The 288358-nt window shown below is 46.5% G+C and overlaps 2 protein-coding genes across 6 annotated transcripts; one reads left to right on the top strand and one right to left on the bottom strand.

Annotated features, from left to right (window-relative positions):
• Nucleotides 1-76673: 76673 nt before the first annotated feature.
• LOC142578563 (maternal embryonic leucine zipper kinase-like) lies at nucleotides 76674-241628 on the bottom strand. The gene is made up of 15 exons (XM_075687946.1): nucleotides 241284-241628; nucleotides 241095-241180; nucleotides 240905-241021; nucleotides 239107-239250; nucleotides 234640-234708; nucleotides 227857-227949; nucleotides 212548-212646; nucleotides 199505-199672; nucleotides 193432-193518; nucleotides 186650-186754; nucleotides 182542-182827; nucleotides 162138-162195; nucleotides 132394-132655; nucleotides 127208-127314; nucleotides 76674-78778 (listed from the first exon to the last, which is right to left on the bottom strand). Exons 1-15 carry the CDS (start codon nucleotides 241348-241350, stop codon nucleotides 78601-78603), a joined length of 1926 nt encoding a protein of 641 aa, XP_075544061.1. The 5' UTR covers nucleotides 241351-241628; the 3' UTR covers nucleotides 76674-78600.
• Nucleotides 241629-241836: 208 nt separating this feature from the next.
• LOC142578571 (uncharacterized) lies at nucleotides 241837-280771 on the top strand. Of its 5 annotated transcripts, none has more exons than XM_075687959.1 (7): nucleotides 241837-241920; nucleotides 242321-242452; nucleotides 242530-242625; nucleotides 243603-243816; nucleotides 266415-267476; nucleotides 276750-277051; nucleotides 277919-280771. In XM_075687959.1, the coding sequence occupies exons 1-6, from the start codon at nucleotides 241903-241905 to the stop codon at nucleotides 277022-277024; spliced, it is 1797 nt and encodes a 598-aa protein (XP_075544074.1). In that variant the 5' UTR covers nucleotides 241837-241902; the 3' UTR covers nucleotides 277025-277051; nucleotides 277919-280771. The 5 variants fall into 5 exon arrangements, with proteins under 5 accessions (XP_075544074.1, XP_075544073.1, XP_075544069.1 ...); XM_075687958.1 differs by having other exon boundaries at nucleotides 277916-280771; XM_075687954.1 differs by having other exon boundaries at nucleotides 276750-280771.
• The last annotated feature ends 7587 nt before the right edge of the window (nucleotides 280772-288358 follow it).

The raw sequence follows: 288358 nt of genomic DNA, 5'->3' as shown, positions 1-288358 counted from the left end.
CGTATCTGATAAGAACACATACTACACGTTTACCCGCGTCGGCCATGTCTACGTTCGCATCGCCTTCTCTTTGTCGGCGTTCCAAGCCACTTGCGTATCTCCTTTCCTTTCCTTCCGCTCTCCCGTGGTGGCGGTCCCGTAAGCGTGCTGCCCGCCAGGACCGCAAGGCGGAAAGAAATGCGAACCGTCCATGTGGCCCCCTATCCCGCAAACTTGGAACGTTTCACCTCACCGACAGCGAGGTTTCAGAGGGTAGTTTGTGGGGAACCAATTTTGTGTGGCCTGTGTTTGTGCGACTGCATGTCAATTACGGGTCACCTCACAACCATTACTGCACTGTGGGACGTCGACCAACGCACGATCGCCTTGGCTACGGTGAAGCAGTGTGTGCCCTCGGAGTGCGGTGAGGTTCGTGTCGGTTCTACGTGCCGGGATTCATTAGTAAAATGTTTCGTGCCACGTTTTGCAACAATATATGGGTATGTACACCCCCCGGTGGCTCATCATCTTCCGAGGCTCAACATCGTGGAGAAGCGATTAGTCGCGTCTCGCCTTCCATTTGTGCATACGGCGTTTGACGCCCATCAATAGACAGTTCGCCATTGAGGGGCCCACATACACAGCTTGGCTGGTCATCCGCCTTCACAGAGTGGAATGGCACTTTTTTCTTTTGTCATTGAAGCGCGGAACATACCGAGTGGCACAAACTCAGTGACTCAAGTTGGCGTGATAGTCACTAGTTGGTCCGACGGGATGTTTCGAACCCGGTTCACTCAGCACAGCAGCCCCATGCTCTACGCATTAGACCACGGAATAGGCCCTCTGACGAAATATAGCATCAGTCGGGTAAATTCCTTAGAGATAGATAGATAGATAGATAGATAGATAGATAGATAGATAGATAGATAGATAGATAGATAGATAGATAGATAGATAGATAGATAGATAGATATCGGAAAGTGTGTGAAGCATCCTAAGAATGCCAATCGGGTTATTTATTTATTTGTTCATTATTGCGATAGCAATCATTCGACACTCCAGGCAAACTTCCGCCGCCGTCGGCGTGGGCGTCGCGGTGAAGTCCAAGTGCGATAAGATCCCGGCCGCGCGCCACGTGCGAGGGAGAGCATGCGAGGGTGAGCCGAGAAGGATGGTGGCTGGGTGCGTCGGCGTCTTCTGGCGAGCACGAAGGTGGAAGGCGGGTAGGATGCGCGGCGTCTTTTGGCGCACGGAAAAGGGGTAGGGGTAGTGGCAGGGTAACGCGTCTTCGCTTGTACTTCGGCCACCGCCTGCGCGCGGCGTGGCCGCGCGCGTCCCATCTTGGAGGTAATCTGCGGTGGGTTCGAAGGCTAGCCGACCCGAGGTATCTGATGGCTTCGTGTGCGCTGTGTTCTCACGCGCCTGCTTCGCATTGGAAGCGAGAGGCAGCACTAAGGGGAATTCGCTCGCTACTGCTGCCGCTCTCCGTCACGCCAGCGTTCGGACAGCGAATTTGCGGGGTCATCGAGTAAGGTATGTCCAGTTTGCCTGTGCGCGCGTGACAACCGAGCTTGTTAATTTAATTAGTAAGCGAATGTTTACAGCAGTTTACACAGCTGACAAAATTACTAATCTTACTGCGTATAGCTGTCTAATAATGTTCTATTGCGATCAATGTTTCGCCTTTAGGGCGGAACTGCAACTTTTTTTTTATTTATTTATTTATTTATTACCATACCCTCGAGACCCATGCGGTATTACAGAGGGGGCGGTTACAAAACATTTGACATGACAAACAACATATCAAGTAAAAGAGAGAGAGAAAGAGAGAGAGACAGAGACAGACAACAATTGCAGCTACTTTGGGAAAGGGTCAGTGACTGTGGACTTCAATGAAGTTCCGTCTTCTGTGGCAGCAATGGCGGGGGGAAGGCGATTCCACTCTCTACATGCCTTCAGCAAAAAAGAATGCAAATATTATATGTTCGCTGAATGGTTCGCTATGTTCATGAAAGTTCGCTGGAGTACTGCCAGTAAGCGCACTCTGTTCTGCTTCATCAAACAATATTTCAGGACATATTGGCCTGCATTCATCCTCACATATAATGTAGGCTGATAGGTATCTCTAAAGCATACCGATCTCTTAATTAAATTGTGCTTTGTACTCAACAACTTCTGTGGTTTACTTCAATTTCTTTTATTTAGCCACTCGGTATGTGAAACTGGGTGTATACCTATTATAGACCACTCCTACTGAATGAAAGTTGAGACCTTTGTGGCGCATAAACTTAAACATTGCAGGAGCTTGTCGTTACCTCATTCTAATTACGCACATCTGGTATGGGGAACGACGAAGGAAAATGTAATGTAGGTTTTATTATTCCAAAAATATTCTTTTTAGAATTATTGCAGACGCCTCCTTCTCTCGCAGTGACGAACTGTTCAAACCATTTAACGTTATAAAAATGAATTACGTTTACGACTACCGACCATTCCGCTATTAAATGTAATAATTCGTTTTCCCAAGATCTATCCACCCTAAAATAAAATGTTGCTTCACATAAAGCACATTTTCCAGACACGCGATATTTCCCCACCACGCGTAAGAACTACTACAAATTAAAATCAAGTAGATACACTTTGCCCAGATTTCCTAGCAAACACGAAGCAAGATTAATTGACATTTCTGGAATGTCAGCGAAAAAACTTACCTTTTTGTTTACGCAAGATCTTATGCATTTTTTATTAGTATAAATAATTACTTACAGTAATCATGTATGAATTCTGTAATCGTGAAGGCTGTAATCTTCTTATACTTTTCTTTTTGTTTTTGTAGTGCCCCAAATTGTGATCAAATAGTTTGTTAGCTGCCTTGCTGTGAAGTGCATTTATGCTATCTTATGTCCATATTCAGCTTTTCTTTCTCCTTTTGTGCCAAAGCCTGTGTGTTTCATAAATTTCCTTGTACCCGTTTGAGCTGTCGTTGTTGGGTTGGCTACCCCGTCAGTGTGCCGGCCCAAGACAGCAGCTTTCTGTGTCCACCTCTGTCCTTGTATATCTTTCAATGAAATAAAGGTTGAATTGAATTAAACGGATTAAAAGTAATCTCAATTCTCTGTGGCATCGCGCATAGTACTTTACCGCTTGACTAAAGCTTCGCTTCACGTAGATTTCAGCATGTGCGCTGGATCTGCATAACTTTCTTTTTTTTTGATGACTTGTACCAGAAGGCGCTTGCGACACGAGCATAGAGGCTCCCATTATATATACGGACGTCGACAACTCAAAGCCAACAGCGTCACATTACGAGTTCTTTTTTTAAGAGCGCAGCTCTTAGGCGCCCGTTCTTAGAGCGAGCGTCGGCGTAACCGACTGAACGAGCAAAGAGTGAAAGAGCGAAAGCGTGAGCAGTGAGTGAGTGAGTGAATAAACTTTATTGCAGGTCCGGCGAGGACGCGAACTCGTCGCGCACCCGGCTAGTCCCACGTCGGGACCTGCAGGTCTAGCCCACCGGCCCGGTCGCGGGCACGCCGGACGGCCAAGATTTGCTTTTCTAGAGCGGGGCTACGCAGAAGCGAGTCCCACTCCTCCTTGATGAACTTCGGGTATGTCGACCCGCACTCCCAGAGCATGTGAGGTAGAGTGGAGGTCTGGCCGCAGGACGGGCAGGTGTCGTCGCGATACACGTCGGGGTAAGCCTCGTGGAGAGCGGACAGACACGGATATGTGCTGGTCTGTAGAAGCCTAAGCGAAACGGCTTGCGCCCTATTCAACTTGGGGTGAGGGGATGGAAAGACCCTTCTGGACATGTAGAAATATTTAATAATCTCGTGAGTTGTGGGAGCGTCCCTGTGACCGTAGAGAGGACGGGAGTCAGTGCTTCTTATAGAGGAAGCGCGGTCGGTGAGGTCACGCGCAGCCTCGTGAGCAGACTCATTGAGGTTCGGGGGAGCACCCTCGACCGACCCTACGTGAGCGGGAAACCAGTGAATTGAATGGTTCGTGAGAGCATATGGACTCGAGCCGCTAAGAAGACGAACAGCTTCCTTGGCGATGCAACCCTTCTGAAAAGCCCTAACTGCCGTTTTGGAATCACTACAGATTTCGGACCCACAACCGTCTAGCAGGGCGAGGGCGATGGCGACTTGCTCGGCGACTCTGGGGTCTGAAGTACGAATCGAGGCGCTATTGGAAATCTTGCCGCTCGAGTCGACCACAACGACGGCAAAGGTCTTCCCGTCACTGTACTCCGCGGCGTCGACGAAGCTTGCTCTAATGTCGTGTTGTTTGATCTGTTTGAGGATGGCTGCTGCTCTGGCCTTGCGTCTGCCCTCGGTGTGGACGGGATAAACGTTTCGGGGCACAGGGGCCACTACGAACTTGTCTCGAATGCACCTAGGGATCGGGGTACTGACCATCGGGAATTCCGCAGGGTGGTAACCCAGGTCTTCGAGGATGGGTTTACCTGCCGCTCTGGTGGGAAGGCGACTGAGTTGCGCGCGTTATTGGGCTTCGGCAATCTGCTCAGCGATGTTATGTACCCCCAGCTTCAAGAGATCCTCGGTGCGGGTCCTGGTGGATAACCCGGGAGCCCTCTTGACTACTTTGCGGATGAGAACGTTGAGCTTGTCTCGCTCCGCTCTGAGCCAGTTGTGCATAGAAATCGTGTACATGAGGTGGCAGAATACGAAGGCATTGATCAGCCTGAGAAGATTGTTTTGTTTCATGGCTCGATGCCGATTTGCGATTCTGCGTACGAGGCGGAAAGCTTTGTCCGTCTTTGCGATGAACTTGCGGAGAGCAGTTCCGTTCCCGCCGTTGAATTCGACAAACATGCACAGGACCCGAATAACGTCGACCCTGGGTATCACCCCCACGGCACAAGTGCGAAGTCAGATGCTGGTTTCGGAGACTGGCTTCCAATCTTTGGGTCTGCCTCCCTTCTATTTTCTGTAAAGAAGGAGCTCCGACTTGGCGGGGGAGCATCGAAGTCCGGTGGGGCGGAGATACTCCTCGATCACGTCGAGTGCCTCCTGCATGGCTTCTTCGACTCGGCCCTCGCAGCCACCGGAGCACCATATGGTGATGTCATCGGCGTAGATGGTGTGCTTTACGTCCTCGACGCGCGCCAACCTCTCGGAAAGACCAATCATACAGATGTTAAACAGTGTTGGGGAGATAACGGCGCCCTGAGGAGTGCCCCGCCCTCCGAGAAGCACATCTTCGGAGCGGGAGTCTCCAATGCGAAGCTTGGCCTTCCTGTCAGTTAGGAAAGAGCTGACGTAGCTGTGGATTCTGGAACCGAGACCCAGGTCTGAAATGGTCTTGACGATGAAGGTGTGGAGCACGCTGTCGAAAGCCTTCTCGAGGTCCAGACCGAGCAGAGCCTTGACTTATCTGGAACGGCCATCCACAATCTGATGCTTCATTAGTTTCATGGCATCCTGCGTTGAGAGTACGGCGCGGAAGCCGATCATGTTGTATGTGTAAACCTCGTTGTCTTCGAGGTAACCGTTAAGCCTGTTGAGGACGACGCGCTCCATTACCTTGCCGACGCAGGAGGTCAGAGAAATCGGCCTCAAGTTCTCGATGTTCGGGGCCTTGCCGGGCTTGGGAATGAGCACCATGCAGGCCGTCTTCCATTCTGCAGGTACAATGCCACTCTTCCAGCACTCGTTTATCTTGTCGGCCAGAAAGACAATCGACGTGTCGTCGAGCACAGACTTGCACAGACGGCACAGACTTGCGGTTGAGCACGAAGATGGGCTGTCTGACCTCGGCAATGGAGAAGTCTTCGTCCAGCTTGGGGCGTGGAGGGCCTCGGCAGTCCGGGAGTTGGGTCGACGGATCTCCGCCGCGACGGACAGGCAGGTACTTCTCTATGAGTTTTGCAACGAGTTCATCGACCGTGTGAGACCTGGTGGCTTCATGAAGGGCCCGGGCCAACGTATGCCTTTGATTTGACTTCGAGCCGCTTTCGTCGAGAAGGTGCTTCAGCATACCCCAGGATTTGCCGTTGCGTATCTGTCCATCGATAGATTCGCAGAGCTCGTCCCACTGCTGCTGGCATAGCGCCTTGCAGTGGTCATCGATGACCTTGTTGAGCTCCGAAATCTTCTTTCGGAGTCTACGATTGAACCTTTGACCCTTCCATCGGTGGAGGAGGGCGCTTTTGGCCTCGATCAGGTGGGCGAGTCTGCTGTCCATCCGCTCGACGTCGAGATCTGTTTCCACTTTCTTGGTGGCAGCGGAAGCGTCGTTCCGGATGCCTTCACACCATTCTTCGAGAGTGGCGGGTGCCCTGGCTCCCCCGGGTTCTTCACGAATGTTACGAAAATGGTCCCAATCAATGGACGTGAATTCCCTGACCCTATTCCGAGACACCTTGAAGTTGGTCTCGAGAATGTAGTGGTCGCTGCCGAACTCCATGGCGGTGTTCTCCCAACCCACGTCCTGGACGTTCCTCACGAAGGCGAGGTCGGGTGTCGAGTCCCGGGTGACGGAGGTGCCGATGCGCGCATGAAAATTCTTGTCAGTAACCAGAGTGAGGTCCATCTCGTTGGCGTCTTGCCACAGGTTGCGCCCCTTGGTAGTGTCGTAGACGTACCCCAGATGCCGTATGGTGCGTTGAATTCGCTGACGACGACCAAGAGTCGAGGGCCGGCCAAGTCGGTCGCCTTCTTGAGAATGGTCTTGAACTGCTGGAGCGAGTCTCTGGAGTTACTATATACATTGAGGACGAACACGCTGTTTCTGCGCTGATTCCGCTGCGGAACGTCGAGCAGGATCTCAACCATGACATATTCGATTCTACCACTTGCCAGCTTGAGGTCGTGGGTCATATGAGTTAGCCGTTTATCGATCAAGGTGCAAATCCCTCGCCCCTCGGGCCGGCCCAACACGGCCCTGTAGCCCTGGAGCGAGCCAGCGGAGATTAATGTTTCCTGGAGAGCAATGACCTGAGGTTTCGCAGCGAAAGACCTGAAAAACTGCTGCAGAGGGGCTTTTTTGTTAGAATACCCTCTGCAGTTCCATTGGTAAATACGAAAACTCTCTTTGGATCTATCCATTATGGCTGACCTGACGGATTACCACCTAACGGGACAGTTAGGCCTGCGCAAAGACTGGGACCTCCTGTCGCCGCGCTGGTGGGATAATGAAGTCTAGCTTCTTTTAGTATGGCGGGAACGGTTAGCGGTTGTACGACGGAGGCGGATGAAGCCATATCCTGAGGTTTCGCAGCGAAAGACCTGAAAAACTGCTGCAGAGGGGCTTTTTTGTTAGAATACCCTCTGCAGTTCCATTGGTAAATACGAAAACTCTCTTTGGATCTATCCATTATGGCTGACCTGACGGATTACCACCTAACGGGACAGTTAGGCCTGCGCAAAGACTGGGACCTCCTGTCGCCGCGCTGGTGGGATAATGAAGTCTAGCTTCTTTTAGTATGGCGGGAACGGTTAGCGGTTGTACGACGGAGGCGGATGAAGCCATTCGCGCCTCAATTGCATCGATGCGATCAGCGAGAGCTCCGAGGCCCCTGTTGGGGTCCCTGAGCCCAACCTGAATTTGGCGAACGTTATCACTGAGGCAAGCGACGCTAGCGGTGACTTGTTTGAGGCTGTCTGCATGCCGAATGAGACTTTGCTTAATCTCGCTGACTTCTGCAGACAACCTTCCCGATTCACATGTTTGTTTGAGTACTGCCCTGCGTTTGGAGGACGTCGCAGTACCGTCTACTGGAGCTGGGATTGGAGTCTCAGTGGCTGTGACTGACGCACCATTACCCGACACATTCGAAACGAGTTTCCTGATCTCTGCCATTCCGCTAACTAGCCTGTTGATCGTGTTCTTGAGGTCGTCGTTTTTTTTCCGTAAGCGAATGACTTCCGCGTCTCTAGCTTGCTCTGTGGGTGGTTGCTACGATATGCCGGAGCGGCCTCGGTATTGGCGCCGGGCTTGGGTCGTGCCAGATCGGCCCAAACAAGGGTCGGCTGTTTTCCGCAATGTGTGGAGGCGGGCTGAGGCCCGGATGCTGGCTGGGTTCTGGAACCCGGGCGGCCCCTGGCACCGGATCTCGACCTGGATCTAGATCGCACCCGGGATCTTGACCTCGACCTGGCCCTGGAGACGGAGCGGCTCCTGGTGCGACCCCTGGAGCGGCCACGAGACCTGGATCTCCCCCTGGAGCGGGAGCCGCTGCGACCATATTGGCGTTGAGGCGATGCTTGCAGGGCTTGATTCGCGCCCTCCATGAACGGGAAATGTTCGGCGTTGAGGGCGCGGGAGCGTTCCCCCCGTCTGCGCTTTACGATATACGGCGTCTGAAATCTCCGCTTGCACTCCTTGGCGGCGGTAAGGTGGTCGCCTCCGCACAGCTTGCATTTGGGAGCGCTCCTATGATGAGCGTCAGGGTTTGCTTCTCCACATTCTCTGCAAATGGCGTCGTTGGGCGAAAGGCAGACGTCGGAGCGGTGCCCGAGTCTGCCGCAGCTGTAACACACGTCCATTTCCTTGCGAAATAAAGTGCACCTGACAATAGTGCCGCCGTACGAGACAAAATTCGGCACCCGGTACCCCTCGAACAGGACCACCACAGTGCCGGTGTTGAAGATTCTTTTGGCGCCCAACGCCGTGGGATTTCGCGGGTTGACGAGTTTCTTGTCGATCGCCGCGGGCCCGTCGGTAAGGGAGATGCCTCGGATGACGCCCTTGCACGTGGAGTGGGGGTCGACTTCGTAAGCGCTCACCTCAAACTGTTGACCGGCCACGGAGATGCCCTCAATGCCGACGTAGCGTTCAGCGTTGTGCCTGTTTGGTGTGCTGATCACCATTATATTTTGCTGAAAGTTTGGACACATCGTGTCGGTGTCACGCGACGCCAAATCGAGCCCGGCAGCCTGCCATATGGCGTCGGCGACTGCGGTAGGTCCTAACTTGCCCATACACAGGCCTCCCCTGGGCCGCACGACAATCTTTGCCTCCTCCTTGGGCAGCGGAGGCATCCTGCCACCTCGAATAATCTTGCTTGTAATGCCCGCGCGGTTGGCGCGGCGCCGAGCGTTGGAACCGGTGTTGTGCTGAACGTCGATTGCGCTGGCATCGGGGGCGTTTCTCGTTCTCATTGAACGTCTGGAGGCAACGAGCTGCCACCCGGAGTCTTTAGTGAAGTCCTCGGGGGCTAAAAACTCTCCTTCCACCTCACACTCCATCACGAAGTCCGTGGAAGAGCTTCCGACGAGAAGAGACAGGCGAGCGATGCGTCGCCGCGCGAACCCTAATGCGGTTAGGCACAACGCACAGTCATGGCGTAGCCGAAAGGAAAACGGCAAGAAATGTCACAACGTCCACCCACCTATAAAAGCCGGGTATCGGCGTGTTCCTCTTGACTTATCGAATCCGGAAATGTAGAAAGTTCAGGGGCACGCAATCGAAAAACATCCGAAAGGTTGGCAAAAAGCAAGAGCCGAGCGAACCAAGTCACATGTGTCACAAGCGCAGTACGGCGACGATGGCTAGGAGATGGCGCCAGAGTAAGCGCGCGTCCGTCGGCGGCGGCTGCTGTGACTCGCGCCGGCGCGTCACCCACGCTCTGCCTCTCGCGATCTGCAGATTAGCGAGGCAGTCGCCCCACACTTCGCTCCGTTTGCAACGTGCCACACGAGACAGATTGTCCGCGCCAGCCAATATACCGCGGAATGACCTTGCTACGTTAAGTAGCCATGAGGTACTACCTGTGTATCCATCTAACATCACGGCTCGTTGTAACATCACCCTCGAAGCATAGGAAACAAGAATAAATTAAGATAAGAGTTCAAGAATTTACGTGGGTTCGAGCCAAGAACCTCACGACCATGAACTATGTTGCATTCGTAGTGCAAGAAAGTTCTGGCAGGACACATCATACGAGGACTGTCTTCAAGCAATGTGTCGACATACCGTATTGCTGAAGGCAACTCTATTTAGAATCTTTAGTGGTCATTTTGAGATTTCCATTGCTTTGGCTATATGAGACATACACTGTCTGCGCAGTCGGCCCACTTTGCTATGACACTTGCTCGTGAAGGTTGTCATGATAATGACGGCATGACGATGACGCAGTAAAGACGATGGATTAACGAATGAGGAATGATACTGAACACGACGAAGGCGGTATGAGGACGACGGCATGACGAAAATGGGATGACGGTTCTGAAATGATGACGATGGTATGACGACAACAGCGTGACGACGACGGCATGACGATAATGGGATGACAACTGTATGATTACGAAAGCCTGACGGCGTTTCTATGACGACGACATCACGACCACGGTATGACAACGAATGCATGACGACGTAAGGATGACGATGGCATGACAACGGTGGTATGATCCCGATTGAACGATGATAGCATCTATACAGCAATGTAAAGATAGATAGATAGATAGATAGATAGATAGATAGATAGATAGATAGATAGATAGATAGATAGATAGATAGATAGATAGATAGATAGATAGATAGATAGATAGATAGAAAGTGGCTAAGAATGCTAATCGCATTGATACTGCTACATGCATATTGCGTGCTTCTTTTGGACAATGCGCGCGGACGCCCCGACACAGAAGACGAACTGGCCAGCGCTGCAGTTGCTTTTACAAACAGAGAGAGCGAGAGACAGACAGAGAGAGAGAGAGAGAGAGAGAGAAAGAAGAGGGAAATGTGGGGAGGTTAACCAAGGTCGTGCATGGTTATCTACCCTACCCTCGGGGAGGGGGAAAGGGAAGTACAGATAAGGAGAGAAAAGAAAAATAATCGTCAGTCATTCTCAGTCAGTCGCAGAGGAATGTCCACTGTCACGAACGTTCATTCAATCCAGTGTCCCTAAAGAAAAGCAGAAGGACTTTTGTGGCCTTATGCATGCAAGAACGCATAGGCCATAAGTCCTAGGATATTTTCTTCTGAGAGCGCTCTATTGTCTAGCAGCTTGAGTTTCGCTTGTAAAGTACGTCGTCGAGTGTCAAAGGATGGGCAGTGACACAGAAGGTGCTCTAAAGTCTCATCGAACCGGCACCAATTGCCCACGCACCGCACTGTTGGCCGTTCCTATCAGGAATGAATAGGAATTTGTAAAGGCGACGCCCAACCACATGCGACACAGTAAAGTTGTTTCGTGACGGGAGAGTCCAGGTGACAGGAGAAGTCGCAAGTTAGAATCGAGAGAGTGCAAGCGTGAGTTGGTGAAACCCGGTTAATTCCATCGTAGAATCATGGCCTGTCTGGCGCATGACGCATGCATCTGTCGCGCCTGGCATGCCGTTAGCTTGTTGCTAGGTAACGCAATAAAAATAGGTCGCAAAGTATAATGAAGGGGAGTACGGTAGCACGATTAAAAGCCGGGACAAAAGAAGACACATAAGGACACACACAGCGCTAACTTCCAACAATGTTTATTATCGAACACCAGGTCGTACTTATACACTCAGCCAACATGAGTCACAGCCACGTGAACAGATTAACAATCAGAGCAATACATTTTGTGATATGTTAAGGCATGCGCAAAAATTTCAGTTCTTTTTCAGAGAGAGCCAACGATGGTTTGCTGATACATGAATCCCCTAGGGAATCAATCTGCTCGGCTTCTATTATAAGTCTAGTGAGTGAGTTCGCACTTCTTTCTACCGGTAATGATTGTTGATTCGAAGAGAGGGGAGCACTTATGTTGCTTACAATGTAGGGAGAGAAACCCATCTGATACAAGTTTGTCGACTTTATTTTTGTGTTCGCGCAGTCTATCATTAATGAATCTACCCGACTGTCCGACGTAATACTTCCCACGCGATAAGGGTATACGATATATAATTGATGTCTTGCATTCTCTAAACTTCTTCCTGTGTTTAACTTGGCAGCTAGGGGCACTTTCTTTCTTTTCTGGTTTTGTTTTCCTGCACAGGCTGATTAGTTTGTTGGGTGCTGAAAAAAACACATCAGTGTTACCTCGGCGGGCAATTTTCTTTGGGTTGTGCGACAACTGGTGGATATAAGGTATCACTGTTGGTCTTTTTTTCTCTCGGTTACTATTTCCTTCCGCTCGTTCAGCAGTCCCTGATTGCTGCACTTGCCTAAGTATTCCCTCTGCAACTGATGCCAGTACATCATAGGGATAACCTGCTTCATGTAGCCGCATGGCCTGTTGTGTGAATGCTCCGTCAGTGCAATGATGGCATGATTTAGTAAGTGCGTTATCATGTCATATTGCACTGACGAAGCATTCACACAACAGGCCATGCGGCTACATGAAGCAGGTTATCCCACTCATGTACTGGCATCAGTTGCAGAGGGAACACTTAGGCAAGTGCAGCAATCAGGGACTGCTGAACGAGCGGAAGGAAATAGTAACCGAGAGAAAAAAAGACCAACAGTGATACATTATATCCACCAGTTGTCGCACAACCTAAAGAAAATTGCCCGCCGAGGTAACACTGATGTGGTTTTTTCAGCACCCAACAAACTAATCAGCCTGTGCAGGAAAACAAAACCAGAAAAGAAAGAAAGTGCCCCTAGCTGCCAAGTTAAACACAGGAAGAAGTTTAGAGAATGCAAGACATCAATTATATATCGTATACCCTTATCGTGTGGGAAGTATTACGTCGGACAGTCGGGCAGATGCATTAATGATAGACTGCGCGAACACAAAAATAAAGTCGACAAACTTGTATCAGATGGGTTTCTCTCCCTACATTGTAAGCAACATAAGTGCTCCCCTCTCTTCGAATCAACAATCATTACCGGTAGAAAGAAGTGCGAACTCACTCACTAGACTTATAATAGAAGCCGAGCAGATTGATGCCCTAGGGGATTCATGTATCAGCAAACCATCGTTGACTCTCTCTGGAAAAGAACTGAAATTTTTGCACATGCCTTAACATATCACAAAATGTATTGCTCTGATTGTTAATCTGTTCACGTGGCTGTGACTCATGTTGGCTGAGTGTATAAGTACGACCTGGTGTTCGATAATAAACATTGTTGGAAGTTAGCGCTGTGTGTGTGCCTATGTGTCTTCTTTTGTGCCGGCTTTTAATCGCGCTACCGTACTCCCCTTGAAGATGCGTTACCAACAAGCCCACATTGCAACCCTAGCAAAGTATAAGTTAATTTATACGCAAAACTTTTTAGTTTTAGCGGGAAAGAATAAAAAACAAATAAAACGTTGTACGTTCATTTCACATTCTTTTTTTACGATGCTCGCGTCAACTAACGGACGGGATTAACACTAGCCGTGACGTGTTTCCTGTTGCCATTTTTTTGCCGAGTGTGCCCTCTTGTTGAATTTTTTTCTGTATGGTAGAAGTGTGATGGGGCGAGCCAGTGATTGAAGTTGTCGTGCAGCATCAGTTACTCAAAGCGGTATAGGAACCCGCTGATGTTTTTGGTGAGCCAAACGCACAGCTTTATCTGCACTGTCGTTGCCGAAAATTCCACAATGGCTTGGCAACCACTGAAATACTATGTCGTGGCCTTTCTTAAGCGCGTAATTATGAGCATGCCTTATTTCGTACACTAGCTGCTCGTGTAACCCATGAAGTAGGGCAAACTGCAGAGTTTGTAAGGCTGCTTTGGAATCGCAGAAAATGACCCAACGATTTGGCAGCGGCTGGAGCACGTACTTGAGTGCACCTTGAAGAGCCGCAAGTTCTGCTGCTGTCGACGTTGTAGTGTGCGAATATTTAAACTGCAAAGTGACGGCGTCTGATGGAACAACTACTGCTCTGGAATAGCTGTTTGAATTGCTGGAACCGTCCATGTAAATGTCATGATCATCATCATCAGCCTGTTTTATTTCCACTGCAGGGCGACGGCCTCTCCCTGCGATCTCCAATTACCCCTGTCCTGCGCCAACAGATTCCAACTAGCGCGCGCGAATCGCCTAATTTCATCGCTCCACCTAGTCTTCTGCCGTCCTCGACTGCGTTTGCCTTCTCTTGGTACCCATTCTGTAATTAACCCTAATGGTCCAAGAGTCCAATGGTCCAACTGGCACATTACATGACCTGCCCAGCTCAATTTCTCTATCTTGATATCAATTAGAATATCGTCTATACGCGTTTGCTCTCTGATCCAAACCACTCTCTTTCTGTCTCTTAACGTTACACCTAGCAATCTTCGTTCCATCTCTCATTGCGCGGTCCTTAACTTGTTCTCAAGCTTCTTTGTCAGTGTAGTCTATATGTTAGCACTGGTAAAATGCACTGATTGTACACCTTCCTTTTCAATGATAATGGTAAGCTTCCAGTCAGGAGCTGACGATGTCTACCGTATGCGATCCAACCCATTTTTATTCTTCTATGAATTTTCTTCTCATGATCAGAATTCCCTGTGATTAATTGACCTAGGTAAACGTACTCCTTATCAGACTCTAGAGGCTGACTGGCGATCCTGAACTCTTGTTCCTTTGCCCGGCTATACATCACTATCTTTGTCTTCTGCATATTAATCTTCAACCCCACTCTTACACTCTCTCTGTTAATAATAATATTTGGGGTTTTACGTGCCAAAACCACTTTCTGATTATGAGGCACGCCGTAGTGGAGGACTCCGAAAATTTTGGCCACCTGGGGTTCTTTAACGTGCACCTAAATCTAAGCACACGGGTGTTTTCGCATTTCGCCCCCATCGAAATGCGGCCGCCGTGGCCGGGATCCGATCCCGCGACCTCGTGCTCAGCAGCCCAACACCATAGCCACTGAGCAACCGCGGCGGGTCTCTCTCTGTTAAGGTCCTCAATCTTTTGTTGTAACTCGTCTGCATTGTTGTTGAATAGAATAATGTCATCGGAAAACCGAAGGTTGCTGAGGTATTCGCCATCAATTCTTACTCCCAAGCCTTCATGGTTAATTACTTGAATATTTCTTCCAAGCACGCAGTGAATAGCATTGGAGACAGGTTGTGTCTCCTTGTCTGACCCCTTTATATATAAGTATCTTCCTACTTTTCTTGTGGGGAGAATTAAGGTAGCTGTGTAACCTCTGTAGATATTTTCCAGGATATTTACGTAAGCGGTCTGTACTCCTTGATTACGTAATGCCTCTATGACTGCTGGCATCTCTACTGAATCAAATGCCTTTTCGTAATCTATGAAAGCCATATATAGAGGCTGATTGTACTCTGCGGATTTCTCGATTCCCTGATTGATGACATGGATGTGATCCATTGTAGAGTATCCCTTCCTGAAACTTGCCTGTTCCCTTTGTTGACTAAAGTCTAGTGTTGCCCTTATTATATTGGAGATTATTTTGCTAAACATATTATGTAATACTGGAAGTAAGCTAATGGGCCTATAATTTTTCTATTCTTTAACGTCTTCCTTTTTGTGGATTAGTATAACGTCTCCATTCTTCCTGTTTTATGGAACCCTTGCAGTCGATAGGTATTTCGTATAAAGAGCCGCCAGTTTTCCAAGCATTATGTCTCCTCTACCTTTAATTAAATCGACTGTTATTCCATCTTCTTCTGCCGCTCTTCTTCGTTTCATGTCTTGCAAGGCCCTTCTGACCTCATCGCCAGTTATAGGAGGAGTTTTTGCATCCGGTTCATTACTGTCTCTAATGCAGTTTTCCTGACTCCTCTGGGTACTGTATAGGTCAGTATAGAATTCTTCCGCTTCTTTTACTATATCTCCGATATTGCTGATGAAACTACCTTGTTTATCCTTCAGTGCATACATCTTGGTTTGTCCTATTTCAAGTGTCTTTCTCACTGATTTCAGGCTGCGCGCATTTTTTACGGCTTCTTTAGCCTTTCTCACGTTATAGTTTCGAATTTCACTTATTTTCGCCTTGTTGATCAGTTTTGACAGCTCCGCGAATTCTATCTTTATCTCTTGAGTTGGGCACTTTCATTCTTTGTCGTTTGTTTATTAGGCCCTTTGTTACTTGGGAGCGCTTGCCTACTGGTTGACTTGGTGCATTGCCTCCCACTTCAATTGCTGCTTTGAAGCCAGCCTAGTTAGGGTTTCATTCATTACCTCTATGTCATCATCATCTCTCTGTTCTAAGGCTGCATATTTGTTTGCAAGTAGCAGCCTGAGTTTGTCTGCTTTTACCCTTACTGCCTCTAGGCTGACCTGTTTCTTCTTGACCAATTTTACTCTTTCCCTCTTCAAATTGAAGTGAATCCTAGCCCTCACTAACCTATGATCACTGCAATACTTTACCCTACCTATCACTTCTACATCCTGCACTATGCATGGGTCGGCAGTAAGTATGAAGTCTATTTCATTTCTTGTTTCACCATTAGGGCTTTTCCAGGTTCACTTTGTATTGCTACGCTTCCTGAAAAAGGCGTTCATTATTCGAAGCTTATTCCTTACCGCGAATTCTACAAGCATCTCCCCTCTAGCGTTCCTAGAATCGACGCCGTAGTTGCCAATTGCTTGTTCACCAGCCTGCTTTTTCCCCACTTTTGCATTGAAGTGGGCCATTACTACAGTATACTGAGTTTGCACTTTTCTCATCGCTAATTCAACATCTTCATAAAACTGATCTACTTCATCATCATCGTGACTGGATGTTGGAGCGTAGGCTTGTACTCCTTTTAATCTATACCTCTTATTAAGCTTGGTTAGGACTACAGCTACCCTCTCATAAATGCTGTAGAATTTGTCAATGTTGCCCGCTATGTCCTTATGCATTAGGAACCCTACCCCGTACTGCTTCTTATCTAGGAGACCTCTATAGCAGAGGACATGGTCGTTATTCAGCAATGTATAAGCCTCACCAGTTCTTCTCATCTCACTAAGGCCGATGACATCCCAAACTATGTCTGATAGTTCCTCAAAGAGTCCCGCTAAGCTATCCTCACTCGACAGAGTTCGGGAAATAAAGGTTGCCAGGGTCAGTTTCCACTGGCGGCCTGTCCAGACCCTGAGATTCTTAGCAACCTGTACTGCGTTAAAGGTCTGACCGCCGCCTTGGTCAAGTGCTCCGCAGCTGCTGGGGACTGAGGGCCATGGGTTAATTATAGGAATCATTTGGGAGGTAGTGGCCGGATACTGCACCACGGAGGCCAATTCCTGTCCTGGTGAGCGAGTGTCCTTGTTGAAGCTTAGTGGGCCTTCCTAATTTGGTTGTACCTGAATTAGTATAGCCCCACTCCCTCTAGGCAGCTTTTGCCAGTGTCAGGCGTCACTCCAAGCCTGCAGATGTAGTGCACTGGAGGAGGTGAATTTCAAGCTCACCATCGTCAAATTAAAAAAAAAGAACCTTATAGAAGGATTCGAACTTCGGACTACGGCTACCAAGCATTCGACATTTAATAATTTTTTAATTATGGGGTTTTACGTGCCAAAACCACTTTCTGATTATGAGGCACGCCGTAGTGGGGGACTCCGGAAATTTCGACCACCTGGGGTTCTTTAACGTGCACCTAAATCTAAGTACACGGGTGTTTTCGCATTTCGCCCCCATCGAAATGCGGCCGCCGTGGCCGGGATTCGATCCCGCGGCCTCGTGCTCAGCAGCCTAACACCATAGCCACTGAGCAACCACGGCGGGTAGCATTCGACATTGCTCAGTCTGGTAATCCCGTAGGCGACGAGGCTTTCTTATCGCCGACAACTACAACCCAGAGGGCTCTACGTGCCTAAGCACTTTGATTTATCCGCGATAGATGTGTTTTCATGATCGTGATGGGTAACTCAATGTATATGCGGTCAAAACAAGACTCGTTGAGGAGAAGCAGGGCCAACTGCTTCAAGGCTAGCGGTGACAAGTCTACCTTTTTAGCAATCTCAGGAATTGCGTGGCACACGTGAATTTCCTGGAGACACCATAATGCCGATGTTGGTCGTTTCCCAGGCTTGAAGCCAGATGGTATCGAATCACGGTGCCTCGTCACAATACCCCAGAATGTAGCCTGTGGTCTTCGCACTGGCAAATTGGTTAAATGGTGGCATGTTATTCTAGAAAGGTGTTGACTTTGCGCTCTTAGCGTCTCATCGACGATGTGAGTTGTGATAGGGTGTTCCTGTGCAACGACAAAGGTTGCAGCTGTCAACGAACACCTCGGGAGGCCAAGGCGTGTCCGAAGTGCTTCGGCTTGTACGCTCCGTAGTGCAAGGAGATTAGTCTTGCATGTGTTGGACAAAACAGGAAGACTGTATCGCAAAAATCCGAGAAGTGCAGTGTATAGCTGCAACATGTAGCACACGGATGGTCTCCACGGTTTTCCAGCTTCAAATTTGAACGTATTCGCAATACAAATGAGTTTTTTCTTCACGTATGAGACATGAGGACTACAAGTGAGGTCACGATCCACAATAACGCCTAAGACCCTGTGAGCTTTTTTTGTACGCGATGGACTGGCCCTCGATACACACCGGGTGAAAGACATCGCTTTTCGTGTAAATGCCACCACTGCAGTTTTTTTTAAAAAGACGCTAAAGACAAAGACGAAGACGAAGGAACACATACGACGGGACTGGCGCCAGTCCCGTCACATGTGTTTCTTCGTCTTCGTCTTTAGCACATTTAATGAAAACTGTCAAGATGAACCAACTCGCCCAAATCATGGTATTGTTGCCACTAATGCACATTTTTCTGTAGATATCATCAGACCTGGTCGGCGAAGGTATGCCGCTATCAGAGTTGGTGCGTTCTGTATTCTGCCACGCACTTGTGGCCTTCCCACACCGGACGCCCGGATGCAAATATCGTCGGCGTAGAGCGAGACATTAGCAGTCTGTGGTAGCGTAGCGGCAAGCCCCACTTGAACGAGGTTGAAAAGAGCGGGGCTCAATACTCCGCCTTGTGGGACACCACGACTGGAGTTATATCTACTTGTCAGTCCACCCTCTGTACGAACAAACACAGATCTCCGTGAGAGATAGCTCCTAATCCACCTAAAGACGTTTTAAATAGTCTTAGGTGTGTAATCCCTAGTTCGCGTAGCATTTTGGTGGAGGTTGGCGCTCGCTCGCCGTCATCTCAGCGCTGTCGGTCCCTGTCGCCCCAGCCACGCCGCTATTTGTCGCCGACCAATTATGGACACCGGACGGAAAATGAGACCATGCAGCTCCTGGTGGTAGGGCTGCAATATTTTCATCATGCCAAAGGCCTCCATTGGCGTTCCCAACGAACCAGGATCTACGCGATGTTCCCGTCGATGGTGCCCCTTTGATGGCATTATTGATAATGGGGCCCAGGTGTCCACAAGTAGTGCTAACCGCCATCGTCGACTGAAGAAGGTTCTCACGCCTACAACTACACGAGCCGCGTGCGTCGCCAATGGCAGCACTGTTGCCGTCACTGGAATGCGTACAGCTTGTATAAGCATCGCCGGCCGCCACATTCCAGTTCTTTTTACAGTGCTTACCATTTGTACCCACGACTTTATCCGCGGGCTAAACTTTCTTAGGGCGCATTCCGCTCTGATCGGCTGTTCTGCCTATAGTACCCTTTGCCTCAAACTGCCTCTTTTCCCGGATATTCATGCTGAACTTCCGAACAACTTTAGCACTACCGCCTTCGTCCGTCTGCCGCCTAAAACCTTGACTTTCGTCTATTTGCTATCATCTTGGCTTGTGCCCGATGGTGATTACGTTGTCACGTTTGTTCCTGATGTCCTCTTGGTGCTCAACATCACTGTGCCCACTCCGTCGTAACCATTGCCAATAACCGGACATGTCTCCGCGTCGTCAATTTTCGCCTGACAAAGAAAGTTCTACTCCAAGGCCTATCGGTTGCCACGCTACGTGTTATAGCAGATGACCACGTCACGACTTTTTCAGTAGACGTTTGCCCCGATCCTTTAACATGCCCGCAGGATGCAATTTGCCTCTACGCCACGTTAGTCCCGTGATTGCTGCGGACCTATTTCCTGTACAACCAGCTGCTCTATGCCACCTTTTGGTTTCTTACCGCGACTTCTTCAACCTCAAAAATCATCTATTGGGTCAGAATTCACTTGTTAAGCATCACATAAACACTGGTGATGCTAGTCCAAATTATCGCCGGCCATATCGAATGTTTGCATCCCAGTGTAAGGTTATTCAATAAGAATTGAACAAGATGCTTGTCAATGGCATTGATAAACCCTCGTAGAGCCCTTGGGCATCGCCCGTTGTGCCTGTTAAAATAAAGATGGCATGTGGCGTTTTTGCGTAGATTATCGTCATCTAAACCGAATTACCAAAAAGCACGTTTACCCCTTGCCTCGCATTGACGACACCCTCGATTGTCTCCATGGTGCCAACTACTTTTCGTCAATAGACCTTCGATCTGGTAATTGGAATATTTTTGTGGATCAAAAGTACCAAAACCACGCTCGTTACCCCTAACGGTTTATATCAATTCAAAGTTATGCTATTCGGTCTATACATTAACCGTCTATACATATAACAGTAACGTTCGAACGTATGATGGACTCTTTGCTTCATGGTTTCACATGGTCAACGTGTCTTTGCTACCTAGACGACGTCTTCGTATTTTCCGCTACATTTGAGACACACCTTGGGTGCTTATCAGCTGCTTTTCAAGACTTCTGCAAAGCCCGGTTCCAACTGAATTCATCGAAGTGTCACTTCGGTTGTCGGCAGATTACAGTGCTGGGCCACCTCTTCGACGCTTCCAAAATTCAACAAGACCCGGAGAAAATTCATTCTGCCAAGTCTTTTCTTTTACCTCAGTCTACCAAAGAAGTCCGAAGTTTTGTAGGATATGCTCATACTTCCTACGATTCGTGAAAGATTTCGCAACGATATCCCGACCACTTACTGAACTTTTGAAGAAAGATGTGCTTTTTACTTGGGGTTCCACTGAAGCTGCCGCTTTTGCGCATCTCAGCACCATTCTCACCACGCCACCTAAACTGACCCATTTTGACCCGACCGCCTCTACAGGGATCTGTACCGATGCGAGTGGTCGCGGGATCGGAACCGTCTTAGAACAACACCAACGGGGACAAGATCGTGTTATCGCTTACGCTAGCTGCTTCCTCACAGAAGCTGAGCGCAACCGTTCAATTACAGGGCACGAATGCCTTGCTCTCGTCTGGCTGGTTTCGAAATTCCATCTGTATCTATACTCATATATAATTTCCAGGTTATTATACACAAGTAACAATCACTTTAAGACCTGTGGCCGAAGGCTACTTGAAGGTCTGATAAAAAAAATATAAAGTAAATCCTAGCATAGCAGGAATAAAAAAAGAGCAACAGTAACTGTATACACAAAGGTGTTGGTTGTTGATTCACAAGTCAACTAAAAGGAAGTGAATACAGCAGAGTACCAAATAACAGAGTAAGGGGCACAGTTGAAATACAGGAGAATACATATCGCAATGTAAAGATGTGTACTATGATGTCAATTTCTTTTACGTATCCCACAAAAAATTGCAGGCAACATCGATTAGTACTGAACCGGTTGATAAAGCATACAATTGATGAAATTCAATACGTACATAATAAGAAAAACGAGAGCAATAAGACATTTCAATGCATAACAAAACAACACAATCGCGTCATACTAAATACATGGAGTAATCGGAAAATAGTCTAAAAAATATAATTTTTCTTGTTTTGTACAGATCTATGAAGAAATAGATTATTTACTCTGTCTTTAACAAAGAAAGAAAATATTGTTTCAGGGCACTAGGGAAGTTCGAGGAATTAATGACTCCCGCAGGGAGTCCGTTCCAGGTTTTAATGCCTCTGAACTGTAGCATACGCTCTTCGTATATATTGCTACGCGGTGCGAGATTAAAGTAATCACGGACTATCACGCGCTCTGATGGATTTCGTCTCTCAAGGGTCCTACAGGCCGGCTTGGTTGCTGGGCTCTACAGCAACAAGAATATACTTATACAGTAATGTGCAAGTCTGTCCGCCTGCGTCAAAACGCAGACTGTTTATCATGTTATCCAGTGAATGAACTTCCCGCCGTCCCGGACACCAATACTGAGGCTTGCGTTTTCTCCGTTTCTCAACTGTTACACGTCGCTGACAAGCAACGCCGTGATGCCTCTTTTCTCGACATCATTGATCGCCTGGACTCTTCGCCTTACGATTCGTCCCTTCACTTGTTTGTCCTCCGAGATGGTATATTATACAGCCACAACGTTCTCCCGACGGTTCTGCCCTACTCTTCGTCATTCCCAATACCTTCGATTGGCTGTTCTATAAGAACTTCACGACTTACCAACCGCCAATCAACTCTGAGTCTTCCGCACTTACGAGTGAATTCACCTACGCTTCTTTTGACCAGGCCTTGCCCGCTCAGTCTGAAAATATGTTGCCACGTGTGAGAAAAGCAACCTCTGAAAAACACCATCGACGCTACTTGCCGGGTGCCTTCGACCGCTCGACGTCTCGTCGGAGCTGTTCTTTCGCGTTGGCTTGCAATTACTTGACCCTTTTTCTCTATCAACACCTGGCGAGAAGTGGGTCGCTGTGGCGATAGATTATGCCATGCGCTACGCAATCACCAGAGCACTTCCGTCAAGCTGCGCCACAGATGTCGCCGATTTTCTGCTACGTGACGTGATTTTACAACTGGAGATCCACGCCAACTCCTCACTGACCATGGCCGGAAATTCCTTTCGAAAGTCATCGCCGACATCCTTCAGTCCTGCACTAACAGGCACAAGCTGACTACGTCTCACCATCCACAAACTTACGGTCTGAATCGAACGCTGCCAGACATACTTCCAAAGTATATCTCGTCCAACCATACTGATTGGGACCTTGCTCTACCCTATGTCACATTTGCATATAATTCATCGCGCCATTGCACTGCTGGTTATCTCCCGTTCTTTCTGTTGTTCGGCCGAGAACCAACATTGCCACTGGACACATCCCTCCCATCCACCGCAGTAGAATCCAGCGAATATGCCCTTGACGCCATCACCATGACAGCCCGAGCACACTAAATTGTCCACGTTCGCCTCCTGACCTCCCAAGAAAACCAACGACGTTTGTACGATCGACAACACAGAGGCATGCACTTTTCGCCTGAATCTCTGGTATTTTTGTGGTCCCCGACCCGTCACGTTGGGATGTCAGGAAAACTACTGTCTCCGTACGTAGGCCATTATCGAGTGCTGCTTTCCGTGACTCCAGTTACATAGCCAATGCCAAGTGCCTCATCTGCCCCGCATTTCTACGGACGTTGTGTATGTCACATGCCTCAAACCTTATTAATCGCCTGTTAACGCCGATATTTAGACGCACCGGGGATAATGGTGAATGTATATTGCGTGTTTCTTTTGGACGATGCACGCGGACGCCCCGACGAAGAAGACGAACTGCTCCTTGGTCGCGAGCTCTCGGCTAAACTGGCCTGCGCTGCAGTTGTTTTTAGAAATATACCTTGCAAACAGTCTTCAGTGTTTAATACCTAGCTCACGTAGCAATATAAATGTCCTAATTTCGTGGTTGAAATTAGACGTCAAAGGTACCCACTATAAGGCCAAGCAAGCAAAGAACGCTGCTCCTCGTCCTCTTCTCCCATCTCGCAATGAAACTTTTGTTTTGTAACCTCACAGCGCTCTATAAAATGCTCTGGGGAGTCGCCTTAAAAGCAGCATAACGTACGACATTCATTTTTACCCATTTACATTATACCTTAAAGTAGACAACGGCAGATTAAACAATAAACAGCGCGCCTCTTGTCTTCTGCCGCCCAGTCATCACTGGCCCAACAACACTGGCGCATTTTAGGGGATCTCATGTAGCATGGTAAACCGTCTGAGCAATACAAAACGCCGGATAAGTGCATGCGATGGCACATGATGGGGACATTCAGTCTCAAAAGGACCCCATGACACCTTTTTACAGAGTTGCAAACATTGGTTAGCAATGAAAGAACACTAAAACCAAAACACTATACAAGCCTAGATCGGCATATTACAAACTTCCTCAGCAATTTTATATCTCTAACAGATTAATTATCAGCAAGTTGTAGTAGAGAGGGTTCGACTAAATTTTCCCCTCGTCCAAGCTATAAGGCGCTAGTGGAGTCATTGTCTGGCGTACCATATACCGCGATATCTGTTGTGCATAGGCCAGACGAATGCGCACGGTAAACATAAGCGCTGCCTACATTCACGTTCACGCTGTCTCTGAGTGCCTTGGATAAGTCTTGGAGATCAGTCTCATTCAGTTCGAAATAGTAAATGTCGAATGTCTCGAGCGGCGCGCACCGGACGACGACGCAGTGAACAGCGCCGCCATTGGCGCCGCGAATCAATTACGAGGTTCGTATGCGCCCAGAACCTAGCGACTCACGAGCTCTTCTATCACGACGCTGCGAAACACCAAGTCGCCCAGCACGTAGCTGGAGTTGACCGTAACAAACAGCTGGTCAGCTTTGCGCAGATAATGGTGTATGGCGCTGCAGCACTTGAGCGCCTAGGCTTCATACGCGTTATTCCAGTTCTCGAGAAATATTGGCGTGAAAAAGGTTTCGCACATACTGGGTAGCACATATAGCGTGTACGTTCACTCCGACGATCGAGAAACGCACGCTCACACTCCAATGGGTCTATAGCGTGGCCAGCGTGCAGCGGAACGCGTCGATTAAATCACTGGGCTGGTTATCGTACAGCAGGCAGTGGCACAGTTTAACGTGCTCCACGTTGCAGCCACGTCAGTGACCGTCGCGAAACGGTAATGGTTTTGCGAGATGCGCGGCTCGCACAGTTCCTCGAACTGAATGCAGCGGTGCTCCGTGAGCGGCCAGTGAACCACCACGAACGAGTGCCTGCCTACGCTGCGTGTTGGGGGCGCAGGGAACCACGCGCCCACGCTGACCGAGCGAGCCGTCCTGCACTGACTTCGCGTAGCTCGAAGTTGACCCACGGAAACTTGTTCCACAGGAAAAGATCCGCCATGACGAAGCAGCCGTTTGCCGCGCAGGCCATACACGACTTGTCGTGGTTCACCCAGCGATGGCTCGGGGTGCTGGGAAGGTGGCGCAGGTTCGAGAACAGCTGGTTGACCGACGGGCACGAGCTGGGACAGTTGCCGACCAGGCACATGGCGTACTCGTGCCGGCGGCCGCGGTCGGGGCCGGGGCGGCAGCAGTGCGCAGGGCTTCGCACCTGTCGAGCAGCTCGCACTGCATGTGCAGGCCGAGGCTCGAGAAGCTCGCGCTCCAGTGTATCGAGCGCGTTCAGCGTGGAGCAGAGCACGTCGATGAAATCCCTGGGCTGGTAGTCGTCCAGCAGGTAGTGGCCCTGCTTGTCATGTCCCAGGTTTCGGCTCCGCCGAAGGCCATCCCGGAACAGAAAATGGTTTTGCGAGATGCGCGGCTCACACAACTCCACGAACTGGATGCAGTGGTGCTCCATGAGCAGCCAGTGAACCAGCACGAACGAGTGCCTGCGCTGCATGTCGGGCGTGAAGGGGACTACGCGCCCACGCAGACCCGCCAGGATCGGTTGTCCTGGAATGACTTCGCGTTGCTCTAAGTTGGCCCAGAGCAAGTCGTTCCTTAGGGAGAGCTCTGCAAGGACGAAACAGCTGCTGGCAGCGCAGGTCGTGCACGACTGGCGGTTCACCCGGCGATGGCTCAGGGTGTTCGGAAGGTAGCACAGGTTCGAAGAGAGCTGGTTGACCAACGAACACGGGCTGGGACAGTTACCGACCAGGTATGCGGCGTACTCGTGCAGGCGGCTGCTCGATGGTCCCATCTCGCATACACTTTCTTTGGAACGTCGCCGTCGTCTCAGGTCTGTCCGCACGATCTGCCACGGAGCCCAACTGCTCCCACTTTGGACGCAGTGAAAGGCGAAATTCCTGCAATGGATCTGGGTCGGGCTGCAATTGACTGGAGGGTCCAGCGTTTGGACGTCAAATGAAATTTGGCTAAACGACGCCTGTCAGACAAGAATCAAAGCGTAGGAGCGGTACTTGTGGTGACAGCGACTGAGCGTGCCAGCGCCCGTGGCCATGGCCCGTGCACCACGCGCTTTCGTCTTCTTTATTTCTAACAGCCTCCTTGCACGTTTAGATGAGTTTTCCGCATGAGAACAACATAAACGTGCAGATTTCAAAAACAAAAAGGGACATTTGAAGAAGATCTCCACACAAGCGCACACCGCACCTATAAATGGGCTGCGGTGGATGTTTATTTCCCCGTAGTACCGTCGTATATATCAGAGAGCTTGCGTACCACCTGAGCGGAAATGGCGTATCCCACTGCAGCCGCCATCGCCTCTGAGGCCTTCTGGTGGCATCGGTATTTTGTAAGGCTCGTGACATTGGTCAGACCTGTTGTAAGCATTCTGGAGAGTATAAAGGCCCTATACTCTGAAAGCAGACGCGTGGGATGCACCTTTTTTGGCATGCATGGTGCGTCGCAGTAAAGAGACGCAATTAAAGGCTCACAGTGATGTTAAGCATGTGACAAACGTATATACAGCATGTCGCAGCTACCATGCACTAAGATTTAAAAATATGCGAATGCCACTTACCTGGACAGAACCAAGGTAATGTTGTTTGCCGTTGCTTGGAACAAGTGAGACTATTTTTGTACTTTGTCTATCTAGATAATTACATCATCATCATCATCATCATCATAATCATCATCAGCCTGTTTTATGTCCACTGCAGGACGAAGGCCTCTCCTTGCGATCTCCAATTAACCCTGTCCTGCGCCAACCAATTCCAACTAGCGCCCGCGAATTTCCTAATTTCATCGCTCCACCTAGTCTTCAGCAGTCCTCGACTGCGTTTCCCTACTCTTCGTACCCATACTGTAACCCTAATGGTCCAATGGTTATCTAACCGGCGCATTACATGACCTGCCCAGCGCCATTTTTTTTCTCTTCATGTCGATTAGAATATTGTCTATACCCGTTTCCTCTCTGATACAAACCGCTCTCTTTCGGTCTCTTAACGTTATGCCTAGCAATTTTCGTTCCATCGCTCTTTGCGCGGTCCTTAACTTGTTCTTAAGCTTCTTTGTCAGTCTCCAAGTCTCTGCCCCATATGTCAGCACTGGTAAAATGCACTTATTGTACACTTTCCTTTTCAATCATAAGTCTCTGCCCCATATGTCAGCACTGGTAAAAGGCACTGATTGTACACCTTCCTTTTCAATGATAATGGTAAGCTTCCAGTCAGGAGCTGACAATGTCTACCGTATGCGATGCAACCAATTTTTATTCTTCTATGGATTTTCTTCTCATGATCAGGGTTCCCTGTGATTAATTTACCTACGTAAACGTACTCTTTATCAGACTATAGAGGCTGACTGGCGATCCTGAAATCTTGTTCCTTTGCCCGGCTATTCATCATTGTCTTCTGCATATGAACCTTTAACCCCACTCTTACACCCTCTCTGTTAAGGTCCTCAATCATTTGTTGTAACTCATCCGCAGTGTTGCTGAATAGAACAATGTCATCGGCAAACCGAAGGTTGCAGAGGTATTCACCGTCGATCCTTACTCCTAAACCTTCCCAGTTTAATAGCTTGAATAGTTTTTCCAAGCACGCAGTGAATAGCATTGGAGAGATTGTGTCTCCTTGTTTGATCCCTTTCTTTATAAGTATCTTCCTACTTTTCCTGAGTAGAATTAAGGTGGCTGTGGAAACTCTGTAGATATTTTCCAGGGTATTTACGTAAGCGGTCTGTACTCCTTGATTACGCAATGCCTCTGTGACTGCTGGTATCACTACTGCATCAAATGCTTTTTCGTAATCTATGAAAGCCATATAGAGAGGCTTATTGTACTCTGCGGATTTCTCGATAACCGGATTAATGACATGGATGTGATCCATTGTAGAGTATCCTTTCCTGAAGCCAGCATGTTCCCTTGGTTGAATAAAGTCCAGTGTTGCCCTTATTCTATTCGAGATTATTTTGGTAAATATTTATATAATATAATATATTATTAATTATTTACTCCTCAAGTACTATAATCGGAGAAAATTGTCAATCATATAGTTGTAGGCCATCACAAAAAATTCCCGACCCACCTTTCTATTGCTCTATATGGGCTACATAAAAGTTTTTTCCAAGCCTTAAAGAAGCCCACGAAAGCACGCGAGAAGTGCCGCGCGAGTAGCCATCCGCCATGGATCGATGGATGCTATGAGCGTCCCTTTGAAACGGGGCGGTGGGTTGCCCCACCAGGCTCTTGTTATTATTTTACCTAATGTCCTACCTATATTTAAGAAAGGAAAATAAACAGACAAGGAATAAACACAGCATTCCCAGCATCATGCTTTCTTAACCACTAATGAGAACTTTGTTTTTGTACGCCTCTGTTGTCTGTGATCTCCCAACTTTTGTGCCACCAAATTTCCAATCGCCCCTTAGTACTTTTTATAACGGATATATTTTCTTTACCCCTACTATCGTTGAACCCAAGGGCTTCAAGGAGGCCAGAGGAACCTAAACCGACCACTCGGTGGATATCTTCAGATTCTAATAAAACATGTTCCACAGTCTCAGTAGCTTTGCCGCACCGTGCTCATGCATCTTCCTTGTTGTAGCTCGCTTTCTAAGTACGCGTTCTAAGGAATCCTGATCTTGCTTCAAAAAGCAAACAGCTTCCCTTTGAGCTATCATAAAATGTTTCTTTCTCGATTTCGTTTTTTTTTCTTAGGTAGTTATTGTGTTTATTTTCCATTGTTGCCATCCATGAGGTTGTCTCAGCCACTCTGACTTTGCGTGTGATGTTCTTTGTTGCCATGTTGCTTACTACACCGGTCGTATATTTGCTGGTAAGCCTCCTTGTTCTTTTCCTCAACTGTGAATCAATGTGTTTCCTGCACAAATATATGAACACTCTAGCAACCCATTTACTATCTTCCATATTCATAAGTCGTTGTGCAAAATCAATTTCACCCTGAGCTTCCCTCAATTCTTATCTTATCCAGCCCATACCACCCTGCACAGCTTCACTTGAAGTGTTCGCCTGAGCGCCCAATGCGAAGCGTCCCACTGACCTTTGGTTGCCATTGAGTCCAGATTTTACCACTGAATCAAGCAACAACCGCATTTCCAAATGTAAGTCCTGGAACCATTACACCTTTCCACATACACCGGAGCACCTCGTACATATTGTACCCCCACAAAATTCTGTGTTTCATTATGGCCGCATTTCTCTTCCCTTTTGCTATTATTGTTTATTTCCTGTGAGTGAGTGAGTGAGTGAGTGAGTGAGTGAGTGAGTGAGTGAGTGAGTGAGTGAGTGAGTGAGTGAGTGAGTGAGTGAGTGAGTGAGTGAGTGAGTGAGTGAGTGAATTTTATTTCGGTCTAGAGAAGACGCAGGGTAGACCCCGCGCCACCCGGAATGTCCCACGTAGGGACCGCCAAGCTCGATCGCGGGCACTCTAGACGGCCTAGGTTTGGTCGTTGAATTCGGGGCTGCCCAAGAGCGCAGCCCACCTATCCTAGCTGAAGGTGGAGCCGATGGCTTCACACTCCCACAGCACAGGATCCAATATTGTCGTTAGTCCACAGAAAAGACAGTCCGCACAGGTATATAGCATGATATATAGCATGAGGTATATAGGATGAAGAACAGCAAAGTTAGCATACACACGGGCTTGTAAAAGTCGAAGGGTCACCACCTGCGCCCTGCATAAGGCAGGGTGCGGGAGGGGGAATACCTGTCTCGACAGATAGTACTGTTTGGTGACCTCATTGAACGTGAGCAAGGGTTCCCCGCCGGGCAGGGAGACTGCATTGTATGAAACTTTTTTGCTATATTAACCAATACCAGTGCTGGAATATCGCACGAGGGCTCGTTAGTTGACGGTGGTAACAGGTGACAAAAGGAGAAGTACTGAAAAGCTAGCTTAGCGAAGAAGAGTCCGTCAAATTCACGCGACGGAGGCGGCGCGGTCAGCGTGTCCTCGTGCGCGCCTTCCTTAGGGTGGCTGTGCGCTCAGCAATTTTCTCTTCAGCATTCTTCCACGCATCGAGGAGAGTCGCCGTCTCGGGGGCACTGACTGAGCCCCGGATAGTGTGGATTGCGCCTCGCGTCGTCTGCTATGCCCTACGTGTTTACGTGTGCGTGTGCAGTGCACACTATCTTTAAATGCCTTTCTTCCGTGGTTGTAGCACAGTCGTAAACGCTGGTTTTAGACGTCCGCTGTCGTCTTTGCACTGTACGTAAGATCAGTGTACGCCCATGCGCGATGTGTGACGTTCGCCATCAATCATACGAATTTTATTGTCGCTTCGTGTTTAAGGTACACCACAAAAATCATTATACCTTGTTTTAAACAAATTAAGTGGTCGCAGCGATACGTGAATGCCGCATTTTAGCGACCTTTCGCGATGCGTGGATCACTCTGAAATCTCTGTTACACCACGCAACAAGAACAAGCCGTCGTATCAAGCAAGAGTTAGAGAGAGAGAGAAAGAGAGAGAGAGAGAGAGAGAGAGAGAGAGAGAGAGAGAATTGTTAGCATGCACTTATGTCCAATTGCGTCATACACTTTATATGGCGATAACTGCGTTATGATAACTGCAATAACTGCATAGCTCTCGGTTAGAGGTTACGCAACAGCCTGAGGTGTTCTTTTAATAGGCTTTTGATTCTCCGAAGGTGAACTTAATTTATATCGCAAAAAAATCGTAGGCTTTTGTGTTCTGACTCATTTCTACAAAAGGAAAGCTAAAATAGGGTATTATAAGACGATCATATGCAACAGGAAGTTTCAAGAAGCAGGACGTCAAAACAGATGAGTTGAAACGTGATTACTATAATTTTCTTTCGCTCTTCGGTGTCGAGTTCGTTGCTTGACGGAAAACTATGGTCCATTGTCGGCTTACTTAAAACAACCTAATGAATTTCCCGCCTCAAGTAAATGCAACTTGACGCTTCACCTAGGAAGGACAGCTTCGTACTTTAATCACGCGTATTTATTTTTACAGCGATAAAAACACTGTTAATGCCAAAGAGAAGCTCCCCTCTTCCTCGGCAGCTCAACTGTCGCATTGCGACACACAATCGACATGTGCTGGAGGTGATTTTATTATCAGTAGTTCCTTGTGCGGGACAATTCTGATGATCTTATTTTTCGATTAGTCAGTTAAGCGCGATTAATCGGTTGACGTGGGATGAGCGAAAAACTGGAAAGCAAGTATTGTCGTACTGCTGCATGCATTGCCCCGAGGCACTGCGGATGACGGTAAGCACCCTTGTTCGAGTTAGATTCTTGGCACAGGATACTGTTTTATGAGCGACCTGAGCGTGAAGCCACCTGCTCGTGATTTAGTGAAGGTTCACCTTGGTTTCTTTAAGTTACCAGTTCATTTTAATTCATTTAGTAGTGCACTATGAGTACAGTGTTATACCAAAGATGCATGCATTTTTGTCACTTTTGTAGGTAAGTAGGTGTGAAACCATAAAATACCGGGTGTTTCAGCGAACACTTTCAAAACTTTTCAAAAATTGCCAGGGGTAGATAGCGCAATCCTAGTCCATGAGCTGGTCTACTCGAAGAGACGAACATGCCCGAAAAGTTGGAATGCATAATAGACTAATTAAGAAAATACTATAATTAAGTTATTTACTAATTACATTGTTTAAATAATTACACTCACTGCCTTGGTGGCGGATAAGGCAGTGAGTGGTGGCGCTGGCTGACACTACCAAGGTTAGTTCTAGCAGATGTATACGTAAATACACCAGAAAGTGGTTGGGAAAACGGCGCCGCGGTAGCTCAATTGGTAAGAGCTTCGCACGCGTAATGCGAAGACGTGGTTTCGTATCCAACCCGCAGCCAGTTGTTTTTTAATCCACTTTCATTTTCTTTTATATATTATTTCTTTAATTCAATTAGGTACTAAGGAATTTCCCTCATGCTGTCCTTCCTGTCATTGCTTGTTGGGTTCTTAAGATATGACTAATAAAAATCGCACCCCTCCGTTTTCTTTCTTCTCGTTCAGACACACGCACACGCATATATATATATATATATATATATATATATATATATATATATATATATATATATATATATATATATATATATATATATATATACGCGCTATACTGGTCGCCATCCTACGATTCCCCGCCCCCTCCAATGAAGCAAGACCTTAAGCCCTGGGCGTATAATGACGAAGGTATGACAACAACGACAAGTCTATTCCTAAATTATTACGATGGCATAACGACGAGACAACATGGCGATGACCACATGAGGACAATGAGATGATGACAACATTGGCTTGACGACGACGGTATGACGGTAACCGGATTAAGAAGCGGAAATGGCGACGAAGACGGCATGACGACGGCGGTACGAGAACGTATGCATTATAGCGTCTGTGTGACGACGACGCACTGACGACAGTGGCATGACAACAGCAGCACAATCACTATTGAATGACGCCATAAATACGATAGAAAGACCTAGAAGGAATGACGGCGATAGATCGACGAAGGTGGCATGGCGACGGCGGCGTGGCGACAGTGAGACGACGACGACGCCATGACGAGAGTCAGATGTCGAAGTTACAGTGATGATGATGGAACGACCCATCACACACCGGCACAGAGAGATTGGGATGACTACGAGTGCATGATGACACTGGCGTAACGATGTCTGTATCATGAAACCTATATGACGACGACGGCGTAAAGAAGATGGCATGATGAGAGTCGGATGACGAAGCTGGAGTGATGATGATGGCACAACTACGACGGCATTACAGATACGGTGTGACCAGTGGCGTGGGCAGAAATTTCGTTTGGGGGTTGGGGGGAGGGGGCTCAATTTGCAGCTCGGCCTCCTCCTTATAGAATTTGTCGAGGGATCAAATACATGAATAATAACTGCATTGCCATTGCCAACGATTCTGCAAACAACTTCTTAGACGCTACGCACTGTCAAGACAAGTAAAATATGTTTTTCATGAAAGAATATACTCGTATGTCACAAAAATTGTGTCCGAAATGACTGATATCAATGTTTCCATGTTTTTTGTCTGTATAATAAATAAACAAAATATCACACGAACTTTAGAACTATATCAGTTCGAACCCAGCAAAGCAGTGCATGCCGCTGATATGAAAAATCTAAAGGCCGTGAAATGAATGAGTTCAGCACAAATATTTTAATGAACCTTTGTCATTCAAGAATCTTGTTTACATATTGCACATATATAACGGCCAGGGAGAAATCTCAATGAAGGTGTCCTTTGTTCCAATGTATTGCGCAGGAGCAGCTGTCACCGGTCGTGTATTGTGAGTAATTGCACCGAAATTTTAGTGTAAACGGAGAACACATATAAAAAGCGTCAGTTCTGCAAAATATACGAGGGCGAGGCCAATGAAAGTGAGCCAATGCGAATATATGACAAACGGGGTACTTTATTTAAAAGTAGTCTCACGAGCATTTAGACATTTGTCCCACTGACTAACCAGTCGCTTGATTCCCGTCTCATAAAACGTCTAGGAATGCTGCTTCAAACAGTCTATAACCGACTCGGTGGCGGTGGCGGCATCATCATCCTCATCATCATCATCATCATCCTGGCTACGCCCACTGCAGGGCAAAGACCTCTCCCACACTTCTCCAACTACCCCGGTCATGTGCTAATTGTGGCCATGTTGTCCCTGCAAACTCCTTAGTCTCATCCGTCCACCTAACTTTCTGCCGCCCCCTGCTACGCTTCCATTCTCTTGGAATCCAGTCCGTAACCCTTAATGACTACCGGTTATCTTCCCTCCTCATTATATGCCCTGCCCATGCCCATTTCCTTTTCTTGATTTCAACAAAGATGTCATTAACTTGCGTTTGTTCCCTCACCCACTCTGCTCTCTTCTTATCCCTTAACGTTAAACCCATCATTCTTCTTTCCATAGCTCGTTGCGTCGTCCTCAATTTAAGTAGAATCCTTTTCGTAAGCCTCCAGGTTTCTGCTCTGTAGGTGAGTACTGGTAAGACACAGCTCTTATACACTTTTCTCTTGAGGGACAATGGTCACCTGCTGTTCATGATCTGAGAATGCCTGCCAAAGGCACCCCAGCCCTTTCTTATTCTTCTGGTTATTTCAGTCTCATGATCCGCATCCGCGGTTACTACCTGCCCTAAGTAGATGTATTCCCATACTACTTCCAGTGCCTCGCTACCTATCATAAACTGCTGTTCTCTTCCGAGACTATTAAACAATACTTTAGTTTTCTGCAGATTAATTTTTAGACCCACCCTGCTGCTTTGCCTCTCCAGGTCAGTGAGCATGCGTTACAATTGGTCCCCTGAGTTACTAAGCAAGGCAATATCATCAGCGAATCGCAAGTTACTAAGGTATTCTCCATTAATTCTTATCCCCAATTCTTCCCAATCCAGGTCTCTGAATACTTCCTGTAAACACGCTGTGAATAGCATTGGAGAGATCGTATCTCCCTACCTGACGCCCTTCTTTATTGGGATTTTGTTGCTTTCTTTATGGAGGACTACGGTGGCTGTGGAGCCGCTATAGATATCTTTCAGTATTTTTTACATACGGCTCGTCTGCACACTGATTCCGTAATGCCTGCAAAACTGCTGAGATTTCGACCGAATCAAACGCATTCTCGTAATCAATGAAAGCTATATATAAGGGTTGGTTATATTTGCCACATTTCTCTATCACCTGATCGGTAGTGTGAATATGGTCTATTGTTGAGTAGCCTTTACGAAATCCTGCCTGGTCCTTTGGTTGAGAGAAGTCTAAGGTGTTGCCGATTCTATTTGCGATTACCTTAGTAAATACTTTGTAAACAATGGACAGTAAGCTGATCAGTCTATAATTTTTCAAGTCTTTAGCGTCCCCTTCTTTATGGATTAAGATTATGTTGGCGTTCTTCCAAGATTCCGGTACGCTCGAGGACATGAGGCATTGCGTCTACAGGGTGGTCAGTTTTTTAGAACAATCTGCCCACCATCCTTCAACAAATCTGCTGTAACCTTATCCTCCCCAGCTGCCTTCCCCCTTTGCATAGCTCCAAGGGCTTTGCAGAAGGGTTGAAATCCGGACCAGTTGGTACATAGTTAAAGGAAAACACCAAGACTTTCTTTACTTCTTCCGGCGTTACTTGTGGGATGTCAAATTCCTTTAGACTGTTCCCTCTTCTAATAACTTCGTGGGTGCCACTGGTAGTGTATAAATCTCTGTAGAACTCCTCAGCCATTTCAACTATCTTATCCATATTAGTAATGATATTGCCGGCTTTGTCTCTTAACGCATACATCTGATTCTTGCCCATTCCTAGTTTCTTCTTCACTGCTTTGAGGCTTCCTCCGTTACTGAGAGCATGCTCAATCCTATTCACATAATACTTCCTTATGCCAGCTATCTTACTCTTGTTGATTAACTTTAAAAATACTGTCAGTTCTATTCTAGCTGTAGGGTTAGAGGCTTTCATACATTGGCGTTTCTCAATCAGATGTTTCGTCTCCTGCGATGGCTTACCGGCATCCTGTCTAACAAAGTTACCACCGTCTTCTATTGCACACTCCATAATGATACCCATAAGATTGTCGTTCATTGCTTCAACACTAAAGTCCTCTTCGTGAGGTAAAGCCGAATACCTGTTCTGCAGCTTTTTCCGGAATTGCTATATTTTCCCTCTTGCCACTAACTCATTGTTCGGCTTCTTATGTGCCAGTTTCTTCCGTTCTCTCCTCAAATCTAGGCTAATTCGAGATCTTATCCAATGGTCACTGCAGCGCATCTTGCTGAGCCCGTCCACATCTTGTATGATGCCAGGGTTACCGCAGAGTATGAGGTGTATTTCATTTCTAGTCTCGCCATTCGAGCTCCTCCACGTCCACTTTCGGTTATCCCACTTGCGGAAGAAGATATTCATTATCCGCAAATTATTCCGTTCTGCAAACTCTACTAATAAATCTCCCCTGCTATTCCCATAACCTATGGCATATTCCCGCCCTGATTTGTCTCCAGCCCGCTTCTTGCCTACACTGGTATTGAAGTCGCCCATCAGTAAAGTGTATTTGGTTTCGACTATACCCATCGCCAATTCCACGACTTCATAGAAGCTTTCGACTTCCTTGTCATCATGACTGGATGTAGGGGCGTAGATCTGTACGACCTTCAATTTGTACCTTTTATTAAGTTTCACAACAAGACCTGCCACCCTCTCATTAATGTTACAGAATACCTGTATGTTACAAGCTATATCCTTATCAAGAATGCGACTCCTAGTTCTCGTCTGTCCGCTAAGCCCCGGTAGCACAAGATGTGCGCGCTTTTTAGCACTGTATATGCTTCTTCAGTCCTCTGTCTTCACTGAGCCCTATTATATCCTGTTTACTGCCCTCTAATAACACTGCTAGACTCGCCTCACTAGATAACGTTCTAGCGTTAATCGCTGCCAGGTTCAGATTCCAATGGCGGCCTGTCCGGAACCAGGGATTCTTAGCACTCTCTGCTGCATCGCAGGTCTGACCGCCGCCGTGGTCAGTTCCTTCACAGCTGCTGGGGACTGAGGGCCGGGTTTTGATTGTTGTATTCATATAAGAGCTTGTGGCCAAGCACTGTACCAGGGTGGCCAATCCTGCTCTGGTGAGGGAGTGCGTTACCTGTTCTGGTCACCGGGATCAGGCCGCACACCAGGCCTGTTTATGCAATTTTATCAACACGCGGATTATTATTTAATCCGGTGGAAAATTGCGCGGCACCGGTATTCGAATCACGGTCCTCTTGCATGCGAGGCGCATGTTCTACCTCTACACCACCGCTGCAGCTGGTTAAGCTGTATCTTCAATTGCCCCAAAATGTGGAAGTCGCGAGGCGACAGGTCTGGGCTGTATGGCGGATGTTGCAGAGTTTCCCACTTGAACTTTGCCAGTTTTGTGTTAACCACATCAGCGACGTGGGGACGGGCATTGTCGTGGAGCAAGATGACCCCATTCACCAATTTTCCATGTTGTTTGTTCTTGGTTTCGACGGGCAGCCGATCCGGTGTTTCAGAATACCGGAAACGATTGATAGTATCTCTAGGTTTAGCAAATTCGATCAGTAATGGCCCCTGACGATCTAATAAAAGAAAGTCAACTTCCTGGCGAAAATCACGGCCTTAACTTTCTTTGGGGGTCGTGAATTCGTAAGTTACCACTGTAAGCTTTGCCGTTGTGTTTCAGGTTCGTATTAGTGGCCCCATGACTCGTCCCCGGTCACAATTGCAGACAGGAAATCGTCCCTCTCATTGTGATACCGGATTAGATGAGTCAAGGCAGCGCCGAACCTCTGTGTCTTCTGGTGGTGCTTCAAAATCTTGGGCATCCATTGCGCACACTAGATCTGATAGCCGAGACGTTCACGAATTATGACGTGAACCGAACCGTGACAGATACTCACACGCTCTGACAGTTCATCGATGCTTATCCTCCGTTATTGTCTAATCCGCTCACCAACCTTTGCAATTGTGGTGGGGTTGATTGCACGGTGGCTTTGGCCCGACCTTGAATCGTCTTTGCAACTTTCACGTCCTTCTTTGAACCACTTGCTCCAATGCTTCACAATGGTCAATAAAATGCGATGTTCGACGTAAAAGGCAGCCACACGGAGACTCATTTCTTTTTGGGAAACACCTTCAGCTATCAAAAACCTCACGACACCACGCTGTCCAACTTCTGGAGCGTCCATTATATGACGCAACCATGTTCAACACATTGTATGAGAGCATTAAAGAACATTTATCCTCAGACCTGCGTGTCACTTTTGTAAATGAGAGAGGCCTGTGTGCTACGCGCATGCATCGCAGATAATGAACCGGACCATTATTGCGCGGGTATGGGTTGGCTCACTTCCATTTGAATCACCGTCGTACATTAGAAATTTGAAGATACAATGGAATATACAAATGCGAAGATACAGCTTGATAAAGGGCAAAAGAGTGTCACTGGAAACAAAGCTCACTGCACGTATACACAAAATCTCGCAACAAGATATTTAAATGTACGTATAAGTCTTTAATAAATCTACACATCTAAGAAAAAGTCACTGCATATAATGCATTAAACAAAGTAAATAAACATGCTGCGCAATCACAGATTTACAGATCACAGAATCCTAAGTTCCGCCCCTCTGGGCCCTCCGCTCCCCTTGATAATCGCTCGCGACGGAAGGCGGTGCGCTTCCTCCCCGCTTCTATCCCTTGCGCACACAAAACTGAACCGCCATCGTCAGCTCACCCATGCCACCCCCCCCCCCCCCCTACGCTTTCACTCGCACATACAGCATGCGGTGCGCGGTCACGATGTTATCACCCTTCGACTTTATACAAAACATGAGGGCGACGGCAACGGCAGGAATGAGCCTTTAGTATCCACATAATTGAACAATATAGTAAGAGTATTCGGCAACTGAAGCGTCCTGTGGCCCATTACTTTCCGTGAAAGAAGTAGTAAGAAAATCGAACTTTCACTATGCGACAATTCGCTAGGGCGCAACAATGTCTTTTTTTTTTCTTTTGTGAGGTGGGGGCATGGAAATGAAAAAACGCGAAGGAAAGCATGTTTTCTACAATCTAATGCCTACTTTGGGCACCTACCGAAGGAATGTCGAAGAAAATGTGAGACGCTTGGTCCACAGAGAACCATATGCATACTGCTCGGTATCCTACACCGGCGAGACAAGACTTTCCGGAGAGGTTGCGCTCAAGCGAACACGTTGCAATCCGTCTAGTCCCCATAGTGATGGCGGCGAGTGACCATTGTTTCTTTTTCGCGTCTGCTAGCCAGAAGGCGTCCAAAACGAACGTGCACCGCAGTGCGCCGCGCGGTGGTCGGGGCAACGCGAGAAAAACGCATGCCCTCTGGCTGGCTCTGGCAGCAGGCTGGTAGCCAGAACAAGAAAAATGAAGAGGCTCAATGTGTCCTCGCGAATAAAATTCAAAGTCGAAAATTAAATAAGAACGTAGTTATCTTTGCTGGCTTTAGTGCCTTCACATGGATGCTTTGGCGCAGGAGAAAAAGAAATGTTATTATTTTCTGTCACATGACGGCACAAATGAACCACCATAATGTTTCGTCTCATCAGACCTCGCTGCATGCTTTGTGTGATAGTGTGTTGATTTGGCTTGTCTTGTTGTATGGTCCGATGTACGACTTTAGAAAAGTCCGTGCACCTTTGGCGTCAAATCTTTATAACAGCATCAAACCCGCAAATTTCCGGAATCGCAAATCTAAAGCATGACCTTGGAAATGTCAATGCACCTTTCGCATCAAAAGTTTAATGAGAACTTTTTACCCATAAAGATTCAGAATTGAAATCCTTGCGCTAAGTAGATTCGCGGCCTCCGAGAGATGCCGCTACGAGCCCGCTCGCCATCGAAACGCCCTTGAAACTTTGTGCTTGGATGGGGCTCCTTGCGTTATGTGACTCCCGGTTCATGAGCGTTGCCACGAAATCCAGCCGGAGTTCGCAATCATCGCGCCGAAATGCCTTTTCGAGCATGAAAAGGACATTCTAGACAAAATCCAGAATGATTTCCGGCGCCGGGGGTTGTCTTGGTCGCCGGTGTATGACAGTACCAAAAGATTTCGAGGGAGAGGCTGAAGCCCCATAAGCTCCCTCCCGCCCCCTGGCTACGGCCCTGGGTCTGACAATGTAGACGTGTTGGCGACTTTCTGACGATGACGGCATGGCAAGTGCGGCATAATCACGATTGAACGACGATAGTATGTGCAGCAAAGCCTGTAGTTGGGCGAACAACGAGTTTATTGTGGTTGCGCAAGTTACATATATAGAGAAGCCAACGTGGCATAACAGATCACTGGATTACGGGTGCTCGATGATGACTGCAGCGTGCTACATCTCCCCTTTAATGGGACACAAATTAATTATGCCTTTCAGGTTGCGGCCGACCGACTCCTGCAGTTGGGTATTCATAATACCCTGGAAGAAATTGCAGAAGCACAAGAAAGGACACAGATTCTCAGGCTCTCCGGCACCAGGGCGGGCAGACGACTCCTAACTGAGATGGGCGTCCCCCCGGCCACTGTCGAAGACGCCTACCAGAGCCTTCCGAAAGAGCAGGAAGATAACATCATCCTATCGCCCGCCCCGCGCAATATGCATCCCCAGCGCAACGTAGAAAGAAGGAAGGCCAGAGCAGTGGCGCTCCTACGACGCGCAGCAGAACTCCCTGGCGGCAGCTGCTTCGTTGACGCGGCCCAGTATGGCAACAGCAACAATTTCACGGTAGCGTCAATCAACCACAGGGGTTCGACCGTTAACGCCGCTCGGTACGAAGCACCTCGTCGCGTGCGGCCGAGCAAGTGGCCATTGCCTCGGCCCTGCTGGACGACGAACATGCCAATATCTTTAGCGACTCCAGGACAGCCATCCACGCCTTCAGCGTTGGCGCCGTGTGTAAGCAAGTCTGTTGCATCCTCGACGGCAAAAGCATCGCCACCCACACTCTCACGTGGTTCCCCGCTCACATGGGATCCATCATAGGAGGCCCCACAAACCTCAACGAGCTGGCCTACTTCAAGGCGCGGGGTCTCGCTTTCCGCGACCATGGAGAACTCCAACGCCGGCCCGCAGTGGTAGAGAACAGAGATCAACCGACCACATAAACGAAATTGCGCAGTACTTTTATCTCGGCAGGAGAGACTTTCCCCTTCCACACAAGAAGTTAAATATAGCGCAGGCATTGACCCTCAGATTATTGCAAACAGGCTCGTATCCCAGCCCCGGCTTTATTCCACAAAGTTTATCCCGACACCTATGCACTAGTTCTTGCAGGCACTGCAATGACATCGCTAGCCTAGACCATATGCTCTGGCGTTGCCCCTCGTTACGAGGCACAGAACAAATCAATGAGGACAAGTGGCTCTCCGCTATCAAAAGCCCCGATGCCGGGGCGCAACTATGGGCTGTCCAGAGGGCCCACGATGCGGCGGTCGGGTATGGCCTGACTGTCCCAACGTGTGAGCGGCCCGCAGCGCGCTGAGTCGCGTGCCTCAGGACCTTATTAAAGTTTTGCATCCATCCATTTCAGGTTTCGGGTATCGACAGGGCTTGCGGCGAGTCCTCGTGCTTCTGCGTAGCTCTTGAGACGAGTGGTCTTCTGTGGAGCCTTCTTCGGGAGCCTTTGCTGGTCTATCTTCGCGATGGATCGGAAAGTCCCGCAGGTGTTCTTTTCTGCGTCTGATTTCTCGACCATCTTCCGTTCTCAGGATCGCTGAATGGGGCGTGTTGGCTGGCCTCAAAAGAATAGCAGGCGACCACGTTCGCTGGAGGGTGTCGTGACTGACTGACCTGGTGAGAGGGGTGGTAAGTGCCTCGTTCCGCGGTCATAGTAGACCTTCTGGCGTTCACGGATCTCCTGAAGCCGGCTGTGAACGGCTTTGCTTGATACTGCCTCTAGTACTAGGTGGCTGGTGGGCACAGGCAGCAAGGTCCTGGTTTGCCGTCCCATGAGTCTCTGCACAGGTGACTTTAGAATATTATCTCTGGGGTGTTGCGCCATTCGAGCAACGCCATATGAAAATCAACTCGGTTACGTGAACATTTCTTTAAAAGCTTTTTGGCCTCTTGTACTGCTCTTTCCGTCATACCATTAGAGCGGCGATGATACGGACTTTACGTAACATGGGCAACGCCTAGCTGCTGCAGGAAATCTTTGAAAAGCCGGCTTGCTGAACGGTGGGCCGTTATCACTGCAGAGCTTAAGCGATAGGCCATGTGTGGAGAACAGCTCTGCGCACCATGACGTCAGAGCGCTAGCAGTGCTCTGACGGAGTTCGCGGATCTCAAAAAAGAAAGAATAAAAGTCCACAATTACGGCAAATTCACGACCCTCACGGAAGAACAGGTCCATGCCAACGAATTCCCAGGGCATCTTTGGGATGTCGTGGCAGTAAAGAGGCATTTTCGCGTTTCGCGGCTGGTATTTCTGGCAGACAACGCAATTTTTGCAAAACTGCTCTATCTCATGTGACATATTTGGCCAGTACATGACGTCTCTTGCCCGTGCCTTCATCTTCTCCGCTCCCAGGTGCACAGCGTGAAGCAGCAGCATGATTTCTCGCTTTTTTTGAAGATGGTACGACTACCTTGTTGCTGCGAAAAACAAGGCCGTCTTGCGTGTGCAGCTCCTTGTAGGACCAGTACGGACGCACATTTTCGGGTACCTCGATTTTTTCTGGCCAGCTTGTTTCGGCGTAACCTCGAAGCTTGACGAGAGCAGGATCTTCATTGGTGGCCGCAAGAAGATACCTCAGGCGCTGTTGCGAAGCTGAAATGTGTTCAAGCACATTTACTTGAAATTGCTCAGTTTCTTCTTGCACGAGTTGCTTGCTAGGGAATCTAGATAAGGCGTCAGCCAAAAACAGCTCTTTCCCTGGCTTGTAGATCAGTTTAAAATGATATCGCTGCAAAGTCAAACGCATGCGCTGCAGGCGAAGTGCACACTGATATAGTGGTTTGCTAAATATCGGCACCAAGGGGCGGTGATCAGTTTCGACAGTTACACTTTCCTGGCCGAAGATGTAATCGTGGAACTTGATGCAGCCATGCACAATTGACAATGTTTCTTTCTCAATTTGTGCGTAGCGTTGCTGCGCCTCTGTTAGTGAGCGTGACGAGAAAGCGACGGGGCGGCTGTCTTGAATAAGCACTGTACCAACTCCCATTTGGCTCGGGTCGACCGAAAGGGCGACCGGCTTAGTTGCATCGAAAAAGGAAAGGATTGGTGCGTTCACTAAGCTCTGACGCAAAATTTCATAACTTTGTTGCTGAGCCTCGGTCCAAACCCATGCAATGCCCTTGCGCAGCAAGAGAGAGAGAGTAATATAGGAAGGCAGGGATGTTAACCAGTCAATAGTCTGGTTGGCTACCCTACGCTGGGGAAAGGGAGAAGGGGAAGCGAGAGAAGGGAGAGAGAAGGTGTAGATACGTGTACGGACAGCACTTGAGTTAAAGACGCTCGCACAAACCAGAAGTTCTGAGAAAGAATAAAAGTGCCTTCACTGCCTTCTGAGCCGATGATCTCAAAGTTCTCCGTGGGGCAGTCACGACGGACATGTTAGGAATGAAACATTGCACATAATCCATCATGCCTAGAAAGACTTGAAGTTCCTTACTGTTCTTTGGCTCTTTCGTTTCCAGTATGTCGTTCACTCGACCAGGGTCCAGGCGGAGGCCTTCTGTGCTAAGGATGTGCCCTAGGTAGCGGACTTCAGGCTGCAAAAAGGTGTATTTCTTGAGGATAAGCTTGAGGTTGTTTTCGAGACAGCATGCCAACAAAAGCTACAGGTGGTGGTCATGCTCCTACTTCGTATGTCATCAAAGCAGTATGTCATTCATTACCACGGCTACACACGGTAAGCCTTCCAGCAAGCTATGCATAGCTGCTTGGAAGATTTCTGGAGCTGACGCAATGCCGAAAGGGCATTCGAAGAAACCGATATCGCCCATACGGCGTGCTCATCATACATAGTTTAGAGCTTGATTTAGAGAGTTTAATTTGCCAAAATCCTGACGCCGCGTCGAGCGTCGAGAAGTATTTAGCACCGGACAGCTGCGAGGCTGCGTCTCCTAGGGTTGGCATTGGGTAATGTCCGCGCAGCAGCACTTTATTAAGCGGTGTAGGGTCCAGGCAAATTCCAACCTTGTCCTTCTTAACAACTGTAACCATATGGCTAGAGCACTCCGTAGGCTCGGTTACCTTTATTACGACGCCTTGTGCTTCCGCTGTAGCTCAGCATGACTTTGTCCTGAAGAGCCACAGGAACTCTTCTAGCTGGAACGACGACGCCCACCGAGTCTGGCTTGAGCTTCATGTCGTACTCGAAGTCTTTTAGCTGCCCGAGTCCCTCGAAGCGGTCTGCAAAAGGCTGCGCTGGCGGGTACAGTTCATGCTGTATGTTTTGCATACGGTATATGAAGCCGAGACTTTCAGCTGCTGCACCACTCAAAGTGGCAGGAACGTCTTGTTCGACAAAAAAAAATACGTCTGTTCCTTGGTTCTGTCATTTGCTGAAAGCATCAATTGGACTTTCACATGTGCGGCTGTTGTGTGGCCAAAAAATGCTGCGAGCTTGACATTGCAGCCTTGTTGAGGCTTTCTGGCAGCTTCGCAACGTCGCTTCTTCAAATGAGACAACAATTGGCGCCTGTGTCTAGCTTGCACATGATGGGATGGCCCTCAATGTAGACCGTTGCGCTCCAGTGATCGGTGGTTATCGCACCGATAGTCAACGCTTGCAAAAAAAAAAAAAATTCGTCGTCTTCGGCTCGTAACTCGCATTTGTTCGTTGGCACTGCGCGGAAACTTGGACGACTTGCATGCTCGAGCGAAATGGTTTAGCCTTCCACACTTCCGGCATGTTTTTCCTTTTGCTGGGCACGTGTCACTGCGGTGCATTTGACCCCCACACTTGTAGCAAACGTTTTTCTTGTGTCTGCGGCATGTATTATGGTGCCTTCGCTGGCGCCCGTAGCTTCACTTATCTCACAAAAGTGCTCTTGCCTTGTTCTTGCGCGCGGCAAATGTCGACCCGTCTTTTGGTACGTCGGGCTTTCCGCGATCAGTCTTTGCTGTGGGCTCTTGTCCTGAGTGCCCAAAATAGACAGTTTTAGTTGCACGTACGTAGAGACTTCACGTACGCAAACATGAAAAGCCTACGAACCTTATGTGCACGCTATCTGAAACGCTTTTAGCTAAACGTACGCGACGCGCGCCAGGAGGGACCACGTACCTCCATCTATCGGGAAATGTGAACACGGCGGTAGCCAATTCAATCCTGTCGCCGTGTTTCGATGCAAGCGGTCTGCGCGCGCACGGCCCACTATCGCTTGTTCGTGATCCCGCGAAACTCCCGCTCGAAGCTGTAGAAACGCACGCAAGGAATTGAATCTCACGTACGGTCCGTGAGACCCGCGCGCGGCCGCTACGTTCTACGCATGCGCATCGCTTACACGTAGAAGCTCTACGTACGCAAAGCCTCTCCGTACGTGCAACTAGAACTGTCTATAATGATTCGGCTAGGCAACATGCGGTCTTCAAAGTCCCCAAATTCACAGTTCTTCGCTAACACACGCAGTTCTGTTAGCCACTCGTTAAACGTCTCGCCTTCTTTTTTGGTTCCTTGAACCGAAACGAAATTCTCGGAATGTTAAGTTCGTTGCGGGCTTGTAATGCTCCTCAAATTTCTTAATCAAAACTTCAACGTCATTTCTGTCTTCCGCTTCCTCGAACTTGAAGGTACTGTACGACTTCCGAGCCTCTTCATCTATGGTAACTAGCAACGTGGCTGCTTGAACGTCTTTTGGCTGCTTGTTCAATTGCGTAGCAGTGGAAAACAGCAGAAACTCACTTTTCCAAGTTTTCCAGGCAATCCAAGGGTCGTGCGATGAATCCACAGGCTTCGGGGGCGGTAGTAGCGCGGACGCCACGACATATCGGCTGGGTTCCGCTGCCCCCATGTAGCCAAGCCTGCAGTTGGGCGAACAACGAGTTTATTGCGGTTGCCCAAGTTACATATATAGAGAGGCCAACGTGGCGTAACAGATCACTGGATTACGGGTGCGCCGTGATGACTGCAGATTCAGCCGTGCTACAGCATGATTAGAATGCAATGACGAAGAAAGGTTGACGTCGACGGAACGGCGAAGGCGGGATCACGACGACGGCATGATGGCAATGGGATGACGCTACTGAAGTTATGACAATGATAAAACGACGTAGGGACGACGGCAGCATGGTGACGACTGTGGGACGACGAGGGCGTGATGATGACGCCATAACGAGAGTAGGATGACAAATCTGGAATGACGACGGTGGCATCACAACCCCGAACACACACTTAGTGTCCCAAGCTATATTAGGCAACTTGGACCACTAGGTCGGGGTAGAAGGTGCGACGACGACAGCATGACGAGTGTCAGATCACCAAGCTGGAATGACGACGATTGAACGCACTCAATGGCATCACGATGGCGGTGTGACAATAAATACATAACGACTCTATGACGACGATAGCGTGACGACGACGGCATACCGAGTGTTGGGTGAAGACGTGTGGTGGCAAAGCTGGAATGACAACGATGGAACGACCACGAGCCTAGTGGCGCAAGCTTGGGTTGGTCGGGGTAGAAGGCGGGACGACGACGGCGTGACGAGAGTAAGATATCACAAAGCTGGAATGACGACAGTCGAACGACCATGATGGCATCACGACCAGGAGCACATACCTAGTGGCCAAAGCAAGCAACAACGTGAGCTACTAGGCCGGCGTAAGAGGCTAGATAGACAGACTCAAAACAGCTCAAGTATATATCAGCAAGGAATGCCATTCGCATTAAAAGAGAAGGTCTGCGCATTTCATGCAGGAATGTTGCGTTGGAGGACGATATATGATCAGCTCACTGCAGCTGGCACTTTTTTTCCTTAAAATCGAGGAAATCGTTCACAGTGACGCGCAGCCGTGCACATTTCCATGCGTGCCGCCGACCACCAATCCCCACGAATGCTGCGACGGTGCTGCCACCAGTAGCTCTTTCCCGCGGCGACATTTCACGCTCGCCTAAATTCGGAGTCATGACATAGCGTATCATAAACATTTGGTGTTTCTGTGGTTTTATAGCGCAGCAGAGATAAAGACATTAACGTTATACGCCTACAAAACCACAGAAATATATTCCAACTCGCATGCAAGCCCTGAAGTTGTGGTGCGCCGTAATTGCTTTGCCAATAAATTAAATATCGTCCACCTTCGGTTGCCGCGCTCGTTTAGGTCACGGGAACTAATGTTGCACCTATAACGCACCACATACCGTAATTTTACGGCATTGAATAAACAGTGCTTATGCCCTCCTCCCCCCTCCCCGCTCGGAAGGTCAGCTGTATAGCACTGCAGCACAAATTCGACATGCCCTGGAGGTGATTTTATTACCAGTAGTGCCTTCAGCGGGGCAATTCCAACTTTTCAAGTTTTCCATTAATGATTTCATCGCGATTAATCGGTTGATCTGGCATGAGCAAAAACAGGAAAGCCGGCATTGTCGCACTGATGTGTCCATTTCCCCGAGGGGAGACGCTGCAATGACGGTCACCACTTTTCTTGGCACAGCGCAGTTTCATGAGCCACTTGCGCGTGAAGCTACCTGCTCGTGAATTAGTGAATCTTGACCTTCATTTCTTTAGGTTAACAGGTAATTTTAATTCGTTCACTTGTGCATTATGAGTACTGTGCTGTAGCAACGATGCATACATTTTGTCCACTTTTGTAGGCAAGTTGGTGTGAAACCATAAAATATATTGTTGTAGTGGCTGAGGTTGTGAATCAAGCAATTGCAACTAAACTTCTGTGTTACAGCTAGACTTGCTTGCTTTGAGTTCCCATATTTTTAACACTTTATCTCCCGAGTAATTTTTGAAACAACGTTTCCAAACTTCAATTTCCGCCAAAGTGCCACATCCGCTCAACATGGCTCTGAGTGGCGCTGGCTAACACTTCGAGGGTAACGTACACCTTCCAGAAGCACTCGGATTTAAAGTGGACGGAAGCATCAACTAGTCGGCAGTCAAGGTAAGCAAGATACGTTTAGAGTATAGATGAAAAAAATGCAGGGAAGAGAGTGATACGACCGGATCCGTTACTGGCATAGGTAGCAGTACAAAGTAAATAGAGAAGTTTTGACGAACAGAAAAAAGATGAAAGAGATGTATACAGAAATATTAGAATGACAAGCATGTATAGCATACCTGAATAACTCAAGCAGGCTAGGTGACTAGGCTAGGTCACCGCCAAGGGGATGCCAATAAATCATCATCAGGGCTAGGTCTAGTAAACACGAATACCCAAGTTGAAGAAGTTTCTGAAAAGGGGGCCAATTGGCACCTATCATACTTGGGCAGCGCACAAACAAACGAAACACGAGGAAGAAGACAGGGCTAGCACTGGCCTAACAACATGTATCTGAGTACAACAGCTTGTATCTTAATTCCAGAGTGAATTATCCTTGCATGCGACATTCACAGCATGCAGATTAGACCAGTTAACTACGTTCTTGATTTAATTTGTCATAGCTCACGCACATATATAATATGATACTTTCTACTGGTGTTGTTTCAAAGAACATGCAAATCCCAAAGTTGTTACTGTCCATAACGGTGGGGGCAAAAATAATTTAGCAAATTATCGTCCCCTTTCAATACTGCCTGTTTTCTCTAAAGGTAGCGAAGTAGTAATTCACATCCGCATGACAAAGCTCGCAAATAAGTATAATTTGATCACTCCGGCACAGCTCGGATACCGCAAAGGAAGATCCATAGAACACGCCCTTCCTAAACAAAAGGAATCTATTCTTAAAACTTTTGAACATAAAATACGTACTAAAGGTACTAATAGCAGGTATATATATTGACCTTTCAACATTCTATAGCCGAAGTCATTTGACACTAGCAAAGAAACATGAAATATATGATATTTGAGGCATACAGCTAACACTAATAACATCTCATCTCCAACACAGAATACACTGCATCTATGTGCAGCGCAATATATCCACGTATCAACCGGGTACTGCAGGTGTTCCCCGAGGAAACATACTTGAACCCCTCCTTTTTAACTTTACGTTAACGATATTACAAACATCAATACCAATCCTGAATACGTAACCTACGCAGACCTTATTCCTCGCAGCAACCTTATTCTTTCGCAGCTACATGTATAACGCTCGTGAAATAAACATCAATCAAACTCTTGGGAATTGATACCGCTGGAGCTCAAACAACTAACTTGTCATTAATACGCATTTCCAAAAGCCACTATTTACACATCTAGGCAGACAGCTCCCGATCCTACTCTAAATCTTGTTCTCGGAAATTCTAGGACACAGCTTGTTGAGTATTTTGAGCTCGGTGTGCATTTGCACGAACATATGTCTGGGAAACTCATGCGAAACATTAAGCTAGTCCAGCAGCCATTACTGGAGGAATTTATAACCAACTATAAGTCTTACTTACCCCCATTGTTTAATTTATAATGTCATTTTTCTTTCACAGTTAACCATGTACACAAATTATTAAAGAAACCAGTCCATTCATTGTATTGCCGACGTCGAACGATGATCGTCACACGCGAAATTTTTCTTTAGCATAAGCTGGTGCCTATACACAAATTGTATTCACTAAACGTGGCAAAGAGGTATAAGAAAGACCTTGAGGGGATTTTAACTAAACTTTCACAGTTAACACCATTAGAAAAACACGTACAACTCCTGAAGGCAGTATTGACATATGGAAAATTTCGTTTTCTCGTCGTAATCATGGCAAGCTAATGTTAAAACACACCATTCCGGTCTTGCTAAATGAACCTCAAGCCAATGGAATTAACCTAAAGAACATAAGTAACAGAATGCTCGTCCTTTTTTTTTACATAAGGTTGATACTGTTATTTCGCATAATCCTATTATGTACTGTTTTTTCGCACTTATCTATTGTTGCTGGTATTGTAACACTGCAAACTATATCATAACACCGTTATATAATATCTAACATCGCAAAGCTATGTCATGTAGCTCTGTATAAATATTGCCTGTTATTTCATGCACCGTACATTCAAACTACAAGGTGATCACTTTTTAAGGTTTATAGAATCTTTAAAAATAGCCTGTTGCAGATAAGGTAATTTTAGTCCTTGATCTGGATTATTCAGAGAGGGGGACATTACTTGCACAAGAAATCTAAACAAATATTCTAAGAATGAACAAAGATCCACTAATTATGTTTGAAATAATTGATTTTACTAATTAACAAAATGCACTAATTAACTTCATAATTCATAAATTACATTACGGCACATATTACAATTAACGAATTGTAGACGGTAAGTTTGCAAGACATAGCTACTTGGAGTGAATTTCCAGAATGAGGCCAGTTTGGATATGTGCAATATCAAACTTGGCGTAAAAATGCACTGTTGTTCCACTTACTTTTTTACCAGAACGCTCTATTATAAATTGAAGCACAAAAGTAACTGGAACGCTCATGTACTTCGTTCCACATTTTGGGAAATAATGTCTCCAAACTGGTATCATCCCGGAAATTCATTTCCAGTGGATACATATTGCAAGCTCGCCGGCAACAATTCGTAAATTGTAATATGTGCCTTAAAGTAATTAACGAAGAAGTTATTAGTGATTTTTGCTAATTAGCTGAATATGTGTTTCAATTTCTCGTGCTATAATATCCGCCTCTTCGAATAATCCGGCACAAGGACAAGAAATATGTCATCTGCCACAGGCGATTTTTTTTTAATTCTATAAAACCTAAATATGACTACGCGTATTTACATAACGGCATATAGCGCTATTTACTCTTCTCTGTCCTTTTTACTACGACCAACTCGCCCCAAGCTTCTGCCCTGATAGGTCAGTATTACGCTGACTGTCAAGTAAACGGGGCTCTCGAGACTCTGCAAGTCGCTGCTCCTTTTTTAGAGCCCACGACTTACTCGATGTATTGTGGAAGGAAAAAAGTACTATTTTATTTGATTCGAACTATAGTTTTACGGGCTGTCTTTGTCTCCCGGCGCATCCAAAGTAGATGGCGGGCATCCGTTGCAGTCGCAGGAGCGGAGCGTGCACTTGGGACACTGGCCATTGTTTTCACACTGAAAACGCAGAGCCCTTCTACGCTTCAGTGTGTTTAATGCCTTGTACGCGCGAACTAGTGCTCGTTAACACGTTATTTGGGTATTCTAAATAATTAACGCAAGAACACCCAACTAATCGGGTATTCTTGCGCCACTGGTTTACGTTATTTGTATACCATGTATAAAATCTTATATTGCTATGCTTGCCTCCTTGTCTATTTACCTCCTTTTTCTTTTTAATTACCGTGATTACTAGATTTATTGCGCTTTTGTCCCCTCTATATTGCCATCACGTACTTATTTTCAACGATTTACAACGTATTGTCGTTTCTCCCATATGTAATCCCCCCACCAGGCTAATAACGAGTTAACGAGAATAACGAGTTAATAACGAGAATAACAGCTGAATAAATAAATAAATAAATAAATAAATAAATAAATAAATAAATAAATAAATAAATAAACACGGTTGATTGTAGATACACGGGATGGCTGGTGTAAGGGCGGCCCTGGACCGAAGTCTTCGGAGAAAGACTGTCTCTAGCCGAGAAAGATTGTGGGTAAGGAGCTTTACATGCGGAAGGGGTGGGGGGGGGGAGGGGGGCGCGGGTGCCCCTCCGGAGAATAGATTTTCGGGCGATGAGAAACAAGCAGGGATCGGAGGGAAGACAAAGATTAGGAGTTACAGTTGGCGAGAAAGAGTGAGCATTGCAGTTTGCGAGGTTATTGTTGTGGTCATGGCAATGTACCTGCATCCACTGGACAGTGATGTGTTCACATGGGAATACTTGTGAAGTTTGTGAATGTGCTCACAATATCAGTATTTTTAACACTTGTTTGAGCTGCCTAACTGCGCTGACGAAAACCGAGCTTTGGGGCCTGAGCTTGGGACTCGGCCTTCTTCTGGAGGAAACGCCAACCGCACCCAGAGGAAAGGCCGCAGCCCTCCTCTAGCGCGAGACACGCAGCATACTCGCCTCACTTGCGCAGACGGTGGTCAGTGTCCGGTAACCAAAGAGTGCCGGTGTGCGGGGCCAGATAACAAACTGTGCCGGGTAAGTCGCTCCACAACTTACCAGCGAACTATGGATAACTCTTGCAAATCAATGTCCACCTGGTGGACATGTCCATTTCATGTGCTGCTGAAGTTCTGATTGGATGGGCTGGGGTACGCGCCAGAAGGAGACAGGCGCCCCCAGCCCATCAGCACTTGAGCAGCAGCAGAAATGGACATGCACACTCGGTGGACACTAGCACACGAATGTACGCAGCTGAAGGTATATCGTGACGGTCCACATAGTGAGTGACTAGCGATAACACATCTTTGCTACAAGCTAATACAAAGTGCGAAACGTCCATGTTTGAAGCGTTGCGCGCAACAAGAACAAATACACCTCAACTGAGCACACCCACGAGCGATTAGGCAGAAAATAAATAATCACATAGTAACCGCACTGGGGAATGTTACTGAGTCAGAAAGGTGACAAGCGGCTGCTGCAAAGTAATTGCCAGATAAAGAATGAAAAGCAAGATACACTGATGCTGATTTAATTCATAAGTGGAATGTTTGGACAGTTCGGTATACATATCTAGCACCGCATCTAGTACAAACACCGTATACTCTGCTCTTACCATTTCGACAAGGCGTTACAAACTCCAAAACCACTTACATCTCTGCAGATTTGGCCAACGTTTCGTCTCTTCCATCCAGTCATCGTCTACAATATCCACCGAAACAGCGGCTTGTTGAGAAACATCGGCATTAAGCCCATTTATTGTTAACACGGAGGCAACGTTGTTAACACATTTATTGTTAACACGTGACCAAACATGGTGGTGCCCACGGTATCACCATGAAAGGGTCTATAGTCGCTCCGCTATGGTGGCTAGCCACCATAGCTCCGCTGCATAGACTTTCTACAGCGAGCAGTCTCCGCACCCCTCACCAAGGGTTGCCACAGGCCTGTCGCCATTAAACGGCCTCACAATCGAGAGCAAGCAGGCATTTGCCGCCGTCCACACTCCAGCAACCTCCCGCCGAGGCCACATAGTACTATTTATTTAAAATGTGGAAGAGAAGAGGGAAGACGTGCTCTGCCGTGAGCTGCAGCAGTTGCCAAGGAGACTTCAATATGTGTGATGAGTCTGTGTGCGAGCTTCATCCGTCTCCGCGGCACAAGGAGGGCCCATGTTTACGACCATTCGCCATGCACGCCTTTCCGCAAGGCGAGCACAAGCTCAACCGCCACAGCTGGATAGCCAAGTGCCGGCGATGACCGGCAACCAATCGCCGGCTATGACAGCCAGACAAGCATTACTTGCAGCGGCACAGCGTTATTACCACCGCTCGCACCAAATGTCACGGAATGTTAGCCTTCCATATGCATGCAAGTCAGCTTTCCGCCATCTCCACACAAGCGTGACTGGCGTACTCGAGCAACTTCACTTTCCATAACAACGAAGTCAAACTCGAAATAATATGCGGGTACCGCCAATTTTATTTGTGCGCCGGGAATGAAAAAAATCATGCGAGCGATCACTCGGCCACTTGCAACATTTTTGCCCACGCATATGCGAACACAGTTCAATCTGCGCTGAAAGTAATCAGAAAACTCTCCCAAATTATCTGATCAGCGCTGGCGGCAAGAATTACGCAGTCGAAACCAATCAGCGTGGTCGGAGCAGGTCGAAAACATGCATTTACTGCGTGCGCATAGAAGCCTATTTCCGAACGAAGTTGTTGCACATGCCGTAAACGAGACTAGAATATACAAGGTGAAACCAAGCATAAAGCTGCTGCCTTCAGCAGGTAAGCTTGCACACTATAAAGACAGCAGTGCAGATAAAGCGGATAAATGAAAAGCAAGCTTACGCTTCCTCTGCAGCGTTAACCGAAGTTTTGCGTCGTTTACCGACTCGCTGATGATCGTGGTGGCCGAAATTGCGGCTGTCTGAGTCATTGCAAATGTCTCGGACAGCCGAAACAAGCCAGCAAACGCCAATCAAAACGCGATCAATGGCGGCCGTTGTCACGTGAGCACATACGGCGGCGCCCCTAGGTATGGCGCTATAAAAGGCCTATATATGCAAATACTTATCTTCTCTCCTATCCTCGCTCCCTGTCATTTTACTGCTACTATCCCCTGCTGCCACCCGAACGGCACTTGGGTGTCAGCAGATTGAGCTGGATAGCTACTGTGCGATCAGCAGTAATTTCCTTTATTTTTAAGAAGAACTAATTACATACATACGAGTTAACTTATCCAGTTCTTACATCGCAGTGGCCGCAGCAAGGACCCACTCCAGGGGGTCACCCACCCATTCTGCGAACCCCACCCTCTCCCCGCTTATCGTTTTCATCTAAGTGGCAGGCAAAACGAATGCAAATAAAAAAAATAAGGAGATTGCTTAGGTGGCAGGCTGACGCGTGGCCTTGACCTTGCCCGGCTCCTCGCATCGACGTGCACTTAAATTGGCAGCTACGCTCCGATCACTGCATTAACTCTTGTTGCGTACTCCAGGGTAGCGTATCGTACTGCTGCCGAGAAGTAGCGACGCCTGCCTATCGAAGCTCGACCGACGTTACTTATTGGGTAGCGTGGCATTGTCGGCGGGCTGCAGGCATCCGGTAGACCATGGCGACCAAGCAAGGGCGAGACGATTTCTAGTGCGAAACTTGCACGGTTTATTCAAACGTAGATGAAAGAAAATGAGAAGAGCATGAATTGATCAAAAGTACATTTCGGAGCCCCTTAAGTAGGCTCTCTACAATCGTGGGCGGGATCGTGCTTCCGTCGACGTCACGTGACCGGCACAGAAAGAGGGCCCCTCCTCCTCTGGTTATACCGAGCCTGCTGCAAGGAGGAGGTCGTCCCGCCTCCTGGAACTGTAGAAGCCTGTCCGTCTCTTCTGCGCGTTGCGGGTTCGTGGAAGTTCTCCTGTAGTTTGTTCGAGGAAAGGGTCTCCCTAAACTCTCTCTCTCTCTCTCTCACACACACACACACACAAAAGAGGCCTGTACACTGCGGGGCATCCGCCAGACCTGCAGACACTCGAAATGGTCATGGCGAATTAGGAAGTCACGCTTCATTTCGACGAGGCCTGGTGGAAGAAGGTCGGGTGAGAGAAAGTTCTTTCTGCACGTGGTGCGGGACGCCAACCACCACAGGAGAAGTCACGCCTCATTTCGACGAAGATAGTCGGATGAAATTCCACTCTGCACGTGGTGCCAGACGTCAACCCTAACACTCTCTGGTAAAAATGGTTGCCTTGATCCTTCTAGGCTAAAGCCGAATTCGAAAAAAAAGAGAAAAAGAAAACAATCAGCGTGTCTTCATCAGTTTAAATCAAAATCTCTGAACACTGGCTATATACAGTTTATCTTGGCTGTTCGACGTTCGCATGTAGGAATATATAAGTAGAAATCACGGTTGCTTTGTTCGTTAATTTGAAAAGGCTGGATGTTTTGGGGCATAAAGTCGTTCCAGTTGCAGAATGACGATGAGCCCGCAATAGTCGGCAAGCGAGTGAGCCTATACACAGCAACTGCGAGATGGACAAAGTCGGAACGAATAATTTAGGGGGAAAAAGGAATAAAACGGGGACTAAGGCAAGAACATACAAGGTCGCATCGCTGCGCCCTTGTCTGTTCTTCCGTATAGTGTCACACACAGGGACACTATTCTTGCTTTAGTGTCCCTGTCTCTCTTTTTCTTCTCAGTAGTCTGTTAAATACGTCCGTGAAAAACGTCTTTTAAAAACTGGCTGTCAGTTTCGAAATTTCCGAGCAGGTCTCTGCATTGCACTGGGAACAGGAAAACAAAGTTAACGTAAGAACTAAACACTAGCAATAACTTTCTTCAGGTCGTCGGCTGCATACGATCAAATGCCAAAACGCACCGTAAATTTTGCAGTTTCCTCTGCAAGAACAGCAATTTCATGGTGAGTTCAGCGACCTGTCTTCATCCCGCGCAGTGTGTTGGCTGTAAGGCGTATAACGTGCTAAACGGGGTTAGTGAAACTGCTCGTGCCATTAAAACCTTCTTAGGGAGGGAAAATATCCCATGTTTGGAATTTCATTATGGCTGGTTAGTGGATTTCGGTTACCTAGGCCGATATATCCTCGGTTACCTTACCGCCAGGCGAAATGGTAAATGGGTCGGGTCCGGTATGTAAAACCAGTCGAGAATGTCCTACAATGGTAAGCAAACGAAGACCGTCATCCGCTTTGCGTGACTGAAATGCACATGTAAAAGGAAAAATAAAAGAGCGAGCAAATGATCACTTTGGACTGGTCAAACGTTCTTGCAACTTCACTTTTATTATTTGATGGAACCAGGTTGTTTGTTAGTAGATGAAATGAAGAACAATGTTTTCCTTCCTGAATTTCGCGCCCATACTTCAGTGTCGGTACAGCCCTGTCACGGCTGCCTAAAGCGCAGAAGAAGCATTACAGCCTCCGAGACTCTTGCGCAGGGATGGCCGATTAATTTATTTATTCGATTAAAGATTATCATTCATCATTTTAGCTTTTAATCGATTAATAACTTTCGATGCAGGGTTTTTGATCGATTAATTGATTAATCAAAATTTTTGCCGGGCACATTCAAAAAGCTTGAAACATGGTGATCAACTTTTAGAGGCCCCTATTTCAATGTTTGTAAGGTGGAACTGAGCCTGAAACAAAAGGATATAAACGTTTGATAAAGGATAATCTTTAACTTGTTAAAGTCTAAATATAAGTGGCACTAGTCGCTTTTGAAAAGGTAAACAATTGTAAACGAAAAGGGGTTCTCTACCACGGACTCAGCTAGCTAACCGCGCACTTGGTTACAAAACTAGCTCTGGCCGACAGCGGCCCGCGAATGTGCCACTGTGGGCCAGAAAACGCGACGCAAAGTAAGGCTCATGCGTACACTCGCCCCAAGCGGCTCCCACGCAACAAGGGCGCCTCGCGAACTTGGGGGAGCAAGCAGACACACAACTTTTCTCTTTGAAATGCAACTTTACTCTAGGCTCCCGCGACACAGGCTACTGTACACCGCCAGGGTCGTAAAACGCGGGACTCGGGGCGGAGAGAGATGCCTGCGGTCAACGAAGGGGGGTCGAACCGGGGGTGGCGGCGGGGCTGCAGGCATGCAGCCCGCCGCTTGCTGGATTGTCTCCTGAATGTGTTCGAGGCACCTCGGTTTCCGAGAAAAACAGGACCTGGTAGTGATGGCGCCGTGTTCGTTGCTTACACTCGACCATCCTGCACTATCTCGTCCCGAGAGAGTCTCATCATTCTCACTTGCTGTCCTACGCCAATTTAAACTGTTTCATCTGGCTTACATGGGCGCTCGTGACGTGGTCTGGCCGCGTCGACACCTTCGATATTGGTAGGTTCGAGATGCGATATGTGTCTGCAGGCAGCACCTCTGTAACAATGCACGGGCCTCTGTGTTTAGGTTGCGTCTTCGTGGGCTGTCCTGTGTCCTTAACTGTTTGTGGCCACGGAGGCGGCGGTAGTCGATCACCCTCTTGTATGCGCAATCCTTTCTTCTGTGCGATAAGAACAGTGCTGCTGTACTGGAAACTACTGTCACGGATTAATCCACATGATTTCAGCTCATCAGTAATGTCCTTCAGTACCCGCCTTTCATAGTAAGAGTTGCGGTATGGTGGCTGGAAAACCGGCTTGCTTCCAGGGAGCTCCACGATTTTCATTTCAGCGGTGCCGGTGCACCCCAGTTCTTCCATTTGCACTGCACAACAATTATTATGCTTGTTAAGCAACACGCAGTGCTGTGTTTTCTCCTCTCCATAGACGATCGAGCCAACATAACTATCACTTCGGCTTATTAATTGCAGCACATAGGCCTCCTCATTGGCGGTCAGTAAAACTTGCTCTGGCATGTTGAAAGGAGCGGGTGTACACTTGAGTATTTGACCTTGCTTCATGGGCAACTTGACGTCGCTGTAGTTTGCAACCGGCTCACTGAAAACATCAGGTTCATCAAGGGAAGGCGTTCCCGACACAGACAGAACCGTCCGAGCGGCAGCCTCAACGCTTTCACGACACTTGACGACCTCTCTCGGTCTTTCCAATTCTGCAACAAGACCTGCCAGCCCTTGTGCTTCCCTTTGGTTTAGCAAATGGGCACACCCACCACTACGGACCAGAAGCAAATCGGGCAAGTCAATCACGTCCGTACCAATGATGACGTCCGGTCCAACAAAGGCGTCGTCGCTGACTATGTAAAAGTGGACGGCGGGAAGATCAACATCATTGACGCGCACCCTTAAGTCTAGTTCGCCGAGGGATGACCGCTGTCCACCCACATCGCGTATGGCCGCTCCGGGAGGTGCCGTAAGCTCCTTGTTCAGCTGCGCGGCAGGCGTCAGCTTGATCAAGCTCACATCGGCACCCGTATCGAGAAGAGCGGGCATGCATTCGCCGTCAATGCAAACGCTTTTGTACACCCTCTTTGAAGGCATGGTGCGTACAATATTGGTCCCGTTCTCTGAGCGGCCCTGATTCGGACAAAAATTTCGCGCTGTGCCTATCGTAATTGCACTTCGCGCAGTGAAGTGGGCGCCGTGGCTCAGAACACTGACGCGACAGGTGGCCCGTCTTTTGGCAGTTGTAACAACGTACTCCGTCCGCGTGTCGCACTCCTTCTCGCACGGTACTGCTGCGTACATCATCGTCTACTTCTGTTGACGAAGGAAATGGCTGGTGGCCACTGCTCGGTCGGCTTCGGCTGCCGAATCTTTGTGCCGATGGGAATTGCTTTTCGCGGCTTTCTGTAAAATTTTCATACGCTTCGATAGCTTGAAGCAACTCGTCCACACTCCTGTACCTTCTGTCCCGCAGCGCGAAACTCATTTCAGTCGACCAGAGGCATCTGACAATCTCGGTAATTGTGTCCGGCAGACTTAGCTTGACCCTGGTGCACATTCGTTCCTTTTCTCTGACGTACTTCGTCACCTCCTCGTCACGACTCTGAACTCGTTCGGCCATTCTCCTCCATAAGTCCGGCAAGCTTTCTTCAGTCACCAAGGCTGATTTAAATGCAGTTTCGAACTCTTGCCATGACTGATGCCTTGTTGCTGACGAGATTAGCCAATCCTTAGCGGGGCCCGGCAGCTTGAGGTGAATTGCAGTTAGGCGTTGTTGTTCAGACCAGTTGGCTAAGTCTGCAACGCGCGAAAATGTTTCCAGCCAATCTTCAGCACTGATTTGGGCGCTGTCTCCGTTAAAGCTTGGGATTGCGGTAGAGGGGTCCGGACTCACATGAACAGTTGTCGCTTTCGAGAACGTATTCATCCTCTCCAACATGCGGGCCATTGCAGTGAAGGCCTCGGTGAGCTGTCCCAAGATGGCGTTGCTCGGGCCTGAATCCGGCTGGAACGACGGTGTTGAGGAAGCAGGAGTAGAGCCGCCGAGCTCCCGAATCTCCCCCTGCAGTCGCGAAAGCTGGGCGACTTTTCTTGCAGCTGGTCTGGTGTGCCGCGATCATTGCGTTGCCTGCTGTCTCGTTGGAGCTCGGCGGCGCTTGTCACCTCCTCAGCAGCGCGTGACTGGGCAGCAAGACGTGTGTTGTACGGATGTTCGCCTTCCTGGCTCATCTTGACAGGCTTGTTGGGATTATCCCACTTCTGAATGTAAACAAAAAGGGGTTCTCTACCGCGGACTCAGCTAGCTAACCGCGCACTTGGTTACAAAACTAGCTCTGGCCGACAGCGGCCCGCGAATGTGCCACTGTGGGCCAGAAAACGCGACGCAAAGTAAGGCTCATGAGTACACTCGCCCCAAGCGGCTCCCACGCAACAAGGGCGCCTCGCGAACTTGGGGGAGCAAGCAGACACACAACCTTTCTCTTTGTAATGCAACTTTACTCTCTCCGCGACACAGGCTACTGTACACCGCCAGGGTCGCCCGCCGCTTGCGGGATTGTCTCCTCAATGTGTTCGAGACACCTCGGTTTCCGAGAAAAACAGGACCTGGTAGTGATGGCGCCGTGTTCGTTGCTTACACAATATATGCTATAAAATGGCATTTAGTGACGAATTAAACAAGGTACATTACGTTAGAAAGTCCCTGTACAGTACAGTCAAACAAGAAATAAGAAAAATGGCAAAAGTGAAAGGTGAAGTGAAACTGAGATATGCATGAAATTGCAATATGCACAGGGGAAAAGAAAATTACTGGTTTAGGAGTTTAAGCCACATGCTCTTTTCTACATAGCGAAGGAATGTCAATTGGCTGGGATGTTTGGGTGAAACCAACACCCTCCTTGAATGGCCACACAACCAACATGTGAAAGTTAGACGCTCGGACGCTATATAGCTTTGCTGGAATCGACATGAACTCCATCGCTATGTCAACGACATGCTCCAAACCGGCGCGCATGCTCTGCCACGTCTTTAGTGGACTGCGAGTGGCACGACGATCAACGGCTGGGTTTGCTATAGTATGCCTTGAATTGCGAGGATATTTCAAGCCTCCGGCTTCGGGCGGCGTCTGGGGGAAGAGGGGGGAAGCTCTCAGCTCGGCATCACTAGAAAAAACCAGCCGCACAGTGACTGCTCGTGTGCCGCCATTCCAGCACAACTTCAAAATTTTCGCGCCACTCCTATCAAACTCTCGAAAACGATTAATCGAACAGGCCTAATCGTTTAAGTCGATTAAATGAAAGATGGACATCGCTGAAGATTAATCGTGTTGCGGGATACATTTAATCCATTAATCATTCACCGATATTACCAACCCTATGGCGGCGCAAGCTCAAATGATGCAGTTAGTTCTGGGAATGCGCTACCAGGCGGACAGGGGATTCCACATAGGGTTTCATACAATTATATACTATAGAGGGAACTGTGGCACTAGTGCGTACGGGAGCTGTATACGTTCAGCCGCCGTGGGAGTAACGGGCAGTACGTGGATTTGCCTAAACTTCGTCCTTCTGGCTTAAAATGGCTTCGTGACATTGCAAAGTGAACAATTTTTAGTAAAGTACAACGTTATAAATAATGGAATAAACATTAAAATTGTCCGACGGCAGTATTCGAGCACAGGACCTGTAGCACCGAGGCCCGATATCGAAACCATAACGTCACGGACGCATGGACAAGCAGAACCACTGCAATTAGCAGCAATTATGCGTGCTTGCAAAGTCTTATTATCCCTTTGCTACGTCTAAACACCACAAAGGCGTTAATTAGACGTTTGCCACGAGGCAAACACCCACCCATCCATCAGCGCCTATCCAGACGTCAACGCAGCGCGGACACCGACTGTTCATGGGTCCATAAAAGGCTACACCCCCACCATTATCTGACAGCCTGAACTAATGATAAGGGGGGGGGGGGGAGGAGGGATAACATCAAATGCTACCGAACAACGACGGCGACCTTAAATTCGCAGGTTGCTATCCTGCCGCATATTCCATGCCATCGGGCTTCGAAGGCGGGGTTATTGAGGAACGTTGCGATAACATGGCCGTGGTATCGCAACGGATTCAATGATTGTGATTTGCTGCTAGACGGTCTTCAGATTCCATAGTCGGCTCGCCTAGGGAAGACGACGGTATTAAAAGCGGAGACTTTCCGTGCAGAGGACAGAGGGTCCTGATGTGAACTCGGACGTTTAACTTGCTCCTGCATGGAGTGGGCTTCCGTAGCTGGAGCCGTGTAACTATAAAGCCAATAAACCCCTTTTCCTTCATTCCTACTACCTGATGTACTCGTTGATGGGCTTGGTGGATTCCTTGCCCTAACGCCACCCTGAGCCACAACACACTGAATTAAAAGAAGTAGAAAATTCTTTGAAATTAAGGCCAACTTAGCGCCAGATAAAGCGTAATAAACGAAGCCACAATAACGTCTGAGGCCCAAAGCACGAAGATCAGACAAATTCATACCCATCGTTCCCATGGTGGCTAAACGATCTCAGGGCCACAGTTCCCTTTAGTACACTCAATGCTATTCGCCACCAACGGTCACATCCGTACTCCTTGAGCAGCTTCCCATTTCTGACGATTTTGCCCGAAGACAAGATTCACATGAAGCATGAGCGCGCGAATTGGGTCGCGTGATTAGCTGTTACTTTAGCGTGGCACTACGGGCGCTAATAAAGAAACGTTCCTACCTCTTGGCGAACCTCTCGGCTCCCCCTCTGATCAGGCGGAATCATTAGAAAGGGGGAGCTGCACAAGGTACATCTATACATAGCGTTTCCTACAATTACCAGGAGGGACTCTGACGCTGCGATTGCTCAGCCACCATGGAAATAATGGGTAGTACCTGGACTTGTTTAATCTTCGTGCTTGTAGTTTCAGATGTTCTTGTAGCTTCGTTTATTACGCTTTATCTGGTATTAAATTGGCCTAGATTTCAAAGCAATCTATGCGCTTTTTTTAAATGCAGAAGGTGAAAAGTACCTGCAAACACGAATAATCGCTGCTGATTGGAGTGGTTCCGCTTGGACCATGTGTCCCTGGCGTACAATAAAAGATGAAAAAAAAATTGTTGGCTCTCCCGTAATCGAGAGTAGATGTAAGCATCAAATGGCTACCGGCAAAGCAGATTGATTGGAGATTATACGACCTTAATATCGGTAAGTATGGACAGCTGGGCTAGTTGGTTATGATTAGCATTATGAAACATAGTTCCAGCGCACATTTGGACACGGACGAGGAGAGAAAGACAACACGAACGCCAGTGGACAGCTGGGCTAGTTGGTTATGATTAGCATTATGAAACATAGTTCCAGCGCACATTTGGACACGGACGAGGAGAGAAAGACAACACGAACGCCAGGTGTTGTTTCTCTTTCTCTCCTCGTCCGTGTCCAAATGTGCGCTGGAACTATGTTTCATAATGCTAATCGTAACCAACTAGCCCAGCTGTCCACTGGCGTTCGTGGTGTCTTTCCCTCCTCGTCTGTGTCCAAATGTGCGCTGGAACTATGTTTCATAATGTTAATATCGGTGTAGTGCACGTTCGCAACAACACACCCCACCACATCACACCGCACCACGCCATACTGTGCAGTGGTCCATATGGACGCAATAGTTTCCTGTCAAAGACAGAACCTCATTGCAATATTTTCTCGGTGAAACGGCCATTCGCGGCGCGCCACGGAGCTCACGGACCGCTGGCGTTGAAAAGAGCACTCAGCGCCAAAAGATGACACTCAAGGGCACAGTGCCCTGTATCTGCCTTCTGAACGTCGCCTATTGGCAATGACAAATAAAACTTCAGCGTGCTAGAAGTTACAGCTTGAGTGATATTGTGAACAAACATTAAGAAGGACTCTGAAGCAATATTTTTTTAAAGTTATTTGGGAAGTAACTAGCGTTTGTAATGCGCTCTTGGCTGGTTGCCCAGATCTCGCTTCGTTCTCGCAACTTGCCCGGATGTTCTCGTTAGCGTGCCCGGATAACGGCTCTGGCTTTTGCTTCAAGGTCACTTGAAGGTCGCCGACAACGGGTGCTGAAAGCAGTTCATGCTTAGAAACGATGACAACAACAAACAACAACAACAACAAAAACGTATCCGTGGGGCGTATGGGTTTCGATATCAGGCTTCTATGCTAGAGTTCCTGTGTTCGAATCCTGCAGGCGCACAATCTTAATCTTTATTTATTTATAACGCAGTACCCTCTTAAAAATGATCGCTTTGCAATGTCACCAAGCCGTTCAAAGCCACAAGAACAAAGTTTAAGCAAATCCACGCACTACCCATCATTCCCATGCTGGCTGAGCCACACTGCTTGTAGCTCCCGCCGACAGTAAGCACCCCGGTTCCCTCTAGTAATTGCATGAAACTCAGTGCATGGATATGACAGTGCGCGGCAAAGCCCTGTCCGCCTGGCAGCGCATGCTCAGAAGCAACTATCTCTTTGTAGTTTCATCCGGTAGACGGCACTGAGGGTCGCCGAAGTTTACGGAAACTTAAGGCACCCAAGTGCACCACTCTCGCGCTCTGGACAGCCGTGAAGGGGGATGTACGTCACTGTGACGCCAGAAATCTTAAGAACGTTTTTGCTTGTTTTGGCTAAATTTGTGCAGAAAAAGTTCTGAAAATTCACAGGGCAGATTATTTGGTTCCCTGAGAATGCGATGTAGCCCTCGTTCATTTATAACCCGCTATCGCCTGGAGCAGTCAATCTATGACGTCACGCGGAGCCCTTACGGGAACTTAAAGGACGCGCCACCACATATATATATATATATATATATATATATATATATATATATATATATATATATATATATATATATATATATATATATTGACACGCGTACTTAGCTTTATCGGGCGACCACGTTTCGCCGCCTAACAAATGTTATCGCACAGCGCAGGACGCGCCTGCATGTAAAAGAAGTTTCTGGAATGTTATTGATGGTTTCGTCCACTGTCTTTCGCCGCAGCTTGTGTAATCTGATTGCATATATGCGCGACGCGAATAGTGTAGAACTTTGTGGAAAACACGCGGGTCCCAGTGGTTGATCTGCAACATTCGACGACTGCTCTATAAAAGCCGACGCGCTTGACCCGCTGATGAGATTTTGGACGATCGCCGACCGTGTTCGCCGCTATCGTGGTGCTATAAGTGTAGCCTGTTTTTGTGGGCACAGGTTCGCCCAATAAAAGTTAGTTTTGTCTTTCACAGTATTGCTACTGTGTTCTTCAACGCCACCACCACGTGACATCTGGTGGAGGTGCTTGTGCGTTCATGTACCGAACGCCCCCGCAAAGCCGCGATCCAAGCCCGAAGCCCGAGGACAAAACCAACATCGCCCAAGACTAGCGCGCTAGCCGCCGACTGCAAGGACTGCCCCCAGAGCACGGACTTCTACCTGAGACGAGCAGGAAGATTGCCACGAAGTCCACCCCAATGGAAGCCCCAGCGTCCCCCGTCGTGCTGCAGGAGCCCAGGGAGCCCCGACGTTCCGCGGTTCAACATTCGAGGACTCGGAAACCTGGCTCGAGACGTATGAGAGGGTCGCTGCATTTAACATCTGGAACAGCGACGACAAACTGCGACATGTCTTCTTCGCATTGGAAGACGCTGCCAGGACGTGGTTCGAAAACAGAGAAGCCACCTTAACGGCCTGGGACCTTTTCCGAAGCGGCTTCCTGCAGACATTCACAAGCGTCATACGCCGAGAACGAGCCTAAGCACTACTAGAAACCCGAGTGCAGCTGCCTAATGAGACCACCGCGATTTTTACAGAAGAAATGAGTCGCCTATTCCGCCACGCCGACCCGGAAATGTCCGAGGAAAAGAAAGTCCGGCTACTGATGCGTGGCGTAAAGGAGGAACATTTAGCCGTTATGGTACGAAGCCCACTGAAGACCGTCGACGAGATTCTTCGCGAGGCCACTAGCTTCGAGGAGACACTGGAAATGCGGAACCGGCCATTCAACCGCCGCACGAATTCAACAAGCTACGCCGGAGTTCAGTCACTGGCCACTGACGACCTGCGCGAGACTATCCGAGCGGTCGTGCGGGAGGAGCTACAGAGGCTGTTCCCGTCATCACAGCCTCAAGTGGCCCCGATTGCCAACGTCATACGTCAGGAGCTCCAACAACTCGGTGTGGCCCCTGAATTGCCTCAGCCTCAGCCGCAAGCGATGACATACGCCGCTGTAGCCCGCCGTCACGTTCCCCCTCCGCGCCCACGGCAGGGCCCAGTGACCACACAGTTCCGTCGTCCACCACCACCCCCCCCCCCCCCCCCGCCAGCACGCCAACGCGTCACCCCACGCGGCATTCCAAGGAAGACCGACGTTTGGCGCGCCCCCGACCACCGCCCGCTTTGCTATCACTGCGGAGAAGCCGGGCACATCTACCGCCGATGCCCATACCGGGAGATGGGACTCCGAGGGTTCGCCGTTAACGCGCCGCGACCACAGATTGGCAAACGACCTCGCGATATCGCCAACTACCTCGCCGCCACTCAGTGGAGCCCTCAACGACCGTTCCGTTCGCCGTCACCAGGCCGCTACCTGTCGCCGCAGCGCCGACCATACACTGGCCCAGCACGGGGCCGCTCTGCGAGCCCATATCCGGAAAATTAAAAGCAGCAACAGATGGAGGTGCGGCTGCTGTTCGTCGAACTAACGAAGATCCTCCGCCGCCGACGAAGACGACGAAGAGAGCATCTAGACGACATAATAACGACACGCCGCCGCCCCGACGAAATCAGGAACCAAAGACTACACCGACGAAAGACGGCCTGACGACGCGACGTTCCAACTTCATTCAGTCCAAGATGACGCAGCCGTGATCCGACGCCAAGACCTAACTGCAACGCCAGACAAAGAACCACCGACCTCGAGGTGCTTCTGGACGGCCACGCAGTTACCGCCTTAGTGGACACAGGGGCTGATTACTCCGTAATGAGTGGACACATCGCCGCCCAGTTGAAGAAAGTTAAGACCGCATGGGAAGGCCCTCAAATTCGGACCGCTGGAGGACACCTCATCACGCCGACTGGAATCTGCGCGGCAAGAATGACCATGACCGGACTTACCCTGCCACCTTCGTTATCCTCCAACAATGTTCACGAGACGTCATTCTCGGTATGGACTTCTTGGACCAACACGGGGCAATCATCGACCTGAAGTCGAAGTCGATAACGCTATCGGAAGATAAAGCGATGCCACCGGAGAGCCCTCGTAGTCATCACGCCTTGAGTGTGCTCGAAGATCAAGTGAGCATCCCGCCTCGCTCCAGCATTGTTATTTCGGTCGTCACCGAAACACCCGCTGACGTAGAAGGCGTCATCGAAGGCGACCAACGTCTATTGCTAGACCGTGAAATTTGCGTCGCAAGAGGGATCGCTCGACTGCATGGAGGGAAAACTGAAGTGTTGCTGACAAACTTCAGCCGGGAGTTCAAGCACATCAACAAGGGCACGACGATCGCGTACATCGAGGAAATTCTGGAAAGCAGTAATGCGTTTGTCCTCTCGGATTCTGCCGCATCTACCCCGCCGACCATAGTCCCCAAACCAGACTTAGACGTAAATCCAAGTCTCCCCATGAGCAAGCAGCAATAGCTCAGAAGTCTTCTCCGTCGATAGAAAGACTGCTTTTCGACGTCGTCGAGGATTCCACAAACACCAGTTGCAAAGCATCGCATCATAACCTAAGAGTGCGCTCGACCACTCCGCCAGAGCCCTTACCGAGTTTCGACGCGAGAACGTGAAGCTATTAGGCAACAAGTCGACGAAATGCTGAGCGACGACATCATCCAGCCGTCGAAAAGCCCGTGGGCATCTCCTGTTGTCCTGGTGAAGAAAAGGACGGAACCCTACGTTTCTGCGTCGATTATCGTCGACTGAACAAGATCACGAAGGACGTATACCCCCTTCCGCGGATAGACGACGCATTGGATCGGCTCTGCAACGCTAAATACTTCTCGTCGATGGACCTCAAGTCTGGCTACTGGCAAATAGAAGTCGACGAGAGAGATCGCGAAAAGACCGCCTTCATCACACCAGACGGGCTCTACGAGTTCAAGGTGATGCCATTCGGCCTGTGCTCGGCGCCTGCGACGTTTCAGCGCGTCATGGACACGGTGTTAGCAGGATTTAAGTGGCACACGTGTCTTGTTTAATTGGATGACGTCGTTGTCTTCGCCGAAAATGTCGACGACCACCTTAGGAGGCTTGCGACAGTATTAGAGGCCATCAAGTCATCAGGGTTCACTCTGAAGCCAGAAAAAAGCCACTTCGCTTACGATGAGCTTCTGTTCCTAGGCCACGTCATCAGCAAGTCTGGAGTCCGCCGCGACCCGCAGAAGACAGCTGCCATTTCAAAGTTCCCGCAGCCCATCGACAAGAAGGCAGTGCGTAGGTTTCTTGGCATGTGTGCCTACTACATGCGATTTGTCAAGGACTTTTCACGCATCGCTGAGCCGCTGAGAAAGCTAACTAAAAGTGACGTCGAGTTCAAGTGGGAAACGCCGCAGGCCGACGCATTTCAAGAACTCAAACGACGCATGCAGTCGCTGCCCGTACTTGCGCACTTCACCGAGCTCGCCGATACCGAAATACACACTGACGCCAGTAGCCTAGGCCTCGGTGCCGTCCTAGTCCAGAGAAAAGATGGACATGAACACGTGATAGCTTACGCTAGCCGGTCGTTGCCAAAAGCGGAAGGCAATTATTCTACAACCGAAAAGGAATGCCTCGCCATCGTTTGGGCTACAGCGAAATTTCGCCCTTACCTCTATGGCAGGCCATTCAAAGTGGTCAGCGACCATCACGCGTTGTGTTGGCTAGCTAACTTAAAGGACCCTTCAGGACGGCTGGCACGGTGGAGCCTCAGACTACAAGAATACGACATCACTGTAACATATAAGCCCGGACGAAAACACTCAGATGCCGATTGCCTATCACGCGCCCCCATTGACCCGCCGTCGCAAGATGACAAGGATGAAGACGCCTTCCTTGGAATAATAAGTGCGGAAGACTTCGCCCAACAACAACTAGGGGAACCGTAGCTAAAAGCCCTAGTCGAGTATTTGGAAGGGCACACCGACGTTGTCCCTAGGGCATTTAAGCGTGGATTATCTTCGTTCACGCTTCAAAGCAACCCACTCGTGAAGAACTTCTCACCATGCAGTCCGCGCCAACTACCTTCTTGTTGTTCCGTCGGCGCTGCGTCCAGAAGTATTGCACGCCCTACATGACGATACGACCGCTGGGCACCTCGGTTTCTCCCGGACGCTATCGAGGATACAAGAAAGGTATTACTGGCCACACCTAACCGCCGATGTCGCCCGTTACATCAAGACATGCTGAGACTGTCAGCGACGCAAGACACCACCGACAAGGCCACCGGTATTACTACAGCCGATCAAGCCTCCTTACCGACCTTTTCAGCAGATCGGGATGGACTTGTTAGGACCGTTTCCGACATCAACTTCCGGAAATAAGTGGATCGTCGTGGCGACGGACTATCTCGCCGCTTCGCTGAAACTAAAGCTCTACCGAAAGGCAGCGCAGCCGAAGTGGCGAAATTTTTCGTCGAGAACATCCTGCTGCGACATGGTGCTCCAGAAGTCCTCATCACCGACAGAGGAACGGCTTTTACAGCAGAGATCACGCAAGCCATTCTGCAATACAGCCAGACAAGTCACAGGAGGACAACTGCCTACCATCCGTAGACGAATGGTCTCACGGAGCGCCTGAACAAGACCCTCGCCGACATGCTAGCAATGTACGTCGACGTCGAGCACAAGACGTGGGATGCGGTCCTGCCGTACGTAACATTCGCTTACAACACGGCGGTGCAAGAAACAACACAGATCACGCCATTTAAGCTGGTTTACGGCAGGAACCCGACGACGACGCTCGACGCCATGCTGCCGCACGTCACTGACGAGGAAAATCTTGACGTCGCTACCTATCTCCAGCGCGCCGAAGATGCCCGACAGCTCGCCCGCCTGCGTATCAAGAACCAGCAAAGGACCGACAGCCGACACTACAACCTCCGACGAAGCGTCGTCGAGTACCAACCCGGCGACCGCGTTTGGGTATGGACCCCGATACGCCGACGACGACTCAGTGAGAAACTTCTCCGACGCTATTTCGGACCCTACAAGGTCATCCGACGTATTGGCACTCTGGACTATGAGGTCGTGCCAGACGGCATTTCGCATTCACAGCGGCGCCGCGCACGATCTGAAGTGGTCCACGTGGTGCGCCTTAAACCTTTTTACGGACGCTGACGAACTTCCTTATTTTTGTTGTTTTCTTTGCTACGAGTGCTTTTGTTTATTACTTTCGTTTGTTTGCAGCATCGGGTCGATGCTCTTTAAGAGGGGGGTAATGACACGTGCACTTAGCTTTATCGGGCGACCACTTTTCGCCGCCTAACAAATGTTATCGCACAGCGCAGGACGCGCCTGCATTTAAAAGAAGTTTCTGGAATGTTATTGATGGTTCCGTCTGGTCTTTCGCCGCAACTTGTGTAATCTGATTGCATATATGCGCGACGCGAATAGTGTAGAACTTTGTAGAAAACACGCGGGTCCCAGTGGTTAATCTGGAACATTCGACGACTGCTCTATAAAAGCCGACGCGCTTGACCCACTGATGAGATTTTCGACGATCGCCGACCGTGTTCGCCGCTATCGTGGTGCTATAAGTGTGGCCTGTTTTTGTTGGCACAGGTTCGCCCAATAAAAGCTAGTTTTGTCTTTCGTAGTATTGCTACTGTGTTCTTCAACGTCACCACCACGTGACAATATATATGAGAATTATTCACTGATGTCACGGCCTTATGTGACAATTTACAAGACCTCATAGCAGGAGACAGTTCCATTTCACAGCCTGAGTCCTCTCCCACCACCAAGAATCTAGCGTCTCTCGGTGGTGTTATTTTCCTTCGTATAAATGTCGTATACTTCGCTACCACTAATACTGTTTCGCTTTTCCGGCGAAACTGCAGCCTTTCTCTGCCTTTTCTTGAGTCACTGGCTGTCTTTTTTAGTGACTTTTTCTGTGAGTCCGAGTAAAAGCACTCCTGCGTATGACTGCTGTTGATTCTGATTTCGAGTGAATCCGGCTTGATCTCATTTCGGTTACTGAGTGAATTATACAGGGTGCCCCAAGTATCATGCACGAAGACTTAAAGCGCCAGTTACTGCAGGGGAGTAGCCGCCAGTAATTGTTTCGCTCCTGAAATTTAATTCCACAATTGCAATTAATTATCTAATTCGAGAAGTACTGTCCTAATTATCAAATTGTCAATTAGTCATTTTAAGCACCCCCAGGCACCCCCAAATGACATCTAACTGCTCTGTTTCAGCGACGTACTAATTACGCGCGATCTTTTGAGACTGGCAAACACACATCACGAAATATCAAAAATACCACGTGACTGCGCTCCCACCCGCATCCATAAAGCGACGCCCTTAAATAAGCTGATTGAAAGCAACTGCATTGCCTGTCGCAAACCCGAAGAGACAGCGCATCACCTTGATAATGGAACGGTAGGAGCACCAACAGCAGGTTTCGCGGCTTTGCAGCTATTCCTTCCTCTTTACGCCACACTTATTATCCGTCTCTCAAGGCCGACTGATCCCATTGATAACAAAAGCCCCTCGATAACGCGGCCCAAGCGCCGCTCTGACCACGCACGAAACGCGAAAAGCAATGTAATAGGCATAGCATGTTTCAAAATCCGGGCTTTGCTCGCACTGCATCGACAGAGTGCGCACGCAGCTATTTTTCGTGCCAGAAACTTGCTGCGATCCAAAGCCAAATAAAAGTGACGGTTTTAGTTTTCATTAGTGTGTATACGTGCTGCAATAACAGGTTAATGGCACAAAATAAAAGCGAAATAAATCGATCGGAAAGCGACCAACGCGTAGAGAAAAGGGAAAACCGATGCATTCAATAATGTAACTAACCACTTCTAAATGAGCCGAATTGGCAGTCGGGCGCCTGCAAAAAAAAAAAAAAAAAAACCACCATCACATTTCAGCGTGCCATTCTCTATGAATTCGTAAGCGCCAATGAACAGCAGCTGCTACCTAGAGGACGTGTTTGAAAAGGTCTCCTTCTGCAGCTACGCGGTACTGAGTCCGCTTTATCACTTCTTCAGTGGCTTTCTTGATGACCGGCGCTCGAGTTCTACGGCAGGCATTCGTTATCCTTGTCTTGAGCTAGTCAGACATCCGTCTCGATCATGTAAGCACGATCTTTCACATAACCCCAAAGAAAGAAATCGAGTGGCCAGCTAGGTCACCTGACCTAGCTGGCCAATTTACAGGCCCGTGCCTTCCAATCTCTTGTGCACGAAAAGTCGCATCCAGCTAGTTTGATGGTTAGAACATCCGTGCGTAGGCTAGGACTCACAAAGGTGGAGTCCCACGCCACTTTCTTGAAGCTACCGGTTTTTCTCTGGTTTTCATCATTTCTGATGATAGTCAACGCGTTTGGTCTACCGCCACACTTCCATGACTGATATATATTTGCGGCCTTCCTCTTGTCATTTGCAGCTCTCAAGGCAAGGATCATTTTTACCTTCTGCCCATTAGAGAAAGATACGGCGACTAGGACGAAACAAAACGCACCTTTAAACATTTGCAACCCGCCGTGGTTGCTCAGTGGCTATGGTGTTGGGCTGCTGAGCACGAGGTCGCAGGATCGAATCCCGGCCACGGCGGCCGCATTTCGATGGGGGCGAAACGCGAAAACACCCGTGTGCTTAGATTTAGGTGCACGTTAAAGAACCCTAGGTGGTCAAAATTTCCGGAGTCCTCCACTACGGCGTGCCTCATAATCAGAAAGTGGTTTTGGCACGTAAAACCCCAATTATTATTATTAAACATTTGCACTGTCATCGCCAATTCGCTTTTCTGGTGGTAGGTGTTTTGACAAAAAAAAAAAAAGAACCATCCGTGCTTTTTATCTACGCTTAGCGTACAGCTATCACAGCTTATTTCCAACTAACACCAAACGCGACGTGTTACTTCAGCCGAGGCGCGGCAGATAAGGCACTAGCCTTTTAACGGAGCTGTATGTGGCTAGCCGATTCGTCCGTCCATCCGTCCGTCTGTCGCCTGGACACCGAAAACTCCTCCGGCGCAACCTGATGCGAATGCACGAAAAAAAAAACGAAAGAGGCGCGCGATTGACTGCGCCAGTAGTGACGTCGTCGCTCTCTGTCGCAGCCGAGCGGTCACGCAGCAGTTTGACTCCGGCTCCGAAATGGGTAGGTCACGCGTCATACGAACTCCTGAGGAGCAGGCAGCCTTCGATTAGCAACACCGCGGGCAGAACCGGGAACGAGCTCGTCTACGCCGTCCCGATGCTGCAGCTCGGGCACAAGAACGGGCTCGTGCAGCCGAGCGCAAGCAGCAACTATCCGGCAGCCTACCAAGCCGTCGTTTAATGAACCGTCGGGATAAACTCGGCGATAAACGACGGGGCCGCACGTTTGAGCTTCGCTAGTTAACTATCAGTACGGAGTGCTTGGACGGTGATTTTTTTCTTAATTTCTTTCATTTCCTTTTGGCTAACTTAGAAGGAGCCTCTTCGAGGGCGCTGCCTTATGATGCGGGTGGGAGCGCAGTCACGTGGTATTCGCCATATTTCGCAGGGTTTATTTATCAATCAGGAAAAAAATTGAGTACGCAATTAATACGTCGCTGAAAATACCGCATTTAGATGTTCCTTGGCTGTGCCTACAAATGCCTCACTAACACTTCGATAATTATGATAGTACGTCTCGAGTCAGATAATTAATTACAGTTAGGTAATTAAATATAAGTAACAAAACGTTACTGACAGCTACTCCACTGTACTGGAAACAACATGCACTAGGCTTTCTTCGAGTAACGCATTGCTTTTTTTTAATATTGGTGCATGATAGTTAATTGGTATACCCTTATATATTATGACCTTTGCATGCAAGTGACGATGTTTCCATCCCTAATAAATCTTGTAAATTCTCAGAAGTGTTTCCTTTTTAGTGAGTCGTTAGCTTTGCTTACTGGAAAGAGAAGCGACACTGAGACATATCATTCATGTTCATTTCACACGCCGTTGATAAAATACTCTGCCGAAGGGGTCACTAAAGTCTACATGTATTTTTCAGGGTCTAAAAATCACGATAAGCATTTTGAATCAAGGTGAACATACAGCAACATATTCATTCTCTAGGCACAAGCTATCCATACCTTTAGAAGTAATTATCAATTGGCTACCTCCTCCTCTTTAAATATTAATAAACTCTGTCCTGTGTACATATTTGGATAGTATATGTGCATGGTGTTAACAGGGGGAATTTAAAACAATGTTGAAGTGAGAAAATACGGATGAGGCAGCCACCGCTGGCACTTCTAATGCGCTTGTTCTCCTATTGTCAGGATTTGCAGAAATAAAGCAAAGTACGAATAAAAATTCGTGCACGTCTGCGCCAACAATGATGCAGTAAGCTAGGTAGCCACAACAAAAATTTTAAGTGAAAAGGTCGAGGCAAGTCAAAAAGAACCTCAAATAATGTGGGTAACAAAATTCTGGCAATGACACGTTAGGCGGGGGGGGGGGGGGAGAGGCTGAGCCACACTCCCCTCCGGAAAACTACAGAGGGAGCTCGGGCCCCGGAGCCCCTCGCGTAGTCGGCGCCTATGGACTGTAGCGTTGTTTTGCATTTCGAAACCTTTAATGCCGACATGGTTTTGGCACGTAAAACCCCACTATTTCTTTTTTGTGGTTGAAGTTTTTCGCTGGTTAACTCCCCTTGGGTTAGATCTTGTATACATACATAAATGCTCAAGAGTGCATGGACTGCCGTCGTCGCCGTAGCACAATTTGTAGTGCAACGCGCGTGTAAATGCAGAGGTTATGGATACGGCTCTCAACGTCGCCCCCCCCCCCCCCAAGTTGCGTTTTCCTGTATTTCCCATTACCTTCTCATTTTTGCACTCCAATTACAAACTACAAATAATTTATCCTATGCTTTCCGCTTGTTCATTATCAGTTTTCATATGGTTCTGATTAACAAATACGCGCGAGCGTTTACAAAACCAGGCTCTTCGGTTCCCCTTCTTTTCGTTCAATACTTGACAATCGGCTATATTGTGCTTATAGCCTACCAGTTAGTCTTTCTTGCAGCCCAGTCATGTAGGAGTTCTATCTCTTACGTTACAACTAGCGATGTTTTTTTTTTTTTTGTAAAAGGCTCTGTATTCTTTCTAGTGCACACAAATACCGCTTTAGCGTTTTGTTTTCCTTTTCTATAACTTCTGATATTTTCTCAACAAATATTTATTACGCGTTTTTGAAAAGCTGGTCAGTTTCAAATGCCTGTCATTCTTGGAAGGCTTGTATGCCACCAGGCTTAAACGTGTCAAGCGGCTATTCGTGTAGTTCTTTTCATGACTGTTGTGATCTTGTGTTTAAAACGGTCTTAATTGTGCGTGATAGTTGACTGCCCATTCGGCGCAAGCGTGTTCCTAATTCTTAGCATGAAAATGCATTTAGTCTGCATATTATCCCTATTTTTTTTTTTTTTTTTGCGCTTGTCGACATTTGTGGTAGCAAAACTGGATTCTGTGGAACACGCTTGGCCACATGCTGTTAACATGGCAACGACAATTATCCGAGCTTTGTACAGGTTACATACCATATTTTTGCCCTTGATCTAGCTGAAAGCCGCCGTGAAGTACTGATTCGTCCGAAAGGCGTGATAAACGGAAGCTATTTGCTCAGTCGCGCGTGAAGGAGCTAAGCCGTTCCGATATTTACGTTTTCACGCAGTCGATATGTCTTATTCATCTTCTGTGTTCTAAATCTGAACAGAAAATGTATTCCACTTGGTCTTGGTAAATTAGCTCTCCGACACGCTTGCCAAGCGTCTACCAATCGAACGGATTTAGTGACGTCGCTGAATCCGCAGCGTTTAAACGCTGCGGGTTCACATAGGTATTGTAATATTCAATTATATGTACGATCGTAATAAAAAATACGCAGCCCACGGCTCCGGGCGCAGGAGCGTCTGCGCGGCCACACCGCGGCGCGCTGCTATCTCCATCGGGCGCCTGCTGTGAGGGTGCCACCAAGTGACGCCAATCTTCGCCCTCACTCTCGTGCGGCCAAGTCACGCGCTTGGTAAATGTCAAGTGCCACGTTTCGGCCACTTGCATGTGGCTTTTGAATATAAAACCGCATTCTTGAAGGCCATTTTCCGAGCAATCTTTGACTTATAAGTCGATAATATATCGCGAACTGTTCGTTCAAGTCACTAGAGAAGTCACCGATTGCTATGGGTAGCAAACTTTGCAGTAAACAGATAAAAGAAATCACAAAATCTAGCGCCCATATCGCTAAAGTGGAAACACTGATAAAATACCAGCAAATTATAAACGCAAGTTTGATTTTGCGTTTTCACGGATGGTTAGTTTAACGGCCCAAACAAACAAGGGATGGTGGACTAAACTTGCTTTGGGCAGCCTAGCGATAGCTTTCTCAGCAATGACGGCTTGCAAGTAACGTCCCGCGGGCGTCTCGCACCGCAAAGTACGGAGTAACGCGTCATCTGCTACAGCACGTGGAGGCGAGGCCCGAAAGCATGGGATACGTTATAAGTAAATCGTACCTATGTGAACACACATTTGAGAGAAAACACGGCCTCAGCTGTTGTTTTGTTCTATGTGTGCAGCCGACAGTGCCCACCTTCACTTAAGTGTGTGCGCGTAGGGCGCGGATAAATGGTCTACTTTTCCTTTTCAATTCTGACTGCGGGGGGAAGGGGAGCACATCCCCCCGAACCGGTAGGTACACCTATGACAAGCACGGTGTCCCGCACGTACGGGCAAATGTAAACACATCTCACTCGATGACCAGGAGCACTCGCTGTCACAACGCTGACGTGAAGCCCGCTGGCAGCGAGAAGCGAACGCTTCGTGCTGCCCTAGTTTCACCGCGAGAACACCTTTCACGACCAAATAAGTAAAAGCAGTCTTGAAAGTTCTGGAAACCTCAATTGCACTATTGAGGTTCAATTGCCCTATTGACAGACCAAGTAGCCCGAAACAATGTCTAGATCAAGACTTTAAAGGCTACTGCAGACTTGCAAAGGTGGGGAAATTTACGAAGTATTACCGAGTAGATGTGTGCTATATAAATGCCAGTGATGAGTGCGCTGAAGAACCAGTGTGGCCGTGACTCCACGTGCAGCTGGTGGCGAGGCCAGATCTCTATTATCAGTGCTTCAAGCCGCTTTCTGTAGACCCGAGTGATCTTAGTTGAGACTCTGGGCGCACATGTTCCCGGATTTCAAAAGTGCCGGGTAAATGACCTACTTTTCCCCCCAAGCCCCAAGAGTGAAGGGGCAAGCCCCCCCCCCCCCCCCCCCGGTATATACGCCTATGCTGTCGCTGTCTGTGCGCGCTGTTAACCCTGTAAGACCGTCCAACAAGCCTGAGACACTGATGAAAGAGCACGCCTAAGAGCTGCTAAAGACTGCAACATCACCAGTCGTCGAAAATTTCAAGGCGTTTGCTTCACGGCTACCCATAAAGAATACAAGACTGAGTACGCACTTGGGAAATCACGAAAATTGATTTCTCCCAAGTCGGACTTGATATCTTTCATGAAGACGCATGAAACCGACGAGATTACACAAAACGTTTATTCACATAAAAGGTAAAACATAAGGTTCGTACGACAGGATTTTGGGGATTGAAGAAAGTGATAATGTGGCTGTAATCTTTTAAGACTAGGACTATTACTCGCTCAGTGGCGACAAGGTTAAACCTTCAAAAAATAGATTGGAGTTTAGTGGTTCAAGGCGGCAGGAGGGGAGGCCCCCGAAAACCAGCTTCAATGCACACCGCGACATTTCTCAATGCCGTGGCACAGAAGTAGATGGCAGTAGAGTTAACGATTAGGCAACGAGCGACATCGTTCGCCCTCATGAGCAACTATCTCGCCCTGTTCGCATACGCTGTAACGTAACCGCGGAACAAGGCACCATCACGACGCAAAGGGACAAAGCAACCGTTTATATATTACACCGACGCGCCTCTTGCTTAGTAAACGTGCGCACATGTACGCAAGCGCAGACATACGTACACACACTAACACAAAACATAAATGATATAAAAGCCCGTGAAACGCCCGTCATCTGCAACTGCAGGCAGGCAGCGCGGATTCACGTAAAAAGCATGAACACACTGGCGGGAGATTAATACTAGAAAAATCGACACACACTCAGCTTCTACGAAAATACAAATGCCGTTCTTTAATTACAGGTAAAAGTGCGAACGGCTCTAAAAAAAAATAGTATAGATGAGAATTAATAAGGTACTCCCAAACATGTTTTTTTTTCACGCGAAATACAAATAATAAGAAAGAACAAAACTTGCGTCATGTTAAGGGATATGACATGTCGGAGGCACATTGTTAAAGCAATAGAAAAGCCCCAAAAAGTAAATTTCAGCTTGAAAGGACACAAGGAAAGCAACGTGCGAATAAAAATATGAGCTCTAATGCAGAGTGCTTAACGAACGCTTGAAATACCCAACACTACAGTGTGATGTGTCGGATTTGCGCAAAAGTGTATGACGCTAAATAGGAAACTAGGTAGTTTTACAGTCAGCCGCACTCGCTGAATTATATATGTTGTAGCCCATTCGTTACGTGGCACCATTTCTCCACCTTGAACTGCAGGAGAAACTCGGTCCCAACTTTAACCTCACACCTGGCCGCCGATGAACGTAATCGTGCGTGCACCAAAAGTGGCAACCTGCATGTGCAGGGGGGCAATCATTGAGCAGATGTTTCATAATATTACCTTTGCGGCTAAAACCTGCCACTTAACAATGACATGGCATCGAAAAGAAACAGGCTGGACGCATATTACGCGTGAAAACCAGACAATCACAGATCAACGTTAGACAATTAGCCGCCACGAAAGAGTAAGTAAACTTTAACGAATTCGCAAGAAAGTTGCCATAGTAGCCAACCCAAATGCAAGCTGAAAACGTCAGATGCGACCAATAGAGCAGGAATATTCTCATTATAGCGGGTTAAATAATGGGGCGGTAGCTCTTTTTTACTAACTAGGAGCGCTCATTGCACGCCAGAGTTCAAAGCAACAACGCACGTAATGTACATCCGTAGAGACTTTTCTTTTTCTTTTCAAGTTGTGTGATCACGTTTGAACCACCTCGTTCGTGTCTCGTTTGCCTACAATATAGAGCACTGGTCCCTTCGTGGAAGGAAGGTAACAATGGCGGCGAGTTTGTGTCCTGCCTGCACGACAAAGTTGCGGCCCGCCACGCCAGCTGTTGTACTATACAGAAAGCTCCCGCTGCGCAGAAACAGCGACGATGACGTGGATCGGCACGCCCGTTTTCAGCTTTATTTACTCAGAGGCCGCGCAGGTATGCCAGTTCGCCATCTGCCCTGACATCGAGTACGGACAACGTGCGAGCGGCAAAGCGCAACACGAGTTTGACTAATGAAACGAGTCGACGACGCTGCGGCATGGATCACCCGACGGTGGCCGGCAACGCAGCAGACGGGTTTCGCTCAAGCCGCCCTGATCTTCAGCACTTCCTCGCAGACCCGCTTGTAGTGCCAAGCGTCACCGGTGAGGCGCTTTCGGCGAATTCCCAGCAGCTCGGGCTGCTGCACTTGGACCACCTCCAGCTCGAACGTCAGCTTCACCTTGCCCCACTCGTCGCGAACCTTGCCACGGAGGGTGTACCTGTAACGGCACGAAACAAAACACTGGCCAGCGTCAGCATTATAACTATAGTGCACATTAGCCAAAACATGCTGCAACAGAGAAGCATTAATGCTACACTTTGAACGGTTTAATAGCAGGAGACCCGCCCGGCGACACACAAGCTGTTTCGGAAAATGCGTTGGAAATTCCTTAATGATAAATAGTGAAGATACGATAACTGAGCGATTTCAAAGATTCTACAAAGGGGGTATACATATTAAGATGACTCGAGTTAGTAATTATATAATTCTGCAAATAACACTAATTAGCACTTTAATTGAGTGCACCAAACAACTGATCATAACGCACGACTTGAAGCCTGTGATCTGAGGAGTTCGTATACGTTCCCAGACATGCAAAATGGCAAAGCTGCCAATTCTTGCAGTGAGAAAAATTCCAGCCAATTTTACTAGGGAAAACAAAACTGGGGCCGTATTCACAAAGCTTCTTGTTCGTAAGTGCTCTCTGTCATCGGTTGTCCGCCTTCGCTAATATGTCTACATTCAAGATTGGCTAGAATTCGCTCTTACGAACAAGTCTAGCGTAAGAGCTTTTATTTATTTATTTTGTAAACGCGTTTATTAGTCACCGCGGCATTTGGGACCGACCGTTAGAGCAGGGCACGCGGACTCCCAGCACGAGCAGCGTTCCCCGTGCAAGAGCGTTGGAGAGAACCACCCACTATACCGTTTCAATCCTCCTCTACAATTTATTTATATTGTGAATAAGGGCCCTAAACTGCCGAAGGGCGCAGCTGTCACTTTAGCAGAAGCTCATGAGTGATGTGCCTGACCGTTGGGCGATCATGAAGCGAAAGAAGTCATAAATGAGGGCGCTCGCTTTTTCATGCTCACCCGACGGTGACGCGTAAATGGTTCCCTCACTCACGACCGCCTGCTAAAAACGTGACGGTTGCACATCCAAGGCAGGTAGCTAACGTCCACTCGGCATAAAACTCAGTAATATTGTTTTACGAACTACCTTATGAATTTCAGTTTTATCTCTTTGCATAAGGGTATGACTTAGTGGATGCTTCTCATGTGTTAAAATGCGGTAAGAGCATCGACAGGTCTCAATGAGTGGGAAAGAGGGATGACGTGCCTGGGTAACGGCCGGAGGACTCGCGGATTGCTCATGACGCGAAAACAAACATCAAGCTGTCTAAATGACAATAGCCGGAGTAGTTCCTTAAAAGTTTACGAATGGCTGTGCGGAAGGAATGTCGAACAAGCTTTTTTCTTCTTCATTTTTTGCTTTATGAGTATTTTAAGTTTGTTGTAGTGATGCGACTAATTCCCTGGGATAACGTTACACTCTAAAGAAGAAGCGTTAGCGTTACGAATGAAATAAAAACGAATGTCGAATAATAATTATGGGGTTTTACGTGCCAAAATCACTTTACGAGGCACGCCGTAGTGGAGGACTCCGGAAATTTCGACCACCTGGGAGAGAGAGGAGTACTTTAATGGGTTCTTTAACGTGCACCTAAATCTAAGTACACGAGTGTTCTCGCATTTCGCCCCCATCGAAATGCGGCCGCCGTAACGAATGTCGAATGAATCCGTTCAGCAATCATGAGCAGTACACGAGGTATGTAAGAAACAGCCTTACACCGCACATGGAATTGACAGGGAAGAAAAATATAGAAACACTAAAATTATATTTCACGAAAACTAAAAAAAAAAAAATGCTCCGTTTCAGATCTTGCACTGTAACGTTTAGCTTATGCCCGGCAAGTTGTTACCCTTCAGGGTGTCTAACAAGTTGACATTTCCAAATTCCCTGAGTTTTCCAGGTTTTCCCTGAGTGCCTTTGCAAATTTCCCTGAGTGATGCAGAACAACGTTTTATGTCAAGACGGGCTCAAACCATATCGCTTGATGCTGTCACTCTCTAGTAAGCTCATGAAAAACAAACAAGCGACTTAATCCAATTTGAATGCTAAGAAACAGTGTTTGTTATTCAAAATGAGAGCAGAAGGCAGGGGTTAGTAAAATGCACAGCAAATAAAGTGTCTTCGAAAAAAAAATTGCAAATGGAGTCGGGCATTCTCAAATAAAAATAAAAAGGAGATGCACGTAGAAGCAAATATTTTCGAATATGAGCTATTTCTATCAACTGATACCAAGCTCAGTGGTATGAGGCCCGAACTCTGTCACCAATTGAGATTCTCTCTCAACTGCTCGTAAGCCGACCTCAACTGCCCTGACATACTCTCCGCCTGTGCACGACGCCTGAGTTGTGTTTCACTGCTTTAAAGAGTTTATTTTGATGTGGATGAGGGACACCTGCATCTCGGCATCAGCCAAAACTTTGTTTTTTGAGCTCAAGCTCCTTCAAAACGGCGGCAGCAAGCTTCCTTTCCCGTCTGTTCCTGAATGCGTAGATCATTTCTGTTCTTGTCCTCCTTCCGCCACTCGTTCGCCCCAAGGACCGTTTGAAGCATCTTGGTCAGTTGCACAGTTCACGACCGATTTTTCGAACTCCCTAGGGGCCGCGAAAACGTCCGAAAAATCGGCCACTTAGAAAAAGATAAATGCATGTCATTTACTGCCCTTAGGGGCTGAAACCGCCACAGGCGCGTTCGAAAACGCTCTGAAGGCTTGTCGGTACACATATTAGGCATATCGGTTCTCGTACTGCGACAGGAAATACCGGGTGCACGTGAGTATAATTAAGGGATACATACTGTGTTCCGTGGCAATAGCCCACGCTTGTTATGCTTCACTGCAACACTTTTGCGTATGTTTCACCAAGTAACATACAGAGGCGAAGTAACAAGAGGCGAAGCTGACTTTCGGGAACCGGCATTATGCAACGCACCGTGTTTTCCAAGTTTCTAAGCCAATCGCGAGGACCACAAAGGCGGAGTCGGTGCCATTGCTGACAACGGCGAATTCTTTCAATGAAAAACACGACACCGAACGATAAAAAGCTTAATAGTGAACGTCGAAGCAGCTAAGCCTAGCGTTGCCGCAGTGGTGGCAACGGCTGCCAGCGGATCTGCGTGCGAGAGTGCCGGTACGAGGTGGCGAAGTAATCAAAACGGCAGCGGTGGTGCCTTTGATTATTGCCATTTCGGACCTGCGGTCACGACAAAACGTCCGGAAATTAGGACGGCGAAGAGTTCTTGCGTCCGAAATTTCACACGTTCTGATACCTTGACTCTATGGGGTACGTGGCGGTGCCGCGAAGCCGTCCAAATTATCGGGAATCCGGAAAGTCGGTCGTTGACTGCTTACTGGCAACTCCTCCAGCCGATGACAGGGCGTGAAAGACGATTCATTACGATTCCTGTATGTTGCTCGAGCCAGCATTACCACGACTTTCGACCCTTTCAATAAAATTGCCGCTAATTTTCCCTGATAGAGGCCCAAATTCCCTGCGTTCTCCCCGACTTTTTCCAGACTACTCAAAATCCCTGAGATTTCCAGGTTTTTCCGGTTGGTAGACACCCTGCCCTTAACAGTGCAAGTAGCGCTAAAGTATGCTCAAAAAGCAGGCTGATGACCAGCGACGTTTAGAAATTTATGGCTCCCGGTGTTTGAAAAGAGCGTAACCGGAAGCCAGCAAGCAGTAGACTCAAAACACATCTTTATGCAGTGCCCCCCCCCCCCACACACACACACACACAAAAAAAAAAAAGAAACGGTGTGGGGGCAACATGAGAACGCGAGCGTAACGGCAAAACAAAACAACAAATGACGCAAAGGAGGAACTGCTGCTCACGCGAAGGAAAACAGGGGACCAAACCGCAAGCAAGTGCGCGCGGGCGCCAATCCCATTTTCCCGCTGGCCAGCCCCTAATCACAGCGACAGGCGGCAAGCCTCGGCAGCTCGCGCGAAATCGGGCAAGACAGGTTCGCTCACTTCTACGAACAGGTAAAAAGAGAACCGGGGTCCGCATTTAACAAAAGGCCCGCGTAACAGGAGAATGTGTGGCCAGAAAAGCAGGTTCCGTTGAGAGAGAGAGAGAGAGAGAGAGAGGAAGAAGAAACGCGCTTCATCAAATTCCTCTCAAATTCAAGCACCAAGGGATGAAGGGGGCGCGCGGAGGAGGGTTGGGGAACGCGCATTAGCGAATCGACTTCATCCCGTGCGGCGGCAGATGGAGTCGCACGCAGAAGCCACGCGGCGGCCGTGCGCGTGCCATTATCAAGGCGACACGCTCCAAGAAATACGCCCGCGCCGAGCGCCCAAACCCCCCAGCATCCTTGCATCGCAGGAGGCCGCCAGCCACACGGCGGCGAAGATTTGCTCCAAGAGGGAAACAAGGGCTCCACGTTATCAGCCGCTGCCGCGGGAGGTTTGTTTGGAGCCGCCGTATCTCGGCGCACTGCTGCTGGGCGGGCGTATATACGCGCGCTCTAAAGCGGGCCGGCCCAGTTCGTGCGCAGATTGGCCTTCGCACGGCTCCGTGGTTTCTGCCTCTCTGATGTTTGCCCTTCGGTTAGGGCCTCCCGAGCAGCGATGGTTCGTGTGTGTGCCGGAACAATCGGGCCACAATCGGGAGCCCAGCCATTCCTTCGCTGCTCCGCAGCGCGAAATTAGCTCCTCGGGATCTGGTGAATCGAGCAACTCTACAAGGCTTACTCCCCGCCATTGTGTCCTCGTTCGCGCATTCCCTTCTCTCTCCCTCGCTAGCCCCCCAGGTCACAACTATATGACTAAGGTGCTGCCACGTTTTGCCGTACACCAATCGATTTTATGCGATTCAAACGCCGGGAGCTTGCTTCAGTTCTTCGAACAAGCAGCAAACCGTGGATTTCCGAGGGCATGACGCAAGCTTCGCTTACGATCGAACTGAAGGTCCCATATGCAGGGTATCCAGCTCCCCCCCTCGACCGCGCCATTTTTCAAAGGGCCACTCCGCAGTTCACGCAATAATAGGGGGGGGGAGAGAAGAGCCACAACGTGCTGCAGGCAAAAGCCCGCGCGGCGATTGTCAACAGGCCACCAACTGGAGGTGGATGAAGTAGCCCCGACCATCGGGTGGTCGTCCCTACATGGGGACGCCAAACAGCACGGCGCTACCGCAGAAAGATCCCGGGGTGTCCGACCCATAGACGCCATTTGCATTTGGACGCGCTCCGCTAGACAAGGCTGCGTACTGCCACTACCTCCCCCTTCCCCCTCCGCGCGCACCAGTCACATCAGTCGCGCATCACGTGACGCCCCTGCCCACCGTTAGGTCTCAAAGAGCGCTCGTTCATCACTGGCACAAGGGCCCAGCGACAATTATGACCCCTAAGGCAAGCATTTTGCAAACACTTCCTCGCCGCTGTTTGATGACATCACTAGACGCGAATGCGAAAGTGTTGCGCATTTCGCAACATGTGGGCAAAGGTGAACGCTGTGAATGCACCTTTATGGCGTAACCACGGCTCGCAGACATTTTTATTTCCAGTTCATTTACGAGACTGAAAACGGCCCCGTAATCTAGCTGCGTTGAGGCTGCGAGGGTAATACGTACGAAAATGACTGTCTATCCCATCTAGCCTGAAAAATACGTGTTAAGGGGGAAGTGCACCACACAAACAAAACGGCGGAAAAGAATAAGGCTAAAGCGTTTAAGGGCCCCTTGCCAGGCCCTATAGAAAATTTCGGTTATACACTGGAAGTTATGTGTCCTCTAGGGTGCGTTCTGCCACAATTTTTTCAAATCGGCTCATTAATAGCCGAGATAGAAATATTTCAGTGTCGCGAACCCATGATTTCATGCGGCGAGCTCCACTGCAAAGCGAGACACTCTCTCCACTTCACCCGTCTAGCCTCCGCAAGCGAAATTCCTTCCCTGCGTTCTCCCATACAGGACCTCGAAGATCGCGTGACGCATATGTCACGGGCCCCGCCTTCATTTTTTTTTTTCTCCTCGCTTTTTTTCGTTTCTTTGAGGCGCTGCGCACTTTCGCTGAAATGGGTTGGGAAACCAAATTTTGAGGCTATAAAATGTATGTTGTAGGCTGCTTCCGTATGCGAGGACACCCACAACGAGGTATTGGACGCTGCAAACATTTCAAAATAATTTTAATTCAGTTCCAAAAAGTCATTACAAGCTCCTTCTCGTGGTCGAAACCCATCGCTAGCGCGGCAGTTACTACGTCACAGAGGAGGAACGAAAATATTGACGTCATAGCACACTAGCACAAAAACGTGACGTATGATGAGTAGCGATGAAATGCCGATTACGGAGCCTGCTGAGCCCAGCGACCGAGCATAGCCTCCACTATGACCGAGCTACAGGCATATAGAAATCCTTTATAATGCAAAGAAGGGGTAAGGCGTGCAGACACGGACACAGGAGGAGAGAAGTGGACAACACGAACGCCGCACGGCGGCCCGCGAACGCCAAACTGCGTGCGGCGAGTTGCCGTGCCGGTAACGTGGACGGGCCTTTACACGTTGAGCGTAACACTAGCCGGCCGACTCCGAAAGGGACCAGGATATACGGCGTTCGTGTTGACCGCTTCTCTCCTCTTGTGTCCGTGTCTGAATGCAACTGCCCCTTCTTAGCATTATGAATCCTAACCAACTAGCTCAGCTTCCTGTCATTTTAAAAATCCTTTCTATATGCTACAGGCTTCTAGAACACTGTAACCGAGCTAACCCTGGCCCCGGGCTAACCGAGACATGCACAGTGCTGTCGCGGAGAGCAGTTGACGTAGCATGTGCCAGTCGCATAGTTCGGCAGCTCGGAGCGGTCTTTCGTTCGCTTGGCGTTTCTCAATGTGTAAAGGCCCGTCCACGTTATCGGCACGAAAACTCGCCGCACGCCGTTTGCCGTTCGCGGGCGGACCCGGGACCCATTTGTGCGGCAGCCGTACGGCGAAGCGGCCCATCACCGACCGTGGAGTGGTCACTCTGGCACCGACGGCAGCCTCAGTGCCGCTGATCGTTCGACGCCACCGATATCGTCGCTAGGCCTTTTCCGGTTCACTTCAAAGCTAAAGCTTACGGCGCTTCGGAATGAATCACCGACTCTCACAAGCCGCAATATTTTCTTAGCGTTGTTGTCGCTCTTCGCAATAATTATAATAATCCCGACATGCACTTCGAATCACCAGTTGTTCACCTCTGCTGGCAGAGCACGCATATGCGCGAGCAGACGACACAGCATAGTTTTACGTCACTATTTTTTGTGAACCACGTGACCAAGCCCTGTTGAGTTTCCTCTCCTACGACGTCATAGCATCACCTGGAGTCCAGAAACCGAAACCGAAATCGCTCGGTATAATAATGCTATTATTAAATTATTTATCGGGTATATATGAATCGCGCAGTGTGTATCGTGCTTCCTGAAGCAGTACGCAACGCTTGAATTGAAGAACGCATGAACAAAAATTTTCATGTCTCCACCCCTTGAAGGCGTTGCGCGCGAGCTGTCGTGATTATCTCGTTTCGCAAAGCGCACGATTTTGCGCTCTGTGCACAAGGACACATGACTAGCGGTATAATTCAGTGCGACACGAATACTGAGGCAGAACAAATGGATCGCAGAGCATGATCACGCGCTGGAACACGGTACAAAATGGCATAGTTTCGGCAGCTGCACACGTGACTGCACGACCGTGGGAACAAGCAGACGAAGCGGTAGTACATCTCTCTTGCTTCGGTGCGAGGTAAAACAAAACAAAAAAAAAAAACAAAAATAAACAGGTAGACATTCCGTTTGTGTGTTTTATTATTTCTCTAAACTTCAATTCGTCAATTCAAGCAACAGATGTTGCCTTGAATTATTCTTGAAGTCACGTGTCACCACGGACGACGTCACACTGCGGACACGAGTACGTAGGCGCAGGGACACGAGTACGTCACGGTCCGGCTTGGAACGCGGATGCCGCGAGGGAAACGGGAAACGACGTTCGGATTGATATTTCAGACCTTTCCGCGGCGCGTAGCGATGTATTCTTTGCAAGCACGATCGTTAGCGCGCATTGTAAGCCCTGCGCTTGTCAGCTCAATATAGCCAGACCTGGTGAGGGGCTCTTTAAGTGGCTCATACCTGCAATGGCCTTGAAAAAAAGCGCCGTCCGGTCCAATGGCACAATAACTATCATCATCAGTAATAACTCGTATCCCCTTAACCAAGCCTAAAATGCAATGATTCATCCCTCTCGTAATCCAGAGGCTACCAGCACTCAGAAAAGTGAAGCGTAAAGTGCATACATTCATTGGAATCACGCATACAGCGTACATAAACGCTGCATCTAGTCGAGTGGTGCAAAAAAAAAAAAAAGAAGAAAAAGCGACCTTCTGCATGGCTCATACCCCCGTAAGGCGGAGGCTACAAGCGCTAATCAAAGTCAAGCGAACAGTGCATACATTCATTGAAGTCACCCATACAACACACAGAATAGCATACGTTTCAAGCCCCTGCTGAAAGGATGCATCGTTAAGTCGAAGAGAAACGTCGTTGGCGCGAGTCTGACTCCGCTATACGAGCGCAGGCAGCCGCAGTTAAGCGTCGAAAATGAGCCAAGGAAGACGAGCTGCGAAAGCAGCAACGCGACGATGCGAGACGGCGCATCATGAAGTGTGCAGCAGACTTTCGCCTTCACGTGTTACAGGAGTGTAACAAGCGGTCGAACTTTTTCTGTGACAATAGCAGCGTTTCAAGGTGTGCTTGCGTTTTTGGGTACGCTGGTTGCCTCAGTGCAAGTTCATATTCGCGTTCACGGCACTAGTTTTAGCTGATAACCACATTCGCCGTCAGCACAATGGTGCCGTCTATCACTTTTCCTTGGCGTCTGCATGGCCAGGTCCAAAATGAATGTTATCCCTATCCCAGGGATGTATACGAAATGATAACGCCGACTAAGGTCAAACCACATACAAGCAATGACCATCTTCATCGATACTTTTTGGGCGCGAGCTGGTTCATCATGAAACATATGGGTAACAGCGCGAACAGACGACCACAAGAAGGGAGACACGTACACACAAGCGCTGTGTGTGTATGTGCTTGTGTGTACGAGTCTCCCTTCTTGTGGTCATCTGCGCTGTTACCCATATGTTTCAATGGCCACCTTGGCGGCGATATAGTATTCCGTCAGTCACGGAATAAGCCGCACGAAGAAGGTTTCCGGAAAAACGGCGCGCTGACGTCCCAAACAAGCCGTAAGACTTCTGGTTAAAAGAGAAAAGGGGACCTACGTTACAGCACTCGACTAGCCTACAAATGATACAAACTGGAATGACAACACGGAAATCAAGCAATATAATAGAAGACACCAGCCTCGACTATCTTCCAGACTAACGTAAAGAAAGCACTGCTCAGCTCCTTTCGCCTATCGGTAGCAGCGACTCGTGCCGCTGAAAGTGACAGCGCAGCGTGTCACGGGTGAGTCGCCACCGAGAGCGAGCGACAGCCGAAGAGTGCGTGCTCCTCAAGGCGGCCAGAGTGAATGTTGGTCGCGTGCCTATATACCCGAACACAACAAACTCCCGTAGAAAAGCGGTACATGCAGGCACGAGAACTTATCGCACACGTCCCGAGCACGCGCACGAAACACCATAGGAGCGGCGCGGGCGCGCGCGCACACACATAGCTTGGCCTCTCGACATAAGGCCGCGCCGCGATTGCTGAGACAATGGGCGCGCGCAAGCGCGCCGGCGCTTTTTTTCTCACGCACGGCGCGGTCGGCGGCGCTCCCGAAAAGGCAGGGGGCGGAAATCATTTGCCTCGGAGCCCGGGTGTCGGGATCCAGGTAACGCTACATCCGTCAGGCGCGACTCTGATCGATGCAGCGTCGCGCTCAGAGACAGCTTCTCCGAAGCGGGACGCGGGCACCGCCGTCGTTACGGGGGAAGGGGGGGTCGGCAGCTACTTTCCCCACCGTCTCCCTTCTTCTTTGACTCCCATTTGCGGAAGAAAAAAAGTTTCATTTAAAGCACCTGCGGCAACGGTTCCTATACTTTTGTTCCTTCGCTCCGGCATCGTCGTCGTCAAAGGCTGCGCTCCCATCTTATGCAGCCACCGCTGCCGGGGGAACTCGTATAGCGGGTGGGTGTCGCGCGACCTGTGGAAATCATTCCAGAGAAGAGGACTCGAGGAACGCAGGTAAACAGCAGGGGGGCGACGCTTCGGAGGCGACACGGGGCCAGAAACGGCGGATACTCCGAACTCCGCAGCTGTCCGGGGCCTTTGTTTCGCCTTTTAGACTCGACTGAAGCATTCCTCGTCGTACCCATCTACTTACAGCGATGCGCGAGACTTTTCGAAAACACTGGAATAGTGTCATCCGTTGTGACGGAGGCAAATAAAACAAATGTGAAAAAATATACATGAGGAAATTCAAATCCAGAGTGTAACGTTACACTGAAGTGCGGGCAAAAAATGCAACATAGACGCAGAATAAGAGGTAATAAAAGTACATATAACAAACATAAATGGTATTCGTCCCGAAGTCGTACTATGAAAAAAAAATAATCTGGTATAGGCTGTTCCTGATACATACATATCAGGGACGCAGCCGCAGCGGGGTACGCGAGTCGTCTTGTGCGTGTTGCAGAGGTTGTATATGCACTACAGGCGATATGGGGTACATAAATGACGTAACCAAACACACAAGTTCGCGCATTCACGCATTAGAAAGCTTACATGCTTAACTTATGTTAATGCTAGTGGAGGTCTTACGGTATAATTTTACAATCGAACTCATGCCCTATTCATATAGTGGGCTCGTTTGCTTTGCAGAGGGTTGTTTGGGCGCTAAGGTACAGAAATGACCCCCCTATATACTGGTGGCACCCGAGACCACGCCGCATCCGTAGATGGTTGGGGTTCCTGCATGCACTGGCCTCAATCTACTGCGCTTGCGCTCCCTGTGGAAACGGACATGTTCCGCCGTGGTATCCCCCTGTCTTGCTGCCCGAGTCTCTTCACGCCATTTCTGGATCGTATACGTGTCGAACGCGGAGGCGCCCTAGCCTAGCAAGCGTGAAATTTCTGCAACGTATTGCACACTTACAGGCCTTATAATTCCTGATGAGCACAGGTTTGAGTTTCATGGAGTATGCCTATACTAGTGCCGAATGAGCTCTCTCAAACGCAGCCACTCCCGCTCGGATCAACAAACGTATACGGCCGAGCTATGCCTCTCTCCGAACGCCGAGCGAAATTCTAAGTTTAGCTCCGATCGCGTCATGCGTGCACGCGACCCATGTATGATCGAGTAATGTCTTATTTTCTCTCTACAACGATACCAAGGTACACCGCGCGTGGGTAGTACGGTTGCAAAGGCATAGGCGACAATAGTACTAAATGTTTTCGTTACATGCGGTTTTAGCAAGCGACCCCATATGCCAACCGAACTGAAAGACATTTCATGTCAGAAAAAAGGGCAAAGACAACGTTGCGCCGACATATGGCGATGCGCCATCGCAGCACCTGACATAAATGTACCAGAGGAAATTTCGACGAGTTACATAATAAGGGTGTCGCGAATTTCAACGCCTTGATCTGCATATACATGCGATGTGTGCACTTGCGCGTATTTGTGCATTTTCCTTTTGATCGAATTGTGATCGCAGATACTTCGTGCAATCACCTTCAGTGCATGCAATGCCACCCGATCCGTAATCTCTCGATAATTTTTTTTAGAACCGTAACCACGTTACTTTTCTTTTGGGAGCTAACCGAAATACGAACGCGACGTAATCCGCAGGACTGCGCCTCCTGGCTAAGAGGACAGTTCCGCAATATTCTCAGCGATCGGCAACCTTTCTTTCTTTTGTTGTAATACTAAGATCGATTTTCTTGCCGAGGCAGTCTGTCCAAAAAACAAAATTTTCTCATTAAGATTAAAAACGACCAGGACATACGCTCGGTCTATCTTCTTAACACACCCGGAAAAATAGACGAAGAAACAACAGCAAAAAATAGTCAGCAGCAATAGGAGGAAAAAAAAAAAAGGAACGAGAAACTAGGCCAGAACATAGCCCCGGCAATTCTCTAAATAAGCGATAGCATACTTTTAATGTGGTGATGGTGACGCCTCGACAGCTGCGCGCGCGTGCATCACGGGCGACCTTGCATACACATTTACTAATGCGACGGTTATTTACGAAGTATACCTCACAAACTTAGGATTTCGTTAACACTGCGACGCGCACCAAAGTGGGTGAACTGTCAAGATAATACGAACGCATAAAAAAAATGGTGAGAGAGAGAGAGAGAGAGAGAGAGAGAGAGAGAGAGAGAGAGAGAGAGAGAGAGAGAGAGAGAGATAATCAGGAGAATAGAAGAAGAAATTAATTTATAGCAGAAGAACCGAGCTGGAGGTCGCGGGTTCGATCCTGGCCGCGGCAGTCGCATTTCGATGAGGGCGAAATAAAAAAGAAATCATAGCATTATTCTCCAATCCACGTTTTGCGACGCCGACCTGCGCATGCGCAGCATCCTAGCGGCTGAGGACCGAATCGATTTGGCAGGCGTACGGCCGGACTCTACTCTCTCCTACGAGTGAGCCGGGGCCGGCCGTGGCGGGCGCTGTACTTGTCAGTTGAATAGAGCGCAAGCCGCTTCTCTTTAACTCTTACAGACGGGCACATATCCGTATCTGGCCGTTCTACACGAAGTTTCATCATCATCATCATCATCATCATCATCATCATCATCAGCCTAGTTATGCCCACTGCAGGGCAAAGGCCTCTCCCATACTTCTCCAACTACCCCGGTCATGTACTAATTGCGGCCATGTTGTGCCTGCAAACGTCTTAATGTCATCCGCCCACCTAACTTTCTGCCGCCCCCTGCTACGCAGCCCTTCCCTTGGAATCCAGTCCGTAACCCTTAGTGACCATCGGTTATCTTCCCTCCTCATTACATGTCCGGCCCATGCCCATTTCTTTTTCTTGATTTCAACTAAGATGTCGTTTACCCGCGTTTGTTGCCTCACCCAATCTGCTCTTTTCTTATCCCTTAACGTCACACCCATCATTCTTCTTTCCATAGCTCGTTGCGTCGTCCTCGATTTCAGCAGAACCCTTTTCGTAAGCCTCCAGGTTTCTGCCCCATATGTGAGTACTGGTAACACACAGCTGTTATACACTTTCCTTTTGAGGGATAGTGGCAACCTGCTGTTCATGATTTGAGAATGCCTGCCAAACGCACCCCAGCCCATTCTTATTCTGGTTATTTCAGTCTCATGATCCGGATCCGTGGTCACTACCTGCCCTAAGTAGATGTATTCCCTTACCCCTTCCAGTGCTTCGCTACCTATCGTAAACTGCTGTTCTCTTCCGAGCCTGTTAAACAATACTTTAGTTTTCTGCAGATTAATTTTCAGACCCACCCTTCTGCTTTGCCTCTCCAGGTCAGTGAGCATGCATTGCAATTGGTCTCCTGAGTTACTAAGCAAGGCAATATCATCAGCGAATCGCAAGTTGCTAAGGTATTCTCCATCAACTTTTATCCCCAATTCTTCCCACTCCAGGCCGCTGAATACCTCCTGTAAACATGCTGTGAATAGCATTGGAGATATCGTATCTCCCTGTCTGACGCCTTTCTTTATAGGGATTTTGTTGCTTTCTTTGTGGAGGACTACGGTGGCTGTGGAGCCGCTATAGATATCTTCCAGTATCTTTACATATGGCTCATCTACACCCTGATTCCGTAATGCCTCCATGATTGCTGAGGTTTCGACTGAATCAAACGCTTTCTCGTAATCAATGAAAGCTATATATATAAGGGTTGGTTATATTCTGCACATTTCTCTATCACTTGATTGATAGTGTGAATATGGTGTATTGTTGAGTAGCCTTTACGGAATCCTGCCTGGTCCTTTGTTTGACAGAAGTCTAAGGTGTTCCTGATTCTATTTGTGATTACCTTAGTAAATACTTTGTAGGCAACGGACAGTAAGCTGATCGGTCTATAATTTTTCAAGTCTTTGGCGTCCCCTTTCTTATGGATTAGGATTATGTTAGCGTTCTTCCAAGATTCCGGTACGCTCGAGGTTATGAGGCATTGCGTATACAGGGTGGCCAGTTTACCCCGACGTAAATCGCGACGACGCCTGCCAGTCCTGCGGGCAGCCCTCCACTATAGCACACATGCTCTGGAAGTGCGGGTCGAGGTACCCCAAGTTCACCAAGGAGGAGTGAGACTCGCTTCTGCGTTGTCCCGCTCCTACAAGCAAATCCTGACTGTCCGGCGTACCAGCGACCGGGCCGGTGGGCTAGACCTGCCGGTTCCGACGTGAGACTAGCCGGGTGCGCGACGAGTTCACGTCGTCGCCGGACCTCCAATAAAGTTATTTCACTCACTTGTCAGCCTCGTCATTCTCGCTGCCGCGCGCACGCAACACCTCTCGAACATTATTGCCATCGAAATTTGGCACGATACCAATGTCGTGTGCCGCTTACGGCTGCACCTCCCGTGACCATCCCAGCAGGACAGTGCGGTTTTTCAGATTTCCGTCGGTAAAACGAGATCGACAGCACCGTGAAGCCTGGATTAGGGCTGTGAAGCGGCAGGATGCGCAAGGGCGTCCATGTGGCAGCCGTCAGCAGCATCTCGACTGTGCGGGAAGCACTTTGTGACAGGTATGTATTGGCATATGTAGTTTATGGCATATGTCGTTACTGACTCATACCAATAACCTCGACAAAGATGAAAATGTATGTTTGAGATAGCGAAACAAACGATCTCTGAGCTCGCGCGAGCCGGCTGAGCGAAACGCGAAGTGTGTGTGTGTGTGTGTGTGTGTGTGTGTGTGTGTGTGTGTGTGTGTGTGTGTGTGTGTGTGTGTGTGTGTGTGTGTGTGTGTGTGTGTGTGTGTGTGTGTGTGTGTGTGTGTGTGTGTGTGTGTGTGTGTGTGTGTGTGTGTGTGTGTGTGTGTGTGTGTGTGTGTGTGTGTGTGTGTGTGTGTGTGTGTGTGTGTGTGTGTGTGTGTGTGTGTGTGTGTGTGTGTGTGTGTGTGTGTGTGTGTGTGTGTGTGTGTGTGTGTGTGTGTGTGTGTGTGTGTGTGTGTGTGTGTGTGTGTGTGTGTGTGTGTGTGTGTGTGTGTGTGTGTGTGTGTGTGTGTGTGTGTGTGTGTGTGTGTGTGTGTGTGTGTGTGTGTGTGTGTGTGTGTGTGTGTGTGTGTGTGTGTGTGTGTGTGTGTGTGTGTGTGTGTGTGTGTGTGTGTGTGTGTGTGTGTGTGTGTGTGTGTGTGTGTGTGTGTGTGTGTGTGTGTGTGTGTGTGTGTGTGTGTGTGTGTGTGTGTGTGTGTGTGTGTGTGTGTGTGTGTGTGTGTGTGTGTGTGTGTGTGTGTGTGTGTGTGTGTGTGTGTGTGTGTGTGTGTGTGTGTGTGTGTGTGTGTGTGTGTGTGTGTGTGTGTGTGTGTGTGTGTGTGTGTGTGTGTGTGTGTGTGTGTGTGTGTGTGTGTGTGTGTGTGTGTGTGTGTGTGTGTGTGTGTGTGTTTGGGGGGGGGGTTGCTATCATCTCAGTGCGGCCGCCGCTAGAACGCAGTCATTTCGCAATTTTACACCGTGCATACTTAGAGCTTTATAAACGCTCAGCGAACGCTCGTGATGCCGGCCAAGTCGGAGCCAAGCGCGCCTGCACTGCCGGGCTGACGTGTGAAACAGTGTGCACTGTGGAAGTAGCTGATGGTGCTAGTTTGCGATCATTTCTAGTTGTCGTTTCGTCAATCTTGTCGGCACTAATATTTACTTGCAGAAGTGTTATGTTCGTTTAGCGAATCGTGATGCAGTACGGTATGTACAAGGCTCATTTTCCCGTGCGGCGTCTTCTGGAGTCGAGTGGCGCGTCTTATTGTGTAACTAACACATGTCGGTGCGCCTTCGCTGTCGCCCAGACATTAGGATTTCACACCGACGCTATTTGTGCACACCATAGAGTTTCATATTAGTATACCTAGAGGGAAATCTGGCGCTGCGATCATTCAACCATCATGGAAATGATGGGAAGTAGAGGCTTCGGATTGGCATTCTTTTGACTGGCAAACTAGTCTACAAGTATTTTTTGGCAGTTTTGGTTTCGCGTCAAGCGCAGTTGCTATAACCTGCAGTGGGACAGTGCAACGCAAAGCTCTCTGCCTTTGTTATGTTGCTCGAAGTGGCGATAGCGTGCTGGACCAGCGACTGGGACGATGTTTGTGTCGCGGTGTGGTGTCGAAGCCCTGACGAGAAAGCGACGGCATCGTAAACGTTGAAAGAACACGTTTTGAGCGTTTGGACCTTGGTTTGTTAAGTGTGTTAGGTTGGCCCTGTAGCGTTACGTGCTTTTATGAAACTTCAGAATAGGAAAAAGAAGACACTACTGATACAAAAAAATATAAATTATGGGGTTTTACGTGCCAAAACCACTTTCTGATTATGAGGCACGCCGTAGTGGAGGACTCCGGAAATTTCGACCACCTGGGGTTCTTTAACGTGTACCTAAATTTAAGTACACGGGTGTTTTCGCATTTCGCCCCCATCGAAATGCGGCCGCCGTGGCCGGGTTTCGATCCCGCGACCTTGTGCTCAGCAGCCTAACACCATAGCCACTGAACAACCACGGCGGGTACTACTGATACAAGACATCTACAGTTGTACTTCTAGTGGCTTCACAATCAAATTTTATTGAGGGCTTCATTATGCATTGCTCGTTTATGTGCTCATGGAAATGCGTGTTTTAGGACTTTGAGAACACAAACTTACTTGTGGTAGGAAAGGTTGCTGCTTCCTGGCTGTAGTCTAGTGTCGCAAAATGGGTAAGTGCAAAGCCACGCCATAACGCTTCGGAAGCGGTACGTCAATATAATATATAATGAAGCATACTCGTAGGAGGCCGCAAGCGTCCTAGCTAGCACTGCAGCAGATGTGCTTAAAAGTACTTGAAGACGTTCAGCAATCGTGACAGCCGACGCAGCCTTTCGAAAGAGCGAGAGAGTTCGCAAGTGTCTGTCGTCTGCGAGAAAAGTCTTGCGTTTGCTGCGAGCAGGCGTCGTAGAAGACGACACTTGTAGCATTCCGCTCAAGGGCGCAACACTTTCTCACAATACAACATGTTTATTTCCATAAATACTTGATGAGTAAATTTGTATAAGTACATGCACGGTTGTTATTGCTGTTGCAAAAATAAATAGATAATTATTCTCTGGCGTTAAATCCGGAACAGAATGGCACAAGAATGCATACCCTGGTGTGTCCTGGTGATAAACCATAGTAAACCATGCTTCCATCTCAAAGTGATACAAAGTTTATGTAGCGTGTTGTACATTATATAACATACTGCAGAAAGAAAATTAGGTTTTACGCGATAATATTTGAGTATAGCTTTGTTTGCTGCGCCGCAAGCAAACGCCACTAGTCTAAAGATCGAAGTCAATCCGAAGCCTGTACTTCCCATCATTTCCATGTAGGTTGAGGCAACGCTCATGAGGGCCCGCATAGACAATAGCGCCACATTTACCTCTATGGTATTTATTTAGAAACTCTATGGTGCACACGGACCAGTAAAAGAAAAGGGGGCGGGGGGGAGACGCGGTCGACCGCTTTGTTCGTATCGCGGCGCGTTCTAAGAGGAAGACAGGTGCTTGTGGGACACCTGTCTTCCACAGGAGGTATCACCGATTCTGGGCATTCTGATCATTTTTTGGCATTTTTGTAGATGTACACACGCTTTATGCGGGTACATAACGTATGCCAATTGGCACTCTGTTGGCCTCCCCACTGCCTGTGTATGTATGTACGCCTAGTACTATGGCACACCATAAAGCAAGACATGCAGTGGTGAAACGTGATATTTGCCCTAAGAAATCAAAAATTAAATTATGGGTTTTTACACGCCAAAACCACTTTCTGACTATGAGGCATGCCGTAGTGGAGAACTACGGAAATTTCGACCACCTGGGTTTTTTTTTACGTGCACCTAAATCTAAGTACACGGGTGTTTTCGCATTTCGCCCCCATCGAAATGCGGCCGCAGTGGCCGGGATTCGATGCCACGACCTCGTGCTTAGCAACCCAACACAATATCAACTGAGCAACCTCGGCAGGTCCTTACGGACTACACCTCATGCCCTATCGAGTCATGAGTTTTTATGCGTACTCATACTGTTTTATTACTTATTCACTTTAGGCCCCATGTGCAACGGTTTCAGGTCAAGAAGGAGCTTGTAAAGCGTTGCCGAAGCTCTTCTTCCAACCGTTCGTCACGCTGAATAAACCTCCGGGTACAAGGCATTCACCAGCGGGCTCGACGGCTAGCTGACGATGACAAAATATGACGGCGCGTGCACGTTGTTTCGGTCTTGAGTCTCACAGGCTGCCTGTTAGGTCACGAGTCTCGAGTGGGGCGGCCGTCGCGGCGCGCAGCAGCGCCTGCTAAATTGTTTCTCGTGGCCACCGCAAAATGGCGCCACAATGCGGATTGAACGCCGCTGAGCGGCCCTTCGAGTTATGGACTCGCGGGCAAGTGAGCGCGTTGAGACGCTTGGCGCGTTTTGATTTGGCCTTACCGAGGCGCAGTTAGAACGCAGGGTTGCCCGGGCAAGGAGCGCGCCGATAACATAGGGCGAGGCTGACGTGCCGTCATGGCGATGCCCTCTCCCCTCACGCAACACCTGGAGCGCTAATGCAGCAGCAGGTGCACCCTTTCGCTCGCTCTCTCTGCTCCGGCGAGGCGCGCTCGTGAGGTGGCGTCGCAGCCGATGGGAATTTAGGTGCCGTTTCGCTGCTACAGACGCCGGCTTTTTTTCTTTCGCTCAATGAGGCATTTGACGATTTCGAATCAAAATAAGAGATAGATAGATAGATAGATAGATAGATAGATAGATAGATAGATAGATAGATAGACAGACAGACAGACAGACAGACAGACAGACAGAAAGACAGACAGACAGACAGATAGAGAAAGCACGTGTACTAGTATATTGGGGCACGTTAAAAGAACCCCAAGGTCCCCACTACGGCGTGCCTCATAATCCGATCGTGGTTTTGGCACCTGAAATCCCAGAATTTAATTTTAAATTTAACAGCAGAAGCAATACGAATGGCAGGTGAAAATGAAATAGGAGCCTAAAAAGTAGTGTAGCAGAAGGAAAAGAAGTAAAAGTATAGTAGCGACAGTGGTGCTAGTAATTGTATAACAGCAGCAGCGGTATAGGGATAGTAGTAGAAGACGTAATAGTGATAGAAGAAAAGGGGGGACATAAAAATAAAAGCGAGAACGCTGAGTCGCCAAAGCTTGGGTTGCTTCTTCCTTGTTCTCCCTATCATGGCCTAATAGAATGACCAAGGCGCACACAACGTTTTTATTGCCGCCGCAATCGCGCAGGAGAAATAGGACAGACAGCGAACTGCAATACTGTCGCAACACTAAACTGAGTTGTAAGAACTCAGCGGTTCACGCAATCAATACGAGTAAAAGAATACTGCTGATTCCCGACATAAACCATCCTGTCTATAAACGTGGCACCGAGCGTAAATTCCGATTGGAAGCGTTATCAAGCCGAAATGAGAAGAAGAAAGAGACTGCAAGAAAATGAAACTCTAGACTTATATATATATACCTGCGATTTCAGGAGACTCGGCGGTGGAGAAACTTCAGCGCGTTGCCAAGTGGTTCCTTGCACACGGCCAGTGTGCGGCGTTTACGACCCAGTAGGCACGACGGCGTCAACGAAAACTTCGCGAGACCCCGCGCGAGAGGCGCAAAAAGGAAACGAGAAAAAAATAAATAGATTGACCGGAAACTCGATTCCCAATTGTTGCCATGTTCGACGCTTTTACGACCGAGCGAAGATAACGGCGCAGGGGCAACCGTACAAACGAGCCCTCGAAGTATTAAAAAAAAAATGAGGAAAAATAAATAAAACAAAGGAAAGAAAGAAAAAAGAAAGGGGGGATATGGGGGTGCTGCGGCCACAATCCCATTGTCGCACATCCATGCACCGCTACACGTACACCGTCCGTGATTCCTCGCTCCGGTAACAGCCACAAGAGTGGCGCTCCTTAAGCTCCCGTGACAGAAGGCACTCCGCAAGCCCGGCTCAATGTAACCTAGTACAAGCGTCCTGTATTGCGCGCCTGGTATTTCACCGAACAAGTGCAAAGCAAGCCCCCAGAAAGATTAGCGCTACAAAAATGGTAACCGAGACGCGCGCAGTAATAGTGAAGTTTCGCCGCACGCACGTAATTATATCGCCGCCGGATTACCGGAGACGTATACAAGGGAACAGCGGCGCTGGTGGGGGCAGCAATGTTCCCGCTGGCTTAAACCACGAAGAAAAAGAAAAGATGCATGGCCATGCCACGTGCGTATGTTTTATGCCAGGCAGATAAGTAAAATATAGTCGTTCGTTCCGGAGAATTTAGTGTATGTTTTTTTAACACGAGGTCACAAGATGTCGCCCTCAAGACTGGCGCTTCAATATACAAAGGTGCATAGACCTTTTCATCGGGCGAGAAGGACAACGCGCGCGGAGAGCCTTTCCTCCTCTCTGGCTTGGGCAATCTGGCGCGGCGCTGCTTGAAAGTATTGCTGCCGCGTGCTGCGGAACGATTTCGAGACGTTTTAAATCACACTTAGTGAAATTTACGCCATGTCCGTTCATATGAGGTCGTCAGGGAAGCCTTTCGGTGTATAGGTAACTACAGTAGCCGGAAATATGTCTTGGGGGCGCAAAAATGTGACGCGCTTTATTAGCCGCGGTGTACGTACATTACCAGTCGCAGTGTGTGTACGTGTTGTGAACTATTTTGCTTATATCAGTTCTAATTCAACAAAGAAAACCGGTGTTTCTGTATTACTAGCATTAAATGATAATTCAGCTCACTGTCTCGTCGCTTGGCGTAGGTAGTAAAACAAATCATAAGAGCGCATGCTCGTGCACGGCCAACCTAAGGCAACCACGAAACATCTAAGCGGCAAGCGCTATGAAATATTTGTGATGCACCCGCATCGTTCTCGGGCATTTTAAGTGTAGTAAGCTTGAAATTACTATATGTCTACGCTAGCCTTCCTGCATGAGGCGGATGGCGCTGCTCAACACAGCTATCACTGCGGTTGGTGAACCAGCCCGATACAAATGTAAGCTGTGCGCTTCCGCATTGCCTTTTTGGCCTGTATACAGCCATAATTATAAGAGGGATCGCATAAAAAGAATGCGGTAGCTATTTTTGAGGACAAAATTTCCGTAATACGTGCGAGTGCGTCGTAGAGAACGGACCAAACACAACCGAAAAAAAAAAAATCAGTTATCATCCTCTTTCTCGAAAAAGCAAGAGAAAACGGGCTAGCGCGCCGTAATACGTCCTCGCATAGCCACGCCGCACAACGTTTATAGATATATAACCGCTGATAGTATATGCTTGGACCATGCGGTATATAGAACAAAATATCTGTAATCCAGCACCTACCACTGCTTAGAACGTTCGCGCAGTTCGTAAACAGTCCCTTTGCTGGACAAGCTTAATTCAGACTGTAAGGTATGCTGCTATTACTTGCCAAAACTATTTTATTCAGGGGCGAAAACCTCATTCATGAAGCCAAGTAGTCATGCAATGTAACCTACAGCGAACAGTTTGAACGCTTGTCAAAGTATAACATCACAGCTCCTATCGTAGCAGAACGGTACCCACGCTGTTACGATCGTCGCGTATGTTTCATGGCTCCTAAACCGCAGCTTAGAAATAGAGGATAATACTGCAATAAGGTCACATTGGTGAATGGAACATGCAGAAATACACAGTTGACCTCCGAGGCTGATTGTAGGCTCAAATATGCGCGCACACATCGCGCTGCGTGTTCCGTCCACTTCAACGCCAGCAGAAACTCCAGCCATGACGCCTTAAACCACTACAGCACGTCTCACAGAACCGTTTACCACGTAGAAGACGCACATCATACTAAACAGACCGCACGACCGCGAAAACAAACGCCAGAACCTACCGCCGAGCGTATACCTGCCATGCAAAACACCGCTTTCACCCAAGCCAGTATGGCGCTGCTCATAGGCGGCGCCACTGCGTTCACAATATGGCGGCGCCTACGAAAAAAACGGTGTATAGAATCGACCGCGCACATTAACAAAAGATGGGACGCAACGTTTACTTAAGCGACCAAGCATGCGTAAAAGCCGGTCTAAGAAAAGTTCACGCCGACATTGTGGCCACTTCATTTCATCGAATGATGCGGCCAGCTTCGGACATTCTCTACGTTTAGAGCTTTTAATGGGAAATTTTGGATATGCCTTTTTCTTGGGGGAGGGGGGAGTTGTTACTGATTTGTAAGACAGCTACAGAACGAGAGAAAAAAATAACTACAATGTAAGTGGTGTTCAACTAGAACTAGCAGCACATACGTTGATACTGCAAATTCGAACCGGAAGGAATTCCCATACGTATAAAGCGATATTATGCAATAAGTGATTTCGTAATGACTACGGTCTGCTGCTTTTGCTCCCTAGCCGTCTGTAAAGCCTGTCCGAGTCCCTCGACATCCGTGTGACATTCAATACAGCTGATCTGATGGGCATTACCTCATGCAAGTCTGTCAAAAGAGCTCAATAAGAATTAAGCTGTTTCGATATACACATTCCGTGGCACGACCGATTTACAGTTTTCAGACAATGCTTTCAATGCCACGCTACGTTATAGTGCTAAAATTCCGCGCTAGACGGGGATTTATAAATAACACAATGAGCTATTCCAAGTTAGAGAGATGTTGAATCGGAACTTGTTCTTCAACTGAACGATGACGACCCGCGGCCGGAATCGAATCTGCGACGCTATTCTTTTCAGCCACACACACACACACACACATTATATATATATATATATATATATATATATATATATATATATATATATATATATATAGGTCCTCGAGCGGCCAGTCGAGCGGCGATTTCGCGTGCATTTGCGGGCTTCGTTCACGCTCGGTAAAGCACATTTATGTAGCACGTATCGAGCTTATGTAGCACATATCGATACAGCAAGCTGTATCGGGAGTTTTTCCTGTTGCTCTACAATTTTCTCATTGTCACTTTTCAGCGGATTATAATATTTGAGTTGATTAATTATTTAAGACTAATTACGTAATTAGGTGGGATGCAAAAAATAATATCGCCTCTCCGAGCGACGGCAAACAATATTATCTTATTTCTGTCCAGCTACGTGGCATTTGCCCTATTTTTTAAACTCTGGCTAATGTTAGCTGGGACACCCTGTAAATGTCTGATTAGTTGCAGGAACAACAGCAGTGTTTTACTTCTGACGCTGTGTCAGTATAGTCGCTCTCTCAACTATACGTAAAGAAGTCCCTCCCAGAGAGCAATATAGACCGTAGACACAAACACCCTTCAGTCTGTTATAAAATGGGGATGCTTGTCGCCTGGTTCCAATATGGAGGTAACGTCGAAACTTGGTGCCTCAGACTTTCAACGTGCACATTGGCTTATTGATGTTGATTGCGCGTCCAGACTGCATCATGTGCTCCAACTAAAGAGAATGTACGTACACAGAAAATCTTTAAAAAAATAACGAGAAAGAAAATAAATTGCTGATGCAGGGGGTTGCAAACACGAAGCTTTTCACCGAGTGAAAATAAAAGAATTGCTTTACCGAAGCGAATAGGACTACGCATTGCTTTACGAAGCCATTTAAGTTATAAAATATTAGTCTCCAGGACTTGCACATCCCGACTTTGCAATGTACCGCTAATCAGGAATTTTTTCGGAAAGCGACACGCCACCGCACACATCGCGAAAATAAGCTGCGCGTGCATTTTACATTCGCAAGCGTAAGGCACGATACCGCGCGTCGTTCTTTATTGTTTTTTTTTTTGTTTTTGTTCGTTCAGCGTCGCCCTTTGCAGCAACAACCGCGGGCATGAAATAGCTTTCCTCACAAAATCGAAAGATGCACAGCTACGGAACACCGGCGCTTGCACGTGGAATGTCGAATGGCGTGTCAATATATGACGAGCGCGCGTACGTCTACTGCAGGCTCGCATAGCGGGAACACCGCCGTTCTTTCTATACAGCTGCTTTCGCGCAACAGAAATAAAGACGTGTGGAGACATAAAAAGGAAAAAAGAAAGGAAAAGCGCCCCCCTCAGCTCGTCAGATGAGCGCGCATATCTACCAATGGCGCGCGTCGGGACGAGAGCAGTGGAGGAGGAGGCTAGGCCGCCGATTGGCTGCGCGCGCACAGTTTCCTCGGGGCAGCTGCAACAAAGACTCGCAGAAGCTGCACGCGCCCCCGAAAAAGAAGGGGGGGGGGGGGGGGACAACGGGCTGATATTGATTGCGATCCGCCACCAACGTGCGTATACCCCACGTTGCTTCCACACTCTTCACCCCTTTGCCCGCATTCGCGCCGGCCGCGCGCGAAGCCAGAATCCATAAATCACAACGTTTGCGGAGATGAGCGCCACCACGCCGGTCCAGTGACGAGGGAGAAAGAAGGCGATTGCTGAAATTAAAGAGAGAGGTGGGGTTGGGCTAGATGAACAACAAGAGCGCAGAAACTACAAAGAAAGAAAGACACGCCCGGTCAGGTCAATCTACCTTACACACGCACACACCTCTCACTTGTGTCCGTGTACGTATACGGCTTCCTGGCGGGGACACAGCCTTACAAGCACGTGTTTAATGACGGGATGAATCGGAGGAGTTGCTGCCACATATGGACGCGACACGATACTTGCGTACACACGCTTAACGACCGCACACGTATGATCAGCTATAATGATAACTAAGTAGCAAAGTTAATCGAGAGCCACTGCGTCGAGGCTACTAGTGGAGGCTGCTGCTTTTTGTATACATTTTTTTCCCACAGAGACTGACGAAATGAAGGCCACAAAATTACTCTGCGGTGGTTACACGGACACTGCGAAGTTACAGGAAGCATCAAGTCAGACGCCATTGCCAAGAACGCCCATTCTTTCCCAATATATAATGCCTCCTTTTCTCGCTGAACGCCTAACCACCCGAGTCATGCAGAAAGCTCAGTCATTAGAGAGTTTTAGAATTGGGGGCCCAAGCGGCTTGGGGACCCAAGAAAATTGCGCGCCACAAGTGCGCATGCGCAGAACCCAAGCCAGTCTTGGGTTCTTGCGTTCGCGTTAACCCAAGACCCAAGAATCGAAAACTAGCGTGGGCCCCCAAGCCGTCTTGGGCCGCCCTCGCGGGTGACAGTGATGACGTACAGCAGATGGTCGCAGAGCAAACTTTATTTACTTCAACTGATTTTCGCCATTTCACGCGAGTGAACTCAGTTTTTTCGCAGCGCGACACAAGAAAACACCAACTAAGAGCACTTCGCTTCGATTGGCTTTGCTTGGCTTAGAATCGCACACTTAATTTGTAATACTAACCGGTAATAACACAGTGATTACGTTTCTTACATTGTTCGCTCTTTTTGCTCAAAAATGCATTCTGTTCGTTTTCACTTGTAAGAAAAAAGGTTCCTTCTCTTTTTTTTTTTTTTTTTTGCTTTCAAGCACCTGTCTATTTTCCACACTGCGGCGCCCCGAGCGCTCAACCCAACGCTGTCTGCGTTCGACCCAATCCTCAAACTCTGCTGCTCATCTAAACCCAAGAGCAACCGACGCAACGCGGCTTGGGGGCCCAGTGCCTTGCGCCCCCAATTCTAAAACTCTCTATTAAGGCTTCCGCCATTACGCCCTCAGACAAGAGTTCAATCCAGTCTTGAATGAATGAATGTGTGATGTTTAGTGGCGCAAGGGCCAAAGACCAAAGACCGCCATGCCAGTGTTAGAGTTTGCAGTGGAGTTATGATTTCTATGAAGTTGATGTGGCGTGGCTGTAAAGGAGCCTTAAAAATAGCCGCTATAAAGTTCGTAAAATCTATGTGTATTAAGATTATGGCGATAACAAATGACGGGAACTATGAGCATCAAGATGCATTGCGAGGGAATGATACGATATATAAGATATGTCTGATGCTAAAATTGGCTAGAGCACTACTGTCTCATTAGAGCCCTTGATACACAAAGGCCTGGAGGCATCTGTTATACAAAACTATCACAGCAGCATCCTCTGGGAAGAGGATTCGCTACGAATTTAATGGGCTTATAACATGCAGGACACCATTATTCAAGAAATCGAGGACTGCTTTGGTGTTAAAGAAGCGGTTCCTTACCAAGAAACATAGCCGGGTGAAGAGAGATGAAACAACGGTATGCAAGAGGAAAATGTTTTTCAGGTTCGGCTTCTCGACACTCCAGGAGGCCATGGAGGACGGTGAGCCTCTCAGCACATCTACCACAGGTTGGAGGTTCATGTCCAGAAAGCAGAAAATTATGGGTCCCAAATGTGTGTCCTATTCTGAGACGACAGAATAGGACATCTGTTCGCCGTGATTTCGTTGCGGAGGGCCAAAAACCCAACTGTGGCTTTATCACGTGCAGCTTATTATTTATTTCTGTTTATTATCCGTTGCCAGTGGTTTCGGAGTTTCTTGCGTAAGAAAGGTTTCAGATCTGTGACAGGGACAGCAGCGGTAGGATTAGCAGCAAGCGATGCAATTGACGTGGCCATCTCGTGCGCCAGAACGTTACCCTCAATGCCACTATATGGCCAGGCACCCAGCATATAATGATGTGCCGATTAGATAGATACGCTTTACACAGGTAGGAATAGAGTTCATTAAGTACTGAATTTTCGTGCTCACAGAGTGACATCACGGCTTTCAGGACGCTTAGGCAGTCTCTATATATAACTGCCTTTTGCGGTTGATTTCCTATTATGCTTCATAGCCGACAATAGAGCATGAGCCTCAGCCGTAAGGATACTTGTTTCCGGATGCATTGCATCTGATTCCGAAAAAGATGGACCGACGGCTGCATAGGACACCCCGGCATTTTACTTCGAAGCGTCTGCGTAGAACTCTGTGCGGGAGTCCTTGTGCTGGAGTTCTAGGACATGCATTCGGATTTCGACCTCTGGAGCGTGCTTTGTAACTTCTAGAAAGGATATGTCACATTCTACCACCTGCCGCTCCCATGGAGGTAACAGCTTGGTTTGATGCATTAAGCGATGCTCGAGGAGTGGGACATGCATCCAGTCTTGCGCGCTGTTTGGACCTGGACTCTTGTACGATCTGTTGGGAACTCGGCGCTGACGCCCGTGGTTGTACCTGGGTCGCAAGCCCCAAGGGTAGCGTTGGCCTGGCGGCCTGGGGTACAACTGCAAGCATCTGAAGGTCCCGGCAAAGCATGAGTCGACTGGTAACAACGAAACAACTTGTTTATTTTAACATCGCAAAGAGTTGGCGGTCAGGTTTGACCGAAGTAGAGAGACGGGAGAGCACTTCACTCAGCAGAAGAAATCGGAGCCCTCCCTGGCGTCCGGGGGCAGCTGTTTTTATACTCTCGCAGTTGAGGGCAAGAAGGAACCCCTCAAAAGACGAGCACGTGAATGTACAATGGGCTAATGGTGACGCACACTGTCGTAGCGATGCCGTAGCACCATGTCGTGGCGCTGCGCACGATCTCGTAGCACCTGGTCGTGGCGCTGCGCAGCACACTGTCGTGGCGCTGCGCAGCATACTGTCGTGGCGCTGCGCAGCACACTGTCGTGGCGCTGCCGGTCGGACACAATGACTGTAACGAGAAGATGGTCCCTGCTTTGGCATCGCCTGTTTCGGGCACAATGACTGGAACGAGATCCCTGCTTTGGCCTCGCCTGTTTCGGGCCCAATAACTGGAAGGAGATCCCTGCTTTGGCCTCGCCTGTTTCGGGCACAATGACTGGAACGAGATCCCTGCTTTGGCATCGCCTGTTTCGGGCCCAATAACTGGAAGGAGATCCCTGCTTTGGCCTCGCCTGTTTCGGGCACAATGACTGGAACGAAATCCCTAGGCGGTCGCATCGCCGCAGACGCGCCTGGAAACACCTGGCGAAGAGTGTTGCGGTGACGACGATCGGGCCAAAATGTCCGCCGCCCCGCCGCCGTCGCGCCGGCAAAACCACGTGTCGCAGGCGAAACGCAACAGACCGCCCCGCCGGGGAAAGGAGATCCCGATGGACAGGGGACTGCATCCGCTGTCCGGAGGGATGTCGCTCGATGATGCTCATAACCGAAGTCGGGCGTCCCTTGACGTTTCTTGAGCGCAGCGCACAGAGAAGGCCTCGTTCTCTCGTTCAGGTTCGCACGGGACACTGCAAAGTGACTTCGGGAGAGTTCACATTTTTGTTCTCGTTCCCGGCAAGCGTTAGAACTACGCTGAAAACTCAACCGCTCAGTCAGCAAGCACGGCACAACCCTCACTAAGCCCTGCCAGGCTCTTTCCCCTTTTTATACCACTGCCTAGTTCCTTACAGTAGTCTAGCATCACTCAGAACGCGTCCACACATTGAAAAATTGCACTAGAAAGCATATCATCACTTTGAAACACTAAACAAAAGCAATATGTTAAAAAAAATCCTGCCTCAGGAAGAAAAACATCAGTAACAAACAATTTTGAGGCTGATTCCTACGTTAGGGGCTTCGACTTAAGCCATCGGCGTTACCGTTGAGACTCCCCTTTTTGTAACGCACCTCAAAGGAATATTGTTGTAAAGCGAGGCTCCAGCGCAGGAGGCGGCCATTTTTGGGAGAGATGGTCTGCAGCCATTGGAGAGGGCAGTGATCTGTCTCAATGATAAACCTCGAGCCGGCTAGATAGCATGACAATTTCTGAACGGCCCACACGAGACATGCACACTCTTTCTCAGTGGCGCTATACGCCTGCTCACGACTGGTCAGCTTACGACTAGCATACAGGACGGGGTGTTCTACTTCTCCATTTTCCCGTTGGCACAGTACAACGCCCATGCCTCGCTCACTAGCATCGCACTGAACAATGAACCCTTTTGTATAGTCTGGCGATCGTAGCACAGGCTGGCTTGTTAGGGCACTCTTTAGGGCGCTAAAAGCTCTTTCCTTTGTCTCGTCCCAGACGACTGTTTGAGGCTCTGTCTTTCTTAGAGCATCCGTCAGGGGAGCCGCGATATCAGAGTACCTAGGGATGTACCTCTGATAGTAGCCGGCGACACCTAAGAACGACCGAATATCGGTCTTTGTGCGCGGTTGCGGAAAGTCTCGCACAGCGGCCACTTTTATTTCAGAGGGGCGGCGACGACCCTGACCAATCACGTGACCGAGGTAGACAACCTCGGCCTGTGCTAACTGGCACTTAGGAGCCTTTACTGTCAAGCCTGCTTCGCGCAGGCGGGTTAGCACTGCCCGCAAGTGTGTCATATGCTCAGACCAGGATGCGGAGAATATCGCTACGTCGTCTAGATACGGTAAAGCGAATTCTTGCTGTCCCCGCAACACTTTATCCATGAGACTTGAAAAACAGTATGGCGCGTTCTTCAAACCAAAACTCAACACTTTAGGACGGAATGTTCCCATTGGTGAAATGAACGCCGCATACCTACTAGCCTCTTCTGTAAGTGGAACCTGCCAATAACCCCTGACAAGATCTAGGGTGGAAATAAACTGAGCGCTACTAACTTTCTCAAGGCGCTCCTCGATGTTAGGGATCGGATAAATTTGATCCTTAGTGATGGAATTAAGCCTGCGGTAGTCGACGCAAGGACGAGGTTCCTTGCCCGGTACCTCAACTAAAATCAAAGGGGAGGTATAATCACTCTCACCTGCCTCAATAACACCGAGCTGTAGCATTTTCTTTACCTCAGCCTCCATAATATCGCTCTGGCGGGGTGACACCCGATACGCCTTGGATCGTACTGGCTCTGTGGAGGTAAGTTCTATATCATGAGTAAGTACCGAAGTCCTACCAGGCCTCTCAGAGAACAGACCTTGAAACTCTTGTAATAGCTGGTGTAGTTCGCTTTTCTGCTCAGGCGACAGCGGTGCTTTACTGATAAGGTCACTAATGACTTGACCGGTGTCTTCCCTGTTCGTCACTGAGCCTAGTCCCGGAAGCTCGACCGGAAGCTCTTCAGGAACGTTTACCATCATGCACACCACTGCTTCCCTTTGTCTATAAGGTTTGAGCAGATTACAGTGGTAAACTTGCTGTGCTTTCCGCTTTCCTGGCAGACTTACCACGTAGTTAACGTCCGACAGTTTCTGAACAATTCGTGCTGGGCCCTCCCACTGCACGTCTAGTTTGTTGTTTAGCGATGTGCGCAATATCATGACCTCATCGCCAACCTCAAAACGACGGGCCCTGGCTGTCCGATCATAATAAACCTTGGCCCTCTGCTGGGCCTTTGTCATTGCTTCACCTGACAACTCCTGTGCTCTTCTTAAGCGTTCGAGGAGCTTAAGCACGTACTCCACCACGACTGGGTCGTCGCCCCTACCTTCCCATGATTCTCGAAGCATGCGAAGCGGAGATCGAAGCGAGCGACCGTACACCAGTTCAGCTGGCGAAAACCCCGTAGCCGCATGCGGCGCGGTCCTTAACGCAAACATCACCCCAGGCAGACACAGCTCCCAGTCAGTTTGATGTTCAAAACACAAGGCTCTCAACACGCGCTTCATGACGGAGTGGAGCTTCTCAACGGAATTCGACTGTGGGTGGTACACTGAGCTGTGTAACAGCTTTACCCCACACCTTTCGAGAAAAGTTGTCGTCAAAGCGCTAGTAAACACTGTGCCCTGATCTGATTGAATTTCTGCAGGAAAACCAACTCGCGCAAATATGGACAGTAGTGCATTAACTATCTCAACTGAGCTGAGTTCTTTAAGCGGCACTGCTTCAGGGAACTTTGTCGCTGGGCAGATCACAGTCAAAATGTGTCTGTACCCCGTGGCTGTTACCGGCAGAGGTCCCACTGTATCAATAACGAGCCGTCTAAAAGGCTCCGTAATGATAGGTACCAATTTCAACGGCGCCCTCGATTTGTCCCCTGGTTTGCCCACCCGCTGACAAGTGTCACATGTCCTCACGAAATGGTCTGCGTCCCGAAAACACCCTGGCCAATAGTACTCTTGCAAGAGACGGTCCTTAGTTTTCTTAACTCCTAGGTGTCCGTACCACGAACCCCCATGTGACAAGCGCAACAGATCCTGACGATAGCATTGAGGCACGACCAGCTGGTCGAACTCCACTCCTCGACGGTCTAGATACTTCCGGTACAGGACTCCACCTCTTTCCACAAAACGCGCAGTTTTCCTGGCGATACCTTCTTTGACATTGCAGCGCACGTTTTCCAGGCTGCCATCCTTTTTTTGCTCGGCTATCAAAGCCGTCCGGCTGACTTTTAGCAACCTATCAAGTCCGTCTGACGTAGGCGCGATGAGCAAATCAGTAGATAGCTCTTCTAACTTTCCCGCGTCGGGATTTTCCTCTCCAGTATCTGGCGCCTTTAACGTTACAGACTCAAGTCTATTCAGTTCGGGCGTGCTCTGAATATCAGCTTGCTGCGCCTCTGACCCTTTTTCGTTGTTTGATAACGTCGGCCCCGCAACTACCGCCTTTGCAGCGAGCTCCCGAACCTTCGATCTGGTTAAGGCCTGAACACTAGCTTCACCAAACAAAAGCCCCTTCTCGCGCAGGAGGTGATCGGACCTGTTTGAAAATAGGTACGGGTACTGGGGTGGCAGCATAGATGACACTGCCGCCTCTGTCTCAAGCGCTCCGAAAGGTCCTTCAATAAGCACCTTTGCTACTGGCAGACACACGCTATTAGCTTCCACGGCTTGCTTGATCCATGCGCACTCGCCCGTGAACATATGGGGTTCTACGTAAGACGGGTGAACTACATCCATCGTAGCTGCGGAATCGCGAAGCACTCGGCACTCTTTCCCGTTTACGAGGAGGTCTCGCATGTAAGGCTCGAGAAGCTTCATGTTCTCGTCAGTGCTGCCTATTGAAAAAAACACAACTTTTGGTGTTGTTTCCGGACACTGCGCCGAAAAGTGACCCGGCTTCTGGCACGTATAACACAAGCGCGCTCGCCTCATCTCGAACCGCTTTCTGCGTTTGGCTGCCGCCGTCTCTTTACGTTTGGTCGGACTGCTTTCGCTCGCATCCGCACTACGCGTGTCCCCCTTAAATCTCATGGGCGTGAACCTTGGCCTCTCAGACTTGGAGCCAAATTCACCCTTTTGACCGTCCTTAGCTCCGCGAGCTCGACGCGTCACAAACTCCTCGGCTAGCTCGGCGGCTCTAGCCACCGTACTCACGTCTGGCCTATCCAAGACCCAGTATCGCACGTTCTCCGGTAACCGACTATAAAACTGTTCTAGCCCGAAACACTGCAGAACTTTATCGTGGTCACCAAACGCTTTCTCTTCTTTGAGCCACTCCTGCATGTTCGACATAAGCCTATACGCAAACTCTGTATATGACTCACTTTTGCCTTTCTCATTTTCCCGAAACTTCCGACGGAACGCTTCCGCAGACAGCCGGTACTTTTTTAGCAGACTCGATTTTACTTTGTCGAAATCCTCTGCTTCCTCTCTATCCAAGCGAGCGACTACGTCGGCCGCCTCGCCGGGTAACAAAGTGAGCAAGCGCTGTGGCCACGTTTCCCGAGAGAACCCCTGCTTCTCGCACGTTCGCTCAAAGTTAACCAGGAACAAACCAATGTCCTCTCCAAGCTTAAACGGCCGCATCAGGTCAGTCATTTTGAACAATACGCGTTCTCCTGCACCGTGTGCCTGACTTCCATTACGAGCGCGTTCCATCTCTACCTCGAGACGCTTCATTTCCAAAGCGTGTTCGCGCTCTTCTTTTTCTTTCTGCTCTTTAAGTTCGCGCTCCTGTCTTTTTGACCTCTCCTCAATAGTCTCAAGGCATTCCGACAGCTCGTCATCCTCAGCCTCTAACTCAAGAATAGCCGTTATCAGTTCCGGTTTTCTTAGTTTGTCTGAGACATCCAGACCCAACTCTCTTGCAAGCTCCAACAATTTCGGTTTGCGCAACGACTTCAAATCCATGGCTGCTCTGAATGCTGCTTTCTCTACTGCTTACTATTGTCTTGCCGCAAACTAACCCGGCAGCAACGACAACCACAATTACCAGCTCTGTTTCTGACACTAACAAAAGCCTGGCAAAGCTCAGAAGAAGAAAGTCCCGCACTCACCAAACCTCGCAGGCAGGAATTCCGCGCAGTCGTTCCGCTGCAGGCAACCAGTCGTCACACAGGGCTCGTTGCACTGCTCCCGGATCGTCGTTGAGCTGCTCAGCATACAGTCAACTGCCTCTCTTCGCTGCTGGCCTCCGTTGTCGCGATCTCGCCGCTGGCAGACCGTTGTTTGAAGTCGTAGGCGATCTCACCGCTGGCAACCAGATGTTTGGGATCGGACTGCTGGTTCGATCTGGTGGGGAACTCGGCGCTGACGGCCGTGGTTGTACCTGGGTCGCAAGCCCCAAGGGTAGCGTTGGCCTGGCGGCCTGGGGTACAACTGCAAGCATCTGAAGGTCCCGGCAAAGCATGAGTCGACTGGTAACAACGAAACAACTTGTTTATTTTAACATCGCAAAGAGTTGGCGGTCAGGTTTGACCGAAGTAGAGAGACGGGAGAGCACTTCACTCAGCAGAAGAAATCGGAGCCCTCCCTGGCGTCCGGGGGCAGCTGTTTTTATACTCTCGCAGTTGAGGGCAAGAAGGAACCCCTCAAAAGACGAGCACGTGAATGTACAATGGGCTAATGGTGACGCACACTGTCGTAGCGATGCCGTAGCACCATGTCGTGGCGCTGCGCACGATCTCGTAGCACCTGGTCGTGGCGCTGCGCAGCACACTGTCGTGGCGCTGCGCAGCATACTGTCGTGGCGCTGCGCAGCACACTGTCGTGGCGCTGCCGGTCGGACACAATGACTGTAACGAGAAGATGGTCCCTGCTTTGGCATCGCCTGTTTCGGGCACAATGACTGGAACGAGATCCCTGCTTTGGCCTCGCCTGTTTCGGGCCCAATAACTGGAAGGAGATCCCTGCTTTGGCCTCGCCTGTTTCGGGCACAATGACTGGAACGAGATCCCTGCTTTGGCATCGCCTGTTTCGGGCCCAATAACTGGAAGGAGATCCCTGCTTTGGCCTCGCCTGTTTCGGGCACAATGACTGGAACGAAATCCCTAGGCGGTCGCATCGCCGCAGACGCGCCTGGAAACACCTGGCGAAGAGTGTTGCGGTGACGACGATCGGGCCAAAATGTCCGCCGCCCCGCCGCCGTCGCGCCGGCAAAACCACGTGTCGCAGGCGAAACGCAACAGCGCATACAAATGTACGCATCTCTACTCTGTTGTCACATTCAAACGAAAAGGCAGGCTGCGGTACTTTCTGGGAGCTTGAGAAGCGCAGTAATGCCCGGGTGCGTTTCACGTGGGAGAGATAATGGAAACGCTATGTGGTCTAGAATCGCACTACTCCGTACACGAATACCGACAGTACCTGCAGCCACATGATGTAACTCCGTCATTTTTACGCATGCTATGAGCGCTGCAATAAGCCACAGCCACACGGTCGTGCAAGCTCGTGCGATTTAAATAACATCACTAAAAAATATAAACGCCGCTGCACGTTTCCTCAACCCCCAACTTGCACTTCTTCGCGTCAGTAAAGCCAGCGCAGACATATATAGAACAATGAGAAAAGCGACGCACACCCAGTAGAGTTTATTTTTTACAAATGTACACCCCTGCCCAAGCACGAGCTCGCGTTCACTGCGCGGCACAGCGCACGGCGGAAAACGACGAGGCACAAGAGGGCAGCAGGCGCGAAGGCGAACCGCGTCTCTGAACATATGTCCAAATATTTCGATCCGGGCTGCTGGTCACTAGATTCCTTGATGCCACATTACCGCCTCCTTCATTCTACGAGGAAAGGGAGGAGGACAGAAAGTTCCGAGGAAGGATATGGAGCGCGCTGCATTCCGATATGAACGAATTTGAGAAGTAATTTTGGAGAAACGCGAACAGAGCGCAAGACGAGAATACCGAAGCAAACACCGAGGTACCGAAAAGAATAGGTAGAAGGCACCGAAAAATATATTTTTTTTAAACAAGCAGAGAAGAGCATACGTGACAGGCGAACAGGAAGCGCCGAGGAATCTCGGCGACAACGACCAAACCGACAATTGTCTAGCTGGGAGTCCGCGGATCAAAAGCTTCCGACACGCGCATTCCGAAGCAGCTGGCACACGCTCCACGCGGGGACAAGCCTTAGTAAGGAGGAGGTGGGGAAGCAGCAGTGATGGGGGGGGGGGGGGGTCGGAAAATGTCGCGCGCAGGCCCCCCGAAAGCTCGTCAACGAGACGGACGAAGCGAATACGCACAGAATGGGCCCTCCAAAGCTCGTCGCCACCGCCTCTGGCGAGGCTATGCATTGCCGCTAAGACAACGGCACGCCATTGGCCGACGAACGAGGTGCCCAATAAAAACGGCGAACGAAAGGAAGCGACAGCCCAAGGGTGGTGGTATATAGCAGCGGCACAGTAGGCCCCGGCTCCCGAATAATAGGCATTCGCGCGGTCCAGACCGCCGAGTAGCGCCTGCCGCACCCCACACGCACGCACGCGGCAGGACTGGTAAGTACCTGGCTGAACGCAATGTCATGTGGGCCGCCGCCGTGCGCGCACGCGCTGGAGGAGCCGTGTTCGTGGGGCCGTGTTTCCGGTGGCTTCGTGGCTCGAGGCTTGCCGTCGGTGCAAAAACAAAAACAAAGCGGCGGGCAAAAGGAAGAGATGGGCCTTGTTTGCGTTGTCGGGGCGCCGCTCCTCAGTCCTCATTCTCGTTTTCCTCCCAGAGCGGTGCGAAGAGAGAACTCCGCCAAGAGAAGTCGGCGTTCTCGACGAAAAAGAAAAAAAGAAGAAAAAATGAAAGAAAAAGAAAGAGAAAGAAAAGGCGGGCGGCCCCGGGGTTTTCTACTTCCAGGAGTGGGGGTGGCAAAAGAAGCCGAGGACGCGGGAAGGAAATATAAAGAAACGCGCGCCCACCCGCGAGCGCGCGCGTGCGAGCGAGCGCGAGTTTGCGATCATTCGCCGTCGGCGCGCACGAGAAACGACGCGCCGCCGAGAGAAATGACAGTGGCGCGCCGACGGACGAGCGCTCGTTGTGGAGCAGGTCTCTTCCACACCCCCCTCCCCTCCCTCGCCAAACACCGGTGATGCTCTGCCCCCTCGACGCTTTATTGGGTTGCCCGTGCCCAGCAACGACAGAGAAAGTGTGGTAAAAAAAAAAAAAGTGCTCGCGGTTTTCGTCTCTTAATGTCAGCCCCACTCCGAAATAGTGGCAAGTATCCCTTGTACGAAAACAACGTAATCGGCAAAGGGGGAAAACGTGGAGTCATTGTCAGGGCATTGATACATGTGAATGACTCCGGATTAATTTCCATCAGTAGGGTCCTTTACGTGCACGTACCAGTGCATGAGTGCTCCAGCCGTCCGCCGCCACCAGAGCGCAACCAGGTCAAATGAAGCGGCGACCTTGCGCTGAGGTCGCCACAGCCGCGGAACTGGCTGGTTAAGCCGGAAGTATTCTTTTGATAGTGCAGTCAAATCCAAATATAACAAACCCGTGGAAAGCGAATTATGTTATAGATCGAGCACGTGCGCAAAACTTACTTGGCGATATTCGTGCAAAATTAATCTCTTAAAACAAACTGGGCATTGCATATATCTAGCGTCGAGCGCGTATACAACGTGCGATAGAAAAACGCCTACTGCGTATGTTTTCTCCAGGATTTGTGTGCTTTTCTTTCAATTTATGTATTATAACCCGACAGAGAGCTAGGTCATGTCCGGTTGCTGCGTTACTTAGACGTGCATGCTGCTGCAAGAGTCAGGTCACCATGAGGTGTTTCAGCACTGCCACACAGCTTCGTTCTACCAGCGCACAAAGGACTCAGCATAAACGTTCGTTATACCCGAGTTCGGATACATATGGAAATGCTTCATATGGCAACCTATATTTAACGCACGACCCAATTCGTTATAGCCGAGTTTGACTGCATACATTGGCAGCTGCCTAAACAGGTCTTTTTTCGATTAAGAGTGATGTTCGAGTAAGGAGTTAAACATTCCTGGCTTTATGGGCCATCGTTACGCTGTGCGGCATATGAAACGGTGCAGGTTACCCTCGTCCTCCAAATGTGCCCCGGCACACGACGCTGTATTACACGCAACAGCGTCTGCGAACGAACGCATTCCGATTCAGCGACGCCTGCCAAACGTTCCCGAGCCAGCTTAGCGGCTGCACCTGTAGACAGGTATCGTTCTGCGAGACGTCGATGCCACAGGTTTTCGATCCCCGACATACTTTTACCACTAATAACGTGAGCTTCGGAATACTCATTAGCAAAACATTCATTAACTTTTTTATTAGTGTCTTGGAGACAGTTGTTTAAATTGCGCATTCGAATGCCGTCACATTTTAATGCACCATCATGTTTTTTCTTTTATTCCTGAAAGTCGCCCCTAATTTGAGATACTTATAATCCAATTTCAACGGTGAATTCAGGCAATGTCGAAACCTAGCGCGCCGGAAGCGCATACAAGGCGGTCCCGCTATCATATCAGACCGAAACCTCCCGTGACGACAAGCGCGAGGAAGTTTGAAACTGAAGGTCTCGGCCAGTCAAGGCAGCTAGCTACTGATATGACACGCTTTGCCTGGCAAGCATGTGTGGCTGTCTGCCGGGTCAAGATTTGCCGAACTGTCCCCGAGGAACTAATAAAAGTTGTTGAAAAGATTTCTGTTAATTTGTCTTCTGAAGCTCGTGATATTAGCTGAAAAGTATGTCCACCTGGCCTAATAACTCTCCTGCAAGAACGCCACGTTTGTGCTGTGCTCATTACTTTTTTTATATAAAATAATCTGTAGGCTTTGCATAACGGTTCCGAAGGAGTGCAGAGAAAAAAAAAAGCGGGAGCACGACTACCAGAAGCCACGTAGAGCCCACAAAAATAAATGCTTTCCTGCGCCATCTGTGCAGCGTACAGGTCATATTCTCCTTCACAAAATGACTGATTCTCCACATGACAGAGGCTAAATTCCTACAGCCAGCAAAAACACCACCAGAAACCAGAGGTGGGACTGCTGAACAGCTTTTGGAGTGCTTCTGGAACAAGAAAAAAAAAAAATCTTCGGTTTAGAGAAGAATTTTATGTGGAGCAGGTTAAGCCAATTTAGGAACTCCTATATTTGAAGCAGCTTAGCATGAGGGGAAAAAAAACTTGCCTTTGGAGCTGAGCACTAAAATCTAGAGCAGCCGGTAGACATCTAGAATCTAGAACGGCCGGTAGACAAAACCGCAGCGTGTATGTGGTACAGTTGGTTGCAGCGACCGCCACCGTAATCGACGAGCTCGACTAAAGCAGCAGGGCGTCTGATAGCCCATGTTCCGTCACAGCAGGCTGTGATTGTCGGCTTTTGCTGGAGGTGGTTTACGGAGCTGCCTCGGGTACTCGAGTATGTCGGATCAGAGAACAATTCACGCTGTCAGATTATAGATTTCAAAAAGAAACAACAAAGACGAGCACATTATACGGTGACATGTGCTACTTAGAGGAATCGTGATTAAAAATCTAAGAAACAGTTAACCAAAACCATGCTTGTTTCATTTTCTTAAGGGAGGCGCAGGTTTACAAAAAAGCTCGAACGTGCTACAATTGAACGAGAGAGACGGGAGAGAAAGGCGGCAACGTGAACCGCGTAGACATTGGTTCACGGTGGTCAGATTCGTGCACATCCCGTTTATAATGACAGGGCATGACTACGTCAAACAATACCGCTCAAGACAAGGCGGCCAAGCCCGCTACAGAACGCCCCGTGCGGCTAAGAGACGGCACTAGGTGATCCAGAATAACTCGTGCTTCCTAGCAATTGCTTCCTCCCAACGTGCACCGCGCGATGATCGGCAATTTGAGCGCACGACTGCTGTTTCCATGTCGTTTCCCACCAAACCAGGGTCTCGCCCTCTCCTGCCGGGGAGTCGACGACAGAGGAGGAAAACGCCCGTCATCATCCGCACAAAGGGTCGCGCACGCTGCCAATCACAGCAGAAGCGGCTGCACTCGTCGCAGCGCGAACGATACTCAACACAAACGGGGGCGGGCGGTCAGACGAGCAAGGTCGGTTGAGTGCAGTCCAGGGGATCGCTGGGGGACCCCGCAAGAGGCCCTGATTAGAGGCAGAAACAGCCCCCGCGGGGAGGCAGGACTAACGGCGACCCCTTTCCGGCTGGGAACGGTGCGAGCGCGCGCACACACACAACGGCGCCCATCTGGCCCAGCCGGATAACGCTTACAACACTTCATCTCTCGGCCAGCAGTGGCGGCACAGTAGACAAGACTCGCCATCGCTCCACGCTCCCGCGGGGGCACTTGCGAGGGCCACCGCACGATGCGCGCGGAAGCCAATATCGGCAACAACCGAGGAAGAGCCCCGCGGCCGCCTTGGGATCTCGGCGCACCCGGCGAGAAACTCGCGGGAGGCCGCGGCAGCTGACAGGGTTGCGACCGGAGGCCACGGGTCGGCGCCAGCACAGTGGATTCAGTGACAAAACGAAAGGGCGCGCTTCGTAACGCGGCTCCTCAAGCTCCGCTCAAGCGGCTGGCCAAAGGCGTTGTATACCACAGAAAACAGGGACAAAACTGTGTGACCCGGCTAGCGTGCTGAACCAAACTCTGCAGTGGTGTTACTCTTTCAGATATAGACGCACGCATATGCTAGCACTTCTGGCCCATTTTCTCTTGCATTACTACCGTGATACGTCTCTTCCCAAGCTCAATGATTCCTGAGGAGGTTTACATACAACTTGGTCCATCTGAAGTAAAATAACTTTTAGGACAGCAGGAGCAATGAAAAGGCCTTTTCGCTAACTTTCTACCAGAAGCGGCGGATTTCGAGAAGTATGTGTTTCGCAAAATTGGCGGGATATTTGGCAACACCTTACTTATTAACATTTAAATCAAGAACACTAAGGCACGTAACTTCAATTGAGAAACTTAGGTTGGGTAATGCTCAAGCCATGTCCGCTTAGTACAAATCCTGATGTTTCCACTATAGTTTCCAGATACTAATCTTCACATGGCACAAGTTACAGTGGTGCACTACGCAATTTTATCCCGCAGTGCGTAACGAACATGCCGACTTCAGCGAAAATTATGCACCGAACTTCGATGCATTTCGCAGTACATTATAGGGGGGGGGGGGGGGGGGGTACACATGTCTCGAACCAAGATCTTAGTCTCCAGATTTACGGTAAGTGGAAGTAGCTTCAGCACTGTAATATATATACCGGCCTCAACTCAGCTATTTTCAATATGATTCGCAAACGGATTAATTGAACAGGTAATTAGCAAATTAACTAATTTGCGCGTAATGCTAGCCACGAGTGATGGTTTCGAATACCTAATTAGATGATATTCTGAGAGATTTTACGAGATAAATTACACCACAATCTGATTATGAGGCACGCCGTATAGGGTGGGGGGGGGGGGGGGACTCCGGATTAATTTTGACTACGTGGGGTTGCTTAACGTGCTCCCATTGCACGGGCGTTTTTCGTATTCTGCCCCTACCGGAATGCGTCCAACACGACCGGGAATCCCACCCAGAACCTCGAGCTTATAGCAGCACAACTCCATAACCGCTAAGCCACCGCGGCGAATGAAACAGACAACTGAAGGCAGTTAAAAAAAGAAAAAAAAAAAAACGTGCCGTAAATTAACTGTCACGTACAATTGAAATATAGAATAACGAAAAATGAAAGTGGACGAAAAGAATTCGTCGCGATGTCCTACCAATGAGATCTACAGCAGCCGGCTATATACATACCACTTTCTTGAGTATTCGTGTGTGCGTAGAAAAAAAATCTGGCCCCACGAGAAAGCCAGCGTCGCAGCTGCGGCGGCGGCGGCGGATGCGCAGCATCCTTTCCCCCGCAGGTGTCTAGGAGTAAGTGAACTTCGGAGCAGGCAACTGGCCAATAAGTCCTCGTATGTTACCTCGTGGCACCAAAGCTGCCAAATTCGAGGCCCTCGCTTATGGAACACGAGCGGCAGAAATGCTCTATACTCCTTTAGCTCACGAAGAAGCAAGCCGCAGGGCAGTGCGGCGATGCAGGAGCAAATCAGGACGAGATACCCGGCACATCCGCCCTGCAGTCAGGTATAGCTGTGCTACAGAGGATGCGTCGCGTACACATTCCTTGCTTGAGCAGCGGGGGGCTTGCAATACTGCCGGGCCGACGATTTCGTGGTGTGGGGCAGGATTCATCGCGCTCCTACACGACCAAGCTGCCGATTGCCCGTTCGCTTTCATAACGCGAGAACGGTTTTCGCACGGAGCGCTGATGAGCAGGCGCTTAATGGCGTGCACACGGTTGCGTGCTGTCCGTATACGACGACTATTCGACTTTGGCTCTTGCCAGCATGCGCACAGGTACTATAGGAAAGCAACAGAAACAAATGTAAGCGCGGAAACGTGACAACAAGACCGGAGAGACACACATGTGCGTTATCTTAATCAATTGTCCAGTTTTTCCTCCAAACTCCAAATTTTATCGTATCATCACCGATAAGCCTGCGCCTTGCTGTTGTAAACACGTGTGCTCGGAGCTGGTTATGTACAATTTTTTTTTAATACGATTTTTTTAAAAACATCTGTGCCGTATAGCACGAATCGGCGTCTTCGGATGGATCACCCATGGAAGCAAAAATTACTTCGCAACGAAACGCAATGTTCTGATAGCTAATAAACAACCTTACACTCATTATTATTTTCAATTGTTTGCTTAAGAGCACACTCTAGCTGCAATCGCCGAAATGAAGCCCGGTAATAATGAAGTCGTATCCGATTGGCAGAAATGTCGTGACCAGCACCAATTTCGAGATACCAATCCTCCGAGTATGCTAAGAACGTGCATTGGTGCTCCAGTTAGTTTCGTCACGAAGTGCACGGGTAGGGTTTTTGCACTAACATGAATAAGAACAATGGATCGCGTAGCACGTTCTTGGGGACTCATATCTCGCAGCTGGCGCTGGTTTCAGGATTCCTGCTCAGCAGTTCCGCATTAACTACTTGACCTGCTTCAATTTTGCAATTACATCACATTCCCTAAAGTTCATAAATTATAGAGTTAATTAGTGAAGCGTTCTTAATCAGCCACCTGACCATTTTTATTCGTCATGCAAATAATGCTCGTCTCTCTCTCTTTCACACAAAGAGTCCGAATTCCACGATACGCCCCAATTTTTGAAAAAAAATTTAAAAAATAAATTTATATACATAGATATGCAAGTCACTTAAACACACGGTAATCGTTGCTAGAAGTTGCCAGAAACTTAAGAAATTAAGAAAATCCACTCTAGCGTTAGTTTCTGGCCACTGAGGATCTCATGCTAGCACGAGGTCACTAATAAGGGTGCAACGAAAGAGGAGACATTTCGCAGTCAAATATGAGCAAAACTCAGCAGATGTTTTCAGGGAGAATACGTCGAGCTAAAAAGGCAATGCCCGTCGTCCTTGACGCCACCTTATAATCCCTGAGGCATTTCGATCGATAACCGGAAGCGCGACGTACGTTCTGTATCCCACGCTGCATGCACACCACACGCTACAATATACAACATAACTGTGTTTAAATCGTGCAGCCTATCTATATCTGCAATGATGTACGAGGAAAGGAGAAGAAAGCACACGCTGTAAACATGCGCATGGGCGGTCCGGTCCAGTTCCCCTCATTGTCCTCAAGATACTTTTCATCATGGCTGGAGGGATGTGAGTGTTCGCGCCACGAATGCTACCCCGAACCGCTTCCCACAGTCATGCACGATTAGAGGCGACAGATCTGAGCTTAATAACGTGTAATTGATAACTGGGTGAATGCATCGCTGTAACTCCACTCGCTTAGCACACGCGGAGGAAAAAATCGAGGGAGACAATAAAAGACCAGAAATAACGTACAGTTTTGTTTCTTACTCTCTCTGTATTCCCCGCAACCAAGTAACACCCTAACATAAGCGACAACTGGACCGCAAGTGCCGGACATCAGATAGCGGCAAGATTAAAAAAAAAAAATACCGAAGCACGAGGCATGTCCAACACCGGCTCAATATCCATGCACAGGCAACAAAGCGCGCGCCAAACCGACTGGCATCTGACACGCGGCCAAACCAGGCGATAGACTGCTCGAACGCGAATGAAATCGGCAGGCAGCATAGGGCGAGGAGCGCCACGAGCGACAAACAAACGTTCGGCCCGACACACCGGGTGACACGCAGGCGGAACAAAACAACAGGCAAGCGGAGGCCGGACGCGCGCGTCATAATAAAGAAACGAAAGGAGATGAGAAGACACGTCGGGCGCCCAGCAAAACGGAAAGGACTTGACCCATCGCGAGCGGCGAGCCGTACACGGGCGACCGCAACTGTTCTTTCACAGACGCCACACTCCCTCGACTCGGGCCAAACCGGCCCACAATGGGCGGCCGGGAGGCGCCAGTCGACAGCCCCATAAAGGCGCGCAATCAAACAAACATTCGGCAATGGTGTCGGCGGCGGCCAGTAAACAAGCGGGCCGGTCACTGCAGCCACGAGTTGAGAAAACCGAGGAGAAAAAAAGTACAGTACACACTAGCGCGCGTAGTGAGGACTTCCACCCACCCCACGAGCCGCGCCAGCGTGCGTCCAGAAAGAGACCGGGATGAATCCGTCTTCCGACGACCAAGAGGCGAACAGCGCGCGAACACGGCACACAAGAGCGGGGCCCCGCCACCACGAGCGACCAACCGACCGACAGCGGCGATGAAGTCGTCACCCCCGCACCAGCGGCGGCCGCTGCTCGGCGCAGCCTTTTGTGGGCCCGCGCGGTCACAATGGAGACTTCGGAAGTGTCCCTCCCCCTCTTTGCGTCGCCCCGGAGTCGTTCTCGCGCGCGCGCATGTATGAGCGGCAAGCAGCCCGCCGTCTCGCATGCGGAAACACGCGGCCGGATGCATGCGCGCGGGCGCTAGAGACTCGCCCGAAAACAGGCAGCCACGTGTCGCAGCAGAGAAAAGTCGGGCGAGTCACTGCGCAGTCGTCCCCCTTCGAGCACATGGAGTGCCAACTGTGGCGGCCTGCCATCGTGTCCTCGCGGCGTTAATAAGTATACGTGCGAACGTGGCACTGCTGATGCCCGCCAACGTGTGCTCGCTTATGAGACGGTGAGGGGTGAGGCTGAGTCCATGATATACAGCGGCCACGAAAGAAAAATTCTCTCTCAGTGTAGGACTGCTGCACCTTTCCCATGAGACCATTGCAACGTGCTCAAGACTTTTCACGGCTGTGGTGATCCACAAGCTAAAAAAAAAGAAAAGAATTCTGGCTACGCCCCCGAGCAAAACGTCGCGCTAACTACTCGGGGTCGTCAACCACTGCCAAGCTGTGGGGTATCAGCTCGGGACTTGGCTTTTTCTCGGAGGTAGCAGTGCGCAGTCCTTTGCGAGTCACACGCGGCATCCCGCCACCTCTGCGGAGGATACCATGCCCCTCCGCTGAGCGGAATCTGCCGCCAAGCTGGCTACGCTCGTGCAGGAGGAGGCCTCCACCCGCCCGTAGTGGGTCCCAAGCCACATGCGATGACCGGTCAGTGGCAACGAACACGCCTGTGGGCTCGCGGCCGGCGCTCATCGGTTCCCACCTAACGGAACAACACTGGAGCGCGAAGACCCGTCATACACGGACTCATTGTTCGCCGTCAACTAGCTGCCCAAACACCCCCATACTCGTACAGCGCGCGGGGTACCGCTGCCGCCCATCGGTGCGTGCTTTCTGACGCGACGGCAGAGCGCGGCGCTGCTACGAGTGCACGTTGGTTGTGCGTGTGGCCGAAAGAGCAGATGGCACCTCGCACGCTTAAGAACGATAACTACTGTGGAGACTGTGCAGAGACAGACTCCAGGGCACTAGCGCTTAAGGTGCACGACCTCGGCCTCGCAACGCGTCAGTGCGCCGAGTTGCTAAAGCGCGAGCATGGGCTGTCCGCTGACGGAGTTGAAGCGCTACACTGGCCCCGCGCTTACGTGAGGCTCACCGGAACCTATGCACCTCTCTGGAGCAGTCAGGGATTCATGCCCGCCTGCACAGGCAACAAACGAGGCGCGGACAGCGCGCAAGCTTCCGTCGATTTTGTAAATATTGTAAACAACCTTTCCTCTATTCTCTTCGCTATTCTCTCTCTCTCTCTCTCTCTCTCTCTCTCTCTCTCTACTTTCTCCTATGCTGTCTACTTTATACCCCATGACCTCTACTCCTTTTTTTTGCCGATGTACAGATGTCAGTCGCTACTTAGTCACGCGTTGCGACCAGAATTCCCGTTCCTTTCAGTCTCCTGACACCCACAAATAAAGATATACCACGGAGCTCCTTGACGAGTTAATGTTTAGAAAGGGCCACATGAACTGATCACTTTGCAAGCTTACTCCGTTGTGGGACTAAAGGGACTAATGGACTAATAAAAATATGACGCACGAGCATTATCTCTAATTTGAATTCGCTTTGTATTACAAGCGGCCGAACCCAATTTTATAGGACACGAGGTAATTCCGACCACAACGCATATTTCGAACAACACCAGCAGCATTTGGCAGCTCAACAATGTTTTCCTTTTCAAATGCGGGACACGTACGCAAAGCTTTCTTATTATCTCATGACTGACATTCACCTCGCCGGAGTGCAACTTTGAAGCACGCACCCGCAAAACGACGTTACTTCTAGAAATAAAGCGGTACATACGAAACAGGCTCCTTAATTCCCGGCACTGTTTTTTCAAGTAAATCGAAAAAAAGAAAGCCGAGCATTGAAATTAGTGTGTCGTATACGGTTCTCTTGACATCCTGACAGCACTAGCACACGTAATGCCACAATCGCAAAAGTACAGCGGCCGAGTGGACATTCACGCAAAAACCTACTTCGTCAAAAAACCCACGGAGGCTTAATGTAACGGATTCAGCTGCGTTCTCCTGTCCGCACAGTTATTACTCCCGATATCTTGGAAGAAATTCGACTGCGGCCGCCAACGGGAGAAGGTGATGCGGGAGCGGCGTCCCGGCGCGGCTCGGGTCGATGTGGAACCATTAGGCCGGGGTCCGGTCCGCCGTCCGGCCGCTGTCCCTCCGTTTCCGATGCGTCCATATCCGGACAGCCGTGCTATTTCCGCTTCCGCTTCGGGAGTCCTCCCGCGCAGGAACACTGCACGCCCGCCCCCCCTCCCCCGCATTTCTTCTTCGGGATCTCTCCTCTTGGCCTGGAAGACGGGGGGCCACACCCGCTCCCACTCGCGCAGTCGACGTGGGTGCCGTTCGTCGATCGGACTACACTACAGCTAACACGGCGAGCAGCGCCGTGTCTCATGCACCAGCCAAAGAGAATGTCTACAGCATGTATCGGCTTGGCCTTGCCGGGAGATATCATTTATTATTACGCCTTCGTCTTCTGTTGTTAGATCGAGACTTGCAATAATAAACAAGAAAATGCCCACTAGAACATACTGGAGCGAACGGTTCAATCCATACTCAAAAGAACAGTATAATCCCAAGAAGAGTGTAAAGAGCAGGAGAGCAATATCCGATGGTGTACAGTTAAACTCCATGCAATAAATAAATAAATACACACACACACACACAAAAAAAAAGACGGATCGAGCGCACACACACCTCTGCTTTTTTTTTTTTCTATTTGCACAAGAACAAAATCGCGCACTAACGCAAGCCATTATTAAACAGTGCAGCAGCCACAGTTCTGCACAAGGTCGTTAACTGAGTACACGTTATACAGGGTGTTCCATTTGAATTGAGCAAAACATTAAAAACATTCAAACGATACGCAGCCTAACAGAACTGCGGTAATGCTGTTTGCAATCACTTGGAGATACCTAGATTCATTTTTGCATTCCACCTACTTATATAATTAGTCTTAATTACTTAATAAACTTCTCAATTACTATAATTAGATTAAAAGCGTCAATTTGAAAATTGTAGAGCAGCATGAGAAACTCCCAATGCAGCTTTCGGTTGCTCAATACGTGCTACAGAAAAGTTTTTCCAAGCGTGAAAGAAGCCCGCAAATACACGCAAAATGCCTCGAACGGCCAGTCGCACGGCAATGTTGAGTGCATTTGCGGGCTTCATTCACGCTCCGAAAAACACATTTATTGGGCCCGTATTGGGCAAAAGTAAGCTGTATCGGGAGTTTTCCATGTTGCTCTATAATTTTCTAATAATATTTGGGGTTTTACGTGCCAAAACCACTTTCTGATTATGAGGCACGCCGTAGTGGAGGACTCCGGAAATTTTGATCACCTGGGGCCCCCATCGAAATGCGGCCGCCGTGGCCGGGATTCGATCCCGCGACCTCGTGCTCAGCAGACCAACACCATAGTCTATAATTTTCTCATTGACACTTTTCGGCTAATTACAATATTCGAGAAGTAGATTGATGTATTAAGACTAATTATGTAATTAGGCAGAATGCAAAAATAATCTGAGTATCTCCAATCGACGGCAAACAAAATTACCTCTGTTCTGCCCGGCTACGTAGTACTTGAACATCTTTAAAGTGTGGCTCAAGTTGCGTGAAACACCCTGTATACTGAAAGCTTTCATCACACCGACATGGCTATAATGTCGACGTGCAGCAAGTGCATGGGACGCACGACAGCTTCAGTGTTACTTTTATTGCACGACCTTCAGGCGTCCCGACGACGGTCGATACGCGTGTAGCCTTTTTTTTTTCTTTTTCAAAATTTATTAATGATCAAAGGAAAGCAGACTCCCGCGAACAAAAAATAAAAACTAGCCTTTACAGTTCCAAAACGAGAGGTTCGAAAGAATAAGAGTCAGTTATTCTTGATACAGGTAAAGCACGATGCGATGGCTCTATACCCAAGCGTCCATTTGCAACCAAACAAGCTTCTGAGCGACATTCCCTGGCTGCTGAATGCTAAGTTGAGCATCTTGTCCGACACTTACGAAGGAAAAGTAGCGGGAGATAATATTAAGATGACGTTGAAGTAAAGCCTCCCCAAACTACTAACCGCATTGTCAGTATTTTGAACTTCGTATCAAATTATTTGACAATGCTTATATTTCTTTCCTTTCCTAATTGGCATGCTGCAAGACACCGCCGTAAACAGGAAACCATGCGCGTACAACGTAATGCGTACAGTGCGAGTGGAAAACATTTCTCATATCGAAACAGCATAACGTTCGCCTGAAAATCGAGCCGCGGAATGTTAGGCGTCATCAAGATTTTTCCGATCTGTTTCGGGACCCATTGCATATATATATATATATATATATATAGTAGACGGCCAAAGCTCAAGGTAAGCCCAAGGCCAAAAGTACAAGTGTCAAAAGCGTCACGTTGCGACGGGCAGCATGGAAGCGAGAGTCTTCACTCGGTCTTGCGCCAAAACTAAAGACCGCTTTTATAGTGCATTGCGCAATAGCCGAAGTGCGTCTTCAGAGAGCCGAAAAACCCAGAGAAATGTGCGCGTACCTGTTCTGCTTGCAGATGATGCCTTTGCAGAGCAGAGCTGTGCGCAGGGAATCCAGTACCTGTTCCGGGGTCAGCACCGCCGGCATGGTAGAGACGTTTTGCATCACCTAAAGAGAGAGAGAGAGAAAAAAAATAGGTCCAGACAGTACAAGTGTTGGGGGATATCGATGAATAAAACGGTGGTTGAAGCGGCAAGCTTGGTGCCGTACGCAACTAAATGATGGAACATTAAAATAACAAAGGAGTACCGAAGAAAACCGTATAGCCGTGTGGTATAGTAGTTCTCCGACAGGATTTTGCTGTGCCAAAGCATTGCAGGAGCTCAGCATCACAGCAATGTTACAGTTCAGTCAATCCAACAGTCAAGAAAAACAGGAAAGAATATAATGATAAGGAGTGCTCGCGGATATGTACGAAAGCCGGTTTACATAAACGGGCCGGTGACCGAGTGGTCTACCTAGTCGACGAGGCAATTATTTGAAAGAAGTCATCTAGCTACGAACTCTGCCAAATACGCGCCCATAAAGTTGCTCTGAAGCTACTGACGGTAAGAGAGATTTAACAGAAATGCTGCAGCGGCGGGCACTCTGAAGGTTTTACAAAAAGCTGGAGGACGCTTAAGCTTCGCCTTTAAAAAATTATGCGGTTTTACGTGTCAACACTACGACCTGATTATGTGGCACGCCGTAGTGGGGGAATTCGTAATAAATTGGAGCACCTGGGGTTCTTTAACGTGCACCTAAATCTAAGTATATGGGTGTTTTCGCACTTCGCCCCCAACGAAATGCGGCCGCCGCGGCCGGGATTTGATCCCGCGATCTCGTGCTTAGCAGCCCAACACCATAGCCACTAAGCAACTACGGCGGGTAAGCTTCGCCTTTAAGAGTTAAGAGATAACCCCTGTGCCGATTTTAATGAAATCTGTTGCATTTGAGAGCGAAAGTTAAATTTTAATGACTGGTGGCAGCGGAATTTCGATTTAGATGTTGAATTTTGTTAAAAGAATTTTCAAAAATTCGGAAGTTCGAAAAAAATACAAGCACGAAGTTTACAAATTAACAGCTCAGCATCAAAAACAGATATCGCGGTTCTGTAAACAACACCCATTAGATCATTCAAAGCGGACAAATTCGATATGTCAATTTATATCTTACGTGAATTCGTTACGTTTTATACAAGGGTTCTGCAAAAGCTGTATTTTCTTATTACGAAATTTCTTCATTCATGTGTAACAGATCAACTTTGTCCGCTTTAGATGTACTATTAAATGCAGTTCACAGAATTGTGATATCAATTTTCATTGCCGAGTTAGAGTTGTAAACTTTATGCCTTCGTTTTCTGAAAATTTGCGTTTTTTTTTGCGAATTTTTATTAAAAGATTGACGACGTAAATAAAAAATTCGAAACCAACAGTCACTAGATTTTAATTTTTTTCTTTTAAATGCAACCGAGCTCGTCAAATTTGGTCCAGTGTCTGCCGAGGAAAACGAATTCTGCCTTTACATGTATTTAGATAGGAGCACCCGAGCCAAAGCTTCCTCTTTAAGCTATCCCGTTAATGGTCGATACGTTTATTCAGTCCCTTTAGTTTTCTTTCATTAAACTCTCGACGCGCGCATCCCTGCTTAACTCAGCGAACGCGGCAGGTGACGCACGGCCGAACATATCCTCCGTCGTTCGCTAAAAAAGAATGCTGGGCGTTGTACCTTCACCAGCAGAGAGAACTATTCATTACGTGCTTAACTCGCACGCGCAACTACACCACATATGAATAAGATAACCCGTCTTGGCGCCAGGCCATACTCAGTTACGCCGATTCCGCCCTTATGCCACTTGGCGAACACGTAAACAGGGTCGATATATATGTTTTCAACCTTGTCCTAATGGGCGTTCATCAGACCGCCCAGCGAAATACTAATATCCGTACCGCTTGAGATGCTACTCCCTTCGATCTTTTCTGGACAGCAAATTTGTTAGGCGCACGCGAGAAAGTCGTATTTCTGGCTGTTAAGCGCTGCCCGACTGACATATTCCGCCTCGGTTCTCACTTTGTTACAAATGGAAAGATCGGACGCCTCCGGCACACGTTCGCAGGGACGCGCGCCGGGAAAGCTTGCTTCGCCGCAGCGCGACGAAGCTCGACGGGGATGCCGGCTCGGGAAGAAACAGCGTTTCGCCGCCGTGGCTTGCCCCGGACACGGAGATTGGAGGGGAGGCTCGCGCGGAACACAAAGGCCTTCGGCAGGGGGACACGGGGGGAGAGGGGGTCGCACCGTCCATTGTCACACACACACACACACACCGCACGAAGGCGTCACTTAGTTTTCATTACACGGCGCAAAAGCGGCGCAAGGAGGCGGAGATGGCCCCGACGATGAGAGAATTCCGGCGGCTCGCAGTCGCGCTCTTTTACAAAAAGGCGGGCGCTCCCTGACGCAATTAGGGAACAATTACACCGGCACATGCGCAATGCGACCCGCGCCGGGCGCTCAATCGGCGCACAGCATAATCGGGTTAGCGTTTAACTAGCTGCCTCGCCGCGAGACGAGCTCTTTATTTACCCCGGGGAAGGGATAGTGCGGCGCGCACTGTTTTGTTCGCGCATTTTGTCGAACAACCCACCACCCACTTGTCCCTCCACTCGAGTAAAGAAGGAAGAAAGCGCTGCCACAGGGAATCGCGGGGGGGGGGGGGGGGGAGAAAAAAAAGTCGTCGACGTCTTTGAATCGCTAATCGGATTTGGGACGCCGACGCGGGAGCGCGCACACGCGCGAGAGAAGAGCTTCCAGCGCGAACAATGGCTCTTGGTGTGGTGGACGAACCGCGCTTGTGGACAGGCGAGAGGTTGGGCCTTGCTCCGCCGGAATGGTCATTTCATTATTATTATGGTTATCTTGTCGTTCTTCCTTTTTACAGTCGATGATGACCCTGGAAGACCACCGAAGTCCGTACGACATCACGAGTTGCCGCGTCGACGCACGCGCCGGTCGTTCGCCGGTGAACACCACTCGCCGGCTGCTTCGCAGAAATACGTAGGATGCCTGCAATGCACTTGTCGGCACGCAAAGGGATTCGCTCCGCTCCAACACGTCAGACAAACTGGCGTACAACACATCACGCATTGAGTTTTCAACTGACAAGTCGGATCGCTTTGCGTGCAGATTGTGTCAGGCCGCAGGAGATTAAAAAAAAAAAAGTAAGGAAAAACAATATTCTGGTCACAACTGCACTTTCAATGGACATTCTAAATCAGCAAGCCTTATTGGCTCACTTTTGAGAGCGCACGCAACAGTCAATAGGGCTCGCAGATTTCAATGAAACTTTGTTCCGACGGTCATTGAAAGTGCGCGTGTGAAACCAGCAGATAAGTAGCTTCCCGCTGAAGCCCTTTCTATTATCAAGCCCATTCGCAATTATTAGGTCTATTCGCAAGTTTTCCGACAAAGCGGACTGATCTCGCTGTTCTTAAGATACTTATGTAGGGCTCAGCACTGGGGCAGGCCCATCCCAATGGAGAACACAGCTGCACGAATAAAGGCTTTCTTCATTGTATACATCCTCACTGTCATCTTAAGCAGCTCCACGTATTTATTTTTTATTGAGAGCTTACGTCAACAGTAATTAATTAACCACCTTTTAACATATTTCCTTGCAAACGAAATCTTCAACGGAGAAGTTGTAGAGCCCCCCCCCCCCCCCCCCTACTGATAAACATCCAAATAATTTCGTTCTGTGATGATAGCGGCAGTGGTTTTAATTTTTGCATGCAAAAAAAAAAAAAGTGCAAGAGAATTGAAAGCGTACCAGGTGACTGGACTCTTACGCGCAGCGATATTAGTGCGCTCAAACCTGCTAAAAACGATCAGTCAATGCTGCACGTAGACCGAAGGCACCAACAAGCCTTGAGCAACGGAGATGGATCGAATACAAGGGTTTTGGCTTCCACTTTTGCCGAGATATCGCGCCTGTTGAGACAACGAAGGAAATGGAGTCAAAGGACGTGCGATAAGTTACACGCGATAATGCTGGAAGCTCTGTAAGCGTTTTGGCTGTAAACAGACAGCGTAAAGGGCGATAAAGTTCTGGCGGCGAATGGCGATGTACCGGAAACGACGGACGTCGCCATCGCGTATAAATTTTGCGTTGCGGCCTAGTCATGCCTTCGGTCCACGTGCAGCATCGATAATTCATAGCTGGTAGCATGTTTGAGGGCCCTAAGGAGGAGGAAAAAACTGTATTCGAAAAAAGAAAAAGAAAAACACAGCCACGCGTCTCTCTGCTTGAGCTATCGGATTGGGGGCAGGGGCGCGGGTGCTAAGTACTGGACTCCTGCGGCCTGGGCGGTCTGCCGGGCCCGCCACACCAGTCTGTCCTGGTCATGAGAGTCCGAGCTGAACGGCACGGCGTGTGTGGAGTTGGTAACGAGAGGTGTGTTCGGTGTGTGGACGCATTCCCAAGTGGTGCGGTATATGAGGCATATTCACCTTACATGGCGTGGAAAACACTGAGGTTGGGGAACGAGTTTGTTGTATTGTAGTAGTATGAATTCCGCCTTGGTTGTAATGTCGCCTTCTTAATGTGGTGCCAAGGAGGCATGCGCTCGGGCTACAGCGTGGGCACGCTGGTTTCTGCGAAGGGACTCGTTTCTAAGGATCACACTATGCGGACGTCTGGAAGGGGCATGTCGATACGGTGGACATGGGGGACACGGTAAGCTGTGGCAGATATATGCCCGTGAGCGTAGCTTTTGCAGTCGGCCTGAGAGCCTGTTATGAGTGTGACTAATGTCGCTGCGCGCAAGTGCCTAGTCACGTGGTACTAATTCAAAACTCGCGCGCTTTATGTGCAGACGGGAAAATACAGCATGATACAGCAGATATCATGACGGAAAGAAATTATTTGGATATTTATCAATACGGCTCTAGAACTTCACTGAAACTATGGTTAATTCATTACCCAAGCGCCCATAGCTAAAAATATACTCCGAGTTGCTCAAGCGAACAATGAACAATACAAGTTTATTGCATTCTCGTAACGCGCACGTGGATTTTTAATTAAGACTTGAAAAGAGTTAGCTAAAGCACCCTGTATAGGCTTCAGCTTATTTCCCCTTGACCACCCTTCTAAATGCATCTTGAAATATGCGACAAGCCTCAAAGTACCCATCAGCGAAGAATCCCTCTCACCTTGGCCTTCCTGGGTGCATCCTGCACGACGGCGGCTGCGCCCAGCCTCCGGCGAGGCGTCAGCATCAGGCGCATTCTGTCCAGGCCTTTCTCGATGGAGCCGAACACGCGCTTGGCCGAGCTGCTACGGCACGAGAAGGAGGGCCCTTCGGCTAGCTTGTACACTTCCGGCGTTCGGACCACCGACGCCGTCGCCAACCGGCTGCCGTCGGGAGTTCGCAGAGGACTTTGCCGGAATTCCGCGTCAGCCGAGGGAGGACGACTGAAAACGGTAACACGTCATGGCTACAGAGGACCGCTCACCGTCTGCAGACATTGCCATAACGTTAGCGCGTCACACAACCGAGACAACGCGCATGGTAGAAGCCATGCTGGCGGCAACATCTCGAGAGGATGTGTGTAACCGGACTGTGCCAAAAACTTAGAAGCAGAAAAGCACGCGCGCACGCACGCACGCACGCAAAAATTTTGTGCGTGAGGTTTAATGTATTAGATGTGCACCTGTGTTGCACTATTCTTCTCTTTGAAAAGGAAAAGCTATAAAAACATTTTCGTCGTGATTATGCCACCGTGGACATATTTACGCTAGCTAGCAAGGACAGAGGTTATTGTAATATAAAAGAGTTCTGAGACCTTTGGTTGTACACAGCTTCAAATAAATGTAGTTTCAACGATGTTGCTTTCATTTATTTCCTTAGGCATTTCTCATTATGCTTACGTTAGTACGACGAAACCATAAAAACATAAAGGGGGGAGGGGGGAATGAAACGAAAAGACTGCGCTACGAAACTTAAGTTCATGCGCAAACTTTGCGCCGGCAGATAAGTTGAACAGAGTCGCTCGTGGCAGTAAAATACGGCACACTTTGTTCAGACAACTTCGCAAGATGTCTACACTACCGCGCCTACATCATGAAGTAGTGTGGCAAGCACAGGTCCTTCTCTTCGAGGGCACGGATAGGCATATATAGCGTGCACACATTGACCAAAATAACTATATACAACGCTCCGTCGCGTCGTTTGACGCACGGGCAAACAGCGCCCTACATAACGTACATATTTCGTTGAGACCTCTAAACCTCTGAAACGCCGGCACTGCCCTATATAAGCCGATGCGGCTGGTGAAAACGAAGAAAACTAGCCCAATAGCTTCAACAATGGGCACGCAAAAATTAGACACCGTCAAAAAAAAAAAACATTATTTTTTTTTTGCTCAGGCGACTTGCATAAGGAGTGAAAAAAAGAATGGTTGGTGCCTCTTTCAGAGCAATAGGTCATAACACATAAACGAAACGTTTATTCCAAGAAGCAGTGGATATTTCGTTGCACATTCACAAATATAAGCCCATAAATGCGCGCAGTCTTTTATTCATCACACTTTCGCTCCAAGGGCGAAGCAGTGACGGCAACATCGAGCACGTGGGCGTATTCCGACGCGACAGTGAGTCCTTTTGATGCGAAAACTGCGTCGTTGCGGTATGGCGCGTCTTTTGAGAGCGAAAATGCAATGCGCGCCAAAAGCACGCGCCAAAAGCGCGTGCCAACGCGAATGCACCCGCTCGGAGCAAATGCAAACGCACCGCGGGCTATAGCCGTGCATATCCATGCCAGATCGCGCTCATCCTACGGGTAACAGTGCTGCTCAAGTTTACACTCGCGGACAACTTTCTGTGGCAATGAAGGGAAAGCTACGCGGGCGCAGCTTTTACAAATGTATATATTACCGCGTCAAGTAGTCCGCCAGCGTTTGACAGATTTTGGCAGCTCGGAGCAGACGCTGGATCTCCGCAGCTTCCACGTGCGGCAGTTTCGCGTTTGCCCAGACGCGGAAGGGAAAAGCCGCAAAATAAGTAAACCTTTACATTCAGTGGTGTTTTGTCCTATGCTAATAAGGTGCCCAGTACTCACATACGTGGCAGAAACCTGGAGGCTTACGAAAAGGGTTCGACTTAAATTGAGGACGACACAACAAGCTATGGAAAGAAGAATGATAGGTGTAACGTTAAGGGATAAGAAAAGAGCAGATTGGGTGAGGGAACAAACGCGAGTTAATGACATCTTAGTTGAAATCAAGAAAAGGAAATGGGGCATAGGCAGGACATGTAATGAGGAGGGAAGATAATCGATGGTCATTAAGGGTTACGGACTGGATTCCAAAGGAAGGGAAGCGTAGCGGGGGGCGGCAGTAAGTTAGGTGGGCGGATGAGATTGAGAAGTTTGCAGGGACAACTTGGCCACAATTAGTACAGGACCGGCGTAGTTGGAGAAGTATGGGAGAGGCCTTTGCCCTGCAGTGAGCGTAGCCAGGCTGATGGTGATGATGAATAAGGTGTATGTTTTCTCTTCCCGAGCTTAAACTAACGTGGATGAAAACGCGGGACTCTTTTCAAAAGTCCTCTTTCTTGTGCGCGCTTTGCCTGAATAGCATTCCCTTCACTGCCAGAGAGAGTTGTTCGCGAGTATAGTGATGAGGGTCTCGTGAAATGCGACTCTCTACAATAAAAGTTGGGTCGCGACAGTGGAAAACAAAACGTTCGCACGATGCGCGTGCGTCCCGACCAGAAAATACGCACCGGCCAATGTCCCGACCGCCCGCTGAGGTATTCGGCAGGGCGTGCGCGGACGGTAACACCATCTGGTGGCGTTCTCCGACAATCCCTTATTCAGCTCTCACCGCCTCACATTACTAAACACCTCTCTCTCTCTCTCTCACACACACACACACATAATATATATATATATATATATATATATATATATATATATATATATATATATATATATATATGGGTTTTCTTCTAAGTTTAGCACGCAGGACCCGATGTAACATACGCAGGAAAGAGACGACGAACTTTTCGGAAGACTTCTTTACTCAACGTTTACGGCTGGTGGACCAGCCTTCGTCAGAGTACAGTAACGCATGTACAACACATACACAGCTTTAAAGGCACCGTATCACGGGCAGAGGGCGCGCTATCTGCACTGACTGCGTCCTCTGGTCGTGATACGGTGCCTTTAAAGCTGTGTATGTGTTGTACATGCGTTACTGTACTCTGACGAAGGCTGGTCCACCAGCCGAAAACGTTAAGTAAAGAAGTCTTCCAAAAAGTTCGTCGTCTCTTTCCTGTGTGTACAAATATATATATATATATATATATATATATATATATATATATATGTGTGTGTGTGTGTGTGTGTGTGATTTGCTCGTATATACAGTGGCTCTACACGATGACGACGATGATTTATTGGCATGCCCTTTGAAACGGAGCAATAACGAACAGTCACCTAGACTTCTTGAGTTACTCAGGTATGCTATACATGTTTCTCATTCTAGCATTTCTGCATATTTCTCTTTAATCCTTTTTTTCTCTTCCTCAAAGCTTGTACCGCTACGTATGCCTGTAACGGATCCGGTCGTATCCGTTATCCGTATGCATGTATGACAAATCAAACCCTAATTCACTGTTTTCCAGTGGTCTATTGATACTTTAGAAGAGTGAACTGCTGGGCTAGTTGGTTATACGACATAATAAACGAGTTTTGCGCCAACAAGACCACATACACAAGAAAGGAGACAACACGGGCGCTTACTTCAACGGTTTAGTGAGCGTAAAAGCATCCTACAGGGTTTCACACTGCCTGAAAAAAAGTGGCTAAACGGTACAACGTACCGGTAGTGTTTTCAGCTCCCAAAAAGCTAGCCCAGCTTAGCCGACGCGTAACTTGCGAAGACCAAAAGGTTGGCTGTCAGAAAAGGCATGCCCAGCGTTTCATAACGTGTGCCGCAAACGTCGTTTATGAAATTCCCCTGCCCTGCGGAAAAACCTATATTGTACAGTGAATGACCGACTTAGGGAACATGCAAAAAATTTATGTATTTTTATACACTTCACATAAATCATGAACAACAATGAAGACAGAGAACATTCTTGCTTCAGTCCTTGGTGAATTCCCACCACTTCATTACATTTTCGGCATTCCTATACAATTTGTACTCGGTTTTCCCCATATATATCTCTCAGCAGCTCCACGAAAACGTCACCTATGCCATCTTGCTTAATAATATCCCATAACAATTCCCTGTATACGTTGTCGTAGGCTCCATTAATATGTGGAAATGCTATCCATAAAGGTCTATACTGAGCTGCTGAAACATGTATGCAGCGAGTTACTACAAACATATTCTCTAAGCCTCTGCCTGGTCTGAACCTCATCATTTTTCTCCACCCACTTCGACATTTCTTATTTTATGGCTTGCATTGCTTTTCTATATATCACCGACGTTACTGGAGCTGGCCTGTACAAGATCGCCTTGTCCTTATCTTTGCCTTTGTAGATGAAGTTCTTCTTGCTTTAAGCCAAGCAACCAGAATCTTCTTGGTTTTAATCCCTTACTCAATGGCATTAGTCAGCAGTGACTTGCTCTTTGGACCGATTTTTTTTTTTTCATTAGCCATATTGGAATTTCATTGGGTGATGCGTCCGAGTTATTGGGCACACTTCTGCTTTTTTTTTTTTTCAGTAAACGTCTTCTATGCTAAATTTTGATGTCAGGGTTCTCTATTGTTGCTAAATCTGTTTGAGTCCGAACTACGTTTTCCTTTGTGCCGAAGTTATCCCTAATAACGTGTTTGATGCACCGCAGCGCATCGTCTGCTTCGAAGACGTTACCGTCTTCATCACATATAGCCGTTTGCGAATTTTTAGTTGGAGCTCCGAGTGCTCTTGCATGTTCCAGAATCTTTTTGGCGAGCCTTCGTTTCTTTTACGAATGTTATGCATCCAACGTTCACTTGTGCGTTTAATCTTGTCTTGCACGAGCTCACTAGCCACCCTATCCTTTTCTCGGTATTTGTTCCATCTAAGGTGCACCTCTTGTGTAATCCCAACTTTCTGGATTCTCGACGATTCCTAGACGCCTGCTTACGCTTTTCTATAGCATGCTTTGTTTCCTCGTTCCCCCACTTACGTGGTTTCCTATTTCCAATCAAACGATTACTTTTGTCGTGCCTGTCTTATCCAGTTGCATTACCTTTTCACAAAACGGCAAAGCAACGCCATCTCGAGGGGATACCAGGAAATTAGCGCGATTATTATTGCGTGACGCGCGTACATGGAACAAATTTTCGGTGCAGCCCGGCATAAAACTTTCGCTTTAAAAACATGAAGGCGAACATGAAAGCAGAAGCCAGACACACATCGAAAGTCGTAGATGTTCGCTCGGTATCCATAATTTCAGAAGGTCAGAGGAAGATGGAGGTTTGAAGTGGCCGACAATGGTGGAACAAGTAATGACTCTGGTAGAAGTTTCGGAAGGAGGAATTATCTAAACTGTAGCCAATGTTTCGACAAGGGGATTACTATGAAGACAAGTCCCCTTGCCGAAACGTTGGCTACAGCGACGTTCCTCGTTCAACCACTGTTGATCATAACATATCAGTGACACCGACCGGGTGCAGAGGGCGAAGCGCACGAACAATCAAGAACAGCGCGCTTTGACTGAACACAGTAGCAAAATGCACGGGACATGAGCAGCAGTGAGTCATTTGCCTCAGGCAAGAAAATTTTCGCGCCGTTTCTGTCATATAAGCACGCTACGTTTCTTGGATGTGTGTAAATATTGAGGCGAACACTCGCAAGGCATGCCCTGAAAAAAAAGGGACACAGTGCCGACATCATGCACTGCCGGAAAAGTTCCGCTGGTGGAAACTATTTGCGACGCCACCTATTACTAATGGTAGATCAGTTCTGCGGAAGCCCGCAAGGTGGAGGAAGCCCGTATATTGATTTCCTTCGTAGCTTCGTGCCACAGTAGGGTTGATGGTAGTTTCTCTTTCATTAATGCATCCCGCCTGACAACGTCCGCACTCGAGAATCGCAGACGTATATATACCAAGCCAACGGGCCCGTGCTCGGACCCGTTTCTTTCTATACCGGGGAGGCACCGAGCGGGCTTTCCTGCGGCCGCGACTTCTCCGCGCCCGATCGGCGCGGCCCTGTTGTTTCAAGGCGCGGCGGCAGCGAGGGAAGTGGCCACAACAATGGCGACCCGTGGGTGCACGGCCACCAGCGCAGTGCCGATCAGTTCTTTCCAGGGAGCCGGCGGACCGTGAAATGAGATCGCGAGCCACCTCTTGACCCCCGCCGGGGCGACAGGAGTAAGTGATCCTGGGCACGCGGGAGTGCGAGTGGGGGGGGGGGGGGGGGAGAGGTCTTCTTTCCGCATAGTCGTCGACGTCGCCACCGCCGACACCACCGAGGTAGCTTGTCTTCGAGGGCGATATGAAAGCCGGCGCATATTGCGGCCCTGATGCAAGCCACCGCGCAAGGCACGGCGACTCCTCTCTCTATCTGGCCGCGCCCAAAGAAACGAGGTGCTTACGCGGTCTTCCCAGTCGCTGGCAAATGGAGATAGATCACCGCGAGGATAGGCCGGATTAATTGCCAACAGGCGTACGCGTGCCGTACGCGCTCGCACCTGCGAACTGGGCGCATGCATCAGGGCTTCGGTTGTGTCACCGACCACCGGACGAATCAAAGTTCAGGAAACCGACCACTGGACGCCGCGGAGTTACCCGAAAACCCATGCGTACAATGTATAATATCGACTAGCGAGACTCGCTTTCCTCCAGAACTTGATTCTGCTCGAGTTGAGGCGCACAGTTACGCTAAACCCCACACGCCCAACCCCGTTATCCAGCGTACTTCGGCACACGACCGGACGTGCGTCCACACGTTACTACGCGGAGATATGGGTACGCAAAATCGCCATGGGAAATGACTATAGCGTTAGTTCTCGGGGCTTCACATAAGCCTCATTCATTAGAGGCGTAGGACCAAACAAACGAGCTACACAAATCACTTGCAAAAAAATGTCTGCACGATACTCCGCGTAGAAGTGTGCTAACGCCAACACGATCACCAGCTCAACCGTGGCCTACTGAATTTTCACCAGAGCTTGAGAGCGCCTACAACTACGAGGGCGAATCAAAGATTTTGCCCTCATATTTTATTAGCCAAAATAAGGTACGTACAGGTAACTACAAATATATACGTACTATTCTACGTATACCTTACAGTGTTTTTTCCACATAGTCCCCACACCGGTTCAGGCTTGGTTGCGATTTAGTGCTGCGATGGAACATTTGCTTCATCGCAGCACTAATCAGAAATGGCTTTGTGGTAGAATTCGCCTCCCCGAACGCTCGTTGTCGTGCAGGTCTTCAGGGCCTTTTGAACCAAATTACACCAATTTTACCCAATTGACATTGTGTTGTGGCCGGAAGTCCACAGACGTGGTCGCACTGTTAATATTACAAAAATAGCATCTGCTTTTAAAATTCCCTTTTTATTACCTGCCAAACCAACAGTGCAACGACAGCGACACTTATAACGTCTGAGTGGTATGAGGGAAAAGCTGTCCCAAGTTGCTTCTTTCACGCGGTGTGCGTTTGCCAATCCATCCCCTACTTACTGACGATAACAGTAAAGGCTCATTCACACTAGGCCATCACGACACCGATTTTGGTCTGCCGACTGTCGGCGACAGCGTTTTTTCCTTTGTGTCGGCGCCTGTCACACTGTACCGACGCCGAGCTCTTCGCCGACCGTCGGCAGATTGTCGGCGTCGGTACAATGCGACAGAGGCGCCGACACGAAGGAAAAGACGCTGTGGCCGACAGTCGGCAGATCGAAATCGGTGTCGTGATGACCTAGTGTGAATGAGCCTTCAAAGCACGCACAATGCACGTAAACGCAAGTATATTCGGTTTTCGCTGAAATAAAAGCTTTCAATACTCTTCGCCCCTCCAAACATCGTCCACGGGTGCTTTTGCCAAGGCAGCTCAATAGTCCAGCCACGATGGTTCATGCCGGAAAGTGTGTATACTGCATTCCGTTCAGTGTTTTATATGCCAAGCATACAATGCAACAAAAGAGGTTACGCGAATTGACGCTGCGTTTTTCTGTTTCTTCTTTCTTGTTTTTCAGTGTCACACAAAAGCGGGGTAAAGTTGGAATAAATAAAAGTGACACCTTAACATATCTGACGTTCTCGATCCTTGGTTTTACTTAAGAGCATCGCGACGCTGAATGACAAGCATACTACACATTTGGAGACTTACACCAGAACCCACGCATGCACACACAAACAAACACAGAAAAAAACAGACAGAATGCTAAAAACCGCTGTAATTCTTTAGACGCTGCTTCGATGGAAACCAAGCTGCGCGGCCCCATCAATATAAACCAGCGGCGTCCTACACTGCCTACACTCGTGCTGCACGAGTCAGGATTTCAAGTTATACTCGGGCGCATAACTACGGCGAACCGGACGTGAGGGGGGCCCCGCCGGTCGATCGTACATGCATCATACACGCGTCCGTCGCGAGAAGAGCGGTTAGGGCCCGCTCTGAGAGAGTGCGCGCACCACGGAGCGCGACGACGGGGCTGCGCACAGTCGCGCAGGCGACTTCCTCGTGTAGCTTGCGGGACGCGTGTCACAGCGGCCCTCGAGGGCGACAGTCAGGCCGCCGGCGTCCGCGCAACTGTAGGCGCCGCATTAGCATGCCAAAGCGCGCTTTGCCGGCCGGCCATGCAAATGGACGCTCGAGAGGAGCGCTGCAGCGTCAGCGCGCGCGCCTACATGCACGCGGCACGCGCCGGCGCGCGGACGTGCGCTCGATTTGCATCGCGAGGTCGACGCACAACGAAACCGACCCCCCCCCCCTCCCCCCGCCGCCGCCGACATGCGACATTCTTTTCCACATGCAGTGCGGAGACACGCGTTCTTCCTGAAACACAATATCACGAAAAGAGAGAAGATTAAGAAGAAGAAGAAGAAGCCCGAATCATGTCGAACTACGTGCGATGCGCGTGAACCATGTAGGTATAGAATACATTACAGTAACGCTCTTGATCACTTCGCTCGTTATCGAATATACAAGGCGGAGAGCTATATCTCGTGCATTTCAATTGCGTCATAAGTGTGGCTTTTAGTGTTGCGCACGGTAATTTTAATTACTTATGCAAGCGTTTCTTCGTTTTTCCCCGCAATGTGTATACGCAAACGAAAGATAAGAAGAATTGATATAGCAGTGAATTGCTGCCGCATGCCAACGGTTGCCAAGTGGAAGCGTGCTTGAAATATAGTATTTAAGCTATTAAACTGCGAAGGCTTAGAAGTAAGGATCGACGGCGAATATCTCAGTAACTTTCGGTTTGCAGATGACATTGTTTTGTTCAGCAACACTGGAGACGAGTTAGAACAAATTATTGAGGACCTTAACAGAGAAACTTAATAGTGGGCTTGAAGATTATATGCAGAAGACAAATACAATGCTCAATAGCCTGGCAAGGGAACAGGAGTTCAGGGCCGCCAGTCAGCCTCTAGAGTCTGTGAAGGAGTACGTTTACCTAGGTCAATTACACACAGGGGACCCTGATCATGAGAAGGAAATTTACAGAAGAATAAAAATGGGTTGGAGCGCATTCGGCACACATGTGAGATCCTGGCTGAAAGCTTACCATTATCATTGAAAAGAAAGGTGTACAATCAATGCATTTTACCAGTGCTAACATATAGGGCAGAAATTTGGAGACTTAGAAATAAGCTCGAAAACAAGTTAAGGACCGCGCAAAGAGAGATGGAACGAAGAATGTTAGGCGCAAAGTTAAGAGTCAGGAAGATAGCGGTGTTGATCAGAGAGAAAACGGGTATAGACGATATCCTAATTGACATTAAGAGAAAGAAAATGGAGCTGGGGAGGTCATGTAATGCGCAGGTTAGACAGCCGCGCTGGACGATTAGGGTTACAAAATGTGTGCTAAAAGAAGGGAAGCGCAGTCGAGGACGGCAGAAGACTACGTGGGGCGATGAAATTAGGGAATTCTCGGGAGCCAGTTGGAATCGGTTCGCGCAGGACAGGGGTAATTGGAGATCGCCGGGAGAGGCCTTCGTCCTTGCAGTGGACATAAGATAGGCTGATGACGATGATGAGCCCACAGATACACTATAAGGTTCTTTGTGTTCGTGATCTCTAGATCTGGCAAAAATGAACGCGGCGTTTCTAATTAGAGCCCTTGAAAAATGGTTTTTTTATACTTGACGTCCTTCTCGGAGAAGATCAAACCGCTTGATTGCCCCCCCCCCCCTCCTTATCCTCCCCTCTATTCATCTCTTTTTTTCGTCAAGACGGTATTAAACTAGATCTCAAGATTTGTTGACGACGCTTTCAGCGCGAACTGCATAGGCTAAAGTGCATAAACTTTATATCGCAGACATGTCAAGCGCATACTGAGCGTGCTCATTTCTTCGCAACTTAATTATGAGGGCGCAATGATTGACTTGAAAACTGAATGAAGATTTGTAAATTGTGCCTCGTGAAAAAAAATGCATCACAAGAAAAAAGAAACTGTCAACTAGACGAGCAACCTGGCATTCACATGCGCACTGATGGAGTCCAATCCATAACGGTAAGTGTCAGCAGCATGGAAAACATATGTAGGCTGAGAGGAAATTCTGATAGAATAAGGCAGCGCACCTCGAAACGACGTACTACAGAATGAGCAAACACGAGCGCTGTTGGTGTTCGTTCAGTGCTTGTGCTTGTTCATACTGTGTTACGTCGTTGTTTCGAAGTGCGCTGCCTCATTCCATGAAGACTAACCAAATAGCCCACAAGTATGTCTTAAGGAAATTCTGCGCTTCTGCGATTGGCACTATAGCCATGATAACACCAAAAATCGTTGTTTTGCTAACCAGAAGCCTTCCTACAACATTACTCACCTACAAACCACTATCTGCGTGTGTCTGTCAGTGCACGTGAACGTATGTGTGAGCATACCGCGCGCTACTGCCAAAGCCATCGCCACGAAAAGCAAATTGACTTCCAAGTGAAAACATACGTACACGCGTATGCCGCAAGCAGAAGAAACGCGCGCATAGTACACGCCTGAGCAGATGGATGAGTCATGCTCGGCATATCGCACTTCACGTACTATAGCTGTTCGCTACAACAGATGCATATGGCTCTGCTTTTCTTTTTACTTCTTTGGCCGCGCTCGCCGAACACTATGACCTAGCTATATACAAGCCGACACCACGACGATTCAAATATCCTATCCGCGCCTTCCTTCCTCCTGTGCCACCCCCCCACCCCCCCTTGCCCATCCAGCAAAACAAACTGACGCACCTAAGTTCACAAACCAGAACGGCAATGCAGGGTGGCGCGTTTCATCGGCTATGTACAACTCCAGCGCGAAACCAAGACTCAACCGCGTAGAAGTGCGTAGACGCTGACGGTCATCGAACGAGAAACTGCGTGGGCCACGTACCTCGAAAAAAAGAAAGAAAGAAAGAAACGACGCAAAGAAACGGGACGGAAAAGATAAAATACAAAAACTGGGTAAAGGGGCTGACGCATAGCCATATCTTGGCGAACCGCAGACACCGTGACACGGACGATCACCACTCCGCTTTGCCATTTCATTCGGCGGTATATGGCATCTTCGCCGAACCACGGTATATACACACACACAAATGCGAGTAGTGCGCGTACGAAGAGGACACGGCAGCGAAGTTGCGAAAGCGGCGTGCAGGCGCCGCCACGCACTGTCGGATGCGGCTCGCTATAAGCATCCACCGAATACCCCCCTCCCCCCCCGCCCCCTCGGCACCTCATCGCCACATCTATATATTTCTTTTCCCCCATTCTCGCATTCTTTCTGTCGTTCTTTACTCTTGCATTTTCTTATGGATTCCGCGTAATAATGCATGGGTCGAAGCCACGTAAACGCGTGTGCTACGAGCCCGACGCGACGGTCTTCGAACGGCAGTCGCAAGCTCGCGCACGCTGCCCGACACGCTTGCGGTCGGTGCGCGCTTCACTAAACATGCCCAAGAGGAACGACCGTGCCTACTAGTGCAGAGAGAAAAACTAATGGAACAAAAAACAGCATACCGCAGCGGGCACGGGCCTCGGATGTGTTCGGACTTCCCGAGTCTTATATATACCCCGTTCGTTGAAAACTACGCAACCACGCCACGCGCACCTCACGGCAACACGCTTGCCGCGAAAACTTCGTACTTGGGCGTTTCTGTTTTGCACTGGATACGCCATAACGCACAAGAAAAAAAAAAAAAGAAAGGGAACTAAAATAGGGTTTGAGAAGACGCATAAGACCGACACCAAAGACCAACACAGGCAAGAACTAGCGACCATCGTCTCTACACCAGAAATCGACAACGCACCACACGGCGCCACAGCCAGTGCGTTAGGCGGGTGTCTTCGCGATATCAAGAAGCAAACCACCGGCGTTCTTACGTGTGCACGGCTGATTTGCACTGTATATGTATAGAGAGCGAACGAAATCTCGTACTAGGGGATCACAAACAAACAAATAAAAACAAGGTTATATCGAAAGCATATTTAGCGCCAGCAAACTACGACGGAAGGGAGAAGACACCACAATGCGCATTGTGGTGTCTTCTCCCTTCCGTCCTTGTTTGCTGGCGCTAAATATGCTTTCAGTTTACCAACACGCCCAACAAATGGCAATGCTGAAAGGTTATATCGCAAGAAAGGAATCCAAAATCAAGCAGCTCAGTGAAAGTGACAAGTGGAAAAATGAAAATGGGTTCTGCAAGCGCACACAGGGGTTATGAGGGATGCCATGGTGAAGGGCTCCGAATTAATTTTCAGCGCCTCGTCTTCCAAACCGAAATGCGGCGCTGCTCCAGCTGGGTATCGAACCCGTGGCCTCGCACTCAGAAGCAGAATGTCATTAGCCACTGAGTCATCGGTGCTGTTAACTGACGGCAAGTATACGAGCACGAAAAGTTACGATGCGCGTGCGTCGACATTTGAGAGCTCTGGCACAACGCTTACTCATTAGAACGTTTTCAACATGGAGTTACCAACTTCCTGTTAGAGTTACTCCGTCGTTTGAAATACAACTTAGCAGGGCGGTAACGGTTAGCGACAAGCGTATGCTAGAGCCTTAGGCTGCTGGTACCACCGGGGTTCGGACAGAACATCTGACTCAAAATTCGAGGGAGAAACAAACCTTATTTGTACACGCACACTTTTCCCACTTTTTGGCAGGATAGTAGTTTCCAAGTTCAGCCCAAAATACTTGCGTTAATGCCAAATGGCTGAAACTTACTTTCCGCCAAGTACGTACTTCTGAACATAGAGCTCGAAAATGGAGTCATAAGGGCAGCGGTAAGCAAATAGCAAAACAACGAAATGGTGGCACTGCCTGGGCACTTGATCTAATTTTTCCTAGCTCCACGATGGCAACGGCGATTTGGAGGGCCCCTGAAACGATTTTGCACAAAGTGCTGAATCGTCAGGGTAGGTCCTTCTGATCATTTAGTGACATTCAAGCATTCCGCGTAAAGCGCGTAATTTATTATAAGGTTTTAAAAATGTGCATCGCTACCAATCACAGCGACGCCACCCCGAGTTTTCAACCGTCCCGTCACCATCTACGTAGCAGGCGCACATGACGTCAGTCGAGCGAGCTATGCGATTGGTTGCCTACGTTGCGTTATCGATGATTTTTCCAACTTTATGGCAAACAAGTGTTCATAACAGTTGTAAACTTTATTGATTTGTTTATATATACAAAAAATCCACTGACGATTACGATACTCCCTAATGCGAAATTAGAGCGCAGCTATATACCTGTTTTCATTTCGCGACATATTGAGGTAAAGAATTTGAGAGAGACATGTAGAAGAGTCGCCAATCGTCGAAAATCCGATCTGCAGGTCAAGCACGTCGGCCTCTTTACATGACTCGTCGAAGGATCCAGTGTAATCGCTGGTGCCGCGTGGCTTCCAGAAAGTACGAGACAATTCGCGTCGCGCATACAATCAAATTACAAAACAATCGCAAACCATGACAATCGAAATAAGCGCGAACGAGACCAACCGAAGCAAACCAAACAAGCACGAGCAGAGGATAGTACGAAACGAACGGTCCGGCCGAGACCAGATACGAGTATGCATCGAGCGGTCGGGCGGGTCCGCATGACACCAGTTTCCCGCGTGCACGCCACTGAAGGGCTGCTCTCATTGGTCTCCGCCGTTGGCGGCTCGCGTCTTTCATCTCCCGCTCCACGTTCGCTTTGTCATCTTTCGCTGTGCTCGTTCGCTCGGTGACGCTGCCGACGCCACTGCCGCTCGCCGCAGGAACGGGCGCGTAAGAGCTGCGCTTTAAAAGTAACAGACAGACCAATACACAACAATTTATCACTACACTCGAGCACTTCCGGTACAGAGCAAGTGTCGTCAGCTTGTGTTACAACGTGCTCCATGTTGACGCGAGCTACACAGGCAGTGTTGGTCTCGAGGTTCTTTTTCGCGAAGACCATGAATCGCCCTTGCTGAGTTGTGGGCTGCAAATCTAGCGATTGGCGACATGTCAAGCTGCGACGTCGCGTCCTTCTGCGAGGCAACTGCGAGCAGAGTGGCTGCAGCGCATGGGACTGTCGCTATCTGATCGGCGCCAGGATCTATCTATATGTTTGCGGCTGTCCACTTCACGCCGGAGGATTAATACCACAATAGGAAGTTTTAGCGTGTCTGGTAGTCCAGTAAATGCTGGCGGACTGGGCATTTTGCCGGATGGGCGGGGGCGCCAACGTGAGCGTCCTGCACGGCGCAGCAACCTCGTGGCGCAGAGATCAAAGAGATAAACCCAAAATTAATATAGCAGTAAGCAAGTGTATTCTACTTTGCTGCCGATGTAAATTTTAGGTAGCAGAGTAATCGTGAACACGTTGGCTTTAAAAATAAGGTTTCGAATGTTTTACACTTGGTTACAGAAATATTAGCCCTGAGTTTTGCTGTTTGAGCTGTGCCACCAGGTGGCTGCAACGCGCACGCCGCTCATGTTTACGCCTTCATCCATCCGTCAAAACGTCCAGCTCGCCTGCGTTTACAGGAATACCGGACATGCTCGTCGCTGCAACAGAACGCTAGCAACATAGGCTGCTTGGATAGCGCTCGCTGGGGGGTCGTCGGCCAGGCGGCTGGCGGAGAGGTTAATGAGGCTTCGCGCGCTGGCTCCAAGACACCGGAAGTAGACGACACGACGTCACATATCGTGACGCAGAGCCAGTGAAGGCGGAGCTCAGCCCCGATCGCTCGGCGAACGAGTAGGTGAAATGCATGGATAGGAAGGAGGGTAAGTTGTAATCGTACACAGCTCTCTAATCTTACACGCTTCACTTAAATTGCGGCGCGAATGTTTACTATAGCTGTACTCTACGCGTCTGCAAAATTTGTCCCAATCGTTTCATGGACTCTTTAAACAAACCTATCGCTGGTGTATGTGGACACGCCATATTGCAATCGTACAGTGACACTCACAAAAAAAAAAAAATGCAGTCGACTTCCGTTAATTCGACCCTGTCGGGACCAACGAAAGTGGTCGAATTATCCAGCAGGTGAAATTACACAAGAGGCAAAAAAAAAAAAAAAACACCGCTCATTCATTTGGCAATATTTACCCCTTTCTAACAGGTCCGTGAATCAAACGCGCACCCATTTTATATCAATTCAAAGTAGAACGTAAAAATGACAACACAGCTCCTAAACAAAGCAAAAATCGGACGGACACCCGATCGTTTTAGCAAGGAGCACGCAGCACGCCTCCGAAAGTCGCAGTAATGATAAAAAACGAAACCAGCAATCTTTACCTTCACATCATAATGACCAGCCAAGTTCGAATGATTCGGCGATGGCTACTTTCACGATCGAAATAAATAAAGTTCGCTCGCACAGAAATGTATGGCCGCCGGCCGGAACCTTCAGTTCAAATCAAATTAGCCGGAGTCTAATTAACAGAAGTCTACTTATCTAGGGTCGTTTTTCAATAGATAGTGTCCATACCATAGCCCCGTTGCGGAGTATGCATATTGTGCAACGGGGCTCTTGACCATTCAAAGCAACATGTTGCTTTGAATGGTCAAAAGTCGCCCTCGACCCCAGTTTTCATGGAATTTAAGGAGGACATTTATTTTAAAGGAGCTTTCAGGGTCCTTCAATCTTTTTTTTTTTTCAAATTAAAAGGATTTCAAGGAGGTGTACGAACCCTGGACACCACGCTACTGTGCCGCCAAAACGTAAAGCCTAAACGTGCAACGAAAGTGACGGCATCGTGTAGGTAAATGCTGTGCTTAACTAAAGCGTATTGCAAGCTCACTAACTTGTACGATGTTTCTTGGCGGAGGCATTCCAAAGGAGCTTTCATTAGCATTATGTCGCAGTGGGAGCCTTTACACAAGCAGATAAGCGGAACATAAATGCGCCCACTAGAATAAAAGCCTTACCTACTAATACAAAAAAATAATCAGTCTGCTGGCGCCTCTAGACATTACATAAATAACGTACACGGATAGCTGGGCCCTCCTTAGGCACAGTGCATATGTCTTCAAACCCTTCATACCTGACTGCATATATTGTATGTCTCGACCGAGCTTAAAAAAATAAAACACCTTCCCCGGGTGTCGCACTGTGAACTTACGCTCTTACTTGGCTTGACCATGAGACGGCAGGAGAGACAGAAGAAAGCGGAAAGGCAGGGAGATTAACCAGAAAGGAAAGTCCTGGTTAACCTCCCTGCCTTTCCCCTTTCTTCTGTCCCTACCACCGTCTCATCGTCATGAGACGGTAAAGGCCCAACACCTTAACGACACGCTAAAGTGCTCGCTAGATGACGTACGTACAGCACATACCACGATCGATTAAGGAGCAGTCGGCGCACGGTGCGACTCGACGAGCGGATTCCGCAAATATGCGTACACGTACTGGCTGCATGAGCGATATAGAGGAGCAGTGGCTGTGGGCGCTTTCGATGCCATCTTACCTCGAAACAAGCCAGACAAGCCAAGACAGAAATTGGCACTCAGCATTCGATCGGACAGGAGCATACAGACATCGCCACCGTTCTTCGATTCCCCCTTTTGCCGAGGCGCACGTTTGAGGACGCAATGGAGTAGCGGTGGGTAGGTGGAGCCTCCGCCCGCAAACTGGGCTGGCCCAGCATGCGAGCATACAAAAGTGCTCTGAGATGACTCGAAGAAAGAATGTATAGCTGACCTTAATCTTACGTATAGCGAGTGAAGCGGCTGGGCACCGCTCACAGACGCCGCTTACAACGCGCACGCGAGCTCTCAGAGGACTTGGGGCTCATATTTAAAGGGACACTGAAGTCGAGCTAGACCGACACATCATTCGTATACAAGTCTATCATCGTTTTCTGCATGACTATATATGAATTTTTCAACTAGGACATTGCCGTCGAAGGTACCGCTGCTGCTTCTCAATTTTAACCGCCCGCGCCAAAGCGGAGGACCTGACGTCATCTCCACGTGACCGCCCTCTATGTCGTTATGTCTTTTATAGGCTTTATTTAGCTCTATATACGAAGCGTATTGCTTGGCGGGTGTAGGTGGTCAGCTCGTGTGAGCCACTCTGTGGCTCTACTTGGGTTCAAGTTGCCAGTTACGGTCACTTGAGCCTCCGCTGCCGGAGGCGGCAGGGTGGTGAAGTGCCTCACGTTGCCGCCTCGGCCGTTGTAAGCAGAGCAAAGCGATACCATTCCCACTGACCGGTGGCTGCCACTCTGTGAATCAGAGGTGCTGACGCCATGCATAAGAGGTACCACAGTCGACAAAAAATAGCGCCACTCCGATTTTTATTTTCGTCATTTTCTCGCTTACAAAAATTGTTTTAATTACGAATAAAGAATTCGTTACTACGGAAGCATATTCTTTCAATCTAGCTCGACTTGAAGGAATCCTGAAACGATTTTGACGATTTTGTACAAACGTACTGAGTCGTTAGGGTAGATCCTTCTGGTAATTAATTGACGCATCTAAGTTTTCCACGCGAAGCGCGTAATTTATTACAAGGTTTCAAAACTGTGCATTGCTACCGATTCGGAGCATGCATTGGCTGAGTTTTCAGGCGCCCCAGACCAGGTGACGCGAGGTGGCCATATGACTCCAGTAGGGCGAGCTATCCAATTGGCTGTCCAGGCCTCGTAATAGATAATTTTTCTAGCTTTATGGCGAACAAATATACTTCGTAATAGTTCTAATGTTATTTAATTTCTTTCTATAAAGAAGTAACAGAAAGAAAATGCACAAGGACAATTTATCACTACACTCAAGACTTCCGGCACATAGCGAGTGTAGTCTGCTTGTGTTACAACGTGCTCCGTGTTGACGAGAGCTCCGCGCAGTGTTGGTCTCGATCTTTCTTTTCGCCAGCGCCATTCTTCGCCCTTGTTACGTTGTGGGCTGCAAACGTAGCGACTAGGAATATGTAAAACTGCGACATCGCGTCCCTCTGCAAGGCAAGCAGACGAGCGGCGTGGCTGCCGCGCATCGGACTGTCGGTATCCGATCGACGCCAAGATTTGCGCGTTTGCGGCCGTCGCTTTACGCCGGAGGATTACTAAAACAATAGTGCCTCATGTGTCCGGTAATCGGGTAAGCGCAAGCGGACTGGGCCTGTGCGTTTAACGGCATGAGTGGAGGCGCAAACGTGAACTGTCTGCACGTTGCAGCCACCTTGTGGCACAGAGCTCAACCAAACACAGAACTAATATAGGAGTAACCAAGTGTATTCTGCTTTGCTGCTCGTGTAAATTTTTGGCAGGAGCGTAATCTTGAACGCGTTGTTTTTCTAGATAGAGTATTCTAGCGTGTCCGCTATTCCGGCAAACGGGGGTGATTCGGGCGGATTGCCGGATGGTCAGTGGCGTAAACGTGAGCGGTGCAGCCGCCTGATGGCGTAGAGCTTTGCCAGATAAACAGAGCTAAAATTGCAGTAACCTAACATATTCTGCTTCGCTGCTGGTGCAAATTTTCGACAGCGGCGTAATTGTGAACACGATTACGCCGCTGTCGAAAATTTACACCAGCAGCTAAGAAGAATATAGTAATTGGCTCTGTGCTTATGTGGTTGAGCTTTGCACCATCAGCTGGCACCACCAGTCTGGCCGCTCCCGTTTACGCCCCCGCTCATCCCGAAAACCTCCGGCGCTTGCCGGAATACCGGACGCACTAAAATTCTCTAATGTTTAAAATGTTTTACACTTGGTTAGAGAAATATTAGCTCTTTGTTTGAATGTTTAAGATCTGTCTGCGCCACCAGGTGGCTGGACTGTGCAGACTGGCCAGCCCGCTCATGTACGTCCAAGCCAAAGCTCCATCACAGCAATAGGGTTATAGTTTACGCCTCCACCCAACCGTCAAAACGCCCAGCTCGCCGCGGTTACCGAAATACTGGACTCGCTCGACGCTGCGACAGAATGCTCGCAACGCACGCTGCTTCGATAGCTCTCGCATGGGATCGACGGCCAGGCGGCTGGCGGAGAGGTTTCGCGCACTGGCTCAATGACAACCGGAAGTAATCGACACGACATCCCATCTTTTCGCAGAGCGAGTGAAGACGAAGCTTAGCCCCGATCACTCGGCGAACGAATTGAGGAGAAAATGCATGGCTATGGAGGAGGGTAACTTGTAATCGTCCGTAACTATCTCAACATGAGACGCTTCACACAAATTGTGGTGCGAATGATTTACTGCAGCTGTATAGCGTATGCGTCTGCAAAATTTGTCCGAACCGTTTCAGGACCCTTTAGTATTTGCCTTTAGCGTCCCTTTAAATGGACACTAAAGGTTACTATGAAGTCAAGTTAAAGTGATAAAGCAATGCTCTAGAACGTCTCTAGATCAAATCTCTAGATCGCGAACAGAGATTTAGTAACCACAAAATTGAGGTAAATGCATGACACAATTTGAGACCCCCCAGCGACATTCCGGTACTAGCCCGATGACGAAGGCACTCCTCATTATAATTTATGTCACTAGTACTCAACTACTCGTATTAAAAAATCATTTCACTAGGTTATAAGACGGAAGAAAATGCTACTTGTCTACTTCTGTTCGATACTGAGAAAAAATAACATTTTGACGTTACCCTTCAGTAGTATGGATGGTCGAAAGGTTTCGTTTTCGCTCAACTATGTGCCGCGCGCGCTTTGGAGTTTCAGTTGTTTCGTTATCGTGTCGTGCTATGCTGGTTCTGCTGGCTCGCGAAACTTGCATTTGGAACAAGCAGCGAGAATGCCACGTCCATGTGATGTCGTGGGATGCGCAAACGGTCCGCGGAACTTGGCCACGGGCAGTTGCAGCGGCGAATCCAACGTTACTTATCACTGTGCCAACGAGTGAACCTCTCCGTTCGAAGTGGATTAGTGCCGTACCTCTGCCACAGCACATTGGCAAAGAGTCGAAAATCGCATAGTGTGCTCGCTGAACTTTCGTCCGGAGGATTACGAGTTCAACGCCGACTTACTGAAGTCGTGTCGAGTGCCGTTCAAAGCAATGCTTTCCCGTAGCGCTGTTCCGTCAGTCTTGCCTGCATTCTCCGAAGCGCAAGAACAACTTCAGGTCGAAGACGGGGCGGTGAGTGCGGCATTTGGTTTTCACGAAGGAAAAGCTACAAATGTGCGAATATGTACAGCCATGACATACGGTTGCCGTCGTAGTAGTACGCAACGACGCCGGCAGCGCGAGCCCTCAGCAGCAGGTCACGTTCATCAGTGCTTAAATCGCTCAAGTCGAGCCCAGTATCGCGAGCCAACGTGTCGTTGTCAGGGTCGTCCATTGCAACGAGCGTCAAAGCTGGAGTCATAAAATAAAGAACCAGTTTATCGTCGCGCGCTTTCCCTTCCGCTAGCCACCATAGTTCCGCTTTCGCGTTGCTGTCGGCTCTGTCTTGGCTCCCTTTCTGGCCGCGCGTTTGAGTTTTGCGCAGAAAAGCCGTAGCGCCGTCCGCGGGAGCCGTTTTACTCACCAACGGCGCAACGTCACTGTGAGACCATGACGTCACCATTCCTCGATCGGAGGGCGGGCAATTTGAACTGCGCTAGAGGTACGCGAACGCTTCAGAGCGCATTTTCTTTTAAAATAACTCTTCTTCGCATGAAACAAGCGTTTCGAGGTTTCTGGGATGGTATTTCAACAGTCCACGCTGACTTAATATTAACCTTTAGTGTCCCTTTAAGAACAAAATGAAGCTTGCGCGAAGATTCGCGAAGGCAGAACCATTGTATCGGGTTTAAACGCTACCAATGCCGCTGAAACACCCTTTCACATCATTTCAGCTATGTTTAGCATCTGCGTGGGAAACGCAATGTTTAGATACTAAACTTCAGCTGCACGTGACTGAGAAAAGGTCAAATTAAGTAACTTTCGGATAGGACAGTACATACTCAGTTACGTGGCATCCCCTCGCCCACCCCCCATACCTCAACTAATACACAGAAATTCTAACGCTTATCTGCCCTTTATGTGAAACTACTTACCTTGATTTATGAAAGATACAAGTACAAAAGCTGAGGAGGCTGATGAATCTTCGAGAACATTTGTTCTATTTTTTTTTTCAGCGGCACACATTACTTTCCTAGGAGTTGCACGACTTTCGCACACAAGAGATACGCGGTAAAATAAAAAAAAAGAAACTAAATACGCATTATTCAGCAGATTGGCAATGCCGCAACAATAGCAAGCGCACGCCACGATTTCCACACGCAAAATCCGACAAATGCAGAAAGAACAGCGGCGTGGAAAAGCCGCGCAACATATACACAGCACGCGAAATAACACGCACTCTTTCACCACCCAGCGGGTTGTCTTTTCGGGGGGGGGGGGGGGGGGTAGAACCCTCCCCAGCTTATTACGCCCCATGAAAAAACGCCACAGCACCCAACCGTTTGGAGCCGGCTTTAAACAAGGTGCATCGCGCGCATTTGGCTCAGGATCGCGCGGAGCCTTACAGTGAAGGCGAAAAGTTGCGACCCAGGCATGAGCATACGTAGCAAAAGCACACTCACGCAAAGAATTAAAAGAGCGAAAAAAAAAAAACAGTGGGTGAAAGAGCGTATAGGAGCGCCGCGGATTCCCGAAACTCTCCCGATGTGAGCGCATTTATTCAGGCGGGTCAGGAAACAAAATTTGAAGCAGAGCCCTAACCGCGACCAGAGAGGCGTTAAAGCTGCACACCGCCGAGCCTCCGAGACACACCGCGAGAGGTTTTTTGCGGCGGCGACTCCCGAATGCGCATACACCCTGCACGAGAGCGGTAAGGCGACGACGTTGACCAATCGGAAAAAACCGGAGCCGACGAAGCGGCAGCCTCAATCTGCGCGACCACCGGCCTGAGAAATTAAACGCACCCGAGGGGAAGAAATTTCCTCCAAGCTCGGCACACGGAGGGCGGTCGGCGAAAAGCCGCCCGGGATAAGAAAGGAGGGAGAAAAAAAAAAGGCTCAGCCTGCAAAGCGCGTGAGCTCCCACAAACGAAGGCGGGAGGAGAAGAACGGTGGCGGCTATAGGAGGTTAGCAACCGCGCTAGAGCCTGCGGCTAGCACGCCCGAAAAAGCCCGAGCGGATGTGACACCAGAGCGGTGTGATCCGCTTCCAGAACGCCCCAGAGACGAATTCCGTGCAGCAGAGACGGAAAGTATATGACGCAGACACTGGAGGTGGGAAGTCTCTCGCCGCCAATCCTCTTATCGTCGCGGTCGGAAGGGACTGTTTGTGGTCGTTTTTAAACAGCGATGATAGAGAATTGTCAGCCCCCCGCCACGGCATGTATGCTTTGTTTGTTGCACTCACTGCGTTGGTATACCGGCCACCGCACCTTATTGCTTTCGGGTCACCCCATTCTATAGGCTCGTGAAACTACCGCCTCCAATATGTAAAATACCTGAGTGCATGTTCAGCAAGATCTCAGCACGAAACAAAAAAAAAAAAAAAAAAACAAGGAAGAGAAAAGGAAATAAAGAACATTTTAGTTCCAGCAGCGACAGATCTCGACAGCCATCGGTGAAAAAACAGCGCGAAATAAAAACGGGCAAGGGAGGAACACAGGTCGAGCACTGCTGTGTTCTTTCCTTGGCTGCTATCCGGTTTTTCAAGAGACACGGGCTCTGCGAGGGTATAGCGCGCCAGGTTTTTTAAGCATTTCTGTCCACTACATGCAACAGTGACGCATGCGTCAGCTTTCTTCCTATCGCTCTAACTGACAAAGAGCTTAGATATCTCCGCCACTATTCTGATAGCGCATTTTAGTTTCATTATTACGAGTTCACATTTAATCACTTGACGCATGCGCGGTTGGAAGAGCATGATAATTTCCCCTTCCCACAAACCCCTTTTCAAACGTATATTTGTGTATAAGCACAATAAACCCAAGTAGTTGGTCAGCGCTTGTCCTGCGTTCCTCCCTCGTCCGTGTTTATTTCGCGCTCTTTTTTCACCTGTGGATTCGTACCAACTAGCTCGCATTTATACCATTTGAAGTTTTCCTGGCAGGATCAGAGCCGTGCAAATTACTTCGTGCTCCGTGACATTGTGCATGTAAGTTGGAACATAAAGATCCAGGTGACGCACGATAACAGCCCTACGTGGGAAGGCTCCCACAAAAAAAGAAAAAAAAAACGGACTGGCTGTTCGTAATTGTATTGCTGCGTTCTTCTGCAAGGTGGGAGGGAGTAGCTGGATACTTTGAGAGTCAGTAGCCAGACGGACACCACTACAGAATGTTTTACGGGCTTGTCGTGACACTTGTCCCAACTCTTGTCACGCTACTCTTGCGGAATCGTGTCGTCTGTTCGCAACGGACAGCTAATCTCCTAGAGATTTTGATTATTCCTTGGAAAAACGACAAAAGCACGCGAAATGCTCCAAACGACGTTTAGCGAGGGCGTACTTAGCCGTACACGAGTCCTTGAGTAGATTCGGCGGTTACAAGAGTAGAAATCATCGTTAAATACGTGTTCATTTCGGTCGACCTTCAATCAATCACACTTACGAGATTGTCGAAAAGGTTCGACAAAAAGTTAACGAGTCGTCGCTACACAATTGGCAAGGCTTCATAAGCTGCTGGCGTGAGCTGGGAGCTCTTGTGAGTGGATTTTGAGTGTGTGCTTGGGCATAAGACGCGTTGCCGCGAAGTCTGTTCCCTGCCGGCTCCCAGAGGACAAAAAACAAAACAAAGAACATTTGTTTGATTTTGTGCCAGGGTCTGAAAAATCGCATTGAAATTGACACCAACCTTCTTTCTAAGATTAGTCCGGGCGACTAAAGTTAGTGCTGTGGGGTATGACCCTGAAACTGAACATGTTTCTAGCCATTTGAAGACGCCTTCAAATGGCCCGAAACGTTCTGGCTACGAAAACGCCTTCAAAAAGAAAGAAAGAACGCGACAAGTGCGCGCACGTGAAGATGATGATTATAGCCCCTTTTTCTATTCTTCTTCGGCGTTTGTGGAATTGAGCAGCGGGAATTCGTTCCTCCAGGGCAGAATGTAAATCAGCGATTTTACTTGGTATTGAGGCGATTAAGAGAGAATGTACGATGAAAACGCGCCAAATTGTGGAATGCTGGCGATTCCTTTATCCTTCACGTCAGCGCCCTGGCTCACACTGCTTTGTCTCTGACGTGGTATATAGCCTTGCAGACATGGGCCGGCGTTTCCAAGCCACCCTATTCATCGTGTCGAGCTCCCTGCGATTTTTTCCCTTCATTTCTAAAGAGAAAATTAAACGAAGATAGACTTTCCACTGTGCACAAAGTAAAGACAGCTTCACGGGGGCCACTCAATGGCATTAAGCTTGAGGAGCTCCAGAGTTAAGGATGATAAAATCGATAAACGATTAATCAATTATTCCATTAAGAGTATCCAGCAAAACGATCAATCTTCATCGATGTCAACCTTTCATATAATCGGCCATTTGATTAATCGTTTTCGAGAGTTTGACAGGAGTGGCGCGAAAATTTTGAAATCGCATTAAAATGGCGGTGCACGAGCAGTGGCCGTGCGGCTGTGGTAGAGCGACTGTCGACTGTTTTTCCGAGCGATAGGCCGCGCCTCGCGCGTCCCCCCTCTTCCCCAACACCGCGCACGCCACCACGGCGCCCGAAGCCGGGCTCTTGAAATGCCCTCGCAATTCAAGGCATAAAATACTGACAACTCAGTCGTTGATCGTCGTGTCACTCCCAGTCCACCAAACACGTGGCACAACCGGCTGGAAGCATGTATGCTGACGTAGCAATGGAGTTCACGCCAATTCCAGCAATTCTATAGCTTCCGAGCGTCCATTCTCGCATGCTGCAGTTTTGTGGCCATTCAAAGAAGGCGTCGGTTTCACCCGAACATCCCAGCCAGTTGACATGCCTTGGTTCTGTAGAAAAGAGCATGGGGCTTAAAATCCTAAACCAGTAATTTTCTTTTCCCCTGTGCATACTGCAATTTCTTGCATAGTTTAGTTGGACTTCACCCTTTACTTTTTCTATTTTTCTTATTTCTCATTTAAGCGAATTCTATAAGGATTCACTGGTGCCATGTATCTTGTTTAAGTCTGCTCTAAGTGCCATTCTATAAGATCTACCGTTGATCTTTTCGAAGGCCACTAGTGCCAACTCTATTTAGTTTTTAACAAATTCTTGATCAAACTTTACACGCTCGTATTTCTAACTTGCTTCCACCTCTTAAATATTAAAATGAGGTCCTACAAAAGTAGAGTGTGTTTCAACCTTTTTGAAGGACCCGGCTTCCTATGGTGGTCATCGGAATAAACGCGCAAATACTGTCAAGTTTGCATAAGCAACGGCTACACCAAAAAATATTGTAGCTTTCAGTATAGCCCTTGCACAGCGTGGTCCAACGTTCGCATGTGCAGAACGCAATTAAGAGCTCTGCCGGTTACACGCAGTCTGCACCAATATGAAAGGGCACCCTTAATCTATACGTTCAAACAGCGATTCTTGCAAGTGTGTCATTCTCTCACTCACTGCTACTTGATGCACAGTAGGCACCATCGCTTACTAACCACCACACAGTACAGTAAGCACAGTAAGCACCATCGCTTACTAACCACCACAGTAACCACTACCACCACCACCAAAAGGAAGCACCATCGGAGGGACTTCTTCATTTCAACGCAGAAACAAACAAAGAAGCGATAACATCCGACTTTAAAACGAAAACCTGGTGTTCGCTTTCACGTGCACCACGTGTACGTACGCTAACTTTTTGGATTCGGCGTTGCGGACCTTGCGTGGCTTTCCGAGCCCGGGCCGCTCGCTTCAATTCGAGTTCGCCTTCACAATTACTACTTGCCCTCGCGACAGCAAGAGATAAATGCTAAAATCAGCTTTAATTTGGCTCGCCTTTCACTTTGATGACGAGGTCCTAGGAAAATTTTCGCCGTTGTTATTAAGATTAGCTGTCCCTTTCGATGTTCCTACGCCTAACAAAATACGCCATCATTGCTGCGAAAGTGCTTTGATTTCTGTCGACCAGTTAGCGCCCCAGTATTTAGCGTTGGCCGTGCGTTGGCCATGTGGAGCACTCTGAAAAAATCTTACGTGTGCGTAGCGGGGCCGTGAAGCTGTTGCGCGTGCGTCGTAGTCTGCCTACGCTGCACCGTCAGGGAGGGGGGGGGGGTGACGTGCAGAGCAACGAGACTCGGTCCTCTTTGAGCGAAGAGCTCTTACGTTGGTGCAGAACAGAATCCCGCCGCTAGAGCTAAAACTAAATTGTACACAGGCAAGGTCAGCATGGAGGCTTCTTTCTGAATTTTCTAAAGTTGAAAATTAGGCGAGAGGATATGGTATACTTGCTAGTGGTAAGCGTAATAATCACGTAACAAAATAAGATGAACACACACACAGAGCGCATGTTCATATGTTCTTTCAGAATATTTGACTGAGAACTTAAGGACCCCAATGGTTACGTGAAGGTTAAGACAAAATGTAAGGAGGGTAAATAAGACTATTTACGCGTTTATTACTATTAAATACGTAAGCACTTTATGCCTACCCTACGAAGAAAACCATCCGCCCGTCACGTAAGACGATAGCTTTCGAGATACGGCCCGCAGCAGCGAGCGAATGCGCCTACGTGCTGCCTCTCGATCCAACGCGAACTAAGCGACAAGAACACAGCGCACACGAAGCTATCAGGACTCTACAACATCGCAGATCGCGTTCAAGATGGGGCCCGCGCGGCTGCACTATACGCAGCCGCGCCGAAGTACTGTTGATCACGGTTGATAATGGTACGACGCAGATGTATAAGGCGCTCAAGAGCGATAACGGCTTATAATGATCGGAACGACATCAGCGCACCTGGCACCGCCACCTGCAGTAGTTTGCTCGCGTCAAGGCACCTTGCGCCGCCGTCCGCAGTAGTTCGTGTCGCCGCAGCGCTGTCGTTTATACTAATCGGACCAAGTTTCATGAAATTGACGACACCGGGCTGCGCGGAGATGAGCAAGTGGCACAACGTTTACGCATACTTAGACAACTCCCAGAGGAGTTTCTTCGTTATTACTTTATTACTTACTTTATTTAGCCGCAATTAACAGTGACTACCTCTGCTGTTCGCCAGAAGCTACCTGGTTTGGTTATTATAGCTTCAAGGCTTTACTGCAAAAGCTATCCGCATAATTCGATACGGCGCCCGTGGAGTGATACGCCCGAAACATTTTTGAACGGGCAACTGCTGCAGGGTCAGAATACCGCATAGCGCAAAGTAGTTTTCGGTCCTAACAAAACACGCAAACGCGGCCGCATGTAGTACATAAAAAATAATAAAACGAAAAACATATTACACAGGCAAAAAAGAAAAATGCTCGCGGACACTGTGTGTCCGGCACATATAACACAGGTCGTCACAGCTTCCAAATCCAGACTTTCGAACAGCTTTTGAAAAGTAACTCGGTAGCGCGCACGCGAAAATAACGCATGCGGCAGCACAGCACAAAACCAAAGCATTGACTGCAATATACTGCACCACCGTCGACAGTGTCGTGCGCACTAAAAGTAAACACAAGTGGTCGCGCAGGAGACCAGGCGCCGCAACCACGGTGCGAGGTGCTGACTGCATCGCACGGCCATGCAAAAGCAGAATGCTTAAAGAGTCACTAATGGGGCGACGCTGAATCAGTTCGCACATGGTAAAGCATTCGTTCAAAACTATTCTCATTCACTTGGCAGAAAATGGTTGATTACTATACTTTATTTATATATTTATAAGATTACTAATTTAATACCCACATGGCTCAAAATGTCGACGTACTATGCTCTTTTGTTTATTCAAAAATATATTTTATTGCGTGGGCAACCACTTCATATAGAAACTTAAGTAGGTTGCTTGCTCTGCAAAAAAAGCCCTTAGAGCCATTGACGGTTATTATGGCAGATCACGGGATTTGCCTAGAAACCTTATTCAGGAAATATACTATTCTATCTGCACATCAAATTTATTATTATCGTCTACTGCAATATATTCGCCAAAGCAAACTTTATGCCCGACGGGCCTGCCGTAATGTGTCATCTGAGAACACGTGGATAATTAATACCCATCACACGAACTAACTACAGGAAACAAATTAATCTTTCAGGTACCATTTGTCATCAACCAAACTACACTGGATGTGGAATTCTCGACTTCAGCAAAGGTGTTTAAAAAGAATGTCAAGCACTATACTTGAATGAATATCTTATATAGTTGTACTCGCTGTAGGACAAGTTATTGTCTTGTGATCCTTCCTATGTATAAATATTCAGTTATTGTTTTGATGCATCGTGACAGTTGTTTTCTATGTACATAACCAATGCATCTTCTGTTATTTTATATGAAGTTGTGTATTTGATTTTCCCACGTATTTTGTTATACGTGCGCTGGATGTGGTGTGCTGCTGCCTGTAACAGGGAGCCAAGGCCCAGTCAGGCCTACTGCCTTGTCTTACCATTTCGTTTGAAAGAAATAAACACCAAGACAAATGAAATCAAATAGTGAAGGAAAAAAACGCCAAATTTTCGTTTCTTGGACCCCACGGCGAAGCCTCTGTGCCACACAGTGTGACGTCGCGAATTTCAAGTTTCCCTAGTTGGGTCACTTTGTCGCCGGCAACGTTCCCGAAATTCGGTAGCTTGAGCTCTTTGTTCATTTGAAATCCAGCATAGTTTTCCGTCTTTACCAACATTCAAATAACCACAACCGAGCCGACGCCGTCAAAATCCATGAAGCCACACTGAGCCGGTGCGGTAACCTCAGAACTCCACCAATTTTACGTTTTGGCGTCTTTTCTGGCTTAATCCTCTAACGGTAACAACGGACGCTTTGCTGTATCAGACGCGCAATTTACTAATACAACGTAACTTGATTATCTTCAGCGTATCCAAGTTCTGCAAGACTGCGTCGAAGTACATGCTTCGACGTCACAGTCATGTTCTATTTGCTGTTACGAACACACTAGGTTGATTCGATTCGTCCTGCATTTTGTTAAGTAGTTTACTGATGTTCAGTGCCAGTTCCGTGCTCGTGCAGAACAGGCCCGGCACTTCCTGCCCAGCATGCATGAAATGCTGCGAGCTCGTTCTGCCCCGAAGCCTGCACCAAGTGAAACGAATGGCGACGTGCAGACGACGCCATGTTACACTGGTGAAACGAATAGTGAGGTGCAGCACCCTTTGAACTAGTTCACGAAGTGCAGGCGAATCGAATAGACCTAATACTACTTCTACGTGCTGCGATCGGCAGCCTATGCTGTAACGCACGACTTCAACAGTGCAGGAGATGGCGTACGCGGAGGGAGCGGCGCGCAGCGCCGAACGTTCTCGAGTGAAGGGTGCGTGACTTACCTTTTGACGACCGGCGTGCTCGGTCCGGTAACGTTGGCACCATTGTGCGGTACCAGCACTGCAAGGACAAGAAAGGCACCCCGGTCAGTTTCATGAGAGCTGTGAACACCTTGTTACGTTTTTTTCCCCTCCTCGTTCCAATGTAAAACGCAGCAGAGATACTGTCAAAAAGACTTCTAGGAACACTTTGCGAACCCATAATCGTCATCACCATCACCAGCCTATATTTATGCGCACTGCAGGATGAAGGACTCTCAGCGATATCCAGTTTTGCCGGTCTTGCATCAGCCATTCTCACACGAATATTTCCCACGCATGTTTATCGCAATATTTCATTGAAACTCTCGCAAAATCAAATTTGCTCAAGAACCGAAGTAGCAATTCGTGCGTGAGGAAATCGCTTTTGTCTTATTTTTTTTTCAGCGGAAAGCTTGCGTAACAGTCAAGTATTTTCTTTCCTCGTACGTGCTGGGTTCGCATCCATAAATATCTCACAAACACGACCCCCCCCTCCTCCCTCCCCGCCATTTCCCTTCATCTTCATCGTAACATACCAAACACAAGCTCTTCGCTGGCGTAGCGCGGCGAGGCTGCATATTCAGTTCATACAACTGAATCTGGCACTAGCAGAGAACGCCTCGAATACCGCTCGCGTTACAGCGAAGCAAAGCGAACACCGTAACATCTCTGCACAGCTAGTGACGGACTTGTTTGTGTGGCCGCACAATGACAGCACAGATGAGAATCCACAAAGCGAGCCACTTTGGGCGAAAACTGACGGTTGAGAAAGTTGGAGAAAGCGAGCCCGCCCTCCCCCTTCACCCCTCTGCGCCAGATGCCCAACGGGCTTATTCAAGACGAGCGTTCCAAACCAATGACTTCCGAGATGCACACACGCGCACGCACCGAAAGACAACTTATCAGGCTGCCCGAAGTGAACTGCATTCACGGCTAAACAATGACTGGAGACCGATGATAAAAATTTGCAGGGTAAAGACAACAACAGCAATGGGAAAAAAGAAAACGCGATTCCCCCCCCCCCTCAAGAAGTAGAAGAAAAAGTATTGTTTCATCGGTATACAAAAAAACAAACAAAGGAAGACGTCTTAAAATCCCACCGTACCTTTTTTGGCTTGCATTTTCTTCTAGGACAAAATAACAATCCTGATCGCTTCAATCACTCGCGAGACAATGAAGGGAGAAAAACAAGAACCTCGCGGCGGGAGAGGAAGGTCCTGGCGCCGCGAGGTTCCAGCGGCTGCGCCGAGAGAAAAACCAGGAGGAAAAAAAAAAAAAAATCCTCGAAAGGCAGTAAACTGAAGGGGAAGAAGAAACGAGACGAGACGGGGGCATCCGTACACGGGCAGCCGCGCGTATACACAGGTTATTAATAGCGCCCGAATTACGCGTGACTCCAAGGAACCATTTCTCAACGAGTTCAGGCGCGCGCAATCCACAGCGTCAGGCCAACAACCCACGACCAGCGCAAACAAGCCCTTCGTTTCGCTGGAGGCCTGTGATTTTTTTTTTTCTTTTCCACTCTCGTTTTCCTCTTCTCTCAGCGGTTGTGTCGCTGTTTTTCGCCCAAGAAGTTGGACGCGCGTCGCGGAATCCGCAGCTAACGGTCATCAAAGGAGGCCCGCCGTGAGCCAAGCTGCGCGCGGAGAACGACGTTGCCACCGCGTGCAGTGCACAAGAACAGCACGACGCGCGCTGTTCGCACATTATGCGAAGGCAAGGACGAGTATCGGCGCCTATGCGTGAATGTCGTATCACCCGGCAGCCACCTTAAGCGATGACCGCGCGCGCGTTTGGACTATCTAGTATGGCCCGAAAAGTGTAGAGACATGTCGTGACGTGCACACGCGGCTGTTACTACCGCCGGACGGTCTTCGCTGTTGATCCTTACTGCACGGCATGCGCTATCTGCGCAAAGAACTACAGGACGACTAACTATTGCTATAGGTGGCAGCTGCGACATTCAGTAAGCCCTGGCTCTTCTCGAAAATTGTTCCGACGACTGCACCGCGTCGTGCGGGCACTCGAAAGTGATGTAAGCGCGAGACGCCACATGCTAATGCGAGAGAAGGACGTCGCAGAAAAATGAAGCGCAGCGCGTCTATGTGTACAACCCACCGACAGTGACAAAACGCAGCAGATGCAACTTGGCTAAGCACCAGAAACCAAAGCGGGGACTCGGGAAAGGACGTCTTCAAACAAAAACATTCGTTTACACGACACACACTAAATTTATACGAATGCAGTGAGTCCTAAAGTTATACATCTAAGCTATGAAGGACTCTGCCGCGCGAGGTGAAATGTCAAGTGTGCAGTCAGTCCCGTATAGAAATTAGTTTTCACGGGCCAAGCACCTAGTTTATAGTACAACATATACATTCCAGCTACTGCGCTAAAAAACCACGTGGCACGCAAATTAGTTAAAAAGAAAGAAAGTTACACCCCCCCCCCCCCCGCCTCTACCCACCACAGCTCAGTTCGCTGATCAGCGAGGCACACTAGCCACATGTGACAACGTATAATTTCAATATTCAAAAGCTACACCAACTGGAATGCAGGAGCCCTTTGTCTACACGAGACGCCATGCTTTTATTTTAGCTTTCATTTCTCTCTCTCTCTCTCTCTTTGCGACAGCGCGTTAGGTGAAGAAACCGTCGGTGACAAAAGCAAGCTCAGCTTAAACCTGCGCCAGTGATTGTGATTTCCAAGATAAAGAGTAAGCTAATCGTGAGATCGACCATGCAGTGCCGGGCTTTCGTATCACGGGTGCCATTTGCCTTCTCCGTTTAGTCGAATGTACAGATTTACCAGCGCATGTCATCACTAAAACTAACATATCTGTCGGTGTATGCTGCATTAAGTGTCAAATTGAGACACTCAATTTAAACACAGCGTGTTTAACTGACGGAAACGACTGAGAAACGACCAAATCAGCGACCGAACATTGCTCCACACTGCGTCAGGCACCGAACTGCAGCCAGCGGCTGGCTCGCGAAATAACGAGGCGGCTTCTATGGTTCAACGTAAAGAGAAGTAATGTCAAGCGATACTGGCAGACGACCAGTGAACGGGTGTAATGAAGACGGCACCTTGAAGGAAATTTATGTCGGACCAACAGGAGGAGTGGTATTATTCAGTAACGCAAGAAAAACAATGACCGCTGTAGTGTCCCTATACATTTAAGGAGCATTTCGTAGAAGCTGCGCTCGGGACCCTAAGTAAATAAAAAGATAATTACAAATTAAAGAAAAAAGAATCCCAAGACCGCTCCTTAACATTATCTGGTTCACCCTCGCGTGTGCTGAGCCTGAGACCGCAGGGCATGGAACGTAATCATTAGGTGCGCACGGCGTTAGTATAAAAATCGCGGCCAGTGCTGCGTACAAGAATAGACACAGCCTGCCCCATCGACAGCTTGTTTCTTGCACAATGCACGAACTAAAAATACTACAAAAAACGACGGTGTGATGAGAGAAGAAGCAAGCAAAGGAGGCATTACACAACGCTGTTCTCCAAACCAAATGGATGGCGTGGGCGCGATATGCTCGCCTGGCCGTTCGTCTTCGCAAGAGCACCGAGGAGAAGAAGAGGGGCGGCCGCAGCGAGTCTCTCTCTGCTCGGAACCTCGCGAAGCAAACAATGCGTCGGAACCCGGCCACAACTCGTGTTTGTTGCGGCGCGTCCAGCACGGGTCCTTGAAGGAGAGAGACCCATGGCTCGTTAGCTCGGCAGCCACTTAGCCAAACAACGGAGGCAGCCCCTCTTCTCCGCGGGATAGGGAAATCACTCGCGGCGTGTACGCCCTGCATTGCTGGATGCTCGTCCTTTTCCGCTATTGCACTGTGCTGTTCGTGCGTCGGCCTCCGAAGCGCGCTTTGCCCTTTAACGCCGGGCCGCTTTCTCTCGAGAGTTTGTTCAATTAGCATCGGCTGTGGTCCCTCGACTGCACACTAACGACCGCGGTTGGGAAAAAGAGAGCATTAAAAGCGACAGAGAGAAAGGAAATCAAGAGCAGCAGCTGGACAGAAGATTCGGAACAAGAAGGGAGGGAAGAAGCGGGAGACTACAAGCGCGCAGTCAAGCGGAAAGTGAACTGACGAGTGCTACGTGCGGTGGCGCATCTCTGCTCGCTGCAAAACACGGCAGCGAGCAACAAAGCGGCGCACACCAAAAGGTGACAGGCGTCGGAGCACAACTTCGGTGCCTCAACTTTAAAGGGCCCCTGAAACGGTTCGGACAAATTTTGTAGAGGCGTAGGGTACAGCTAAAGTTAATCATTCGCACCACAATTTGTGTGAAAATTCTCATATTAAGAGAGCTATGGACGATTACAAGTTACCCTCCTCCATCGTCACGCATTTTCTCAATTTGTTTGCCAAGTGATCGGGGCTAAGCTCCGCCTTCAATGGCTCTGCGTCATGATGGCACGTCGTGCCGTGGACTTCCGGTTATCTAAGAGCGAGCGCGCGAACCCTCTCCAAACTCTCCACCAGCTGCTCGGCAGTCGAGCCCAAGCGAGAGCTATCGAAGCAGCGTGATTCTGTCGCCGCGCCGAACGTGTCTGGTATTCCGGTAATCACAGGCGTGCTGGGCGTTTCGACGGATGGCTGGAGGCATAAACTGAAGTTGATGAAGGAACTTTAGCGAAGACGTACGTCATCCGTTATACCCGGCCATCAGCCATCGGCTGATGGCCGGTTATAAATTTCGCAATCCAAGCTTCACGCAGCTTCTTGTCCTGCGGGTACGTGTGAAGACTGACACCGGGCTCCATTGCGTACGTCTGGCACTGCGGCACCGAGCAGTAGCCTACCATGGTGGACGCCTTCAAAGGCAGCCACTACCTTTCATGGCGCTTTCAAGTGTTGTCGAGCATACACCCGAAGCGGGAAAACCTACCCATTTAATCAGAACCGCAGCGCAGGTGGGACTTTAACCATTCGTTTTCAGCTCGCTTCGGCGATTCCGAAGCAGTCGACGCGGCCGCTTTGTCCACGTGATCCCTCATGCCACGTCACGCCGACGGCGGCGCCAGGTTTTCCAGTGGTGGAACTCGCCCCCAGGAACGAAGAGATATCGCGATAAGATGGTGCGATTGAGCTATCTCGTATATGCTAAAAGCCGCACTTCCTGCGAAACGCAGTATAAACGACGTGTCTTCGGATCAGTTTTGACAGTCATGGGCCCTTTATAAAGTGCATCGAGGTCTCGAAACGTGCCTTCTTTTGCATTTCACCCTATCGGAACGGCCGACCGTCGAAACCAGGAATATAACTCGCGCTCTTGTGTTCAGCAGAAAAAAAAAAAAACGTTGTCGTTGAGCCGCCACAGCGGGATTGCAATGGAGTACAATGAGCGATCTACTTATAACGACAGTCTCAAAACCACAGAACATGACCGTTGTTACCGCGGTTATGTTTGTACCAATACCACAGGTCGGTAAAGTAATTAGATCTCACTCAAATATATTTTTAGCTTAGGGCTCGCTCAGGCTCACCACGATGAGACAAGCCTCACTCACTAGGGATGCAAACGCACCAGAAGTCAGGCCCAGGATCATAAATTCGGCTAGTTGGTAGCGATTTATCATTGACTTGAGCAGCGCATTAAAGACGATGAACAGAAAGAGCAGGGACGGCACTGGTGTGTCGTTCGCTCTGTTTATCTCTCTGCGAGACACTGATGTCGCATATAAACGAGACCCGGCCTGGCTGACTCGTACTCATACTCGACAAGGTCACACACACTTGGGCAGGCTTTCATATCTCACGGAATCATGGCTAGTCTCAAAATTTTCGACTCAAGTCAGCCTCGCAGGCTCAGAAGGAATGTGAATCACAAGCTCAAGGTAAGGTGCTTTGCTCGAACAAGAGTCCGATCTCTCTGTAATGACGTCACAAACGGCAGGATGCGCGAACTTGGTGCAAGTGCAGCAGATTATTCAGTACACTTTTGAATGCATGGGAACGAAGGTGGGGATGTCGCACACGATGTTAAGCTCAGCAAAAGTCACGCATAGCTTCAATAACGTTTCCTAAAATGCACGGTGAACGGCCGTATAACACCGAAGTCCTTTATTCATGTCCTCGGTTTGGCTTAGTGGTTCCAGTGGAACACGCTCGTGCGAGCGTAATTAAGATAACGTGGATTCAACCTCGCATATACCTTTAAGATCAAATCTAATACGGGGAAATTTTTTTCTACATCTAAATATATGAAGACTCATAGCTAAATCGCTAAGAAACTGACTCGTGCTCTTCCGCACAGGCCATGCAAAGTCTTTGCAAACTCGTTAATGGTCAACATGCCTTATGTGGTCACGGCAGCAATAGTAGAAAAGAGCACCCCAATAATCACACGACTTGATATACGAAAACGCTGGGCTGGTTAAGCGCTAATTAACGGTAAAATTGACTGCATCGTGCAGGAGAGGAACTGTATGTGCTACATACAAGACCGTTTTAAGAATCATTCAAACTCCCCAAACACAAGGAAGATGAAATAATTACGCGATGTCGTCGGGATTGCTTTTGCCACAGCGGAATATAAAATGACCCAAGGTGGCAATTAGACAAGAAGTTATAAAAATTGGACTAATTAAATTTTAACCGGTGGAGTCAGACGATCGAACCTAATGCGGAGACTCGCGGCTCCGTGTGGCCCGTCGTTCATAACCGCTTCCAGACCTGCCACATGCTGACGCAGCTAATTTCTGAGGAGTAATGAATTCCGGCCAGTTTCACCCAGAAAAGCGACAATGAACTGCCGAAGAGCGCAACTGCCACGCCCCTAGCAGACGCCCACGAGTGGCGTGACTGTTCCCGCCTCAGCGCCGGACGAGCAGGAAGCGCGAGCCAGATCGCGGCTTGATGAAGACGCTCGCTCCACGAACAATCCGTCATCCCGCCGGCGCAGAAAGCATACTTAAAGCGATTATTAGGGCTGGAACGCTCGGCTTCTTTAGTTACACTCGCTCAAGGTGGGAGGAGATAACGTGCGCGTTATTTTCAGAACGACTGGTCACGTTTTTTCGGTCAGCGCGTAGACGGGTAGCAGTGCAAGGATTTTATAAACGTGAGGGGGCAATAAACAACAAATTCGCGCAACGTTTAGAAAGTCACGTGCATATCTAGCAAAAGATATCACTTCATCTCCATGTCACTTTTGAAGCTCCATCGGTTATTTAGTAAAGACAGAAGTCATTTAAATGGGCGGCCTGTTTTGAAACACAAGACGTAAAATAGGCACAAAACGCAAAATAAACAACTCTAAATAGGCACAAGAACAGTTCGGTCGCATGTTGGTGGCCATAGCAGTTCGTAGCACAATTATAAAGGTTAGTAGTAGTCACCTTAGCACAACATCTTGAACAGTCAGTCATACTGTGGAAGACCTAGGAAACGCCATTTAAGCCTTTAAGGACAACACATAAAATCCATCTAAATGTCCTAAATACACCAAGAATAAGCACATTCAACGAAAAGAAAAAATATTTTGCAGAAACTTTTTTGCAGCAATAGGGGGTAACGTCATGTAGAACACTGAAGCTCGCTCGCTCCCAAGTCACCTATGGTTTTGTTTGGAACTTGTACAGACAGTTCTCATCATATGCGAATCACAGGTGTACATTGCATTTGCTTTGTATTACCTGCATGATGCCGCTGCAGCAAGGGAGCTTGCATCGGTCTGTCTGCTCTGACCATGCTTTCGAAGGAGCGCATGCCAAACTTCTTCCTTACCCTATGTTCCTCCTCCAATCCAACAAATGACACTTGCTACCTGTCATTCAGCGTTGGCCAAAGACATTTAGCCAGAAACTTCACACGAAATAACATAACTAGGCAAAAAAAAAACCTTTTTTTGAGTGCGTTGCCTGTAGGCAAGAGTCATCCATGAAATGGTTAAAATACCAATGCCTGCAGCATATGATTGTCTTTCCCTTTTCGTAGACTACACAGCGCTTGAAGTCAGGATGTCTCAAGATGTGCATACTTATGGCCACAGGAGAACTTGCACAGCAAGATGCTGCTGTAAATGCAAGCTGGCACTTTAGAAATGAAGCAGAGTCTGTTGTTAGCTTGTCAAGATCATGCTGAGTGTTATGCAACAGCATAATTCCATGCCTCAGCAAAAGTCGCAGGAATGTGCATGAACAAATGTTGAAAAGTGCGACTGTGCCTATGTGCCTTTTCCTGCTTAAACTTTGATCGTTTCTCCACAGTGGAATCACTGCAAGCACCTAAAGGGCTGTATCGTACAAGAGTCTATCCCTAGAAGGAACAAGTGCTGCGACCGTTCAGCTAGCATGGGAATCATGGTTACTACATAGATTTGTTTAATCTTCAATGAAATGAAATGAATGTGATGTTTAGTGGTGCAAGAGCCAGGTATGGCCAAAGAGCACCATGCTAGTGCAGGGTGTCTACCAAGTTGACATTTCCAAATTCCCTGAGTGATGAAGAACTATGTTTTATGTCAAGATGGGCTGAAACCATATCGCCTCATGCTGTCACTCTCAAGTAAGCATATGAAAAAAAAAACAATGTAATTGGAATACTAAGGAGTTATGCTTATGTTATTCAAAAAAGAGAATAGAAGGGAGGGGTTAGTAAAATGCACAGCAAATAAAATATCTTTAAAAAATGCAAATCGAGTAGGACATTCTGAAATACAAATAAAAAGGAGATGCATACAGAAGCAAATATTTTCGAATATGAGCTATTTCTATCAACTGATACCAAGCTCAGTGGTATGAGGCCCAAACTTTATCACAATTGAGATTCTCTTTCAACAGCTCGTAAGTCAACCTCAACTGGCCTGACATACTCTCAGCCCGTGCACGACGCCTCAGTGTTGTGTTTCACTGCTTTAAAGAGATTATTATGGTTTGGATGAAGGACACCTGCATCTCGGCATCAGCCAACACTTTGTTTTTTGAGCTCAAGCTCCTTCAAAATTGTGGCAGCACGTTGCCTTTCCCGTTCATTCCTCAATGCATAGGTCCTTTCTGTTCTTGTCCTCCTTCCGCCACTCGTTCGCCCCACGGACAATTTGAAGCATCTTCTTGGTCCATTGCACAGTCCACGTCCGATTTTGTGAACTCCCTAGGGGCCGCGAAAGCGTCAGAAAAATCAGCCAGTTGGAAAAAATAAATGCATGTCATTTACTGCCCTTAAGGGTTCAAACCGCCACAGGCACATTCGGAAACGCTCTGAAGGCCTGCCGGTACACGTATTAGGCATATCGGTGCTCGTACTGCGACAGGCAATACCGGGTGCACGCGTGTATAATTAAGGAATACATACTGTGTCCCATGGCAATAGACCCTTCCCACGCTTGTTATGCTTTACTGCAATACTTTTGCATATGCTTCATCAAGTAACATTTGTGTACGGAGGCGAAGCTGACTTTCCGGAACCGGCATTATTCAACGCACTGTGCTTTCCAAGCTTCTAAAGCAACCGCGAGGACCACAAAGGCGGAGTCCGTGCCATTGCTGACCAGCAGCGAATTCTTTCAATAAAAAACACGGCATCCAACGGCAAGAAGCTTCATAGCAAACGCCGAAGCAGCTAGGCCTAGCTTGTCGCATTGGTGGCTACTGCTGCCAGCGAAACTGCGTGCGAGAGCGCCGGTTCGAGGCAGCAAGGTAATCAAAATGGCAGCGGTGGTGGCTTTGATTAATACCGTTTCGAACCTGCGGTCACGGCAAAACTTCCGGAATATCCGGAATATCGTGCGGCGAAGAGTTCTTACGTCCGAAATTTCAGACGTTCTGATACATTGACTCTATTGGGTACGTGGTGGTGCCACGAAGTCGCCCAATTTATCGGGAATGCGGAAAGTCGGTCATTGACTGTGCACTGGCAACTCCTCCAGCCGACGACAGGGCGTCAAAGACGATTCATTACGATTCCTGTCTGTTACTCAAGTCAGCATTACCGCGGCTTTCGATCCTTTCAATAAAATTACAGCTAATTTTCCCTGATAGAGGCACAAATTCTCCACGTTTTCCCAAAGTTTTTCCCCAGACTACTCAAAATCCCTAAGAATTCCCGGTTTTCCCGGTTGGTAGACACCCTGCTAGTGTTAATGAGTTCGCAGTGGACTGATGAGATCTGTGAAGTTGATGTGACGTGGCTGTAAAGGGGCCTATAATAGTTACTGTAAATTGCATAAAATCTACATGTAATAAAGTTATGGCAACAACTAATGATGTGTACTATGAGTATTAAAATGCATTGCAAAAGAATGATGCAATATACCAAACGTATCAGATGATAAAATTTGCTAGAGCACTACTGCCTCACCAGAGCCCTTGAAACAAGAGCTTAGAGGCATATTACACAAAACAACTATAATAACGGTATGCTCTGGAAAAAGGATGCACTATGAATTTATTGGTCTATAAGATGTAGGACAACACCATTCAAGAAAGCTAGGACTGCTTTGGTCTTAAAAAGCAGTTTTTCCCCAAGAAACATAGCCGGATGAAGAGGAACACAATAGCGGTATGCAAGAGGAAAATGCTTCTTCCTCTCTCTTTTTGCTTCCTGACACTCCATGAAGACATGGAGGACGGTCAAGTGTCACCACATTTACGACAGGTTGGAGGCTTGTTACCAATCAGGAGAAAATTATGAATGCCAAATGTGCGTCCAATTCTGATTCTAGTGAATGGGACATCTGTGCTTAGTATTTTCGTAGTTGGGGGCCAGAAACCTAACTTTGGCTTAATCACGTGAAGCTTATTGCTCGTTGCAGCATCCCACAAGCGTTGCCATTGGCTTCGCAGTTTGGTTCGTAGGAAAGGCTTCACGTCTGTGACAGGGACAGCAGCAGAATGAATACTTTGTAATTCTATTGATTTGGCGATTTCATCGACAAGCACACTGCCTTCGATTCCTCTATGGCCAGGAACCCAGCATATCACTACATGTCTACGACATAAATAAATGTTGCACAAAATTGAGTAAGGTTCAATAGAAACAGGGTTTGCATGCTTTTGTAAAGACATTAATGCTTTTACAAGACTTAAAGGGACACTAAAGTGAAAAATGATTTCTTCTGCATCAGTAAATTACCGTTCTACAACACCAAAAACACCACTCTTACAGCGATAAGATGTTTGGTAAGCCAAAAAAGCGCAAGAACGAAATACGGGTGGCGACGCCTACTTAATTTCCCGCACCTGGGGGCTGTGACATCTTGGATTTTGATGGCATCTTCGAGGGCCTACTAATTATATATAGCGGTACAGATTGACTACACTGTGTTCTAAAGGAACCAAATATTAAACATGGCAAGTTTCGGGAACCTTTATTCAGCCAACGCGGCCCAAATGCGAAAACATACTTTGGAATCCCTGACGTCACGCTGACGTACCAGCGCTGGGGTTTCGGCGCGAAATTCAAATACTGATACTTGGACCTTCATTTTCTCACCTAATAATCAAACTATTCTTTTTGAATGACTGCCTGCAGGGTTCTCAAACAATGCTTCATTAGTCTAAACTGATTTATTGTTTCGCTTTAGTGTCCCTTTAATGAGTCTGTGAATATTATTGCTCAGTCAAGTTTTAATTTCTTTACATATTTTACTGCAGACTACACTACTGTACTACACAGGCTTCTGAAGTGAAGATACTTGTCAGGGGGTTCAATATGGCAGATTTAGAAAAAAAGGGACCAACAGCAGCATAAGATACACCAGCATGCGACTTTGATGTGTCTGTGTAGAATTCGGAGCAGGAGTACTCCGATTGAAGTTCGTGGAAATGCATAGCGATTTCGAGCTCAGGAGCGTGCTTTGTGACCTCTCCAAAGGATACATCACATTCTATCACCTGCCACTCCTAGGGCGGTAATAGCTTAGCTGGAAGCATTAGGCGATGTTTGAGAATTGGGACATCCATTTCTTGGCTAAGTTCTCTCACACACAGTGAGAAAGGTAGTCTCACAGAGGGTCTACTACGAAAAAGTGTTGCACACGTCAAGTCGTTAACAGTTGTGGAACACGGACATTCCTGATTAGAGTGCACTTTGAGAAAATAGGTGAAGCTGATGAAATGGAGTGACCACTTATTTGACTCTACGTATAGACTTTTGACGTGGCTTGTTCTAAATGCACCAGTGGACAGACGGATACCCAGATAATGGACGGGAGCTAGCATCTCGAGCTCTCGGAGCGGCAGAGTAATATAGCACTGAGCCAGTCCAATCGGGACTGAATTAGGCTCTTGTAAAGATTCAATAAACACTTCCTGTCATTACCCCATGTTTTATAGGGTAGGATTTTAAGTAAGTTCATTGTTTTTAGACATTTTGCTTTAAGATGTTTTACGTGTGGAATGAAAGTAAGCCTGGAATAAAGTATAACACCTAGAAATTTGTGCTCTTTGTTCACAGGTATTTGGCGCCCACACATTTCAACAGTGGGATCTGCAGCAAGCCCTTTGTTCCCGATGAATAGAACACAAGAACTTTTGTTCGGGTTGACTTTGAACCCGTTTTCGTCTGCGCACTTAGAAATTTTGTTCAAGCACTGTTTTACTTGTCTCTCACAGACTGTTAGGTTGAAGGATTTGAAACATATTTGTATGTTGTCTACATAGACGGAATAAAAAATAGCTGGTGGTAATGATGTACGAACAGTGTTAATCTTAATGACAAAGAGTGTGCAACTGAGTACACCTCCCTGGGGTACCCATTTCCGGCATGAATGTAAGCGACAGTGTATTACCTATTTTTACACGGAATGTACGGTTGTGTAGGCAGCTTTCTATAAAGTTTAACATTGCTGCGGATGCCCAGTGCCAGCAGGTCACGCAGGATTCCATAATACCAAGTTGTACTGTACGCCTTTTCCATATCAAGAAGCACGGATAATAAGAATTGTTTATGTACGAAGGCATCATGAATGTTTGCTTCGATGTGCACGAGATGGTCGATTGTGGATCGTCCTACTCTAAAACCACACTGATATGGATCAAGAATTTTGTTTGACTCAAGGAAGTGTAAAAGGCGACAGTTTCAGTTTATCATTTTGTCAAAAAGTTTACAAATTCAACTTGTGAGGGCACTTGGGCAGTAACTTGTTACTAATGTGGGGTCCTTGCCTTGTTTCAGAATCGGAACAATGAGGATTTCTTTCCATGCAGAAGGGAAGTACCCCACAGCCCATATAGCATTGAAAAGTGCAAGTAGCGTTATTTGAGTATTTTTGGGGAGGTGTTTAATCATGTCGTACATGATCCTGTCAGGTCCAGGTGTAGAGCTCTAACATGCAGTCAAGGAGACTCTCAATGTGGCAATATTAAAAGGCAGGTTATAGAGTTCGTTCTGTCTGCATTTGCGGTCAATGGCTTTGCGTTCTGCTACTTGCTTGTGCTTTAGGAATGCCTCGGAAGAATGGTTAGAACTGGAAGCGTGCTGGAAGTGTTCGCCAGGAGCGTCAGCTTGGTCTTCCAAGCTGTTCGCTTCATCATTTACTAGGGGCAATGGATGGATTTCCTGTCCCTTTAGCCTTCTCAGCCTGTCCCATCCTTTACCTTCTTGAGTATACGAATTTATGCCTGAGAGAAACCTCTGCCAGCTTGCCCTCTTTGCCTGTCGTTGCGTCCTTCTTCCCTGGGATTTAACCTGTTTAATTTCTATTAGATTTCCGGCCATAGGACACTCGCATAGTTTGCCCGAAGCTTTATTTTGTCTCCTCCGTGCCTCTCTAGAATCATCATTCCACCAGGGGACCCGTCTTTTAAATGAAGTGCCATTTGTTTGAGGAATGAACTTTTCAGCGGTGTCAATGATAAAAGCGGTAAAGAATAATGCAGCATGATCTATAGTAAAATTATAAAATCTTGTGACAAGTAGGTGGATTCCTTAAAAGCTTCCCAGTCAGCTGAGGCCAGTTTCCAGCGTGGGACACGTGGAGGTGAACCTTGTTGGGTTACTAAGTTCAGCATTACTGGGAAGTGATCACTTCCGAATGGATTTTTAATTACACGCCAATGTAAATCAGGGAGGATTGAAAGGGAGCCGATCAACAGGTCTATTGATGAGTATGAATTATGGTGAGGATTATAATACATTGGTTCCTTTTTAATGAAGAGGCACACACCGGAGTTTAAAGGAAGTTTTTAATGAGTCGTCCTCTTGTATCGCATCGCGAGTCTCCCCACATCGTGTTATGAGCATTAATATTTCCCACGAGTATGTAAGGCTCGGGAAGCTGATCAATGAGGCTACAGAATACTGTTTTTTCGAGATGATGGTTCGGGGGTATATAAATGGTATATACAGTGACCAACTTAATAAAAAGAATGGCCCAAACTGACACTGCCTCAAGGGGCATCTGAAGGTCGACGTGTCGGCAAACTGCAGACTTGTCAGCTACTATTGCTACAACGCTGGAGACGTTAGCCATTTTCATCGCCACGGTCTTTTCAGAAGATGGTGTAATTTTGAAGAAAATTTGTGTTTGTAGATTTCAGATGTGTGTCTTGAACATACAGCAGCTCTGTATTATGTTTGCGTAAGAGTTCTCTAAAATCATCAAGGTTATGAATGAATCCTCTAACATTACATTGTAGTATTTGTGTCTCCATTATGATAAAAGGGTTTTGTGCTGGGTGTTTAAGAGACGAAGATTAGTTCACGGGCTTGGATTAGCTCACCAGGCGTCGTGACGTGAGCTTTGTCTTTTTTGGAGTGATCGCGAGAATCTCGCCGCTCCTTAGGCGCTGGTGGCGCCGTCTGGCTGGTTGTGTCCATCATCTCTTGCGAAGCGCTGGACACACGCTCTTCCGAACGCTGTGCTTGAGCTGAAGGCCTCAACACTTTGGAAGTGACCTTTGCGGCCACCAGCCTGTAGGTTGATGGCCCCTTCTGCTGGGGTGGCGGAGCAGCGCTAGCTCCAGCCACCAAGGGGGCAGATGGCGTCACCACCGCTTCACTGTATGTGGGCTGGACAGCCGCCGGGAGCCATTGTGGCACTGCCCCCTGACGCACCACTTCGGCAAAGCTGTTTGCTGGTAGGTATGACACCTGCCTGCGAGCCTCCTTAAATGTTATATTTTACTTTCCTTTAATTCTGACAATTTCTTTTTTCTTTTTTCCAAGACGGGCAGGACCGCGAGTATGGGGCATGCCCGCCATCACATTTGACACAGTGTGGAGTGGAGTGTTCATTGTCGCTACACTTGGCACAAGTCAACAGGCCTCGACAGTTCTATGAACCGTAGCCAAACATTTGACACTTGAAGCATCTGAGGGGATTTGGCACATATGGCCTAACACGAATCTTGAGGTACCCAGCCTTGATAATCTCGGTCAAAACACTTCAACTGAAAGTAAGTATTAGGTCTTTGGTCTGAATTTCTTTTCCATCCCGCCTCACCTTAATTCGTCTGACACCGATAACGTTCTGATCACTCCAGCCCTCCAGGAGTTCAGCTTCAGATAGCTCCAACAAATCAGCATCGGAGGCAACGATGCGGGTGGTATGCATAGTACGGTGTGGGGTAACTGTCACTGGAACATTTCCAAAGGACACTATATTAGCTAGTTTTTCATGCTGTTTCTGATCGCAGAGCTCCAGTAACAGATCTCCGTTTGTCATTTTCGATGCTTTGAAACCTGGTCCAAAGACTTCAGTCAGAGCTTTTGAGACGAGAAAGGGTGAGATCATTCTCACTGTCTCTTCAGCTTGATCAGAGTGGACGACGTGAAAGCGGGGAAAGTTTGTGTTCGGTCGCCCCAAAATTGAAAGACTTCTATGCGCCCTTGCTTAAGAGGGCGATCAGGAAGAGGGGGAAAAGGAGTTTCCATGAATACACATAAAAAATTCGACAACAACGCCGACAGCCCACCATGGAACCCAATGGAGGGATGTAGCAGAGCTTGCATACACGTCTGCACGAGGCCAATAGTACGCCGTCACTGTTACCAAATATGATGTACCCAAGGTTGGATAGCCACACAGGGTTAACCCTTGCCGCCAAGGAGAAAGGAAGTAAATGGAAGAGAGAATACAAGAAAGGGCAAAAAGTGAGTGAGTGAGAGAGAGAGAGAGAGAGACGAAGATTTGAGAAGAGAGAGACAGGAAAAGGTGACTGCCGGTTTCCTCCAGGTGGGTCAGTCTGGAGGTGTCGTCTATGTGAAGCAGAGGCCAAAGAGGTGTGTTGCCTCTGCCGGGGAGGGGGGGGGGAGGGGCTTAAAGGTCTAAATACCCAGCATCGGATCAACCCCCAGGATCCCCCTTTCCCCACACACGTATACACGCGGCAAGGTCCAACCCTCGTGTGCTCGGGTACGTGGTGTCACAACACACCAAACGCCTGCTGATGCAGGTACCCCTGCGGGGATTTGTCTGATGTTCGTGTTTGTGGCTTCATCCATTCATGTGATTATTTACTATGCTTCACCTGCCTCTAATGATGTAAATTTTGAAGCCATCATGTTTTTCTAAATGCAGAAGGTGAGCACATATAGTGCACATGCATAGGTAAAAATTAGCATTTTTAAAGCACTATCTTGTTAAAAATTATTCATTTGCCATGACAAAGCTGTCTGAAGCCACAAGGACAAAAGTTTAAGCAAATTCATGTACTAACCATGCTTCCCATGCTGGCTGAACTGCCATGCTTGCAGCTCCCATCGACAATTGCATCAGAGTTCTTGCTATTAATTTTTGTAAGAAACTACGACATGCTACAGTTATTGAAATTTGGCTCTAATACTCTAAATAATACTCTAAATGAGAGTGGAAGATAGCTATTGTCAGAAATGCTGACAAAGATACCGCGGTGCTATTTGATATGCAGGCTTTCCCTTACACATGCCATTAAATAAGTTCTGTAGTGCTTCTATTGACTTTTCATCGAGCCTCAAATGAATGTCTGCCGAGACGTAACTGAATATCACACACAATTTTTGCAAGGTTTCATGTGCTGAACAACCACAAAAAGTTGTTTACTGCTCTGTACGATTTGTAAACCTCTCAGTGCTGTCGTCTACTGCTTTACCTCCCATTCCGAAAATAATGTGCATGTTATCCTCTCCCACATTCTGCTAGTGGTAAGAATTTAAAAAAGCTGCTCATTCTAGCCAAAAGAATTGCTCTCTGCGCCACAAGGAACAAAGCTGCCCAGTACAGTCTCCCCCACCTAATCCTTGTCACACTGAAATGGCTTTTCTTGCGTGTTCAAGTAGTTTCTGGAGCCTAAATATTGGTCGAAAGGAAAACAAACAAATTCTTGGAAGATTTCCACAGCTGTGATAATACTTCAGCAGCTTCAACCAATAAAACCCAGATATACGATCAGTCAGGCATCCTTGATGCTTTATGTTCATTGGTGGCTTGAATTAACAGGTACTGTTCTTCTCGATTTCATCCAGCTACACTCTGTTTCATCTCAAATTTGCTTTCACTGTTGCTGCCTCATGGTTTTTCAGAATGCATAGAGTGGCAGCCAACCGCAGCAGCGCACTTGTTTGTTTATGGGCTCGAGAGCATGCCACTAAGGGTGTTAGAAGAATGGTCGGACATCTCCCAGCTGCAAACGTAATCGTAGCAGCTGGAATTGTAATTGGAGCCCTCAGTAAATCATCGAATGACAAGTGAGCTTTCCTTTCAAAAGTGTACACAGGCCAGCTGTGCCGACAAAGAGAACACAAGAGTTTTCAACTAGGCACCATGGTTCCGGTGTTGCAATGCCAGCACTGATCTTAATGCATGCCCAGCAATGCATAATTCCTCACAATTAAAATATGATGATGGTGCAGTAACATAAACATTGCTCATCCATGATTACGTTGCCACCTGGTGCATGCCGGCAAAAAACAGTTCTGTGAAGCTTAGCACAGTTGCACTCTTTGGTGAAGCAGCAAAGTCGTAAACTTTTGCCATTTCACTGAGTATACTCTCACAACCCTCAACATACTTTGTGAAGGCCTCCTCAGCCACGTATTAGAATACAAAGCATTTTCCACCCTGGTGACTGAGGAGTTGTTTTCTCTTTAATATGAATTGAAATTACATTGTGGGGATTAATATCATGAAACTGCGCACTGACTTATGAGAAACAACATAATGAAGGGCTCCAGATTATTTACCACCTGGAGTTTGTTAAACATGCACTCAAAACACTGTATGAGCATTTTTGCATTCTACTCTAATCAAAATGCATTTACTGTGTTTAGAACGAATAAGGAACATATTCATCCTAAAACAGCAACCCTCTGATGAATATGAAACATATTCCTCAGATCCTACAGGAAACCAATATTGACCTCCTCCTTTACAGGCATGAATGTATGCTATGCTACTTCACAGCATGAAATGTTGCTCCAACAGCGATTTGCATTACTAACTGCAGCTGCAGTGTTGAGAGAAAATTTTTTTTAGTTAAAGTGTGTGTTTTTGAGAGTATTTTAACTTAAACACCGAAGGGACACTAAAATATTACAAATGTGCATGGTGAACTATAAGGTGCAAGAAATTAAATGGAAAACATTTCCTTGGTGCATGCTATACTTTATGTCCTTTTCCGAAAATAAGCCACTGTACATTCAAAAATTCGCAAGACTACACTTTTTATGAGACGCTCGTTCAAGTTTCCTTTGTAGCTTCATGCTACTCTTAGGTGGATGACAACTTTTGTTTTCATGGAACTTATTCCACTTTGCAGATTTAAGCAGAACTGCTTTGCCATATTCAGTACTAGCTGGGCCTAGCAGCAGTCTACCAGCATGGTGGCAGGCAGCAAGCCGTCATGGAAAGCTTGCCATTAATATATTTATACCAGTAGTCCCTCAACAGCGATCAAGCCATGATATACTGCATGTGGGCTAGACTGACAAGTAGCAGCAGCCTGGTCTGTGGGTAACCGACCATCAACTGCCACCACCACATTCCTCCCTGCGCTCACTGTATGGAACAGGGAAAGCTCACGTGAAGGCAAAAAGCATGCGAAAACCCCGACCTGACTATGAGGCACACCGTTCCACCTGGGGTTCATTAAAGTGCACCCAATGCATGGTACACAGGCATGGAGCAAGGTCAAGGTCGCATGCGATACCTGCATGTTACGATGACGCACAACACCAATTGGGCTGCGCAACAGGCGGAAGCTAAACACACCTGTAACCTCATCTGTCATAAAATTTGAAGTGCCAATTTCACTGAAATACAACGCTCAGCAAACGTCTCTTAAAGTTTGTGTACTGCTGACAAAGTAAAGATTTTTTTTATTTTTTGACTGCCTGCTTATTCAGACACTTATGAAGCCCCCTACGAAGGGGGCTTCCCAAGTGTCTAAGAGATCGGTGTGTGACTGTAAATGCCATTAAGTACTGAGGCCTTGAACACTGAAAATTGAGTTGGTCCTGATTAGTGAAACTGCCGAGGGCTGCAAGTTAATCTAGGTAACAGTGTGCTACGTTCAGGTCACTCTTTAGGTATAAATTTAACTTAGTGACAGTGGTTGACACTATGATGAATAGTGACAGTGGTTGACACTATGATGAATACAGTATAAACTGGCATGTACTGCAGTGGTTTTATGCAGCTTGTTGTGCAATCTTCCATCCTGCCTCTGGAAGTAAACTTAATTTTGTTACAAGTCTTACGTAACAATATACACCGCAAGCCAGCTAAAGAGGCTAGATCAAGCCCCATTATCAGCCCATACTCACTACACTCAAACCTAGATATCATGAAACAGGACATAACGAAATAATGAGTATAGCAAAGTAAATGGAATCCCCTAGTAATCAACATAGAGATCCATGTATTTAAAACTTCGTTTTAACGACGTAAAACTGTCCTGCCAATGAAATAGATAATGAAATAGATTAGTTTCCGAAACCAAAAAATACCCGAACACTGCATGCCAAAAACTCCTGCGTTGAATATGCTATCGAGGAGCACTGGTCTTTTCCACTGCCACATGTAGACGGTTTCACAGCATATGGAGGAGTCAAGCGGAAAGCAGGAGCGAAAGACCATCATATTGGAACAGAAGGAAGCTATCGTAACGGCTGTTGCGTCAGGTGATATGAAGTCACATGGTGCACACATTTTCTTTTAGTGTTTTTTCATTAAAATTTCATCGCATACATGGCCGCATAGATGTTCAGTGGGCCACAAGGTTGTCTTCTTCGTATCTCTAAAGTTGTGCACTATATTGGGCATATAGCAGTGCAGTAAAGGGTATTAAATAGATATAACAAAGTGATAGATATTATTATTAACAAAGTAATTTCGGCTCTCCCTTCAATTTCATTATAACGAGGTTTGAGTGCACTATAACAAGTGAAACTTGGAACAAACCCTAACCTGGAATAGCTCAAACTTTTACAAAGAGTAAAAAGAGGGCATCTCATACCTGATGCCTCTTGTACAGCCTTGCAAGTCCTTCGCTTCGGGGTGGGGACACGCGGCTGGACAAAGTTCTCCTTGTCACTGCTGTCCACATCCATTGGCTCGTCAGACTGTGCGAGATTCTCTTTCTTGGCTGATAATGCTAAGTCCTGAGTGCAGGTCAGTGGAGGGCTGCCCAGTGTCAACAGTTGAGCATTGTCCAAGCCATTCTCCAGAGAGTTGCGGAGAGGCGACACGGGAGGTGTGGTTTTGATGGGCTCATCCAGGGCCAGCTTGCGCGAGCATGACATCTGTGGCATGAAGATGCATGTTCGTCTACAGCCAAGACATGCTTTTCTCTGGTTTCATTCCCAGCAAACAATCAAAAACCCAGTTTTTCAATGTATGAAATCATGCCCCACAAAGCACTTGAATACATAATAAAAGCTATGCCACAACATGAATCAAACCTGGATATTGGAGACAACCTCACATGCCTTCAAATTTCAAGTGGCAAGCAATTTATACAACACTCAGTCCCCAATACATTTTCAATGCTGAGAAATTGGCACCACGAGATCACAGTCACTAATTTGCCAAGGCAGGTATACATCAGCCTGGTGTAGGACATGGATGGATGACAGATGCGCCACCTATGATAGCTACATAAGAAAATTTTAGCATATCTCTGAAGCATTGGCCAACAAGAAGTGAAAATGTCAGGCTGTCATGCCAAAGGGAATCTTGGCACTGTGCCCTCCATAGATTAGTGTATTTCATACTTATGACACAAGCTGCTGACACTATCTCTGCTCTGTACAAGGGCAGATCACTCTAGTTAATGTGTTTATTGTAACATTTCTAAATTTTTAAAACTGTTTTCAATGCCACGCCAGTTCGTAAAGAGACTCAACTATACCTGTGCAATGTTTCAGAGCTACTTTCCAGAGCAACTTTCGGTACACTTTCTGCAATTGTTTTAAGCTTACCAGTGATTGCTACTGTAGGCTCCCATTAAGACGAACTTGGTAGCCAAACTTTCGAATATGAGGAACAACATGTGAACTTTGTATCTGTGCAGACACTGCCTTTGGAAACTCAATTTTTTTTGTTCATGCTCTTCCAGACATGAAAAGTAATTTTAACACAATCAACAGCTTTCCTCTAAATTATTATTAACACTCGTGAACTATGACTGTATTGAGCGACCAAATGCAGCTTGGGTAGCTAGACAAACATGGCGGTACACAATTAGAAATGTGTTAGCATCTCAGAGAGTTGTCGCTTTGCTTCAGAGTACAGTCGAACCTTGTTAGAACAAAGGTGCATCTTACATAAAAAAAACTTCCTTATACCCTATATTCATTGCAAGCATATATTCATCACACACAAAGAAACATTTTACATTTACAGCAGACTCCAGTCTAATGTAAAGTTTAGATTTTCAGGAAAAGACGAGGAACTTTATTGGCAAACAGGTGAAGGGAATTTTGAGGGAGCCTTTTGGTTGAGGTCCTTCAGTCCAGGGCCCCATTGGCCTTAGCTGCCCAGTGGACCTGGTACAGGAGTTTCTGTTGCTCCTCCAGGTCCGAGTTGGACAGTTGTGCCTCTCAAAGCATGTGTTGTTACCCATAAGTGTTATATCTTGCATTTCCTGTGGTTTTTTGGTGCATCCCCACGATATATGATATAGAGTGGGGCTGTCCCCACACCAAGGACAAGTATCCTGCTTATACTGGTTGGGAAACATGGCGTTAAATCTTTTGACATGTGGATATACACCTGTCTGTATCTTTCTCCAACTCGCTACCTCAGTTGCACTAAGTTTGTGGTGGTGCGGTGGGGGATATCTTTGTCTTTCGAGACGCTGATGAGACACTGTTGCAAGCTCTATCTGTGTAAATTTCTGATCGAGGGTGAGGGGCAAAGCTAAAAGGCAGTTATCGTTCTCCCCTGCTTGGTTTGCCAATTCTTGAGATAGGGAGTCCGCCTGTTCGTTCCCTCCGATTCCCTCAAGACTCACGACTCAATCCCTCATGACTGGGGCACCAAATAATTTTGTGGTTGTTTGTTATCTCCATTTTCCCCATAATGTTAAGGTAGATTTTGAGGAGATTTACAGACCCTGCATCGAAGAACTATTTTTAAAATTTCTGGGTAGATTTTGATTTAACATGCGGGGTTTATGTATTTCCATGCGCTAATTTAATATATACACTCAGTTTTATCGCATAGTGATTATCTTTCTAGAAATTGAAAAAATTCGTAACTTGCTTGGAGGTGGGCTACTTACTAAATGATATATGGTGTACTGACTAGTGACATACAAAAATTATCACGAGTAACTGGAGTATGCAGTGGTACAAGAATGAATGCTCTAGACTGATTTGAACCAAAGTTACATCATGTCAAACTTTTTAATGTATGCACCCATAGTAACATCCAGGACAAATTATTTTGAAAGTTTCTGTCATAATATTTACCTACATTATATGCCTACTGCAATCTCTATTTGTCTACCTTTCTGACAAAAAATAATTATTGCAATAGCATAAGTAGAACCAGAGATATTATCACTCTAAAACAGTGACACCGCCAGAAATGCTGTTTTGAGAAAAGGAAAAATATTTCACAACATGTTTATGGCGATTATGGCAAAAGCTAAATCAATCAAAGGTGACAGGGATACAATCAAGCAAGAATAAATGCTCTATACCAATCTAGAGCAATGGGACGTGAGAAGATTTTGGGGCCCATTTTTAGCTACTCTTAAACGAGTATCGAAGGGACGAAAACATGTGTTATGTTTATCCGAAGTTTTGTTTAGGCATAACACACAAAAATCATCAACAATCTTTTTAACGGTAAAGCACAGCTGGCTTTAATTTTATTGTGGAGAAAAAAATATGTGCTCTACTTCAAATATCACAGCTTCATTGGCACGAAGTGTGCGAAAGCTTTAACAATTATTTTGTGCAGCCCCTTGCATTTAATACAGTGATGCAGACTTTCAGCTTTCTTTTCATATGGACCGAAACTGTAAAACACACTAGAACAGTGACACCTGTCATCATCACTAGAATCATGGTCTCCGCCAATAATTCCTACAATTATATTTTTAATGGTCTCCCCACAGCAGGCGGCAAGCAGTGCTCTTGTTCTTCACATTCGAGCAAGGGTACCATACTTATTCATGTGGCGTGAAGGAAGCAGTAGTGGCACTCTGACTGCAAAGTCCTTCCATTTCAGCAATGCTGTCTGCCCTTTCAGGAATCACATCTTGCCTAGGCCCAAAGAAATGCGAGCACTAGACAATGCAAATGCCGCAGGGCAACTGCTGATGTCCTAGCAGCACAAATGGCCTACGGATTCGATTTACCTGACTGCTTAGCATCATCATTAAACATGGTTGTTAGACTGCTTCTGTTTCACACACGGTATATCAGCTGACAACGTTGGTAGTTTTGGTTCCAGTTTCATGGAACTGGAATTTTCAAGAAGTTTTATGTTTTACTAAAGTTTGTTAAGATTGTGCCTGTGGGCAGCCAGTCAAAGTTGGCACGCTCATTTTATTTTTACGTAGTAGCGACGGTGAAGAAAGCAGCAAAACTGTAAATGATGAAACTAGCATTTTATTGGGCAAACCTGTGCCCTCAAAAACAGGCTACGCTCAAAGAACAACGATGGCGGCAAACACAGTTGGCGATCGTCGAAAATCTGATCAGTGGATCAAGTGCGTCAGCTTTTATACAGGTCATTGAAGGCTCCAGTGTAATCGCTGGTGCCCGCATACCTTTCAGAAAGTACTACATAATTCGCGTCGCTCATACGTTCATTCAGATTACACAAGGTTCGGTGACAACAGACAGTGGATAGAACCATCGATAACATTCGAGAAATTTCCGCTACATGCAGGCGCGCCCTGCGCTGAGCAATAGCATCTGTTAGTGAAAACACAGTTGCCCGATAAACAAGTGCATGTGTCACCACTTATCTGGCATTGCCATTTAAGCAAGTTTCATTTGTGAAGAGTCCATTGCACTTCATTATATCAAGGTTTGACTGTATACTACCCGGATTTCATAGTACAGGCTAGTATGCTCAGCAGAGCAATGGTAGTAGCACTATCATACCCTTTGCTTGGGGTAGGCATCTGGAAACGCAAGCCTCAAAACCTTGCCCTGACTTTTCTTCAGGACGAGCAGCAGGTAAGTGGCAGTCATGAAGTCGTACCTCCACTGAAAAAAAATCAAGAAGCTTTTCATTGGAACATGCAAACAGGCTCGGCAACACTGCATGCAATGTAACTTGAGGTAGAATTTCTAGGCTCAACAATGCATTCATATCACTACAGTAGAAAGTACACAGTATATTCAGCAACTAAATTTAGTTTTGACACTTCTGACAAAGGTAAATTTACTTTTTGAAAATTTGCTCCTGTTTAATAGTCTGTACATTAACATATGAAACAAAACAGTTGCTAACAGCACCTTGAATTGTAAAATGTTAATTTAAACAAGTGAGAGTTCAAGGCTAGTAGCTTATACTAATTATATTGGCTGTGTCAAACAGTCAAGCTTTCTTGGAGCCTATGAAGTGAGAATTTATGAACAAGGATGCAAAACAGAACCCGAACAAGAATTTTGGCTGGAAATGAATGTTAATCCGAACTGATATTCCTGAAACACGTCTGAACACGAACCAAAGTTGAAGTAGGGGAGAAAGAAATTAATGGCTACCAGTTCTGAAAACAGTGATTCTAGCATATAAGCCAGCACAGGATGTGTGGCTATTCTCATATATAATAACCTACACAAAATAAATATTTTCTAAGTTGTAACAAGCTGCTAGTAGGGTGAACCAACTGAGTATGTGTGCAAGGGAAGGGTCAATGATACAGTATGTACTGCTAACTATGGGCACCTCAGCTGAGGTGCTTGCAGTTTTCATACAGAGTTTTGCTTATGCTTGTACAGAGTTTTGCTCATAAGCAAAACCTAGTTTTGCTTATGAGGCAGCCTCCATGTGCATGTTGTAGAGTGTCAGCAAGGAATGGTATTTGGTGGATGGAATTCAAATTCAAATTCAAATTTTATTTTGCCACCATGGTACAGATGATGGCGGGGACCCGTAGTAAAAGCTGCCGTTGGACAGCTTGACAAGGCCACGGGCCCCCACTTTGACAGCAATACAGTGGTTGTTTTTCTTTCCCTTTTTTTTTTCCCCTTTTCCTTTTTTTCACACACACGAAAAAGAAAAGAAAATACAGGAAATACAGATAACAAAGGATAAAAAAAAAAAAAAAAAAAAAACATATAGCAGAGTTGTTATCCGGTTACAGTAGTCAGCACAAAATCAACAGCATTGTCCTGGCTGGAAAGAAAACTTACAATGATGGTGAAAGAAAGAAGAATTGGGTAGACAAATCACAGAAAAAAAAAAAAAAAAAAAAAAAAGGTTAGGTGTAGTGTAAAAAATACTCGAACAGTTTGTGGCGTGTTGTGTTTTGGAGATCAATATCGTTTTGTGCGAGTTTGTTAAGAAGTCGTGGTAGTTTATTTTCTAATGTTTGATTACCATAGAAAGTTCTGTATGTTTTTACGTTCCATTGTGCTATGTTTCTTGTGCTGTACATTGCATCTCGTTTTTCTAAACCAGCTAATTTTGATAGAAAAGATATGTTCTTCAACACCTCGTTTTTCACACACTTGCTCAGACGATAGTCATAAAGTTTAGTAATTGGTAGTAAGTTATACTTTAAGAAAAGTGCGGCCGTATGGTAGGTATGCGGAACATTTTCAACAATTCTTAGAAATTTTTTCTGTAACAAGTGTAGTTTCTGAAGATTGCCTGCTGTTGTTGCACCCCAGGTTAAATGGCAATAGCTGAAATGCGATTGTATCAATGAATTATATAGCATTAGCATTACATTTCGCGGTAGTATCTCACGGTTCTTGTAAAGAAGACCAATAATACGTGAACATTTATTTGTTACAAAGCTAACAAATAAATGCATGCAGCAGGTAAAGGCTAAAATTTGGCATGGAGTTATTTTTTTCACATCCTTCTATGTAAATTTTTTCTTAAAGCAATATACTTTTGTACTATGCCCAGAGTGAGTGTGTTGTATGCTTATTCATTGGTTTCTTGACATTGTAATGCACTGGTTTTAGATTACACTCCACCTCAGTAATTGTCCACAGCACTATGGATGCTAGGAGATGATCCAAGGCTGCATTGTTGCGCGCCACCTCCGAAGCTCGTAACAAACGCTTATTGCTCATATACATGGCAACAATACATGCATTGGCATACATAGTGATACAGGAATAAGAAGTAGTGAGCTATGGAAATAATGCTTTGATCTATTCGCGTTCAAGATTTCTTTCATTTGCGTGCTAAGACGCAAGAATGCTGACAAAATAGTTCCGTTTTTCTATCTATAATAGACAAATCACTGGGGAAACCGTCCACTACTCAACATATTTTATTATAAAACTTGAGGAACAGTTGAATGTGTGACTGGGACAACAAATAGTCAATATAGTGCCTAGTACACAGAACATAACCACAGCTGCATAAAACATGTTGAGAGGAGAGGCTGCTGACTGAAAAAAGGGTAACATTTATATTATTGATTGATTGATTGATTGATTGAATATTTGACGACAAACTGCTTAGTGCCTTTAATGTTGTGCATTACAGTACAAATTGAAAGACAATGACAGCATTTTAATGGCACTGGCCTATACACATAAACAATACACATAAACAATACACACACACACACACACACACACACACACACACACACACACACACACACACACACACACACACACACACACACACACACACACACACACACACACACACACACACACACACACACACACACACACACACACACACACACACACACACACACACACACACACACACACACACACACACACACACACACACACACACACACACACACACACACACACACACACACACACACACACACACACACACACACACACACACACACACACACACACACACACACACACACACACACACACACACACACACACACACACACACACACACACACACACACACACACACACACACACACACACACACACACACACACACACACACACACACACACACACACACACACACACACACACACACACACACACACACACACACACACACACACACACACACACACACACACACACACACACACACACACACACACACACACACACACACACACACACACACACACACACACACACACACACACACACACACACACACACACACACACACACACACACACACACACACACACACATAAACTGATGTAAATGAAAAGATGGATAAAAGAATGGTAGAAAAAATATAAAGGTCACATGTGGCTCAACACAGCTCAACTGTATATCTCAGCACAGGGATAAGCCACGCTGTTCATAATGTTCTCAGCGAATTTTTTAAATGGCATGAATATATCTACATTGCTCATGTCAAGGAGGTTGTGCATGGTTTGCTCACTACACCTCTTTTGATATAGCACGTTGAAATAAAATTTTCTCATAAATATTTATTTCAAAGAACCCCTCCATGTCTAAGATATTCTGTAAGGCTTGATTAAAATTGTTTGACAGACTTTTAAAGATTCATTATGCAAAAAAGGTGAGGCGCGCAGACAGGACACAAGAGAAGACAAGTGGCAAACACGAACACCGTGTTGCGTTCGTGTTGTCCACTTCTCTTGTGTCCTGTCTGCACGTCTCACCTTTTTCGCATAAAGAATCCTTACCAACTAGCTCAGCTTTCTGTTGTTCTAAGACAGTTAAAGATAATTATTCTTTAAAACTTGAAACTATAATTTGTTACCAGGACAGCTGCAGTGCAGCTTCTACACGAAATTTGTACAGACCGTGTCTTTTGTACCATGAAGGCAATCACTGATCATCATCATCAGCCCGGTTACACCCACTGCAGGGCAAAGGCCTCTCCCATACTTCTCCAACTGATACCACTGATCACTGATACCACAAACTAATCAGCATGTTTGAAACATAGGATGAGATTCTACATAAGCATACATTAGCATTTAATGGAATGCTCCTACATGCAATGAAGAGCATAACAGTGTTTGACGCAGTCATAAAATAAATATTGGTTTTGAGTATTGGGGGCGAGGACTTACGGAGTCGCCATCTGTCGGAAGCGCCTCCCTTGCATAGTATGAGGGATCACACGACGCGCTGCTCATAGGTTTGGCTTACGGTGCTTAATAAAAACACCACGCGGCAGCCTTCCTGTACATTTCTGTAAGTACTCTCAAAACGAGGGAATTTTATTACTCTCAAAATAATAATCTTGGGCACACTGAAAGCACAGAATCGTTTACAGACGCTATCTCTTTACCGAATACGTACAGTGAAAGCCACTGCACGCGGTCGCCGCAATGGAGTCTCCCGAACCGGCTTCTTGCGTGAAAGGTCGGCAATCGCTGAGCGCAAACCATGTAAAATATTTTCTTATAGTGGGCGGTCTGTATAACAAAATGGCGTATAACAGAATGAAGCCTCAATGCATGCAGTGATCGCACAGGTTCGCGACGACCGACTGCACGTCTGCATGCATGTCCGTGCACAATGTTTCGCTTTCACTGAGAGCATTTTCGCACCGTGCTGTGAGCTTTAGGCTGCAGCATATCAGCATTTGACAGTCCACAAGCAACCATTGTTGCGTGGATGTTATCAGAGCTGTTCAAAGACAATTTCATTTTAACAAGGGACTTCGACGCCTATGGCGACTGTGATGTGCCGTCACGACGATTCAATATTTTTTTCTCTTCTAAATTCTTGGACATTTCATTATTATTTATAAAGTTGCGTTGCATTGTATGTAGTCAGCGGGCGATTTCGCGCTGCTTCTTTTTCGTAATCCAGTGCATTAATTCATAACACAAACATGACCATATGCCATGCCTTTATTTAATGTGCTTCTTACCACTCCGTTTCCATTCCAGTGAACTTGCCAGTGTCTAGCATTAACAAGTTCATAGACCAAACCGTCGTGACATTAGCCAGGCAGGGAGCGCGGCCGAACGTCTCAGTGCGTGTTTTCTGCTACTCACCGAACATCGCAGTCCCGGCGTCATAGCAAAAATATTCCTCGCGTCTGTGCTTGCTGCATACCTGAGTTGTAGCCGATAGCTGCTTGCCGGTTCTAAGTTTCGCGAGCCAAGCTTCAGGCAGCTCCTTGTCCTGCGGCTACGTGTGAATAAGGCTCACACCGGGCTTCGTTGTGTACATCCGGCACTGCGGCACCAAGCAGTAGCCTACAATGCTGCACGCCTCCAAAGGCAGCCCCTGCCTATTTATAGTGATTTCAAATGTTGTCAAGCAGACACCCAAGGCGGGAAAGCCTCACCCCTTAATAAGAACCATAGGCAGGTGGGACTTTAAACTTTCGTTTTAAGCTCGCTTCGGCACTTTTGAAGCAGCCGACGCGGCTGCTGTGTCCACGTGATCCCTCATGCCACGTCACGCCGACGGTGGCGCCAGTTTTTTTAGTGGTGGAGCTCGCTCCGAATACCATAGTTCACAGGCCACTATTAAGGGACAGTAAAGAAAAATATTAAGTTGAGTTAAACTGATAATTTACCTGTCTAGAAGTCTGTCATCGTTTTCTGCATACCAATATAGATAGGACTTTGGTGCGTTGAAAATTGCCACCAGAAGTCATGATGTCACTCCTCAATTTGAATCACCTGCACCAAAACTGAGGATATGACATAATCTCCATGTGACCTTCTTGCTTTCTGTGAATCAGCCATTGCTCTCTCAGCTCGCATCAGTGGCATTCCTCAAACTGCCCATCCTGGCTGGCTCTAGACAAACATTTTACCTCCCGCTTGCCTCCCTCATTCTGTCGCTCTCGCTGTGCACAGTGCGGGCATTTTTGTTTTCTGCTGCTCGCTCTCTGCTTGTACACATCTCGTCTCAGTATCCTGGCTTGCCAGTGGCACGAGCCACCCAGATTCCTGACATCATTAAGACGTCAAGTGAGAAAGGTACCATAGCACACAACACCTGGCACCATTTAGATTTTCCATTTTTATCATTTTCTCACTTATGAGGGCTGTTCTTGCTAGCATATGACGAATTTGTTATTAAAAAAAATGACAACCATTCCACTCTGTTAAGATGGAATGGCAGCGGAAGCTGACGACAGTCAAAGCTCTCAAACAAAAAGAAAAGTGCTTTTGCTCGTGTCTGGCGTCGTTGCTCGTTCGGAGGTGCCCAGGCTTGTGATTGTCATTTTCATTCAGCATCGCAGGAACGTTCTTCGTCGGTGGTCGTTTCACGCCGGCGCCGTTTACATTCTCGTTGCTGTTCCCTCCGGCGCTCCTCGTACGCATGTTGTTCTTCGGGTGAACGAACTATATGTGTCCACCCCATCGATAATGCAGCTGTTTTTAGCGCCGATGCCTCTCCTGCGTATGTACTACGATAACCTTGACGTCACTCTATTGTTCACAGCGAGCGCTCTAATCTGTTCCGCATTTTGACATCTGCATCAACACACTGCACCCGCATGGGTTTGTTGGAAATCGCTAAGTCCGTTTCTGTTGCCAGACGTCGAAAAAACTACATAAGTCTAGTCCCTGTAGTTACTGTTAGTTTCACTGTAAAAGCCTAACTTTTCAGTCTAGGTCAACTTAATATATTTCTTTAGTGTCCCTTTAAGACGAAGGCTGGCTATGTGTCAGAACTGCAGCACCATCAAGAGCACTTGCAACCAATATATGTAATGCATTAAAATATTTCATTTTCCTTGGTTGCATGTTCAGCAACATTGCATACTCCTCCAACATGTGAAGTGAAGGACGACAAACCTGAGAAAGCTCCATAGCAACAGAACTCTTGGAGCGACCACAGCTGACAGCCAGCTCTGTAACCACCTCTTCATCAAGAACAGACAGCTGGAAACAAGAAAGAAAACAATAGAAAACATCGGCACTGACATTGGCACCCTTAAGAATGAGAAAGGGTAAATTGGGACGAAGTTTTGTGACTACTTGTGTAATTTACATGTGTGAAATGGTTGCACCTTCGTCTACTATAGTCAGTTTTTGCATTCCACAGCATAATATACATATAAGCTAATAAATTAAGATTAAGTACCCATCTTTCTAGGAACCCATTTTAAGGCCTATGCTAAACCTTGTGACAAATCCTGTCACAGTTGCAGCGTGGCATAAAAAAATCTCAAATGGTCACTGCTACCCTTGCATGATGGGCTCTGTGTTTGAAAACTTACAGTGCCTGACAACCAGGTGCTATGTGGGAGTTCCAGTCCCAAAAGCTTTTCATTTTGCACTTCCATTTCCTGGCACATGAACTGATTTGCATCTTCTTTTGTGCTCGGCACTTTTCCTACTGTAAGTGTGGCCACATGCACATCATTGCTTCGATGCAATAGGTCAAAGTCAACTGGAGCCCTTTACAACAGCATTTCTCATAGCAGTGAAGTAGACTTGTGGCATTAAATCTTATCGATCAATAAAGTCACAGCACAGAATTCTTTGATCTTGATCAAAGTGGCAGACTAGCCAAAGTCAAGCTCGCTTTGAAGGGCCTCTACACCGCTCTGAAGTAGAAAATATTTTTATATAAGTCGAACCCATTTACAACGATACCGGTTTTCACAATATATTTGTTATAACAATGAGAAGCTGCTGCACCCATCGACGAGAAAAAAAGAAAATGAGAAATTCGAGCTGCTGCACGATGGGCCGCTGCTCCAACAGCAGCCGCGCGCTCATTTTCCAGCCATCTTCACGCGCCTCTCTCCCATCGCCCTTCCACCCCTCCAAACACGAATGGACCGTGCCAACTGCGCCACAAGTAGATTGCTCGCATGTTGCTCGCTGGCTCCTCATTCAGCACAGTTATGCGAGACGCTTGTGGCGATCTCTCCTCAGCGTCTGTTCTGGATTACTCAAGCTGACAGGCTGCCGTAACAGTCTTCGCACAATTTTTAAAAGGGCCCTTCTGGGGCCACCAAAGTGATGTCTCGGCGGTGCTCGCATATCGCTTGCCATCCGTGACACCTCTTTGCAGTTGTTATAGCAGTGCCATTCTTTAAAGCTGACAGCCAAGGCTTGTTACACGCGATCGGAACGTCCAGGAAGCATTTAAATGAGTAAACACAATCGGCAGGACGACGGAGGAAGGTGGTGGGGAGGGACACTGGCCTCCCTGCCTATGTAGTTTTCTCAGATCAGCTCTGCCATCGCCCTATTTTGATTTTTTCATGCAACCTAGTCATAACAATGGAATTTTCATGGCACCTGAATATTGTTACAAGTGGGTTTGACTGTTGTAGCAGTTGTGTAAAGTCTACAAAGGACATGCAGCCACAAGAATTTTTGAAGATTATGGTGCAATAACTATACGGGTCACTTCAGGGTATCCCTACTGTAAGGGAAAACAATCATTTGGCCCCTGGTATTATTTATTTGCACACATGCATGCCCACACTGAGACCTCCCTTTTCCGCTGCCCTCTTCTAATTCAGGCCTCCCTGTCCCCCAAAGGAAGTCTTGTTTATGCCATTGATGTAGAACAAATGTTCCTTTTCATAGTGGCGTGGAGGGTACCTAAAAGACAGTTCCCTATGTCAATGTTATTCGATTGACTGGTTTTAAAACAAGGGCTAAGAGGGATGATGCAGTTGCTGGATGATTTCTGGCCACCTTGGTTAATTGATTCAAATGTAGAGAACTCTGTACCCAGGCATTTTCACATTTAACTGCACAGAAGTGCAGCCACCACAGCCAGTAGAGACCACTTTTTATGGTTGTTATGCAAGCTTCCTTGAAAGACATAGCATAACAGCTGACAGAGGTCTGTCAGTTTAATTTTTTTACCACAAAGTAACAGTGTCATCTAACTTTGCATAACACTATTGCCACTTTAACCCTGACAAAGAAAGGCCAGTCACCATGCCAAAGCGTTGGGTCTAGCCCGAGACATTTCTTGTTCGACCACTGTTGATCTTGCCACTTTAGGTACACTAGGCATTTTGCTTATGGCAACAGCCTTTCTCAAATATTGGGAATTGATTGATTCCACCTGTTAGATACACTTCCTAAATTCTGTTCACTTTTGATGAGCTTCCATCTGCTTCTAACTGCAGATCACCTCAGACAAGAAGCAAACAAATTGCAACAGCCTCTTTTAGAGGGGCCCTGAACCACCCGTCAGGCTTGGTGAAAAAACACAGTCAGTAGATAGACACTGTTGTGAACATCTCAGTCAAATTTTGCACTTGTGCACGGCACATGGATCTCGCAAGTGCAGTGTGAAGCCTTTTCAACAGAAGCCTGCTCCTCACTCTTTTCTGAGCGCTTTAGTTCGTAATATAGCAAATTCCCATGTGCGGCTGCTACTGGACTATGGCCGACATCAATCAAGAAGGGTGTTTGGATCAGTGTGCTTCTTCCTACTGCTACTGTGTATATTTATTCGCGAAGTTTAATAAACAGGCTGAAGTAAGCAAAGATCTGCTTTTCAATTTCAATAATAATTACATACTTCCGGAAGAAGCTGACTATTGTCTGCTCACGCTTGGCCATGGCTGTCCGTGTAACAACTTTGGTTACCCTGCTTATCGATGTTATAGCTGTCGGGTCTCGCTAATTTCGACTACTTTTGAACATTCAACTAGCCTTGATCCACACGAAAATTAAGGTTAGACCACACACACGCTTGCCAGCGCGTGCTTACTCCTGGCCGCTCCTGGTTAGATGCGTTGGCAGACTTCGCTTCGTTACTGTTACTGTGTATATTTGGGGACACAGTTTAATAAACAGGCTGAATTAAGCAAGAATCTGTTCTGAATTTCGATAATTACATACTTCCAGAAGAAGCCTACTATCGTCTGCTCAAGCTTAGCTGTGGCCACTCGCACAGGAATTAAACTTTGGCCACCCTGCATATCAGTGTCGTAGTCATCGGTTTCCAATAATTTCGACTAGTTTTGAACATTCAACTAGCCTCGAACCATGCGAAACTTTATATCAGACCACACATACACATTTGCGAGTGTGCACTCACTCCTGGGCACTCCTGGTAGAGGTCTCGCCAGACTTTGCTTCGTAATGAGCTTCAAAATGTGCAAGTTGGAAGTGGCTACTATTCATCGGTCAAGCTGGTGTAGGACAAAGCCGGTTCACACCACACGGCGCAGCCAGACAGGACCATATGAGTGCGAGCGCACACTCTAGCCCTGTTGTGCACAAAGCAAATGCTGCAGTTGCACGTAGCTGCAGTTGCACGTAGCTGCAGTTGCACGTAGCTGCAGTTTGCTATGTAGCATAGATACCGTGGCCAGCACAATGAGTCCACTGGCTCAGCACACTGTGGCTTGCTGAGGACAACTGTGTTTGGCTATGTTTCGTGCGTCGTAGGTGCCAAAATCAGAAATAGTGGTGTATATATGAACATCCAAAATTAAATTTTAACTGCACGTCAGTGACATTCAGTAAACGGAGCATTGTGGGTGCACCCCACTCTGCCCTAGCTTTCATAGTGCAAATCATAGGAGCGGAAGCACCGCAAGCGGTGTGTTTGATTGCCCTAAACGAAACTCGAGAGAGCTCGGGAGGATCTGAGGGGAGAACTCTACAGATGTGCCAATGAAAAGTATCTGTTAATGGAGCAAGCAAGATATCTAGCTACCGTACCCACACCAAAAATTCAAAAAATGTAATAGTAAAGTCGGAGTGTAAGTTATATGCAAATTTCACCTTCAGGTGTGGCTTCACGGCAGTGTGGCGCACGCCCTGAAGTGCACTGCATGTTGAAGCTCCCTTCCTGCATTGCTGCCCATTCAACTCTTCTTTACGAGTCACCACTTTGCATTTAATAGTTAGGGAATAGCGCACTTGGCATTGGCAAACTAGAACTCGAGTCACGATGAGCTGCTCCCACCATTTGCTCCGCCGCCGTTGCCCATGCGAAGGCTGCTCTGTCCACGCTGTCATCCTCTATCATGTAAATGCTAGCTGCGAAGTGGTACAATTCAGGTCACATGGCACGTGACTGAATCGTCCGCTATCACGTCCATCACGTGAATCCAGTGGGCAGCATCACCGAAAAGGGGGGAGGTAGGTCAGAGAAGCTGCCCAAAAATGCAATGTGGTTGAGTCGTGCATCTATGAATGGAGACTGTTTTGCAAATAACCGAGCGTTATTGTATGCAGTTATTTCTGCAAGTTATATGCGGATTTTTTTTTTCTTTCTGGCATGTTCTAATTTGGTCTGCAGGTTATACACAGAAAAAATATGGTACGTAACTATGCCATGACGAAACTGTACGGCCCTAATGGGAGAAGTCCTTTCCCTGTCCATGCTTGCACAATGCAAGTGAAAGCATGTAGTCCAAAGAAATGCAGCCCATACTGCTTCAATAACAAGTGCTTTCACAAATGCTAATCCCTGATTCCTGGGCGAGGATAAAAAAAATTATGGGGTTTTACATGCCAAAACCATGATCTGATTATGAGGCACGCCGTAGTGGGGAACTCGGGAAATTCGGATCAACTTGGGTTCTTTAACGTGCACGTAAATCTAAGTAGTACACAGGTGTTTTCGCATTTAGCTCCCATCAAAATGCTGCCGCCATAGCTGAAATTCGATCCTGTGACCTCGTGCTTAGCAGCCCAACACCATAGCCACTAAGCAACCATGGCAGGTTTGGCGAGGATTTGTTCGGAGCAAGCTACACTGTATGAAAGAGCACTCCAACTCCTGTCCCCACACTGACCGAGACCATATCAAAAACCAGATATTGTGCTGACATTGAACAAAGTTTGTATCTTGGCTGCCGCTAACTAAGACTGATGAGAGCATTCTTGTTTTTGACATTCAACACCTTTCTAATTTATAATAGACTGAAAATGATGTACAGTCGAATGCCTCTACAGCAAAATTACCTGTATAACGAAGGAATTATTTGAGTGCTGGCCGAATTTCCATCTTCCATACGTACTGTGAACACCTCCATAACGAAGGCCACTACAACGAATTTACCTGCAGAATAAAGAAATTTAGGTGCCCAAAATGGCTAATTTATTGCTTAAAGCGAGCGCCACATAGTGGTGTCACCACTGCCCTCCACAGATGTCCCCAAGGTGTGCTCTTTGCTAGAGCTAATGGCAGCACTAGTGCCACAATTGAAAAGCGTGCTGATTTTAGAAGTAGTCCTGCTGTACTGTTGAAGGAATTGCTGAGCACATACACTTCTTTCAGCGCATCAGCGGGTGTGATGGCTGATGAATACATCACAGCTGATGACAATGTGACGATGTGATTGTAACTGACCATCACTATTGTCTTCAAAGCCAGCTAGTGTGAAAAGGATGCGAATGTCAATGAAGGCAACAGTGATGGAGATACAGTAAACAAACCAGAGATTTTGATGGCAAGGAATGTGATAGCGGGATTCAATGCTCTGCAGCTTCACTTTCCATAGCTCCTCCATTTTGCCACAGGACATGCTCTGAACCTCGGTGAGTAAGGTCAGCTGCCGTTGCACATTCCGTCAAAGTTCGCACAAAAAATTCAAGATGTATCTCACTAAGTCTCCCTTGAATTCATGCTAAAAAAAGGTTTTCTTTTGTTGAACGCACTTAGCCTGCTCATATGTGAGCATTACAGTGCACAACCTTTACCACGCAGTGACCTGCATAACTAAGGATGTTTAGAGGTCCCAAACACTTCTTTATAAAAGCGTTCGACTGCATAAAAAGCACCAAAACCTGAACTAGTCAATTGATACTATATAGGATGTTTGAAAAACCACTTGTTTGGACTACTGTTTGCTTCCAGTGAATATCAGCGCTCTCACTTCAATGGAAAACACACAACAAAAGTGGAGGAGAAAGCAAATTTAATCCTTACCAGGTACGTGCTCTTGGAACTAACTGGGCATCCATACCCTTTGACCAGCCATGGATGATTGAGCAGCTGAGTGATGGAAATGCGCTTCTCAGGGACCACGGTCATCATTTCAGACAGTAGCTCTACACTGCTACTAGACAGCCACAAGGGACACTCATATTCGCCCAGCTGAAAATACACAGTGTAACTCATTGCAACAGCAAAAAAACAGCAATAAAATGTGACTTTGCAAAATTTACATACAAAAATGCACTTTTGCTTAGAACTGTTAGCATTCCATCTGAGCAACTATCTTTTTTAACAGACACACCTTCAAAAGTTTAAATACGCGTCTCAAGCTTCAAAATACAGTCGACTCTCGATCATTCGAGCTCGAAGGGGTCCAAAAATTTGTTTGAATTAAAAGAAGTTTGAATTAAAGGAAGCTAATTGAATGGAAGACCTACTTGCAGTTGCACATGTGCCCTGAGCTAACACATGAGTGGGAAGTCCGAGAAAATTTATTCACATGTATTTAAAAATTACAGTCAGTGTCTTGATTTTTTGGACTCCCTAGGGGCCGCGTAAACATACGAAAAATCGGATGGCCTGAAAAAAATGAATGCATGCCTTTTACTGCTTCCAAGGGCTCAAATCGTCACATGCACGTCCAAAATAGCTCTAAAGGCCTGCCAGTGCACTTATTAGGTGTACCGGTGCTCGTGCTATGATAGGAGATGGTGGGTGCACGCATGTATAATTAAAGGGCCCCTGAAACGGTTTGAACAAATTTTGAATTGATGTGTGGTGTTTAGTGGCGCAAGGGCCAGGTATGGCCAAAGAGCGCCATGCCAGTGTTAATGAGTTTAGAGTGGAGTTATGATTTCTATGAAGTTGATGTGACGTGGCTGTACAGGGGCCTTAAAAATAGTCGCTATAAATTAAGTAAAATCTATGTGTAATAAGATTAAGGCGATGAAAAATGACGGGAACTATGAGCATAAAGATGCATTGCGAGAGAATGATAACTATATACAAAATACGTCTGATGCTAAAATTGGCTAGAGCACTACTGCCTCATAACACCCCTTGAAACAAGGGTCTAGAGGCATGTGCTATACAACACAATTATCACAGCGGCATCCTCAGGAAAGAGGATGCACTATGAATTTAATGACCTGTAGGACAACATCATTCATGAAATCGACGACTGCTTTGGTGTTAAAAAGCGGTTCCTTATCAAGAAACATAGCCGGGTGAAGAGGGATGCAATAACGGTATGCAAGAGGAAAATCTTCCTTTCTTTCAGCTTCGGCTTCCCGACACTCCAGGAGGTCATGGAGGACGGTCAGCCTCACACCACATCTACCACAGGTTGGAGGTTCATGTCCAGAAAGTATAAAATTATGGGTCCCAAATGTGTGTGCTTTTCTGAGACGACAGAATAGGACATCTGTTCGCCGCGATCTTGTTGCAGAGGGGCAAAAACCTATTTGTGGCTTTATCACGTGCAGTTTATTATTTGTTTCTGCGTCCCACATGCGGTGCCGGTGGTCTCGGAGTTTCTTGCATAAGAAAGGCCCGAGATCTATGGCAGGAATAGTAGCGGTAGGATTAATAGCTTGCTATGCAATTGACGTGGCCATCTTGTCCGCCAGGGCATTACCCTTGATGCCACTATAGCCAGGCACCCAGCATATGATGACATGCTACTTAGATATGCGCTTTACACAGGACGGAGTAGAGTTAATTAGGTACGGGATTTTTGTGCTTGCAGAGTGACATCAAGGCCTCCAAAATGCTTAGGGAGCCTGTAATATAAGTACTTTCTGGAGTTTTGATTTCCTAATATGCTTCATAGCCGACAATAGAGCATGGGCCTCAGCCATAAGGATACTTGTTTCCGAATGAAGTACATCGGATTCCGAGAAGGATGGAACGACGGCTGCATAGGACACCCCAGCATGCGACTTCGATGCATCTCCGTAGAACTCCGTGCAGAAACGCTTCTACTGCAGTTCTAGGAAATGCATTTGGATTCCGACCTCTGGTGACTTCTGGAAAGGATATGTCACATTTTACCACCTGCCACTCCCAAGGAGGTAACAGCTTGGTTGGGTGCATTAAGTGATGCTTGAGGAGTGGGACATGCATTTCATCGCTAAGCTCCCTTACACGCAGCAAGAAAGGCTGTCTTACAAAGGGGCGATTACGGAAAAGTGTAGCACACGCGTGATGAAACATAAAGACGACGACAGTGACTACCTGTGCGACGCGTTGCAGACAAAAGAGAGCACACGGTGGTGGCGGCAGGAAAAGAAAAGAAAAGAAAAAGAGCAGGTGGCAGTCTGGAGTGCAGCGGATGCAGGGAAGAGAAAAAGACTGGTTCGACATGGCGTTTGAGCAGCCAGGGTTCAAGAGGGCTACCCGGGTGAGCCGCTGGGCAGCCTCCCCACTGTTCACGCTCCTGCGGATGTCGGTGTCCAGTGCAACTACCACCTGCCCGCGACTGTTTCCGGCCAGTACTGTTCTTGGTTGACTTGATCTATTGCCGTTCCTGAACGTTCGGGCCGCCGCCACCGCTCACCCAGCACTTCGGCAAGTCGACGTGCTACATCCTGCTCAGCGACCAAATCGTCTCGCCACGGGCACGACCTGCTGAAGACAACGAGGACGTGAGCGCGAGCAAGGACTTGTAGTGTAGGGACAGCCTGAATGTGTAACATGTATTTCAATTAATTTCTGACGTGTGCATCGTTTTGTTTGTATAGTGTATATTATAGTCCTTAGTCATAGTATATGCTATTTATCAACCTAAACGTTCACTGCTCCATCCTTCATCGCACCGCACGTCAACAAACATGACGGACTGCTATCTCTATACTACAACACGTCATATCATTAACGGTATTAAAACATGGATGTTCATGATTTTAGTCTATTTTGAAAAAAATATGTGAGGCTTATTCAAGTTCTCTGCAGATGGAGTGACCATGCATTTGATTCTGCGTATAAGCTTTCAATAGGGTTTGCTATGAAAGCGCCAGTGGCTAAGCAGATACCTAGACAGTGGACAGGATCTAGCATCTTTAGCGCGCTCGGAGAGGCAGAGTTTATATGACGGCACCATAGTCCAATTCTGATTGAATCAGGCTCTTATAAAGATTAATCAAAATCTTCCTGTCGCTACCCCATGTTGTGTGGGACAGAATTTTTAGCAAATTCATTGTTTTTAGACATTTTTCTTTAAGATATTTAATGTGTGGAATGAAAGTAAGCCTGGAGTCAAGTATAATATCTGGAAATTTATGCTCTTTGTTGACAGGTATTTGTTGTCCACACAGTTCTACACAAGGATCTGGAACCAGGCCTCTCTTTGTTGTGAAAAGAACTCAAGAACTTTTGTGGAGGTTGATTTTAAATCCGTTTTTGTCTGCCCACTTGGATATCTTGTTCAAGCCCTGCTGTACCTGTCTTTTCCATACTGCGAGGTTACAAGATTTGAAGCCTATTTGAATGACATCCACTAAGACAGAATAAAAAATGGCCAGTGGAAATGAAGCACGAAGCGCATTCATCTTCACAATAAAGAGAGTGCAGCTAAGCACACCTCCTCGAGGCACACCAGTTTCTTGTATAAAAGGTTATGACAATATGTTGCCAATTTTCACACAGAAGGCACAATTTGACAAAAAGCTTTTTATTATGTTTAGCATGTTGCTACGGATGCCCATTCCTGACAAGTCTCGCAATATCTTGTAGCAGCACATTGTGTCATATGCCTTCTCCATATCGAGGAATACATCTACAAGAAAAATTGTTTATGTACAAATGCATCGCAAATATATTCTTCAATGCATACAAGATGATCAGTTGTGGACCGCCCTTCTCTGAAGCCACACTAACAGGGATCAAGTATATATTGTCGAGTTCAAGTAAGTATATGAGTCTACGATGAATAATTTTTCAAAAGGCTTACACAGGCAACTTGTAGGAGCTATCGGGCAATAACTTGCTGCCAAGGAAGGGTCTTTACCCTGCTTCAATACAGGGACCAGAATCGCTTCTTTCCATGGGAATGGAAGGTATCCGGCAGCCCAAATAGTGTCGAAAAGTGCAAGTAGAGTAACTTGTGTATCAATGAGTAAGTTTTTGATCATGTCATACATGACTCTGTCAGGTCCTGGTGCAGAGCTCTCGCATGCGATCAACGCAGCTCTCAACTCGGCAATACTGAAAGGCCGGTTATATGGTTCGTTCTGCCTGAATTTACGTAAGACTGGCTTAAGTTCTTCTATTTGTTTGTATTTAAGGAAGAATTGAGATAATGGATTCAGCTCGACACACAGTGCTCCCCAAGAGAGTCTGCCTGGTCTTGCAAGGTATTCCCTTGGTCGTTCACCAGAGGCAATGAATGGATTTGTGGCCCTTTTAGCTTTCTTAAGCCATTCCACACTTTCGCCTCCTGGGTGTACGAATTACTACCCGAAAGGAACCTCACCCAACTTTCTCTCATTGCTTGACGCCGTGTCTGCCTTCCATGTGATTTAATTTGTTTAAATTGAATTAGATTTTCGGCATTTGGCGATCTGCACAATACGCCTCATGCCTTGTTCTGCCTCTTTCGCACCTCTCTACAGTCTTCGTTCCACTAGGGAACACGTCTTGTAAGTGAACCACCATTCGTATGTGGGATAAACTTTTCGGCTGCATCGATTAATAAAAGCGGTAAAATATGCAACAGCATCATCTATAGTAAGATCATTTATAAAATCTCATGGTAGATAAGATAATTCTTTAAAATGCTCCCAGTCGGCCGATGCTAATATTCAAATAGGAACACGGGGAGTCTTGACGTATTGCGTTATTAAGTTTAAAGTTACTGGTAAGTGGTCACTTCAAGAGGATTATAGGTGACATTCCATTCCAGATGAGGCAGAAGAGAAGCAGAGCCCATTGCTAAATCTATGGATGAAAATGAGTTGTGTTGGATGCTATAATAGGTTGCTTCCTTCTTATTAAACAGGCAGGCACAAAACTTAAGAACAAGATTTTCAATGAGTCTGCTTCTTGCGTCGCACCACACATTTCCCCATAACGAGTTGTGGGCGGTAAAATCACCCACAAGTATGTAGGGTTCCGGATGTTGATTTATGAGATTATAGAAATCTGTTTTTTGGAGATGATAGTATGGGGGTATATATGGAACAAACAGTTACCAACTTACTTAAAAGAATTCCTCTAACACTGCCTCGAGGGGTGTCTGTAAGGCTATGTGGCTACAAGCTACACACTTGTCTGCATGGATTGCTACACCGCCGCACGAGGCGTTGGCCTATCATGGTCCTTTCGGAAGATGGCGTACTGACAAAGAAAGCTCGTTTGCGTCTCATGAACACACAGTAACTTTGGATTATGTTTATGTAGGAGCTCTCTAATATCGTGAAGGTTATGAATGAGTCCTAACATTCCACTGTAGTATTTGTGTCTCCATTATGATAAATGTGTTCCGTGCGGTGTGTTTAACAGACGAAGACTAGTTCACGGGCCCTTTCCATGCGCTGTGACGCGAGCTTTGTCTTTTTTGGAGCGATCGCCAGAGTCTCGCTGCTCCTTAGGCGCTGGTGGCGCTGTCTGGCTGGTGGTTGTGTCCATCACCTGTTGCGAGGCGCTGGACAAGTGCTCTTCCGAGTGCGGAGCTTGACCTGAAGGCCTCGACACTTTGGAAGAGACCTTTGGGGCCACCAGCCCGGAGGTCGATGGCCCCTTCTGCTGGAGTGGCAAAGCAGCGCTTGCTGCAGCCGCCAAGGGGGCAGATGGCGTCACCGCCAGCTCATTGCGTGTGGGCCGGCAAGCCGCCGAAAGCCATAGTGGCACCGCCCCCTGACGCACCACTTCGGCAAAGATGTTTGCTGGCAGGTATGACACCCACCTTGCAAACCTCCTTAAATGTTATATTTTCCTTTACTTTGATTTATCATCATCATCATCATCATCATCATCATCATCATCAGCCTGGTTACGTCCACTGCAGGGCAAAGGCCTCTCCCATACTTCTCCAACTACCCCGGTCATGTACTAAATGTGGCCATGTTGTCCCTGCAAACTTCTTAATCTCATCCGCCCCCCTAACTTTCTGCCGCCCTCTGCTACGCTTTCCTTCCCTTGGAATCCATTCCGTAACTCTTAATGACCATCGGTTATCTTCCCTCCTCATTACGTGTCCTGCCCATGCCCCCCCCCTCCCCATTTCTTTTTCTTGAATTCAACTAAGATATCATTAACTCGCGTTTGTTCCCTCACCCCAATCTGCTCTTTTCTTATCCCTTAACGTTACACCTATCATTCTTCTTTCCATAGCTCGTTGCGTCGTCCTCAATTTAAGTAGAACCCTTTTCGTAAGCCTCCAGGTTTCTGCCCCGTACGTGAGTACTGGTAAGACACAGCTGTTGTAAACTTTTCTCTTGAGGGATAATGGCAATCTGCTGTTCATGATCTGAGAATGCCTGCCAAACCCAACCCAGCCCATTCTTATTCTTCCAGCGCCTCACTACCTATCGCAAACTGCTGTTCTCTTCCGAGACTGTTAAACATTACTTTAGTTTTCTGCAGATTAATTTTTAGACCCACCCTTCGGCTTTGCCTCTCCAGGTCAGTGAGCATGCATTGCAGTTGGTCCCCTGAGTTACTAAGCAAGGCAATATCATCAGGGAATCGCAAGTTACTAAGGTATTCTCCATTAACTCTTATCCCCAATTCTTCCCAATCCAGGTCTCTGAATACCTCCTGTAAACATGCTGTGAATAGCATTGGGGAAATCGCATCTCCCTGCCTGACGCCTTTCTTTATTGGGATTTTGTTGCTTTCTTTATGGACGACTACGGTGGCTGTGGAGCCGCCATAGATATCTTTCAGTATTTTTACATACGGCTAGTCTACACCCTGATTCCGCAATGCCTCCATGACTGCTGAGGTTTCTCGTAATCAGTGAAAGCTATATACAAAGGTTGGTTATATTCCGCACATTTTTCTATCATCTGATTGATAGTGTGAATATGGTCTATTGTTGAGTAGCCTTTACGGAATCCTGCCTGGTCCTTTGGTTGACGGAAGTCTAAGGTGTTCCTGATTCTATTTGCAATTACCTTAGTAAATACTTTGTAGGCAACGGACAGTAAGCTGATCGGTCTGTAATTTTTCAAGTCTTTGGCGTCCCCTTTCTTATGGATTAGGATTATGTTAGCGTTTTTCCAAGATTCCGGTACGCTCGAAGTCATGAGGCATTGCGTATACAGGGTGGCCAGTTTTTCTAGAACAATCTGCCCACCATCCTTCAACAAATCTGCTGTTACCTGATCCTCCCCAGCTGCCTTCCCCCTTTGCATAGCTCCCAAGACTTTCTTTACTTGTTCCGGCGTTACCTATGGGATTTCGAATTCCTCTAGACTATTCTCTCTTCCATAATCGTCGTGGGTACCACTGGTACTGTATAAATCTCTATAAAACTCCTCAGCCACTTGAACTATCTCATCCATATTAGTAACGATATTGCCGGCTTTGTCTCTTAACGTATGCATCTGATTCTTGCCAATTCCTAGTTTCTTCTTCACTGCTTTTAGGCTTCCTCCGTTCCTTAGAGCATGTTCAATTCTATCCACATTATACTTGCTTATGTCAGTTGTCTTACGCTCGTTGATTACCTTGGAAAGTTCTGCCAGTTCTATTCTAGCTGTAGGTTTAGAGGCTTTCATACATTGGCGTTTCTTGATCAGATCTTTCTTCTCCTGCGATAGCTTACTGGCATCCTGTCTAACGGAGTTACCACCGACTTCTATTGCACACTCCTTAATGATGCCCACAACATTGTCATTCATTGCTTCAACACTAAGGTCCTCTTCCTGAGTTAAAGCCAAATACCTGTTCTGTAGCTTGATCTGGAATTCCTCTATTTTCCCTCTTACCGCTAACTCATTTATCGGCTTCTTATGTACCAGTTTCTTCCGTTCCCTCCTCAGGTCTAGGCTAATTCGAGTTCTTACCATCCTATGGTCACTGCAGCGCACCTTGCTGAGCACATCCACATCTTGTATGATACCAGGGTTAGTGCAGAGTATGGTCTATTCCATTTCTAGTCTCGCCGTTCGGGCTCCTCCACGTCCACTTTCGGCTATCCCGCTTGCGGAAGAAGTTATTCATTATCCGCATATTATTCTGTTCCACAAACTCTACTAATAGCTCTCCCCTGCTATTCCTAGTGCCCATGCCATATTCCCCCACTGCCTTGTCTCCAGCCTGCTTCTTGCCTACCTTGGCATTGAAGTCGCCCATCAGTATAGTGTATTCTGTCTTGACTTTACCTATCGCCGATTCCACATCTTCATAGAAGCTTTCGACTTCCTGGTCACCATGACTGGATGTAGGGGCGTAGACTTGTACAACCTTCATTTTGTACCTCTTATTAAGTTTCACAACAAGACCTGCCACCCTCTCGTTAATGCTATAGAATTGCTGTATGTTACCAGCTATATTCTTATTAATCAGGAATCCGACTCCTAGTTTTCGTCTCTCCGCTAAACCCCGGTAGCACAGGACGTGCCCGCTTTTTAGCACTGTATATGCTTCTTTTGGCCTCCTAACTTTGATTGTGACGGTTTAATTAATTTTTTTCCAGGACAGGCAGGACCGCGAGTAAGCAGCATGCTCGCCATCACAGTTGACACAGTGGGCTTCTTCGATTTTGCACTTCTGGCTACCCGCGGGCTGCCAGAGACAGCCAGAGCGTCTTTGTTTTTCTCAGGTTGCTCTGCCCACCGCACTACGCACTTGTGCCGGGCATTCGTTTTGCTCGGGCTGGACGGTTCTGGCTGCCCGCGGGCTGGGAGAGCCTGCCAGGACGATTTTGGTCTGGCTGCTCTCTGGAAGTCCTCTGGCTAGCAGACGACTAAAAGAGGTGATGGGCACTCGCCGTCATCTTTGCGGGGGACTTCACGGATTGCAACACAGGCACTTGAGCACTTAAATTTACCTCGCTCAGCCAACTGTCTACGGTGATCTTCGGATTTCCTTACTTCTAGCATTATCTATTTCGGTGCTAATGCTCCGTTCAGCATTGTGAAGCAGTGCGATACGAGCAGTAGTGAACCATTTGAAGCTTTTGTGTGTGTGTCCCCTGAAGGCTTCTTCGCGGCGGTGATCAGCGCACCACGCTCTCATGTGTGCATGTTATCTGCATCGTGTTCCACGCAAGTTGTAGACACTCTTTCACACATTCTGGTACATTTCGGGTTCATCTTTCTCTGGTGGCGTTCCTTTTCACATATCTCGCGTATGTATGCGGAGATATCTTCTTTTCCGGCAGTTAACGAAGGCTTTGCAGCTAGCCAATGTTCACTTCGTCTCTCCGTTGTAGGCTTGGGTGGCAGCTCGAAACCGATATGTGTCCGAACCGCAGGCCGTTGATCTAAGAATGCACTGACTGAGTAATAGGCACACGTACATTACACACAGATACATTGGCTTATTGCTCTCATGATCGCGACCAATGTTGTTTTTCGTGTGAAATGTTTCGCTGGTCACAGGCGGCATGCATTTTCATGCGCCAGCTGCATCCTCAGTTCCTTAGGGTCAAAATGAGAAGCACCATCAGCCACAACAAACTTTTTGAAATCGAAGCCCAAGCAGATCAGCACGAAATTTTATGTGTATGAGGTGTACCCGATATCCTGCTTTTTCATGTCTTGTGAAGTGATGACACAATGCCAACTCATCAATGTCGCCGGTGGGCAACGTGATCACTGCGATCCTCGAGCCATCGCTTTCGAGTATACAATCATGCGCGATTTCGCATCTTGTCATTGGAGGTGTTGGAGGCCATCTGTAGCGCTGCGAAAGGTGAGGTTGGCCCAGTGCGTGTCCTGCGCACTGCGAGATCATTCTCACCGTCTTTCCAGCTTGATCAGAGTGGATGACGTAAAAGCGGGGAAACTTGTTCGTTCGGTTGCCCGAAAATAAAAAAACTTCGGTGCACCCTCGTTTACGAGGGCGATCAGGAAGCGGGGGAAAAGAAATTTCCATGAATAAACAAAAATATTCTGCAACAGTGCCAACCACCCACCACAGAGATCAAGGGTGGAAAGTGGCAAAGCTTGCATCCAAGTCTGCACGAGGGCACTCGTACGCCGACACTATAACCAAAAATGGTGTACCCAAGGTTGGATAGCCACACAAGGTTAACCCTTGCTGCCAAGGAGAAAAGAAGTAAATGGAAGAGAGAAGAAGACAGGAAAGACCAAAAAGTGGGAGAGACAATATTTCAGGAAAGAGAGACAGGAAAAGGCGACTGCTGGTTTCCTCCAGGTGGGTCAGTCTGGAGGTGCAGACTATGTGAAGCAGAGGCTAAAGAGGTGTGTTGCCTTTGCTGGAGGGCCTTAAAGGTCCAAACAGCCGGCATTGGCTCAACCCCTAGGATCCCCCTTTCCGAGACACGACTAATTCGCAGACGGCTATACATGGGAGGGTCCAACACTCATGTGCTCGTGTACGGTGTCACAAGGCACTAAACAGCTGCTGACGCAGATGCCCCTGCAGGGGGGTTCAGACAAATTGTGTAGTCGAATAGGGTACAGCTAAAGTTAATCATGCACACCACAATTTGTGTCAAGTCTCACATGAAGAGAGCTACAGACTATTACAAGTTACCCTTTTCTATAGCCATGCATTTTCTCCTCAACTCGTTCGCCGAGTGATCGTGGCTAAGCACCACCTTCACTGGCTCTGCGTCATGATGGCACGTCGTGTCGTCTACTTCTAGTTCTCTAGGTGCAAGTGCGCAAGGCCTCTCTAACCTCTCCGCCAGCTGCTTGGCAGTCGACCCCAAGCGAGAGCTATCGAAGAAGCGTGCATTGCAAGAATTCTGTCGCAGCACGGAATGTGTCATGTTATTCGGGCAACCACAGGCGAGCTGGGTATTTTGACGGATGGGCGGAGGCATAAACTCGAGCTGATGAAGGAACTTTAGTGTAGACGTATACGAGCGGCTTGATTGCCCTGCACGGTCCAGCCACCTGTTGGCACGGTGCTTAACCAGCCAAACAAAGAGCTAATATTGCTCTAACCAAGTGTAAAACATTTTAAACATCTACAAAAACATGTTAACGATTAGGCTCCCGTGAAAAATTTACACCAGCAGCAAAGAAGAATACACTTCATTCCTGCTACTATGTTTGGTTGAGCTCAGTGCCACCAGGCGGCTGTACCGTGCAGACCCTTCACATCTGCACTTTTTTTCATTTCGTGAAACGGCACGGTCAAATGGCCAGGCCCTGTCCCCTTGTGCTTGTGTTTACCCGAATACCGGACTCGCGAAACGCTACTGCGTTAGTAATCTTCCGGTGTAAAGTGACAGCCACAAACACGCAAATCCTGGCGCCGATCGGATAGCGGCAGCCCGATGCGCTGCAGCCAGTCCGCTCGTCTGCTGCCTTGCAGGGGGACACGATGCCACAGCTTGACATATTGCCAGTCACTACGTTTGCAGTCCACAACGAACCAAGTCAAATCGTAGTGCTCGCGAAAAGAATGAGACCGGCTCTGACCGCGGGGCTCTCGTCAAAATGGAGCACGTTGTAGCAGAAGCAGACGACGCTTGCTGTGTGCCGAAAGTGCTTAAGTGTAGTGCGAAATCGTTCTTGTGCATGGTCTTTCTGTTACTTTCTTTTTATACAAACAAATTAACTAACATTCCAACTATTACAAACATTTGTTCACCATAAAGGTGGAAAAATTATCGATGAGGCACCCTGAGCAGCCAATCGTATAGCTCGCCCTACTGACGTCAATAGGGTGATTTATGTCATATGGGTAGGGGCGGCTGAAAATTCCGCCGAGCAGAGTGCTGCGATCGGCAGCGATGTACATTTTTAAAACCTTATAATAAATTACACGCTTTACACGGAGCACTTACATGAGTCAAGTAATGATCAGAAGGACCTAATCTAACTACTCAGTACGTGTGTACAAAATTGTCAAAATCGTTTCAGGGTTTTAAAGGGAGCATGCCATGTCCCGTGACAATTGGCCCTTCTAACTTTTGGTATGCTTAACCGCGTAGCACTGCTGTATAGGGCGAAGCTGACGTTTGGAAACCGACATACAGGCACCAAGCTTTCCGCGCTCCGAAGCCATTGGCGAGGATTACAAAGGCGGAGCCGGCTCCATTGCTTACAGCGGCGAATTGCTTCAATTAAAAACACGGCACCGAACAGCAAGAAGCTTAGTAGCGAACATCAAAGTAGCTAGGCCTAGCGTTGCCGCGGTGTGGTTACGACTGCCAGTGGATCTGCGTGCGAGAGCGCCGGCTCGAGGCGGCAAGATAATCAAAATGGCGGCGGTGGTGGCTTCGATTAATAGTTTCAGACCTGCGGTCATGGCAAAAAGTCCGGAAACCCGGACGGCGAAGATGTTTTGCGTCGGAAATTTCATAAGTTTTTATACATTAACTCTATGGGGCACACGACGGTGCCGCGAAGGCATCGGAATTATCGGGCATGTCCGAAAAATTGGGGTTCGGAAAATGGGTCGTTGACTTTCAGGACACCCGTCACTAACAGAAGTAATCGATGATGCGCGCCTGCACATGCCTGCGCACAAATATATATATATATATATATAAATTTTCTTGGCGCGCGGCGTTGAGGAGTCTCTCTCTATGGCGGGGTCAGAGGAATGCTGGTCAAATGCAGCACCGCGTGATTTGGTGCGCTGCTGAGAGCATTGTTGGAGCGCAGCTATGTTCTAATTAACTGTCGCAAATGTTTGCGCGTTCGAATTACCGGGCGTTTTCGTTCATTGGAATGCACATAACTTTGATGAGACCACAGCGTCAATTTGAATAAACAGAAAGTTCGAATTGAGCGTGTTCGAATTAACGAGATTCGATTGTAATGCAATAATCAAACTTTGTCACAGTAGAACAACTTTAAATACCGACTTCACTCTTGTATGCACAAATACATGTCACACACTATCAAAATGAAAAGGGAAATGTCAAGCAAACTGTAGTTTACCTGAATTTTCCTGTACAGGACTGCTACATTCTCATCATCAAAGGGAAGGCATCCACATAGCAGTGCATACAGCAGCACTCCCATGCTCCAAATATCCACCTTTAAAGAAGGATCAAACCGACACAAAGAAGCAAATCAGAAACCAATAGCACAATGTGAGGATAAAGAACTATTCTCTTTAGCACAATTATTACATTCTCTTTATTGTATTATTCTCTTTAGCACAATGAACTACGGATTAATCGTTTGAGGTAATACATATCTATGTCATTTGTCTTCAGTTCAGCATATACAAAATCGAGCAATCCGTATCATCACCCACAGTTCACCACGCTCTAATGTTATCAGCCTGCTTGAGCAGTACAAAATTCTATGTATAAAAAGATTATTCAACTACAATTTAGCAATAATGTTTTATAAATTGCTTGATTCCCAGCTGACCTTTCAATATATTCAAAGCAGCTCCCTTAGAAATACAAACCCTACTAGGTTCGCTTCTAATTATAATTTTCTGTTACCATCAGTTCGTACTAACTATGGTAAAAAACATCCACATTCGCTACCATTACACTTTGGAATCGTTTGCCTGCTTCGCTTAAAATACTAGCTACATTTCAGCGTTTCAAAGCCTCGCTAAAAGATTTTTTGCTAACCTCTGATAATTTTTCCGAATAAATATTTGTATTTTCATAGTTACCTAACTAATAAGTATCACCCATACTTTTTTTTTTTTTTACAGTGTTCACATTGCGGCACATTTTTTTATCCCTCTTTGTTCGTTTTTCTTTTTTGTGCTTTTTGCCTTTAACAAATGTAGAAATCTTGTCACTCCTGTTGTTACATCTGTTACACTATATCGATTAGAGTATAGTTTATTTGGTTTTTCTTTTTTTTTCTTTTCGTTATCATTTGATTTTCTTGCAACTAATATATTATGCTATCCACTGTTATGCTGCCAACTATGTCACAATTCTGTTGTAGTTACTAACCGAGGGTCCCGTTTTCAGTATCATTACTTTGGGACCCTCGTCTGTATATTACATTTATGTACCTATGTTTTTTCGTATGAATAAACATCAACTTCAACACTTCTGTGTGATCAATCGAACAGCACAATAGAAGAGGAATAAGCTGCTACAGCTTCCCACATGCAATGGAATTTAAATGTACAGGCATCGTTACCAGTTTGGTCAACCAGGAAAAACAGTGGTTTAGATTAAAGGTTTTGGGACAGTCACGTGAAGGACAGAGCAGAAGGAGCATAGTCACAAGGTATACTGCATGGCACGGTGGCCCATCATGAGATGTGTACCTCGGAATTCTCAATGATGCCTGCATATGGTGCATGTATTAAATGCAGCGTTGCAAGGCTACTTCATGAAACCTAATGTATTTATTTAAAGGACTACTAAATTTCGATAGAAATTTCACTGCAGATATTTATGACACAAACTAAACTTGGTCTCATGTAAGAAATAAAATAAATTGTGATTTTAATGTGCCCGAACTGCACAGCATGTAATGAGGGACTCCTCAGTGGAGAGCTCCAAATTAATTTTGACCATCAGGAGCTCTTTAATGTGTACCCAAAGCACGATACATGAGCATTTTGGCATTAGGTCTCCATCAGAATTCAGCCACAGCAGCTGGGAATAGAACCCACGGCCCCAAGGAGCACAATGCCATAGCCACTGGGACAACAAAGCAGAGGTCCTAAAAGAAATGAAGTCAAAATTAGTTTTAGGCAGGATGACGTAGTAACAAAGTTCATCCATTTTAGCACTGACCAGTACGCCTGATGGCAAGCAGTGATGATGTCAAGCCTACAGAGGCTGCCCAGAGACAAGGCCCATCAGGCTGCCCATTGCCATTGGCAGATATCAGCTGTTTCAACAACTTGCTCATATTTTATTTCTTCCTTCTGCGCCTTCTGTGTTCCATCCACTCACATTACCTTTGTAACATAGCATGCCAAACACTAAACGCAGCATGGAATGCCGAGAAAGTACCGTGTTCAAGAATGTGGCAACAGCCCCATCGGACAAGAAACACCGTGCCATTCCTCTGAGAAGGACAAGAAACTGTACAATAAAGGGATCTGAGCTGTACGGCGATCGCATCCAAAATGGTACTTGTTTGGTTAGTTCAAGAAAGATGTATTCCAATCACATGTATTCTTTAGGGATGCATCGAAGTGACAGTCAGTGCAAATAGATTCAGGCTACTTTCATAGCAGTTGAGAGCAGCACGACAGGCACTGGCCATCACTGCACAGGTGGCTTGGTTAAGGATAAATGCTAAAGTTATTTTCAGCAGCAAAGGCTAGATACTACACTTCTAATTTCATGAGAGAAGCGTGATGTGAAAGTGGCATTTGCAAGCAGACACTGCTTGTTCACATGCCTTCCAGGTTTACACAATGTAATGTCCACTACTCGACCACAGTAATGCATACTGAACAAAGCTAAAAAGCAAAAACAAAAAACAGCAATCCACTCAAAAATAAGCAAAATGGTGACTATATCATTAGTTATTCTCAACCTTCTTTTGAAGATGTAATGTCAGTGGGTCATTCAGCATTGAGATTGTTATTGTGTTCTTCCTTAGGTAAACTGCCACAGCAATGTTCATTTCAAGCTTAACATGTGCTCATAGTTTCCTCAAGCAGCCATTTATTTCCAAGTTTCACAGGCAAGGTGGGATCACTCAACCTGGTCTTGCTAACCTGGCTCTGTTTACACTAGTACAAGTGCTGTAGCATGCATTGAATTCACCTATGGCCACGTTCAACTGATTCCCAGCAATCTCCTACAGTGAAATCAACGACACAGACTACTTAAGATCGGACGCAGAGGAAGCCTGCCTGAGTAACATTTGGCCACTCGCCAGAACAATATTGTAGGCTGGAACAAGAAACATGTAAGTGAAGCGTCTGTCACAAACTGCAAACAAACATGAATGATGCACAAGGCTTGCCCATGTAAATGCCACAAAGTGACAACAGTTGTAGCGGCCACAAAATTATAACTAGAGCACTGCACGGGCCTGATTTTTCGGCCTGGACCTGCTTTATGAAGCCCGATCCCAGCTCGGGCGTACATTTATTTATTTATTTACAATACCTTAAATACCCCTGCTGGAGGGATTTCACATGAGGGGTGAGCGAGCATACAAATTAGCAGAAACACGATACCACTGCAGTAAGCACTGAAATAAGTTGAAATGAAATGAAATAGCAACATAGAAAAACGTGAAGACTACAACACTTTGCACATCCACAGGTTAAGAAACAGGAATACACAAAAAAATATGAAAACTTATCAAATATGACAATCGACAAGTGTTCAACGAAATTTAAAAGAAAGTGTCAGTAACATTTCTCTAGGTAGGCAACACGTAAGTAAAAACAGGCAGACATCTCGATAAACATATTAAGATGTCGACAAAAACACGTTTAAAAGGACACTACAGACAATATGAGCAGATGACGCAATCGGGCAATTCAATGGCGACCTAAAATGCGCAGGATCATCATGAATAATGACGCTGACTGGAAGATTTTTTCCATCGATGGCTGTTTGAAAAAAGAAGGAATGAAGATGAGCAGTTCTCTGAGCATGTGGCGGGTAAACTGCTTTATGGTGGCTGATACGGCTTGGAAGCCTGTATGCTGGTTTGATAAGCGTGTTGTCAGGAGGGAGGGTATGGTACAGCTTATGATAAAGCCAAAGTCTGAATGTTTTGCGGTGCCTATCTAGTTTGGGAAGATTAGCCTTTAATTTTAACTGTGCGACACTTGTATGATATGAGTAGTCAGAAAACAAGAATCTGGCTGCACGATATTGTACCGACTCGAGTGTCTTGCTAAGGTTGTGTTGATGAGGGTCGCAGATCGCGCATGCACATTCCAACTTAGGTCTTACAAGAGATTGATATGCTAATAACTTAACGGAGGGCGGAGAAAGTGCGATATTACATCGTAGATAGCCAAGGGTGCGGTTAGCTTTGTTTGTGATGTGCCTGACATGACCTAGCCCAGCCGGGGCCTGTGGTTCCAAACCCGGGCCCAGACGTTTATTTCTAAGATTAGCCAGGGCTGGTGTGTGTATGACCAGGCCCGGGCAGGGGCATGCGGAAGGAAATTTGTTGATGATCATTATTATTGGTGCCTTGCCCTTTGTAGTGGGTGATCAGATGGAAAATCTGGTGTGTTCATCCACTGAAATTTTGCTTTACCAGGGGCGGTAGATTAGCGGTTAAGCTGTTGCGCTGCTAAGCTATAGGACGCGGGTTTAACTTCAGGCAGCTGCATTTCAAAGGGGGCGAAGTGCAAAAAACACCTGCACACTTAGACTTAATTGAATGTTACAGAACTTCAGGTGGTCGAAATCCGGTCCCCACTATGGTGCGCCTCATAATCACATCGTGGTTTTGGCACATAATACGCCAGAATATAAATGAAATATTCGCTTATGTGATGCATGTGAAGTCATTAGTTCAATAAAGTATAGTGACAATAAAACATTAAAAAACATGAAAACAAAACTAACATGAAGAAGTGGATAGAAACAAATCCAGGGCATTCTCTTTAATGCTCTTGTTTACACTTCACGTTGTAAACAATAATGATTACAAAAATTCTTAAAAGAGGCTCTTCATTAATAATTGGTTGCAGCAAGCACAAGCAGATGAAATGTAAATCATTCATATTCTAACTTCGACATGAAAACATAATCACAACGCACAATATAAATGATATAATCAAGCTGCCACACATTATGCTTCAGGCTATTCCAGATAAAAGGTTGCTCCCTTTCTTATGAAATAAAGATAGAAAATACACTTAAAATAACATGCAGTGATAGAAGAAGACTGCATCTGAAAACGATGCCCCAAGAATAGGACAGTACAAAGGCCAGCAAAAGGCAATAATCTATATATTCTTGTGCAAAAACAGCAGGTTGCCCAGACTCTACGGCTTCAAGCAGGTCTTCCTTTCTTGGAGTATGTAGCCAGCTGCACTAAAAATTGCGTTTGCTTAGAGATAGTAAAACCTCGTTAAACCATACCCACTTAAACAGTAGCTTCATTTTAAAAGTAGTAAAGTAAAATCCCTGACTCAGCGGCCATTGAACATAATGCGTATTGTATATGCATAAACTGTGCCAGCTTATTGCGTACGTATTGGTTAACACATAGTGTATCCACTTTTCGTCGCGCAATCACAGCGATGTGTCGTCCTCATCAGGCGGGCAGCTCGTCAGAACAACAAGCCTCAGAGATCAGAACAATGGCCTCCAAGCACCCTGTGCGTTTGCGCGGGAAAACACATTTCGACGTCATGTAAGCAAGGACTCGCGTCATGTCGAAGCTCGGAAAAAAGCACCGGGTATTCAGCATAGAAGAAAAATTGGATATCGTTCGTGCTATCGAACATGGCACAAAGAAGTCGGCGCTGCACATGACAGGCATCTACTGTTGACTATGGTGTGTGGAATTTGGAATGTGAAGCAGTTGTTTGGCAGCGCTGCTGCGACTCCGGGAAGATGTTGGCTACGAGGTTCGGCTTTTTGCCATCGTTGCCTCTGTTGTTGCCGAAGTGTTGCCTAACGACAGTGATGAGGAAAACATGGAAAGCAACAGCACGAGCGATGCAGGCCTAACAGTACCAGAAGATACATGCTACATCAGCGTCATGAATGCAATCGTCCTGGCAAGAACGGCACCATGAAATGAAAAAGGCGCCCCGCGACTTCTGCAGAGCTGTCACGCCTACGCACGGAGAATATGCAATGCCAACATGAAATCTGCCATGCGAGTATTTGCCGAAAAAAAGGGGCTCGCTGAAAAGGTGGCTAGCAGCTTCAGCAAGTTTGAGGCCGCTGTCGTCGCTGCTAGGCCGCCACGGCATAAAAAAAAAATGAAACTAGCAGACTTTTGTCGGGCGAAGTGAATAAATACTGCAGGCTTTTTGCCCTCTCATCGCACTCTCTGACTTCCATTTTTGACAGTGGACGATCTCATGCTATTTCAATTAAGCAGTACTACCGTTTAGTACGTACTTTTTCCAAGCTCCAACCAACTACAGTTTAACGAGGTTTCACTGCATGTGTCAGCCTCACCTTCTCGGGGTCTAATCAGCGACAGTGTAGAAGCAATAAAAGACTGAAATCTTCGTTTTCTTTTATGTGAACACCAGTGATCTAACCCATTGCCTGAGGTGTGACTGTTCCGATGGTCCGCATGCATTTATGTTGATCGTACGATTTGGTTCTATGAGGAAACTGGGCATATGAATTCACAAATTCCCACAAACACTTCTTGCATTGGCGCTAGAACTTCGATATTATCATATGATGCAAGTTTCACTCACTTTCGGTGACCTGCTGTCTGACTTATTTGAAGAGATGTTTGGAAGTAACTTGAGATCATGGTATTGTAGTCCTCATGAGACACCAGGGGCGGGGGCTTATGGGGCTTCAGCCTCCACCCCGCCCCCCTCCACCAAATTTTCTCGTGCTGGCATGCACCGCCGACCAAAAGAAACCTCCAGTGTCTGAAATCATTCTGGATTTTGTCTAGAATGTATTTTTCACGCTCGAAAACACATTTCGGCGCGAAGATTGTGAACTCTGCCTGAATGTTGTGGCAGTGCCCATGCACCTGGAGTCATAACGCAAAGAGCCCCATCCGAGCACAAAGTTTCAAGGACATTTTGATGGCGAGCAGGCTTGTCGCGGCACCTCGCGGAATCTACGGAGCGTATGGATTTCAATTCCGAAACATTATGGGTATTAAAGGGCCCCTGAAACGGTTTGGACAAATTTTGTAGACATGTAGGGTACAGTAAAGTTAATCATTCGCACCACAATTTCTGTGAAATGTCTCATATTAAGAGAGTTACGGATGATTACAAGTTACCCTCCTCCATAGTCATGCATTTTCTCCTCAACTCGTTCACTGAGTGATCGGGGCTAAGCTCTGCCTTCACTGGCTCTGCGTCATGGCGGCACGTTTTGTCGTCGACTTCCGGTTCTCTAGGAGCGAGCGCTCGAAGCCTCTCCAAACTCTCTGCCAGATGCTTGGCAGTCGACCCAAAGTGAGAGCTATCGAAGCAGCGTGCGTTGCGAGCATTCTGTTGCAGCACTGAACGTGTCTGGTATTCCAGTAACCACAGGCTAGCTGGGCATTTCGACGGAACGGTGGAGGCATAAACTCAAGCTGATGAAGGAACTTTAGCATAGACGTACATGAGCTGCCTCATCGGTCTCCACGGTCCAGCCACTCGTTGGCACAGAGCTTGACCAGCCAAACAAAGAGCTAATATTGCTCTAACCAAGTGTAAAACATTTTAAACATTTACAAAAGCTTTACACCAGCAGCAAAGAAGAATACATTTTGTTACTGCTACTGTGTGTGGTTGAGCTCTGTGCCATCAGGTGACTGCACTGTGCAGACAATTCACGTTTGCGCTATTCGTGTAAAACGACACGCAAGGGGACACAGCCAGGACCTGTCCCCTCACGCTTGCGTTTACCCTAATACCGGACTCGCGAAACGCTATTGTGTTAGTAATCTTCCGGTGTAAAGTGACGGCCGCAAACGCGCAAATCCTGGCGCCGATAGGATAGCGGCAGCCCGATGCGCTGCAGCCAGTCCACACGTCTGCTGCCTTGCAGGGGGACACGATGTCGCAGCTTGATGTATTGCCAGTCACTACGTTTGCAGTTCACAACGCAACAAAGTCAAGTCATAGTGCTCGCGAAAAGACCGAGACCGACTCTGACCACGGAGCTCTCGTCAAAATAGAGTGCATAACACAAGCAGATGACGCTTGCGGTGTGCTGGAAGTGCTTAAGTGTAGAGAGAAATTGCTCTTGTGCATTCTCTTTCTGTTACTTTCTTTTTATAGAAACAAATTAACTAACATTCTAACTATTACGAACATCGTTTGTTCGCCATAAAGGTGGAAAAATTATCGATGACGCGCCCTGGGCAGCCAATCGAGTAGCTCGCCCACATGACGTCAATTGGGTGATTTACGTTATATGGGTAGAGGCGGCTGAAAATTTCACTGAGCAGAGTGCTGCAATCCGCAGCTATGTACATTTTTAAAACCTTATAATAAATTACACACTTTACGCGGAGCACTTAGAGACGTGAATTAATGATCACAAGGACTTACTCTAACAACTCTGTACGTTTGTAGAAAATCGTCAAAATCATTTCAGGGTCTCTTTAAGATCACAAACTTTTCATACGAAAAGTGCACTGACATTTACAAAGTCGGGCTTTAGATTTTCATTTCGGGAACTTCGTGGGTTTACTGTTGTTATAAACATTTGACCCCAAAGATGCATTGACTTTTCTAAAGTCGTAAAAACCGGAACATACAAGACAAGCTAAATCAACACACTATCAGGCAAGTTATCAGGTCCGTTGAGACGAAGCGTTGTGGTGTTTCATTCGTGCCGTCATGTCACAGAAAATAATATCAAAATTTTTTTTTCACCTGCACCAAAGCATCCATGTCAAGACACTAAAGCCAGCAAAGGTAACTATGTTCTTATATTTTTCTACTTGGTTTTTTATTCGCAAGAACACATTGAGCCTCTTCATTTTTTTTGTTCTCACTACCCGCTGGCTGCCAGAGCCAGCCAGATGTCATGTGTTTTTCATGTGTTGCCCTGACAACCCCGTGGTGCACTTCGGTGTGTATTTTCGTTTTTCTCTGGCCGAGTGGATTTTGGCCTCAGAGTTTTGGACGCTTTTTGGCTAGCAGACGAGAAAATTAAACAATGGTCGTTCGTTGCCACCACTGTGGGGACTCGATGAATTGCAACGTGTTCGCTTGAGGGCATCACCTTCATTTCGATGTTATCGCAACCTCTCCGGAAAGACTTTAGTCACACCAGTGCAGGATAACGAGCAACATGCGTATTGTTCTCTGAAGACCAAGCGTCTCACATTTTCTTCGATATTCTTACGGCAGCCGTATTACGTGCCCAATGTAGGCATTCGATTGTGGCCAACATGCTTTCCTTTGCGCTTTTTCATTTCCATTCCCCCGCCCCACAAAAGAAAAGAAAGACATTGACGCGGCGCAACGACCTGTCGCACTTTTACAGAAAGTAATGGGCCACAGGAATCTTCAGTTGCAGGATACTCCTATTGTATTATTGGGATACCAATTATATGGACACTCAAAGGCGCATTCATGTCATCACCGTCGTGTTCTGTATGAAGTCCAAGGGCAATAACATCTCGTCACCGCTCGCCGCATGCTGTATGTGCAAGTGAAAGCGTAGGGGGAGGGGGGGGAGATGAGGTGAGCCGATGATGGTGAATCAGTCTAGTGTGTGCAACGGAGAAAAGCGGGGAGGAACCGCGCCGCCTTCCATCACACACGATGCATCGGGGGGAGCGGAGGGAGGGAAGGTGGGCCTTAGGATTCTGTGGTCTATCAATTTACAATTAAGCAACATGTTTATTTGCCTTGTTTGATGCATTATACAGGGTGTTTCAGCTAACTTTAGCCAGAGTTTAAAAATGTGCCGATGCACTCCAAGACGACGCGGCCAAATGCATGTTGCTAACTTATGTATGCAGTGCATCACACTGTTTTTTGTATTTTGTTTAATTAGATAAAATTAGATAATTAGTCAAGATTAATTGACCAACTTCTGAAGAAACGAAGCTAGGAAAAAAATTCCAATTAGAATGTTGCAGAGTGGCTTGCAAGACATCCGAATAAATAGTTTCTGTCTTACTATCTATTAAGTATTAGTGTTTGTCAGCTTACTGTGGATGCCCACGAAATACAAAAAAAAAACAACGGGACATGTCCGCTTGCGCGTCGCGATTGCACTGCTCCCAAGCGTTTCGCGCACAAACAGCCATAGGTGTGCTGCCGCTTAAATAGCGACGGGGCAGCGACGCAAGCATTGGCTGTTCGATTTAAGATAGCAACCGTTATCGCTTGCGCTGCGTAAAGCGACTGACGGATGTGGTGGTGGTAGTTCCAGACACCGATAAACAGACTATCGTGCATCGGCTGCTAAAGCGCAAGCAATTTCGTGATGCCTTTTTCCAACGAGGAAAAAGCAGACATGATCCTTGCCCTAGTAGCTGCATGCAGACAGTGACGGCAGGCTGCAAGAATATTTCAAAGCTGGTACCCCGGCACGCGACCAAACCCAATGACAATATTCAACACCTACAAGTCGCTGAAGCAAACCGGCAGCTTCAGAAGAAGGAGGCACAGAGCTTGTCATAAATAATGAGGTTCGCTCCAACGTTTTGTCTTTCATGGTGGCTAATCCACATGCTAGCATGCGCAGTGTGAGCGCACAGCTCGGTGTGTCCAACTCAAGTGCCTGGAGGAGAGTGTCCAAAAGAGACTCGACTTTGCGAATTGCATTTTGATTCCGGAGGAGCAGGATTCTGACTTTCTCATCAAGGTCCTCTGGACTGACAAGGCGAACTTTTACCGAAATTGTCAAGTAAATATCCACAACGCACACTATTGGAGTGAGCGAAATCCCCACTGGCTAGGAAGATCCCGCCAAGAATATCAGTGGATTTTTAACATTTGGTGCGGAACATGTGACAGCACAGTAATTGACCCAGTGTTCTTTAACAACACTCTGACCGGCAAGAGGTATGCAAGTGAGTTCCTCTGAGAGCCGGTTGAAGACTTCTGCTGCAACATGCCACTAGCCCGGCTTGACGCAATGTGGTATCAACACGACAGGGCCCCGACCCACAGCTGCAGTCAAGCACAAGCATGGCTTGATGTTACCTTCCCAGGGCAATAAATAGGGAGAAACAGGCCTGTCCTGTGGCTTGCAAGGTCACCCGACCTCAACCCTCTTGACTTTCCCTTGTGGGGTTATATTAAGGATGACATATATGGATGACGACGACACCAGAAGCCTTACAGGAGAAGATAACTGAAGTCTGCCACAGCACTTCACCGACAGTGCTCAAGGCAGCGACAGCAAGCCCTCTCAGAAGATCTCAGTGTTGTATCACTGCAGAAGATGACCTCTTCGAGCACTTGCGGTGAAAGCGCATAAAAAATAAACATAAATTCAGTGAAAGACTGCGTCCGGCCATTTAGGATACTCTTATTCTACCATTTTTAGCCTTCTGAAAACTGAGGTTTTTTTTGGGGATGTTGAATTTGCTTACAGCTATCGCGAAATGATGGAGGTGTTGCTTTCGGCAACACAAGCGATAACCGCTGTGTCTGCTTATCGCTATAACTAACTTTTGCGAGTGGAGTACATCGCTGGCGTAAATGGCACAGCCAACGCCTACATCGCTGCCTCGTCGCCTTTTAAGCGGCAGCGTGCCTATGGCTGTTTGTATGCAGAACGTTTGGGAGCAGTGCAATCACGTCGCGCAAGCGGGCATGTCACGTGGCGTTTTGTATTTCGCGGGCATCAGCAGTAAGCTGAAAAACACTAATACTTAATAGATAGAAATAGAGAAACTGTTTATTCGGATGTTTTGTAAACCGCTCTGTAAATTTCTAAGTGGGATTTCTTTCCTAGCTTCGTTACTTCAGAAGTTGGTTAATTAATCTTGACTAAAAATCTCATTAAGCTAAATACAAAAAATATCTTGACACACTATATACAAAAGTGAGCAATATGCATGTATTTGCTCGCGTCATCTTAGAGTGCATCGGCATATTTTTAAACTCTGGCTAAAGTTAGGTGAAACACCCTTTATACAGTGATTTTTGTTTAGATACGTACATTTATTGGAGACTTATATGTATATTTAAATATCTTGTTGCGAGGTTTTGTGGATACATGCAGTGAACTTTGTTTCCTGTGACACTTTTTCGGTCTTTATCAAGCTTTATCTTCGCATTTGTCTATTCCATTGTATCTTCGCATTTTGCAGAACTCCTGCTTTTTATATGCGATCTCTGTTGCGACTATAATTTCGGTGCAATTACAATACATGACCGGTGAAAGCTGCTCCTGTGCAATGCACTGGAACGAAGGACAGCGTCATTGAGATTTTCCCCTGGCCATTGCATATGTACAAAAATGTAAACAAAGTCCTTGAAAAATATTTGTCCTCAACTTGTTCATTTCACAGCCTTTAAATTTACCATATCAGCGATATGCACTGCTTTGCTGGTTTTGAACTGATATAGTTCTAAAGTTCGTGTCATATTTTCTTTACTTATTAAATAGACAAAAATCATGGAAGCATTGATATCAGTTATTTCTGGCACAATTTTTGGGACATGCAAATACATTCCTTTATGAAAAAACACATTTTACTAGTCTTGAAAGCGTGCAGTGTCCAAGAATTCGTTTGCAGCATCTTTGGCAATGGTAATGCAGTTTTTATTCATGCATTTGATCCCTCGACAAATTCTGTAAGGAGGAGGCCGAGCTCTAGCGTGAGCCCCCTCCCAAACTAAATTTCTGGTTACGCCACTGTGCGACGCATATTGTTACAGAAAAACCTTGTTAAGCTGTACCCACTCAAACAGTAGTTCTGCTTTAAAATTATAAAGTCAATCTCCGAATCAGCAGCCGTTGAACATAATGCGTTCTGCATCTGCATAAACCGTACCAGTTTATTGTGCATGTATCGGGTTAGCACACAGCGTTTAGACTTTTTGTCGTGTAATCACGGCGGAGCGTCATCCCCATTGGGCAGCCTAGCAGAACAACAAGCCTCAGAGATCAGAATGACATCATTTCGGCGCCGTGCGAGAGAGCGTTGTGGCCGTGGTTGTGGTGTCGCGCAAGCTAAGACTTGCGTCATGCCTAAGCTCAGATAAAACACCGAGTGCTCAGCAGAGAAGAAAAATTGGACATCGTTCGTGCTACTGATTGTGGCATAAAGAAATCAGCAGTGGCACGTGACAGGGATGTACCGTTGACTACGGTGTGTGGCATTCGGAATGCAAAGAACTTGCTTGGCAGCGCTACTGCAACCGCGAGAAGATGTCGGTTACGAGGTTCGACTTTTCGCCATCATTGACTCTATTCTTGCCGCAGTGTCACCTAACGACAGTGATGAGGACGACATGGAAAGCGACAGCACAGGCCATCCAGGCCTGGCAGTGGCAGAAGGTGTGCATTACGTGAGCCTCATGAATGCAATTGTCGCGACAAGAACAGCACGCCGGAATGAAAAAGGTGCCCCGCAACTTCTGCAGCGCTACCGCGCCCGTGCACGGCAACGCAAACGAGGAATCTGCCATGCGAGTGTTTGGCGAGAAGAGGGGGCTGGCTGAAAAGCTGGCTCACAGCTTTGAGTTTGAGGTCGCTGTCATCGCTGCTAGGCCACCGCAGCATGAAACGAAAATAAGACTTTTTGTTGCACGAAGTTAATTATTACTGCACGTTTTTGCCCTTTCATCGCGCTCTCTCCGAGTTCCGTTTTGACAGGTAAGTGGGCTATCTCGTGCTACTTCGGTTAACAGTACTAGCGTTTAATATGTACTTTTCCGACCTCCGGCCAACTACAGTTTAACAATGTTTCATTGTATTTGACTACACTCGGGAATGGATTAGGCAGACAGTCCAAAGCAAGGCATCCGTAGTTCTCAGTAAAATAAGTAAAATTATGGCATCCGCACTTCACAGTACAATAAGGGCCAGTAGCTGCGAGAGATTTGAAAGTGTCGTGTCTCCTAACGAAGTGCAGACACACGACACTTTCTGAATCCTGAAACACGACACTTTCGACAGATTCCGAAAATTGCAGAGACATTTAGTTAGGATGGGCTCTCTGCAGCAAGCAGTACGTGTTATGACAGGGTAGGTGAGCCTCAGGTGGGTGACTGGCCTCAGCAGTCTGGTGTTGAGCGATCGGGTAGTGAAAAGACGCTCACCCTATGTCCATAATTATCCGCCAGCTTCGTTCTTGAAGCCTTTCATGTGCGTCACTTCACCCCCGTCCTCGTATCCATAACCTCACTCCCCTTCTTAAAATTCTTTTCTGTTAGTTACTGTTGCACTCAACATTCACGAGGTTGTTAAAAGGTACAGTGGCCCCTAACATTCCTATATTTCTGTTTCTGCATGGACTTCGAGGCCATCCATCGACCTGCCTTCCCACCTGTTTGTTGTGGCAGTTTTTTAGCTTTCCTGGCCCAGCACCCCCATCCTGAATATATTTTGCTGTGCATAAATCAGCGTTCTGTAGGTCTTTCTTTCTTGCCCTGTTTTCATTCTGAACAGCTGCTCAAGCTCTTCTCAAGTTTATTAACATAATAGAAGTCAAATACAAGGGAAAGAAAAAGAAGGGGGGGGGGGATGCTTAGTATGAGTTTCCTAGACAAGCAAGTCAATATTTTCGAAATGCTTTTCTTCCGCGCAGCGTGGTGGACAATTTGGTCAAGTACCAGAAATGAGAAGCTTTTCAAAGACAAAGGCCTGGTGGGGAGCGACAATGCCCCCAAATTCTATGCATGCGCTCGTCCTATCTATAACTGTGTGCAAAATTTTTAGCGCTGATCCCCCCCTCTCAACAGTCACAGTTAACATGATCTGGAACGAGGTAGAGGCATGCCATGAATGAGGCCTCAATATTCTGTGCATGGAAGAGTATCACCACCATGATACCTCCCTCCCCACCTCTGCTAACCCTCACCTTGCGTTTATATTGAAGGTTTCCCTTTCATCCATGTTGCTCTTTCAGAGCCCACCTCCTGAAACTTTCCGTTTCTGAAAAGGGGGGTAAGTTTCAATCTTCCCCCTCCTGGTTGCAAGTCATAATAAATGCCCACCTTGATAATATTACTTATGGTCAACTTGATAGTTTTCTTACTAAGTTTGACAACCTATAACTTTGGTTCAAAATGGCCTAAAGCAACGATTTATAGCTTAGAACACACTATGAACATTCAGAATTGATTTCGTGTGCTGAACGTTGCCGTGCAAGTTGCTGTTAATTAGCTAATTAGGCACTAAACAAAGACTATCCTGTTTTGGATATCATAAAAAGTATTTATCATGGAAAAAAATTGCATTCTTTAAATCAGCTGGTAAAAATACATGAACCATGCTAATTTCATTCAAATTGTTTAAAAAATGACAATGTGTTTTGAAGTGCCTCATCTCTTTTTAACATGCACCCAATGCACAGACACGAGCATTCTTGTATCCCCCCATCGAAATGCGGCCGCTGTGGCCAGGATTTGATCCCACGCCTTTGGACTTAGCAGCGCAATGCCAAAGCCACTGTGCCACCACCACAATAAAGCACAGGGGAAAAAAAATGAAGCGTAAACTGCTTAAAGCCAAAATGCAATTGATGGGCTCTCACCATGGACCCAATATACTCTTGGCCCATGACTAACTCAGGCGCAGCATACGCAGGGCTCCCACAGCATGTCTCCAAGCTTGTAGCCATTCCCCCCTGTGATGATAAAGAAGCAAAATGTGCTCTTTTCAGGAAGCCCACAAAATTCAGGAACAGCTAAATACAACCAGTATCATGACAGTTATAGATAAGCATGCACTGGTCTTGAGACACCTTTTTCCCTATGTAAATTGTTCAGGCTAGGAGTGTGCAAATACATTTAAACCTTGATATAGCAAACTTCAATATAATGAAATTCTCGATATAACAGTTAAAACTTGTCCATAGAATACAATGTATTTTGATCCCAATATGACTAAGTGCATTTATATACAATTTCAATAGAACAAAATTACCCCCCACAGGAATAACACTGGGGCAATAAATGAAAACTGGTGTGGCTGCAGATGGTCAAATGGTTGAATAACATGTGGTTGCTGAATTCAAGAATGCACCTCGCGAATCGTGCACCACGTGACAGAGAGCTGCCGCCGATGCAGAGCAGCATCTGATAAATGCAAGTAACAGTACTAGTACTAAACACAAGACTCTCTCTCTATGATGTTCCATATAATGTCCAATTATGATAAGACCCTCTCATGTCCCACACAACGTGCACTGTAGGTGCGAGGAAAAGTGTGAGGGAGAGCCAAGGAGAATGGTGGCTTGATGGGTGCCTTCCTCTAGTGCATTCTCAAGACGAGGGGATTAGGTGAGCATGCATCTCTTCCTCTAGCTTGGATGTGGATGGCTGTCGGCACAGCTCAGCGCATACGAGAACCGCACATCCTGTCTTGGAGGTAATCTGCAGCAGGTGCAAAGACTAACTGGGTGAGCCTAGATAGCTGGTGGGTCCACGTGTGCAGTCTTATTGTGCACATAGTGCTGGAGATTGCGTAAGGTTTAAGGAAGCATTTTTCAGTGAAGGATATTTTCCCACTCTCGCCATGTTTGTATCTTTTAAAAACAATGTACAGTACCATGGGGCAATGCACTTCTCTCCCTCAACCAACACAACAATCTAAATGCATGTGGTCATGTGCTGTTCCCTTGTTTCATTGCTATCATTGTCATGGCACACTAGACAACTGAAACCACTTGTCATTTACAAGCACTTTAGTTGGCTGGATGTCTAGTTCAGAACAGATCTCAGCATGCATGTATCACATATAGAAAATAAGCTATTCTTTTTTATCAACCACACTCCATGCAAACTTTATACCGTTAAACCAGTTAAAGCTTGATATAGCGAAGTCTGTAAAATCAGTAATTTGCTTCGTTACATCAAATTTCATTCTAATGAAATTTGGCCTTTTATGCAAATAAGTACAGGTGCCGATCGATTTTCCTTATACGGAAAGGGGCCACAGAATTTTCCAAATTATTGGGCAATAGAAAAAAGCAAATGCGAATGAGAAAACAATTCATTTGGATACATTTGGGAGTCGGCGAAAAATGATACGGTTTCATGCCATGTTTGTCAACGATACCTTCTCGGCGGTATGAATTAAACGAAGCCAGCCACACTTTCGCATGCACTCTGCCTCTGCGGCTGATAGCGTCGCCTGCACTGGGAGAAGCTATCAGGAAAAGCGTCAGCAGGAGTAAGCGAATGCTTCGTCTGCCTCTCACTCCAATGGGTCACCGAAACTCGAGATTATGCAACCTCCGATACTAAACGCGTGCTAAGACAGCTTACATGATGCCACGCCGTCTCGGCAGACCCACTCTTTGCAAGCGCGGCAGATTACCCCTAAAGCAGGGAGTGCAGCTGCATATGCGCTCAGTCGCGCTTACACCGATGTGTGCCAACTTTTGCCCCGCCTCATCGCGCGCGCGCTTGATTGCCTTATTGCAAGCTCGCTCCGTTCCCCTTCTTTCCCTTTCCTGGCATGGGGAGGCGGCACTCGTCAAGCCACCATCTTTTTTTGTCTCACCCTCACAAACTTTCACTCACACCTGAAGCACAAAGTGTGCAGCGCGCCATACGATCTTATTGCACTTGGCATTTATACCGAACATGATGTGGTGCCATTTCGGCGGTCGCTTTTGTTGCGCGCCGCGCGATTTGAGAGGTGCATTTGCGAGTAGCCGCTTGTAATTTAATCATTCGACCATCTGCATCTGCAGAAGTTTCCATTTATTGTCTCGGCATTCCTTCGAGGCAGCAGTGAAATTTCGGTATATTGACATCGCACACAAACACACTTCATTATATTGAGGTTCTAAATACATGGTGTTCTGTGGACAAGAGGTTATGGAAAGTTAAAACTTCGTTATATCGAGAATTTCGTTAACTTGAAGTTTGTTATACCAAAGTTTAATATTCAGAGGTCATTTTTCTCTTATTTACATGCTATCAGGAAATATCACTATTAAAACCCCCCCCTAGTTCAGTCCAACTAGCACACATTTTCAGAGCCACAACAGCTAACATGTTCAAAATGCTAGTTTGTCAAAAGGTTGAATGGGGTGGACCTTTTTATGCCATGTTAGTTGAAACAATGCAAGCTTTGCCACCTATCCCCTATGTATTTTGCACCTAAGGCCAACTCTGACCCGAATGAAATGGGCTGTAGTGATACCACACGACCACCAGTGATACTACACATTGCGTGTGCACCAGCATGGCTGCTCCCATACAATAGGCCTACAAACTTTTGTACTGGGGTGGCTTAACAAAGGCACAATACGAATGCAGAGGGGTTCAGGTCCTAGACTGCTCAGTCAGCTAGAGGAGCTTGACATATACACACCGACAATGAAAACACAGACTTAAGTTATTAAGTCTCCGACATCTGTGTCAAGAAAACCTTATCGCCAACAATCAGACCTCAACATATAGAATATAGGTTCTTTACAGTGCCACCTAGTGAGTTTTGATATCTTTGAGCACAAGAACATGCTGGAATTTTTTAACTTCTGTTCTCATTTATTGCCCTTTTCCTTGATAGTATATGATATGCTGCATTTCTTTTGAAAAGTATTTGTGTTTTTTTACAAGCCAATAAGAGCTCAGCAGAGAGACAGTGGTATACAGAAACGTTTTAGCACTTGATAATAAATTTAGGACCATTTTTCTGAAAATTATACTCCCCCCACTGCCATAGTACACTCAACCACTGTACATTCCACTTTAGAACCACAAAACCTTGTATCCCTGTGTTAATATGCAAACAATGCTTTCCTTTCAGCCCTATTCTAGCTGATATAATCAACCATTTGTAACACAAGGGACCTTTATAACCTGCTAACATCTTCAGCAGCAAGTATCACATTATAAATCCATATGCACATGCTGGCGCAATTGCAGAGTTATGTTTTGGTAAAATTCATTTGTTATTCACCGGCATCTCCAATCCAGTGAAAAGCAAATGCTACCAATTATTAAGGTATGCTCAGTGTTGAAGTGAATATTATAAACAAAATTATTGTTAGCAAAAAAATAGTGCTGCCATGTGGAAAGCGTAAAGTACGCCACTTCATTCACAATTGTGCACAATGCACTTCAAAAATGCAGAACCCATTACTCCTGTTGCCACAGTGAAACATCTGCAAGTGCTAGAACTTTTTCATCAGAAGGGAATAGGTTTGGGTGTGTTGATTATTCATCATAATACAGAAAACACAGCGCAGTAAAGACAAGGGACAAGTTGACAGAGGAAAAGCGCCTTCAGCACTACCAGTGCTTGTCCTTTCTCGATCTTTCCTTTGTCCTTACTGCGCCATGTTTCTTGTATTACAACCTTTTCATACTTGCCAACCCATGAAATTAATACAGTCTATGCTCGTTACAACGGACTTGCGTACAACAAACTTTCGGATATAACGGACCATATTTCAACCTTAGTTTGCTCTTTGTATTTTATTAATGCAACGAAGTTTGCTTTTAAAGGGCCCCTCGTCAGGCCCCATAGCAAATTTTGGCTATGCGCTGAAAGTTACGTGTCCTCCAGGAAGCGTTCTGCCGCAAAACATTTTCAAATCGGCGCATTAATAGCAGAGATAGAAATGTTTCAGTGTTGCAAACGCATGATTTCAGGAGCCAAGCTCCACTGCCAAGTGAGACACTCTCTCTACATGCCCCGTCTAGCCATAGCAAGCGAAATTCCTACCCTGCGTTCTCCCATACCAGAACGTTTGGATTGCGTGACACACACGTCCCGGGCGCCGCCTTAGTTTTTTTTCTTCTCTCGCTTTTTGCGCCGCGGCGCACTTCCGCCGACAGCATTGTGCGCACGCTGTTGCGATCGTCTTTCCCGCAGCGCACGAGGACACCTGACTAGCGATACGTATAATTCAGTGCTACACGAATACCGAGGCAGACACAAGTGGATCACAGAGCATGATCCCGTGCTGGAACACAGTAGGAAACGAGTTTCGATGTCTGCACATGGGACTGCACGATGTGGGAACAAGCAGACGAAACGGAAGTACATCTCTCTTGCTGCGGTGCAAAGTAAAACAAGAACACGCAGACATTCTGTTTGTGTGTTATTAATTTTTTAAGCTTTAATTCGTCGATTCAAGCGACATATTACACAAATAACAGATGTTGCCTTGAATAATTCTGGAAGTCACACTTCACCACAAGCAACGACAGTGCGAACCCGTGTATGTAGGCACACTAGCATGAGTACGTCATCCTCCGGCTTGGAGCGTGGCAGCCGCAAGAAGGGAAAACAACGTTCGCTTTGAAATTTCGGATCTTTACGTGGCACGTAGTGATGTAATACTTTGCAGACACAATCGTTATCATACATTTTATGCTCTGCGCTTGTCAGCTCAATAGGGCCAAAGCTGCTTGGGGCCCTTTAACGGTGCGGGCGCCATATCTTGAAAGCAATCCGAGATGTAGACAAAGTGCGCGCCCGCGCGGGCCTCAGCTTCAAGGGGATCTGTGATATGGACAAAGTGAGCCCAGTGCCGGTAGCTTCGTATGCGCTGTGCTTTCGACATTTAGTTCGTGTTGAAGCAAGAGACAGCATAAAGGTCAATTCGATCGCTGTTGCTGCCGCACTTCCTCGCTCAAACGTTTCGACAGCGACTTCGCGCGAGATGTGTTCATGTTTACCTGTGCATGCGTGACACGCTGCTTGTTAATTTAGTTAGTAAGCTAATGTTTAAAACTTCATACGGCCGATAAAACTTTCTTACTTCTTTACTATCTTTACTTCGCATAGCCATCTACTAATTTGCTATCGCAATCGATGCTTCGCCTTTCGGGCGAAACTGACTTTTTTTCCTTTTTTTTAATATATACTTTGGACGTTCGCCACTCACTTTGCAATGATGTTGTTACATATCATGACCAAAGCTTCTAAAGTGAGGCGTTTCGGATGTTACATACGTCAGGTAAAACAGACAATTTTTTGCAGATTATCAGGGTCCGTTGTAATGAGAATCAACTGTATTGGTAAAACTCTGCAAACAGAACACCAAAGGAGGGGGGGGGGGGGGTTGAAGAGCATGCCATTTTTTTTAAGCTTACCCTGAGCGCACATCTTTTCAGAGGTACATATGCACTTTATTAGATATTTTTCTTTAGATGCAGCACAAAGCAGGAACAATCTTGGCACAGCAAATAGTGGAAAGCAACACGTTAGCTTTAGGTCACAGTGACTTCAGTTAGCTTGGTGTTGCCAATGTCACCTGCTTTGAGAATGTGTATGTATAAACTTGCTCAAAGTAAGCACCCTCACACCTCTTGCATATTTTCACCATGGGAAGACTTTCCATCAATGGAATGTGTGGAGACCAACAAGAGAAACTTCTCACAAACAACACTTGTTTGTTTAAACTTGACACAAAATCACCATATCACAGTATCATAAAGCAAGAAATTCACGAACTTTATGACAAATTTGAGCGAGTTGGCAAGTATGCCCAAAGATGCCCAACAGTTAGTACTTTGAAATTGGAAAGTATGCTTTTTTAAATAAAAAACAAGTCTAAGTTGGGACAAAGATTAACCTGTGTCTCACTTCGCACAAATGTCACTGAATGGGATGTCAATGCACAAGAGCTGACTCACTCAGGCAATGAAAGTGATGGCCTTTCTACTTTTTTTATCAGATTGCATGTGGTTGCTCATTCGCACTAGAATTAAAATTTTACTTCAAATGTTGAGCTACTACCAGCCTTTCCTCTACAGCCATCACAGGAAGCATAGTGCTTTTTGGCTTACAAGATGACCACCTAGGAGGGCTTGAGGTAGCTGCATGTGGCAATGTGGGAACACAAAAGTGGCAAACATAAGATGCCACGTAGTGCTGGCTGCTCAAACAACTCGTTCCGCTGGTTGTATTCAGGCATTACTAGAAAAATACCGTAGGGGCACCGAACCTAAGAACCAATTATGTGAAACCAACGCAAGGTAGGTGAAGTACATGTAAAATTAGAGCAGACCCAAATGAAGCCATGCGAAATTTAGCATGTGTCTACCCTCAGAAAGATTAGGCTAGAATTTCGCCTTGCAACGGGCAAAAAAAGCTAGAGACAAAGGCAGACTTCACCGTAATTGTCTACAAGTAAATGAAATGATGCGGCAGTGCAGATGTACTCTCAACGTAGCAGAAATCTGACGGTGAGATGTGCTCACATAAAAGTGCTAGACAAACGAAGTTGTATCCACAGCCCTACCTTTACTTGTTTCTTGTTCTACTTGTATCCAGCATGCAGAAAAATATAGTGAAAGATAATGAACTTGACTGCTCGAAATGCCATGCACAGGTGGGGGATTTGTACCTTAGGCCTTGCACAAAGTCCAAAATCAATAAGCTTCAGGTTGTGGTTCTCATCCAGGAGGAGGTTTTCCTATATGCAAAAGAACAATTAAGCCGGCATAGCACTATGCTGACATATATAAACACACATGATGTACACTTAGAAACTACACTAGTCAACCACGCAAAGTGACGGACAGTGAAGCCAGAGAAGGCATACTAGAAGTCAATTGTTGTTTAATTGTAGAAATAATCCATCTGATGACAGTCGAGTGGAATTAAAGTGCATTTCTGTTTGTGAGCCCTGGTCCGTGTTTCACATATTAACAGTCACAGCATGGTATAACTGCTAAAACCTCAAACATCTTAAATTATGCTCCATGATCAGAAAGGGCAGCACTGTTATCTTGGATGACAAAAACACCAGCTAAAAAATTTCAAGAAATATTGTTATAAAATTTTCGTCACTTTATTTTTTTTTTGCTAAATAACTAGCTGTCCACACATCAATTAATACAATGAACAAAAATTTAACATCCTTCAAATTGTTCAATTCAAAATGTGCGACAACACCAGCATGGCACTGTCCAAAAAGATGCATCACAGGAATCAGAAGGACAAAGTTTTCTATAACTAAGAAGCTTTCTTTGTGAGCAACTCATATTTCTTTACAGTGCAGAGTCGTGTTACATTTCGATGTATGATAAGGTTTCTCTTTGAATAATATGGTTGAAAAGAGATTAGGAGAGGAATCTTTCTGACCCCTGCCCCAAAGAGCAGATGCATAGTAAATGGCCGGGGTGATCCCTTCACAGACACGAGTATCACTTGCACACCACAAAAAACTCGCCTACCAAAGCAAGAAGGTTCCCAACATGGAAGCAATTGAGTAAGGCAAGGGCAGGTATATGGGTACCAAGAAGGAAGGAAAGGTAGAATCAGACGAGGTGATTTGCTGGTGCATGTAGACATGTTCCCTATGAGGAGAATTTGCCACTGCATTTTTCGTCTATTGTCGACTGTAGTGCTGTGCAAGACCCTAGCAGTCCTTGAGATCAGTGCCCTTGAGGCTTTTCAGAATCCTGCCATCCAGTTTATTCACTCCGCTTTTTCATATGACATCAGCGTAAGTTCATTAAAAGCAGAGCCTGGCGTACAAACCCTTTCCTAACAGCGTTTAATTGCCAGCTTATTATTTCATAAATTTTACAACAGCATACTGAATCGTGCACCATATATCTTTCCACCATCACACGTATCCCATCGCAAAGGACATTACTTAAACGTAGCTCGTCCACACGTGTATACTATCACCTTTGCATCTCTTTTTTTTGCTCGAACAGTCAAAGACTGGAATGACCTTACGCACAGCATCGTTTTTATGCCCAGCCGATCTACCTTCATAGAAGCACTTGCCTCACATTACGCCTAATAATAGTTGTTCATTTGATATTCTTTATAGTTCATATTATTTGTAACCCCCCTTTATGTAATACTCCCAAGTGGGCTCTTTAAGAAAATAAAGTGAAAGTGAAATGCACAGCAGCAAGAAGCCAAAGTACATCTGTGGCGGAAGCAAACAAAAATAATTAGCGATTGCAATGCCCAGCAAATGACTTACATCTCAAGTAATTAGGGCTACAAGGCCAATTAAATTTATGAAGTGTGTGCAATTCATGAAAGTGGATATACCCACACAAGCATGCCAGCTCCTGCACTGCATTACAAAAATGAAAAGGAAAAAAAAGTGTGAGCCTACAACTTTTAATTTAGCCAGTGGTCAATTGTTATATCCTGTTTTCATTCTTTTTTTAATTTTTTCTCCACCTTCCTCTTTGTTGCACAGGTGTTACACAGAACGCCAGAAATTTGAGCTAGTTGGTAAGGATTCATTAAGCAAAAAAGGTGAGGCCAGCAGACAGGACACAAGAAAAGAGAAGTGGACAACACGAACGCCGACTATCAACTGAAGGGAGCACTGAGGCAAAAAAAGAAAGAAGACACAAAACTCATCTGCGCAAGCTCAGGAATGGTATCACCACGTGTCAGTTGGGTACATGTGCCGGTCTACGTGAGAGATAGCTGTTAAGGCACTTAATCTCTTCCTTATGTAAAGTAATCAAAGGCTGACTCATGCACGCACTTCCACCGTTATAGATATGCCATGCCTCTATCATAAGACGCGTATCTTCATTCTTGTGCCGGTACAATATCGCCCATTCATCTAACTCAAGCGTGCAGTTACAATCTTGGCAATGCAGGGAAAGATTAGAAGGCAATCCACCGGTTAACGACCTTTTATGTTCCATTATCCTCTGATTGATACACCGCCCCATTTTCCCTACGTAGAACTGGCCACAGCTAAAGGGAACTTTATAAACCACACCCATACGACAGTCGGTAAAACTGTTGTTCTTACTGTGCTTCACTGGACAACTATCTGTTCTTTTTCTCCCGTTTACCTGCTTTTTTTTCCTATGCGTGGCAGCACATATCTTACCTAGCTTATTGGGAGCAGTGAAAGCAACATTAACATCTACTTGCAACTTTTTGAAACCTGTGCGATACTGAATGAATGTACTGAATAGCCACTACTCTTTTTTTGCTATTACTGCTTTCTGTAATCACGTTCGTTCCCCTCGAAACCGATTTCTTTAGGCGTTCAGCCACAGTAGCCACTGTTACGCTAAGATAACCTGCTTCTAATAGGCATCGGACCTGTGCATTAAAACTGGCACTCATTTTGTGCATGCAGGATCTGGTGAGAGAAGACTTAAGGCACGACATGGCAATTCCGTTTTTTACTACTTTGGAATGCTTGGATTGAAAGTTTAACAACGGCTTCAAAGATCTTGGGGAGTACTGCCAACAAACGCGTTTTTGTTTGAAGACCAAGGAAATGTCTAGAAACTGAATTACGCGTCACTGAGGAAATTCCTTGGTAAACTTTAATCCTCCTCCATAAAGTTTAAATTGCTCACTTACTAAGGTAGCAGCGAAATCGAATTCTTCCCTATTGCAGAAAATCAGGTAATCGTCAATATAACGAAATATCTTGATAATGCAATCGTCTAAAGCTTTCTCTAAGCAGCTGTCAACCTTACTCAGGTAAATATAGCTAAGAATAGGGGCAACTTTTGAGCCAATACAAATGCCCGATTTCTGCAGAAACACGCCATCTCTCCACCCAATCAGCGTCAACTTTAAGTACATTGAAAGAATCTCTAGGAAAGCTCCCGTGGAAACACCGCATCTGTCAATAAAAGCCGACTCTTACACTTGTTCTTTAATGCACTCATTTACGGAATTTAGCAACTCGTCATGCGGCAAGGAGTAATACAGGTCTTCGATATCCATACTAAAAGCTGTACAATCACCAGGATTTTCCTCTCTCAAATATTGAACTAGTGCCCGAGAATTACACAAGCAAAAGCAGGTCTGAAAAAGCTAGTAAAGCTAAGCAGTTCTGTAGGTAACTAACGACACAGACCTGCCACGTCCCTTTCTCTGACACTATAGCACGAAAAGGAATTTCTTGCTTATGGGTCTTCGCCAAGAAATTATTTTCCTGGGCGAAGACGCATATGCAGGTAAAAGGCAAAAATGAACAGATAGTTGTCCTGTGAAGCACAATTAGAACAACAGTTTTACCAACTGTCGTGTGGGTGTGGTTTATAAAGTTCCCTTTAGCTGTGGCCAGCTCTACGTAGGGCAAACGGGGCGGTGTATCAATCAGAGGGTAATGGAACATAAAAGGTCGTTAACCGGTGGATCACCTTCTAATCTTTCCCTGCATTGCCAAGATTGTAACTGCACGCTTGAGTTAGATGAATGGGCGATATTGTACCGGCACAAGAATGAAGATACGCGTCTTATGATAGAGGCATGGCATATCTATAACGGTGGAAGTGCGTGCATGAGTCAGCCTTTGATTACTTTACATAAGGAAGAGATTAAGTGCCTTAACAGCTATCTCTCACGTAGACCGGCACATGTACCCAACTAACACGTGGTGATACCATTCCTGAGCTTGCGCAGATGAGTTTTGTGTCTTCTTTCTTTTTTCGCCTCAGTGTTCCCTTCAGTTGATTGTCAACGTTCGTGTTGTCCACTTCTCTTTTCTTGTGTCCTGTCTGCACGCCTCACCTTTTTTCCCCTCTCACTCACGTTTTTTTTTTTGTATGTGTGTCAAAGTTCATCTATTTATCTGTTCATGCATAGTTCTCGTGTGTACATGCACACACCAGCAATCCTTGCTAGGTACATGCATGGACAATACCATGCTGAGGCTAACCATGGTTGCCTAACGACAGCACAGTATTGCATCTTTTCTGGTAGCAAGTGCAGTCCATGACAGCAATGCTGTCAGGTTTGTTTTCAGGCAAAAAGGAAAGTGTCATTCCGAGTAGCAAAAGTTTAAATAGAAAAAGATAGCAACTTGTCTGCTATTATTTGAGAGCAACCAGTCAGGACACAACAGAACACTTACCGGTTTAAGATCTCGGTGGGCATATCCCTGGGAATGAATGTATGCCACAGCCGAGACTATCTGCCTGAAGAAGTGTCTTGCCTCCCCTTCACTTAGCCGTTCCTTTTCAACAATGTAGTCAAACAGTTCGCCTCCAGGGCAATACTTGGAGAAAAATATGAACTCTGTGTCAGGTGAGTAATTCAGTAATTCAAGTTATCAGCTAAGTCACATGTATCTATTTGATTGTGACAAAATGTACTTATATCTTAAAATGCAATGCAGTTCCAAGGCTCCAGATCAATTTCCACTGCCTGAGGTTCCCCCCCCCCCCTTTTTTTTTACTGAGTGCAAGAATCTCAACACATGCACACTTATGCGCTTTAACACCTATGAATAAGAACACTTCATGTGAGCGTTGAAATGCTGACACTAGTGATAGCTAGTGAAACATCTCAGCTGTTAACCACAATGGGAATGTTACAGAAATGAAATGTGTTTGAAAAGGAAGTCTTCACACATTCCTGCAAATACACAGTTGATTAACACAGTATCCAAAAAAGACCTTGTTTCCGTCTCAGGTGAAAAAAAAAAAAAGAAGCTGCATCGAAAAAGTTTTGCAAAACATTTTCTGGCAAGTTTAGAATACACAAGTTTTAAAATAAAGATTCATATACGTTGAAGTAATCCATATCCTTTCCATGAAAGCTTGTGATTGCACAACACAGCAACACACTTGCGCGCTGTTGAACTAAACAGTACCTTAAGAGTCCAAAATACCTTATAATGCTCTTAGCAAAGTTAAATATATAGCATGCCACATTTATCACTCTTTTTGATGGCATTAAAAAAATTCAATTATAGGGTTTTATATGCCAAAATCATGATCTGAACATGAGGCACACCGTAGTGGGGCACACCGTATTAATTTTGATCACCTGAGCTTCTTTAACGTGCACCTAAAACTAAGTATATGGATGCTTTTGCATTTCGCCCCTATCATTTCAACCCCACCATGGCCGGGATTCGATCCCTTGATGGCATTAGCAAACACACCCATGCTCAGCAGAGTGACAAAAATATGTATCTTACAGGTGCACATACAAACACACACACACACACACATGCAAATGTTTACACAGGAAAATTACATAGTGAATTAAGCATTAAACAGGCACAAGGTCAGCCTGCAAGAATATTACAAGAACGTCATTTTAGCAAAAGCAAGAAATTTCAGAAACGTCATACTGAGCTGGAAAGCATGCGATAGCCAAAAAATAGTTTTAAAGCTGGCAGCACATTCATCTTTTGGATACGAGAGGTGACCTTAATGCAATTGGTATTACGATGGCATTAAATTATCTTACGATGGGAGTGTAATTTTATATGGCATGATGATCAATATGAAGAGCACCAGACACCCAGTGACACTTTGATGAGCAGCACATACCCAAGTTGGCGTGAAAGAGGTTAATTGAGGAGTGGCACATACCCAATGACCCATGTTGACCGGACAGCGCGTCTCAAACTCAGTTCTTTTAGCGCAGCAGCCTGATGCCCTGCCCATAGACCAGGAATTACACTGACCCAATTAGGTATGAAAGAGGTTAGCCGACGATAGACAGACAGCAAACTGGGTTGTCAAAAATGCTAATCGGATTTTTAAAGAACACGACACTGATGTAGAAGCAATGCGAGTGAAAAAGAGGGCAACACTCAGATTGAACTTGGATATCAAATTACCCGCATCGGATCTATAATCTGTCCTCAGTGACTTTCCTCTAGATTTCACCCATAAGGTTTTTCCAGAAAGGCTCACCTCTAGAACAAGGTATATTTTGGTGCTTGTTTCAATCACTTGGTAGAGTTTGCAGATGTTCTGATGACTGAGATCCTTCAACGCTGTTATCTCCAGCTTCACTCGTGGCAAGTCCTCCTACATCATGACGTTGTAAATCGCATGTTACAGAGTATTGTCGAAACACTACAGCCATTTAAAGGATACTTACGCCAAGAGAACGTTTGTCCATTATCTTTATAGCAACTTTTTCGCCTGTCAGGATGTGGAGGCCAAGCTTTACCTTTGCGAAACCGCCTGCAAAGAAAGAGCGTCGTGCACACCCTGTGAGAATGCCCAGACGAGCGCGCGTAACACATCAAAATCCATGAATATTTGGTTGAGCATGCAGGTCACCTACCTGAACCTATAGTCTCGAGTAGAATATACTGCTCGTCTAAATCGTCCATCGTTGGTTTTTCTGGCATAGCTTTTGGGATCCTCGAACGTCAAAAACGAACCGCCAGTGCGCGCGCGCCAACAGCCTTTTCTTCGAGATGCACTGAAGAGGGGTAACCCTCGCTTAACTAAAACTTGTACACAAACAAGCTATTGCGGTTACAACGGGCTTGAGTTGTCCAGCACAAGCAGCAGGAAAATATATATATTCTTAAGCTGTTACAGTCATGGTCACAGGGTTATAGTAGCTCACGCACATATTTTAAACCATTCGAAAAAATACGCCTTTACAAAGCGGAAATGACGCCATAGCCAATGAAAACGAAGTGTTGTTCACCTGGCGGCAATTAACAAACTTCCGTCTTTTTCTCTTTCTCTCTCTCTGAAAAGTCATAGCAGAAAACAGTCTTTACTAGACTAATCAATGTATAAATCTATAAATTAGAAATAAGGCACTTTGAGTAGTTTAGTTTACTATTTAACCAGCAATAAAACGAAGCACATGGGTGCGCGTCACAACGACCTTGTTTCGTCATTGGTTTTCTTCAACTCGCACAGGATTCTGGGTCACTGTGAATCTAATGGCGGCGGTAGCTGAGGTATGTCGTCGTCGTCTTTTTCCCTCTGCGTTGTGGTCATGGGGCGCCGTTTGTACTGCTAGTATTATTGGTGACGTCATTTTTAGAACACCGTGTTCCAATGTTAGTAGATCTTCTACGGAGATTTCTCAATGTGACTTTTATGATTGACTTGGGCAACGTGCTGGAAGTGCTACATCGCCATTTTGTCCTTTCGGCCTGTTGAAAACAACGTACTGTTTGTTTGTGTACGACTTTAGATTGTAGTCTCGGACCTTTTTGTGTGAATATGTTTGCAATGATTTGAAATTAATTGTATGGGCTAGGCGTGAAAGTAACCGCAGTAGTGGTCCGGCAATTGCGTGGTGGTTTGTATTAGGGGATTTCCTGCTTTAATACTTTTTTTTTTCCCCTCGATTAGACGTCGGGGCTCAAGTCACTGGAGTCCGACAGTTCCGCTCCAAAATCGGCTGTGGATGACGACGACGATGAGTTGGAGGCGCTGCGCACGGCGGCATTGTTGTCTATGAAAGCCAGAGAAAAGCGAAAATTGGTGAGTCTTTGGGCACACGCAAGGCATATTGGATGTCATCTTTACGTGACACGCGCCATTCGTTTTTCAAATTTCAGAGCGCTGTTAATTCTGAGGCGCGCGAGCGACCTGGTTCATATTCCAACTATAGTCGCTTCCACCATTCCAACCAGAGAGCCACCACCCCTGGAAAGGTAAGATATGTATTTCCAAAGTCCAAACCCCATGCGAGCTATTTCGTGCACGACAAGTGACGGCTTTGAGCGACGAAACGGGCCGTCGCGCAAACAGATAGCTCGTTCTTGTCGCTCGATCTTGGTTCTGGAAATCTAGAATTCGTCGACCGGCAATGCTATGAGCGGCTAGCCAATAGCGCGAAGCCGGAACTGTATGTATTACATCAGTCAAGTACGTACTACCGATTGTCGCATGGAACGAGCAAATGACTAAATTTTGATACGTGCAAGGATAAGAACCTACTGTAAGACCTTCAGAAATATTTTATGCTGCTCATTACAGTAAAGCACATCAACTTAGATTAATAAAGCACGCGTCACGCCAGTTTCGGCGCTTATTTGCTGCCCTCGTATCGGCAACACCGGGAAGCCGTCGCCCGTGTGGCGTGCGACTTGCAGGCAACGAGCGAACGCGACAGCCATCTCTATTGCGTCGCTTGTGGTCGTCACGCGCAAGATTGCTGGCATTTAGTTTATACTTTAAAGACTAGATGTCTTTGCATTTTTATCACAATTTCTTATTACTAGTTTATTAAACTAACCTCAACCGAGTAGGTCGGTGCTCAGGGATGTGCATCACGGCCGCTTTTCATATGCAACTTGCCAGCAGCATATCCAGAAATGGTCCCTATTGTAAGCATCAACTAGTATGCAACTAATTACGATGTTCATTTGCTGGCTCACAATAATTTCGCCCTTGAGTTATCTGGCTGTGGGAAACTTTAGCCCTCGTACAGAAGACTGAACTTGCACCTCACAATGCTCTCCTTGTTACTGCAAAATGCAAATTTGAGTCACTATCATTTGTGTAAGGAAGCCGTGATTGTAGAAAAATATCAGTGCTTTTATTAAGAAAAAAAAAAAACATCGAGTATGACATTCAATTTAGTATGCCTTACTGTAATTCTATATTGTGATTTCCATTCAAATTGCAGCCGCTGTTCAGCTGGAACCAGCACACACGACCCAACCTTATCGTAATACAGCCTGTGCCACTGGAAGGAAGTGAAGCTGCATCACCATGCAATGAGACTTCCATCCAGACCATACAGTCCTCAACAAAGTTGGTGTTGCCCCAGGACCGGTGGTGCCCGAAGCGGGACCAAGAGAGTCCAACTTCAAGTGCCATTGGCCAGTCCAAACGCAGGGGTATGCTGCCCAATGGTTTCACAGTTCTCTTGATTACTTCGTCACTTTGCTTACTGCTTGGTACAGTTAGTGTTTTGTCTTAAATGTGGTGTCAGGGAAACAAGGGAAAGAAAAAGCTGGCAGCTTATTGAGATGTCTAACATGTTTCATGGTAATGTAGTTGCAGTGAATCTGAATGGTAGGTACATTTTATCCCCTCTCATCAGAAAACAGAAAGGTTGCTTTTGATTAGCAGCCTTTCTGTTTTGTTTGTAAGTTCCTTAGTCATGAAACAAATACTGACTTTTAGCATCATAGAAATTGAAATGTTTGTGCCAAGCTACAAAATAATTCGGTTTATGGGTGGCAGGCTGAATAAACACTGCTTGGCACCAGAATGTACTGAAAATTGCTTAATTTTCATGCGAAACTTGTTTGAAACTTTCACAAATTGTGGGCTTTGCATAAAAGAAAAAGTTGCTTAAAGCACATTAGGTGGGCGTATATAATGAAACAGACATTTTTTATGTAGTCATACGCTGCAGAGGGTGCTAAGAATACCTGGCTCCGGACAGGCCGCCATTGGAATCTGAACCTGGCAACGTTTAACGTTAGAACGCTATCTAGTGAGGCGAGTCTAGCAGTGTTATTGGAGGAATTAGAGGGTAGTAAATGGGATAATATAGGGCTCAGTGAGGTTAGGAGGACAAAAGAAGCATATACAGTGCTAAAAAGCGGGCATGTACTGTGTTACCGGGGCTTAGCGGAGAGACGAGAACTAGGAGTCGGATTCCTGATTAATAAGGAAATAGCTGGTAACATACAGGAATTCTATAGCATTAACGAGAGGGTGGCAGGTCTTGTTGTGAAACTTAATAAGAGGTACAAATTGAAGGTGGTACAAGTCTATGCCCCTACATGCAGTCATGATGACCAGGAAGTCAAAAGCTTTTATGAAGACATGGAATCGGCAATGGGTAAAGTCAAAACAAAATACACTATACTGATGGGTGACTTCCATGCCAGGGTAGGCAAGAAGCAGGCTGGAGACAAGTCAGTGGAGGAATATGGCATAGGCTCTAGGAATAGCAGAGGAGAATTGTTAGTAGAGTTTGCAGAACAGAATAATATGCGGATAATGAACACCTTTTTCCGCAAGCGGGTTAGTCGAAAGTGGTTGTGGAGGAGCCCGAATGGTGAGACTAGAAATGAAATCGACTTCATACTCTGCGCGAACCCTGGCATCATACAAGATGTAGACGTGCTCGGCAAGGTACGCTGCAGTGACCATAGGATGGTAAGAACTCTAATTAGCCTAGACTTGAGGAGGGAACGGAAGAAACTGGTACACAAGAAGCCAATCAATGAGTTAGCGGTAAGAGGAAAACTAGAGGAATTCCGGATCAAGCTACAGAACAGGTATTCGGCTTTAACTCAGGAAGAGGACCTTAGTGTTGAAGCAATGAACGACTATCTCATGGGCATCATTAAGGAGTGCGCAATAGAAGTCGGTGGTAACGCCGTTAGACAGGAAACCAGTAAGCTATCGCAGGAGACGAAAGATCTGATCAAGCAACGCCAATGTATGAAAGCCTCTAACCCTACAGCTAGAATAGAACTGGCAGAACTTTCTAAGTTAATCAACAAGCGTAAGACAGCGGACATCAGGAACTATAATATGGATAGAATTGAACAGGCTCTCAGGAACGGAGGAAGCCTAAAAACAGGGAAGAAGAAACTAGGAATAGGCAAGAATCAGATGTGTGCGTTACGAGACAAAGCCGGCAATATCGTTACTAATATGGATGAGATAGTTCAAGTGGCTGAGGAGTTTTATAGAGATTTATACAGTACCAATGGCACCCACGACGATAGTGGAAGAGAGAATAGCCTAGAGGAATTCGAAATCCCACAGGTAACGCCAGAAGAAGTAAAGAAAGCCTTAGGAGCTATGCAAAGGGGGAAGGCAGCTGGGGAGGATCAGGTAACAGCAGATTTGTTGAAGGATGGTGGTCAGATTGTTCTAGAGAAACTGGCCACCCTGTATACGCAATGCCTCATAACCTCGAGCGTACCGGAATCTTGGAAGAACGCTAACATAATCCTAATCCATAAGAAAGGGGACGCCAAAGACTTGAAAAATTATAGACCGATCAGCTTACTGTCCGTTGCCTACAAAGTATTTACTAAGGTAATCGCAAATAGAATCAGGAACACCTTAGACTTCTGTCAACCAAAGGACCAGGCAGGATTCCGTAAAGGCTACTCAACAATAGACCATATTCACACTATCAATCAAGTGATAGAGAAATGTGCAGAATATAACCAACCCTTATATATAGCTTTCATTGATTACGAAAAAGCGTTTGATTCAGTCGAAACCTCAGCAGTCATGGAGGCATTACGGAATCAGAGTGTAGATGAGCCATATGTAAAGATACTGGAAGATATCTATAGCGGCTCCACAGACACCGTAGTCCTCCACAAAGAAAGCAACAAAATCCCTATAAAGAAAGGCGTCAGACAGGGAGATACGATATCTCCAATGCTATTCACTGCATGTTTACAGGAGGTATTCAGAGGCCTGGAGTGGGAAGAATTGGGGATAAAAGTTGATGGAGAATACCTTAGCAACTTGCGATTCGCTGATGATATTGCCTTGCTTAGTAACTCAGGAGACCAATTGCAATGCATGTTCACTGACCTGGAGAGGCAAAGCAGAAGGGTGGGTCTGAAAATTAATCTGCAGAAAACTAAAGTATTGTTTAACAGTCTCTGAAGAGAACAGCAGTTTACGATAGGTAGCAAAGCACTGGAAGTGGTAAGGGAATACATCTACTTAGGGCAGGTAGTGACCACGGATCCGGATCATGAGACTGAAATAACCAGAAGAATAAGAATGGGCTGAGGTGCGTTTGGCAGGCATTCTCAAATCATGAACAGCAGGTTGCCACTATCCCTCAAAAGGAAAGTGTATAACAGCTGTGTGTTACCAGTACTCACATATGGGGCAGAAACCTGGAGGCTTACGAAAAGGGTTCTGCTGAAATTGAGGACGACGCAACAAGCTATGGAAAGAAGAATGATGGGTGTGACGTTAAGGGATAAGAAAAGAGCAGATTGGGTGAGGCAACAAACGCGGGTAAACGACATCTTAGCTGAAATCAAGAAAAAGAAATGGGCATGGGCCGGACATGTAATGAGGAGGGAAGATAACCGATGGTCACTAAGGGTTACGGACTGGGTTCCAAGGGAAGGGATGCGTAGCAGGGGGCGGCAGAAAGTTAGGTGGGCGGATGACATTAAGACGTTTGCAGGGACAACATGGCCACAATTAGTACATGACCGGGGTAGTTGGAGAAGTATGGGAGAGGCCTTTGCCCTGCAGTGGGCGTAACTAGGCTGATGATGATGATTGTGATGATGATGATGATGATTATGATGCATTCGGTACGGTGTTTTATGCTTTTGTACTTTGTAAAGCAGAATGGTTTCCCTGCTCAGCAACCATTCTGTTTTATTGTAAGGTTCAGTCTTGGAGCATGTGCCTGGTTATTCCTTTTAATGCCTGCTTTACCAAAGGGGAGCGCAAAGTTATCAAAGAATTTCTTCCTGTGAGCAGTGGTGGAACTGTTGATACATTGCTTCAAACTGCTGCCATCGCAATGTCTGCTATGTGCTGCTACAAAAGCCAAATTCTTGCTAATATTGCAACTTGTCTGCTCCAAAAGGGGTTCCGGAGGGTTCTGTATATGTCTGGCAGTAGCAATTGTGAAAATGAAACCACAACTTTTTTCGCTACTGCGGGAAAAGGGGCACTTTTTACTAGGTGAAAGGAAATATTTTTTGGCAGCTAGACACTAATGCCTTATTTACATAGTTTGGTATCAAAATTTAGCTAAAAGAATTTTCTATTCAATAACATAAATGCTGCATATATATTTATTACATAAATTACTGAAAAAAATTTTTATAATATAAGCATTTATATATAGAAGATATCGTTCTGCTTGAAAAAGGAGCACAAATTTAAAAATATTGAGAGTGAAAAAAATTTGAAGATAAACATTTTGTGGCTGATGTCATAAAAATATGACACAAGTTTCAAAAATTATTGCCAAGAACTATTTTTTCTGAAAAAAAGTTACCGTGGGTGTGTGGCGTGCCATTCTCCAAAGGAGTCCCTCGTCAGGATGGTACACACCGCATGGCTTCCAAAAAAACTGCCGTCTTCATTTCTACTTTGTTTTTCTTGTAGCAGAGCTTGCAGTTACAGCGCTTTTCTTACACCTGAGGCTTGTGCTCCGACTTTGGAGGAGGTGGAGGGTGAGCATATCTGTCATCCATCCCAAAAATCTTGTTGACCAGCTCAATTCGGAATGCAAGCTGGTCAAAGCCAGTCTTTCTAGAGAGCTCCTCTATCTCAGGGTGACATTCCGCGATGATGAAGCTGTTGACGACAGCAATGTCAATGCAGTAGAGGAACAGTGTCTTCCACCACTTGACACACTTCAAAGACATTATAAGAAGCTGTAAGTTGATAGGACTTGTCAACACCAAGCATGCCCTTGTAGTAGTCTTCTATAAAGAGCGGCTTCCTGGTGGGGATCTTTGTCCATCGGTTTCCGCTCTTCACTTTTCGCATTGCAGTCATGTGATTGTTGGCAGTTTGTGCTGTGCTCATGTTTACAGCGCACTTGTCTTTCTACTGCAAGTAGAGCACATCGCGGCACTGCAGCCAGCGAATGTCTTCTCGAGTTGCTCTTTTCTCTCAAATGATATCTTTCAACTGGGAGGGAAATCCGCAACGATTTTTGCACGTTGTTCTGCAAGAGAGAGTTTTCTGCTCAACATGATGTTCAAAGAGGGAGGTGGACGTGTAAAAGTTGTCAAGGTAGATGATGTAGCCTTGATCCAAATATGCAGTAGACAGGCGGGTTACGTCATAAGCCAGTCCCTTTGAGCTGAGTGTTTCTCACTTCCCGTTGTAAACACAGAATTGGACAGGGTTGCCTGTGCTTAATTCCCTTTGTCACTGTGCTTAATCCCTTTCTCACACATATACTGCCAAATTCCAGATCGTCCTTTTGATTTAACCATTCGTTCGTCCACTCTCAAATTTCGGTATGGCTGAAAAAGCTGACATGACACGTCATTCATATGCTGCAGTAGATGTGTGATCCTTTGCAGCTTGCCATCACGGACGGGGTCACTCTTCCCCGGGTCCATGACACTGAGAAAAGCAAGGAACGAAAAAAATCTGCCCCTGGGCGTAATCTTTGGAGGAATTAGGCCCGAATAAATCCGAGGTATTCCAGTATAAATGGAGACGAGGCAGTTCCACAATTTCCGTGTAGATCAGGACTCCTATGCACTCCATCATTTCACTGGGACCGAAATTTTTCCATGAGCCGACCTTCTCTGCGTATGTCTGCCTCTTTAAAATATGCGTCCACGCATATTTGTTCGGGTTCTCGCAGATCACGTTGATCAGCTCTGCTGTGAAAAAGAATTTGGAAGACATAGGGCCATATTCTCAAACGTTCGCCATCCGTGATAGTTTCGCCGCCACGATAGTCTCGTTCAATAAATCTAGTGACTGCTTACCCATGACGTCAGTGTGCACTACCAATACGCGCTGTCGAACACTTCACATCGCATGAGAGAGTGCAGAGTGACTCGGTGTGTGTTGTTTTCAAGTGTACTGGCCGCAGTACGTGTTCTGCGCACTGACTACGGTTGGTTACGGCTGCTTTAGGTAAAATGAATAAAAAAGGGTGAAATGTTTTATTTTAAATAAATTGCCAAATATCGCTGTGAAACAATGCGTGTAAAGCGCCACCAATAAACTGGCACCTACCTTATCTCTACTACACTCCCACTACCAACCGAATTCCAAAAGACATGTTCGTTAATTCAATATATGTCAAGAGCACCCATCGACACCATGATATTAAAATGACATAGGCCGGAACTACTAGATGGCGCTGTTTATTTTCCGGTTTTGCTAAACCTACCAATTGACGCACGCCGTTGGCAGAGGCGTGGCCAAGGCGATAGTTTCAGAATATGGGCCGTAGACGGCCCGCACGAAGTGCATGCATTACTCCGTAGCGCACCGCCAACGTCGACCCCCGTGTTTCTTCTAGGAAAAAGCTGTACGCACTTTACAACTGCTGGCAAGGAATCATGTCCGTATGATGTTGAGACCGTGAAAATAAATAATATAGCGGTGAGTACATGCTCCGCTGCACATGGAGCCGATGTTCACCCGCTGGATGTTCCAGCTTGACTTGACACATCCTTGTCATCGGTGCTAAAATGATTTGTCCACACCTTCAGGCTCACTACTGCTGATTTCATCCGCAAAATCGGCTCCGGAAACACTCGATTGGCCAGAAACGTGATGTCTTCTAGGAGCATCTGCGCGCGATGATGACGCCATGATCAACACGCTCGCCTGACAATCCAAAACTTTTGGCAGTGCGGGTCGAAGCGCCACAAAGCAAAAAACCAACAAAACGTGGCGGACCATGTTGTGTGTTTCCCACTTCCTAACCTAGATGGCGCTAGGTGCCCACAAACTGCGTGAGACCTTTAATTTGAAATGTGTCGATCAAATTAATTGATTTGAATAGGTGCGTGTATGGCGACGCATGATTATATCCGGTTACGAATGAGCATCCTTAATGTTTGCTCGGCCTGGGTCAGCAAAACGAACAAATCGGTCTGTTGCTTTGTTCATTTGAGAAAAAATTTCCAACTTTGTGCAAGAAGTTCTAATGTATCTGCTTTTCAGTAAGTGCTTACCTCTGGATAGCACTGTACTCAAAGACCTTTGGTCTCTACTCCAAAGTTCTTAAAGACGTTAGGCAAGATCTTTGACAAGTTAAGTTCACATTGGGGTTCGTGTGATCTGGGCACCTCATCACTTTTGTTTCATCAAATTACATGATTTGAAGCCTTCTAGTGCACGTAAGACAATGAAGAGGCTTCAAAATGAAGCTTGGGATTAAGCTGACTTGCCAAGTTAGCATAAGTTATGTACGTAGCAGCAATAATGGGTAATTAGTGAACAAGGCCAAAGGTAACCCAGATGTGCTTATCTAGAACTATACCAGGACGTGTGGATTTACTCAGCAAAAAATGTGTCCCCATCCGGAAGGTAGTGCAGTCTAAAAAGAACCACAGTGAAGTAAAGAAATTAAATGGTTAAGTAAATTGTTCTTTGTAACAGTAAGATACTGTAAAGCAGGGCAAGGTGGCATAAGTGTAGTCACTCAGCAGCATTTGACATTGGAAAAAAAAAAATTCTCGCTGCCCTTCCACTCTGAAGAAGGATGACCAGCGAAGCTGTGTATGTGGGCCCCTTAATGCTGAACTGCACCTCCGCCACGGGTTGGCCTGGCATTGCACTATCTTCGGTATCGGAGCACATTGGGGAGTGCTTAACGCCTGCTTCACCTCCACCATGGGTCGGCCCGGCATTGTACTATCTTTGGGATCAGCCCATGCATGGGGGGTGCTTAATGGCTGCTTCACCTCTGCCGCGGGTCGGGCTGGTACGGCACTATCTTCAGAATCAGCCCACATATGGAGAGTGCTTAACGCCTGCTTCACCTCCACCACGGGTCGGCCCGGCATTGCACTATCTCCAGGATCGGCCCACGTATGGGGAATTTTTTCACTTGCCAAAACGGCACGAAACTTTCTTTGGACGGTAGAGTTATACAGCTTCCCTGTAAAAGGAAAGGCCTTCTGGGGGAGCCTCTCTTCCCCCTTTCCCCCAAACAACAAACATGGAACATTAAACCACATGGTACAGTAATGTGCCCTGACGACCTTGTCTTTCTTTGATGTCAACTGCTGTTGTCGCCTGTTCTGTTTTTTGTAATGAAAGTTTAGTAGTGTCTCTGAGAAATTTGCCCAAAGAAATGCCTGTAGTAATTCTACCTCACAAAGTGTCCTCCCTGATAGAACTAGGCACTTCAGCAGAATAGAGACTGCAAAAGGAAATTCATTCGGCCAGTAGATACTGAGCCATTCCCAACCACACCTGACAAAGTAGATGGAGGCTAAGTGTTTTTTGGCATTTGTAAACCAGAATCAGATGTATGCGTTAAGAGATAAAGCCGGCAATATCATTACTAATATGGATGAGATAGTTCAAGTAGCTGAGAAGCTCTGTAGAAATTTGTACAGTACCAGTGGCACCCACGACAATAATGGAAGAGAGAATAGTCTAGAGGAATTTGAAATCCCACAAGTAATGCCGGAAGAAGTAAAGAAAGCCTTGGGAGCTATGCAAAGGGGGAAGGCAGCTGGGGAGGATCAGGTAACAGCAGATTTGTTGAAGAATGGTGTGCAGATTGTTCTAGAAGAACTGGCCACCCTCTATATGCCATGCCTCATGACTTCGAGCGTACCAGAATCTTGTAAGAACACTAACATAATCCTAATCCATAAGAAAGGAGACGCCAAGGACTTGAAAAATTATGGACCGATCAGCTTACTGTCCGTTGCCTACAATATTTACTAAGGTAATCACAAATAGAATCAGGAACACTTTAGACTTCTGTCAACCAAAGGACCAGGCAGGATTCCGTAAAGGCTACTCAACAATAGACCATATTCACGCTATCAATCAGGTGATAGAGAAATGTGCGGAATATAACCAACTCTTATATATAGCTTTCATTGATTACAAGAAAGCATTTGATTCAGTCGAAACCTCAGCAGTCATGGAGGCATTGCGAAATCAAGGTGTAGACGAGCCGTATGTAAAAATACTGCAAGATATCTATAGCGGCTCCACAGCCACCGTAGTCCTCCATAAAGAAAGCAACGAAATCCCAATAAGGAAAGGCGTCAGACAGGGAGATACGAGCTCTCCAATGCTATTCAAAGCGTGTTTACAGGAGGTATTCAGAGACCTGGATTGAGAAGAATTTGGGATAAGAGTTAATGGAGAATAGCTTAACTTGCGATTCGCTGATGATATTGCCTTGCTTTGTAACTCAGGGGACCAACTGCAATGCATGCTCACTGACCTGGATAGGCAAAGCCGAAGGGTGGGTCTAAAAATTAATCTGCAGAAAACTTAAAGTAATGTTTAACAGGCTCGGAAGAGAACAGCAGTTTACGATAGGTAGTGAGGCACTGGAAGTGGTACGGGAATACATCTACTTAGGACAGGTAGTGACTGCGGATCCGGATCATGAGACTGAAATAATCGGAAGAATAAGGATGGGCTGGGGTGCGTTTGGCAGGCATTCTCAGATCATGAACAGCAGGTCGCCATTATCCCTCAAGAGAAAAGTGTATAACAGCTGCGTCTTACCAGTGCTCACGTACGGGGCCGAAACCTGGAGGCTTACGAAAAGGGTTCTACTTAAATTGGGGGCGACGCAACAAGCTATGGAAAGAAGAATGATGGGTGTAACGTTAAAGGATAAGAAAAAAGCAGATTGGGTGAGGGAACAAATGCGAGTTAATGACATCAGTTGAAATCAAGAAAAAGAAATGGGCATGGGCAGGACATGTAATGAGGAGGGAAGATAACCGATGGTCATTAAGGGTTACGGATTGGATTCCAAGGGAAGGGAAGTGTAGCAGGAGGTGGCAGAAAGTTAGGTGGGCGGATGAGATGTAAGAAGTTTGCAGGGACGACATGGCCACAATTAGTACATGCCTGGGGTAATTGGACAAGTATGGGAGAGGCCTTTGCCCTGCAGTGGGCGTAACCATGCTGATGATGATTATGAGATGATGATGAAAAAGCTATCTCTCATTCAAGGGAAGGGGGCAATGGAATAGAGGGTGGGCAAGGAACTACTTGGAGTAGGCCTCCCCTATCCTCTCGGCCAACTCCAGGATGGCCTCCTGAAGGTTGGGCCTCGAGCTGCGCAAGGCAGCCTCTGAGGGCATTGTCGGAGCGCGGTATGCTCGAGTTAACCGGGTGTTTTCGCCCATTGGAATACACACAACTTTGACGGGAACTCAGCGTCAATTCGATTAAACCGGAAGTTCGAATTAACAAGATTTTACTAAATGCTCTCAAAATTGTTTGCAATGGGGGACATGATGGCATCCATTCTGCTAGCTTCACTATGATGCCATCATTACCACATAGTGAGTGGCATGGAGATCAAATGAATGGTGCAGTATACTCTCTCTGCCTCAACTGCAGCATTTGAGTGATGAATTGTACCTACTTTCATGGGGCTTTTCACCAGGTTTGGGCATAGCAAACAGAGAAGCTTGGTGTATAAATTGTAGTCATTATCGTTTCTGCCATATACATGCCACAAAACTTGCAGCCACTCAAAACAATCTCCTGTATTTACTTCGTTATGGCACACAGTCACTTTCTTCTCATTGAAGGATAGTCACAGATTCCAAGTTCCTAACATGCAGCTGCAACAAGTGGTCCATTATGTACATGCATGCAGGTGGCTGTGGGATATGCACTAAAGAAAAATAAGCATAGTTACCATTTATTGCAGCAAGCTGTCTTCTTTTTTTTTTTTAAGAAGCTTGCGCAATCGTCACCTGTTTGTCTGCTTTGCCAGTACTTTGCATGCTTACATGCTTGTCAACTTTCTAGCTTGTGCTGCACCCCGTCACTAAAACCCTTTTGTCAGCTCACCACTGCACGGTGGAAATCTGTATAGAGCGACCCTAAGCTAGCACTTGTGAACTGCATTGGAAAAAAAAGGAAACCCGTGATCAAATAGTGAGTGACACGTAACTTATTGTGTAGGCAAAATAATAGAGAAGGGAGGTGAGGAACATTAAAGGAACAATGACACAATTTTGGATCTTGTCTTTTCTTTTGTAAGAAGTAGCGAATGACCTGGTTGTCACGGCAGAAAACCTCGTTTGCTTCAGCGTGCAACTGTCAATTATTTATAAAGCCTTGTATATAGCAAGTAGCCCAAGTTTTGATTTCAGAGTGCAACGAGGGGGCAGTGGGTTTGTAAACAGAGCTGGTCACGTGATTGCACAAAACTGTGACACAAACACCAGCAAGTGAGATTCATTGTTTCTTTTGTTTTTCTCCATCTACGTACACATGTGCCTCGGGATCTTCTTGCCATCGTCCTCTGGGGCGACAATTTTCTTAAGGCAGGAGTTGCCACCAAACTAGACATGACCATCGCTTTTAGGCATAGGCATCTTCTAACCAACCACTTTTCCCACGTGGCAACCCCTCTGGAACGACTGCAGCTGCTAACAGCTGCCTATAGGCAGCGACTCAGGTTCGTGCTAGCATCATCTTGGCAGTAGCTGGCTTCCGCATAGATTTTTATTTTTTTTTTTTATTTATTTCATACTGCAGACCTAAAACAGGTCCAAGCAAGGTGGTTAAACACAACAATATTACAATGCATTATTCAATCAAGTAAGGTGGTAAGACACAACAGTAATACAATGAGCCAAACAATTGAAACAGGCAGCAACGAGTTATTCCAGTCTGTTATAGTTCGGGGAAAAAAAGAATACTTGAATGCATCCGTCCGTGCAAAATAAGGTGTTAGTGAATTCGGATGATGGTGTCGAGTAGGCCTAGACGTTGTACTGAACAGATACGATGCAGGATTAATTGATAAGTCTCCATTAATAAGCATGGTAAGAAATCGAATTCTTAAGTGTTGCCTTCTCTGCTGAAGGACTTCAATGCCATTATCATGCATTATTCGTGAGGGGGAATCATAGCGAGAGAATTTAGAATATATGAATCGTACGGCTTTTTTCTGTACCCTTTCGAGACCTTTAATATTTTGTTTAGCAAACGGGTCCCAAACAATACATGCATATTCAAGTTTAGGTCTAATTAATGAATAATAAGCAAGCAGTTTTACATTAGGTGGGGAATTTCTAAGTTTATGTCGCAAAAAGTATAATTTACGCAAGGCTGAAGAACAGATATTATCAATGTGTAAATTCCACGATAAGTTGTTAGTAATTGTGACGCCCAAATACTTATATTTTGTTACTTCCTGCAAGGCCAACGAACCTAACGTGTAACTAAAGGTTAGTGGAGCTTTCTGACGAGTGAAGCGAAGAAAGACCGTCTTTTCAGCGTTAAGCCGCATTCCCCATGTTTTGCACCAATCAGTAATGCCAGCTAGAGAAGCATTTAAATCAGTTTGATCATTGGTTGAAGTGATTTCCCTAAAAAGCACACAGTCGTCAGCAAACAACCTAATTTGCACGCTGGGATGGATTGAAGTAGTAATATCATTTATATAGAGTAAAAAGAGCAGCGGCCCTAGGACACTTCCTTGAGGAACTCCCGAGGTGACCGGAAGACAGCCAGACTGTTGCTGATTAATTTCCACGAACTGGCGGCGATTTGTTAGGTAGTTTGTTATCCATGCGATTAATATTTCAGGGAGCTCAAAATGTCTAAGTTTTAGTATTAATTTGTCATGTGGAACTGTATCAAAGGCTTTGCTAAAATCAAGAAATACGGCGTCAATTTGACCATTATTATCGAGGCATGAGGCGAGTGAATGAATTACGGTGACAAGTTGTGTAACTGTTGAATAGCCTTTTCTAAATCCGTAGATGAATAGATGCAGGCAAATTTGTGTTTTTTCCTTTAATAACGAAGCAAGAGTGTCATGTGTTAAAATGAACTACATGGACAATAAAATACAATCTTTCTGCAAATTTTCAATAAAGCAGAGCTGAGGTAAGCATAAAATGAAATTTTTTTATACGTTCAAAATGAGGTGAGCAAGTGCAGCTGCTCACCTCATTCCACTCCTTGGGTCCAGTAGTGCACACAAACTTGATCCATTTTTGCTGCTGAGGGCCATCGTGGGGAAACCTATGCATGACCATACCAACCCCCGAATGTGTTCGGCAGAATTAAGTATCGCACTATGCACCTGACATTGTGCTGTACTCGCACTTTATGTGGGGTCAGTGCAGCGCAGTCAATGCAGATAGTGCAGGTAATCTCAGTGGGCACGGCAAAAATTGTTGCAGCGATACGGAGAGCATCCCACTACAACTAACAACCGAGGAAGGTAGCAACTGCGTCAGTGAAGGGCAAGGTCGTGGAATGAGCAAGAGCACATACAAGGAGAATGGTAGCCAATACAAACTTGTAACGTAGCGTTGTTGTCAATGTAATGAGGTGCTGAGCTTTGCGGTTCTGCGCACAAATACTTAAAGATTTATTTTACATGTTTTAAGCTACATTCGCCACAGATATATTTTAGATGTGTGTGTGTCCAGAGAAATCTCTCGCAAGTTACCTGGACTTCGAAATTTTGTGTCAGTGCACCTATAATTGCAGATGCTTAGTTGATACAATGGGAGAGGATTTCTGTGCTGAGAGGGTTGCATGCTTTTCTCTGTAACGCATTGACTTCTCCCTTTATTACTGAACCAATTCTGAAAAAATTCTTGCTAGAGATTGTTTCTTGGATGCCACCTTACATCTGTTAATGACTTGACAGAGCCTGGAGAGGAGGAACCCTATAGAGAGACACTCATTTGGATGTCACATTTGGATGTATGTTGTAGACATGGTTTGCTGGGGTCCAGAGATGGCCGACAACACTTGATTTGACATATAGTGCTCAAAGTTAAGGGGACCCTGAAACAATTTGACGATTTTGTACAAATGCACCAAGTAAGTAGGGTAGGTCCTATTAATAATGGGAGAAATTTAGCCGCACTGTTTAATGTGTGGAATTTATTATTTGGTTTTAAACATCTGCATGGGTACAGATCGCAGTAGCACCACTTAACACATTTTCAGCCACACCGCCCATTCTGCATAGAATGGGCAAGTCATGTCACTCAGCTGAGCAATCTGATCGATTCCCACATGACGTCATTAGGAGTACTTGCACCATGTTATGCCATTAAGCTTATATTTAATAGTATATGTATACTTAAATTATACTCCGGACAGGCCGCCATTGGAATCTGAACCTGGCAACGTTTAACGTTAGAACGCTATCTAGTGAGGCGAGTCAAGCAGTGTTATTGGAGGAATTAGAGGGTAGTAAATGGGATATAATAGGGCTCAGTGAGGTTAGGAGGACAAAAGAAGCATATACAGTGCTAAAAAGCGGGCATGTACTGTGTTACCGGGGCTTAGCGGAGAGACGAGAACTAGAAGTCGGATTCCTGATTAATAAGGAAATAACTGGTAACATACAGGAATTCTATAGCATTAACGAGAGGGTGGCAGGTCTTGTTGTGAAACTTAATAAGAGGTACAAATTGAAGGTGGTACAAGTCTATGCCCCTACATGCAGTCATGATGACCAGGAAGTCGAAAGCTTTTATGAAGACGTGGAATCTGCGATGGGTAAAGTCAAAACAAAATACACTATACTGATGGGCGACTTCAATGCCAGGGTAGGCAAGAAGCAGGCTGGAGACAAGTCAGTGGGGGAATGTGGCATAGGCTCTAGGAATAGCAGAGGAGAATTATTAGTAGAGTTTGCAGAACAGAATAATATGCGGATAATGAACACCTTTTTCCGCAAGCGGGTTAGTCGAAAGTGGACGTGGAGGAGCCCGAATGGTGAGACTAGAAATGAAATCGACTTCATACTCTGCGCGAACCTTGGCATCATACAAGATGTAGACGTGCTCGGCAAGGTACGCTGCAGTGACCATAGGATGGTAAGAACTCTAATTAGCCTAGACTTGAGGAGGGAACGGAAGAAACTGGTACACAAGAAGCCAATCAATGAGTTAGCGATAAGAGGGAAACTAGAGGAATTCCGGATCAAGCTACAGAACAGGTATTTGGCTTTAACTCAGGAAGAGGACCTTAGTGTTGAAGCAATGAACGACTATCTCATGGGCACCATTAAGGAGTGCGCAATAGAAGTCTGTGGTAACTCCGTTAGACAGGAAACCAGTAAGCTATCGCAGGAGACGAAAGAGCTGATCAAGAAACGCCAATGTATGAAAGCCTCTAACCCTACAGCTAGAATAGAACTGGCAGAACTTTCTAAGTTAATCAACAAGCGTAAGACAGCGGACATCAGGAACTATAATATGGATAGAATTGAACAGGCTCTCAGGAACGGAGGAAGCCTAAAAACAGGGAAGAAGAAACTAGGAATAGGCAAGAATCAGATGTGTGCGTTACGAGACAAAGCCGGCAATATCGTTACTAATATGGATGAGATAGTTCAAGTGGCTGAGGAGTTTTATAGAGATTTATACAGTACCAGTGGCACCCACGACGATAGTGGAAGAGAGAATAGCCTAGAGGAATTCGAAATCCCACAGGTAACGCCAGAAGAAGTAAAGAAAGCCTTAGGAGCTATGCAAAGGGGGAAGGCAGCTGGGGAGGATCAGGTAACAGCAGATTTGTTGAAGGATGGTGGTCAGATTGTTCTAGAGAAACTGGCCACCCTGTATACGCAATACCTCATAACTTCGAGCGTACCGGAATCTTGGAAGAACGCTAACATAATCCTAATCCATAAGAAAGGGGACGCCAAAGACTTGAAAAATTATAGACCGATCAGCTTACTGTCCGTTGCCTACAAAGTATTTACTAAGGTAATCGCAAATAGAATCAGGAACACCTTAGACTTCTGTCAACCAAAGGACCAGGCAGGATTCCGTAAAGGCTACTCAACAATAGACCATATTCACACTATCAATCAAGTGATAGAGAAATGTGCAGAATATAACCAACCCTAATATATAGCTTTCATTGATTACGAGAAAGCGTTTAATTCAGTCGAAACCTCAGCAGTCATGGAGGCATTACGGAATCAGGGTGTAGATGAGCCATATGTAAAGATACTGGAAGATATCTATAGCGGCTCCACAGCCACCGTAGTCCTCCACAAAGAAAGCAACAAAATCCCTATAACGAAAGGCGTCAGACAGGGAGATACGATATCTCCAATGCTATTCACAGCATGTTTACAGGAGGTATTCAGAGGCCTGGAGTGGGAAGAATTGGGGATAAACGTTGATGGAGAATACCTTAGCAACTTGCGATTCGCTGATGATATTGCCTTGCTTAGTAACTCAGGAGACCAATTGCAATGCATGCTCACTGACCTGGAGAGGCAAAGCAGAAGGGTGGGTCTGAAAATTAATCTGCAGAAAACTAAAGTATTGTTTAACAGGCTCGGAAGAGAACAGCTGTTTATGATAGGTAGCGAAGCACTGGAAGGGGTAAGGGAATACATCTACTTAGGGCAGGTAGTGACCACGGATCCGGATCATGAGACTGAAATAACCAGAAGAATAAGAATGGGCTGGGGTGCGTTTGGCAGGCATTCTCAAATCATGAACAGCAAGTTGCCACTATCCCTCAAAAGGAAAGTGTATAACAGCTGTGTGTTACCAGTACTCACATATGGGGCAGAAACCTGGAGGCTTACGAAAAGGGTTCTGCTGAAATTGAGGACGACTCAACGAGCTATGGAAAGAAGAATGATGGGTGTGACGTTAAGGGATAAGAAAAGAGCAGATTGGGTGAGGCAACAAACGCGGGTAAACGACATCTTAGTTGAAATCGAGAAAAAGAAATGGGCATGGGCCGGACATGTAATGAGGAGGGAAGATAACCGATGGTCACTAAGGGTTACAGACTGGATTCCAAGGGAAGGGATGCGTAGCAGGGGGCGGCAGAAAGTTAGGTGGGCGGATGACATTAAGACGTTTGCAGGGACAACATGGCCACAATTAGTACATGAACGGGGTAGTTGGAGAAGTATGGGAGAGGCCTTTGCCCTGCAGTGGGCGTAACTAGGCTGATGATGATGATGATGATGATGATGATGATGATGATGATGATGATGATGTATACTTAAATTTGTGTACCTGTAGAAATAAATACGCAGATGCATTAAATGTAGATGTTTCTTCAATGATGCACTTTCACCTGATTCAGCTACAGCTATTGTCTGTACACATGCATTTACATGTTCAGGCAAGAGTTTCTTCTGAAAAGCTGGGCTTTGTGGAAGTCTTGCGAGGCTGTACAGAGGAAGGCAAGAGGTCAGAAAGAATGACATGGTTAAAATTAGTAGTTCAGTGTCAACGGCAGCCAATAATATGCAGAGGGATTGGCGTGTTCTGGTGGAGCGTTTACTGTCTGCTCCACTCTGACCAGTATATGCTAGCAATTTTCACACAACTGCTTAGCGGGAACATTAGTGCACTTGCATACAACGTTCTTGCCAGCAGCTGTACGAAGATTGGTGTCCTCCGCTTACAAAGGCGATGGAGCGAAGCATGAGAACTTGTCTATTTGGATTCTCAGTCATTTTGTAGCCTAGCTGATGGTGCGTTGCTCGCGTCTCAGCAAGACGCGCTTATCAAATACGAAACTTATGCAGTTCCCTGCAGTGTCTGAGTGTGGGAAATATGAGCGGAATGTAAGCAGTGCTTTGCTAAAGCTGTCCATCATTTCATAGGACAATAAGTTTAGCGCTGTCTCCTGGTTGCAGAAATGTGAATGGTGCCAGTACAGTAACCAATGTAGTTCTACTGCAGTCGTCGCCTTGACGAGCACTGCACATACACCATTTTGAGGTCACCGTTACCACGGTAAGGAGAAAAACTGCACCAGAAAGAGATGTGGAAACATTCTCTGTTCAAATCGGAGAAATAGACAGTGCTTGCCCCATCGCATGACATTGTAGCCAAAATAGGCGGTGCACAGCCATGGCCGGACGGAATAAGTATTAAGTGTGAAGGCCACGGGTTAGGTGAAAGGTAATGTTTAACCACTTTCGGTGTGCTGACACGATAATTTTGTGCGAAACTATTCCATGAGACATACTGTCTAGGTGGCACCCTTACGTATGACAATCATTTCAAGGTCAAGACATATAACATTCATTTCAAGGTCAAGACATAAATACCTGAAAAAAAAAAATGTTTATTTTCTATCTAAATGTGCAAAACCAATTGAGAATAAGCAAAATCAGCGAAAAGAAATATATTTTACGAAAACTTTTTTAGCATTAAGGAGGCAGAAAACTAAATGGAAGTGGGCTTCGCCCCAAACCACCTATGGCTTTGTTAGAAATTTGTAAGGACAGCTCTCGTCATATCTGAACCATGGTTGTACATTTTATTTGCTTTACATCATGTGTGTGATACCACTGCAGGTGGAGGTCTTGCATTCCTCTGACCATGCTTTCAAAGGAAAGCAAGTCGCGTGCCAAACTTCTTCCTCATTCTGCGTTTCAGCTCTAAGCGTACATATGACACTTGATGCCTGTCATTCAGTGTTGACCGAAAACATTTAGCCACAAATACTTCATGCTCATTACTGAAACTTGGCAAGAAAAATTTCTTCTGGTATGTTGCCTAATGGAAACACTCATCCGTAAGAGTCAGTAATACATATTTGAGTGGTTCATGCCTTCATTCTTATAGGTGACTGCACTATTGTTTATAAGCATATAATTATGCCATATTTCTATTTCTGAAGTTCGAAAAATAAATGCAAGAATATAATCAAGTAGCACGCTTCATGTGAAGATCACTGGCTTGTGAAATGCTGTCTAGGCTCCTTTCATTATGGCTCATCGCAGCGTACATTATGGACTATAGGTGCCTTGACTCTGTTGGGAATTTAATTTAAAACCATGTGACAAGCTACAGCACCGAGGGATGTGGAGGAGAGTTTGCATTCATGCGAGATAGAATGGGTGTAATTTGTAAGCTGGCAGGTTTCGTGGTGTACAGAAATGTCACTATGTCGCCGATGTAAGCCTTCTGTTTGCACTAAGGCGAGACATTGTTCAGGGAATGTGACATGTTTTGTGTCATGAATGAGAAGGGGATTAACCGAGGGGCCCGATTTTTGTAATCGTATCGTAAGAAGCCAACAAATAGACACAAAGGACAACACAGGGGAAATTACTTGTACTTACTAATTGAAGTAAAGAACCAACTTGCCGAATGTGGGGACTGATCCCACGTCTTCGCATTACGCATGCAATGCTCTTACCACTTGAGCCACCACGGCACCATTTACCCTTCTGCTTTCTTGGGTATTTATGTTTTACTACTAGAACTAACCCTGGGAGTCTTAGCCAGCTCCACCACTCGCAAACCTTGGCGGCTGATGTTCCACATCCGCCGCCAACATCGCACACATAATGCAATGATGTGGGATCGTTTTTTCATCCACTTTCATTTCCATTAATTTATAATTTCTTTACTTCAATTAGTAAGTACTAGCAATTTCCCCCATGTTGTCCTTGGTGTCTTTGTTTGTTGACTTCTTATGTTATGTTTTGTCTGGAATTTGTTTCCATCTTGAGTGACTTAACTCCTGGTAGTCACCAAGATGGCAAACTGATGTACCACCTTTTCTTGATTTTTTTTCTTTGGTAAATGTGCAGGCCCTGTATGTCGATTTTAAAATGGCACGCCTTTTCAAGCTTCCGCTACTTCAAGAGCGACAGCACACTGTTGGACTTTGTTGCATGTGTGGCGAAATTTTTTCCCAACCGCAGTGACCTCCATGACACGACATGTGCCAAGCCTAAACCTCTTCTATGGAAAAAAAAACTGAAGTTCTGTCCTTACAGGTTGCAAGCATGGTGTAATGCATTTTATGCGTGGCAAGTTCATATAATGCAAGAAAAATAGTGATACACTATCTTATTAGTGTGCCATATGAAATTGAATTCCGGGGTTTTAAATACTAAAACCACAATTTGATTTTGAGGCACGCTGTAGTCACTCCAGATTAATTTTGGCCAATTGCGTACGTTTCCGCTAAAGCTCCTTCATCAGCTCGAGTTTATGCCTTTACCCATCCGTCAAAACTCCCATCTCGCCTGTGGTTATCGGAATACCAGACACGCTTGGCGCTGCAACAGACATGCTCGCAACGTATGCTGCGTCGATAGCTCTTGCTTGGGGTCGACTGCCGGGTGGCTAGCAGAGAAGCTTCGCTGGCTCGCTCCTGGTCAACTAGAAGTAGACGTCACAACGTGCCATCATGACGCAGAGCCCAGTGAAGGCGGAGCTTAGCACCGCGCACACAGTGAATGAGTTGAGGAGAAAATGCATGGCTATGGAGGAGGGTATCTTGTAATCGTCCGTAGCTCTCCTAATATAAGACGCTGTATCCTACGCGTCTACTAAATTTGTCCGAACTGTTTCGGGGACCCTTTAAATGAACTTAACACTTGCAGAATGTAGTTTTTATGCCAAGGAGAAGCTTGTGTCCTGACACCTCACAATTGATTCTTATGTAGTCACTCACATTCCCCTTTCTTGTTTACTTGCAAGTGCATTAGTGCTGCAACTGGTACAGTGAATGAACTGGTACATTTTATGGCACAGCAAGTGGGGCCCCGTCTGGTATGGATGTCAGAATGGCTCTCATATTTATTTATTTATTTATTTACAATGCCCCTAAAGGCCCTCGAAGGAGGGTATTACATGGGGGGGGGGGGGTCTACAAAAAACAACACAAATGTACATTCAGGTACAGCATACATAAAACGAAAAACATTTACAAGAAATTTTTACCGCTCCACAAGGCAGTGTAGTTATCATATGTGAAATTGAACCAAAAAACAACATACATAAACACGTGAGGAGCAAGCAGCAACTCGCAAAGCATAAAAAAAAAAATATCAAGAACCCACCGCGGTTGCTCAGTGGCTATAGTGTTAGGCTGCTGAGCACGAGGTCGCGGGATCGAATCCTGGCCACGGCGGCCGCATTTCGATGGGGGCGAAATGCGAAAACACCCGTGTACTTAGATTTAGGTGCACGTTAAAGAACCCCAGGTGGTCGAAATTTCCGGAGTCCTCCACTACGGCGTGCCTCATAATCAGAAAGTGGTTTTGGCACGTAAAACCCCAAAATCTAAAAAAATATCAAGAAAACATACTAAATTAGAAAACAACATTTTTAACAGCATGTCACAGTAGTGCAAATTATTTCCTTAAATTTGGCTATGTCAGTTTCCATGGCTATGTATGAGGGTAAATCGTTCCAATCGATGATAGTGCATGGTATGAAGGATTGAGTGAATGTTGATGAGCGACACAAAATTTGTTTCACTTTGTTAGGATGATCGTGGCGAGGAAAGATAATCGGCGGTGACTGAAAAAAATCATGATGAAGTGAGGAGCGGTGGAAACATTTATGAAATAGTGATAAGTGAGAGTGTTTGCGACGAAGGCTCAAGGATTGTAAATTGGCATGTTTCTTTAATAATGTTGAATGTTGAATAATCTGGAAAAAAATTAATCGAGCAGCACGGTTTTGCAGGGCTTCAAGGTTAGAAGCTAGGTATACCTGATGGGGATCCCAAATCGCCGCAGCATATTCAATTTTTTGGCAAATGATTGTGATATATGCCTGTTTTCATACGAGTGGTGGCACTTGCTTGAGGGTTCTTTTAAGCATTCTTGGAGTGCGGTTAGCAGCTGCTAGGGTTAAATTAATATGGTGATACCACGTTAGGTCAGACTGGAAATGAAGGCCAAGATATTTGTAGGAAGTGGAAGACTCGATCATGCTGTTATTGATGAAGTAAGCGTTTTCAATTCGAGACTTTCGGCCATTAAATGTCATTAACTTGGTTTTAGAGATATTAAGCGACATTAGCCATTTGGAGCACCATAAGGTAATTGTATCAAGGTCAGGTTGCAAGCATTAGCAATCGATATCGGAGAAAATTGTGCGGTAAATTACGAGATCATCGGCAAAGAGACGAACCCGGGACGTTACGCATCTGGGTATCATGCTTGTGTGACACTTAGGAGGAAGCCCTGGTCGAAGTAAGGTTTTGGGCTAAGAAAATAACCTGTAAGCTTTATTTCTGCCACTTAAATGCAAAATATAAGTAGGTGGAGGATTAGTTTACAGCGCAGAGGTTGGCATATCCTGGCATAGCTATCAAATCCAAACTAATTGAAATTATTGTGATGGTTGCAAAACTAATAAGTGTTTGAGACCGTAGCATAAAGCACATGCTGATGCTCTCTGTAATTGGTATGATGTTTTTGTACTAATACGATAGCCTAGTTCCCATATCTGCGTAATGCATGTCTGCAGACTTGAATTTTCAATAAAGTTTGTGAATTAAGGCTTGTTGTACAATTTTACGAATATTGCATGAAGTTTTGTGAAAAATTCATTCTGTTCGTTAAGAAAGTTTCACTTTCGATCTATGATGAAACCCTTGGAAGTCTTTTGATTGTGGAAGGACATCAGCGGGGCACTTGAAGCAAGTTTATACAAACAAGTTCCTGAAGCAGGCAAACTTTACAGGGCCATATTACCAAAAAATGAGACTGTGATCTAAGAACAGTGTGTTGCTTGTCAGTCTCTGCTGTTCCCAGTTTGTTGCTACTTGTGTGCTGTGTCTAAATGTAAGTATCATTAATAAAGCCCATACATATCGCACAAAAGGTATATGCTTGGGGCAAGCTTTTAAACATAAACACGTGCTTTCCCCTCAGTATCATATCCAGGAGATTTTTACATATGTAACAGTTCTCAGGTGGGTAGGTACGGTAATGATGAATTTTTATCTCCTGCAGTTAATAGTATATTGATCATTGTTGCTGTTAAAGGTGCCATAAGAATAGCTATTTAGTTGCTCATCTCTTCTTTTCCAGCATCAGGCAAGTTCAGTCACTTCGAGTCCAGCTCTGAAAGTGAGGAAAGTGACGATGATGACCTGCTGCGCTCTGGTTCCGCGTCATCCCATAGTGGTGCAAGTACTGACGGGCGCAGTTCAGACGATGAGCAAAACTCTACACGTGAATCACCACAGTGTAGATTTGCCCAAGATTGTCTAGACAGCTGTCTGAGTGAGTCTACATCTGATTTGCCAGCATTCTCCTCCCCCCGGCATGACGTGACTTCAGAAGCGAGCGCTACTGACTGTGTGCATAAGTCCAGTGATGAACGCACCCCTGGGCATGCTATACAACATGGTTGCAATGTTGACATTGATAATACAACTGCCTGCGCTCAGCTCCAGGCAGGTGGTGACAGCTCGGATACATCTGCCGCAAAGGATCGTTTGGGGTTGATAAGCAGAACGGAAGCAAGTGTCTATGGTGGACACGAAAAGATTAGTGTAGTGCCAAATGAAAATTCTCCAGAGGTGCCCATTGATTGTTCAGGCTTGCAGTCACAAAGTGGCAATGCCAGTCCTGTGAGGCACACAAGAAGGAAAAGTCCAGCCATGGAAGAGTGCCAACAGAAGTATGATGAGGGAAGGCTCACAAATGGTCTCTCTACTGATAGTCGAAGAGCTGTCCACCTTTCTCCAGACCTTGCAAGAGAAGATCGACTAGCACGAGAAAGGCACAGCTCCCGGGAGGGCACACCAGGCAGCACAAGAAGTGTCGACAGCCAAGACCGCTCTACAAGCAGCGTTTTTGAAGCTAGACGCCGAAAGTTTGAGTCTACTGTGCCAGTGAAGCCTGTGGGAGGCAAGATACTGCTGCTCAGGCAGGGCAGGACTGAGGACCAAAGCCCGCACCGTGAAAGCTCCCCTCTATCATCCCCATGTGCTCGGACGAGATCGCGCAGCAGAAGTGCAAGTCCGCCCCTCTTACGTTCCGTGCTGAGTGTCGTGAAGCGAGGTGCATCTGAACTCTTACCAGCAGGTGCTGAGTCCAAGAAGCATAGATCTGGAAGGACAGTGGAAGTCGTAGTGCACAGTGTTGGTAAGTTGGTCCCCTTTTTTTGGGCACAGTTTTTGTGTAAAGCTCTCAGAGCTTCATAATGGTCCTGCAATCTCTCGGGATCATTTATTAATCAGCTAGCTCATTAGGCAAGTTAACCAAAACAAAAATCCATGGACTTGCATTAATTCGAACATGACGGGAGTGGCAAAATACATTGTCCAGCGGGTCAAATTAAGAGGCAGAAAAAAAACACCAAGACACACCACTGACAGACACATTTTGCAGTATTTTCCCAATGAATAATGCCCTTAAGTTATGGTATCTTGCATCATGGGAAAACTGCCTTGCAAAATTTTGTTCGTGATAAATTGTGGCATATCTCTTTGCAGCACTAATATTTAAATGTAATGCAGATCAGTTCAATAGAATCATTCATTTGCCATACAAGTACTAAAACTTCAAGCAATATAAATATTTCTGGAAATGTGATACCGCACTAGGTGTAATGCTACCCTGCCACATGCATGACATGGTACTCGCAAGGAAATGTGCTTTAATAATATAAAATCTGCATTCTTGCGCTGTTTTGATTTAGATGCATGCTTTTGTGTTGTGTGCGCGTGTCAAGCTGAGCCATAAAATGTTCAAAACACCTACAGCCGCCCAGAATGTGTCATGACATGTTGGTGGATATGAAAACACTGATTTATAGTGATACAATCGAGCATGCTGTTCACAATTTAAGCAGTAATTATAATTTTAAATTGGCAGAGTCACGAAAAATGGTAAGTGGTGCGAACTGATCACAAAACTTTGGTGCTTGGGATGTAGTCAATGAGCTTACTGTACATAAGTCGGCTGTTATCGAGAGCACCATACTTATTGTTTAAAATCAGTCTTAATACTACATATGTGTTTGCGCATTATTTTATACATATTACAAAGCAAACAAATTCACGCTAACAAGCGGTGCTACCTTCACAAGTGGCGCTGTAGAGGCGTGGCATCCCTCATTGCATGGCGGCGCACCTTAGTGCTTTCGTATGCACGCGAGTTTGCGAATGCGAGTTCTGTGGTCTTCCTGTGAGATACAAAATGCCATTGACTAACTGTGCTGTAGATGAGTGCCAGCACTCCTATAGCTTTGTTAGATTCAGAAAAGGTGCAGGCGATACCAGAGTGGGCTGCACCCACTCACTGCAAGATTCAACAATGCACTGCACTACGGTGGTGGAACCTTCACTTGTATATAACCAAAGCATTTGGACAGGAAACCATGAAAGCACGTAGCGATTATTGTTCAATACTTAAGAAAAGAAACGGCAGGAACGTCGACTTGATAAACAAAATATTACTTTCTTGCATCTAGAGCTGCACTAATCCCCGCGTATAATCGCTATCGTGCTCACCTATTACTGTTTCCAGCACACCACAATATCCTCACCGCAGATAAAACAATTCTGGTATATATTTTCTTCAGCATTCTCCGCTTTACCGCTATATTTTAGGACACTCTGATCAGTAACCTTTCCATTGCACTAAAAAAAAAAAGGCACCATAAAAATTGGTTATCAGTCCCTTTAAGATTGCATAAGAAGGGCTTTAAAAACCAATAAATATACACTACAGAGCAATGGAAACTGACCCTGGCAACCTTTAACACCCGAACTCTGTTGAATGAGGCTAGCTTAGCAGGACTCTTTAAAGAACCATCAGTCAGTGTTTGGGATATCATTGGCCTTAGTGAGATGACAACTGGTCAGGCTTGTACAGTGCTAACGGCCATGTCCTCTGCTATAGAGGTCTCCCAGATAAGAAGCAATACGGGGTAGGATTCCTAATCCATAAGGACATAACAGGCAACATTGACAAATTCTACAGCATAAATGAGAGGGTAGCAGTAGTCGTAATGAGACTTAATAAAAGGCATTGTTTAAGGTTGTACAAGCCTACGCTCCAACATCCAGTCATGATGATGATGAAGTAGATCAGTTTTTTGAAGATGCTGAATTAGCGATGAGAAAAGTGTAAACTCAGTATGCTGTAGTAATGGGCGACTTCAGTGAAAAAGTGGGGACAAAGCAGGCTGGTGAACAAGCAATTGGCAACTACGGCATCGATTTTAGGAATGCTAGAGGAGAGATGCTGGTAGAATTTGCGGAATGGAATAAGCTGTGAATAATAAACGTTTCTTCATGAAGCGTAGCAACAAAAAGTGGAACTGGAAAAGCCCTAATGGTGAAACAAGAAATCAAATAGATTTCATACTTTCTGCTGATCCCAGCATAGTGAAGGATGTTGAAGTGTTACGTAAAGTGCAGTGACCATAGGTTGGTGAGGTCTAGGATACACCTCAATTTGAAGAGAGGAGTAAAATTGGTCAGGAAGAAACAGGCCAACCTAGATGCAGTAAGGCCAAAAGTAGACCAATTCAGACTGCTACTTGCGAACAAATATGCTGCCTTGTATAAACAGAGAGATGAAGATGACATACAAGTAATGAATAAAACCGTAACTAGGCTGTCTTCAGAGGCAGCAATTGAAGTGGGAGGTAAGGCACCAAGGCAACCAGTAGACAAGCTGTCCCAGTAACAAAGGACCTAATAAAGAAACAAAAAAGAATGAAAGTGTCTAACTCAACAGATAAAATAGAATTCGCAGAACTCTCAAAACTGATCAACAAGGAGAAAATAAAGGATATTCGAAAATTATAGCATGAAAAAGACTGAGGAAGCAGTAAAAAATGGACGCAGCATGAAATTAGTGAGAAGGAAACTTGCCATTGGATAAACCAAAATGCATGCACTGAAAGACAAGCAGGGTAATATCATCAGCAATCTCGAAGGTATAATAAAAGCAGCGGGAGACTCCTATACTGACCTGTACAGTACGCAGAGGAGCCACAATACCTCCATTCAAAGCAGTAATGAACAGATTGCAGAGACTACTTCTATAATTAGTGATGAGGTTAGAAGGGCCTTGCAAGACATGAAACAAGGAGAAGCAGCAGGAGAAGATTGAATATAACGGTCGATTTTATCAAAGATGGAGGAGACAATGCTTGAAAAACTGGCAGCTCTCTACGAAGCGACTATCGACTTCAAGGGTCCCAGAGAACAGGAAGAATGCAAACATTATACTAGTCCACAAAATGGGAGACGTTAAAGAATTGAAAGACTGTAGGCCCTTTAGATTACCGCCAGTATTATATAAAATATTCACCAAAATATTTTCCAATAGAATAAGGGCAACATTGGACTTTAGTCAACCAAGGGTACAGGCTGGCTTAAGGAAGTACTGTACCTGATTAATGATATGGATGTGATACATTGTAACCGAGAAATCCGCAGAGTACAATCAGCTTTTTTATATGGTTTTCATAGATTACGAAAAGGCACTTGATTGAGTAGAGATACAAGCAGTCATAGAGGCTTTAAGTAATCAAGGAGTACAGGCCGCTTACCTAAATATCTGGGACAATATCTACAGAGACTCCACAGCTACCTTAATACTACACAAGTAGGAAGATACCCATAAAGAAAGGGGTCAGACAGGGAGACACAATCTCTCTAATGCTATTCACTGCATGCTTGGAAGAAGTATACAAGCTATTAAACTGGGAAGGATTAAGAGTGAGGATCAACGGCGAATATCTCGGCAACATTCGGTTTGAAGATGACATTGTCCCTTTCAGCAACATTGGGGACAAATTGCAAGAAATGATTCAGTACCTTAACGAAGAAACTTAACAGTGGAGATGAAGATTACATGCAGAAGACAAAAATAATGCTCAATAGGCTGGCAAGAGAACAGGAGTTCAGGGTCGCCAATCAGCCTCTAGAGTCTGTGAAGGAGTATGTTTACCTAGGTCAGTTACTCACAGGGGACCCTGATCATGAAAAGGAAATTTACAGAATAAAAATGGGTTTGGAGCGCATTCGGCAAGCATTGTCAGATCCTGGCTGAAAGCTTACCATCATCACTGAAAAGAAAGGTGTACAATCAATGCATTCTATCGATGCTAACATACGAGGCAGAATCTTTGGGGTTAACAAAGAAGATCGAGTACAAGCTGAGGACCGCGCAAAGAGCGATGGAACGAAGAATGTTAGGCGTAACGTTAAGGGGGAGATAGGAAGAGAGCAGTGTGGATCAGAGAGCAAACGGGGATAGCTGATATGCTAATTGACATTGAAAGGGGAAAAAATGGAGCTGGGCATGTCATGTACTGCATAGGTTGGATAACTGGTGGACCATTAGGGTTACATAATGGGTGCCAAGAGAAGGGAAGTGCAGTCGAGGACGGCAGAAGACTAGGTGGGGCGATGAAATTAGAAAATTAGCTGGCGCTAGTTGGAATCTGTTGACGCAGGACAGGGGTAATGGAGATCGCAGGGAGAGGCCTTCGTCCTGCAGTGGACATAAAATAGGCTGCTGATGAAGATGAGAACAAAGTAAGTTTAGCTGTCTTAGTAAATTGCCCTTCTATACAATGCTATGCGAAGAAAAATGCTCTTATTGTGAGAAGACTCAGTAAGCCAGGAAAGATACAAAAACAAAGGACTGGTAGCAACACCACTTGGAAATGGGGGGGGGGGGGGTGATTACACTTGCTTGCCTTGACATCGTGGATTTGGCTCTGCTTGGACCTAGTTAATTTATTAGTAAAGGACTACATTGTGTTTAAAAGGAGCCAAAGATTTGACTTGAAAATCGGTGGCATCACACTGCCTTACTGTCACTGCCATTCTGAAACAAAACTTAAACAACATGCCCTATACTCTGGAAATTGATGGGGAACTATGCACCAATAGGAAAAGGAACATTTAGTTTGGGATCTAATAATGATTCCTGCAGACATGTAATTTAGGACCTCACTTTCTACTACCTGCAGCATAGTGCTTGTAACGAACAGTCTTTGGGCACTTTCAGATTTCAATGAAAGAATACACATTCAGTGCAGCTATGGTACCTGGGGCTGCTGCTGCTGCTGCTGCTGCTGCTGCTTTTTTTTTTTTAGTGAAACAGAAAGCAACGGTCTGAGTTTCCAATTACACGATGGTAACGCGACGAAATATGTTGTGAAGCATTCATCACAATTTTCCAATCTGCATTGAGGATGTGTGCTCAAGAAACATGCAGTTCATTCCACGCCAAATCATTTGACGCCGAACATGACAGATATCGTTGAAAAAATGTGCACGTGTTTGTTGGAGTTCAAAACGTTCTCCACCTTTTTAAGGTTTGTAACATTTTGCCGACAATTTATTTTTCCTGCCCAGGTGTGAGCTAGAAGGTATCAGTCAATGCCAAAATAACAAATTTTTCCAATGTTTGAACACTTCGAGTGCTTTTGACCTGCAAAACGAGTAAAATTGCAGAGTTTGAATTGTTTTTTTCTCTCTCATTGTGCAATTGAATTCTTCCTTATCTTTTGCGGCGTAGAAGTGCGATGCCCACGTCCAATGCTGGCGTTGCCGCCACTGCTCATCTACTTGGCCGGCACTGTTTCGCCTTTAAGTATATCATGTGGCTTCTTTTCTCCGTAACATTCGGAAAAAAAATATACTCAAAAGTTAGTAAGACTTGTATGTACTTGGCTTTGTATGTTTCCAAGCGACAGGTCACTTAAATTTCAGATTGCGGGAGCTGCAGCAGTAAGGCCAGTTTGTCGACATACGCAGTGGAATTTCATCAGGAGTGCAGCACTAACTTGCACTACAAAACTTGGTCACCCTTTGGTTGTTAACTCTTTGTTGACAAGTGTCGCTTACAGGCAACATACCAGAAAAAAAAATTTTCTTCCCGAGTTTCTGTATTGAGTATGAAGTTTCTGGCTAAATGTCTTTTGCCAACACTGACTGCAAGGCAGCAAGCGTCATTTGTCGGCTTAGAGCAGGAACACAGTACGAGGAAGAAGCTTGGCACATGACTCGCTTTTTTTTTTTAAATGCATGGGCAGAGGAGACAGATCAATGCAAGATCTCCTGCTGCAGTGTCATCCACATGCAGTATATAAAGCAAATAAAATGTACACCTATGGTTTACGTGCTAGAGCTGTCTGTAATAATTCTTAACGAAGCCATAGGGGGCTTAGGCTAAAGCCCATTTCCACTTTTCTGCTGTGGGTTTTTCCCCGTATTTGTCCAAAAGCTTCTGCAAATATTTTTTCTTTTCGCTGATTATGCTTGTTCTCAGGTATATTTTGCATATTTAGATAGAAAATTTTTAAAATTTGTGGGGGACTTATATGTGCTGTCTAATATTAAAGGGTTAAGACCTCAGATTCTTAGAGGTGAGCTTCGCGCTCAGGTGAGATGACCTGATGTTAGAATGCTAGTGGGGTGATGAGTTTGACAGCGTCCCTGCCTTTCAACAAGGAGAAATGCATTAGCTGGGTAGGTGTGGTGGTGTAGGATGAATTTCAGCAGTAGAAAAACACCACAGATTCTGAACAAAATGACAAGTTAAACATTTGCATTGCAAAGTAATTAAGAGATTGGAAATCTATTGGTTTTCAACACCATTTCAAGTGGTAGCAGGTGGTTCAGCAAGCAAGAAGGCTTGCTGAACAAATTTTGCTATGGTATCTAGAGTTGCCAAATGTATTCTTTGTATAGAAGCCACAAGCACAGGCAGTGAATATTTCAGTGCAGCTGGTGACATTCTTCAAGAGCAGAATATATGTCTAAAGGCTGAGTCGTTGCACCAGCTTTTGTTTCTGCAGAAAAGTATGTAGACTTTGGCAGCAGTCAGTGATGTGCGGCTTTGCATTGCCTTGTCTATCATTTTAATGTAAGAATAAAAGGAAACAAGTCCCAAGCATGTCCTTATAGTCGTAAAATAATTCATTAACATGCCAGCTGATTAATTGTGGAATAATCATTCAGAAGTTGTGTGCTACAACAGTGCAACTTGCTACTAGTTCTTGTTTAGTTTTTAATTTCTTGTTCAGTCAAATTCGATTGTCTGCCATAGTTTATCGCATAATTATCCAACATAATTGAATTTAGACTTTCAAGTGTCTATGGTTATAAGTATTTCGAGCCAATGAAGATGCTGGAAAATATTGAAACATAGGTAAAGGGGATGTCCAAAAATAGAAACAAATGCGGAAATTTTTTATCTAGAGAGTATCGACACAGGCTAGCTGGTACATAACTTCAGCCTCTCAAATGGAGACTGATGTTGCTGCAGTAGAATTTATAGCAATATATAAAATAAATTATGGCTATGATTAGTGAGGCATGTTTGAAAGATTTATGGTGCGTTGCAAAGAGATGACATCAGTGCCGGTAGCATAACTGCCTCGTCAAGGCCCTTGAACGCAAGGACCTTGAGCCACTTGCTTTAAATGCTACAGCTGCAACATCAGCCTCCATTGAGAGACTAAAGTTTTGTACCAGCTAGCCTGTGTCAATACTCTATGTATATAGAGGGCGTTTCAGCAAATACTTAAAAAAATTCTTAAAGGTTGCCTGTGGCAGATTGCGCAATTTTAGTTCATGAGGTGGTGTACTCGAAGCGGCAGACACTGCTTGCACAGAAAATTGGAATCCATAATTGACTAAATAATAAAGGTTTACTACTTAACTTTTAGACTAATTACCTTATGGCCCATATTGCAATTTACAAGTTCTAGCCATGGTGGAGGTCGCAAGGTGGTTCCACTTGGAACGAATGCTCAGGATGACACCAGTTTCAAGAGATTAGTTCCCAAACTTTGCGGAGAAATGCATTGGCGTTCCAGTTAATTTTGTGCTTGAATGCAAAAACATTTTATTAAGAAAGTAACTAGTTCGCCAGTGCCTTGCAAACTCCACGGCTAGATTTGCAAATTGCAATATGGGCCATAAAGTAATTAGTCTAAAAGTTAATTAGTGATTTTTTTTTTGTTAATTCATCAAATATGCATTCCACTTTTTCTTTTTTTTTTTTTTTTTTTTTTTTTTTTTTTTTTTTTTTTCAGGTAGTGTCCGCCGCTTCGAGTAGACCACCTCATGAACTAGAATTCTGCTACCTGCCACAGGCAACATTTAAGAAATATTGAAACTGTTCACTGAAACACCCGGTATAATACATGGCACATTTTACAGGGGCTGTATTTAGGCCTCTTTACAACCATGTTACGTCTAGCATTACAAGCGCACTTATCCGTTGACAACTCATGAGAACTTCCTTGGCATTCTTTGGCCATCCCTGGCCCTTGTGCCATTGAACACACATCATCATCATGGTAATGAATTTGTCCCATTCTTTCACAACTGTTTGGAATCCTTTAAAGGGACACTAAAGGCAAATGATAAGTCGACAGAGACTTTTTGAATACCGTTCCAGAAACCTCACAGCGCCCGTTTCCTGCCAAGAAAAGACTTAGTTTGAGAAAATGCATCTGACGGGTCCCAAACCTTTTACAAAATTCAAGTCTCCCGCCACCCAACCGGGGGAGTGGTGACGTTGCATACGCCATCACCACCCTTTGCTGCCATCAGCGAGTAAAACAGCGCCCGACAGACTGCAGCATCAAGCCAAGACAGTGGATTTGCCGCTGCAGCTACTTTTTTGGTCAAGTGGCATAGACCGCTTGGGCATCCCGCGAGATCATATGGAAGTTGAATTTTCTGCTACTTGCAGTTTTTGTGAGTTTCGCAAGTGAGCAAAACAAGTGCAGCACTACGCGATAACGAAACTGCTGAAACTCAAAAGCATGAGTGACACAGGCTCGAGCGAAAACAAAGCCTTTCGACAGCCCGCGTCGTTGTCAAGTGTAATTTTAATGAGTTCTTTTTTCTAAAAGTGAAGCAGAACTGGACAAGTAGCATTTTATTTTGTCTTATAATGAAATACAATAATGTTTTATGCAGCGATCGGTTGAGTACAAGTGACAAAATTTAACTGAGGAGGGCTTTCATCGTTGGGCAAGTACTTGAATGTCCTGGGGGAGTCTCTAATCATGTCCTGCATTTACATTCTCGATTATTAGGGTTCTGTTAGCGATAATATTGATGCTTTAGAGATTATCGAGCACTAATTTACCACTTTAGCTCAACTTAATATTTGCCTTTAGTGTCCCTTTAATCTGTTTTTCTTTTTTTTTTTTTTTTTTTTTTAAACGTTTTGTCATGTTAAATGATGCAACCTTTATGTCATTGCTTTGTGTCAAACGCAATGCCTTGAATATGCATTGAAGGTGATATATCCCTAAACGTAATTGAGAATACATCCCTGGCTGATACTTCACTATTCCTGTGTGTTAGTCTAGAAGAATCCTTGAGTTTCTTTTGGCATTCACAGCAGTCTTGTTTTCAATAGGCGAAGAGTCCACAGATGCAAGTGAGCGTATTGGCAACAGCAGCAGCAAGCTGCCCGTCCACCTAAGGCTCGGCGATGCCAGCACAGCTTCCTCAACAAGAAAGAAAAAGAGCAAACGGAAACGGTCTTCACATGACTCGGCAGCATACAGTGTCAAGCGGAAGCATGCCAAGGCAAGAGGCCTCGACTCAGACGTGCGACGTGCCTGGCTGGGCCCTGACCAGCGCTGTCGTCGTAAGCGCGTGCCATCTGCCCTCAGTGATGGTGCTCCCTGACACCCCTAGGAAGAGGTGTCCACGCAGGTAAAGTGCCCTCTCCGTGCATTGCTTGCTTTCTGCACGAGTTGTTTCTAGTTGATTGCACGTGTGGCATAGTGTTTAGGGGGAACACCAGACATATTGTATGTTTTTCCCTTCATGGTAATCCTATCCTCCCCACTCCCTCTACACCCCAGCTGCTTTTTTTTTTTTTTTTTTTTTTGGTGGAATGCGACTGTTGTGCACTAAAATTGCTAGTGCCAATAAAAAGCGTTGATAGCAGCCTTGGTGCCCCTATACAGCGCCAAGTATTTTGTGGTATCAGACTCACCAAATTGGCCATAGTCTAATTGTTAAAAAACAGGCCAGAGTGCAAATAATGTGCCTAGACAATTGATATGCAATGAAGCATATGCATAGTATAAACTGAAGAATTTTATGGGGTTTATGTACACGTGCGGTGCAGCCAAGCTGCCCTCATAACGACCCTGCATTGTTGCTCCATGTTTTGCAGTGAGGATTAACGTTTGAGGGTCGTCACAGAAGTGGCAGAAGTGCTGTGTAGTTACATGGTGCATTGGTGCACCTGTGTTGTATATAGTTGTAATCATGAACCATCAATTACCTATCTGAAAAAAGTTCAGTCTTTTGGGACAATATAGTTTATATTCTTTCAAGAGTAAGGCATGAGAGTTATTTACCATGCTGGCCACTTCTTTACAAAGTGCACCATCTTTAATTTTGTGATCTGTACACAAATTTGGCATGCCGTTTTACAGTGTGCCTTTTGTGAGTATGTGTTCACTTTTTCCACTTTTGTTTAGTGTTGCTGCTATGTTTAGTGCATCAAAAGGGAAAGCGTCAGTGCGTATTGGAAGTAGCATTCTTGATGACATCTTTTTCTCACAGCAGGTTGTGTGTCGCCGATTAAAGTACTTAAGAGGTCTGGCTCATCCCCACAATGACTCGTCTTGCACTGTTGTGTGATGAAAAAAACTATTCCTGAGCTGAAACTGACTCTGACGAACACACACTGTGGCTGCCTGCTTGGACTCTGTTTTTGATCTTGTTATGCTGTACAAAGCTGTTAGTGTTTGGTGTGACATGGCAATGTAATTTCATCTTGTGTAACTTTTGGAAGCATTGATTCATTGTATGCGCAGTATGGGAGAAATATCTAGCAAAGAGCATTTCAAAGCACTTCTTTTTTCCTCTCTTGCATGAGTCTTTGTATAGTGCACAATGTGCAAAAGGTGTTAGTCTTTGCTAATTTTCTGTATAAGAAAACTTACCTGGCTGTCTTATTTTCATACTGGGCAAACTGCTTCATGCTGCTGTTTCTTACTAAATCAGTTCCGTTGCTTGAAATTAATTGTGACAACCATCTGGGTGTCGGGTGGCAGTGCTACTTAACCATATCAAGTTATAGCTCAGTGAAATTCTTTGTGGCATGGCTGTATGTTGGGCTATTTTGTGTTGATCACTGCCTAACTAGTTCAGCTTTTGATTTTCTGTGTTGAGCCAAAATGTGTAAATAGGAGTAGTTTTCAAACGTACCAGAAAGACTGTCACAAGAGTAATTTAGACACTGATTTTCAGTGTAGTCTACATTTGCTTCTGTGTATGATTTTAGGTGACTTGTTTACTTGTTTCTCACACTCAAGGAAGGATTTCTTATCTTGTGCTCATGTAATAGTCTAAACTGTTTTTTTATGCTGTTACAGATTTGCATAATGCATGAACCACACTGTTAAGCATTTGCGTGGATAGGTTGCGCTGTGTTTTTACATGTTGCTCCAGTTGCCAAGCTTTCAGTTTCTTTTTTTTTTTTTTTGCCCTATTGCTCTATTTTATTCTCATCTTTTCTTTATTTTCTGTTATAGGCCCCTTTACAAGCTGCTGTTTTAGTTTTTTGACATTTTTACTTTGCTTGTACACAATTATGCATTCTTTAGCCTTGCCTAATGTACTTAGTGGACTCATGCTGTGATTAAATTTCAGAACGGTTGGTTGGCTTTGTTATCCAGACTGTTGCAGCAAAATTGTTATTTCTCTGGTTATGGTCACTGTAAGCACCATTTAAGAAACTGCACTGTGAAGCTGCTGTATTTTGCTTTTTGCACCAAACTTTTTGTCTTGGGTAGGATTTTTGTAATTATTGTTTAAGTAGCATTGACTGGTGCATGCTTTTCTTTTGGATAAATGTGCCTGCCATGTTTTCCTTGCATTTATATACTGCACAGGTGCCACTCTCCTTGGAAGTTGTCAGTGATGTTTGTTTTCTCTCTCTCCTCTCCCCCCCTGATGGCATTGTGTTAGTGCTTGGTGCCTTTGTATTTTATTGCAGGCAGAGAGAACTCGGTACTAATAGGCAAGGGGCTTTTTAACGTAGCCTTCTTTTCTTTTTTTTTGAATGGTGGTCATTTACATTTATAATCTGCATATTTACCAGGTTTCATTGCATGCGTAAGACTAGTGTTTTGGTATTATCTCGTTTGTCCTGGATATGTGCTGTTTTGTTATTCTTTTGCTTTTGTTTCATATGCACAAGTGGAAAGCACTAAAGCAAATGTAAAGCAGGGCTGTTAGAATCAAATGCTTTATAAATCTACCAAAATTCAACAAAGATATTCAGTTTATTCATCCAATGCTTTGCAGTCTAATTGGCATTAACTTTATGCATTCGTCCTTAAAGACAACCAGAGGCCCTCTTTAAAAGCATACTGCCTATTTCTTCAGCAACATTGTTTCCACATTACTTTGGCAAACTTAGCATATACATATACCCAGTGTCTTTAGTAAAAGTGTGGTGTTTGTGACGGAGAATGCATGCTTTTGCATGTTTTGTTTGTAATATTTTTGGCGGTGTAATGTAACTTTCTTTTTCCAAGTTGTTACTGCCCAAATTATAATTAGGCAGTATACTTTTATCTTGTACAGTTTGTTTGAAACATCCCTCTTGCATCTATTTCTCCTGTTGTGCTGCTGAACGGGCGTGACAGTTCTCTAGTCAGCAAGTTCTAAACTCACCTTTTCTGCATTGTTTTTCCATGTCTCCGAGTGCGTGCATATGCCTGTGTGTGTCTGCGTGCTTGTGTGTGTGTGTGTGTAAAGCACACTTACTCATGGCTATTCAGCTGGTGCTGAACTCGTGTCATGTGCTGCACACTTTTGGACAGTTCATGATTTACATTGCAGTTTGCTGCGGTGTTTCTTGCTACCATTTTGGTCATACTCTTATGCACCTTTGGACAATTCCATGTTTTCCTTTGTGTTGCAGCTGGCTGCGATGGTGTTTATTGCCACCTTTATTTGGTCATGCTTGTATTTGTATATTGTCAGCGTTCTCACTAGGCCAGGTACACGTTTCCACGAGGCCCGGGAACATCACAAGATGCCACTGTTACCTGGCAACTGCAAGCCATCAGGAAGCTGGATGATTGAGCTGCATGTCTGCTGCACTGTTCTCATTATGAGAAACCTCATGTGCTTCATAATGAGCTACCTTCAACTGAAAGCCCTTATGTAAAGTCAAGAAATAAAAAAAAAAGCCTACCCACCAGACTACCTCCTCCAAGCCCACCTGCCTTTCCCTCTCCCCTCTGAAAAGAATAGTGGAGAGTATCATAAATTCGCACAAAATAACTTCTCCTGTGTTAAACAGAGCTTTCAGGTCATCCTCTGTGAATAATTTCCTGTAAATAGCCATGTACAGAAAATGGGGAGAAAAAAATGAATAAACACTATTTTTTATTGCTTTGACAACTTCTGCCTTTTCTCTCTTTCTTTTTTTTTTTCAATTGACACAAATGCACAATTGACAATTGGCACAAGAATTAGCAAGGTAGGATATGTGGTATTGCATGTGTTGAGGTTCCAGCAAGTGAGCTCGAGTATGCTTCCGCGCATTATTCAAAGGTAGGTGCTACAGCAAGAAGTGCCTGTGCTAGCAGTTGACAAGCTTCCTTTGACACTGAACAGAAAGAAATTGAAGAGTGGCAGGTAAATCGGAGAACTGCATGCAAATTTCTTGTGCTCGTGCCAGCTGTGCGATTAAAAACCTCGGGTAAACAAAACTAATGCAGAGCCCTCCACTACCTTGTGCCCTGTGGCCATGGTGTTACTTATGGACGTGAAAACCCATGGATCGATTGTAATTGTAATGCTAAAATGCAATGAGGTTATCAGTTCTACTTTCAAGAGCAGCGTTTGCTTCTGGCAAGTGCACACGTTTTTGGATCAAAAATTAAGCAGATTTCGACATATATACAAAGGGGTGCTGTAACACTTAAAGGGACACTAAAGGTTACTATGAAGTCAAGTTAGTGATAAAGCGATGCTCTAGAACGTCTAAGGCGTCAATATAATCGCGAACAGAGCTTTAGTAACCGAGAAATTGAGGTAAATGCATGACACAATTTGAGACCCCGCGACATTCCGGTACTAGCCCGATGACGAAGGCACTCCTCATCATAATTTATGTCACTAGTACTCAACTACTCTTATTAAAAAGATCATTTCACTAGGTTACAAGACAGAAGAAAATGCTACTTGTCTACTTTATTCAATTCTAAGAAAAAACATTTTGACGTTACCCTTCAGTAGTATGGGAGGTCGAAAGGTTTAGTTTTCGCTCGACTCGGCGCCGCGCGCGCTTTGAAGTTTCAGTTGTTTCGTTATCGCGTCGTGCTGCGCTGCTTCTGCTGGCTCGCGAAACTTGCATTTGGGACAAGCAGCGAGAATGCCACGCCCATGTGATGTCGTGGGATGCGCGAGCGGTCCGCGGAACTTGGCCGAGGGCACTTGCAGCGGCGAATCCAACATTACTTATCACTGTGTGCCAACGAGTGAACGTCTCCGTTCGAAGTGGATTAGTGCCGTACCTCTGCCACAGCACATTGGCAAAGAGTCGAAAATCGCATAGTATGCTCGCTGCACTTCCGTCCGGAGGATTACGAGTTCAACGCCGACTTACTGAAGTCGTGTGCAGTGTCTTTCAAAGCAACGCTTTCCCGTAGCGCTGTTCCGTCAGTCTTGCCTGCAATTTCCGAAGCGCAAGAACAACTGCAGGTCGAAGACGCGGGGCGGTGAGTGCGACATTTGGTTTTCACGAAGGAAAAGCTACAAATGTGCGATTATGTACAGTCATGACATACAGTTGCCATCGTAGTAGTACGCAACCACGCCGGCAGCGCGAACCCTCAGCAGCAGGTCACGTTCACCAATGCTTAATCGCTGAAGTCGAGCCCAGCGTAGCGAGCCGATGTGTCGTTGTCAGGGTCGTCCATTGCAACGAGCGTCGAAGTTGGCGTCATAAAATAAAAGAACCAGCTTATCGTCGCGCGCTTTTTCTTCCTCTAGCGACCATAGTTCCGCTTTCACGCTGCTGTCAGCTGTTTCTGGCCGCGCGTTTTGGCCGGCGCTGGGTGCACGCACGTGGCAGCACAGAACACCTATACAAACTTAGAGAAGGGAAACTGTACCTTCCACAGTGCTACGGAAATAAGCGTAGCGGTGGCGTCGTGAACTAAAGTATGTGACCACGGGTGGCGCTGTACAACAGGAAACGGACAGGCTAGCAATGCAGGCAATCAAATTAAAGCTTCAAGCATGGGCAGAAAATAATGGCATTTTGGGAGAGCTTCAGAATGGCTTTAGAATAGGTAGGCGTTTGGATGATAACTTGTTTGTTCTTACTCAGTGTATTGAAATATCAAAAGCAGAAAGCAGACCGTTGTATGTGGCCTTTTTGGACATTACAGGAGCATACGACAACGTAGACCGCAGCATTTTGTGGGATATTCTGGAAGGGGAAGGCTTAGGTAACGATTGTATACAGCTTTTCAGAGAGATTTACCTAGAAAATACTGTTTGCGTTGAATGGGAAGGGAGGAGGAGCGCGGAGAAAGTTCATATCAACAAGGGACTGAGGCAGGGGTGCCCTTTATCTCCGCTGCTGTTTATGATGTACATGGTGAGGATGGAGAGGGCGCTAGAAGGAAGTAATATCGGGTTCAATCTATCATACAAACAGGCAGGTACAGTAATAGAGCAGCAACTCCCAGGTTTATTTTATGCGGACGACATTGTGTTGCTCGCAAACAAGCAAAGTGATTTGCAACGTCTGGCTAATATCTGTGGACAGGAAGCCAACAATTTAGGTTTGAAATTTAGTGTTAGAAAATCAGGTGTTATTGTATTCAATGATAACAGTGAACAGACAGTGGAGATACAGGGCCAAGAAATACCTCGGGTAACAGAATATAAATACCTTGGTATATGGATAAACGAAGGCAACGGATATATGGAAACACAGGAAAAAACCATAACAGTCAAGGGGAAGAGAAATGCAGCCATAATGAAGCACAGAGCGCTATGGGGATACAATAGGTACGAGGTCCTCCGAGGTATGTGGAAAGGGGTAATGGTTCCAGGACTTACTTTTGGAAATGCGGTTGTTTGCTTTAAATCAGGGGTACAATCAGGACTCGACGGGAACCAAAGGTCAGTGGGTCGCCTCGCATTGGGCGCTCACGGGAAGACTACAAATGAAGCTGTGCAAGGGGATATGGGCTGGACTAGTTTTGAAGTGAGGGAAGCTCGCAGTAAAATTGAGTATGAAGAACGGCTGAGGAATATGGAGGAAAGTAAATGGGCTGGGAGAGTGTTCAGGTATCTGTACAGGCAAAACATTGATTCACAGTGGAGGAAAAGAACTAGGAAGCTTACCAGCAAGTATGCGGCCTGTGGGGTGGGCAACACAGCAACAAAGAAGGTCAAGCGGAAAGTCAGAGAGGCTGAATTAATCTCATGGGTGGCGGCAATGGAAAAGAAACCTGCCATGAGTAACTACTTAAGGGGAAAAAACGAAATTAGGAAAGAAACCATTTATGATAACTCAAAGGGAAGCTCATTACTTTTCGAAGCGAGATCGGGATGCCTTAGAACACGCACCTATAAAGCGAGATATAAGAAGGAAGAAGAAGCATGTGCTTGCTGCGGTAAAGCTAGGGAAACGACGGAGCATATTTTATTAGACTGTGAAGACGTCTATCCAGCGGTCGATTTAGGCACCACTGGCCTCCTTGAAGCCCTTGGGTTCAGCGGGAGCAGTGGTAAAGCAAACAGGTCCGCAATAGACATCAGTAAGAGGCGATTGGAGGATTGGTGGAAGAAAAGTAGGGAAACGACAAAAGACGGAGACGTACAAAAGCACAGTTCGCAATAGGGTATCAGAAAATTTGGACGTGGTAGTTCATAGTGTCTTTTTTTTTGTTTCTCATTGATTAACCAAGGTAGGATATTAGGCAGCATAGTAGCAAGAGTTTGGTGGCGCAAGCCACCGCCCCGTTCCAAAGGGGACACTCATAACATCCATCCATCCATCCGGAAACGGGGTTTTGCACAGTATGGTCGCTTGACCTACTGGGTTCTGGCTGATGCGCATCGATCGTGCTCCCGCCAGTTAGGTTGCTGTGTGGCAAACGTAGCGCCTACATATGTATGTAGGCGCTACGTTTGCCACACAGCAACCAAACTGGCGGGAGCACGATCAAGGCGCAGCAGAATATATGTAGCGCTGAGTCATATCGAGTTAAGGCACACTCTGAACTGACTTTTAAGGGCATCCCGAGCGGTTTTTCGTTTATTACGCCGCCGTTACCCCAAGTTGTGCCGCCGCGCTCCAGCTGTTGCATTTCGTGTAGGGCTACTGACAGAGTGCGGTTTCCAGGTGGCACGATGGCCTCGACTGGAATAAACGCACACACCAAAGATTGAGTAAGCTTGAAAATATTTTATTTGCATTTTACAAGTGCAACAAAAAGCACACGTCTACGGATCCACACAAACGCGGTTACATAGTCAAGAACATAGTCAAGAAATGGCTCATTAATAAGGGTAGCACAGACGCACAAGAAAGAAGACCTAAGCTACAAAACGTACAGTCGGCTGCTAAACATAACTTCCCTGTCACCGCGTGTCACTTTTATACAGCATCTTTAGAGCACTACCAGGCCGGGTAATTTGGCGAAAAGAACGCAACAGCTTACGGCCGTCAGCTGCCTCTTCCTTACGGGTGTCATAATTATCGTAATCTCCGCATCAACGTCGTGCAAGTCCGCATACAGGTATCTGTATCTGAACCACATGTGCCAGCTTAATACATGTGTAGTGAAATTATGATAACCACTGCGTCTTATCAAACGTATTGGTTTTGCAAATGCGCATTACAGCGGACGGAACGACATACTGTAAGTGAAGCACAAGAGAACAAGGACAAAAGGAGGATGCAACACTTGAAGAAGTGAAGAATTAGTAGGCGTACAGCAAACAAGCGATGACGGAGAACGCACAATGATGCATCGGGTGTTCTGTGACATCGGTTTGCGTACTTACGGTGTTATGGAGATCAACGGCATAAAAACGTACCTTCAAGCGTATTCCGTCAACCTCCGCCGCATTCATTATGATAATCAACGCCTAAACAAAATGAGGCACTATTTTTTGCCAAGAGTAGACCTCTTTACAGCAAGTCTGTGTAATGACTCGCAGACGAAACCAGCATGCTTTCGAAAATGTTTTACCGCCGTAGTATTCGAACGCCAACGGCCAGGAAACACATCGATACCAATAGGCTGTCGGCTGTCGGTGGTTAATCAAGTACAAAAACCTTGACGCTATAACTAAAAAGCAACTTCAACAATCAAATTAAAAAAAAAATCAACTGCCTATTTGCCTGAGGTAAAAAAACATCCTTAGACACCTCGATTGTTCATGTCAATGGTTTGTGTAAATTAAAAAAATCAGCATGTTCAGCGCCCCTAGCAGAGAAAGCACCAATTAAAGTATTCGACCAAATTACAGTAGCTCCACTTGCACGCTTACGCTGAAACGCGCCTCGATTGATTTTTCGCCCTCTGTGGCCATTTGTTGAACTTGAGAGTGTGCGGGGCCTGGTGGCAGCAGACGACCCCAAGTGGGGTTCGCTGCTGCCACGCATGATGACGTCACAAAAAAAAAGTTTAATATAAGAGACATGAAACGCTAATATTTTGGTTTTATTGTTAATTATACTGCGTTTAAATAGATAAGTTGTTTTACTTGACGCCGTGTTTTAAAATCGAAAATGACTGTCGGCGTTTACACGCGCGTGCACGCAGTGGGGAATCGCTGTGGTTCCTAGTGGCCGTGTTGTGCGTGCTTAGTACTGTGTAGGATCTGCTAGTACGAATAACGTTGCTGTTACGAAGATAGGCAAGCTTTCAAGGAACTGTACTGTATCCATGAAGTGGCACTACATATCGCCTGCTATCGATTGGGGGTTTCGAAGAGTCGTGGTGGCACTGCGCCGCCGACTGCATGGTGCCGGCACAGATAATTCGTGTATTGCGGCGTGTGTTGCTCGTTTTAGTTGTGAGTGCGTCTTCTGATAAAACTGGATGCCATTTTGCGCTTAAACACTACGTAGAGACATTGCTCACGATCCACTGCTCGAAAATGCATAAGTCGCACACCAGTATGCATTGACGGTCGATATAGCATGCATATATACGTTTCCTCGCTATCTTTCTGTAACCAAGGGACCTTGCAAAATAGGAAAGCATTTTGTCGATGAACAAATTTCAATCATGCATTTCGTGCCTCTTTGGGCACGCAGAATCGTAGTAATTCGGGCAAGCCCACGGTCAGATACCGTGAGAATTGTGCACAAAATACAAGTACCATACGGGTAAGGAGTGGATGACACCACCATCATCCGTCTGTTTTCTGCGCAACTAATATGAATTGTGACCATTTGGCCCATATTTCAGTTCTGGTGTCAGCAAGTGTTCGTGACGAATTTTGAAGTGCGTGACATGTATACATCACAGTTGACTGCAGTGTAGGTTGCTATTAGGTTTTCGTGCACTGAGACAGAAAATTACTTGTAGAAGAGATACTGATGCGATGGCTTTTTCTTTTTTTTGGAATAGTGATTGTCATTATATAACATGAATGAGAATAATGCAATACCACTTCACTCTCTGCGCGTGTAAACCTAGTTTTAATATTTTCCGAGCGTGATATATATATGTCATCGTACCTTCTGTCGTAAATTATTTTCTGTGAATGATACCCATTCATCAGCCATGTCTTCATTAAATTTGCAGTATTTGGGGTTAATAAACATTTAACCCTTGAAAACAAGTCTTATTTGTTGTCCTTTCAACTTTACAACGTCGAATATTAGAACACAAATGCAAGAAAAGAGATATACACTGAGGTAGTGTTTGTCATCTTTCTTGTTTTTTTTATTGTTCTGCACAATGTTTTCTTAATTATCACGCAAGACCAACTAGCCGGTTCTCATAGAGCATGCTTAGCTGCAACGAAATATTAAAAAAAAAGTTATTGAGCCCTTTGATGAACAACTTCTGCTATAAGAAAAAGAAAGGGGAAAGAAAGAAGGAAAATTTCATCTATAAAGTGACCTCTCTCAATGTAATTAGAAAGTAGGATTCAGGTACTGAATTAATTGCATCAAAATCATATTTTTCTGGTACACAAGCAAGTGTTCATTGCCAGACCTGTCTGTAATTCACATATTTCCTGCATGACATATACCACAATGACGTGGTCACTCAGACAGTGTATGTGCATTAAATACAATGTTAAGGCTATTACACAGCAGTAAATATTAAGAATGACCTCTGTTATCATTATGTGGCACATTGTACTCATACTTCTAAAATGTGTAATCACTAATAAAGTTAAAAAATGGCCAGGCTTAGCTTGGTTAAGCCAAGAAAGCGTTGCATATTGTGTTGGGGCCCAGCTTTTCCTCCGGCTGTCGTGACGTCACGTCACGTGGTTGCGCTAAAGGTCAATGGTGGCTGCCCGGCCGCGCCCAAGGGCTGAACTGAGTGATTGCAATATGCAATGCATAAAACTCTAGTGTAGGGGTATGAGCCACCATAGTGGTTCATACCCCCAATGGTGGCTGCCCGGCCGCGCCCAAGGGCTCAACTGAGTGATTGCAACATGCAACGCATAAAAGAAAGAAAAGTATAATCCACATCTGGCAGTGCTCCTAGTGATCTTAAAGGGGCCCTCAAACCATTTTCCAACGAATCATAGGATGGCCTCATTATTAAAGGACATATCAGGAATCTCTTGCCACAAAATTTGTTCAAATCCTTCACATATTAGTGGAGTTAACGCATCGATACATGGCTTTCTCTCTCTTTTCATCTCGGCTAGCAAGCTGGAAGCTACACAGAGAAGAAGCCTAGAGGAAAAAGCCGTGCCCTAAAGTTGAGTGTCTCAGTAGTGAAAGGGCTTGCTGTGGCACCCCATAGCGGCTGCCCTAGT

This window comes from Dermacentor variabilis, chromosome 1 (genome assembly GCF_050947875.1).
Source record: "Dermacentor variabilis isolate Ectoservices chromosome 1, ASM5094787v1, whole genome shotgun sequence".
NCBI classification, from domain to species: Eukaryota; Metazoa; Arthropoda; class Arachnida; order Ixodida; family Ixodidae; genus Dermacentor; species Dermacentor variabilis.
Note: the sequence above shows the minus strand (reverse complement) of the source record. Positions and strands in the feature narration are given on the sequence as shown.

Excerpts from the sequence above, each read along its gene's own strand:
- LOC142578563 (XM_075687946.1), bottom strand. The coding sequence starts at position 241,350 with ATGCCAGAAAAACCAACGATGGACGATTTAGACGAGCAGTATATTCTA. Across the intron at positions 193,519-199,504 it reads GTTCCAAGAGCACGTACCTG|CTGTCTGTTCTTGATGAAGA; the intron begins GTAAGGATTAAA and ends TCTTGTTTCCAG. Across the intron at positions 132,656-162,137 it reads AGCACGCCGGTCGTCAAAAG|TCGTCCTCCCTCGGCTGACG; the intron begins GTAAGTCACGCA and ends TACCGTTTTCAG.
- LOC142578571 (XM_075687959.1), top strand. Across the intron at positions 243,817-266,414 it reads TGGCCAGTCCAAACGCAGGG|CATCAGGCAAGTTCAGTCAC; the intron begins GTATGCTGCCCA and ends CTTCTTTTCCAG. Across the intron at positions 267,477-276,749 it reads AGTCGTAGTGCACAGTGTTG|GCGAAGAGTCCACAGATGCA; the intron begins GTAAGTTGGTCC and ends TGTTTTCAATAG.